Here is a 212,295-nt window from a genome sequence, read left to right as displayed (position 1 = left end):
TATCTCCCCATGTGCCACTGGAAGATAGGGACTCTATTTTGTTTGTCTATATACAGTGTCTGGCATGTACTTGGCAGGTACTCAACGTTTATTGAATGAATTGATGATTGGAAACCATAGGACAGAAAGTTGTATTAAGTCGTACCTAAGGTCTTTTCCAACAATGACTCTCTGGGAGTCTCTGAATGTTTTCTCACTTTTCAGAGGCCAGAAATAGAACGAAGTTTGGAATCAGAGAGAGGTAGGTCCACACTCAGAGGTCACTGGTGGCTGTGGTAGGAACAGGTAGGGCTCCTTTCCTATGGCTTAAAACACCAGGCTGGTTCCCAGCAGGGCCCAGGAACCACACAAGGGGCTGAAGCAGTGAGCTCTTTCCTTCTTAGCTTTGAACAGAACTTCTCACAGCCCTGAGAGAGAAGCCTGGGGGTCTGTGAGCCCTCTCAATACCACCAAAAGGGAATAACAGCATGGGCTGGGGGCAGGGGAAGGGGTACAGATGGACTGGTGCTGTCCCTACTGCCTACTTCCAGCTGAGCCACCTTGCTTTTCTATGTCTGGTATACTGGAGTCTCCTACAATATTTTTTGAAGAAAGGGCTACATGCTGGGAAAGTTGAAAATTGTAGGCCTGTAGGATCCATTCGTTTACTGAGCACCTACTATGTACCAGACATTGCTCTAGGTACTGGGGGTGTGACAGTGAAACAAATGGACAAAAATCCCTGCCCTCAGGAGCCTGTATTCTAATGGAGACAGACGAACAGACAGGAAAATAGAGGGTGTTAGAAGATGCTAAGTGCTGTGGAGAAAAATAAAGCAGGGAGAGGGAATAGGGACTGTGGAGAACTGCAATTTTAAATTAGGCAGTAAGACAAAGCCTCAGGGAGGAGGTGACATTTGAGTGAAGACTTGAGGGAGGTGAGCGAGCCGTGTGGGAAGTGCATTCCAGGCCAAGGACCAACTGGGACAAAGGCCTGCCTCCTGTGTGGAAGAACAAGGAGGCCGGTGCAGATGAAGCAGGGTGTGGCAGGCAGCTTTCACGGTGGCTTCCAGTGACCTCTGCCTCCTGGGATTCATGTTTTGTATAATCCACCACCCTTGAGTGTGGGCTGGACCTAGTGATTTGCTTCCAACAAATATAATACACAAAAAAGACGGGGTGTCATTTCCAGGAACAGGTTACCAAAAGACTGTGTGCTTCCTCTTGTTGTCTCATTTGCTTGTTCTGATGGAAGCCACCTGCCGTGTTGCGAACTGCCTTGTGGAGAGGCCCACGGGACACAGAAGAGAGGGAGGCCCTCAGCCAACAGCCAGTAAGCGGCTGAGGCTCTCAGTCCCATAGCCCACAAGGAACTGAGTCCTGCCAACTAGGTGAGTGAGCTTGGAAGTGGATTCGCCCCGCACTTGAGCCTTGAGATGACCACAGTTCCAGGCAACACCTTGACTGTAAACCCGTGAGAGACCTAGAGCCTTCAGACGCACCTATGCCACATCCTGCATCCTGACAGGAAACTGAGAGATAATAGGTTTCCTTTTTTAAGCCAGTAAGTTTGGGGGTAATTTGTTATGCAGTCATAGGTACCTAATACCTAAGGGGAGGCTAGTAAGACACGAGCTCACAGAGCTAATGGGAGCTCCTTTTGAATTTGTTGGTCAGTAAAGCCCTTTGGCATTTCCCTGAGGGAGGTGGGAAGCCATTGGAAGGCTTGAAGGATAAGGAGGGATGTAATCTGACTAAAAAATCTTTAAAAAGGTCATTTTGGTTGTTGCCTGGAGAATATACTTAGAAGAGGGGCAAGTATGGGAGAAGGGAGACCTGTTAGCAGGGAATTGCAGCAATCCAGGTGAGAGATGATCGCCTGGACCATGAAAGTAGCAGTTGAGGTAATGGGAAGTGGTCAGAATTCGAATTTATTCTGAAGGAGAGCCAATAGGATGTGATATGTGAGGGGTGGGTGGGTGGGTAGGTGAGGACTCAAGAAGATTCCAAGTTTTTTGATGGACTAGATGGAAAGATGGAGTTGCCGTTAAATGAGATGGCGAAGACTGGTAGAAGGTCAGGTTTGGGACGGGGAGAATTATAAGTTCAGTTTGGGGAAATAAGTTCTCCATGCCTACTGGATATCCAGATGGGGAGATAAGTACACTGTTGGATATGTAAGTCAAGAGTTCAGGGGAAAGGTAAATTTGGAAGCTATCAGTAAACATATTTCAAGTCATGAGACTGGATGAGATCACGGTGGTATAGAGAGAAAATGAAGAGGTCCACCATATGATCAGCGAGCCCACTTCTGGCTATATACCCAAAAGAATTGAAAGCAGGGTCTGGAAGAGATACTCGCACACCCATGTTCACAGTAGCATTATTTCCAATAGTCAAGAGGCAGAAACAACTCAAGGGGCCATAAATGAATGAATGGATAAATAACATGTGGAAAACACATACAGTGGAATATTATTCAGCCTAAAAAGGGAAGGAGATCTGTCACATGCTACAACATGGGTGAACCTACAGGACATTATGTGAAGTGAAATCAGCCAGTCATAAAAAGACAAATACTGTACAATTCCACTTATATGAAGCACCTAAAGTAGTCCAATCCAGAGAGACAGAAGATGGAATGGCGGGTTGCCAGGGGCAGAGATGGGAATGGGGATGTTGTTTAAGGGGTATAGAGTTTCAGATTTGCAAGATGAAGAGAGTCCTGGAGACTGCCTACATAACAATGTGGGTGTAAATGTACTTAACTCTTCACTTAAAAATGATTAAGATGGCAAGGTTTATGCTATATATATTTTACCATAGTTAAAATATTTTCAATGTTACAATAAACAAACACTAGCTTAAAAAAAAAAAAAAAAAGGGGAGGAGGTCCAAGTCAGAGCCCTAGGGTATGTCAATAGAGGGAGGTCAGGGAGCTGGGGAGGAAGTCAAAAAGCCTGATGATAAGGGGTATCTCATGAGGTAAGAGGAAAACGAGGAGAGGGTGGTATCTGGAAGCCAAGTAAAGAAAGTACCTCGGGGTAAAGGGGGTGACTATGTCAAATGCTCTAGAGGATCAAGAAAGATAAGCATTGGATTGGACCATGTGAGGGTCATTGGTGACCTTGGCAAGAATAGTGTCAGTGGGACCGTAGAGATGGGAGCCTGAATGAATTGGTTGAGAGGGGCTGAGAGGAGAATTGGGGACAGTGAGTGCACCTAGCCTTCTAGGAACTTTGCTCCAAAGAGGAGCAGAGAAGTGGGGTCAAGGAGGTTTATCTGTTTCAAGATAGGTGAAATAATAGTATGTTGATACGTTGACAGGAATGACACGGTAAAGGAGAAACATTGATGAACAGGAGAGGAAGGGGAAATTCCTGGAGGGATGTCCTTGAGGAGGCAAGGGGGGTGCAATCTAGTGCACCAATCCCTTCCCTGAATGAGCCACCAACTTGCCTGTTTCCGGACTTTTTACTTATGGTGTTTCCTCCACAGGGAATGTTGTCCCTCAGGGACACGTGCCACAGGGCACATCTAGCTCCCACCCTCAAAAGTTCTGTTAAGCGCCACTTTCCTCTCAAAGGCTTCCCTCAATACCCCAAGGAGAGGGAGTTTCTTCCTCACCCCAGCGTTCTTCCTCATGCCTTCCTGACTTCAGTTTCTACTCTGAATTGCTGTGTTACCTCCCCTTCTAGATGGAACACCACCAGGGAAAGATTCCCACCTGATACTTCACCATTGCCACCCTCGTTGCTGACACGTATGGAGAGCTCACCATGTGAGGCACTATGCTAAGTGCACTATCTCCACGAGACTGAAATTTAATTTTACCAAGGAAGCAGCAGAGGCGTGGAATAGCTGGTCTGAGTCACAGAGACAGAGAGTGATTCATAGGGGGATCTTCCAGACTGCACTGGTGCTCTGTACCGTGGCTCAGCACTGCCCCTGCACTCCTCACTCATTTCTGCTGCCGTGGACAGGCCCACAGCAATGCTCAATAACCCCCTCCACTCCATCTACTGAGGATCCAAAGAAAGAAAGGCTGCCCTAGCATTAATGGCTCCACACCTGTCGCTTATTCCTCCTGTCTGAACCCCCCTTCTATAAAGCAGGGAAAGAACAGAATGCCATAGCCTCGCCGGCTGTGCAAACTGTGGCTCCCAGGGGCCCTGCTGTGTGCAGGGTGTGGGCTGCCAATGCTTTGAGGGGAAGCAGGGGCGGCTCTGGGAGGGACCCTACCTGGCTCAGCCCTGAGAGCTCCCCAGGATGAAAAAGTGCCAGAGAAATGCTCTCTGCGGAAGGGGAGGAGGAGCAGGAGGAAGAGGGATGTGGAGGGGGGTACAGGAAAAGAGGATGAGGAAAGAAAGGAGAGAAGGAAGAGAAGGGGGAGAGGGGAGAAACCAGCTGAGGCAAATAAGGAAAGGGTGGGGTACGAGCTGGGATGGAAGAGGGGAAGAAGGAGGCAGAGTGGGGGGAGACCATCGGCAATTTCTCGGGCCCTTTGTGTGCTCCAGGTGGGAAGCTCCAGCAGGTGTTCACGCCAGTAGGGGTGAGCCTCTCCCTCCCACTGTCCCACCACCTCATTCTGCAGAGTAGGTTTTCCCAGAAGCGGAAGCAGAAAGGGGCTTGCTCCATCCTGTGAGCATGATCATACTGTGCAAGCTGACAGGAGCCAGGCATGGGGCAGAGCCGGGTGTCGGGCCTGTGGAGAGCAAGCTCCGAAGGAGTTGGGGCTGGCCTGGGACAAATTCTTCTCTGCCTCACACAGCCCTGCTTTGCACGGCTTCTTCCCGCATGCGCTCAGTGTAGTTCTAACAGCCATCATGTCTAGCAGTTACCTTTAAAAATTATGAATTGATGCTATTGTGGAGAATGTACTGTTCTGGAACAATTGTTTCTCCCTGGCATCCCACTCGGAGTAACGTGCCTTTTGATAGAAGTACTTTAGGTTGGCTACATGGGCTTCACAGGCTCTTTCCTGAGAGCAGTTTATGGCCGGGGAAAGACGCATTAGGGCACCAGATGGCGGGGAGTGGGAGCACAGTACAGAGTGTAAATCTAGAAGGAGCTGGAGTCGAGTGAGGAGCACACCCATCCTGAAGGCCTCTGGCCCTGTGGACAGCTTGGGTTGCTCTGGAGGCAGGAGCTCTGAGTGCTCCAGGACTCCGATGGCAGTCCTTAGCCTTTGTTCTGGTCCAGGAATACCCTGGGGCCTCCTGAAATGGAGCCATCCAAGCCCCTTTCTCAGGACTCTGACCTCTTAGGTGTGGGGAGTTGAGGTGGCCAAAGTTTGTCTGAGTTAGGCTCCAAGGGAAAACATCCTGGCTCCACTCTACCCCTGAGCCCATGGCCTAAGGCAGAGAAAGGGCTGGGGAATGTCCTAGGGCAGGGCCCTGCCTTCTACACAGAGGATTCGATTTCAAGCCTGAGCCATTGAGGGAATGCCATGGCAAAAAAGGAGAGTTTGGCAGGTTTTTAAAGTAAAATAATTGGCCATCCATGCCAACAGCTCATTAGCTCAAGCCGGATGCTTCAGTGCAGACAGACTGCCTTGCACCCTGGGCAAAGGGTGCCCTGATTTCTGCTGCCAGCTGGGAAGGGGTGACTACAGATGGGCTTGCCTTGGCAGCTGGCTCCTTATCCAGCCTAGGAGATGAAGTAGATGACCATTCCTCAGGATGATGGGCACCTCAGCACTGAAATGCCTCCAGTTTTCACACTCTTAGCTTCCAACTATCTGGTGGAAATGCAGAAGAAATAGAAAGGTAAGAGCCCTGGCTGGAGGTTGAGATCCTGACCCCTAGGAGAAGAACAAGAGCCTTAGAAAATGGCTTTATTCATAGCTGGAGGAGATCTCCGGGGGGGGGGGGGGTCAGGGAAGCCTTGCCATTTGCAAACATGCCTGCCAGGTTGATCTTCTCATCCTTCTCCCTTCCCACTGTAAAGAACTCTGCATTTAGAGTCAGAAGTCCTGCTCTATTTACCAGAAGTGTGACCTTAGGAAGGCCAGCTGGCCTTTCTGAAAGTTAGTTTCCTCATCTTTATTTTGGGATTGGGATTTTATGAGATCATGTGAATGAAAGTGATTTATAAATAATGAATCAATAAATAAGGAATTCATAAGTGTCTGTAGAGTTCAAAGTTAATGAGTGTCATACTGGGGACCTCATAAAATCTGATTAATCAGGTCTGGCTACCAGGAATATTGCATGAGTCAGGAATGGAGAAGATGTCTCTGAGGCTAGTGGTTAGGTCTGTCCTGGAGAGTAGGGCTGTCTCCTGGTGGGATTGGTAGGACCTAGGACTTCAGATAGCTCATTCAGAGCTAGAAGATGTGTCAACACAGGAAGAAGAGACTGTCCAGGGTTTGTTTTTTAACTCCTTGTATTCCAGGGCCTCCACTTTTCCAGTGTAACACTGATCAGAGCATCTAAGGCCTGCTGTGGATGGGTCAACTCTGAGCTCCAGTCTCCAGAGTCATTGGAAGCAGAAAAGAAGAGAGCTCACATCTGGGGGTTGGAGCAACCTTCACTGACAACCCAACAAATTCCAAAGACTGTAGAGTTTCAAAACGTGTATAAAAGGCTAGGTCAATCTCAAGGCCAGATGCTCCTGAATGCCTTGAGGCCAATGCCCCACTGACTCCTGAGGTAGTCAAACCCTGTTAAAGTGCACAGAACTGCTCGAGATCTGGGGCTTCCACTTTCCTTTAAAGACAAATCATAAAATTAAATTATCTTATTTTTTATTTTTTAATTGGTCACATGTAAATTCCACGAGAGGCAACTTCTGTCTAGGAATGAAGTTTGGCACTAGGTAGTTACTTAACAAATATTTGTTTAAGTGAATGAAAGGTATGGACTTCCATCTTGCTTTTTATTTATTCATTTATTTTTAATTTTTTAAAAGTAATTTCTATACCCAGCATACTTGGGTGGCTCAGTCAGTTGAGCATCTGACTCTTGATGTCGGCTCACGTCATGATCTCATGGTTTGTGGGATCCAGCTCCATGCTGGGAGCACAAAGCCTGCTTGGGATTCCCTCTCTCTCCTTTCTCTCTGCCCCTCCCTGTGGTCATGTTCTCTCTCAAAATAAATAAATAGACATCAAGAAAAAAAGAATTAAACAAATAAAATCTACATGGAAATGGAAGGGGCTTTGCATAGCAAAAATACTCTCAAAGGAAAAAAGACAAAGTTGGATGAGCTGTATTATCAGATATAAAGACTTATAGATCTAAAATAATCAAATTATTAAAAGATAGACATAGACCGGGGCACCTGGGTGGCTCAGTCGGTTGAGCGTCCAACTTCGGCTCAGGTCATGATCTCACAGCTCGTGAGTTCGAGCCCCACGTCGGGCTCTGGGCTGATGGCTCAGAGCCTGGAGCCTGCTTCTGATTCTGTGTCTCCCTCTCTCTCTGTCCCTAACCCACTTGCATTCTGTCTCTGTATCTCTCAAAAACAAATAAACATTAAAAAAATTTTTTTAATTAAAAAAAAAAAAGATAGACACAGACCAATAGAACAGAAGAGAATTCAGAAGTAGACCCAAATATATGCAGTCACCTGGCTTTGGCTTTTGGTGAAGTTATCACTGAAATGTAGTGAAATAATGATGATCTTTGTAATAAATGGTACTAGATTAATTACATGCCCAGCTAGAAAAAATAAACTTGATTCCTACCACACATTATACATAAAAATCAATTCTGGGTCTATCATAGACAAATATGAAGAGTGAAACAATAAAGCTTCTAGAAGATAATATATATGAACATTTTCATGACCTTAGGATATGGAAAGATTTTATAAACAGATCACAAAAAACATGTGTCAAAAAGAAGAAACTTGGTTAAAATTAAGAATTTTCATTCATTAAAAAACACCATTTAAATAGTGACAAGTTAATATGTTTTTGTATTACATATATCTGATAAGGGATTCATCTTCAAAATATACAAAGAATTGCTACAGTTCAATAAGGAAAAAAAAAAGATGACCCAATAAAAAAAGAATTTGGCAAATGACCAGTATGGCTACTTGACAAGAGAGGATCTTTAAGTAGCCAATAAGCATGGGAAAAGGTGCTTACAGGTGAGGCTAAGGTGAGCAGCCCAGATCCTCTTATTCCCCAGCCTCTGGGAGTATTGCCCTCAGCCATGTCCCTCTCTGGGAACTGCCTTTAGCAAAAGAGAACTTTTTACCCAAAGTCATACTCCTTCCCAGAGACAGCCCACATCCAGTGATTGGTCAGTACTGGGTATGAAGACTTGGTCCCTTGCCTCAAGGCAGGACTACTTGGAAAAGGGTCATGCCAGCTCCAGAGCTGCCCACAGGACCGGCTGACACTTATGGCAATGGGATGTCCCTCTCCATCAAGGTGTTCTCTAATAAACTTCCTGCATATAAATCTCCATCTGGGTCTTTCTCAAGGAACCTGACCTTAGACAGTCCTCAACTTCATTAGTCATCAGGGAAATGCAAATTCAAACTACCAGGTGGCCAAAATAGCTAAAATTAAACTATTGACAATACAAGGTATTGGGGAGAGCGGGAAGCTGTGGGGGTGTAAATTGATACAAGTACTTCGTCAAACTGGGATTATTTCTAGAGTTAAAAATACAGATACCCTATAGCCCATAAACTCCACTCTTGGGTATATACCCAAATGAAATGTGAGCATATGTTCACCAAAAAGACCTGTAGAAGACTATTCATAGCAGCAATATTTGTAATAGCATTTCCCAAACTGGAAATAACACAAATGGTCACCAACGATAAAATGGACAAATGAACTGTGGTATATTTATGCTATGCAATTAAAAAAGAACAAATTACTATGATATCAGATGAAACTAAATATCAAAGATAAAAAAACAGAACAAAAGAGTATGTGCTGGATGATTCCACTTATATGAACTTCAAAGACTGGCTAATTTAATTTATGATGCTAGAGGTCAGAATAGCTGTAATTTTTAGGGGTTGTGGTAATAACTAGGTGTGGGGGGGAGAGAACAAGGGTGCTGGGCTGCTGGTCATTTTCATAACTGCTTTAGGTACTCACTTTGTAAAAATTCACTGGGTTTTAATGTATATGCGTCATGATCTGATTTAAAAAATTAAAGATTTAGTGATAAAGAGAAATTAGCTATCAAGCCACAGCAAGACATAGAAGAAACTGAAATGCATATTGCTAAGTGAAAAAATCCAACCTGAAAAGGCTATAGATGGCATGATTCCATCCCCATGACATTCTAGAAAAGGCAAAACTAGAGACAGTCAGTAGATCAGTGGTTGCCAGGGGTTGGGGTGGGAGGACGGATGAAGAGGTGGTGCACAGATTTTTAGGGCAGTGGAACAATTCTGGGGGTGCCTAGGTGGCTCAGTTGGTTGAGCGTCCAACTTCGGCTCAGGTCATGATCTGACAGCTCATGAGTTCAAGACCCACGTTGGGCTCTGTGCTGACAGCTCAGAGACTGGAGCCTGCTTTGGATTCTGTGTCTCCCCCTCTCTCTTCCCCTCCCCACTCATGCAGTGTCTCCCTCTCTCTCTTTCCCTCTTTCAAAAATAAATAAACGTTTAAAAACAGAAAAGAAACAATTCCTTGTGGCACTGCAATGGTCGATACATGTCATTATACATTTGTTAAAACCCAAGGATCTATAATACCAAGAGTGAAGATATTAATCATAGAGAAAATTGGGTGTGGTGGATAAAAGTATATTAGGGAACTCTGTACTGTCTGCTCAACTTTTCTGTAAACCCCAAACTGGTCAAAAAATAACCAATCAATTAAAAAAAAAAAAAAGAGTGAGAAGCCCAAAGAAATAAAGCAATGCTTCATTTTCCACTCGTAGGAAATGGTGGAATATGGATATGAATCCAATCTGTCTCATTTCCATGCTCTGTGTTCTTGCTACCAGTCACTATTCTGGGTTCTCACCCAGGTCTGCCTTCCCCAGGGAAGATACCTGTATTCTGAACCTTCTCTTTTGATATTATGATTCTGCATTCAATTCCAGCGTGTGGGGGTTCTTTTGCCCACACCAAGAAATTCTCAGACACCAGCTGGCATCCTACAATGTAACTTAATTCTGACCTTAGTATCTCACAGTTTATGGCGGAATCCTACAAGACTGCCCTTCTCCTCCTATGTCTCCCTTCCATGCCAGTTCCAAGTCCAGAACGCAGAGAAACATTTTACTTACAAGGTTACCAGTTTAGGGGTGCCTGGGCGGCTCAGTCCGTTGAGCTACTGACTTCGGCTTAGATCATGATCTTACAGCTCGCGAGTTCCAGCCCCAAGTCGGGCTCTGTTCTGACAGCTCAGAGCCTGGAGTCTGCTTTGGATTCTGTGTCCCTCTCTTGCTGTGCCCCTCCCTCACTCATGCTCTGTCTCTCTTTCTCTCAAGAATAAATAAAACATTAAAAAAAATGTAAAAACAAGGTTACCAGTTTATTATAAAAGGATACAGCTTAGGAATAGCCAGATGGAAGAGAGGTATAGAGCAAGGTATGGGGAAATAGTCACACAGCTTCCATGCCTTCTCTGGCTGACTGCTCTCCCACCACGTCCAGCTGTTCACCAACTCAGAAACGCTCTGAACCCTGTTCTTTTGAGTTTTTATAGAGACTTCATCATTAGATACAATTGATTAAATCATTGGCCATCAATGATTGCACTCAGCCTCTAGTCCCTCTCCCCTCCCAGTGTATGTGGGCGAGGGGGTGGGGTGGGGGTGGGGGGACTGAAAGTTCCAACCCTCTAATCCCACAATTGGCTCCTTTGGCTACCAGCCCCATTCTTAGGTGACCTAAGGTCTTTTCAAACATTACTTCATTAATATAACAAAAAAGACCCATTTCAGCTCTCATCACTTAGGCAATTCCAAGGGTTTAAGAACTCTGTGCCAGGGACAGAGAAGACCAAATATATAATTCCTATTATAAGGCACAACATCATACATATTTATCCTCAAAATGATGAAAAATTAGAAAGCAATGAGAGTTTTGATGAAAAGAAATAGCAGTTGAAGATTGTTCCTCTTCAGGAGATTTTCATTTGAGCCCAAAGGAATGAGGTGGAAGGAATGGACATACCTTGAGACAGGGAGGGAGCCCCCTGCTTCCCCCAGACCTCCCCCTATCTTAGGCCATTGCTGCTCACTGACCTACACATGTTCAGATATTTAAATGATCTCTACATGCCAGCCTCCCTCCTTCCCTTGCCATCTTAGCAGAAGTTTCTACCTTTGAAGAGAGGAAAGGAATGGAGGCAGTCAGGGTAAGGGGTAGGAATCTGTTTTTTGGCCCCAGAATCACAAGCTTTTGTGGTAGTAGTTATTTGGGATTGGTCCCTGGTCATAGCAAAGAGAATGCACTCATTTCTGGATCTTGAAATACACTCAACTGATCATCAGCCAGGATGTAAACTATCTGACATGGTACCTGGCATACAAAGAAATCTCAATAAATATCAAATTTCCTTTTCTCACTAGGGCGCGGCACTGTTTGAGGCTCTGATGGGGGAACACAAAGAAATACAAGGCACTGACCCAGCCTTTAAAGAGTTTAGTGATGTAGCAACATTCAGCTATGAATCCGACCCAGAAGAACGAAGAAAAAGGCACCCAGATCCCTCTCCACTGAGCTGTAGCCCCTTTGGAAGTAGAAGTCAGAGGCATCAGTATCAGCTTGCTAAGCCTTCTGCCCTTTTCTTCCCATTCCCCAAGTTTAATCTGTTTAATTATTTCTTCATGTGTGCTCTAGAGAGCCTGTTATTTTTATGGGTCTGTGTCTATTAATTTTTCTTCCCCAACCTTTCCTCTTTCAGCACGACCAGAGCAGTGCAGACAGAGGGCTGGAGTCAGGCTCCAGTGAACAGAGATTACATAGATATATATAGAGATGAGAGGAAGCAAGCAAGAAAATGCGGTTACCTCTGAGGCTGCAGAGAAGCTGTTAAGTGCTGGAGATTTAAAGCTTCATTCGCCTCTATGCTAACTTCAAGCTGTTCTAAGCCCAGTCTCCCAGACGGCAAAACTCAGACCAGCTGCGAGAGAAAGGATATTACTCCCTCTGGAGCCTGAGGTCTGATTTAGAGGGTGCTTAGAAAAGGCAGGCGGGAAGGAAGGAGTAGAACAATCAGAGTTTTATTTCTGGGGAAACTTTCTCTGCTGAAGAGAATGCTAAGGACAGAAGGAAAGCACTCATCAGCCATTTGTCCCAGACACAATGGATTAGATGAGAATTGGGGCCTCAGTTAGAGCAGGCCAACCCAGGTTGAAAGGAAGAACTCCTCACCTACAAGGAGTGATTAGGATGTAGCAGCAAGGCCATCAGAGGGTAGAATACCTCTTGGTAAGGTTCGGACAGTCACCTGTCCAGGAGCAAGAGGTGGCACCCAATGACCTCAAAAAGTTTTGTTGGTCTTAAGAGCAAGGCGCATTAGTTTTCCAAATGGGACAGGATTGGTGGAGTGGAGTAAGGGTGCCAGCTGCAGGGTTGGGGGACTTAGCTGCCTAGCTTCCCTACTGGAGCAAGCAGAAATAACTCTGAGGATCCTGTAGTAGAAAAAAGCCTGAATCTAAGAAAGGAAAGGAACAACAGAGAAGATGCTTTTTGATTTTTTTTTTAAAGTTTATTTACTTATTTTGAGAGAGACAGAGACAGCACAAGTGGGGGAGGGGCAGAAAGAGAGGGAGAGAGAAACCCAAGCAGGCTCCTTGCTGTCAGCTTAGAGCCCGATGTGGGGTCAAACTCACGAAACTCGAGATCGTGACCTGAGCTGAAACCGAGAGTCGGAAGCTCAACCGACTGAGCCACCCAGATGCCCTGAGAAGGTGCTTTTTAAAGGAGTAGGTGGGCAGGCGTGTCGAAGCAGAGGAGGAGTAAGGATAAAGAGAATTTCCCATCTGTGGGGAAACCCGGAGAATTTCAGAGATCAAACCGAGTAATCTTTCATGCAAGTACAACTGGGACTGAATGTGGGCTTGACAATGAATCCTAAGAGCAGGCTTTGGGATTCTGAGGGGCAACTGCCAGTCAGCCAGTGCCGGGTCCATCCTTGAGTCAGGTGCAGAAGCTTTATATAATGAGGGGTTCTCTGGGACAGCTCTGTGCTGGTGAGCACTCAGGCTTAGGGATCTGCAGGCAGGGGCTCCTGGGTTGCCCAGTCAGCTGAACATCACTCTTAATCTCAGCTCAGGTCTTGATGTCTCAATCTCAGGGTCATGAGTTCAAGCCTGGAGTTGGGCTCCACACTGGGCATGTAGCCTACTTAAAAAAAAAAAAAAAAAAAAAGGATCTATAAGGTAGAGGGTTGCTTTTCTTCTCTTCCAAAGGTGTGTGATTGGATAAAAGAGAAAATACTACATTTTCCTCAAAGAAATGTCGGGTCTACAGATCAACATGGAACATCTCTCCTGGAATGAAACCACCATAAGGAAGCAGCTGGGTGTGCACCCAGTAGCCTGCAGACATGCTTCACATCCTGGAGCCATGCTGGTGACCTGCATGCAGCATGGGAGTTTCTCAGAAGGGTCCACTGTTGGCAACAAGTTTGAAAGCTTGTTTTGGGAGTTCTCGCTTGGCAGAAAGCCTTTCTAACCACCAACCCTGTTCTGCTTTCTTCCAGGACTTCTCTATCAGTATTTTGCCTTCCCACCTAAGGGGTGGTTGAGTCAATGGAAAAAATATTTATTGAATCCATTATTTATCCAGCAAGCATGACCAGTCCATGCTTGTGGCCCCTTATGCCGTGCCTACCAGAAAAACAAAGGCCAAATTTGTTGTTAAAATACCAGAAGCAGAGATTTCTGTGCTGGAAACTAGCAACTCCTTCTGATTCTTTGAGATGAAGTCCATTTAAACGGATCCTAAACTACAACCTTCTTTAGAAGTACCCTGGGTCATATCAAAAGTACATTGAGTACAAGATTAAATCAAGTACATATTAATTTTCATACTCTGGACAATGCTCAGCACATGGATGGGACCAACAAAGAATATGCTCCCTGCACCGTCCCTTCAATACACACGTGTAGGAAGACCAGATGCATAAAGACGAGAGCTGCATCTCGAGGTGGTTTGACTCTATGCGGTCAGAGCTGGAATCAAATGAAAGTTAGTTCGGACATCACTCTTCTACTCATCCTACAAAGGGGGAAGCTGCAGTCCAGAGAGGAAAAGTGATCTGCCCAAGGTCACAGAGGAAGTCACTGTATGAAAAGTACCAGAGAAATCATGCAGATGGTTAAGACTTTAGAGAAGGGAGGATTTGCATAAGAAGATATGGCACCCACAATCCCATTTAAAGGTCTTTCAAGGCTCCAAAGGAATCTAACAGCAGAATTGAGGAGAGCATATTTTTTTGAGAAGAGAAGGTCTTCCTGGAACCCCTCAAATTGCTTGATGATGTCAGGCCACCTGAGTAGTTAGCCTGCAGTGCCGAGCACTTTGTTTCCCATGAGAATGGAGGTTTCTGGGGCTTCACCCACCCATACCATGAGCACAGCAGGGCAATGTGAGAAGAGGTGTTTGTGTAGAGAAAGTGAATTTGCAGAGAGGCATTTTATACAAAAAGCAAGAGGTCCAGTCGAAACAGAAGAGTTCGGGGAGGGAAGGATGGGGCAAGATGCTTAAATATCCACGGCCGGCAAATGGGAGCAGAGGGACGTGAACTTTCCTCTTGATGCCTCTCTGGGTGTAGAGCAAACTCTTCCTGGAAAGCTTAGTTCCTTTCAGCTAAGACAATGATTGCATAACCTTTCATTTTCAGCCAACTAATGGGCTGCATTAAGAGTCCTTTTTATTAGCTTTTTATGAGAGGATGATATAGTCCTGGATCTTTAGTAGTTAGTCAAATTGTCAAGTTGCCCATAAACCAAGACAAATTGGAGGTGGCCATCCTCTCTCCTGAAGGAGCCAGAAATGCCTGGTAATGATTTTTTTTTTTTGTGAGTGTTCAGACAGGAAGGAGGGTGGCTGAAGATATAGTGGAGGTGAGAAGATTATCCCCTAGAGCTGATGTACTTTTAATTCAATAGCCCCAGGGATGAGAGAATTATTTAATTCTGGACTCGCTAGCAAGAGGCCAAAAGCAGAAGCCAGGAGTTACGATTTAATGAAACTTAATTAAGTATCATTTCCATTTGAGGAAGATTTTCTAGGTCATTAATCTGCAATCTTCCTATTGCAATAGATTCCTCTCTGGGAGAAGAGGAGAAAGTTTTTTCTTCCATTTGAAGGAATGGAGCAAAAGCATTTCAGGGATTCAATGCCCAGAGTTCTCTTCTATGAAGGTGTCTTAGAGCCCCATGAGTTCAGGACAGAATAGGGCTAGGATTTAGAGGTTAGTCAGAAGTGATATGTTGCTTTGAGCTCCAAGGTGGTTTCTGAATGACTTATACAATGTAAGACCTAACAGACCTTAGAGATCAATTAACCTAAGTGTTTCATTCTACAGATGAGAGTCAGAGAGGAAAATGCACCTGCCCACCAGAGCAGAGCAGCCAAAACCCACTGAAACCCTGGGTCTGCTGATTCCTATTCCCTTCTTATCTTGGAACATGGCCCTCCTTAACACGGAAGTTAAACATACTCCTTGGCTAGGTGGCCCTACCAGGGAAGCACACTTTCTTTCTTCTTTGGTAGTCCCCTCCTTCCATCCATATCCTTTATTTCTAGATCCTACTTATTCTCCTAAATTCTTATCCATGCCAGATAACAATGCTTGAGCAGAGCACTTTGCATCCTTAGCAATGCACAAAGAAGGACAAAACTCAAGAGACTTCATCTGTGGCTGGGACACCTAGCCTTTCCCAACACTTGCCACAATGGCTTGTCGTGATTCAGAAAATGCTGGACCCTCACAAGGGGTAAATCTTGCTTCTACTCTTGCTTGCTTCCCTTTGCTTTCCACCATGTCATTTATGCATCCATGTTGTTTTGGTGCTGGGCAGGTGAAACACTGAATGATGGAGACCGCTGCCTTCTAACCCCAGAACAGATCCAAAAGTGGTAGAGAAAAGCTTTTCTGATAGGAAATCTATCTCTTCTCAGGAAAGTGGTTCCTTTCTGTCCATTACTGGGAGAAGGACATTGGCCACAACCCACTCTTTTTACAGAGAGAGATTGGAGGGATAAAGAAGGTAAGTGATTACCCAAGCTCACTAAGCAAGTCTGGGGCACTCTTGGGAATAGGATTCACATCTCCTGACTTGTAATCTTTGTTCTCTTTTTCTAATGCACTTCAGTTTTAAAAATCAATTATCAAATGCGCAGTAGCAGGCAGAACTCCACATTAATGGAATCTCCACTTGATAGATTTCTTCAGGTATTATTATTTCTTATTTACGAGATTTATGCAGTTATCTTTCCAAGACACATTATATATAGACATTGACTCTTGTCATGAAAAGTAAATAGAAGGCAAGAAAATTAAGTGCAAAGAATAGGTGATAAGAAAATACTAATTCAGGGGCATCTGGTGGCTTAGTCGGTTAAGCCTCCGACTTCTGCTCAGGTCATTATCTCATGGTTCGTGAGTTCAAGCCCCGCATCAGGCTACACCAAGCGCCAAGCCTGCTTGGAATTCTCTCTCCCTCTCCCTCTATCCCTACCCCACTTGTGTTCTCTCTCACAATAAATAAATAAACTTAAAAAAAAAAACAGAAAACACTAATTCATGCTTTTATCCGCAGATGTTTATGGAGGGCTTACGATTCTTCAGCACTCAGTGCTGAAGGAGATATAAGAAAAATGCAAACCAGTGTCTTGTCTCCATAGGTTTGTACTTAATTAAAACACACAGAAGGAAAGATAAATTGGAGCCTTGAGTGGTCAGGAAGGGATTCATTGATGAAAATATACTTGAGGTAGACCTTGAAGGGTTAAGAAGTTTTGGATTGGTGTGAAGAGAACAGGGAAAGAAAGAGGGTTCCAGGAAAAAGGCAAGGTTGGGGTCAGAATAAGCATAATTTATTTCAGCCCTGACTAGAAGTAGTATTTGCCTTGGGAAAGGAATGAAGACAAAATTGAAAAGGTAGGGTAGGGCTAGAGCATTGAATGCCATAAAAAAGGGGGTTATGAGTGGAAGTGGAGGAAGGACTAAGCAATATTTAATTTAAAAGGTCCAGCAAACTGAGATCAAAAGGAAAAAGAAAGAGCCATCTTAGCCCCGCTTAGCCAGGATGAACGCAAGATTCAGGCACGCAGTGACGAACGTGACCCAGACTGTTACACTAGCGACACCCCGGTGCCTGGGGTGGTGGGTAAAGGACTCTTGGGCTCTCGGTGCCCGCGGGCATCACGGAGGGAGGGAGGGCGCCATAAGGCGGTGGCCATTTTCCTGCATGTGTTTGAAATCTGGACTGACAAGACGAGCTGGATAATTTCGCTCAGTTACGTATTGAATTCTCCTCTCTGTGGTACAGGATCCCCTTGAAGCGTGACAGCTGCAATGACTTCCAGATGTTCGCCTCCTCTCTTCTAGCAGACTAGGGTGGATGTGGTAAACTCCACGATGGAAACCAAAAACCCAGCCAGATGTACCATGTCAATGTCAGCAACACACACATCTGGCTTCAATACCGGCAGCGATAACCAGAACAAATGGCTGTTATTCCCGCTGTATTCAGCTTGTCAGCATTCCCCGTTAAAAGGCGGTGGGGGCGGGGACGGACAGGCTTCGGGGAGCCACGTGGCAAGGCCGGCCCAGGAAGGGGGCGCGGGCCCCTGGCCCCTCGTCCGCGGCCTTGGGCATCCAGGCTAAATATCTGCTTTGCTGGCCTTGGACGAGGAGCCCCGGGAAGGAAGGTGGCGGCCGTGGCGGCGTAGCTTTTCCTTCCTTCGAAGAGGGTCTCTGGGCGGGCGGCCTCTAGAAGGGCGGACCGCCGCAGAGCGCGCCCCTGCAGGAGCTGCCCTGCTTGGGGTCGCCGTCTTGGTGGTGGCCGCGACCAGTCCTCCTGGGCCTCCTGGGCCTTCTCGGCCTCCCTGGCTCCCCGGCCTCCCTGCCTCCCAAGCCTCTGGGGTCTCCTCGGCCTCCCTGACCTCCCTGGCCTCCCAAGCCTCCCCAGCCTCCTCGGCCTCCCTGACCTCCTCAGCCTCCCCAACCTTCCTGGCCTCCCTGGCTCCCAGGCCTCCTCAGCCTCCCTGACCTCCCAAACCTCTGGGGCCTTCCCAGCCTCCTCGGCCTCCCTGACTTCCCCAGTCTCCCCTGGCTCCCCGGCCTCCCTGCCTCCCAAGCCTCTGGGGCCTCCTGAGCCTCCCAGGCCGGCTCTTTCCTTGCACAGTTGCTATGGGCCAGGGCGTGAGGCCAGAGCACCGACCTGGAGGGAGATGTTGGAAAAACTTGGCGCGACTTTGAAGAAACCCAAAGTGAACCCAGCTGGGCCTGAGGCCGCGGCCAGGCCCCACGGCTCCTCTCCAGGCGCCCTCGAAGGAAGCTGGGAGCCTAGGTGTCTCACCCGGCTGGGAGAGCAGGCGCCCCGGGACCATGAGCACGGATGGAAGGGATGGGAGTGGAGCCCAGGGCTGCTGAGGGGTGGCGGTGGGGCGGAGGGGAGCTGTGACCAGAGATCCGGGCAACGCCGCGGGCCCTCCCGCCGCAGCTTTACGCAGCTTCGTCTCTCCTGGCGGGTCTCCCTGTCCTGAATCGTGAACTGGACTCACCACAGTAACGCTGCATCAGCAAATCTTAGCCGTTATTATTTCTGCGATTGCAGTTTCCAAGTGAAAAAAGTCGGGCAAATGGATGTTCCGAAAGCAGGGCAGAGTTTGGAATCTGGACTTCCTGGGAAGGACGGTACCGTGTCCCCAAGGAGTCCAGGGAGGAGTGAGCCTGGAGCTGCTTCTCTCTACCCATGCTTTTGGGTTTCGGTCCTGGTTCTGAGGCCAACCAGCCGAGTATATATCTTGGTTTTCCTCTTTATAAATTGGTGTGTGTGTGTGTGTGTGTGTGTGTGTGTGTGTGTGTGTGTGTGTTTTACACCATACAGTTTCTGTGATTCTTAATTGAGACTGTTTACCAACAAAAGTGAACTATATGTTCCACTATTAACTAGTTGTGTAATTATATGTTACTTGCTTCATTTTCCTGAGCCTCAATTTTATCTCCTAAAAAGCTCGCTTGGGGAAATAGAAAATGAAAACTAGCTCTGAAACATATGATGTACCATGCATATGCAGGATTTGTTATATATTATTTTTTTTTGCAACAGGATAAACCAGGGCTCAGAGAAATTAAGTGACTTGCTCCAAGGTCCCATCTTGATAAACAAGTGAAGTTTTATTACTTACTTTTGTTTCGCTTAGGTTGACACATAATTAGATTTTAATCAGTCATCTCAGTATGGCTTTCCAGGCCATCCTTCCCTCTGCCTTCTTTTAAGGCCAAAGCTGTTTCTTTCAGCTGAGGAAGGAGTCTCCAGTTAGAGCCCAAATCAAAGCAGCTCTGCATAAAGCCACTGGAGTGCTAATTCAGTAGTTTCCCTGGACACCACCCACAGAATTTCCATGGATAATGTTCAGGAGTGAGGTCTCTACCCTGTCTTATTCAATCTCTTCCCTTCTCATTCTCCCTGGCTCTCTTACTTTTGACTTATTCTTTCTCCAAGAATATCATCCTTTTCTTTCTGTTTCTTGTGGAAATTCCTCTCTCTCTCTCTTTTCTATAATTTTCCTAGTTGCTTCCCTTGCATAATTTCCCATTAGAGTCCTCTTGACCTTCTCTTCTGGGTCTCTCTCCATTTTCTAAGTTTACCTAGCCAGACACACTCTTTCTGTCATCTCACTTTTTTAAAAAATTATTTTATTTTATTTTATTTTATTTTTTACGTTTATTTATTTTGAAAGAGACAGAGACAGTGTGAGAAGGGGAGGGGCAGAGAGAGAAAGAGAGAATCCCATGCAGGCTCTGCAATGCCAGCACAGAGCCCGACTTGGGGCTTAAACCCACAAAACCATGAGATCATGACCCAAGCTGAAACCAAGAGTCAGACTTCTAACCGACTGAGCCACCCAAGCACCCCCAAATTTATTTCAATCAAAATATTGTTTAAAAGATTTTAAAAGTCCAATATTTCTAGTGGGTCTATAACAACACTAACAAGAAAAACAGTGATTCCTTGGCCATTGCTAGTTACCTCCTGACCAGAGGCAATCACCTTAAATGATTGTATGTTTCATCTTGGTACTTATGTCTTTATTTATAAATAACATGCTAATTCTGTATTTCTATGTTTATTGATTTTAAGTATTTTGACTTCCTACCACAGAAAGTGAGATCACGTATTGTAGTAACTGAGAACATGGACTTTGGACCATGTCCAAATTAGTGAGTTTGAGAAATTAGTGAGTTTAAATCTCAAGTCCAGGGGCACCCGGGTGGCTCAGTTGGTTAAGTGTCCAACTTCAGCTCAGGTCATGATCTCGTGGTTTGCGGGTTTGAGCCCTGTGTCGGGCTCTATGCTGACAGCTCAGAGCCTGGAGCCTGCTTCAGGTGCTGTGTCTCCCTCTTCCTCTGCCCCTCCCCCATTCTCATTCTGCCTCTTACTCTCTGTCAAAAATAAATAAACATTAAAAATAAATAAATAAATCTCAAGTCCAACACTTACTAATTGTGTGATCTTATGCAAATTGCTTAACTGCTATGTGCCTCAGTTTCCTCACATGTAAGATGGATGATGATAGAATCTACTCACAGAGTGATTATGAGGGTTAAAATGTGAATATATAATGAGCTTAGAATAATTTATGACACACAATACAACATACACAGCTATATAAATGTTTACCATCATTAATCTGGTCTGCCCACACTTTCTCTCTGCCCATTCTCCCAATATAGTTAGATCACCATTTTGGTTAAATCAATATTAAATATTTACATTCTGAATATGTAATATTATTCCTAGCTAAGCCACATAGAATCCTATAATTATGTAACCTTTCTCATTCAACCTTTTGTTTTCCCTGTAATTAATTCTTTTCTATCTTTTTTTTTTTTTTTTTTGTATTCTGTTTAGTTTTCTATGTACCTACTATTAATTTATCTGCAAAATCTCCTGTCAATACATTCAAATGCTGGTATTCTCTTGGTTTTGTTATTTTCCTTGGCGGCCCTTCTGGAACTTCTGCAGTGCTCCTGTTCCCATCTGGCATGCTCTCTCTGTGGCCTGACTCACAGTTTGAGTCTGTGAGTGGGACATTCTGGGATGTCCTTCCCACATCATCCTGGAATCTATCTTTGCTGCTCTTTGGTATTGGAGTCCCTGTTGCCTGGATTATATTTATGGTAGAAACTGCTGGTTATCTTCTCAAATTCATGCTTTCCTTCTTCCATAGTAATAGGTGGCTGCCAAGCTGAAAACTACATTTCCCAACTCACCTTTGAAGCTAAGGGTTACCACATGAAGCTAAGGGTTACCATTGCCAAGTGAATACAAGTGAAAGCAATGTAGACCACTTCCAAGCCTTCCCATAAAAACCTCCATACCTCTGGGGCACCTAGGTGGCTCAGTTGGTTAAGCGTCCCACTTTGGCTCAGGTCATGATCTGATGGCTCATTTCACAGCTCATGAGCTCGAGCCCCACATCAGGCTCTCTGCTGTCAGCACAGAGCCTGCTTTGGATCCTCCGCCTCTGTCTCCCTCTCAAAAATAAATAAAAACATTTTAGGGGCGCCTGGGTGGCGCAGTCGGTTAAGCGTCCGACTTCAGCCAGGTCACGATCTCGCGGTCCGTGAGTTCGAGCCCCGCGTCAGGCTCTGGGCTGATGGCTCAGAGCCTGGAGCCTGTTTCCGATTCTGTGTTTCCCTCTCTCTCTGCCCCTCCCCCGTTCATGCTCTGTATCTCTCTGTCCCAAAAATAAGTAAACGTTAAAAAAAAAAAAAAAAAAATTTTAAAAATTAAAAAAAAAACCCTCCACCTCTTTTCCCTCTGGTGACTTAGAACATGGAAGTACCTGCTGTCAAACTTTGATGATTCAGAAGAGGATAATGTCATAAAATAGTTGTTTTCAAACTTCGTCAGAATTACCCAGAAGACTTGTTAAAACAGATTTCTGGGCTCTACCCCCAGAGTTTCTGATCCATTAGACCTGGTGTTGGGACCTGAGAATTTGCATTCTAACAAGTTCTCAAGTGATGCTGGTTAGGAGATTACTCTTTGAGAACCATTGTTCTAAAGGGTGGTAAAGAACCAAGACAGAAGGAATCTGGTTTCCTGAATGACTAAACGGAGCAGAGTTTCCCTGCAGACCTGGAATTTTACCTTAGACTATTATGTGAGAGGAAAAAAATAAGCTTATATCTTTATAAGCAACTAAACTATTTTTGGATCTTCAGATTAAATCAGTAAGCTTTTTCATCCTCATTTCTTCTCTTCTTCTTTTCTCTCCTAGTTTTAGCAAAGCACATCCACCAGTAGCTTCCTGAGCAAGGAGGATACATTTCTGAGACTTCAAATGTCTGAAACTGTGTTTTTTCTTATTTTTATTTTTTATTTGAGAAAAGGAGAGAGAGCACAGGGGAGAAAGAACACACAGGGAGAGAGAGCAGGGGAGAAGGGCAGAGGGAGAGAGAGAAAACCCCAAGCAGTCTCCACACTTGGCATGGAGACCAATGTGGGGCTCAGTTCCCAACCCTAGGATCATGACCTGAGCCAAAATGAAGAGTTGGATGCTCAACCAACTGAGCCACCCAGGTGCCCCTGAAACTGTGTTTTTGTATTAGTACACTTTATTTGTAGTTTGGCTGGGTATAGAATTATGGGTTAAAATCATTCCCTCAGAATTTCTCCATTGTTTTCATTTGTTCTTCTGATTCTCAGTCTTTTTAAGTGACTTGTTTTTCTTTTCAGATTTCTTTTTAGAAACTTTTTAGAAACTTTTAGAAACTTTTTAGAAACCTGATGATATCAAATTGACAGGTGTTGGGTATGCCTTTTCTCATTCACTGTACTATGTATAACTCTCCTTTAGGTCAGACACAGTATTAATTTCTGAGTGACTTCCTTTCATCCATTTTCTTGGTTCTCTTTTCTAGAAACTCTGTCTCAAAATTTCCTATCCTTTACATCTTCTATAACTTTATTTTAGTTCCACTTTCTGGGAGATTTCCTCAACTTTGTCTTTCAAAAGAAAATTTGATTTTTTTCTCATATTTAATGACAGTATTTTCCTGTTTTCGAATTAAATATTTTTTTTAATGTTTATTTATTTTTGAGAGAGAGAGAGAGAGACGGAGTGTGAACAAGGGAGGAGCAGAGAGAGAGGGAGACATAGAATCTGAAGCAGGCTCCAGGCTCTGAGCTATCAGCACAGAACCCAGCATGGAGCTCGAACTCACAAACCATGAGATTGTGATCTGAGCTGAAGTCAGAAGCTTAACCAACTGAGCCACCCAGTCACCCCCTGTTTTCTAAAATTTTTTATAGCTTCCTGTTTTTATTTCATGGATGTAATATTCTCTCTCTCTTTTCCTTTTTAGATATTTCCTTCTGCTTCCTGCCCTGTGTTTTCAGAGTTCTTCTTTTTGTTTTTGGTTTGTTGTTTTTTTAATTTTTTAAATGTTTTTATTAATTTTTGAGAGAGAGAGCGTGAACGGGGGAGGGGTAGAGAGAGGGGGGACAGAGAATCTGAAGCAGGCTACAGGCTCTGAGCTGTCAGCACAGAGCCTGATGTGGGGCTCAAACTCATGAATCATGAGATCATGACCTGAGCTGAAGTCGGATGTTCAGCCAACTGAGCCACCCAGGCACAGCAGAGTTCCTCTTTTTGGATAGTTCGTTTTGTTTTGGTGTGTTTCATGTTAGTGGCTCTTCTCAAATGTCTAGAGATCCTTTTCTGCATGGGTAGGGGGGAGGTTCTTGTCAGTTGTTGAATTTTACCATAGCTTGTTCAGAAAACTGATCTTTCCTTAGGGTCCCTTCCTAATCTTTTCTCTTCGATCTACAAATTGCTTGTAGAAGAATTCTCCAGTATCCTGTCTGGAGTTGGGAAGAGGGATAGAGAGTGAGTGAGCCTGGAGAACTGAGGAATGGGGATGAGTCTCACTTTGTAGTTGATGTGTCAACTTTTACTGAAATAGGCTCCTCTCATTAAGGTGCCTCACCCTACCCTCTGTAGTGTCTGTTGTTCCTGATCCAGAACCTATCTGGTTCAGCCTCTCTAGAGGGTAAACCTTCTGTCTTCTTTCAAGGTCAAGGAAGGATCTAGAGAGTCTAGCTGCTTCTTTTAAAGCCAGTCATGGATTTTAAGTCATGGCATGAATTTTCCTTTCCTCTGATCTACTAAGTCACTCATCACTCATCTGGTCTGCTTTTCAGTTCTCAAAATTTTTACCACATCTTTTGGCTGTTTTCTGTCATCTCCTCTTCAATTCTCTCTTTCGTTGTGGGTTTATGATTTTCTTTTAGTTCTTTATTGTCATTTTAGTGGGTTTCAGAAGGGAGAAGAAATAATAAACATCTGCCCATCTTTTACTTGAAGCTTCTGTTCTTCTAAGTAAAAATGAAACATCAGAATATATTAATCACCCAAATTATATTAGTAATTGTATTAGTCTGGTAGAATTGTATTTTTTTTCTTTGCCCTATTTTCTGTAATGTGTTTATATTCTTTTTAGAATGTTTTAATTGCATTTCTTTTGATTCAGTGGTTCTAGTTGTGGGAATTCATCCTAAGGCAACAACCAAAAATGTGTACAAGAAAGCTCTACAGGGCAGTTCCTTGGTGGGTATTTATAATATTGAATATTGGAAACAACCTAATTGTCCAACAATAGGAGACTGGTGAAATATTTTAGAGTACATCCATGTAATGGCATACATGGAAGCCATTAAAAATGATGTTTTGGGAGGCTCATGATGTGTTAAAATGTTCATAATACATTTTATGTTTAAAAGAGATGACCAAAACAGTATGTAAAGTATGCCCTTTTAAAAAAAAAAGCGTGTTATAGCTGGTGAATCTTGTTTTTCCTAGGTTGGGAAAAATGATTTGCAGAGTCAGAGAACATCAGTAAGCACTTGGATTTGAATGCTGCTAAAATTTATAAATAATTTGTGCATAATATCTTACAGCTGTCTCTAAATACAATGAAAAATGGAGGATCTAAGAAATAAATGCTTGAAACTCCATACACACACACACACACACACACACACACACACACACACAGAATAGAGTGTGACAGTATGCATCCATAAGTAATATGGTTATGATATATGTATATATAATAATGTTTATATTAAATAGCATTATTGAGCACTTACTACTTGGTAATGTTCTGAGCCCCCCCATGTGAATTGCCTTAGTTCATTCTCACAAGTATATGAGGTTAATGCTGTTATTATTTTAATTTCACAGGTGAAGAAACTGAGGCCTAGAGAGTCGATGTAATTGACCAGAAGCACCTGGAGCCACGATTCACACTCAGGCCTGCTGACCCCCAAGTCCATCTGCTTAATCATAATCATTATATGCCAAAATCTTAAAAGGTCAGTTACATTTCAAGTGACTTTTATCTTCATTGTGTGTTTGGGGAATGAGGAAGAGGGTAAAGAGATAAGAAGGGATTTGAAAAGGTTGACCTTTGTTGCAATGCTTTCTTTGCAATTAGTCAGTGGAAGACTGCCCCTTTCTCCATTTGTTAGATTCTATTTTGGAGGTCTGGGATTTAAAAAGTTTGTCTCTAATATCTGTTTAGGGACAGTACTTTTTTGTGCTTGTCACTTATCATTAGATGATAAATCGTTTCAGGACACAAGCCATCCACTTTAAGTCAGATTCCATTAGAAACCAAACCCTGAAGTGCAAGTCAAAACCACAAAAGAAATATCATCTCGCACCTCTTAGAATGGCCATCATCAACAAGACAAGAGATAAGTGATGATAAGGATGTGAGGAAAAGGGAAGCCTGTGCACTGGTGCTGGGAAAGTAAATTGTTTCAGCCAGTGTGGGAAACAATATGGAGGTTCCTCCAAAAATTAAAACTAGAACTACCCTATGATCCAGCAATCCCAGTTCCGGGTATAAATCCAAAGGAAATGAAATGACTGTCTTGAAGAAATTCCAGCACCCCCAGGATCATTGCAGCACTATTCACAACAGCCAACCTATGTCGGAAGCAACCTTCGCATCCACCACCAGATGAATGGATAAAGGATATGTGATAGTGTGCATATGTGATAATGGAATATTGCTCATCCATAAAAAAAGATAGGAGATCCTGCCATTTGTGACAACATGGATGGACCTGGAGGGCATAATGCTGAATGGAATAAATCAGAGAAAGGCACATACTGTATAATCTCTCTTATATGTAGAGTCTGAAAAACCCAAACTCACAGAAGCAGAGAGTAGAATGGTGGTTTCCAGGGGCTGAAGGGTGAAGGAAGTGAGGAGATGTTGGTCAAAGGGTACAACTTTTCAGTTATAAGATGAAGGAGTTCTGGGGATCTAAAGTACAATGGTGCGGTGACTATAGCTCCTAGTACTGTGCTGTATACTTGCTGCTCTGACAGGAGAGCCTTAATGTTCTCACCACAACAACAGCACCAAAATGGTAAATATGTCACGTGAAGGTTGTGCGTTAACTAACCTTATTGTGGTAAACACTTCACGCCATAGACGTGCTTCAAATCATCACCCTATACACCTTCTGCGTCCACAATGTGATATGTCCATTGTATCTCCTTAAAACTGGGAAAAGAAAAAGAAGAAGCCAAATGTTGTCGTGAGAAATCCAAGCAACAAAAAGACAAGCAAGTGCCACTTATTTTGAGCAACATTTCTGCTGACTGAAGTTCCACAATAGTAGAATTTGGTCTCTCTTTTTTTTTTTTTTTGCTTGTGTTTTTCCATCATACCTAGTGTGGAGTGGTTTATAGGCTCTCAATGAAGGCTGTTGGTCTGCTGACCAGTTGTCCTAGGCAGTAACCCGAGAACCTGTGCTGCTGTTACCACTTCCCCTCCCTGAGGTTTGTACCTACAGCCTAGGACTCGAGGAGCCAGGTTTACTGCCTTTGTTGCACTATAGTCAAGGACAGGTGCACTCAGGTGTATCTGTAAGATGCCTGTGCCTGTCATCTGCTCTGCAAACACTGTGGGGCCCAGCTGAAGCTGATTAATGGTTCTTCCTGATGTACGGAGCCCCCACCCCCACCACTCCTGTCCTCACCCTGTGCTGCTTGAACTACATCATTAAGATGCAGCAGGTGTTCAATATTGTTTTGCTATGAAACTAAATGGGCTTAAAATGTTCAGAGATAATGCATTCCCATATCAGAGTATTTGTGAAAGAGTAAAGATATTCTGGTTTGACCCTAGTCCCAATGTACGCTCTTCTCCAGACTCCACACATTAAGAACTGTGGTTTTTTTCTTTCTTTTTCTTTTTTTAAAATGTCCCTTCCGCAGTGTTTGCCTCTGATTAATATCCTTGTGCTCTCTGAGACCCCGAAAGTGGTTTAGTTTTGCTAGGACACTTTAACAATATCGTGATTTACGGAGCAATTCATTGGAGCCAGGGGGCAATGTAATATAGCAAAGCATTTTTCACAGGCTTTCTCCCATAGTTACCACAAATGCAAAACCACTGATAGGAAAAGCTGAGGTGCAGACAACACAAGAACTAAGGTGAATTCGCTGAAAGAACAAAAGGCATGGGTTTCCAAAGGCCATTTTGAATAATGAAACATTTAGTAGGGACCCATTAACCCCAGGTAAACCTAAGGCAACTGAAAAGCAGATGGTGGGGAGTTCTCCTCACTGCGATTCCAATGTGAGGTATTGGTGTTGCCACTTAGATACGTCAACTGCAAAATGCATTTGTTTGGTATTACGCTAGCACTGGGCTGAGTACAGCTTTCTTTCCTAGATCACCAACTGTTGTATGATCTAGTGCTAAGGAGCAGAATAGAAAGGAGCAGAGTGAGATCCATATGACTCACTGGTGTGTGCTGATGACATTGTGCGAGGCCAAGTGGCCTTTCTGCTCTGCAGAACAGACATGCTTCCCATTTCAGAGCCATGTCACAAATCACGGAGAGATTTAAAAGGAAGTTCTGCTTGTTAGTGACCATTTCCTCTGGAAACGTTAGTGCTTGCCTGGCAAACTGCACGCAACAGGCCCAGGCTGTGCAGAAATGAGGCTTCCAACAGCCTCATGAGTTATTGGACAGCTCAGTGCAAGAGAGGCGTGATCACGAGCCCCAGCTAGATGCAGCCGGCAGCCCCTGAGTCTCGGACTAAGAGCCAGTCTTCCTTTTCCAGCTGGGATGAGCAGCTGCCTATGGAGATCTGCTCTGGACTTGACTGATGACTCATCTGACCAAGTTTTTTCCTTGCTGACTCCTCAACTTCCCAGACTATAAAAAGGAGGATTTGAGAAGGGTTTCTGAATCCATCAGTTCAGTAAATAACTCTTGATTAAACAGCTACAATGTGCCCAGCATCGGGCTTGCTACTACTCCTGTTTACAAATAAAAAGAAGACCTATGTTTCCTTCTCATAAGGAGCCTACAATCTGGTTGAGGAAACCATCTAAGTACGTAAAACGATAAGGAAAATGATGAACTCTGCTGAACTGTAAAAGTGTTAAGTCTAAATGCAATGGAAGTTTAGAGGGCTGCCGTTGTATGTTAAGGGAATGGGATGGAAATGCTGGAGGTCAAAATGCAGGCAGCAAAGTTCACACCCTTTCCTACACTGTAATAAGGTGGCAAAAGCCAAATGAAGTATAGTGGGTTGCGTTGTCTTTCCTTCTGGCTGTTTAACAGGTGCACTATGGGAACTTTCAGTGTGGTAGCCATCCTCCAAGACTGCCCTAGTGACTGACCCCTGCCTTCTGATACTCACTCTTGTGTGGTTCTCTCCATTGTACCAGGGTTGGTCTGCGTGACCAATAGAAAATGGCAGAAATAATGATATACCACTTCTGAGACTAGAATTTAAAAGACACTGTAGGGGCGCCTGGGTGGCTCAGTCGGTTGGGCATCTGACTTCAGCTCAGGTCATGATCTCACAGCTCGTGAGTTCGAGCCCCACGTCGGGCTGTGTGCTGATAACTCGGAACCTGGAGCCTGCTTCTGATTCTGTGTCTCCCTCTCTCTCTGCCCCTCCCCCACATGTGCTATGTCTCTCTCTGTCTCTCAAAAACGAATAAATGTAAAAAAAATAAAATTTAAAAGACACTATGGCTTTCATTTTGTCTCTCTAACTGTCTGTCTGTCTCTCTGTCGCATGTGCACTGGGCAAAGCCAGCTTCCATGTCACGAGCATCCCTATGGAGAGGCCTACAGAGCAAGGAATTGGCACTTTTTACAAAGAGCCATATGAATGAGCTTGGAAGTGGATCCTCCAGCCTCATTCGAGTCTTCAGATGACTGTAGCCCCTGCCAATGACTTGGCTGCAACCTCATGAGAGACATAGAGCCAGAACTACCCAGGTAAGCTGTTCCTACATTCCTGACCCACAGGAGCTATGTGAAAAAATATATATATATTGGTTGTTTTAAGCCACTATCCACTGAGACTATCACCTTCTGGGCCAACCCCAGCTCTGTACTTGTCTTCGGCTCAGGCTGTGCTTTGTCCGGGCTCAGGAGAACCAGGAAATCTGACTGCAATGTTCTTCTTCTTGGGACCAGCTATTTCAATTTCAAGGCTGTAAGAACTCCTCTTAATAATTGAATTGGCCTCTGCTCACTGCTCTGGGTTTCGAGGAGTAGCCAAAGCGTCAGTCCCCTGGCTGTGGATACATCACACAGTGCCATTGAGTAAGTACTGTTCAAGCTTGAGTCTTCAGCCTGCGATCGGACAGGACTTGCAGGCTTCCATGTGGCTTGTGAATGCACAGCTGGGAAAAAATCTGCAAAGGAACAGCATTCCCCCAGTTTCCACGGTAGTGGACATGAGAGCGTGAGATGCTCATCCAGAGACATTTCAGTGCTTTTTCAGTTAAGAGAAGTCTGAACCAGGAATCATGAAGCTGCCCACAGACAATATGATGAAATCCTGTTGTAAGCAAAGCACTTAGTGAACCCACTGTTTTCTCTCGGCCAAAACTGAGAGCTGATAATGTCCTCACAGTAGCTGGACTACATCAGGGCTTGTCATACTCTTGGGAGGATAGCAAAAACCAAGTTGGGAAAGCCAAGTAGATTGTAAGGGAGGGAGAAGAGCAATGGTTCAGTATCATAAACACTTTGTCCTATGGCAGTTACTGTTTTTTAGCATTCTCTGCCTTGGCCAGTGGCAAGAATGTACACTCAGTTTTCTAAAACCATGAGAGAGAATTGTTGTGGAGCACCAATACATCTCCGTCCCCTTGTCCAGTCATCATATCTTATAGAGGACCTTCTATTTGTCCATTCTCCTATTCTCCATTCGCCCTGCAATTGCCTTAGTTTGGACCTTTGTCATTTCTTACCTGGATTATCTTAGTCGCTTTTTATTTTTGGTGGTCGGAGTTATTTCTCCAAGATAATCTTCCCAGAGTTATCTATCCAAAGATCTGCCAGTGTAATACCTTTGCTCAAAAACATTCAGTGTCTGTTGCCTACAGGATGTAGACTAAACTCTAGAGCACATGAAGGGGCAAAGTTTTAGTTCCATTACTGAAACAGATCAAAATAGGCTTTCTTCGTGTAGTATGAATAGCTTGGTTTGAATTCTATTTCCACCATGCATCAAGTTCTCCAAGGCTAAATTGTCTCTTTTGTAGAATGAGATAATAATGCTTGCCTTCTACAGAGCCCAGCACACACTAAGCTTGTCACAAATAATTACTGAATCCTTTGATAATTTCTTTCAAGGAAAATCAAAATTTAAATAAGGACTATTACCTTTTTAAAAACCTCAAATGTAATCACCTCTGTGCACCCTGCCTAACTGCTTCCAGAACAGAGGCTCTCAAATGGGACAGTGGTTCTCAAAATTTAGTATGAATAAGAATCATCTAAGGGGCACCTGGGTGGTGCAGTTGGTTAAGCGTCCGACTTCAGCCAGGTCACGATCTCGCGGTCCGTGAGTTCGAGCCCCGCGTCAGGCTCTGGGCTGATGGCTCAGAGCCTGGAGCCTGTTTCCAATTCTGTGTCTCCCTCTCTCTCTGCCCCTCCCCCATTCATGCTCTGTCTCTCTCTGTCCCAAAAATAAATAAACGTTGAAAAAAAAATTAAAAAAAAAAAAAAAAAAAAGAATCATCTAAGAAACTCCTCAAAAATACATCTTCCTGGGCCTCCCTCCCTGAGACTCTGATTGGGAGGGTCCTGGGATGAGACCTGGGAATCTGCATTTATCACAGCTAGTTATAAGCCTGCATTTGATTCACATAGTCTGTGCACAGCCAGGATGGTCCCTCCACTGTGCACCGATAGCCCATTGGACATACTACTAGAGTGCTTAACTCTGGTTCTTTACGTAGAAAGGAATCTGACCTCAGGTGCCTGGAGTCCTCAGTACCCAGTGCCTGGCACATAACTTGGTGTATAACACTTCCTGAATGAATCACTGTCTCTCAAGCCATGTTTGCAATTGCCAGGAATCAAAAGAGACTCACAGAGCATATCTCAGGGAAGACTGCTCTAGAAATGAGAGGCACTGACTGACGTGGAGTGTGGGAAAAGCCACAGACTGGGCAGCCCCGCTCCTTGCTTGGGTGGGCTTCGCACGTGCTAGAGACAATTTCAGACCCTGCAGGGTGGGGGTAGGTGGCGATGGTGGGAGATCTGGAGAGAGAAGAAGAAGTTTATCGGTAGAAATAGCCACAGCCCTGAGATACCAAGTGAGAGAAAAAGAGAAGCTAAGATGACCATTTAAGGTCAGGAGGTAGAAAGGTCCCCTGGCTTTTCTGAATGTTTCCAAGGAGCCACTCAAGAGCAACATCCCTGCCAGAGAGGCTGGAAGACAAGCTTAGGCAGTGCCGCTGGACTGGGGGTCTGCCAGCACCCGGGGCGGGCCTCCCAGCCAAGCACAGGGGGGTTTTTTGTGTGCAAGGGAACAAGAACAGCGAATAATCCTGGCTGGCAGGGCACTCCCTGAGGAAGTCAGGAGGCTTGCCTGTTAGTTGCCCTCACTTCCCAGATGCCGGTGTGTTTGTTGGCATTGTGCTCCCATTAATTAAAGGAAGTGTGTGTGCCTTGGGCACTGGTACCCTGGCCCTAAACATCATTCTTTCCAGGGGTCTCCACCACAGTGCCGCCACCGGGAGAATCAATTAGGCTCCCTCCCAAAAGTCAGGCGGCTTTTCCAAGCCCAGAGGTGAAACAGCATCCCCCCGCCCGCTGTAGCTCGGGGCTCACATGTCAGCCCCACGTTTCTCCCCATTCCCAAGGCCTGGCAGGCAGCTCCAGAGCCTGCCTTGGGGGGAAATCTGCCCAAATGAAGAGAAAAATAACTCTTGGGGATGATCCACCAGTCTGTGGATACAGGGGCTACAGAGAATCTGCTTGTGTAATGGGCTGGAGTCTTATAACCCATCTCTGCCACCCTGCTGCACTGTTTTAACTTTATTTGAGCCTGGCCTTATAAACAATATTTTATGAAGCCAGAATAAAGGTGCCCCAAGCAGAGGTGAGCAGGCTTCCCTAGGAGTCAGTAAAAGTTACACCTGAGGCATAACAGTCTTCATTAAAATGCCACCAGGTAGCTTCCAACTGTCCAGTTGGGTCTCGCCTTCTGCTGAGGAGCCAAGACGGGGAGCAGACTGGCACACACTGGTGGAGGGGACCCAGAGATGACAGGCTGCGTCAGAGAGGCTCTGAGTGTGTTGAGTGGAACCCTAAGCGATGACAGACACTCAGACCTTTTGCAATTCTTTTTTTGCTTTTAAGTTTATTCATGTATTTTGAGAGAGGGAGAGAGAGGGAGAGAGAGCACAAGTGCACACAAGTCGGGGAGGGGCAGAGAGATAGAGGGAGAGAGAGAATCCCAAGCAGGCTTCACACTGTCAGTGTGGAACCCCAACTCACAAACCATGAGGCTTAATCGACTGAGCCACTCAGGTGCCTCAGACCTTTTTCAGTTCCTAAGTATCATCATGGGGAAGTCTGGTCCAACAGTGAGAAGCCTGGTGGACTCAGAGGCTAGCTGCTGGAGAGTTCATCAGGACTCAGCACTGCATCAGCCTATGGCAAATCCTGGGGCCACATCTTCTCTCCTCCCTCCTCTCTCATGGCCTCCACCCTCAAAATGTGCTGACCTTGGGGCACCTGGGAGGCTCAGTCAGTTGAGCATCCGGCTTCGGCTCAGGTCATGATCTCATGGTTTGTGAGTTCAGGCCCCACAGTGCAGAGCCTGCTTCAGATCCTCTGTCCCACTCTCTCTGCCCCTCCCCTGATTGTACTCTCTCTTCAAAAAAATTTTTTTTTTTGGAAAAAAAGTATGCTGACATTCACAGAGTCATTACAGAAGATATTCCTGGACACACACACACACACACACACACACACTTAAATCTTAATCACTGTCTTATAATGAGAGAAGGATGGTTATCACCAATTTACAGATGAGGGAATTAAGGCAGAGAACGAGAGTAGAGACAGAATTCAATCTCTATTTTTTGGACTCCAAGCACAGCATTCTTTCACTAAACCACATTGTCTCACTGGGCTTCCTGTTCTAATTAACTCATTTACATCAAGTGTTTTGGATTCGGTGTGCTTTAATTTCCAAGAGTATATGCATTTTACAAGTGTGTTCCAAATTCCTCTCTTTTCTTCCTCCAGCAATCTTAACACAGACGAGATGGCTAATAACCGTTAGGAATGGAATAGCAGATGTCACAGGGATATTACTGAGGGAAGGTCAGCCCTAAAATTAAGCCACATAAACAGTTCCTTTGAATAATTCCAACCTTAAAGAGGTGGGGGGGGGGGCGGGTGGATAATGTAGAAAAGCAGCCCTGAGGTTGTTTTCAGCTCTCATGATGCTTTTTAACTGGCAAGATTTGACTCTTTCATCTGATGGGACTTTGCAGCCCCTGCTTGAAGTTAACTAAATTAAATGAGTAAGAATGTGAAAGTATGAGAGAAGATGTGCTTTAAACATCCAGATCATCACCAGTTGTCAAGGAAATGTAGAAACTGTGGGGGACGAAGTCACAGACTGGAAATTCTTTCCAGTGGCATGATTCTGCCTCTTGGAACCAGGCTGTGGGTAAATACGTGACGAGGCTCTCCACCCCGGGCTGGGTAAGATTCCTGGAAGTGAGGTATACCACGGAACTGCCGAAGCCATGGAGTCAGCTGGGACCACGCGCTCTTAGCCAGCAGAGCTGGAGAACGATGGAGGTTCTGCCCAGCCTGGCTGCATACCTTCCTTCCTCTCCTGGGGCTTGTGGGACTGGGCTCTGGTCAGCAGAAGAGTAGGAGCCACCAACATGCTTCTGTGAGGTTTGCCACTGGAGAACAAGGTTGGGTGGGGTGTCGATTACCACCTAAGGAAACACGGTTTGGAAACTGGAGTCCTGTTTGCCAACTCTGCCTCAAATGCAGCCATTGTGCCTGAGAAGCAAAGTAAGGCCCTGTTCATGCTGGGATCAAGGACAACAGTTCCATTGACAGAGCTAAGCTCCATTCCCCCTTGGCTTGGATAAGTTCCCTTTGACCGCCAAGGAAGAGGAGGAAGAGTAAGTGTAGAGCCCTTATCCAGCAGGTTCCTAGCATCTGACCAAACTCTTGGACTTTGGGTAGAAGCAGATGGAAATGGAATCAGTTAAAACAAACAAACAAACAAACAAACAAACAAACAGAAAGAGCATCTTGTAGTAAGATCTTCCAAATTCGCAAAAAGCTCCCAGCACCAAGTGTCCCTTAGAGGAGTTTGTTGTACATAATTCAGAGCCACATGGATTAAATTTCCCTTAAAATATACATCAGTTTGAAAATTAAAGGGGAAGGTGCCCAAGACAAGACATGTTTGGATTTCTGTCAAACTCAGAGCCTTTGGAAAGCAGCTTGGAAGGCAGGATGTGGCTTTTTAGGATTTTGCCTGTCATCTGCCTCTTGCATTTATGTCTGTGCCACGCTCAGGCCCATTCTTTCCCCTTCTTCTGGGAGGGACTTTTCATGTCCAATATTGGCGGCTGCATTGTTTTCAGAGCCAGATTGAGGTCGCCCTCAGAGTTCCAGGAGTCTCCATACAATTAGCCCTGCTATTCTCAGGTGCTCTGGCCTCACGTCTCCCCTACTCTATCCAGCACTGTAGAATGTCTGAGCAGAAGGGGCATCAGAGACAAATACCCTCCAACTCTGCACTGCAGACAAGGAAGCTGAGGCCCAGAAAGTGACTCAATTCCTTCAAAACCCCTGGGAGGGCCCTTATGTCCCCTCACCAAAATTCTAATTAGCTTTCCATTCATGTCTCTCCTCCGTAATCCCGTAATCCTTACCCCATTCTCCTCTGCCATGGTCGCCCACCACAGAAACTCCTGGGCTGCCTTTCCTCTCCCACAGACCCATTTCCTTGACTCCCCCCCCCAACCCCCCACCATTTCTTTTGAGAGAGAGCAAGTAGGGGAGAGGCAGACAGAGAGGGAGAGAATCACAAGCAAGCCCCAATGCGGGGTGTGATTCCACGAACTGTGATGTCATGACCTGAGCCGAAATCAAGAGTCAGGACGGTTAAGTGACTGAGCCACCCAGGCGCCCCTCACTGCTGCTTCTTGCATACCATGTCTTCCTTCTGGAATTGGTTTCCTTCTCCTCCTCCTCCTCTTCCTCCTCCTCCTTCTTCTTTTTTTACTTTGAAAAATACCTTTATTTCACCTTCGATAGTAAATGACAATTCATCTGGCTATCGAATTTTAGGTTGAGAGTTTTTTTCCCTCAGCACATGGAAGACATTTTCTTTCTCTTCTGACCTCTTTTGTTGCTATTGAGAAGGATCCTTGCTGTGAGTCTAATTATTGTCCCTTTGTAGGTCGTATGTCTATCTTTCTGGTTACTGTAAGATTTTAATCTTGGATGTTCTGCAGTTTAGTATAGAGTGTCTAGGTATGGATTTATTTTTATTTATCTTCTATGTGATTCTTTCAACAGTTGTTTGAATCTTTTAGCAACATGGGATAATTCCTGTGAACAACAATAACAGCAACATAGGGGCGCCTGGGTGGCTCAGTGGGTTAAGCATCCGACTTTGGCTCAGGTCATGATCTCATGGTTCATGAGTTCTAGCCCTGAGTCAGGCTCTGCACTGACAATGCAGAGCCTATGTGGGATTATCTCTCTCTCTCTCTCTCTCTCTCTCTCTCTCTCTGCCCCTTGCTCACTCTCTCCCTCATTCTCTCAAAAATAAACAAATAAATAAGTAAATAAAAATTTTAAAATGTTAAAAAAAATAGCCACATACATTATATGTTTCTTATGTGCTGTGCTCTACATATGTTACCTCATTTAATTCTCAAACAGGGTCCTATAACCAACCATGGTACAATCAGGAAAACTGGGTCGAAAGAGGTTAAAATATTTGCCCCACTGTAAGACAGTAATTGGCAAGGCTATTTTTGGGACCCAGGTATTAGAGTTTGAGTATTGTTTCTTCTTTCTATTGTCTTCTTCTGGTACTCCTATGAGACATATATTGGCTCTTTTCATTCATCCTGTCTCTCAACCTGTTTTGTTTGTTTGTTTGTTTGTTTTTTATCTAATCTCTTTGTCTGTCTCTGGAGCATTCTGGAATATTTCCTCAGATCCCTCTTCCATGTCACTAATTCTCTCTTTTGTGTATCTAATCTGCTACTTAATGTACCCCTTGCACTTTTAGTTTCAGTAACCATATTTTTCATTTCTAGGAGTTTCCTCTGGCTAATCTGAAATCTTTCTATTCTTTTTAAAATAGTGTCTTGTACTGTTCTCAGGAATATCCTTCTTTGATTTAAAAACCATTTAAAAATACTAGTTTTGTAGTCTCTATTCAACAGTTTGTCTACTATCTAAAGTATTGAGGAGTTTAACCCCTCCTGTTTATTTTGACTGTTGACTCTTGTACATGGTAGATTATTTCTGTTTTCATAAATTTTTATTGTAGGCAGGGCTTTATTTTTCCTGTGGAATTCTTTGTGGCCTGGAGCGTTGAAGATTAACTCCAGTGATTTAATATTTGCTTCTGCCAGGTATCCTAGGGGTATCACTGGCTAAAGACCAATTTTATGTTAATTTTTTGGCCTGGAGTTTCCTTCTGATGCAGGTAGTAGATATTGGGGCTCTAAACTTGTGCTAGACACACGACTGGGGTTTTGATTTTTCATAGGGGACAGTTCTTTCCCATTTAGAGTCAGGGCAGAGCTTCCTTGATGTCTTTTTGGGTTGCCAGCTTTCCTGAGAGCATCTGAGCTTTACATAGGGGACTCAGTCTAACCCTCACTTCACCCAGGCTTGGGGTGTCATCTCCTGTCCTGCACGGGTGTTAAAGGCCAAGCCCCTCTCCTTTGCTGGGTCAGATCATCTGCCTGGGGCCACTGCTGCACAAGTTCCAGAATCTGCTGTTCGAGCTATTCCTTTTTCACTTCATAACCTGGAGATATCCTTTTCTACCTGTCAAGCTCATCCATGCTTTATTTATTTTAATTTTACTTGTTTAAAAATTGTGGTAAAATACACATGAAATTTACCATCTTAATCTTTTTTAAGTGTATGTTCAGTGGCATTAAGTACATTCACATCACGCAACGGTCACTACCATCCAACCACAGAACCCTTTGCATCTTGCAAAACTGAAGCTCTGTATCCATTAGACAGTATAGCTCTTTATTCCTCCCCTGCTAATCCCTAGCAACAACCATTTTACCTTCTGTCTCTATGAATTTGCCTACATAGTAAAATCATCCGATATTTGTCCTTTTGTGACTGGCTTACTTCGTTTAGCATGTCTTCAAGGTTTATCCATCTTGTAGCATATGTCAGAATTTTCTTCATTTTTAGCAGGTTAGTATTCCATTGTATGCATGTCGCATTTTGTTTATTCATTCATCCATCAGCGGACAGTTGGGTTGCCCCATCTTTCGATTATTGTGAATAATGCTGCCTAGGAATGTGGGTGTGCAAATATCTCTTCAAGACTCTGCTGTTAATTCTTTTGGGTATATACACAGAAGTGGAATTGCTGGTCATATGGTAATCCTATTTTTAATTTTCTGAGGAGCTGTCGTATGTTTCCCACAGTGACTGTACCATTTTACATTCCTACTGACAGCACCCGAGGGTTCCAATTTCTCCACATCCCTGCTAACACTTGTTATTTTCTGTTGTTTTGTTTTTGTTTTTTTTTTTTTTTTTTTGTTTTTTTGTTTTTTTTTTCAACGTTTATTTATTTTTGGGACAGAGAGAGACAGAGCATGAACGGGGAGGGGCAGAGAGAGAGGGAGACACAGAATCGGAAACAGGCTCCAGGCTCCGAGCCATCAGCCCAGAGCCCGACGCGGGGCTCGAACTCACGGAACGTGAGATCGTGACCTGGCTGAAGTCGGACGCTTAACCGACTGCGCCACCCAGGCGCCCCTTGTTTTTGTTTTTATAGCAGCCATCCTATACAGACATCTTAACGGGTGTGGTACCTCACTGTGGTTTTGGTTTGCATTTCCCTAACGACTAGCTGAGCATTTTTTCATAGGTTTATTGACTATTTGCATATCTTCTTTGGAGAAATGTCTATTGAAGTCATCTGCCCTTTTTTTTTTTAATGAGGTTGCTGTGTTGTTGCTGTCATACATTTAAAAAGACTTTTATTGGGGTGCCTGGGTGGCTCGGTCGGTTAAGCGTCCGACTTCAGCTCAGGTCATGATCTCACAGTCCGTGAGTTCGAGCCCCGCGTTGGGCTCTGTGCTGACAGCTTGGAGTCTGTTTCGGATTCTGTGTCTCCCTCTCTCTCTGCCCCTCCCCTGTTCATGCTCTGTCTCTCTCTGTCTCAAAAATAAATAAAGGTTAAAATAAATAAAAAATAAAAAGACTTTTATTTTATAAAAGTCTCTTATTTTATTATTATTTTTTATTTTATTTTATTCTATATAATTTTTATATTTTTATTTATATTTTATATATTTATATATGATTATTTATATTTTATATTTATTTTATATTTTATATAATTTTATATGTGAATATATAAAAATATATATTTTATATATTTTTATTTTATTATATTTATTATTTTTATTATTATATTAGTATACTTTTATTTCTAAGTGTTTATATGAGAGGATTTCTATGCTGTTCTATGGCTACTTTGCTGGATCAGGGAGTCTCTAAGATTCCCTTTCTCATGCCTTTCACTGTATCCTCTGCAATTTCCAGTTCCACAGCCAAGAAGTCTCTCTTTTCTGGAATGTGCCTTCTCTCCTTCCTTGTCCTAATAGGCCTGACTTTCCCCTAATGATACCACTGTCCATGAAAGGACATGTCCATGATGATACCACTGTCCATGAAAGGGGACATGAAAGGGTCCCCTCCCACCCTTTCAAAGCACACAGGCATCTCAGGTTCAGGGTTAGAGTTGAGCATTTTTTAAAGACGTTCAGTCTTCCTCCTCGCTCCAACTTCTGTGTCTGCTAGGCACCCAGCAACCATCGGAGCCTTGGTCTCACTGTGGTGTGAATATAAAACCAACTTTGGAGATAGATATGAGACTTCAAAATTCCATCTCCAAGATCACCATGGTTTCTAATCACTCTGCAGTACATCTTCTCACCAACAAAAAACAATGGGGTAGGAAGCCTACCTTAAGAGGTGGCTGTAAGAATTAAATGAGATAATGTACCTCAGATGTCTAGCCAGTTCCTAGCACATGTCAGCACTTATGAAGTTTCTTTCTTTTTTTTAACCATTATGAAGTTTATTTCAAGTTCACTTAGCTTCCACTCTACTCTTAATAACTACATGGCTACAAGTTGGTTTTTATTCTTGTCCAAAATAACTTTCCTCTTGTGAAACTCTGTGACCCTATCTTCATAACCAGTTGTATCAGTTTCCTGTGGCTGCTATAACAAATTACCACCAACCTGGTGGCTTAAAACAACAGAAGTTTATTCTTTCAAAGTTCTAGAGGCCAGGGAGCACCTGGGGTGACTCAGTCCGGTTGAACGTCTGACTTCGGCTGAGGTTCATGGGTTCTAGCCCCGTGTTGGGCTGGCTGCTGTCAGCATGGAATCTGCTTGGGATCTTCTGTTCTCTCTCTCTCTCTCTCTCTCTCTCTCTCTCTCTCTGCCCCTACCCTACTCATGGAGTCTCTCTCTCTCTTTCTCTCAAAAATAAATAAAACATTAAAAAACAAAAATAAACAGGGGCACCTTGGTGGCTCCATAGGTTAAGGGTCTGACTTCAGCTCAGGTCATGATCTTACAGTTCGTGAGTTTGAGCCCCGCATTGGGCTTTGTGCTAACAGCTCAGAGCCTGGAGCCTGCTTCAGATTCTGTTTCCCTCTCTCCTGCCCCTCCCCCACTTGTGCTCTGTCTCTCTCTCTTTCTCAAAAATAAGTAAACATTAAAAAAAATCAAATAAAAAAATAAACATCAAAAAAAATAAACAAAACAAAAACAAACAAAAAACCTAGAGGCCAGAAGTCCAAAATCAGTGTCACCGAGTGTTGGCAAGGCCACATTTCCATTCCTCTGCATCCTGTAGGGGAGAAGTCTTGTTTTTTTCCAACTTCTAGGGGTTGCCAGCATTTTTGGCCTGTAGTCACATCACTCCAGTCTCTGCCTCTGTGCTTACAGTACCTTCTCCTGTGTGCCAAATCTCCCTCTACAAGGGTACGTGACTGCATTTAGCCCACTTAGATAACCCAGGATAATCTCCCCACCTCAAGATCCTTAATCACATCTGCAAAGTTCCTTTTTAGCCATGTAAGGTAACAATCACAGGTTCCAGGGATTAGGTTGTGGATATAATTTTGGGGGGAAGGGTCACTGTTTAGCCTACCACTTGCCCACTCCTGTACCCACTCCAGCTGAACCTGCTTTTCAACCACATCACATCGTCTAGTCCTTATTCACTTCCTGTACTTATAATGTATCATTGGTCTTTTAGATTCACTCCCTTTCTCTTCACACCTCCTCCTTCACAACTGTGCCCCATTGTTGGTCATTTCTATCACACTTTCCCCGGAACCTTCAATGACCCCACTGCTTTAGCCTTCCGCCATCTTAGTCCTTCTAATCCACCCAAATCGACAGAAGTTGTCAGGTGGGAGCTCTCTTAACTCCTTTCTCTTTCCTCTAAAGTAATGAATGTATTTATCCTGCCTCTTTCTCCTTGTTTTCCTCCCTCCTTCTCTTTATTATTCTTTCTCTCTACTTTGGGGTGTGGACTGTGTTTGGGGGGATGGGATGAGTGGCAGAGAAATGAGGGGGGTCCCAACTACAGACCTGATTGGTGGTAGACTCTAAAACATCTGGGAATATGTTGGTTTGTCTTGGTTTAGCCAACACAGCCTTCAAACTGGCCTGAGTCAGAGCCAACCTGGGAGAATATGATGGTCAAGTTCTTGTGGCTGGGCATGGGGGTGGGAAGCCATTACCCACTAAAACTAGGGTGGCTGACTACAAAAAGCAGATGGTGCTGTAGACCAATCTGTTTTCTAACAGGTGGTTGGATTTTTCCGGATGTCTTCTAACCTGATTAAATATTTCAGAGGGTGCACAGGGAGGAATCCTGCATTTCTGATCCACTCAGAACAGTTTAAACAGTGAAAAAATGTAATAATAATCTAGGTTACACATTGAAGTCCTTTGGCCTGATGAATAGAACCTCCTCATACCCTTGAAAGGAGAGACTAGAGTGTTCACATTTGACTCTTCCTGGACCTGAACCAATCAATATAAGCCTGTTGCTGGACTCTCTTCAGGCACCTGCAGCAGTAGTATAGTCCAGTTGACAAGGGTAACATTTTTTCTGAACTTCTGGGGCAGCAAGATTCTTTTAAAGGCTCAAATCCCTTATTACATCTGCCTCTGTTCCTGGCCCACCCCAACCAAGCATACAAACAGTAAGTATGACCATTTCCCTGGCCAAAAAAAAAGACCGGTAATGATGTATGCCCAGACGTGTGCTTGAGACCATCCACTTGGGTTCTAAGTAAGAATGATTGCTTGCAGAGCCTAGAGACACATCTCAAGGAGGGCTCAACATCCTGTGATAATGAGGTGCAACCCTGATACAAACCCAAGTTCAGTTTTTAGGTCTTTGCATGGACTCAGAACCCATACCCCTTCTCCTTCCAGCTTCCTCATTCCTTTCATCTTGGAGGCTGGAGCCGAAGCTAGTTCTAGCACTTGGTGCAGAGGAAGGGAAAGGACCCTAGAAAGATGACCCTCCTCTCTCAGATGGGCTGGGAGTTTCCACTAGGCAAACCTGAGCATGCTCTTGCCTGCTACATCTGGACCCAGGAATGAATGGCACTTTAAGCTGGAAGGTGGGCTCCAAGATCCTCAGTCAGAACCGATAATGAAAAAAGGACTTTCACATGGTCTCTTACAGCCCACATCTTGTACTCTTCCTTTATACATGTATACTCTGCCTTCCATGCTATTTCTCATCCCCTAACTTCCTGACTCCTGGACTTCTTTCTTTTTATGATTTCATATTCACTGCTTAGATCAGACGCTTAATACTATTCCTCTAGTCCTAATACTAATAATCAGTGTTGTTTTTTTTTTTTTTTCTGTACCAAGTAATCATTTTTTCCTGATCCAGCTAACCCAATCTTGGCCAGTACCCTTGCTGGGAGTCACCTATTGTTGATACATGGGATCAGGACGTTGCCAAACTCCTATGACCAGTGCCTCCTGGGTACATCCCCCAGATGTGTTCCAGGCATTGTTCTCTCCCCCCAAAGCCTGGCTCCCCATCCAATATTCTTTCTCTTTGTTAATAATGTCGTTAGTGATGCAGTTATTCAAATCAGAAATCAAAGAGCCATCCTAGACCCCTCTATTCATTTATCCTCACTTCCAGTTTCTTATTAATACTACCTCTCCCAAAAGTCTCTCTAGTTTTTCCCTTCCTTTCTCTCTTCAGTCTCTTGTCTTAGTCCAGACTCATCATTTTAACCTAGACTTCCTCACGGGTCTCTCTGACTTCAGTCCTGTCTCGTCCCATCATAATGCACCCTCCACAATGCCACTGAATGGTATGCAAAATACAGATGTGACCCTGTCTACCTTAACTTAAAACACTGTAATGTCTCCCCACTGTTGCAGAACACAATCCGAAATCCTTAGCGTGGTAGACAAGATCCTTCATGTTCCGACAGCTGCTTTGTTCTCCTGCCTTATTTCTTGCCGTTTTCCCCTGAACACACACAACTGACTGTAGCTTGTGCCCTGAACCCACCATGTGCTTTTACTTTCCCCTTTTGCACATTTCCTTTGCCTTGAATTCTTTCCAACCTTTGCCACCTTTTGTGTCAGGCAAACCTCCAGTAGCCATTTAAAACATCAATCAAATGTCATTTCCTAATCAACATCAAACTAGCATCATTCATCTTTTGGTGGGAAGGGAGTTATGATGATTTTTCAGTTTGTATGTAACATATTTTGTTTGAGTTTTCTTGAAACAATGTATTACTGTTGGTTTTTTTTAAGATTTTCTTTTTCATCTTCTCTTTGAAAACTTCACTGCTTTTCTCCTCCAGATAGAATTCATTATGCCCTCTCGTAGTCTTTCAAGGCATAGATTCGTATATTACTTTCATGAGTGATTATAGAAAACTGCTTTTTTTGTTGTTATTGTTTATTTTGTCTTGTCAGCCAAATTGCAAGCAATTTAGAGACAGGAACCGTGTCTTATCCAGCTTGGTATCTCCAGCACCCAGCATAATACCTGGTACATAGGAAGGGCCCTCAAAATGTTAGTGAAACAGAAATAAATTGCCCAAGTGCACTTAATTAACTGGTCATAGAGTCTAGATTAAAATCCAGGTTTCTAGATTTCCGCCTCACTGTTGTTCCCGTTTTGCTACATCATTATATGTGGCAAAGTGCAATCGCACAGCCATAGTGTCTTAGCAAGGCAGTGTGTATGGAGGAAAGAGCACTTTCCTCATTTGTTAAATGGAAGAATTATCTGTTTGTTTGCTCAGTCTTTATGAGGCCCGAATGGGGCCATACTTGTGAGCAGTCTTGGTAAAATGAGAAGTTGCATAGAGAAAAAAGGAATTATTATAAACATGGAGTTCACTACAGCTTTCATCTCTAACAATCAGATCATAGATTAGAACAAGCGCTTCTGTATTATTCTAAAGCAATCAAAAGAGAATTTATCCTTTATTCGCTGACCCTCAAAGACAATAAGTAATGGATGGGAGGTTTCTTGCATCGTTAGGAGACATTGCCTTTCTGGGTTTGTGCACTATTTTTGTCCATATATCATGCGGGTATATATACATCCATATATCATATATAACTTGTCCTCTGTCTCTTGAAGGTGGTCCACTGTTCACTTCACCCAGGTGTGTAACAGTGTGAGACCCAGAGATAGACATCAGTGTAGTCAGCAGAGCCATGAATTGCCCCGCTGACTGTGGATTTCCCAAGTCCTTGATGACATAAGATATTGCACTCTTGAAACAACACAGAAGGCTCTATACAAGGGACATTCTGTAAACAGGACAAGACCTTAGAAATTAAAAATGAAAGATTTATTAAAAGAGTTGGAAGTTAGAGATGAAGAAATCACCTAGAAAATAAAACAAAAAGACAAAGGATTGGAAAAGAGAAGAGAAAAAAATAAGAAAATTATAAGACAAATCCTTGGGATTCACTGTCTGAATAAGAGGTCTAAAAAGAGAGAACAGGAAATGCAAATCAAAACCACAGTGAGGGACTCCTGGGTGGCTCAGCCGGTTAAGCGTCTGTCTGACTTCGGCTCAGGTCGTGATTTCCAGATCAGTGAGTTTGAGCCCCACATCAGGCTCTGTGCTGATAACTCAGAACCTGGACCCTGCTTCAGATTCTGTGTCTCCCTCTCTCTCTATGCTCCTCCCCCATTCGCAGTCTGTCTCTCTCTCTCTCTCTCTCTCTCAAAAATAAATAAACATTAAAAAATTTTTTTTAATAAAAAAATTTTAAAGAATTTAAAAAAACACAGTGAGATATCACCTCACACCTGTCAGAATGGCTAATATCAAAAATACAAGGAATGACAAGTATTGGTGAGGATGTGGAGAACAGGGAACCCGTACGTGCTGTCAGTGGGAATGTAAATTGGTGCAGCCACTATGAAAAATGGTATGGAGATTCTTCAGAAAGTAGAGGGGCGCCTGGGTGGCTCAGTTGGTTGGGCCTCTGACTTCGGCTCAGGTCATGATCTCTCAGTTTGTGGGTTCGAGCCCTGCGTCCAGCTCTGTGCTGACTGACGGCTCAGAGCCTGGAGCCTGCTTTGGATTCCGTGTCTCCCTCTCTTTCTGCCCCTTCCCTGCTAGCACTCTGTCTATCTCTCTCAAAAACAAATAAACATTAAAAAAAAATTTTTTAATTAAAAATAGAAATACCATATGATCCAGCAATTCCAATTCTGGGTATTTATCCAAAATAAATAAAATCAATATCTCAAAAAGATATCTGCACTCCTATGTCCATTGCAACATTATGTGCAATAGCCAAGACATTGGAACAACTAACTGTCCATAGATGGGCAAACAGATAAGATGTGGCATACACATACAATGGAATATTTTTCAGCCATGGGAAAGAAGGAAATCCTGTCATTTGTGACAACATGGATGGACCCTGAGGGCATTATGATGTGATAAGTCAGACAGGGAAAGACAAATACTGTATGATTTCACTTATGTGTGGAATCTGAAAAGAGATTGCTGGTCCCCAGAGGTGGGGATGGGAGATGGGCAAAATGGCTGGAGGTGGTCAAAAGGTATAGACCTCCAAGTATAAGACAAGTCCAGGGGTGCCTGGGTGGCTCAGTTGGCTGAGTGTCTGACTCTTAATTTCAGCTCAGGTCATGATCCCAAGGTCTCAGGCCGCATCCAGCCCTGCATTGAGCCCTGCGTCAGGCTCCACGTTCAGCATGGAACCTGCTGAAGATTCTCTCTTTCTCCCTCTGTCCCCTCCCTCACTCTCTCTCTCTCTCTCTCTCTCTCACTCTCTCTGTCTCTCCAAAAGAAAAGAAAAATAAATAAAATAAAAATTTTAAAAATAGTAATAATATAAACAAGTCCTGGGAATATAATGTATAACAGGGTGACTATAACAAAAATTTTAAAAGACAGAGTGAACAGAGTAGTGGGTGGAGGAAATTGTTAATGAAATCACTGCATTTCTCAGACCCTAGGGCTTGTATTTCTTGATTCAAAAGGCTCACTGAATACCTGGCACAGTGGATGAAAATAAAGGTACACCAAGTACATCGTCATGAAAGTTCAGAATTTTGGGATCAAGGAGAAGGTCCAACAAGCTTTCACATAGAAAGAAAAAAAAATTTTTTTTCATGCAAATTATCAAGTATCAGAATGGCACTGGATTTCTCAATAGGAACTAGAAAGTCGGAAGACAATGGAGCAATGCCTTCCAAATTCTGAGGGAAAATTATTTCCAGCCTAAAATTCTATTTCCAGCCAAACTCCAGGAGAGAATCATGAATTTTCAGGCAGTCAAGATCTCAAAAGTTTGCTTCTGCGTACTCTTTCCCCAGAAACTCCTGGTTGATAGACTTCACAAAAATAAGGAAGAAAACCAAAAGAGAAGACAAAGAAGACAAAGGATCCGACACAGGGAAAGGTGGGAATCCCCAGGCTGATGGTGGGGGGATCACCATGAAACGGCCTGAAGTGGTGGCAGTCCAGATTGTAGGTCCCAAGGCAGTGAGAGTAATTTCCTCAAAACATTAAACCAACTGGGAAGAGAGCAATACGGGGAGAGTGTGGGGGTGAACTATAGAGAAGTACCTAGAAAAACGAAGCAAACAGAGACTATCATCATAATGTGAATATTGATACAACCAAATTATAACAGCATTGGGATGATGTCGGGGGTCTGGGCAGTGTGAGTTTTTGCAGTGTGTCTGGTGATACGAAAGAGCTAAATCCTATTTTCCATGGTGGGAAGTCAAGAAACGATTAAAGCCAGGAGCACCTGGGTGGCTCAGTCGGTTGAGTGTCTGACTTCTGCTCAGGTCATGATCTCACGGTTTGTGAGTTCAAGCCCCACATTGGGGGCTCTCTGTTGTCAGCACAGGACACCCTTCGGATCCTCTGTCTCTCTGCCCCTCCCATGCGTGTGTGCACACTCTCTCAAAATTAATAAACATTAAAAAAAAGAAATGATTAAAGTGGAAAATGAAGGAGAAGCAATATGATCATGCAATTTAAAAATATAAGGGTAAATGTCATATGAACCAGCTCCGATCATTGAATTTCTTGCTTCTGGGAAGTGGGAAATAAGGGAGGTAACACTTGGGGGGGGGGTGCTGTTGGTTTCGTGTGGTTTGAAATATGCCTTGTAGGATGACAGATCTCTGTCAATGGCTCACATCCCTGCCGCCTCACCTGGGGCTTCTTCGGAAGCCCGTACTTGGCCCATACCTCCGACAGATTTTTACTTAGCTGGTGTGAAGTCTAGACTTCAAGATTTTAAAAACACTTTTCTCCAGATGAGTCTAAATTTCAGACATGTTTGAGAAGGTGTATGTACAACTTTGATAGAAAGTAAAACTAACTTAAGAGAGACCACTGAACAAATATAGCACCTAGGATAGTTCTGGGCACTCTATCCTTCAATATTAATACTCATCAGAGAACTCGAGGAAAAGTTCCAGAAAAGGGTGGTCTGAAACGCTCAAGATAGGCCTCAGTCAAAACAGCCAGAATTTGATGCTTACCAGTCAGAAAAGCACGGAAACCTGAAATTCTTTAGCAGAGGAGAGCCTTTCATTCGGGGTATGCTAAAACAGAATACCTGGGAGATGCCAGAGGATTAACTTTACATGGAGGTGTGAATGGCATGCATCTGATCCTTCCTCCAAAGGGTCAAAGGGCAGAGGTCATGAGAGTAATGAGAGCCTGAGATGGAGATGAAGGGGAGGAGACTTGAGGTGGGGGAGGGGAGGAAAGTGGGGACCGGGACAAAGCCGGCAAACTTCTGCGACTTTTTATCTAATTCCAGACAAACAGCATCTCCCTCTGCTCTCTTAACAAACCATGCAAGAAACCAATTTGAGTCTGCACATTAATGAATGGTCCTGACTGGTGGCTTTCTGAAGGGAGAATCTCTGTCCTCTATTCTCTTTTCTGGTCCCTGGGTCAAGGAGAGCTGTGTTGCTCCCCTGGAGGAGGGTGGCTGCCTGCCGCTTTGGGTCACCTTAGAAGAATGGCCTTATTATCCCTGCAGTCACCACTATCTTCCCCGACACATCTACAGGTGTACCCTTTCTTAGGGTGACTCTTTTTCCCTCTGCTCTTGGCCTCCTATGGATACAGGAGCCTGCCTGTTATTCACCGTGCGGTGTATTGTTACCCCCTTTGATTTGCTGCTGTTTGAACCAGATGCTGTCTGTCTTGTAGCATTTAATCCCTTGAAAGGTTGAAGGATGCAATTTATGTGAATGATGGCTCTTTATAAGAAGGCAAAGTCATATTGTGCTTCATGCTTATCTCGAACAGATTTCCCCGTCTCCACTCCCACCCTAAAGAAGAGATTAATGAATCAAGAAGTACATTTTGGTGGCTTTAAACTGCCAGTCTCCTGGGAAATGCCAGCACATTCTAGTGATCACTAGGAGTCTGGAGGCTTCGGTCCCTGCTCTCTCCCTTCTGCACTGAGACACCTCAACAATATCCTGTATCATAAATCTTAGGGAGTACGAAGCCTCTGTCTAGAGAAATGGCACTCTTCTTTGTGGCATTTTAAATGCCTGGAAAGGAGCAGACATAGTCCAGAGAGGTGGCTTTTAAGATAAATTTCTTTGCATTGAATCATTTGTATATTTTGAATCATTTTCCCCCACGTTGACTTCTATTCGAATTTTCCGGTATATTGGGGATGGGGCTGACATAATAAAATCACCCCTCAAATGTTCCATTAGCATTTTTAAAGCCTACAAGAAAAAAATAAGAAAAAAAAACCCCACTCGGATAAATGAATCATAGATGTGCAGCTGATAGCTCGCCTGCCATAGGGGTGGAACCCTCAGACCAACAGGAGACAGTTGCTTTTTATTGACTCCTATAGATGCTACTATTGCATCCTCTGAAACATGAAACATTGTTCTATACAGACAGGAGATCATTTCAAATAATCAACATCCAAGAAAAACAGCTTCTACAAATAAGCCTAATGGGGGGGGGAAAAACACTTAAAACAGTGCCTGGCATTTAGGAAACACTCAATAAACATTTTTACTGGCATACTATTTTAGCACACAGCCACGACATAAAAATGGCCACAGTCCTTTGTCCAGGAAAATGTTGGGTTATGGCTCTGCTCTCAGTTCCCGCTCTGTGAGCCCAGACCCCATGCAGGTTGGGAGGATACATGGCTCCTGGTCCAGTTAAAGCAAGAAGGCATTGCCTAAAAGGAAGGAACCATCCATTCTTGCGGGGGATGGGGGTGGGGGGGGGGTGTTGGGAAAGCCTGAGCTGTTTCCTGAAGAAACAACCTTCCTTCAATCTCACTCCTGAAAAGAGAGTGGGTGTTCACCAGATGGGCCCAAGGGAAGACTTTTCCAGGCAAAGGGAGAAGAGCTTCCCCAGGCAGGAAGGTGCATAAATAGTTAAGAAATAGTAGCAGGAGGGAAGGGCATTTTTCAGGGAGGCAGGACAGAGATGACCCAGAGGAGAAGCAGTAGATCCTGGAGAGCTTAAGGCACTACTTGGAGGAGTCTGGACTTTACTCAGTGGAGCTGCGGGAGGCTTTCCAGCAGCGGGTGTGTTTGCATGTATATTTGGCGTGTGTGGACTCAGTTAAGTCACCATAAACATTAAGCCTGTCTAGAGATTAAGGCACAATTCAGGGAAGAACTGGAGGTTAGGTGAATAGGCTGAATAAAAGAATCACGATCAAAAGGAACCCAATAATCTAGGGACTCGGCAGATGGCAAAGACCAGGAAGGAAGAAATGAAGCATGGGGGAAATCTCCCAGGAAGGGAGGGACAGGTGTGAGAGGGGTAGGACCGGATACGGCTGAATGCCGAGGAGGCAGAGGAGATAGCGCTGCTCTTGGTCCCACAGATGCCCTGGGGTGAGTCAGGGAGGGGGAGAGCAAGCCTGGTACAAATGCAGACTTCAGAGGCCTGCCCCAGGCCAGAGAATTGACATGTGCACCCCATTTGCAGACGGTCCGTAGGCATGCTAAAGCTTGAGGACTGGCACTCATTTGCGTTGGGGCTCTGAATAGGAAGGAGAAGACACGAGGGGGGCTCTGAAGAGGAAGGAGAAGACTCACACCACCAGCTTGCCAGGCAGGGATGACGCTCAGGCTAGAGGCTGCCAGGACATTGTCTAACCCGGACAAAGCTGGGCTCCACGCACCTGCTCCTGTGGCCTGTGTATGGTCTGTGTCCTGATGAGTTCTCACTTCCGTGGAGCATAGCTTTGTGCTCTTCTGAAAATGGCCACATTTGTGTGATGAGCAAAGCCCAGGCAGAGGAAAGTTAGCCGAGAGCAAACCTGCAGGAGCTGGGTTGCAGCCATCACACCATTCCTTATTGGCTCTGTGGCTGGGAGCAAATTGCTCGACTTCTCTGAACTTCCAGCTGATAACTTTTTTTTAATTAAAAAAATGTTTATTTTATTTTTGAGAGAGAGAGCATGCAAGCGGGGAGAGGCAGAGAGAGACAGAGAAATCAAAGCAGGCTCCAGGCTCTGAGCTGTCAACCCAAAGCCTGAGGTGGGGCTCAAACTCACGAATGCTGAGATCATGACCTGAGCTGAAGTCGGACGCTTAACCAACTGAGCCACCCAGGCGCCCCTCTGCTGGTAACTTTCCTTTTCCTTTTTAAATTTTTAAAAAAAGTTTATTTTTGAGAGAGAGGGAGAGACAGAACGTGATCAGGGGAGGGACAGAGAAAGAGGGAGACACAGAATCTGAAGCAGGCTCCAGGCTCTGAGCTATCAGCACAGAGTCCAATGTGGGGCTCGAACCCATAAACCCTGAGCTCATGGCCTGAGCCGAAGTTGGACACAACTGACTGAGCCACCCTGGTGCCCCTCTGCTGATAACTTTTCAAAAGAAGACAATGGAATCCACCCCAGCTCCCTCACCCAGCTGTCTGACTATGGGTTGTCTGGTTGTTGGGAGGGTGTCTGAGGGAAGCAAAGATTGTAGTCTGAGCTGGTGGAGAGCAAGACAGACAATGAGGGCAAGAAACTCCAAGTGAGGTGAGAGTTCATAACATTGTAAGATATTCACAGGAGGATTTTAAGCATGCAGGAACCGGATGAGCATGAAGAAGGGTCTTGGGAAAGGCCTATATTCTTGGTTTGGGTGGTAGTTAAATGAGGAGTAGTTCGATAAATATAAATAAATGCTTAGGATTTGCACATTTTACTGTATGTAAATGATACTTCAATTAAAAAAAAAAAAAAAAAAAACCAGGATGCCTGGGTGGCTCAGTCTGTTGAGCGTCTGACTTGGGCTCAGGTTTATGATCTTGCAGTTTGTGAGGTCAAGCTCCTCATTGGGCTTGCTGCTGTCAGCCTGTCAGCGCAGAGCCCATTTCAGATCCTCTGTCCCCCTCTATCTGCCCCTCCCCTGCTTATGCTCTCCCTCCAAATAAATAAATAGTAAAAAACACAAGACAAAGCACAAAACAATGCACAACACAACAAAACCCAAGAAGATAAAAACATCTGAGCAGAGAGTGGTTGGCTCTGTTTCGATCTGAGCCAAGTTTCTACCTCAGCCAAGCCTGAGGACCACAGAAGGTCCGGGCTAGAGCCCCCTTCTTACATCCTTCAGTAATTTCTAGTTGCTTAGAACCTGCTGGCCTCAATGCATTTTGGGAAAGTTTTTGGCTTTTAGAGACAAACAGGATGACCTGAACTGAAGGGAGGGGGAGAGTCAGAAAGACTCAGAACTACAGCTGAAGTAATAATGAAAAACACAGCCATAAGCTAACTAGTGGAAGAACAAATGCCCTGGAACATTCTGGCAGAGGGGCCTAGAATTCTGGAAAGTCGCTCATGAAACGTGTATCAGTTTGCTGATTTGTGCCTTCCGAAAGGAGACGTTTCTCTAGTGAAGTTTCTGAAGACGGATGTGGAAGGGCTACAAGCCTAGCGCCCGGGGCTGTTTATAGCACATTGTTCCCCTTGGCTCCCCAAACAGTGCTCTCTGCTCAGAGCAGGGGTTCTGTCCGTGTGGTTGCCTGGCCGCATCTCAGTGTCCTTAGCTACCCGTAGAAAAACACATCTTTTCTCTCTAAGCCACATGACCTCCTCTGGTGGAACAGAACAGTTACCTAAGAGTTTACAGGACAAACATTACAAACCGCCTCCCTGAGGGGGTGTTAGAATCGTCACTGGTCCAGGCAGGAAGCTTGGAATCTGAGCAGCCACCCTTCCTGCAGAGAACCCTGGGGACAGAGACTCCAGGCCCACGCTCATCTCCGGAGGCCAGAACCCTGCGGAGGAAGAAAGGCAGGGGGAGGGGAACGGGAGGAATCCAGCTCTCTCCAGAAGATAGGAACACAAGAAAATGATCCCACTGCTGTTTCTCCTGGGAGCCACCATAGTGGTAATTTCAAATTCTCCTTTATGGCTGCAATAATTAAGACAATAACTCAAAAGTTTTAGAAAGGCAGCCAACATGAAAAGTCAAGGACCTTAGCCATCCGAATGTGTGCAGTACCTCCGAGAAAGGGAACTTTTCAAATAAAGCAACAGGAGAGATACTGGATGTGAATGCACAGCAGCCGGTGGGCCGGGTGACAGAGGTGACCTCGGGAGTGGTGCAAAGCCAGCAGTGGCCCCATCAGGAACCTCATGTGCCACAGTTCCGACCCTTTCTCTCCGAACAATAGCTCTCCTTTATGTTAGCCCAGAAACACTGCCACCCCTCTGTCTTTCCAGGACCTCTCAGAGTCCAGGGGCTTCTTCTGGTTCACAAGGGGCTCCCGCCTTTCTCTGGCTAAAGGACTTAGGTCCTCCTTTATTACTGGAATGTGAATCCCATAATCACTTTGCTCCCGCTGTTGAGTTGGCTGACCTCTGTGAAATGATGGTTTTCATCAGAGAAATACCGTGAGCTGCAATGGTATTCAGAAGGATGTGCTGCCAAGCCGAGGGGAGAAAATTGTTCAGAGACAGTTTACTGATATAAAACCGTCTGGGCCTTATGGGAACAATGGACAAGTTCCTGGTTCCCCACCCACAGGACGGCCAGTGGTGCAGGCTGCAGGCACGTTCCAGTGCAGTTCAAGTGACTCGCTCTGCTTCCTCCCCTTACAGCCTCAACCGGTTCCCATTCTGGAGTTCAACCAACACTTTCAGCTGCTTCACACACTTGCACACACAGGCACACTACGCACACACACCAACTCTCATGCTTTCCACCCCAGGAAGCCTTCTGGGGTTGCACTAAACATCATTACGTGGCAGCAAACAGATTTTACAGAGATTAAGCCCAAGCTGACAGCGTGATGCCTGGAATTTTTGCCTATATGTTCCTGTAGAAATTTCAATTCACCTGATTGCAATAAAGATAAATGGGCTCTACTGCAGTCTCCCGCTTTCTTTTCTGACTTGGTAATGCAGTCTGAGGGCTGGTTTTAAAGTCTTTGGGATAGGACCGATGCCAAAGTGCCCAGTTTTTCCATTTGTCCATGGAGTTGGCTGCCTGCAAAACATGTCTAAAATTATCCCTAATTCCAAGTCCTCTCTACACAATCAACGTCTCCAATATAATAATTCCAAAACCTTTCTTGATTCCTGCTTTTAATAAAGTACATTTACAGAGGATATGAATTCCAGATTTGATTTCAGACTCTGGGGATGTATATTCCTCTTCTGGAACTTGTATATCCGGTCCTGGGATAAAAGAAAAAAAAAGGAAAGAGAGAAAGAGAAAGAGAGGGGGAGAGAGTCCACAGCATAACAAGCATTCCTTATATTTTTGTCTTTTACCCACTGAGCATGGAGGAGAGAGACAGGCTGATACACAGCATCTGGTTAAAGTCAGGTAAGTAACACTCTGGGGGGAAAAGCCTGAAGTCAGTTGCCAACCTCTTTCTCTTTCTAATATGTTTTTGCAGATGGATAAAAACTGCAGCCAACAGAGGTTTCAATTTTAGGTGATACTTGGGAGGACAAACAAGAAAGAAAGAAAAAGAAGCACTCTGTTCAATCAATGTCCTATCAGCTCTGTTCCATTTCAAACATTGGGATAATGAGAGGGACATAGAATCATGCCATCCCCACAGGTAAAGCTTCTGAGCATAAATACCTTTCACCATTTTTCCACTGGCTCATTTACTTGGGCATCTCCTGCAGGGTCATGGGAGAGGCTCATGGCCTTACAAGGAGGAGCGTGGGGCTGGGATCAGGAAGTTTAAGTCCTGCTGTGGTTTTGCTACCCAGTTGCCTTTCGGCCATGGAGGAGACATTTCATTGCTGGACCTTGGTTTCTACATGTGCAAAATAGATATAGCAACATCTGCCTCCCCTGATCCCATGGTCCATATAAGCCTTTTCCTGCTTATAAAGGAGATACTCATGCCAGGGAGCAGAGTCACTGAAGCACTCACCCTACTCTCAGAGTAGAGTACGGAAGACTGCGAAAATGCTCTCATTTTTTCATCGAGCCCCTATCCCACCGTGATGTGGGAAACCAAGTTATTCCAACCTTCTAATCTCAGCCCAATCCCATGCTCTGGAGCAGTCTTCTTCAGATTGCACAGTTTTTGTTTTGTTTTTGGCAAAATTCCCAGAGTTTCTGGTGTCTCTCTCCTTCCCTTCTCTCACCGAGAAGGTGCCTGGGCATATGAGGGGACTTACTGTATTCTCATGGGTGGAGGGGGGCCGGTGTGAATCCACATGGTGTTCTCTGGATCTTCACCATGTCTGCTGCAAGGTGGCTTTCCTGGGCTGCTCCCTGGACTGGTGACCACTGATGTGCAGCTTGTCCTAATTCTTGGCATTTGGCCAGGGTTTGCTGCTGAAGACTATGGGTCAGGTAGCTTCTGGTTCATCTCCTGTCTTAGCTGAGTCAGAGCCCAGCCCCTTCCCCTCCCACCCCTTCCCCATGCTTTGGGCCCCTGGGTCTGGTTGTGAGGTCAGGACCTAGGCAGTCTATTTCATATCCTTTGGCCACATGGCCATCTTGCTCTCACCACAGTCATCCCTCTCTTGTATGTTTACCAGCAAGCTTCCAACCAGCATCTGTGCTTCACACCCCCCAGGGGGCACACAGGAGATTCTGAGTTCCTTCCACACCACACAGGAACTGAGGGTAGCTTGGGAAATTAAGTTCTAGCTCTTCCACTGTCTAACCACACAGTATTGCTGAGTTTACTCTGATGTGGCCACTCCCAGATTGGTGTGGGGAGCCTGTGTTTCCATTCAGTGTTAAATGAAGGAAAGGCCTTGTGTTGATTTTAACTTATCTAACACATCTTTCCTCTGGGCCGCCCAGAGACAGAAAATCAAGACCAATGTGTCTCTCCAGCATCTGTCTCTCTCCTCCTTCTCATGGTCCTTTGAGACAGAAACAGGCAAGGTTCCTACCTCTACAATTCATCATTCTCCTCTTACCCTAAACTACCTAGCTTCATGGCCTACATACCACAGTCAGATTCAGTCCTTGTATACATGGGAGCATTTCTATGATCTGATTCGCATCTACAGACTTGGTTCTTGCTATGCTAAATGGGACCTAAAGAAATTTAGAAAATCTCATTTCATTCTCAACAAAGCCTGGTTTTCACAATTATTATTTCTACAAAAATCCCATTCTGGATTGGGAGAACCTGAATATTCACGTTTTTGCATTCATGCTGTAGAAATCTAAAGATAGACTTAATGTCTCTGACAAAATAAAAGTATATAAATAGTATTCAAAAAATTTTAGCCCTGGGGCGCCTGGGTGGCGCAGTCGGTTAAGCGTCCGACTTCAGCCAGGTCACGATCTCGCGGTCCGTGAGTTCGAGCCCCGCGTCGGGCTCTGGGCTGATGGCTCAGAGCCTGGAGCCTGTTTCAGATTCTGTGTCTCCCTCTCTCTCTGACCCTCTCCCGTTCATGCTCTGTCTCTCTCTGTCCCAAAAATAAATAAACGTTGAAAAAAAAAAAAGAATTAAAAAAAAATTTTTTAGCCCTATTTCATCCAGATAAACTTCAGAGCTCCTTCCGACTCAAAAGGATTTAATTCCTAATGGTGCTGGAGAACATAGTTTGGAAAGTATGACATACTTTTCAAATGTGTACATATATACTAACTTTATTATTATCATTATTATATTTCCAAAGTACTAGTCTCTCACAAATATGCCTGAGGCAACTTTAACTTTGATGAATGGCCATTTAACATGCTGATTCTGAACAATGCTTAGCAGTATCCAGGAACTTCTCTTCTGGTAAAAACTGTTTCATGAATTAGTTTAAAACATCTGCCTTGAGCGACTTTCCACTCTCTAATGTATTACTTTGGAGATTATAAATCACCTTCCACCTGCTGTGGCCTTTCATTTGGATAACTCATTTTACCCTCACTCCCACCCCTCCATTATCATACCTCCTTAGAGAACAGCTACTGTGACCTGGGAAAGGAATCAGAGAAGGTGGGTTCCTCAGCTGTTCGAGAAGGTAGACAAAAAGACAACTCTACTACAGAAGGTGAATTGGCCTTTTTGTAATTTTCTGACCTTCAGATGAATTTGATGTTGGCATCAAGTATTGGAGAAGTAACCGTCCTACAACAAGGCCACTGGGTTGTTCATCAGAACCACGAAATCAACCTGGGTTAGTTTGCTTTCTGGTCTGATGCCAATGACTCCACCAAATAAGTTCTATCTCTGAGTCCGGTACTGTTATGCCTGGCAAGGATCATGAAGTTACTTGACCTTGGAAACTTACCAGAAAAGATGAAATTAGTACCGAGACAATTAGAAAACAATATTAAACACCAAACACTGGGGTACCTTCTGTAGGAACAATAGGAGTCCAAGAAGGAAGAGTACTCTGAAGAGATTTCCTAGAAGACTGGAGGGGCACCTATGCTGGAATAAGCATGAGAAATAACAGATCAAGGAAAAGAAGAGAAAATAACGGATCAAGGAAAAGAACAACGATGACACAGGGATGATATGGACATGTGTTTGGGACTTTGAGGACACCTACTTGACAAGAAGAGAAAGGAGAGAGAATGGATTCGTAGGAAAAGTAGACCAGACTGTGGAGGATTTGAAAAACAGCGCTTATGGTAGACAACAGGGTGCCATTGTGGTTTTCATAGCATTCGATGTGACAAGGACAGCTGTGCTTTTAGGATGCTCAGAGACAGGTTGGACTCTACTGTGGAAAGTGTTTGAAACTGGGGAGGCCATTGTCTGGTCATTCAACTGGACTGTAGGTGGTAGGACAGAAGAGGGCAAAGCAAGTTCTAGACATATACACATTCAGGAAATAGGAATCCCTGATAATTGACTGGATATGAGAACTGAGGGAGAAGGAACTTTATGGTCCTTCAGGATCAGAAATAAGAGGAGAGGTGGTGCCATTGTGAACAAAAAAGTAGCTGATGGGAAAGGAGGGCTCTCATGGGGTGGGACAGTGGCAGGTGAGGAACCCCATCTAAAAGTAGTGATTGGTTTCCATTGGTTATTTGTTTTCTTTCTATTGGTTATTGGTTATGTCCATTGGTTCCAGCTTGGCCCCTCAGCTGTGACAATCAACAAGGACTCAGACGATGTCAAACAACTTGGCAATGTGGGTAGTTCTGTGGACTAGAAACTAGACCTATGGTTCTTCGATCATCAGTTAAAGAAGTCACAAACCTGCTCACCTCACTGGATGGATGTGGGGATGGGAGGCTGCATAGCACTGCAGTTAAGGCTGTGAGGTGATGCTGACTGTTTTCAAATCCTTATTCCACTACGTAGTAGCTGTGTGGTTTGGACAAATTACAAAACCATCTCTGTGCTCAGTTTCCTCATCTATAGCAATGGGCATGACAAGACTTACCTCTAAATGAGAAAAGATATGTTTAGCACTTGATACTCAATACAATGACTCAACTTAGCAATGTGCCAGCAAACATTAAATAAGTACTAAACAATTTATAAATTTCTAAGCTTTCAAAGAAGAGGAAGAATTTTTTTTTTTTGAGAGAGAGTGGGATGGATTGGGGAAAGTATCGGACCTAGAATCTTTGTTCTAATCCTACATCCAACATCAATTACTTGTGTTACTCCAGGAAAGCCTTTTAACCTCTGAATCTCAGTTTCCTTGTTCACTTAAATAATAACGCACATCCTACCTACCATACCATTCTGAAAATAAAGGAGATGATTCATGTGAAGTTATTTTGTAAGCTATAAATGTTTTACAAAGGAAAGCCATTAATTAGCTGTTATCATCATTAGTATATCAAAGAACTATGCTTCATTTACATGTGATAGTCAGAATGAATACTCAATTCATTGTAAATGCTTTCATCATGTCTGGAAATAGCATTCCATTAAAATCTTATTTGCACAGGTTCCATGATTTAATTGCCTCAGAGGATGTTCAGGAGTCTCCTGAAGAGGAGTGAAGTCTTGGATTACTTTATATTGGCCTGGGCTTTGGAAATGGGTTGCAGTAACTGAATAGACTCCCTGTTGAGCCTTACGCATTTATTATTTATTTTGGTTAGGGCAACCAACAGCAAGGGGGTGGGATTTGATGGGCTGGAGGGAGACCAGCCTGGTAACTGGTTAAACAGAATTTTCAGTTCTCATCTATCGTTTTAGGAAAATCCTCAGCCTCCCTCATTTCTGATGAATGTCCATTCTGAAATGCATCTCTTCAAAGGCTCCCCATCCCCACTTTCCCCAGCCCAGCAATGCTGAGTCACTCATATGGACGGTTCATATACAAACAAAGCTTTGAAAGGCAGGATAGAAACAAATTCTGACTCGACCTCAAACTGCTCCTGAAGCCCAGGATTCGTGTTCCCATCCTGCACATCAATCTCAGCTCCTGGGGGCTAGCAAGGTGGGAGCAGAGTTCTCGGGCCTGTCAATCAGGTGTGATGCTTTAGGCAGCAAGGACAGCCATTCATTATGTGAGCTTGTCTAGAGTCTGCCTCTTTAGTGTCTCTGTGTTCCTTCACAGAACTTAGTTCTAACAGTGGCCTTGGACCAGAATGAAGCAGAGATTTGAAGTTGACATCACCTTCCTCTGGCATATGAGAAAGACAACCTCCTCTCTCCTTCCTTTCATTGTTTATTTGTGCAGTTTTAATTTTTTGGAGATTGCATTCACTTACTTCTAAGTTCTTTTTAGGTATTGAAAATCCTAATTGCTGCTTGCAAAAAATGGCACAAGCCTCCCAACTTCTGCCGTGAATGTCCATTTGGCAGAGCCATTGTGCTCCGCCTCGGTCATGGGGCCAATCTGAAATATAGGTATGTTTTCTACACACAGGGTACAACTCACAGCTCCATAAACAGGGACCTGTCCATGGCCTCGTTCCTCCCAGTGTGTGGCAATAATACTAGACCGAATGGGCCCCAGCTCTGGCTTAGGCCTTTAGGCTCTGAGCAAGGGGCTTTGCCTGCCACCCAGCTCCCAGAAATCTTTTTTTTAAATGTGTATTTATTTCTTTTTGAGAGAGAGAGACTGAGAGAGAGTGCACACACAAGTAGGGGAGAGGCAGAGAGAGAGGGGGAGACACAGAACCGAAGCAGGCTCCAGGCTCCGCACTGGCAAAACAGAGCCCAACTCAGGGCTTGAACTCATGAACTGTGAAATCGTGACCTGAGCCGAAGTCCAATGTTCAAGCTGCTGGAGCCACTCGGGCGTCCCCCTCCCCTGCCCCCAGAAATCTTTATATTAGCAGCCTTTGCAAATAAAGCACTCTCAGAGTCCCTGAAAAATAAGTAACTATGGTATATCTCAGAATGTAGGACTTTTTCTTTCACTTCACAGAGTATTGAGGTGAGATTTGGAAATCAGAATTATACACATTTAGTACTGTTGGTATGGATTTATAAGGTAGGGGACCACTAGATAGGTTCTTGCCAATATTTTTCAACTGACACTATTCACCTTTTCCAAATCCTTTATTTAGGCAGAGGGGGAGGTCAGAAACCTGGCTTCTATTCTAAAAGCACAGACATTGGGATGCCTGGGTGGTTCAGTTGGTTAAGCGTCCGACTTCGGCTCAGGACATGATCTCACGGTTGGTGAGTTTGAGCCCCGCGTCCGGCTCTGTGCTGACAGCTCAGAGCCTGGAGCCTGCTCCAGATTCTGTCTCCCTTTCTCTCTGCCCCTCCCTGACTCATACTCTGTCTCTGTCTCTCTCAAAGATAAATAAACATTTAAAAAAAATTTTTTAAAGCACAGTCATTTTCTTTTTTTTATTCAAAGTGAATTTTATGTATATTATCTGCATATAATTATAAGCAAACAATCTGTTCATTCTTGCGGTTCACATATAATCATATATAAGTTTCTTATCCAGCTTTTGAAAAATCCCAGGATAGTTAACATGCAGTGTTATATTAGTTTCAGGTGCACAATATAGTGACTCAATAATTCTATACATTACTCATGGCTCATCATGATAAGTGTACTCTTAATCCCCTTCACCTATTTCACCCACCCCCCCACCCACCTCCCCTCTGGTAACCATCAGTTTGTTCTCTGTAAGTTAAGAGTCTGTTATTTTGGTTTATCTCTTTTTCTCTGATCATTTGTTTTGTTTCTTAAATTCCACATACGAGTGAAATCATACGATATTTGTCTTTCTCTAACTGATTTATTTCACTCAGCATAATATTCTCTAGTTCCATATTGTTGCAAATGGCAAGATTTCATTCTTTTAATGGCTGAGAAATAAAATGTTGTGTATATAGACCACCTCTTCTTATCCATTCATCGATCAATGGACACTTGGGCCACTTCCATAGCTTGTTTATCGTAAATAATGCTGTAATAAACATGGGGGTGATTATATCTTCTCAAATTAGTATTTTCATATTCTTTGGGGGTAAATGGTAGTGGAATTACTGGATTGTATGGGAGGTCTATTTTTAAGTTTTTGAAGAATCCCCATACTGTTTTCCACAGTGGCTGCACCAGTTTGCATTCCCACCAATAGTGCACAAGGTTTCCTTTTTCTCCACATCCTCGCCAACATTTGTTGTTTTTTGTCTTTTTGATAATAGCTATTCTGACAGGTGTGAGGTGATATCTCATTGTGGTTTTGATTTGCATTTCCCTGATGAGGAGTGATGTTGAGCATCTTTTCCTGTGTCTGTTGGCCATCTGGATGTCTTCTTCAGAGAAGTGTCTGTTCATGTCTTCTGCCCACTTTTTAATTGGATTACTTGGGGTTTTTTGATGTTGGGTTGTAAAAGTTCTATATATATTTTGGATACTAACCCTTAATCAGATATGTCATTTGCAAATATTTTCTCCCGTTCCATAGGTTGTCTTTTAGTTTTGTTGATTGTTTCTTTTGCTGTGCAGAAGCTTTTTACTTTCATCTAACCTCAATGTTTTAGTTTTGCTTTTGTTTCCCTTGCCTCAGGAGACGTATCTAGAAAAATGTTGTTATGGCCAATGTCAGAGAAATTACTGCCTGTGCTCTCTTCTAGAATATTTATGGTTTCAAGTCTCACATTTACGTCCTTCATCCATTTTATTTTTGTGTATGGTGTAAGGAAGTGGTCCAGTGTCATTCTTTTGCATGTAGCTATGCAGGCAATTTCTTTTTTTAAGTGCATTATATTCAAAGTAAAAATATATTTGCACTTATCCCCATTTAAATTCACCACGTGAACATCTAATGTAATTATTTTACAGCAGTGTACCTGGGAATGAAGCTGTGGTTTTCAGTCTTCCAGCTAGCCTTCCCAGCAGAGTGGATTTAGACAGAGGAAGCAGAGTGACTTAAGTAATTTGTAACAAGATCCCATTTCTCTTGCATCAGGAGGCTTTCAGAAAGGGAAACTGCACCTTTTGGACTTTGAAAATAATTACCTTGTAAAAATTAGAAACCCTGAGAGACTTGAGCATAAAAGTTCTGCTAAGTAGCAAAGTATCCAAAAAAAATTGGGTTCTAGGGAACACTTTCGTCTCAGTTTTGCCAGACTCCTGGCCCTGCATTCCCAATGAATTCAGAGAGGCAGGTTTCTGCAAAGACAACTTTATACAGAAGTATAAACACTTGGCAATTCCAGCCCAGGGAATCGTGAGGGGATTAACCCTACATCTTTCCTTCTTTCTTCCAGTTCTAATAAGAAGGCAATCTGGCACCATGAGAAATTAGCTTATGTGCATCATTCTGTTGAATCGACTGAATGCCCCCTCACTTTAGGCTAGTCAGGCAAAAGATAGATGGTAACTGACTTTCCATCATCAGTGATGACAAGCAAGGAAGATTCTCCTCATTCCCTTTCCAAGTTCTTCTCTGTCCAGTGTACTCCACTGTTTGTGGCTTTAGGTGGAGCAGCTGTAGTTTCAAGTTTAGAAATGGAAAGTGTAGCACTGACTCCCCTCACATCATGGTTGTTAACTCATCATTTATGGTGCATTTCAGTGAGCCTTACATGGTGGCTATGTATGTCTTAACTCCCATCTGGATAACTTTGCATAGAACCCAGAAACACTCAGGGTCTATGTAAAACAACAACAACAACAACAACAACAAACACAAACAAAAAGCCCTTAAAAAGCAACAACAACAAAAACCCAATACAGACCAGTTACTGGTTCTTATCCTAGTCTAACATCCTGTGCTTCTGCAGTGACCTATGAAGCATCTTTCACTTTCTAGGTAACTAAACAGATGTTACCAACTGACACAGGCTCCGAACCAATGGGGCCAAGGTATGCAGTCAACTGGAAATGTTCTATATCCATGGGGGTGGGCTGCCATGCTCTCATAACCTGGGTCTGGAGTCTGGTGTGCCTGGGATGAGCACCTCCAGAGACTGTCACCTGCAAGTTCTGCCCTGCATCCAGGCATCCTATAGTAGACCGCAGTGAGTCCAGTCCCCTTGAACTTGGTCATTTGAATTGCTGCACTCCTTTTGTTCTCTTTCTTTCAGCATGGTCTTCCTTGACCTACTCCCAGTGACTCCCAGGTCCTACAAGTGAACTGCATCCTGTTTTCTGTATTACTAATGTTCACAAGATAATTGCATTAGTTAGAATAGGCTACGTTGTGCTGTGATAACTAATTAACCTGCAGACCCCAAAGGTGGACACAAACAAGATTTATTTCTTGCATATGTCCGTTGCAAGTCAAGGGTGGGGGTATGTGTGTTGAGAAGACTCCACTCCAGCAATCACTCAAGGATCCAGGCTGATGGAGATCTACCATCTGTAGCTGCACCATCTAGCACGCATGCCTCCTTTGGTCTCAGCAGGGAGAAAGAGACCGGACCTCTCGCCTGCTCCCAAGCTTTCACACTTCAGCCAAGAGGTGATAGATGTCACTGCAGCTAACATCCTATTGACCTAAACCAGTCACATAGCTCTGCCTAACCACAGACGGCTGGGCAGTCTGGTCTTCTATGTGCCTACAGAGGAGAGCCAGATATTGGTGAGGACACTAAGAATATTTATCATAATGCTTATACTTTTTTCAGGCATGAATTATTTATTTACTTAATGTAATGAATAAACGCCAGGCACCACAGAACAGTGAGACGTTTCATAAATCCCAATAAGTGTGCCTCCAGAGCTTCAAGCAGGAATATGCCAAGTTCAGGGTTTGTTTTTTTGGTTTTTTTCTTCCATTGAAGAGGTCAAAGACCAAAAATATTTTGGAGAGTGCTGTTTTAGATAGCCAGGCTCCATGGCAGCAACTAAGAAACCCTGAATAGTGGGACCGTGCCACATTGAAGAGCCTCCAGCTAATTAATCCCGTGGCAGTTCGTGGTTTCATCAACCCGCAGGCATGCAGATTCAGCCTCAGTCTGCGCTCAGAATTCATCTTTAGCATGGCAGGCTGTGCCAGTTCTGAGATGCCAGAGTTTAACTTACTGGAACAGAAACCACATCAAAAAGCCAGTCACATGACAGCACCAAGGAACTCAAACCCCACATCAGAACGCCTTGGCTAGTGCAGAAGTCCTGAAATGTAATGTGTATTCTTCACTGGGAATTCAGACATGTGGGTCCAGTCCTGAGTATAGCCTACCCTTAAAGTGTTTTTAATTAGGAATTGAGACACTCGGGTGTTAGTGGCCAAAGTTGACCTGGCTATGAGATGAAGACTACATTTTACGTGTCTTCTAGAGAACTTAAGTGACCTGCAGACAGTAGGTATTCAAAAAGGCTTTTCTTTATGACGATAATATGTTGTGTGACTTACGGTAGAAGGGATAAAACCCAGTTGGATTTACACTCCTGGTTCCTTCAAGGACAGAGACACATAGTCAGGTGCTGCCTTCTTGACAATGAGCAGGAAAGGCTGGTCATTTTCAGGATCTGAGAACCACCAACAAGCTTTCGTTGTTGACAAAACAACAACAGTTTACGCAACTTATTGTATGCTTGCTCAGCTCTAAGCACCACCCGAAGAACTTTACAGACATAACCTCACACATTGTCTCAACTACCCACGAGTAAAGGTACAGTTATTATCCTTTTTAAGCAAACGGAGAAAGTGAGGCTTACAAAAATTAAGGCACTTGTCCAAAATCATAAATTGAGGAAGCAGAGCTGGGCTCTAACATAGATCTGTCCCATGGCAAAGTCCATGTGTGTTTCAAAACAATTTCCTTTTAACAACACAACTAATAACAAAATGTAAACACACAAAAATGAAGAGAGAATGAAAGAAATATCCTTTTACTCCGCCACCCAGGGGTATTCACTGTCCCGATTTGGGGTACATATACCTTGGACTTTTCTTGTTCAGATGTTACTTACAAGCGACTTGAACTTGCTTAGGCTACCCTTGTTCTTGGCCTGTGTCTACCTTCAACATGTTTATGTCAACATTACTGGAATCATCCCCCAAAGAACACAATCCAATACCAAAAAGAACTGCCAAACAGTGAAGACTTTACCAAAGGGTTTGTGACAACCTAGAGGAGAGTCCCCACAGCCCATGTAGCAAAATTATCCCCGATTCACACTTTTTTTAAAAAAAGTGTATTTATTTACTTATTTATTTATTTAGAGAGCAAGTGCGAGAGAGAGGGAGGGGCAGAGAGAGAGGGAGACAGAGAGGGAGAGACAGAATCCCAAGCAGGATCCATGCTGTCAGCAAAGAGCCCCATGTGGGGCTCGAGCCCACAAACCGTGAGATCATGACCTGAGTCAAAATCAAGAGTCACTTGGGGCGCCTGGGTGGCGCAGTCGGTTAAGCGTCCGACTTCAGCCAGGTCACGATCTCGCGGTCCGTGAGTTCGAGCCCCGCGTCAGGCTCTGGGCTGATGGCTCAGAGCCTGAAGCCTGTTTCCGATTCTGTGTCTCCCTCTCTCTCTGCCTCTCCCCCGTTCATCCTCTGTCTCTTTCTGCCCCAAAAATAAATAAACGTTGAAAAAAAAAAAATCAAGAGTCACTTAACTGACTGAGCCACCCAGGCACCCCCGAATCACTCTTTTAAACTACTCACCTTCTCTGCTTCTGCCACCTTGAGACAACTCTTCCTTTTCTCTTGAGAAATAATTTTTCATTATCTCACTTTTTCTAATTTGCTCCCTTACCCATTGCCCTGTTCAGGAAAACAACATGTTATTCTCAGGATCCTCTTAATGGTAGAGGTTAGAATCATAAATAGTGAAAAATTTTACTCTCATCTCTCTTACACATATTTTCTTTAAAAAAAAATGGGTTTATACTGTTTATAACCCACTTTGCTTTCCTTAAGAGTAGGTGTTATGGGAGAAATCTTATACCTCTGTTTGTGATTATTTTACTTGATTGATGTGAAAGGAAAAGCAGGTGTCAGCCTGTGCATTGGGAAATTTCTGGTAGAATACCGTTACAATCATATCCTTTGAGTCATAAAAGTCACTCTGACTGTATTTCGTTTAAGTTTCAGTACATTTTGCTTTAGAGAATACTGTTGTAATGGACAATTTTTTTTAACTTTCTTTAGTTTGTTAAAATATTTATTTTTGAGAGAGAGAGAGAGAGAGAAAACAAGCTGGGGAGAGGCAGAAAGAGAGGGAGGCCCAGGATCCCAAGCAGGTTCCATGATAGCAGAAAGCCTGACGTGGGGCTCAAACTCACAAACTGAGATCATGACCTGAGCTGAAGTCAGACCTCAACCAACTGAGCCACCCAGGTGCCCCATAATGGAGAGATTTTTTAAAAGATCATCAAGGGGTGCCTAGGTGACTCAGTCGGTTAAGCATCCGACTTTGGCTCAGGTCGTGATCTCATGGTTTGTGAGTTTAAGCCCCATGTTGGGCTCTGTGCTAACAGCGCAGAGCCTGGAGCCTGCTTCAGAATCTGTGACTCCCTCTTTCTCTGCCCCTCCCCCACTCACGCTCAGTCTCTCTCTGTCTCTCAAAAAATAAATGTTAAAAAACTTTTAAATAAATAAATAATAAAAGGTCATCAAGACCTGACCAGATAAATGTTTTGTTTCTGACCCTAGACAAACCATTTTATTAAGCAAGGTAAAGCGGTAGTGCCGATAAAGAGTTAAACTTTATTTTTCTTCACATTGTCCTGCATATAGTCTTCTTTCTATGCCTTTGGATTAAAAAACCCACTAAGAGAGGGGCACCTGGGTGGCTCAGTCGGTTAAGCGTCCGACTTCAGCTCAAGTCATGATCTTGCAGTTCATGAGTTCGAGCCCCGTGTCGGGCTCTGTGCTGACAGCTCAGAGCCTGGAGCTTGCTTCAGATTCTGTGTCTCTCCCTCTCTCTCTGCCCCTACCCCACTCATGCTTTGTCTCTCTCTGTCTCAAAAAATAAGTAAAAACATTAAAAAAATTAAAAAAAAAAAAACACTAAGAGAAAAACCTGAGCCTCATTTCTGGTGAAATAGCTATGAGGACATGCACCAGTGGGAGCAGACAAGCTTCTGACAGCCAAGAATTCCTCATGTGAGACAGCTGAGCTCCAGTCTGGGGGCGGAGCTGCTGGTCCACATTCTGTTTACCTAAATTAGTGGTCTTCACATATTTTTGATATGTGATTTCACATACTAGGTGGTGAACTAAAGATGGCCACACAAATACCTAGGGATAAATTTAACCAAGGAGATGAAAGACTTGTACTGAAAACGATAAGACATTACTGGAAGAAATTGAAGATGACACGGATAAATAGATATACTGTGCTTAGATTGGAAAAATTAACATTGTTAAAATATCCATTCTACTAAAAGTAATCTACAGATCCAATATAATCCCTATCAAAACATCCGTAATATTTTTCACAGAACTAGAACAAATAGTCCTAAAATTTGTACGGAACCACAAAAGACTCCAAATAGCCAAAGCAACCTTGAGAAAGAAGAACAAAGCTGGAGGTATCACAGAACCAGATTTCAAACTGTGCTACAAAGCTACACTAATCAAAACAGCATGGTACTGAAACAAAAATAGATACATAGATCGGTGGAACAGAGTAGAGAGCCCAGAAATAAATCCACACTTGTATAGTGACTTAAGCTATGACAAAGGAAGCAAAACATTCAGTGGAGAAAAGGCTCTTCAATAAATGGTGCTGGGAAAACTGGACAGCTAATGCACAGAATGAAACTGGACCGCTTTCTTATGCCATACACAAAAATAAACTCAAAATGGATTAAAGACCTAAATGTGAGACCTGAAACCATAAAACTCCTAAAAGAAAACATAGGCAGTAGTCTCTTGGACATCAGCCTTAGCAAACATATTTATGTGTCTGTCTTCTCAGGCAAGGGAAACAAAAGCAATAGTAAACTACTGGGACTTCATCAAACTGGAAAGCATTTGCACAGCAAAGAAAATCATCAACAAAATAAAAAGGCAACCTACTGAATGGGAGAAAAGATTTGCAAATGACACATATGGTAAGGGCTTAGTATCCAAAATATATAAAGAATTCATACAACTCAACACCACTTATTCCACTTATTCAGTGGAACTGAATAAGCATTTTTCCAAAGAAGACATGCAGATGGACAATGGGTACATGAAAAAATGCTCAACATCACTCATCATCAGGGAAATGCAAATCAAAACCGCAATGAGATATCACCTCACACCTGTCAGAATGGCTAGTACCAAAAAAGATGAGAAATAACAAGAGTTGTTGGGAAGGATGTGGAGAAATGGGAACCTTGTACACTATTGGTGGGAATATAAGTGTGGAAAGCAGTATGGAGGCTCCTCAAAAACCTGAAAATAGAAATACCATATGACTCCATAATTCCACTTCTGGGTATTTACCTAAAGAAAACAAAAGCATTAATTTGAAAGCTATATGCACCCTTATGTTTAGTACAGCATTGTTTATATAATAGCCAAACTATGGAAGCAACCTAAGTGTCCGTCCATAGATGAATGGGTAAAGAAGATATATATATACACACACATATACATACAATGGACTATTACTCAGCTGTAAAAAAGAATGAAATCTTGCCATTTGTGACAACATGGATGGCCCTACAGGATATTATGCTAAGTGAAATAAGTCAGACAGAAAAAGACAAATACCACATGACTTCACTTATATGTGGAACCTAAATAACAAAACAAATGAACAAACGAATAAGAAAAACTGAAATAGACTCATAAATACAGAAAATATGCTTGCTGGTGGTTGTCAGAGGGAGGTGAGGTGGAGGATGGGTGAAATAAGAGGTACAAATTTCCAATTATAAAACAAATAAGTCAGGGGATGAAAAGTGCAGCATAGAAAATATAGCCAATAATATAATAATTTTTAAGGTAACAGATGGTAATTATACTTATGATAAGCATTTCACAATGTATATGTGTAAAGTGCAGAATCACTAGGTTGTATGCCTGAAACTAGTGTAGTATTGTATGTCAACTATGCTTCAATAAAAGGTTTTAAAAAGTAGGGTAACCTGATACTTCATTTAAAAATGGCATCTAAGGGGCACCTGGGTAATTCAGAAGGCTGAGCGTCCGACTTTGGCTCAGGTCATGATCTCACGGTTTGTGAATTTGAGCCCTGTGTCAGGCTCTGTGCTAACAGCTCAGAGCCTGGAGCCTGCTTTGGATTCTCTGTCTCTCTCTCTCTCTCTAAAAAATAAACATTTTTTGGGGCGCCTGGGTGGCGCAGTTGGTTAAGCATCCGACTTCAGCCAGGTCACGATCTCGCGGTCCGTGAGTTCGAGCCCTGCGTCGGGCTCTGGGCTGATGGCTCAGAGCCTGGAGCCTGTTTCCGATTCTGTGTCTCCCTCTCTCTCTGCCCCTCCCCCGTTCATGCTCTGTCTCTCTCTGTCCCAAAAATAAATAAACGTTGAAAAAAAAAAATTTTTTTTAAATAAACATTTTTTAAAAAGGCATCTAATTTTAGAAACAAATATTTTCTTGCCATGAAATTGAACGTGTTACATTTTCCATTCTTGGGTGGCAAAACACTTGTTTATAAAGCCAGTCACGAAAAAAAGAGAAAAAAATTAAATTAAGATGGCCACAGCTTCTTTCACAGACCACTTACTGAGAGATAGGTTGGTTCTATGCCTCTTCCCTTGAATCTTGAATGGATTCCTGAATAGCTTTTACCAGTAGAATATGATGGAAATGACACTTTGGTATTTTCTTACTCCAGGCCTTAAGAGACTGGCAGCTTCTACCTCCCATCTCTTGAAATATTCCCTCTCAGAAGCCAGATCCCATTCTGTGAGGAGGCCCAAGCAGCCTAATACAGATGCCACATGGAAAAGAACTGAGATGTCCCTCTCCCCTAGCCAACAACCCTGGCTGCACTCCCAACTGATAGCTAGCACCAGCTTGCCAATCATCTTGGAAGCCATCTTGGAAATGGATCTTCTAGATCCAGTTGAGCTATTCTAACTCATGCTGCTTCTTGCAAAGATAAATGTCCTAGGTGAGTCCTTCACAAATATCCAATCTGCAAGACTGAACAAAATAAAATGGTGTTATAAGCCATTCAGTTTCCAGTTTGTTACACAGCAGTAGATACCCAGAACACAACTTTATCATCAAAAACATTTAGCAATCGTTGTATACTTATTTGTTACATATTATCAAGTTGTATTATATATATTATAAAACGTATCAGAAATAGAAACTAAAAAAGAGTTATCCATAGATAGAAATTCTACAACTTTCTTCTTACAACCCAGTGGTTTGTTTTGAGCATATACACATTTTGGTGACCAGTGGTCTAGAATAGATGATGCATAAGACTCAACTCACTGCCAATAAATAACCTTGCAATATTAGTGAAGTGTTTGAAAACGGACATGGTCCAAGAGGGGATAATTAACCACACATCTATGGAGAACGAAATTTGGCCTAAATAAGAACATCCAAACTGTAAAAAAAAAGAGGCAACTTTTTCCACTTCTCTATTTCTCCCATTTTAATTAGCACAACCAATAAGTAGATTCTTTTTGTTTTGTTAAAAAAACATGGGGTTAAGAGTGAACAATTTATACATATCTTGTTGGGGCCTAGGGAGAATTTAGGTGTACTAGTCCAAAGCCATTCCACAATATGTGAATATTATTCCAGGTCGGCAAATAAAAGTCCACATCATTATTTGAATAAATACATGGTATTCCAATGGGTGGACATACTATTTTGATCCATCACTTGTCATTTGATATCCTGGCTGTTTTCCAACTTTTGGTGATTGCAATAGTCATTCTTATAGCTAAATATTTGCATAATCCTTTTTATTTAATTATTTCCCTATTTAATTATTTGGTGATTATAGTAGTCATTCCTATAGCTAAATATTTGCATAATCCTTATTATTTAATTATTTCCTCTAAATTATTTAATAATTTAATTATTATTTTTTATTTAATTATTTTATTTAATTATTTAGGATGCATTCCTAAAGGTGGAATTGTTGATTATGGGCAAATGCTGGTTATGAATAAGCATTGGCAAATTTCTCTCCAGAAAGTTTGCACCAGTTGATACTTTCCCAACAGTGTCCATTTTCTAGCATCTTCAACAACACTTGGTACTATAATTTCAACTATACTTGGCTCTAAATTTAATATAAAGAGTGCTCTATATGTATACATATGATATGTATTTTATGCATTAAATTTATCTTTGATTTTAGCTTTTTGCCTATTTGGCCTTTTTATTGTATTAAGGTGCCTCAGATTTTTTTTTTTCTTGGTGTGGAAAGGAATAAAGCATACTATAAATAAACGGTTTTAAAGAGGTAATTTTGAGGGGCGCCTGGATGGCTCAGTTGGTTAAGTGTCCGACTTCAGCTCAGGTCATGATCTCACGGTTCATGAGGTCGAGCCCCGCGTCAGGCTCTGTGCTGACAGCTCGGAACCTGGAGCCTGCTTTGGATTCTGTGTCTCCCTCTCTTTCTGCCCCTGCCCTGCTCATGCTTTGTTTCTCTCTCTCAAAGATAAGTAAATGTTAAAAAAAATTTTTTTTTTAAATAAATAAACATTAAAGAGGTAATTTTGTAATCCTGGGAGAGACAGAAATGGTGGTTTTATTAGTCAATAACTCCTTTCATTTGCAAGTGTCATAGATACAACTCCAATTGGCTTAGGCAGAATAGGAATGATTGGCTCACTGAAGTTTCAGGCACAGCTGGACTCAGTGGTTCAAATGATAGCAGCCATCTCACCATCTCTCAGCTCTGGTAGCCTCTGCTTGCCTGCATTCTCAGACTCTTGCTTCATGTAAGCAAGGACCCAGAGAAAGAGAATGCATCTTTCCCAAGAGCTTTAGTGAAAGGCCCAGAGAAGACTGTGATTGGTCATCTTGGGTCATCTTGGTCATACCTGGGCCAATTATGTGACCAGGATAATAGAATTCTCTGGTTGGCCAGGGTTTATAGTTCCCTATCTTCAAATAGGGATTTGGTGGGTTTTACCAGTCAAACTAGATGGATACTACAGAATTGGGGGCTGGGTGATTCCCAAAGGAAGGGATGCTGGGTAGAAAAAAAAGCACATGTCCAGTTGAGCAGATTTGACGGGGTCTGACCAACCCACAGCTCTCTCTGGGTTGTAATGAATGGTGATGGTGATTTGATAGTTCTATCCCATCACAAGGTGTTTCTATCACAAGGTCAAGGAGCCAGAAAACCTGGGATTAGTCCTATCTTTCACTGCTACTTGTGGGAGCTCTCTGAGCTTCAGATATCTTATTTATCAAAGGGAAAGATTAATCCCCACCTTACCTGCCTCAGATGATCCTGGTAAGGCTCAAATGAAATTATGAATGTAACAGTGTTTGCCAAAAATAAAACATCATGCAAATATACCTTGCATACAAATAAAAAAAATAAAACTAGGAAATGGTGTGTGTTCCCAGTGGTAGTTTTGCATGAGAACCCCCTTGAGTAGTCAAATGGAAAAATCAGCGTGTCGTGGATCTGAGGCCTACACCCTCCTTAACCTTGGCTCCATCTAAGCTGCCTGTTTTAATTGTGCTGGAAGTCATATTGAACTGCTGTCCTCAGGAAGCAGGAAAGGGTGGTGGCCATAATCACCACTGAAAGTTGAAAATGGTATTGACATCACACATGCTAGTGTCCTTCTAGGAAAATTTGTATCCTGTCTTTGCTTTCCGTCTAATTAACAAGTCTGTGACCTTCCCCAGCACAGGAATGACCCACAGTCCAATGTGAAGCGGCAAGCAGCACCATAGTGCATCTGGGCAGCCGTGGGCAGCAATCCTGCTGAATCTCAGTTCAGGGCAGGGCCAGAGAAAGAAGCCAGGCATGGAAGCTCTCTGAGAAGCCGAGGTCTTCTGCTTGAAATTTTTGTTTGCAAATAGCCACATGCATGCAGGGAATTATGCATGAGGCCTGTTTTCCACCTAGTTACCCAGGGGAACCTGTGCTAAGTGTTCGCCACCAACAACACGGAGTAGTTCACGCTCTGAACTGAACAGGTATGCAAGACTTTCACGGATGTCCCTGCTCACACTTGCCAGGATATGGAAGGAGATGGGAAGCCTGGCTAGAAAGTTGCAGCCAGCCTTAGACCAGGGAATGCTCACATGCAGGCAACTGTTGGTAGATGGGTGATTTGAGAAATGTACCAACTCCCAAAAGGCAACCCGCTCCCCTTCAAGACCACCAGGTTGCTGTCTAAAATTCCCACAATCCTGACAATTCTTTTAGAGGTATTTCCCTAATATCCGAAGTGGAGTGTTCCTATGAAAACTTTTGTAAGCTGAAGCAAAAGTTGTAAAGCAAAAAACAATTACCATTAGTAATTTTGAACATTCCCAGACCCCAAAAATGACCTGTCTTAGGCCGTTCTGATACCTTAGGACGCATTTAGCTAATGAATGCACAAAATACATGAAGATAAGCACAGATGCTCATAGTTCAAGCTATGGTGGGTTGGTACTGAGATGCTGAGTGTAGTTCCCAGGGAAGGAGTTTGGCGGGGCCGCTCTTGCCGCTCAGGGCCCTGTGCGGCCTCTCTAACGGCTTGCTGCAAAATAAACGCTGAACGCTATTTTTTATTTCACTTTCCATTTTTATTCATAAAAGTGAAAATACTCTTTGAATTTCTTTCAGTTAGCAAAAACAGGTCTTTCATAAAAGCAAAGTGGCTTAAGGTAGATTAAAAAAAAAAGTTTATTTATTTATTTTGAGAGAAAGAGAGAGCAGGACATGGGCAAGAAAGAGAGGAGAGACAGAGAGTATCCCAAGCAGGCTCCACACTGTTAGCACAAACCCAGCGTGGGCTCGATCCCACAAACCATGAGATCAAGGCCTGAGTGGAAATCAAGAGTCAGATGCTTAAACAACTGAGCCACCCAGGTGCCCCAAAGGCAAACTTTCTAAAACCAGGGGATACCTGTATCTCCCAAAAGCCCTCTTAAATGTAAATACAGGGAGACAGTAAGGCAGGTGAGGAAAAAGACTAACAAATCCATTAAATCATTATCTTCCAAGAACAGTAATCTGTGGGGGCCAGAAGGAGGACAGGAGGTATTTGAGGGAGATGAAGTCTTGAAGATCAGTTTTGCCTGTCTCTGAGGCTCGGCTCTGCGTATTAAAAAGTATTTAAAATGTATCACCGCAGACGATCACATCTCCACCCACTTGGTCACGTCTGACCTCATGTCTTGATTTAAATAAAGAGGACAAGACAGCAGGCTTCATCTGTCATTTTGACTGTGGATTTTGCTAAATGATTGTTTATATCTCAGTACCCTGTTGGAGACTTCTGAGATTTGAGTTTCCCTGGCTGGAACTGGTTTTCAGTACAAATCTGTAAAAACAAAATCTGCGTTTTGTTGATTTCCAGATGGTATCTGTTAACGTTAACGCTGCTGCTTCGGGAACACTTTCGAGCTTATTTTTCTCTTCCTAAACAAAATGAAGTTCTGGGCCCAAGGGCAGTTTCCCTCCATTTTGTGCTGCTTGGATTCTTAGTAGCCTGTTCTTTTGCTCTTTCTGAGCAATTCTTTTGCCTCTGATTAGTGACTAGAACTCTATTTGCTGACTGTCCAGTCACTGCTTTCATTGGCTGTGGCGCCCCCATTCAGAGAATCTGCATTACTTCATGACATATGGCACAGTGCACACTTTGAAAGCTAAGAACTGGAAAGTTTCTCTTTTGGCAACGTTTCCCCCAGTCGCCCAAGCAATTTCCACATGCAACACTTTCCATACTCATTGAGCACAGAGTTTAGAGGGTTTGAAATAAAAGACTCTCAGGTTTTCAGGCCCGGCCAAAACCAGCCGTGTCCACCAGATGCCAATGGAACTAACCAGTTCAAACAACTTGGTCCGAAGCATCATTCAGTGCAGAGGAATTGAGGGGTCTCCTGTCTCATTACGTGGGTAGCCTTAATAACATATCCCCCCACCCTGTCCCCAGGCTGACATTTAGCCTAGTTATAAAATCAAGCAATGAGACGGTCAGCTTTTGTAACAGTAGGGCTTCTGCTTCTGAAAAGAAATGCCAGCGGAGATGTTGCTGAGAGAAAAGACAAGAATTATCGTTGCGATGGGTGTCTCTGGCCAGGGCAGCAGAGTAAAACCTTGGCACTGGGACCTAATGACAGTCACAGACTGTCCTCTGAGGGGCATGCAGCAATGGGAGAGCCAAGTCAACTCACTTGGGAGTGCTTTGAGCTCTGGTCAAGCAAAGAGAGGCCACACGGAGTATTCAACAGCCCCCTACGTCACCAGAGAGGCCAATTGGAGCAAGGAGCAAGCCAGAAGACATAGGAAAGTTCGCTGGACCTTCCAGGATGCTGAGGACACATCTGAAGCCCTCCTTCTAGTAAGTCACACAGGCCTCTTCCTCTGTGACCCAGACACTATCTTCGGGTGAGACGGAGAAACAGGAGTATTTTTATTCATGAAAGACTGACCTCTCTACTCAAAGGGACTGTATACATTATTCAAGCTATAAACTAAGTTGGACAGTTAGTTACTTTTTCTGCCTTCTAACCAGTGGGTGAGGAGGACCGAGGAGGAAGGCCAGCAAAGTCACAGACAAAATAAACTAATTGTACCTTCTCCCCACAGCCCTGCTGCAATGTGGATTGAGTCTGTCATCCTACGATAAGAAAAGCAGGACGGGGCCCCTCTCTGCTCCTCAGCCTGCACTGTACCTGCACCTTCACCTGGAAACAGAATCCTCTGGGCTTTTGCTCTGGCCCAGATCCTCCCTGTTGATGACTGGCTGGGATTTCACTCCGACCGCTGCTGCAGATGTGGGTTCCTGGGTTCTTCTATCCCTCGTTTATTTGCTGTGACCACACATTTGGTGTTTGCTGGTTTCCCCTCTGCACATTCTCTTCCCAAATCTTGTCCCTTGGGGAGTTCTTTGTTCTCTTCCACTGTTCCAAAGGGGCAGGGCCAGGCCCGCGACTCAGACTGACCCCAAAGCAATGAACGCGGAGACAGAAAGAAATCCTTGAGAAGAGTCTCAAAGCTACGTGCAAACTGACAAAAGGCAGGCTCCTTCAGGACATCTCATATAGGAGCAGTGTATCTAGAATTAAGCCAACAATAGATCTAAATTTAAGGCCAAGAAAAGAAAAAGGGCCTATTATGTTTCTAACGGCTCCCTGCTAAGGACGGTACCTCCTCCCTAACCTCGGCTCCACTTTATCCCTCTGTGGCACATCAGTCTTCCTTTCTGTTCACATATTTTGTTCCTAAGGACTCTTGATTAATACAAATAGCTAACGCTCATTGAGCACTTACTATGTGCCTGCTCTGTTTACGTGCTTGTCTTATGAAGCCACATAACATCCTCTGAGGTTGAAAAAGTACTTAGGATTGGAAAATAAGCAGAGGAAACCGTGGTAGGGGATGTGGAAAGGCAGACGGAAGTTGCTGGGTTGGAATATGAACAAGACACACACTCACACACAATAATGCTGGACTCCCCTCCTTTCTAGCTAATTTCCAGATTTTCTTATTCCTTTTACTGCCAAAATCCTCCACATTGTGGCCGACACTCAATGCCTTTACCTCCTATTCCCGTAACCACTGACTTCCGCCCCCACAATTCAATTGAAGCTTCTCTTGTCAAGGTCACGACGACTTTCTTCTGGCTAAACACAATGGTTCTCTTCCTTATCCCTCATCCTTTCTGACCCCACAGCAATATTTAACATTGTTAAACATCTACCTCCTGGACTGGCTTCCCCACCTTCTTCTTTCTTGCTGGGGTCCCCAAGCACACCCTGATTGTGGGGAGTCTGTGAGAGCTCCTTTCATGTAGGCATCCCCTCGCTCCTGGTTCCAACTAGCAGGTCTCTGCGTGCCTCCCAAATTTACCTTCCTAGCCCAGACCCTGCCTCCATGCTTCTAGCTCTATGTTCCTCAAATTGTTTCCTCTCCCAAACATGCCCATTTCCACAGTGTGTCCGCAGCAAAGGAAAGCCCAAAGCCTACTCCTGCCCCATTTCTCCTCTGCACACCCAGACCCCCATACTGCTACTGCTTCTAAACGCCTCTTTCTCTGAGCCTCCCTTCCCCTCGCTCCTCTCACCCTAGTTCAGACCCGCCTCCCTCTTGCCCCTTGTTACACTGGCCTTCTAGCTAATCTCAGGGCTTCCACCTCTCCTCACCCCATTATTTCCCCAAAACATTTCATTGCAAAGTGATTTTTGTTGCTGGCCTGGCTCCGTCAGTAGAGCATGCAACCCTTGATCTCCCCACGTTGGGTGTAGAGACTACTTTTTTAAAAAGCAGTTTTTGTTCATCAACACCTTAAAATTATTTTTGGTCTAGAGATTCTACTTATAGAAGTCTATTCTAAGGAAGTAATCAGAGATATGTGAGAACAAAGACTCACACACAAGCATGTTAAGTGAGAACAACTTAAATGGACAAGGTGGGGGGGATGGCTGGTAAATTGTAATGTCTTCTTCCAGGGAACATGGTGCTGCCGCCTCATGGGGCACGTGGGTGGCTCAGTCGGTTGAGCGTCGGACTTCAGCTCAGGTCATGACCTCACAGTTCGTGAGTTCCAGCCCCACACTGGACTTGCTACTGTCAGTGCAGAGCCCGCTTTGGATCCTCTGTCCCCTTCTTTCTCTGCCCCTCCCCCGCTTGTTCTCTCCCTTCTTCTCTCTCTCTCTCTCAAAAATAAACAACAACAAAAAAGAAGCATGGTTCATGGGCACCTGGCAGCTCAGAAGAGCATGCTGCTCTTGACCTCAGGGTCGTGAATTGGAGCCCCACATGGGGTGTAAAGGTTACTTACATAAATAAATAAACTTATTTAAAAAAAAGAATCATGCTTCAAAAGGATATTGGATGCTATAGGGAAATGTTCATCCTCTATGGTTAAATGAAAAAAGCAGGCCACTGACTGGAACGTACACCATGACCCCATCTCAACCCACTCCCCTCCTTGCTCATTATGTCCCAGCAACGTTCCTCTTCTTTCAGTTCTACTAAGCTCTTTCCTTCCCCAGGGCATTTGCATATGTCAGGAAAAATCATAAAGGACTTTGAAAGGAGAGATAAAAATTCATGGATGTCGTGACTAGCTTACTCATTCTGGTTATCTCCATCTTTCATTTTCTGTGAGCTAGTTTACAACTTGGGAAGTTGTGCAAATGATTATTTCCATGTACTAATAAATTCTGTCCAGGGGAGGGCTAGATTTTTCCTCTACCCACGTTGGCATCTATTTATGTTTCATTTCAGGGCTACCTGAGTGCTCGGTCAGCTGAATGTCCAACTCTTGATTTCAGCTGAGGCCATGATCCCAGGGTTGTGGGATCAAGCCCCATATCGGGCTCCATGTTGAGTGTGGAGCCTGCTTAAGATTGTCTCTCCCTCTCTCTCTGGCCCTCTCTCTGACTCGAGCACTGTCTCTATAAAATAAAAATATAATATAATATAATATAATATAATAATCTCATTTCAGCATTCCTGATTGATAAGATGGTCCTTTGAATTCTCCTTTGAAACAGTTATAACCGGGGTGCCTGGGTGACTCAGCCAGTTAAGCATCTGATTCTTGGTTTTGGCTTAGGTCATGATCTCACAGCTTGTGGGATGGAGCCCCACTTTGGGCTCCATGCTGTGCTTTGGATTCTCTCTCTCCCTCTCTCTCTCTCTCTCTGCCCTTCCCTCCAACCCATGTGCATGTGCACGCACTCTCTCCCTTCAAAATAAATAAACTAAAAAAAAAAAAAATGAAACAGTTATAACATCTTAATGGTTCCCTCAATAATTAATGAGTTAAAAAATCTTTGGCACAGGTTCATTTTATATTTGTATGATTTACCTTTTTAAAAACTGCATTCTCTAACACATACCTGCCTCTTATACTCTCTCGTACCTTCATCTGTCCAACCTCTGCCCATCCTTCAGCCTCAGTGTAAATGTCACATCCGCAGAGAGGCTCCTCTCTTCGAGATCAGGTCTTCCATTATTATTCTCTTATGCATCTGTTCTTTCCTAGCGTTGGTTACAAGTTCATAATTACAAATTCTGTATGTTTACAAATGTCTGGGAGTCAAACTATCTGTGATTTAAATTTTCTTGTGTTTTTCTTTATTTTATGAATTTTCCATAATGAATATGTACACTTTTATAATTTTTAAAATTTTGTCTTTAATCACTACTTTCAAAAGAAAAAAAAGAACCGCAGCATATTTACTGTCAATTCCATCTTCTCTTGCCCACCCAGATTGCTCCCCCTTTTTTTTTTTTTACAAATGTTTATTTATTTTTGAGAGAGAGAGAGAGAGAGAAAGAGTCCATGCATGAGTGGGCAGGGGCAGAGGTGGGGACCGAGGATCCGAAGCAGACTCTCTGAAACCTAATGCGGGGCTCAAATTCACGAACGATGAGATCATGACCTAAGCCCAAGTCGGATGCTTAACCCACTGAGCCTCTCAGGCACCTCCACCCAGATTGCTCCCTTACACAAACCCCTGCTGCAATCATATACTGTTCCACACAATCATACTGACTGAGGCATTCAGTAATAGCATAATGAGCACCTAACTGTGTACAGCACTATTTTAGAAGCTGTGTGTGTGTGTGTGTGTGTGTGTGTGCGTGTGCGTGTGCACACTTATGCGTGTATATGTGATGAGACCCTGAGAAGGGTAAGTTGTGATTCCTACTGAGGGGTTTATATGTCACAGGGTGATACAGGACAAATTAAATAACAATGTGAGATATTATTTAAGGAAGTAGCCACCTCTACATAAATGTTCAGGCTTGAGCTCACTAAGGGCCAGAATGATCACGTGGCCTTCTATTATGGTCTCAGCCTCACATGTCTGTCAGGCTCGTGTGTTGAACTAGAATGCAGGCTCACAGAAGCCAGGACCATTTTGGCATCTTTAATATGACCCACAGGACAGAACACAGCCCAGGCACACGGCAGAGGCTCTTGTCCATTGATTCATCTGTTGTCCATGATGACTGCTAGGTCAGGTCACGGCACTAAGTTTACCTGGGAAATGGAAGTTTTACTGAGAGGCCCTCCCCACCCCAGCAGAGTGTGTGTCCTGCTTACTACATACGTGTGCAAGTTGTTGCAAAGATATGTATTCGTGATGGCTTGATTCCTGTTGGGTCTGCTTAAGGAGAAGATGGACAGTCATGCAACTGGTGATACAACTGAGAAGTCTGAGCCCTGGTGGGAGGTTTCATGAGCTCCTCCTTGTGTCCTGTCCTGTTCAGAAGCAGCAGCCCAGAGATGGACAGCAAGAGTGTTTCCAGAAAGTGGGGCCTTTGCTGAACCAGAAGCTGGAGACCAACTACCTCCCACACCTGGTCAGGATCTCTATTCTCTGGTCTAGTCACAAGGGTGTCAACTGTTGGAAAACATCATGCTTATGGCTCTAGTTCAGAAACATTGAGGGCAGAGCTCCGCCATCATCATGCATAACATGAGTCTTCTCGGGGGCCTCCTTGAAAACGTTCCCACTTGCCACGGTGGAACCTCTGGTAGGGAGACAACCCAGGCCACTTCCATGCTTGCATTTGCAGCCTAGCCTGTGACAGGATAAGTGGACCCGGGGAATAGGGATTGGAGAGAGGGTTACTTTTTAATCATAGTGGTCTATTTGGTGCATACCCTGCTTCCCCCAGGTAGCCTCAGAAATATGTTTCTTGGGCACCGGGGTGGCTCAGTCGGTTAAGTGTCAGCTCAAGTTGTGATCTCACGGTTTGTGAGTTCGAGCCCTGCATCGGGTTCTGTGCTGACAGCATGGAGCCTGCTTGGGATTCTCTCTCTCCTTCTCTCTCAGCCTCTCCCCAACCTGCTCACCCTCTCTCTCTCTCTCTCTCTCTCAAAATAAATAACCTTAAAAAAAAAAAAAAGAAATATGTTTCTTAATCTTTGGCTTCAAACTAGTTTGTCACCTCCTATATCTTTTTTTCCCCTTAAACTCCCTATCTGCACAATCTGATCCTCCTTGTGAAATACGACACCAAAACTGTAATATCTCTCCATCTCTCTTTTTCTCTCTCAGTTATGGGAGGCACTTCCCTTTAAGACTGACGTCAAACATCACTATATCATCCCCCAATTCTCTGATGTTGCTCTCACAAAAGAGTCTGAGGGAGGGCAGATCAGTGTCTAACCCAGTGTGGCAGGTTCTGAAGGGGCCCCGCTGGGTCAGGACACCAGGCACGGAAGCCAAAGGTGTTGGGTGGCAGCTGAGAAGGGCAGCCAGGGTCCCAAGGAGCAGAATCCAAGGCACAGTTGGAGCCTCAGTGCCCTCGTGTCTCACGAACACTGTGGGTCGTCTCTCTCTGAATGTGAGAGTCTGGAATACAACAAGAGCGGCCAGATGTGAGACAGAATGCCAGGGCCATTGAATTCTCCACTCACAGAGCAGCCTTTCATCCGAGTCCAGGAAAGGATAAAAAATTGTCATGTAAGTTCTGCAACTTGGCTGTGACGATTTCCACGCATGCATGTGGGCCACATTGTTCTGGCTCTCCTGGCAGATCTTTGGCTCTCAGAGTGGTTTGGCACTCAACAGCCCTCCCTGGCTCCCCCATAGGCCTCCCTGTAGCTCTGCTCCGGGGGCCTGTATACCCAAGCCTGATTAAGGCGGCCCAGCTTTCCCCAAAGATGCCTTGGGGGGATTTCAGTCGTTCCAACAGCCTAATTGACTGATCACTTTTATTCCTCCTTTGCTATTGACTTCCTGTTTACCGCTCCTTCCAGCTTATACGAAGCCATTTGCAGCCACACGATGTTTTAAGATTCTCTTCATTCAGGGAGAGCCAAGAGGCAAAACTGCAGTCTGCCTGCGAAAACAAAAGAAGCGATGGTTCCAGAGAGCTCCGAATCTGCGGAACGTCTGATTCGCCGGTTGCGGGGGTGGCTGCCGACCGCTTTGCCCCGCGATGTGATGATTGCCAGTTATTAAGCCTGTCTGGTGGAGGGGGAGGAACGACTGCAATAAAAGGGAAAGAAATGACTCCCAGGGACCAAGAACAGTGCAGACAAAACAACAACAAAAACAACATCAATAACCCAGGTCCCCTGCACTCTTTTTAGAGTTCATAGCCAGGAGGATAAACACCACTTAATCTGCAAATGATTGCTATTGGGAGGCGATAAAAAAAATTAAATGTCGCCGGAAGAAAAGTTTACACGGAAATCTCGAGATCCTTCGCAGAGAACATTTGTGAGTTCCTCCTCAGCACCCTCCAGAAGCACAACTCATAACTAGACTCCGTGGCATCTCTTCCCCCCGCGGTTTGGGTTTTGTGTTTTACAATGAGGCAGGGATTCTCAAACCAGGGTGATAGGGTGATGTCACCCCTCCCTTCCTGGAGACATTTGGTGGGGTCTGCAGACACTGTCGTCACAACCGTGGGTATGTGTGGTGGCCGGAAGAGGGTTGTGAGTGCTACTGGCAACTCGTGTGCAGAGGCCTGGGGTGCTGTTCAACATCTCACAGTGCCCAGAATGGCCCCTCCACAACAAAACATCCTCCAGTTCAACAGGTCAGGATTTTGGAGATTGAGAAACATTGGCAATAAGGTATCTGAAAAGCAAAAAGGAACAGAGATATATTGGCTTTAACTTCTAAGTTTTTACTTGGAAAAAGATGGGGTAAAGGCAGGGAATCCATTCTTTCTGGAAACACACACAGAGCTAATATCTATGGGACTGGTACTGCAGACTCGGAATGATCAGAAGAATGTCTTGCGGAGCTTCTAAAATCTGGGTGAAGATGAAGACGTGGGCTCTCACTACTTACTACCTTCTAGTTGACCAAAATGAGTCTGATGTCCCTGAGCGTGCAGCCACTGCCCCCTAGGGGAAGAAATGTGCGGGGCTGCTTACTGTGGGTTTATGTTTTTGTTTTTTGTTTTAAAGTTTATTTTGAGAGAGAGAGAGAGAGAGAGAGAGAGAGAAAACGGCAGAGAAAGAGGGAGAGAGAGAGAGAGAGAGAGAGAGAGAGAATGAATCCCAAGCAGGGTCTATGCTGTCAGCGTGGAGCCTGACACAGAGCTCGATCTCACGAACCGAGAGATCATGACCTGAGCCAAAACCAAGAGTCCAATGCTTAACCAACTGAGCCACCCAAGTGCCCCTGGGTTTATGTTTGAAGGCAGTGTGTGATAAGCCCTCAAGATCACACTTCTTTGCTCTAGTGGTATACAGGAAAGAACCTTCATTTTATGGATGGGAGTTATGGTTTCAAGCCCCAGCTCTCACACTGACCTCTCAGTCCCAGTCACGCCCTTCAGACTTCCAGGTTTTGGGCACGGACAAAAGGGTAAGTAAGCGTTAAAGCATCACATAAATAAAAGTACACTGCTATTGTACCTCTAGAATTATAAAGTCGGAGATGTTCAATTAACAAATAGTTATGGTGGGCCTATCATTTGCCACACCGTCCTGTCACTGGTGAATCTATAATAGTAGACATACAACAGACTCCATGATTGGGGGAGAAAGAGAATAAACAATCAGCAAATTAGGTACAATGTAATCTCAGAGACTATTAATTGCTATGAAGGAAAGCATCCAAGACAACTGTAAAGAATGACTGGGGTGGGGAGCTGGGCATCCCTGCAGTGAGTCAGGAAGAAAACGCCAGGGAAGGCTTTTCTATGTCTGAAACACAGAGAGAAGTGACCTAGTCCTCCAAGGACTAGTCTTGGAGCGAGGCAGCAGGGGCCCCTGCTCTGGGTCCCCTGCCTGAGCACTCTTTGCACTGTCATTTTTCAACACTGGACCCCAGGGACACACTCTTCCACCTCTGCTCCCACACACAAACAAGTAGAGACAGGGCGAGCATGGCAGAAATGCTTAGGCAAGAGAAAGGACAAATTAACTAATTTGTTAAAAACTTCTTATCAGATAGCATCAGTGCAGGAGATCGTTGCATAAAGAATTGTTTCCTTGGGTTCTGAATGTCTGTTGTTTTCTTGTTTGTTTATTTGTTTGCTCATCTTTGTGTTTGGGAGATCCTGAGGGATTGGAGCGGTATTTGCAATATTTGCACGTGGTTTGGGAGGAACATTTTGCAATGTTAAATAATTCGTATTTCTCTTAAATTCATATGTATGTTAGTCTAGATGCAAGATGCTGGAAGCATACCAATTCTTCACCCTGACAACCACATGGACATTGAACACTAATGATGAGAATCATGTTTTTAATAAGGATATTTCATATAATTTGGCTAAATTTTCCAAAAAAGTTCTTCAACCTTATTTAAATAAGTCTAATTTTCAACTTTCATACCCTCTAATTATATTATGCATTTGTTTACTTTTAAATAATTTTGAATGTTTGAAAAAATTTTTCATTTTTTATGTTTATCTTCAGATGTGTTTTTAATGATAATATACTCAAGTTTTCTATATTTTGAGAATAATAAAATTTAAAAAATATTTTCTATCTTTCATCTCAATAGAACAAAATTATTTGAAAATGATTACATCAGTGATTTCACTTAAGTGAAAGCAAAAAGTGAGTTTTTCTGGAATAAATATATAATTATGAATAATGTATTTCTCTATTCTGTTACTCATTTAAATATTGCCAACCAGCCAACAGAATGCTCAATATGAGAATAATAATTAAATTCAATTGTCTTTTATAGTTTGCTAATTTACAGTCATAAAAACCATACGTTTACACAATTTTTCAATTTTGTTATGAGAGAACATATCTTATGTAACAGTTCTTAGTGGTATGTGGGCCCCATTTCTACCCTTGCCCTGGGCCCCACTAATGCCAGGGCTGCGCCTGTGTATGAAGATCTGGGGGAAGAGGCAATAACACTGAAACAAACAGCAGAATGTTTGACATGTTGGAGGGACAGAAAAGCCAGTGTGGCCACAGCCTGGAAGATGAGGTTGGAGAGGTGGGCAGGGGCCCTGCGATGTGGTGAGGAGTTTGGATCCTCTCTAGCAGAGTGGGAAGCCATTGAAGGGTTTTGCGCTGGAGAAGATGGTTCTGGCTGTTCTTAAAAAGAATGATGTCCAAGGGCACAAGAATAGAGGCAGGCACCCAATTAGAAAGCTGCAGCTTTAGTTCCAGCAAGATGACAGTGACTTTGACCCGAGTTCTCACAGTGAGAAGCGGGTCAGACCAAGGATATATGTGAAGGAAGAGATGACAGGATTTACAAATGGATCGAGTGTTAGAGATGGGGGAGGGAGAGAATGATTTTCAGGTCTTTGGTTTGAGCAACGGATGTATGGTGGTGGGATGCCTAGAGAGGGCAGTGGGAGGTGGAGAATAGAACAGAATTTGGAACATAAGTTCTGCTTTTGTACAAGTGCTTACACTACTGAAAATGGAGAGAGGAGAAACTAATCAACTAGGAGAAATTTACTAGTGTACCTTCTTACACCCTGTCAACAGCTTACAGGTAGGTCCCACTGGGGCTTATGCCATCAGCGCTGTCCCACTCCTGTTGCCCATCAACCGTCCCTGCAAAGTTTTGACAGGATAGCTGAGTTGTTACAACTAAATTCCTTTCTGGCCTCGAAATTCTATGATTTTAAGGTGGCACAAAGTGGGACCCAGAAGTATTTGAATTTTAAAGGAAGACTCTTTAAAGACTGAAGAGGAATCAATCTGTAGTGGTTGAAATGTTTGCATGGCAGTCTTCCAGTTGGCCACCGCCCACCTTGCTGGCATCCTTATCTGCGATCCTTGTCTCCGTACATACTCGGGTGCACATTCACATCTATGTCCTGTGTTTAGAACCAGCATGTAAGAAGTGCTTCACGTATCTTTGTTGTATGAATGAGTGATATGAACGCATCAACCAGGATTATTTGCCTTGTTTTTCCCTGTGGGTTTTCTCTTATTGGGAAATCTGATTGGGTTGGCTATGAGGGAGAAGAGCCCGGGAGGGCTCTTTGCAATGTTGTGCTTTAGTGCTTTAGATACCTGCTTGCATCCCCAAAGCACCCTTGCAGTCACTACTTCAGGTCTACAAGCTCTTACCCAAAATCCAGGTGTGCTTCAGGATTCCAACTGTTTGCAGATTTTAAGAAGCTAATTCTGCATATTCTACCTTTTATTATATCCAAACCCCCAATGAGCAGGGGGAGCACCTTGTAATTAAACATATAAACCCTTTTAGAGCAAAATGTAAGAATATCCACACTAAGTAAGAAAATACATGACTTGAAGTCAAGTCTTGCTGCCAGGTGAGTTATGAAATGCTTTTAGCTTTCTGAGTGTAGTAGTTTGGAAATGTGGACAGGAGACTCTGGACCTGGGAAACCCTCACTTTTTGGATGAGGCATATGAGGTTCAGAGAGATGAAGTAATGTGCCCAAGGTCACTGTCGAGACTAGAATACGGCTGCTCTTTGTACTGCATAATTCTGGGCTACTTGTCCTATCTGCTGCCCAATGGAAAGGAGTAAATGGCAGCCACTGCTGGTACTTAGCTGCTGTGGACACTGAAGACCAAGTTTGGAAAGTTTTCTTTCTGGAACAGCAATGCCTCCATCTACTGGGCAGATGAAAGAATGACATCTGACCCACAAGGAGAAACGAAGTTCATGATGCGGGTCATGGATTCTAAAGAAGGGCAGCTGAATTGTCTTTCCCTTCTGTATCAGTGCAAATCATATTTCAGGGGGTTAGAAAGATGCTACTACCTTACCCTTACATAATCCATCCTTTAAAATAAAACAACAACAATAATGAAACCTCATTCACCCAATTGCCGGGAATTATAGAGTGAAAGTACCAGTGTCCATTCTCAGGACCTCCAGAACACCTTTTCTAAAACATGACACTCTCTTGCTTCAAACTTTTCGGTGGCTCCCATCAATTTCAGAAGTGATTCCACAGGACTCCTTCTTACGACACCTGCCACTCCAGCCGATTCCCCACACATACGCTCCTTGCCCCATGGGGCCCTTATTGTACCTGTATTTCCCATTATAGAACCCGAACTGCCTACGACATTTTTACTTGCTTGCTTTCTCTGCCAGACTCTTGGTTTCTGTGCCTTTCAGAGTACCCAGAATTAGTAGGAGTTTGATCATTTTTGAGAGACGAAAAAGTAGAGTGAATTTATCTCAATAAGCTTAAGATAATCAAACAGTTGCTTATTAATTAAATGCACACACAGTAATCATACAGTAATTGGTCCCTAAATCTCAGGGTAATTACAATTTTAAAATACTTTCTTGAATACGAATTTTGGTAGAGGACGGAATGGGACCAGCTTGGGGATATTGGTTTCCCCAAAGAAAGAAGATTGTCAAAGAATCACAATATGCAGAATAATTTGCTCCTACAAGAAATGATTTTTTCCTTGAATCTCCCACATCATCTTTTCTTAGCGTCTTGAACTTCTCAAAATAAAACCTCAAAATGAATTAGCCAAAGAAACAAGAAACTGGACGTGGAATATGGCACTTGGCAAACTGGGGTAGGTTACAAAACAAACAGATACAGTTATTAGTTTTTCAGGTACGTGTATCGTGTCTTATTAATCCACCTTATTAGAATGTACAATTCAGTGGTTTTTAGTATATTCACAAAGCTGTGCAACAGTTGCCATCATCAATTTTAGAACATTTTCATCATCCGTCCAAGAAACCCCGTACCTTAAACTGTCAGCCCCAAGGACCCCCGCTCCACCACCACTTTAGCAACCACTATTACTTACTTACTAATTGTGTAAACCACAATTTACTTTCTGTCTCTACAGAATTGCTCGTTTGGGATATTTCATATAAATAAAGTCATATAGTATGGGATGTTTTGTGTCTGATTTCTTTCACTTAGGGTAGTGTATTCAAGGTTCATCCATGTTGAAGCACGTGTTAGTACTTACTTCTTTTCATGACTGAGTAATATTCTATTGTATGGCTCTATCACTTTTGTTTATCCATTCACCAGCTAATGAACATTTGGGTTGTTCTCATCAGCAGCTATAATGCATAATGTTACTGCAAATATTCGTGTACAGGTTTTTGTGTGGACATACGTTTTCAGTTCTCTTGAGTATATACCTAGGAGTAGAATTGCTGCATCCAGTGATACACATATATTTACTTCCTCCCCCTAGTAGATTAAAAACATCCCCAGGGCAGAGTTTGAGGTATTTGTCTCCTGACCCAGTACTATGTAAGTTGATGTTCATTACATGTTTAGTGCCTGGAATGAATAAGTGGATGATATTCGCAATTCTAACAAGGAAGGTGGTAGGGAGTTGGAGGCTAGACAGGCAGCATGAATAAAATGAATCTTTGCAAAAAACTAAAACCATGGGGCGCCTGGGTGGTTCAGTCAGTTAAGCGTCCGACTCTTGATTTCGGCTCAAGCCATGATCCCAGAGTCGTAGGATTGAGCCCCTCATTGGGCTCAGTGCTGAGCATGGAGCTTGCTTAGGATCCTCTCTCTCTCTCTTTCCCCCTCTTCCTTGCTCTCGCTCTTTCAAAAACAACAAAAACAAAAAACCTCAAATCATGAACAATCTTGACACTGACAAGTAAAATTGCAAAATACACTTCTCAGAACCCCAGCATCCCTTCTGTAAAACGAGATCAACAATACCTTACAGAGGTGTTGCGTTAAAATTGTTCTCCATCTGAGGAGGCCTCCAATAGAGCTGGCACGCACACTAAGCACTCCACCAGTGCTCTGTAGCTGGTTAAATTCAGTGTGGTCCCTCACCCACAAACCAATCCAAACTTGGGCATTTTTGAAATACTGTCCATCTCTAACCTGGAAAAGACTGGATTTTCATCTCAGCTTCAAGCTCTGTCTTTTGCTGCCTATGAGATTGTTATGCCTCTGCCTATATTCATGATATCAAAGCAGTTAGTTTAGCAAGTGGAAAGAGAGGACTAATCTAGTGACTCATGCTCTCAGGATGAGAGCTAGAAATGCCACCCCACCGATCTGCCTGGCAACATCTCCCCTGTGGTGAGCTGGGCCCAGCAAGCCACACACTCTTCACATGTGGGGAAGTAGACTCTTGCCCTCATTTGGGGGCTTGGTCAATCTTTTCAGAACATAGCTTATCTTTTGCTTAGATATCACATAGACTCAATTTGTCAGCCTCTTTTCAGAGTGTGATTCTCGAGAGCATTTGCGGACAAAGACCAAGTGAGGGAGTTCTATATTTATTACGTATACTATTATGTTAAAATATGTTAAAAAGTAAAATGGGCATCTAGTTAAATACTTTTAATGATGGGCTAAATTTTGTTGATTAGGATTATTTCCACACTAAACCAAGACTGAAATGATAGAATCTGTAAACTTCAGAATATGAATGCATTTCAATTACTTTCAAGTTTAGGCACAAAACTCAAGCTAGAAACAAAAAAATATATATATCATTTATGTCAGTCTTGCTTTCCTGACTAGGTACAAATACGTTATCAATACATCAACTCAAAAATCTAAAGACCGCCAGCCTCAGCCTCTTATGTATGCGGTATCATTTTTGTAAATGAAGGAGACTTCTAAAGCATCTGACATTTTCTAAACTCACGAATTGGCAAAAAAAAAATTGTTCTTATCTTGTTTACACGATTAATTTGTTTATTACTCACCTCCTTTTAATAACTAGAAGAGAGGGGATGTTCTCATTTCCTGTTTGTGAACAAATCCCCAATTAGCACTGTGAGAACTACTGAGTTTTATTGCAAGGGTCAATAAGTACCGTAAAGGTTCCCAATTTGTGGTGGCTTCTGACAATTCACAGACGTGCCACCCTCCAGGCGATTACCAACAGCTAAATCACCCCCACCCACCACCTCCAAGAATCACACAACCCGTGATCTTGCTGACCCATCTCTGAGGCAAGTTTGTTACTTGGAACTGGACCCCATTTGGGAAAGGTAGCCAATTCCTACGTTACCGTCATAGAAAGACCTAGAACTAAGAGAGGGTCTTGAAGACCAGCATTACTCCTCCTTAACACACTCTAGGCACCCTGCACTGTGGGTGGAGATGTGAGCAGGGAAAAGGTTGACCTAGACCCACAGTTTAAGGACATTTTTGCTGCAATCTTTTACCAGTTATTGTTGTTGTTTTTCCAGTAGAAGGGAGTGGGAAACAGTCAAGAGGAATATGGGTGTGCATATTTCTTGAAATCCAGACGTTCAGAGAAAAAAAAAATCCATGAAAAATGTCCCTAATACAAAAACTGGCAAAACAAATAGCCCTCTTTTTTTAAACTGAACTTTGTAATAGGAGAAATTCTCTCACAAGGAGAGAGTGTTCCTGAGCCAAGTTTAGGCAGAGGAAAATTTTTCCAGCATGTCAGGAACGAAGCTGACGTTCCATTAAGAAAAAAAAAATGTGCTAGAGGAAAGAGTAAGGGGGAAAAGGCACCAGAATTCAGACGGAGCTTTAAATTCCAGAGAGGGCACAGTTGAGAGCCCACGGAAAAACCCCCTCGGAAGGGAGACTCAGCCCATTTCTCCCTGGACCTCCCAGCCCCAGTGGACATTTCCTGTTCTGCCTCTGGAAATTCAAGCCAAAAATTACAAAACATCCTTTTCCCTCTGACCAAGTGCTTGGTTCGGAGACCGTCCCCTCCCCACATCCGTGATCTCAGTGCCTGCCCTCCCCTTCCTTCCGCGGAACCCCTCCCTGAGCAGCAGCGCCGGCTTCCCAAGCAGGGTTGATGGATCCGCGGTAGCAGGTGGTGGAAGAGGGAGACAGAAACGACCGTGGGGACCCCAGCCGAAGAGGTAGGAACGGGGGCACCGGACGTTCTTGCGATCCTTTGACATGTATTGAGCCAAAGAGGCACTTGTCCTTTAAGCCTTGGGCTGACGGCGTTCTTTTGCCGGTGGGGGGGGGGGCGGGGGGGGGGGTGGACGCACAGCCATAAAGTCAGACGTTTCTTTCCCTCTCTTTCCAAGTGGAACTTTAATTCCTGGGTTCCTGGAAGCACACGTTTTGTTTGATTTCTGGTATGGAAAGCGCTGTGGCAGAATTCTGAGAATTCCCTGATTTCTCTGGCTTTGGGGGTTTGTCTTTTCTTCTTCTTCTTCTTCTTCTTCTTCTTCTTCTTCTTCTTCTTCTTCGAGTCCCTGGAATGTCACATTTGTAAATACCTTCAGCTCTGAATAGATGGAGTGGCATTTTCGCAGTGGTGAGTTGGGGCGCAGCCGGCACCCAGGACCTTGACCACGTGCTCTGCCGGCCGGCCGGCAGTGCTGTCTCCTTCCCCTGCCCCACCCCCACCACGGGCACACTCTGGAGTGGCTTCTCCAGGCGTGGAAATGTGGCGCAGGCCCCCGGGGAACCTTGAGCACCAGCGCTGCGCGTTTATGAGTCCGCCCAGGTGGCGTTCGAGACCCAGATGAGCGTGGCAGAGGTCACCCGTCCACCCGGGAGGCTGCGTGGGGCCCTTGGCTCTGTCAGGGACATGCTCTTGGCCGTGCGTCGCCGAAAGCCAGCCTTGGCACCACATGTGCTGACATGGGACCGACACGGAGAGCACAGCTTGGCTTCTGCCTAAGGAGTAACTCAAAAATTTATGAAGCAGTCATAAATGAAGCATCTCAAATGCCCTCTCTTTGAACTCGTGTGGCTTTTACTTCTCTGTATCTTGCTGAGCCACACACTTGCACTGCTCTCTTACAGGCTGCAAAAATGAGAGCGTGAATTGAACAGACTAGTCATAACCTATTAGCTGGTGATCCCAAGACAGCAACGGTTGCTGGTGCCAGGCACCATTCTAAGGGTGGTGGGTGTCACTGTCGTCCCCTTTACTTACCCATGAGGACACTGAAGGTGAAGAGACAACCAGCCCATGGCAGAGGTGGGATCTTTGCTGCCAAGCTCTGAAACCAGGAAGGTGGGGATTTGAATCTTGGTTCCTGCATTGCCTCCTTGGGTGACTTTGGACGAGTTCAATGCCCTCAGCCTCAGGTCCCTCATCTGTAAAATGGCATAGTGATAATCTCCACCTTAGAGAAGAGCTGCGAGCGGTAAAATAGATTTAAAAGATGATTTTATTGAAGCCAGTGAACAATGCAAGTGAGCCCTTCCCAGTCCCTATAGTGTGTGGTATGAATGTGGACGGATCTCTTGCAAATGAAAAGCCTCAGGGTTCTGTGGGTGACAGCAAGGGTGCCTTGTGAGGATCTGTACCTTCCATGAGGGACATTGGACTCTACTTGCCAGTCAGTACAGGACTGTAGCCGCCAGCTCACTGGACTCCAAGCTCCCTAAGGGCAGGGTTCATATAGTATGTCTTTTTATTTCTCTTAAAAAATGCTTCTCGGAGCGCCTGGGTGGCCCAGTTGGTTAAGCGTCTGACTTCGGCTCAGGTTACGATCTCATGGTTCGTAAGTTCGAGCCCCGTGTCAGGCTCTGTGCTGACAGCTCAGAGCCTAGAGCCTGCTTCGGATTCTGTGCCTCCCTCTCTCTCTGCCCTTTGCCTGCTCACACTCTGTCTCTGTCCCTCAAAAATAAAAATAAAACATTAAAAAAAATTTTTTTAATGCTTCTCAAACTGTGGTCTGAGGTTATCATTGTCTTTCAGAAGGGACACAGGGTCCCTTTGGGGAGGAGTTCAGCCAGAAGCCTCCTCTTCCTACTTCCAACCAAGCACCTCCACCTTTATGGACTTGTATGTTGGGGTGCCCAGCTGAAGGAAAGTTTTGAGAACAATTTTGAGAATCGTTAACCTGGAACAAGTCATGCGTCTGGGCTGAAAATGACTGCTTGTGGGATGGAGTTGATTTACGGGAGGATTTCTAGCTTCCCTGTCCAAGCTTTCACTTGGCCCTCTCCACTGCCTCCGACTTAGTGATCATCTCCTGCCCTGGGGCACCCAGTGGAGGTGTGTGCCTGCCAGGTCTGGAGGTGAACTCTTCCATCTCAGGCAGCCCGTCCTCGTGTGCAGGGACAGGCAAGCTTATATTACAACGTGGCCTCCCTCTGAGTTTTTTCTGAATGTGCCCTTCTCAACTCTGTTCCCAGTTATGGACTGCATGATCAATAATCATAATAGCGTTACTGCTCTCTTTTAATAATAACAGCTTACCTACTGAGCCAGGCACTGTGCTAAGCACATTACACCAATTAGCTCATGTAGTCCCCACAAAACCCCCCAATTAGGCAGTTGGGTAGGTCCCTCACTGTGCTGACGGGGCATCTAAAGGTAGAGACATAAAGTGACTTGCTCAAGGGCACCCAGCTGGTTAGGGTTGATGGTGGATTTGGAACCCCATCCTCTGAGTCTGAGCCACACTGCCTTGAATATTTTTGCAGCCCTGTTTGACAGAGGTAAGAGGGATGTTGTTGTGTGTTTTATTCATATTTTGGGCAAAGGATGCCCCAGAGAATAGGCTGGGAGGAACAGAGTGACCAAGGCCAGGACAGAATGTTCCACGGGAGGAAGGGTGCTTCTGTGAAAAAGTGGAATCAGGATTTTTAAGCTATATCCCTGGTAAGCTTTACTTCTTCCCTCAGAGGTGGTGTGGTTTAGTGGGAAAGAACAGCTCTGTAGCCAGACTTCTCGGGTTCAAATCCTAGTACCGCCGCATATTAGTTAGGTCATCTTAGACAAATTATCAAAATAACGACATCCCATATAGAGGGATGATAATGACAGTATCAATTTCATAGAGATATTATTATTATTAAGTGGTTTAGTCCACATAAAGCATTTAGAACTGTGTCTGGCACAGAGTATGCACTCAGTAAATATGTTATTATGTGTAAAAGAGGTTGTTGGGTTAACTTTAGGTAGCTGGGTGGCCATCTGGAAATAAGTACCTGGTGTTTGAGACTATAAAATGGACACTAACAATTTCAACTGTGAGCTGGGTGGGAGAGGGTTGTTCCTGGACCCCAGCCAGAAAGGACCAGGGTCCCAGCTTGAGAAAGAATTAAGATGTTCTCTTAGAGATTAAAGAGGTAGAACTAAAGCAGCTAGTCTTTAGGGTTGGCCTTGCCAAATTGGATCCTTTGATTAAATGAAGTATAATTTGTTTATCTTTGAAGTTATGGTAATTAGTCCCACCTCTGACCTATTGTTATTTTGAAAAAAAAAATCGCTTGTGCTTTCAGTGAGCAAATGCCAATGGCTGAACCACTTGTATTTTTAGAAGAATGGCTTCAGGGTTTCAAGATGAGATATAAAATTTAAGAGCTAAATATAGCAGATAAAAAGCCAGTAAAGAGATCATGAATTACAAAAGAATTTTGTGGCTTTTTCAAAGAACAAATCTGTGCAGAGCCTAAGCCTAGATTAAATTTGCAAGGATTTTGAAATCTATGTGCATCAGTTTGCCAACCTTTACTGGAAGGAAAAGTAGGCAAGATATGAATTAATAATTGATATTTATTGAGCACTTACTATGAACCAGGCACTGTGCCAAGTGCTTCATACGCATTTTCTCATTTGCTTGATCCTCAGAACTGCATATCAAGGTACTACTTGTACTTATCCCCAGTTTACAAATGCAGAATGCAAAGTTTAGAGAAGAAAACAATATGTGTAAACACACGCACAGCTGGTAAGTGCTAGGGTTGGCACTAACTCAGGACCGTCTGGTTTGCGCATGGTGCTTAAATCTCACAGTTTGGTTCTAGCGGATCTAATCCTCCCTGATTTAGGCCATTTCTGTCTGTTTGAAGAGTGCTGTTGGGAAGAAGATGGAGGGAGCAGGAACACCCACAGCATGAGGTCTAGTGAAGCACTTAGGCATTTTGTAGAATAGGAGTCGGAAGATGCAAAGGCAGGCCAGGGACAGGGTGCTGGACGCACAGTAATTGCATCTAAGCAAGCACACTCTCAGGCAGGGCCCGGCAAGCAGGTTGCTATCTGAACTTGTTTCCATTCTCTCCAGAGTCCCTGTGTCCAGGGATTCCTCCCTCTTTTTCCTTATTTTAGTTTATTTTTTATTGTTTTAAGTTAATTAATTTATGTTGAAAGAGAGAGGGCAAGCGAGCAGGGGAGGGGCAGAGAGAGGGAGAGGAAGAATCCCAAGCAGGCTTTGCACTGTGCAGACCCTGAGGCGGGGTTTGAACCCACAAACCCATTAGATCATGACCTGAGCAGAAATCAAGAGTTGGACACTTAACTGACTGAGCCACCCAGGTGCCCCTCCTCCCTCCTTCCATGCAAGGATCTCCGTCACTTTCTGCAAGACAGAGAAGGTCCCAGCTGCAGCCTCCTACTGAGCCTTGCTTTGCACCTCATACCCTCAGTGTCCTGTATCCAAAATGAATCCTTTTTGTGGTCCATCAGAACTCCCTTTGACTTTCTTTTTTTTTTTTTTTAATTTTTTTTAACGTTTATTTATTTTTGAGACAGAGCATGAACAGGGGAGGAGCAGAGAGAGAGGGAGACACAGAATCTGAAACAGGCTCCAGGCTCTGAGCTGTCAGCATAGAGCCCGACGCGGGGCTCGAACTCACAGACCGTGAGATCATGACCTGAGCCGAAGTCGGACGCTTAACCAACCGAGTCACCCAGGCGCCCCGACCAGTGCTTGACTTTCAGCCAATCACTGGAAAGTGATTAATAAATGAATTGATATGCAGGTTCGGCTCTAATGGGAGACTTAGATCTCACCCTGGCAGTGAGGAGGGGAAACATTTTGGAGGAGGGAGACCCCCAGGCACCCCCTAACCACATTCCATGGTGGCTATCTGCTCCAGCCCTGGAAAGGCAGCCTCCTTCTGAGGGTCTGAGGTCCACAGTGCAAGCTTCTCAGGTGTTCTTGATGGAGAAGCTGCTTATCTGAATTCTCACAAAACATCTTTAGCACCGGCTCAGCCGGGGCAGCTCTAGACAGCAGTGTGACATAGGTGATGCCGTTCCCCAGTGCCCAGGTCCCCCCTCTGTGTGTCCTTTTGTCTTTCCTGGAGGCCCCACTTCCACTTATATCCCTCACACGCAGACTCTTCTTCCTTCCTCACCTCCAACAAGCTCCTCAGGCCCTTAACTCACTGGACAACATTGAAACACATATTCCTCAAGTGCGGGTGTGTGTGCAACAAGAATCAAATTGTTTTGCTGGAAACAAGATGACAATGGAATTTAGGAATTAGCAGTTTGGGGAGGGTTTTTACGGATTTGGGGATATAAGAGTGTCTGGGTGGCTCAGTCAGTTAAGTGTCCGACTTAGACTCAGGGCATGATCTCACCGTTCGTGGGTTCGAGCCCCATGTCGGGCTCCGTGCTGACAGAGCCTGGAGCCTGCTTCGGATTCTGTGCCTCCCTCTGTGTCCGCCCCTCCCCTGCTCATGCTCTCTCTCTCTCTCTCAAAAATAAATAAACATTTAAAAAAAAAAGGATTTGGGGTATAGGTCCTTGTTAGGCCCCCCCACCCCCAAATCACACACTATAAACCAGTGCTCCTGTGGGGCCCATCAGGAGTTATGGAGGGTCCTAGTTAATGACTATGGGTGGGGTTAAGAGAAGGGAGGAAATCTGTCGTTTGTCCCGGGCCACCCAAGGTGTATGGGGATGGGGGAGGGTGGGTAGTTCGCACCTCCTACACTTGCAGGCCTGGAGGGCTAATGAAGATGTTCTCTTCCTTGGCCTCACCCTCCCTTTCCAAAAGGAGTTTTCAAAGAGACAGAAGCAGACAGGAGTAGTTGTAAAACCAGACCTAATACAGAGCAAAACGTCTCAAGGCAGCAGGGGAAGGCTTGGTATATGTTCCTTGTTCAACGTGGGGCCGTCCTGGACCCTTGGAAGTTTCTGTAGTTTGACTCTCTGGCTAATTATTACCATGTGTGTGGCTGCTGGCAGCCGCCCCATACTGGGGCTGCCAGGGATGTTGCCAGGCTGGCCTGAGGGCTGCACCAGCTGCCCGGGCCCCCTGGAGCTTTCTGGAGGGACAAGCAGACGTGCCCACTGACCACGTCCTGGCCATCGGGTAAGTGGCTTGCCGGTCTCCCCTGCCTCCTCGCCGCACGCCGTTGCCTGCCCTGTTCCAGCACGCCTGTGACATGTGCACATGGTGAGTGAGCACAGCCTGCTCCTTTCCTCCGAGCGGCTCAGTAACCGGCATGCCCCGCACGTGCTTGCATAAATGCGGAGGTGCGTCATGGAAAAGAGGGGCCTGCTGATATCTGAATAAGCAAACAGCTGTCAGGACTCTAGGCATGTGTCAGCGTTAGCCTGCTAAGGGTTTAGTCTCCTTCTAGAATCCAGAGCATCAGGGCTGAAAGGGATCGTAAAGACCTCCTAGTCTACATCCTTCCTTTTGCGGATGAAGAGAAGGAAGCTTAGGGTAGTAGTGACTTGCCCAAGGCCACAGAGCTAAGACCGGTCTGTTAAGTGGATGGTTTTGGGAAGAGATTAAAGTTATGCGGTTGCCATATATTTCCATGTGCCCTTATAAATCCACTCTCCACTCTTCTCCACTTTTCTCTGTGTGCAGGAGGCTGATGTGAATGGCTCCCTTCCAGTTAGGTGCAGGCAACAGAGACCACTGGCAGGAAATCAGAGGAAGGGAAGAGAGTGATATGAGGTGCTTATCCCTCTGCCCGTTTGCTGCGGCATTGCTGGGGGCCGACTGTGTCCCCTGACTGAAGGCCACAGCTCCTGTCAGCCCTCTCTCTCCATCCAGCTCTGTCTCCCTCACCCTTTAGGCCTGGAGTGGTGCTGGAGTCTCCCTCATTGTTCAGCTATGTGAAACTACACTCTCGGGAGATCTCTCACACTCTACTCAGACCTTTGATTACAGTCCTTTTGGTTTTTTTTAAGCTTATTTATTTTGAGAGAGAGAGAGCGTGCGTGTGCACAAGCTGGGGAGGGGCAGAGAGAGAGAGAGAGAGAGAAGGAGAATCCCAAGCAGGCCCAGCACTGTCAGCGCAGAGCCCGACGTGGGGCTTGAACTCACAAGCTGAGATCATGACGTGAACCGAAATCAAGAGTCGGAGACTTAATTGACTGAACCACCCAGGTGCTCCTACAGTCCCTTTATCAAACTCTCAAACTGGGCAGTGTTACCTGCCAGGATCCTGACTGATACATGTGGGTGGCTTTGTTTATTACAGAAAGAAAAATCTATATGAAAGGAAGGTGAAATTTAGGAAGAGGCTATGTAAGTTTCCTGTGGCTGCTCTAACAGATGGCCACACACTTGGTGGCTTGAAACAACAGAAATTTATTCTTTCACCGTTCTGGAGGCCAGAAGTCCAAAATCAGTATCACTGGGTAGAAATTGAGATATCGGAAGGGCCACGCTTCTTCAATAGCTTCTGGTGGCTGCCATTCTCCTTAGCTTGTGGCCACATCACTTCAGTATCTGCCTCCGTGGTCGTATTGCCTGTTCCTCTTCTGTGTGTGAAATCTTCTTCTGCTTCCCTTTTTAGAAGGACTCTTGTAATTGCATTTAGGGCCCACCCAGATAATCCAAGATAGTCTATCCATTTCAAAATCTTTCGTTACATTTACAAATAAAATAACATTTTTCTAAATAAGGTCACATTTACAGGTTCCAGGGAGTGGGACCTGATATCTTTGGGGTCATTATTCAGCTTACTACAGAGAGTGATAGAGGCACAGGTGAATTCCTTCAGAACAATTTTTTAAAGATTTTATTTTAGAGCAATTTAAGGTTACAAAAAACATTGAGGGGAAGGCAGAGAGATTTCCTATATGCCTCCTGCCCCTACACATGCATAGCCTCCCCCATTATCAACAATATTCACCAGAATGGTCCATTTTTACCAAAGATGAACCTACATTGACACATCATAATCACACGAAGTCCATAGTTTACCTTATGGTTCATTCTTGGTGTTGTACATTCTATGGGTTTGGACAAATGTATAATGATCTATACCCATCATTATAATCTCATACTGAGTGTTTTCACTGCCCTAAAATCCTCTGTACTATGCCTATTTGTCTTCTCCACATCCCCCTACACTGGCAACCACTGATCTTTTTACTGTCTCCAGAGTTTTGCCTTTTCCAGAATGTCCCATAGTTGGAATTATACAGTATGTAGCCTTATCATTGGCTCCTTTCACTTAATAATATGCATTTAAGGTTCCTCCGTGTCTTTTCATGGTTTCACAGCTCATTTATTTTTAGCCCTGAATAATATTCCATTATCTGGATTACCACAATTTATTTATTCATTCACCTACTGAATGACATCTGGGTTGCTTCCAGGCTTTGCCAATTATGAATAAAGATGCTATAAACATCTGTGTGCATTTTTTATGGACATAAGTTTTCAACTCCATTGCATTAATCCCAAAGAGTGAAATTGCTAGAGTGAATGGTAAAAGTATGTTTAGTTTTATGAGAAATTGCCAAACTGTCTTCCAAAGCAGTTGTCCTATTTTGCATTCCTTCCAGCAATGTATAAGAGTTCCTGTTCCTCCACATCTTCACCAGCATTTGGTGTTGTCAGTGTTCCAGATTTTGACCGTTCTAATTGGTGTGCAGTGGTATCTCACTGTTTCAATTTGCATTTCTCTGATGATGTATGATGCGGAGTATCTTGTTTTTCTATTCTATCTTTTTAATTTAAATCCAAGTTAGTTAACCTATAGTAATGATGATTTCAGGAATAGAATTTAGTGATTCATCACTTACATATAACACCCAGTGCTCATCCCAACAAGTGCCCTCCTTAATGCCCATCACCCATTTAGTCCATCCCACCACCCAACACCCCTCCAGCAGCCCTCAGGTTGTTCTCTGTATTTAAGAGTCTCTTATGGTTTGTTTGCCTCTCTGTTTTTATCTTATTTTTGCTTCCTTTCCCCTATGTTTGCCTTAAATGAACATGCTCATCATGTTTGTTTCTTAAATTCCACATATGAGTGAAATCATATTATATTTGTCTGTGGAGCATCTTTTCAAATGCTTATTTGCCATCTGCATAGCTTCTTTATTGAAATGCCTGTTATAGTCTTTGGCCCATTTTTTAATCAGCTTGTTTCTTTTTTTTTTTTTTAATGTTTATTATTTATTTTTGAGACAGAGAGAGACAGAGCATGTGCAGGGGAGGGGCAGAGAGAGAGGGAGACACAGAATCTGAAGCAGGCTCCAGGCTCCGAGCTGTCACCACAGAGCCCGACATGGGGCTCGAACTCACAAACCGTGAGATCATGACCCGAGCCGATGTCAGACACTTAACCAACTGAGCCACCCAGGCGCTCCACTTGTTTCTTTATTCTTCAGTTTTAAGAGTTTTTTGTAAACTTTAGGTAATGAACTTTATCAGATCTGTCCTTTGCATATATTTTCTCTCAGTCTGTGGCTTCTCATTCTCTTGACAGTGTCTTTCAAACAGAGCAGAAAATTTTTAATTTTAATGAGTCCAAGTTTTTAATAATTTCTTTCATTCATTGTGTCTTTGGTATTGTATCAAAAAGTCATCTCCACACTCAAAGCCATCCATATTTTCTCCTGTATTATTTTTGAGAAGTTTTATAGTTTTGCATTTTACATTTAGGTCTGTGATCCATTTTGAGTCAGTTTTATGAAGGATGTTCCAGTTGTCCCTGCACCATTTGTTGGAAAGACTATCTTTGCTCATTGTCTTGCCTTTGCTCCTTTGACTATATGTGTGTGGGCCTATTTCCATGCTCCCTGTTCTGTTCCATTGATTTATTTGTCTGTTCTTTCATCAATAGTGAAAGACAGTACACTGTCTTGAGTGCTGTAGCTTTATAGTAAGTCTTGAAGTTGAGTAGTGTCACTTCTACAACTTTGTTCCTCTCCCTCAAAATCCTGTTGGCTATTCTGGGTCTTTTGCCTCTCCATATAGATATTAGAATCAATTTGTCGATATCCAAGTGGCTTCCATGGTGTCTCTGCTTATGCATCTCTGCTCTGGTAAGCAATGACTTTCTGTACTCACCTGTCTGTCTCTCCAATCTTGGGTGCAGTGGTTTGTCCTGTGTCCTTCCCTTTCTTATGGATCAAAGAAGAGTTGTTGATTTTTCAGTCTGTTCAGCTTTTTACTTGCTGTTAGGACAGAGTGGTAACTTCCAAACCCTCATGCAGTACCAGAAAACTCCAGAACTATTTTAATGGCCCACATTTATTGACACCTCAAAAGCATTGCTCAGTCATTGGGAGACACATATTGCAGAAGATGCCTTTCAGCCCCTAGACCCTTAATCCTTTATCTTTGGGCCTGGCTGATGGATATTACTGTGACATTCCCTTTCTGAGGCCAGTTGTTCAGTCACCAGGCAAACATTGTGGGAAACAAAATGGTGGCAGATGTGATGGCGACGCAAAAGTTGTGGAAAAGCATAGCCTAGGGACATTTTGTGAGTGGAAATTATTTGACTCAAGGAGTTAAAACCTAGAGCACAAAAACTGAAAGCAATTACCTGGCTCCATCACCTTCTTTTACAGATGAGGAAAATGAGACCTGGAGAGGGGAATTTCCCTACCAACAGCTGGCGAATGACAGATCCAGGACTAAAATAGACTCAGTCTAAGGACTTCTCTACTATTCCACCCTCTCACATTCTTCTCATCCTTCTCACACCTTCTCACCAACTGCCCTCCTTCTGGACAATCTTTGAGTATTCTTTGTGGGATTTCTACCCTGAGTAGTTCCATTTGCTAGAAGTTGATAGGCAGCAGGAATGCACTAGATATTGAGTCTGTTACAACACAGAACAGGAAAACAATGCTGAGAATTGTGGCTTAGATCAGTGCTACTCAGAGTGCCAGTCCACAACAAGATGAAGGGCTGATATCAGAATATAAATCAACACACAGCTTCCTTCATTGAGAAGGTCTTGCTGTGAAAACAAGCCAGCTAACTAAACAGTGTACTTGAGTGATATGCTTGGTTTGCAGTCTGCTACAAGCTCCTTCACTCATCACAGACCAGCATGATGATCACTGGCTAGAGGACAACAATAAAAGCATGGCTTCACTGCTGCTTCAGCAAACCTATCCCCCACATAGGTCATGTTGATAAACAAAGACATTGGAGAGGGTGATAGTTCCTCTGTCCAGAATGCACCTAGTCAGTAGAGTCCAGATCGAGGGCCATTCTTTATGAGGAATAATGACATTCCAGAAATCATCTAACAATGCCTGACTTGTAAAGCATAAATTTTGTGGGGCTAAAAGAGAAGTTGTTTTAAAAGTGCTTACTTACCACAGTGCACAGCATATGATAAAGCACTAAATAAATAAATAAATAAATAAATAAATAAATAAATTTATTACTACTGTATCATCATCCAGTGCCAGTACCAGGTGCCTATGTCAAGTGAAAAACAAGTGAAGAATCTAGAGGTTTCCAACTTAAAGTAAAGAAAACTTGGAGAGATGCAAATCCATATGTTTGAAGAACCATCATGTAGAAGAAAATAGACCAGTTGTATTAGTTGTATCAGTTGTATTTGTTCATTCAACTAATAAATCTTTTTGAGTGCTCACTGTATTCCCAGACTTTTTTCTAGGTATTTGCTAAGGTTGCTGTGGGCAAAAATAATGAGGTCTGGGGCTAATGGGTGAAGGTGGTTATGAGACAATACGTAAAATAAAAATAACTTCAGAAGAAAACCAAGTCAGAGCACCTCGGTGGCTCAGTCAGTTAAGCATCTGACTTCGGCTCGGGTCACAATCTCGTGATTCCTGAGTTCGAGCCCAGCGTTGGGCTCTGTGCTGACAGCTCAAGAGCCTGGAGACTGCCTCAGGCTCTGTGTCTCCTTCTGTCTCTGCCCTTCCCCACTCACACACACACACACTCTCTCCCTCTCAGAAATAAACGTTAAAAATTAAGTGAAAAGAAGAAGAAGAAGAAGAAGAAGAAGAAGAAGAAGAAAGAAGAAGGAGAAGAAGGAGGAGGAGGAGGAGGAGAGGAAGATGGAGAAAACCAGGAGGATCATGTCAGCTAAATATAAGAAAGTTAATTTTAACAATATAAGGGAGTGTTTTTGAAAGTAACCTTTTCATTTTACAACAGTTTTAGATTTACAAAAACTTGTGAAGATAGTATAGAGTGTTCCAGTATAATTCACATCCAGAATCCCTTGTCATTAACATTTAACATTTGTGTGGAACCCATGTCACAATTAAGGAACCAGTATTGATACATAATTATTAACTAAGGTTCGTGTTTTATTTAGATTTCTTTAGTTCTTGCTCAATGTCCAATTTCTGTTCCAAGATCTCATCCAGGGTGCCACATTGCATTTAGTAGTTATAACTCCTCTGGTTACTTTTGGTTTGACAGTTTCTCAGACTTTCCTTGGTTTTGACAACCCAGAGAGCTTTGAGGACCAATGATCCAGTATTTTGTAGAATATCTCAATTGGAATATGTCTTATGTTGTTCTCGTGATTATACTGTGGTTATGGGTTCTTAGAAGGAAGACCACAGAAGTGAAGTACCATTTCCTTGCATCAAGACAGGGGTACATACTGTCAACATGACTTATCACTGTTGATGTTAACTTTGATCACATGGCTGAAGCAGTGTTTGTCAGATTTCTGCACTGTGCAGTTTCTCTTTTTTTCCTCTTTCTGTTTTGTATTCTTTGGGAGGAAGTCACTATGCACAGTCCATGCTTAAGGAGTGGAGAGTTAAGCATTACTTTATTGAGACTGGAGTATCTACATAAGTTATTTGGAATTTTTCTTCATGGAACATTTGTCCTTTTACTTATTATTTGTTAAATCATTTATTTATATTGTAGAAACTTATACATAATTATTTCATTCTTCAGGTTATAATCCAACACTAATTTCTTTTTTTTAATTTTTTAAATGTTTGTTTATTTTTGAGAGAGAGGGGGGGGGTAGGGGCAGAGAGAGGAGGAGACACAGAATCCGAAGCAGGCTCCAGGCTCCAAGCTGTCAGCACAGAGCCCAATGAGGGGCTCCAACTCACAAACCAGGAGATCGTGACCTGAGCTGAAGTCGGACGCTTAACCAAGTGAGCCACCCAGGCGCCCCTCAACACTAATTTCTTAATTTCATTTCTCAACTTGTTCCAGCTTTGACCATTGGGAAGTCTTTCAGTTGGCTTCTGTGTCCCTTTGTTATAGCTCTATCAGCGTGGGTTTTGGTGTCGTGTTTGTTTGTTTTTTGAGCACTTCTTTACACTTCTTTACTTTCTGGCACTAAAAGGTGTTCCAGGATCATCTTGTATATTTCTTCCCTCAGTCCTAGAATCAACCATTTCTCCAAGAAGTAGCCCTGGTTCCTTTAATTAGAGAATGGAATTGAAAACCAAGATCTGGGTGCTGTGCATGCTTGTTATACAGAGGTGATGTTGCTTTTATGCCCTCTCAGCTCATAGAGCAGGAAGATATATGTGTGTATACTAACCTGTGTATGTAAACATATTTATTAATATTTCTTTTTTTATTAATTTTTTTTAATGTTTATTTATTTTTGAAGGAGAGAGAGACAGAGTGTGAGTGGGGGGGGGGGTGTGTAGAGAGAGAGGGAGACACACACAGAATCCAAAGCAGGCTCCAGGCTCTGCGCAGTCAGCACAGAGCCCGATGTGGGGCTCGAACTCACAAACCGAGAGATGATGACCTGAGCCGAAGTCGGACGCTCAACCGACTGAGCCACCCAGGTGCCCCTATTTATTAATATTTCTATACGTAATTTATATGGAACCAAACATGGATTCATACTGATGTCTCCAGTTCTAATCTATTACCACATGGCTCTTTGTAGACCTCCCTTTGCTTACCTGTAACTTCCTACTTCAACAGAAAAACCTGGCTCCCACCATCTGCCATCCATTTACCTCACTGTTCAGTTGTGATATACATGTAGAGTGGTATTAGAATTGTTAACATGGGCTCCTGTGGGAAACAACTTTATCAGTCAGAATACAGTGCTTATGTATAGTTTATTTGGCTGTGAGTCTTACTCCACTCGTTTCCAAAGTTACTTAGGTCAGCCCCTTGTTCCCCTCAACCTCTTTAAGTAAAGATGTTTCATACATTTGTAATACATTTAGATTGTTCTACAAATTCTATCTTGGGATCCCCTGACCTCCTGAGTAATTTTTCTTTAATGTATATACATTAGGGTTCACTTTTTGTGGTGTAAAATTCTGTGGGTTTTGACAAATGTGTAGTGTCATGTTTCCACCATTATGGGATCATAAAGAATAGCTTATGCCTGGGACACCTGGCTGGCTCAGTCTGTAGAGCATATGACTTTTTTTTTTAATGTTTATTTATTTTTGAGAGAGAGAGAAAGGAAGCACAAGTGGGGGAAGGGCAGAGAGAGAGGGGGAGACACAGAATCTGAAGCAGGCTCCAGGCTCCGAGCTGTCAGCACAGAGCCTGACACAGGGCTCGAACTCATGAACCGCAAGATCATGACCAGAGCTGAAGTTGGAGACTTAACCGACTGAGCCACCCAGGTGCCCCTAGAGCATATGACTCTTAATCTCAGGGTCATGAGTTCGAGTCCCATCTTGGGGGTAGAGTTAACAAAAAATAAAAAAATAATAATAATAACTTATGCCCTAAAAAAAAAAAAAAAATCCCCTGTGCTTTATTGAAGAGTAACACTTGGAAAGGAAAAAGAGAGAAAGCAAGATCGGGCAGGAAAGCCTTCAGACTGTTGTACAGTTTTGACTAAGTCTCTGCCAGGCCGCTGAGGGGTTCCAGAGCAAACGTTGTCCACTAGAGGAGTGCCATGTTGGGCAGAAATGGCCAGGCCTTTATACTACCACCTTGCTCAGGCATTGGCTGGGGACTCCAGGGGAAAACTGATCTCAGCTCCAAAGCTGAGGCAGACCCTGAAGGCACTAACAGCTGGAGGTTATCAGCTAACCACATTCCTTGAAGCTGGGTTGCTAAGTCCTTTCTTGGAAAGGGATCGGAGTGCTACAATTCTGTGCCTACCAGAAATATCTTTGAAAATTCCAAACAGAAGCTGGCTGACCACTGGTCAGGATTCTCAAGCAGAGGATTCCTGAGTCAGGTGGAATTTGGAATCCGATGATCCCGTTGGCACCTTTCATCTGTTGGGCCCTAGGATTGTTCTTCAGCATGCTTTGATCCAGGCAAGCCAGGTATTATGTTTCTCATGTTCATTCCATCTTGCTCACACCTCTGTTTCCCTTCTTGCACTGATCATCTTATGCCCTGCTCTGTCCTAGAGGTACAATCAGTCCCTTCCTCCCAGGAACTCTTCATGGAGGGGCTGAGGAGCCAAATGATGGAGTCTAGAGCTTCCACTTGTGCTGCCCAATCCCAGATGCTGAAGAAAATGGTTATAGTATCAATAGCAATGTGGATCACTGAGTTGCATGGAGACAAAAAACTTGTGAGCACAGGCAAGAAAGTTGAAAACTTCAAAGCTAAGACCACCCAAACCAAATCCTGATCTGATTACCACCCATGCTTCCCTGGAACATGGTAAAAAGTAAACAACAGCCCCTCCCCACTGATCAGTGCATATACTACATCTGGCTAGGTGTGATTTTTTTATTTTCTTCCATCCCAATTCCCATGGGCGCCCCTGGATTTTTCACCTGCAGGCTCAGAATCATGCTGGGGCAGTTCTGGTCTTTCTCTGTAGCAAGGTGGAACACTTTCAGACTTCTTGAGGAAAGAGTGGCCTTGATGTTTTGGTGTACATGCACTCAATCTTCCTTTCATTTAACCTGCTTATGAGTAAAAGCCTGTTTTATTCTTGTAACTTGGCAGCTCTGTCTGGCTCACAAATATCCAAAGATAAATAATCAAGGTCCTGACATGACCTCTAAGGACAGTCTTAACTTCTAAGCCAAAGAACATTTTATATTTACTTTGTCTCTCTTTAGAGATTTCCTTTGAATGTTTGCTTCTGCTTTGCAGCATTTTTGGGCTCCATACATCCTGTTGGTTTGCTCAGCCAGAAAACAGTCGCATTTTTTTTTAATATTCATGCTGCTATTCTTGTACAACGAACTATCATACTGATTTTTAATTCCAAATTTAATGCTCACAAATTAAAGCACTTCCTTGAACCCAGGCACTCAGTATTCTTGCCAACCTTCTGTTTTTTTCTACCCACTTTTTCATGTCTTGGTACAATGACTAAAGCTGGAACCTGCTGGGTCAGAGAGGAGAAATACAGTATGGTCTCCCTACTCTCCAACCCTCAGGACCAGACAGTGGGGTTGGAGTCCATCTTTAAATACCCAAAGGTTGGGGCACCTGGTTGGCTCAGTCAGTAGAACATGAGACTGTTGATCTTGGGTTGTGAGTTTGAGCACTGTGTTGGGTGTAGAGATTGCTTAAAAATAAATACCCAGGGGTGCCTGGGTGGCTTAGTTGGTTAAGCATGCGGCTCTTGGTTTCGGCTCAGGTCATGATCTCACAGTTTCGTGGGTTTGAGCCCCTTATTGGGTTCTGTGCTGGCAGTGCGGAGCCTGCTTGGGATTCTCTCTCTCTCTCTCTCTCTCTCTGCCCCTCCCCTACTTGTGTTGTCTCTAGCTCTCTCAAAATAAATAAATAAACGTTAAAAAAAAAAAAAGTAAATAAATATCCACAGTTTGCTCCTGGTCACTACCCCAGAATTAGATAAGATCCAAAAAAGTACCAAGGATTAATGTTCCGAGAAGACACTTGAGGTTACTGAGTCCAGGACGTTTGAATTATAGGCCAGGCAGGTTCTGTCTCTGAAGACAATGCCAGGGCACAAAAAATATCCTGCTTCCCAAACAAAATCAATAGAAAGCACACTGAACTATTATGTAGGTATATAGTCCCTGAACCATTATGTAGGCATAGAATTGACAAGTAGGGTTTTTTTGTGGGGATTTTTTTGTGTTTTTTTTTTTTTTTTTTTTTTTTTTTTTTAAGTGCTTTCCTTGTTGTGCCGGAGAATACAGATTGAAATTGTGAAGTTGGCAGCTGTTTCCACAGGAGGAGGGCAGTGTCACAGGTCTGAAGCACAAGCTTTCTTCTGGGAACTGCCCACTTATTATAGATGACAGTTGTATCACCTTGAAGCAGGGAAACAAAGACTCTGTGTGTGTGTGTGTGTGTGTGCGCGCGCCCCAGAATTCAGCTTTGCTAGCACAAAGTGTAAGAGAACAGTCATACACACAGTGGTGGAATTGTGGAAGAATTTCTGAGAATTAGCCTTAGGCAAAAGGCATTTGGCTGGAAACGAACTGAAAACCTACCTTGTAAGGAAGCATGTGACTTTCACCTGACTTAATTTTCTTCAGTGCTAATGGCTCCAGCCCGGGCAAAGGTCCTGGTCTGGGTTGCTGGCATGTTCACTCTTCAGAGTAAGCTGAGAATAAATTCAAAGACAAATCACCAAAGGTAATTTCTTTCCTTGACACTGAGTATAAGGATGGTTTTTAAGGTAACATTTTTATATTTTCTAATCAAAGTAACAGATACATAATCTTCATATTTGGATTAAGTATGCATGAAGGAAATGAGAAGGGAGGAAAAAACAAAGGCCTGGATGGGGTGGGGAACTCTGAGTCCTGGCTGCATCTCTGGCACGGTCTCTGTGACCTTGGGCAAATCTCAAGTGGGTCAGGGCCTTGGCTCACATGTATTAATATAAGAAGGAAAAGCTAGATGACGCCCAGGGTCCTTTCCAGCTCTGTTCCAGGAATCAGTCTCTTGGTTTTGACTTTTTTGTTATGTTTAGGCAGTGCCATAACAATGATGTGGGGTGGAATTAAGGTCAATGTGGTCATTGGAGGCTGGTGGCAGGCCTCGGGCAGCTGTCACCTTGTGCAACATTTTTGTGAAGATGAATTCAAATTGAGATAGACATCAAGGTAGGTGTTTGTATGTATTTGGTGAATGAATGAATGAATGAATGAATGCATGAATGAATGAATCACTCAGGGCAAGATGAGAAGAGGGAGAAGAGAATGGAAACCTTCAGTTGGAGGAAGTTTATTTGGGATAGGGCATAGATTCACATGGGGGGCAATGATGGCTGGGGTAGGTTTTATGGATACATTCAGCAGGAGCTGAACTTCAGGCCTGAGAAGTATTAGGGTTAGGGGCTGATTTATACACAGTCTTTTTTTTTTTTTTTTTTTTTTTAGAGAGAGAGAGAGTGAGAACAGGGGAGAGGGGCAGAAGGAGAGAGAGAGAGAGAGAGAGAGAAAGAGAGAGAATCTTAAGTAGGTTCCATGCTGAGCATGGATCCCACGATTCTGGGATTATGACCTGAGCCGAAATCAAGAGTTGGACACTCAACTGACTGAGCCACCCAGGCACCTCTGTCCACACTCTTTATCTAAAGAATAGGTGAAATAGGGGTGCCTGGGTGGCTCAGTCGGTTGGGTGTCCGACTTTGGCCCAGGTCATGATCTCACAGTCCGTGAGTTTGAGCCCCACATCTGGCTCTGTGCTGACAGCTCAGAGCCTGGAGCCTGCCTCAGATTCTGTGTCTCCCTCTCTCTCTGCCCCTCCCCTGCTCACGCTCTGTCTCTAAAAAATAAATAAACATTAAAAAAAATTAAAGAGTAGGTGGAATAATTGCTGACAGGGCCACTAAGTAATACAGTTCTTCCAGTTTGAGTACAAGATAATAGGACTGTTTTTCTCTGCAATTTAAGGACCAGAATATTAATTAGGATTTCCTTTGGCTGAGGTTTACAGAAATCCAAAATAATAGTAGCTAAGCAATATGTAAGTTTTTTTTTTTCTCACATAAAAAAAAAAAAAATCTGTACAGCAGGCTTAGAGGCTCCATGATGTGTGGCCGCATGAATTCAGCTAGCCCCTCAATATCCCAGCCAGCAAGGTAAAGAGTCTATTTGGGCTGCTATCACAAAATACCACAGACACTGTAGCTTATACATTTATTTCTCATAGTTTTGGAGGCTGGAAGTCCAAGATCAGGACGCTGGCATAGTTGCACTCTGGTGAGGGCTCTCTTCCTGGTTCATAGCCGGTGCTTTCTGGCTATTGTCCTCAAAGTGTGGAAGGGGCAAGGGATCTCTCTGGAGTCAATGTCATTGTAAGGGCACTGATGTCGTTCATGAGGGCTCCACCCTCATGATTTAAGTAGCACCCAAAGCTTCCATCTCCTAATACCATCACTCTTGGGGACTATTTGACACATGAATTTGAGGGGGACACAAGCATTCAGACCGTAGTACCTCCACACTCCCCATTAATGATGCTTCATGGAAGCTGAACTTGACACTTCTATTTTTATCCCATTGACCAAAACTTAGTTACATGGCCATATCTACATGTGATAGAGACGTGTAATAGGGAAATGTAGCTTTCATTCGTAATAGCCAAAAACCAGGTGGTTTTCTCTTTGTTTGTTTTACTAAAAGAGAAGAACAGATATTAGGAAATATTAGCCTCTGTCACCTTAAGATATTACAGACGTACTGCAATTATGCAATGATGCTTCCATTGCTTAACTCCTTTGGTCCTATCCCTTAAAATTGTCTTCAGGGGACACAGCAAATTATCTTCACTATTCTTTTTTTTTTTTAATGTTTTATTTATTTTTGAGAGAGAGAGAGAGAGAGCATGCATGTGCTCGCACAGTGGGGGAGGGGCAGAGAGAGGGGAACAGAGGATCCGAAGCGAACTCTACACTGCCGACAGCAGTGAGCCGGTTGTGGGACTTGAATGAACTGTGAGATCATGACTTGAGCCGAAGTTGGACAGTCAGCTGACTGAGCCACCCAGGCGCCCCTATTTTCAGTATTCTAAATGAATCTTCATCCTGTGGAGGTAGATTTGACTTTTGAAACTGGGGTCACTCAGGACAACTGTGATGAGTAAAGTGGGTGATAAAGCTGAGTATTACCATTTCATAAGAACAATATATGGGTTCTCATCTCTGGATATTATGGACTATTCTGGGTATAAAGATCATTCTTGCAGAAAATAACTCTACAACCTGGACATGATATATAAAGTGACTACCTGGAGGTACTGAAGAGAAAACAGAAATAAATAGGTTGTGGTGTTGCATGTCAGCTTGAAGGAGAGGAGATGAGGAGTCACAGGAGAAAGTCCTCTGCTACCATGGCTTTTAGCCTGGGGCTCAGTGTAGTTCACATAGTGGCTTGTGTAACACAAGACTGAAGACTGAAAAACTCTACAGTCTTGCTGTTTTAGGGAGTAAGAAGGGTCAAGTCTGAAAATCATGAATGCTGAAAAGGTGGGGGAACCCAGAAAGGAAACCGTCAGAAAGAGGATCCCCAAATTAAATTTCTGATTAACCCCTGAACCAGACATGCACAGAACACACTCAAAGCAGCTCAGCCAGACAAAAAGATCTACGCCCGGACTGGAGCTGTTACCTGAGAAACAGTTTGCAGTGTAAGCCCAGCGAGAAAATCATTTGCTGAAATAAAGGAAAAACAACTCTCATCAGAGAAAAAGAATGGAATCTGAAATCCCTGCAACTTAGCATTTATGATGTCCAAGATGCAGTCCAGAGTTACCTGACAGATGAAGAGCCGGGAACACAAAACACCTCTTAGAAGTCAATCACATCTAACCTGGAGATGAATAAGATGTTGGAATTTCGAAGGCAAGGATGTGTAAGTGTTTTGTAGTTTTAAAAGACTTTGTCGCCATCTTCCATGAAGCAAAGAAAATTAAGGAAAAATGCTTGTTTTCAGTGAATCAAAATCTCAGGAGATAAATGGAAAGTTTCAGCAGAGAAATTGAAGCAATAAAAAAGAACCAAATGGAAATCCCTTTTTATGTGTTGCTCTCTTTCTGCTTTTGAGGTTTATAACATTTTGACCAGGATGTGATTAGACTTTTATGTTACTTTTACCTTATGTTTATTTTACTTGGTGTTTTTCCAGCATCTTGTGTCTGCAAATTTCTGACTTTTATTACCGTTGGGAGGAGTTTGGTGATCATTTCTTCAAATATTTCCTCCACTCCATTCTCTTCTCTCCTTCTGGGAATCCATGTATGTTTACTGTTTATATCATCTAACAAGTCCCTAAGATTTTATTCATTTTATTTTTGGTCTTTGCCTGTTACTCATCTTGAGTAATTTTGGTTGGTCCATCTTAAAGTTTACTTATTCTTTCATTTAATGTATCTATTTGGATGTTGAATCCATCTGCTCAATTTTTTTTTCAGAAATTGCACTTTTCATCTCTAGAATGTACATGAAGAAGTAACTGTTAACTTTATTTTTCTAAGAGTTTTTAAATAAGTTTATTTATTTATTTTTGAGAGAGAGAGAGAGACAGAGACAGAGGGAAAGTGGGGATGTGGGGGTGGGGGGTACAGGCAGAGAGAGAGGAAGACACAAAATCCAAAGCAGGCTCCAGGCTCTAAGCTGTCAGCACAGAACCCGACGAGGAGCTCAAACCCATGAACTGCGAGATCATGACCTGAGCTGAAGTCAGATGCTTAACCAACTGAGCCACCCAGGTGTCCCAGTACATTGTTAATTTTAAATGGGCTATGAAAACTTAAGGATGGATTTTGTAATTTATAGGTCAGCCACTAAAATAAGAATGCGAACACTAGCTAAAAAGCCATCAATAAAACTAAAATGGAATAATTTATAAAATATTAAAGAAATAAAAAAGGCAGGAAATGGGAAATGGATAAGCAAATGTCAAAAGAGAAAAATAGAAAGCAAAAATATAAAATGATAGGCCTCACCCAATCATATCCATAATTACATTAAATGTTGATAACCTAAACACTCCACTCAGAAAATTAAAATTGACGATTGTTTTTCAATGAATTAAAAAGCCAAATGCAGCATCTCACTGAAAAGGTTGTATCGATGGCGAATACACATATGAAAGATATGCTACGTCGTATGTCATTAGGAGACTACAAATTAAAACAAGGGGGTACCATTGATTGCACACCTGTTAGAATGGCAAAAATTCCCACCACTGGTGACACCAGATGCTGGTGAGGATGTGGAGCCACAGGAACTCTCACTCATCGCTAGCGGGAGGGCAAAGTAGTACAGTCACTTTGGAAGATACCTTGGTGGGTTCTTACAAAACTAAACATACTCTCACCATATAAGCCAGTGATTACATTTCTTGACATTTACCCAAATCAGCTGAAAACTTTCGTACAAAAATCTTCACATGATGTTGATAGCAGCTTTATTCTTAATTGCCAAAAATTCCCAAAGTAACCAAAATGTCCTTTAATAGGTGAATGGAGATATCCAGAGAAGGAATATTATTCAGGGCTGAAAGGAAATGAGTTATCAAGCCACAAAAAGACACACAGGAAGCTTAAATGCATTTTACTAAGTGATACAATCCAGGCTGAAAAGGCTACATACAGTATGATTCCATTATGACATTCTGGAAAAGGCAAAACTATAAAAACAGTAAAAATATCTAGTGGCCAGGGAATGGGGTGGGGGAAGGATGAATATGCAGAGCACAGCAGGTTTTTAGAGGAGTGAGGCTATTCTGTATGATACTAGAATAGTGGATTTTTGTTATTATATGTTTGTTAAAACTCATAGAATGTACCGAATCCCAATATAAACTGTGGACTTTGGGGGACAATGATGTCAGTGTTGGTTGTAACACGTGTACCACTCTGGTATGGGATGTTGGTACTGGGGAGAGGGTGTGTGTCTGGAGGCAGGAGGTACATGGGAACTCTCTATACTTTCTGCTCAATTTAACTGTGGACCTAAAACTGCTCTTAAAAATAAAGTCTATTAAAAAGAACAAATAGCATACTTTAAATACAAAGACAGAGATAGATCAAAAATGGATAGAAGATGATATGTCACGTAAACAGTAAGCAGGAGAAGGGTGGAGTGGCTATATCAGTATCAAACAAAATAGATTTCTAAACAAAATGTATGGCCAGAGATAAAGAGCTCTTCAGAGCAATAAAAGTTTTGGTCAAGGTGGCATAAAAATCACTCGGGTGCCTGGGTGACTCATTCGGTTAAGTGTCTGACTCTTAATTTCGGCTCAGGTCATGGTCTCGAGATTCGTGAGATGGAGCCCATGTCGCGCTCTGCACTCGGGATGGATCTTGCTTAAGATTCTCTCTCTCCCTCTCTCTCTGTCTCTCCCCAGTGTGTGTGTGCACTCGGCTCTCTCCCTCTCTCTCTCAAAAAAAAAAAAAAAAAAAAAAGAAAAGAAAAGAAAAGAAAAGAAAAATTGCAAATTTGCCTGTGTTCAATAACAGCTTCAAAATATATGGAGCAAAAGTTGACAGAATTAAATGAAGAAATATGTAATCATAACTGGAGATTATATTGTTTCTCAGAAATTGATAAACAAAGAAAAATCATCAAAGAAGAAACTGTTAACACTATCAACCACCTTGACCTAATTGATATTTATAGAACACTTCAGCCAACAACAGCAAAATGCACATTCTTTTCAAGTACATGTGATATGTTTACCAGGATAGATCATATTCTGGACCATAAACAAGTTTCAGTAAATTTTAAAAGTTTGTTCTCTGACAACAATTAAATTAAATTAGAAACTAAGATAACTAGGAAAATAATAAATATTTGGAAACTAAACAATACTATAAATACTATGTACTATAAATATTAATACTATATTATATACTATAATACTATATTATATACTATATTAATACTATGTTAATATTAATACTATAAATACTCATACTATAAATATTCAATGGGTTGAAGAAGAAATTACAAGAGGTTAGAAAATATTTGGTACTGAATAATGAAAATACAACATATCAAACTTTGTGGGATGTGCTAAGTAGCACCTAGAGGGAAATAAATTATAGCTTTGAATGCCTCTAAGATAAAAGAAGAAAGCTCTTAAATCAATTTCCCACCTTTCCGTCTAGGTTTCCACCTTTTTCCAACTAGAAAAAGAAGGGGTGCCTGGGTGGCTCAGTCAGTTAAGCATCTGACTTTGGCTCAGGACATGATATTGCAGTTCATGAGTTGGAGCCTTGCATTGGGCTCTGTGCTGACAGCTCAGAGCCTGGATCCTGCTTCAGATTCTGTGTCTCCCTCTCTCTGCCTCTCCCCCTCTCACACTCTGTCTCTCTCTCTCCCTCTAAATAAAGAAACATTAAAAAAAATTTTTTAATTAAAATACTAGAAAAAGAAGCAAATTAACCCAAAGCAATCAGAAGGAAGGAAATAATAAAGATAAAACAAAAATAAATGAAATAGAGAACAGGAAAAAAAGGGAAAACTAATAAAACCAAAAGCTAGTCACTGGAAAAATTGATAAAATTGATAAATCTCAATCCTGACTGACCAAGAAAAAAAAAAAAAGAAATTGCCTTATCAGTAATGAAAGAGAGGACTCCATTACAGATCCTTCAGACATTAAAAGAAGAACACTCCATTATTATTAGTATGAGTATCTTTATGCCATTAAATGTGACCATTTAGGTGAGATGGACACATTCTGGGAAAGACATAAATTACAAAGCTGAGCCAAGAAGAAACAGAATATTTGAAGAGCCCTATGACAATTAAAGAAAAGAAATTTGGAATTTAAAAACATTCTGACAAACCTTCTGCCTCAGATGCCTCCCCACTGGTGAATTCTATCAAACATTTAAAGAAGAGGGGCACCTGCGTGGCTTAGTCGGTTAAGTGTCCAACTTCAGCTCAGGTCATGATTTCGTGGTTCATGAGTTCAATCCCCACATCAGGCTCTGTGCTGACAGTTTAGAGCCTGGAGCCTGCTTCAGATTCTGTATCTCACTCTCTCTCTTCCCCTTCCCCACTCATGCTCTGTCTCTGTCTCTGTCTCTCTCTCTCTCAAAAATAAATAAACATTAAAAAAATTTTTTTTAATCTTAAAAAAGTAGTAATAATGAATTTAGCTAGATAGCAGGATACAATATACAATAATCAGTTTTATTTCTCCATCTAAAATAGCATAAAACATTTCGGAATAAATTTAGCAAAAGATGTGCAGGACCTATAGACTGAAAACTACAAAACATTCTGGGAAATTCAAGAAGGGCTATATAGATAGAGCTATACCATGTTCATAGATTAGAAGTCTCAATGTTGTTAAACTACCGATCTTCCTTAGTCAATAGATTCAGTGTAATCCTTGTAGAAATCCAGACAAGGTTGTTTAAAAAGTTTACAAGTTTATTTTAAATTTTATATGGGAAGGGGAGCCTGGGTGGCTCAGTTAGTTGAGAGTCTGATTCTTGATTATGGCTCAGGTCATGATCCCAGGGTCAGCACGATCCATGCTGAGTATGGAGTCTGCTTGGGATTCTCTCTCTCTCCATCTCTTTCTCAGCCCCACCCCCTCAAATAAAAAAAAAAAAAAGAAAAAGAAAAAATTTTTTATATGGAAAACAAAGAACTTAGAATAGCCAGAACTATTTTGATAAAGGAGAACAGTGATGGAGCACTTACATTACCTGATTTCAAGAACAATATGTGGCTCTTACTAACAAACAATATGTAGTAAACCTAACTTTATCCTTTGACTTATAAATTAACATTTCAATAACTTCCAAAAATGGAGAGGTAGGGCAGCTCTGAGATAAGCATGTAACTTCCAAAGAGGGCTACTGTGAAGGGTAATACTCATTTGGCATGATTGCTGGGGAGACAAATCCATGTTGAACATAAGCTTTGTGATCAAGACAGAACTGGGTTTAAATACTGGTTATGGTACTTACTTCTCAAAGCCTCAGTTTCTTCATCTTAAAATGGGGTATACAGGGGCACCTGGGTAGCTCAGTCCATTGAGTGTCTGACTCTTGATTTTGGCTCAGGTCATGAACTCACTGTTCAGGAGATCAAGACCTGCATCAGGCTCTGTGCTGACAGTGCAGATGGAGCCTGCTTGGGATTCTTTCTCTCTACCTCTCCCCCTCCCCTGCTCTCATGCTCTGTTTCTCTCTCTCAAAATAAATAAATAAACTTTAAAAAATAAAATAAAATAAAATAGGGTGCACAGCATAAAAATTAAGGAATACAGCATAGAGGCTAAGCTCTATGTTATAACTCTGGAGTTAACCTACCTGGGTTCTATTCCTAGCTCTGCCATTTTGTAGCTGTGTTGCATGTTAAAGTGTCCATGCATCACTTTACTCATTTGTAAATTGAGGATACTAAAAGTGCCTATAAACGTTGTAATGTAATGAACATTAAATGAATGAGTAAACCTAAAGCACTTAGAACAGTCTAGAACATAAAAAGTACTTAAAAAACTATTACCTACTATTGTTATCATTTCTCTGTGTTACGAGGACTAAATGTGCTTACTTTCATCAACCACCAAGCAATGTCCCAGGTATGCAATGTTAGCTCACATCCTTCTACTGAGCATAAGTAGCATTCTGGCGGTAGGGTTTGACACTGAAGAGTGTATTTTGCAATCTAGGTGGCAATCATAAATTTCAGTTTCTTAAATTTTCTTTACTTGTTTTCCAATGTTTAAAAAATGCCTACTGACAGAATTATAATGCAAAATGGAAACTATAACACTGGATATCAAATATTACCCCTCCAAGACTCCATCACAGGCTGCATATCTCCTTTGATCCCAGCTGGCCATCATGTTCAGCAGTCTGCTGACCCAGGGACTACAAAATGCAGGCTGCCTCCCTCCTCTTCTCATCCCTTTCTTCTTCTTTGGTCACTTTAGGCAGAAACTACAGACACCATAAAACAGTCAGAAGGTTCTATTCTTCCTTTATTCCCTATCAAATGCAACAGCAAGTGGTGTCCAGCTGTTATCTTCCTGCCCTCCTCTTGAAGAACAACTCCTCAGCTGTATGAATAGTTGGGAGCCCCAGAACTGGCATTACTTGCTCAGTCAATAGGTCAGATGACAGCCAGGTTGTCCACCACTTATGAGTGGCTTTTGAGCTCACAACTTCAGAACCACACTGAGGGAGAGGAGGTGGTTGCACTTCTTTACTAATTTTCCTCGGAGAAGAACTCTTGATTGCATGGTAACAATTTTATGTCTTCATTAGGGATGCTGAGCTTTTGATGTTTATTTATATTTAAGAGAGAGAGAGGAAGACACAGAATCTGAAGCACCCTCCAGGCTCTGAGCTGTCAGCACAGAGCCCCACGCGGGGCTGGAACCCACGGACCGTGAGATTGTGACCTGAGCAGAAGTCAGACGCTTAACTGACTGAGCCACCCAGGTGCTCAGGGATGCTGAACTTTTAAATTTTGTGTTCTAATTGAAAGATAAAAAGCAAGAAGGATTTTAAACAAAGAGACGTGAAGCAGAGGATCTTTACATATCCTATAGCCTATTCCTTTGTTGGAGATCTGCAGCCAGTCTCTGAGATGAGGAAATAGACCTTGGCTTTGCTTCTGTGAGAAGAGCCAATCATTAAATGTTGCAGGGAAGAGGAATGTTTGGATCTCTCAGGTCTATCCTGGGCATTTCCCCTGAAAAGCCTTCATAAGTTTATTTTCCAAAGATAAGACTTCGCCTTCACTGTCTTCACTCCCCTGGGTCTAGAGCCCCAGCTGCCCATGTCTCTATATTGGCCATGTCTCTGGGCCCTGCCAGTAGACACAAACTTTCACATTATTTTGCAGACACTGTTTCTCCTCATTGTCTCGGTTTCTCTGCATCACAATAGGGTGTGGATGTCACATATTTCCTTTTCTTTTAAACCATTTTAGTGATGCTACCCTGTGCCTTTCTCCACTGATAATAAAACTTTTCCCAACAGCCCATCTTGTCTACCCAGTAGAAAGAAAGCTTTCCCCTCCTTCCCTGTCCCGCCTGTTGCTTCGCCCCCGCCCCCCTCCCATTTTTCCCTTAGAATGATCCACTGGGAATAAAGACCTTTCTTACCAGGAGAGGCTGAGTGTTCCTCTGAAAGGGACCACAGCTCTGACAGGGTTATGTTTGTGTTATCAGTGGCACTTCAATCTCAGTGCCAAGGTATTACAGACAGGATGTGTGAAGAATGTGAGCTTTTTTTTTTAATCATCTGCCAAAAGTCAACTTTTCTACAGCTATTTGAAATCCTCCTCCCCTCCCCGTCTCAATTCCTAGTCTCACTACACTTTTACTAATTAATGTTTATTTTCCCACCCCCAAAGACTCTGTTTGTATATGCCTACAGTGTGGCAGCATCCTGAACTCTAGGAACTCTCTGGCTATAGTAGAGTGTAGATAATGTATAAACAGGAAATAAAAATTAGACATAAAAAAGAGAGAGAGATCTATTGTAAATATTAAGTCTCTAGTGTGAGTTTTCTAACCCTTTCTAGAAACATTAAAATGTAGGCACATACATCTTCATTGCTTACAGCTTCGAGTCAAGAATTAAGTTGATATTGAACACCATTCTGTGTGCGTTGCCACTGGCTCGCTCACTCACTCATTCATTCATTCAGCAAATACTTATCGTATATATGCCAGGATAGAGGCACTGTGCCAGGCACTAAGCTTGCATACAGAGATAAGAAAGGGTTCTTGTCATTACAGAACTCATATTCTAGTGGAAAGACAAATAATTATAAAATAAGATTGGTAAGTGGTATGTTAGAGGAATTAACACATGGTGTAGGAACACTGGGGAGGAAAACATCAAATGAGTATAGGATGAATGCATTTATCGACAATTATTAATGTCTACTATGCACCAGGCGGTGCTGGGGCAACAGTGAAAAAACAAATTCTCTGTCTTCGCAGAGTTTACATTCTAGTGAAAGAGACCGGCAATAACAAAAACCAAAAAACAAAACAACAAAAAAAGATGTACTATCAGGATGCAGGATAGAGTTATAGAAGGAAGGTATGAGTTGGTCTGGCAGGATAAATAGGTGTTAGCACAAAAGGGCATTCCAATCTTTGTTTTAAAACAAAACAAAACTCTGGGATGGAGGAGAGATGGCTGGAGAGGAGGGATATAGGAGGTGGGAATGGATGAGAAAGGGCATGAAACATTATGCAAAGGGAGTTACTAGGTGTGTCATTAGGTGGGTCACAGGCGCAGTGGGAGGGATAGGGTGCATTTTTCCCTAAGACAGCATTAGGAAGAGAATTCATTCTAAACTGAATGTCAGAACCAGAAGGGACATTAGAGGTAAAAATGAACATACAACCTCATTTTACAGATGACTCGCATAGGGTGCAGTTATGTGTCCCAGCTAGACGGAGGCACAACCAGGATGAACCCGTTTTTCTGCACAGCTCAGCCCCCGCCTCAGTCTCCGAAGAAGTTGCTGCGGGGGAGCGGTGCCGTGCGGAAAGGCAGCCTCGGTCTCGGGATCCCGACACACACCGCCCCCTATCGGTGCTTCCCCGCAGAGCCTCTTCCCTGTTAGCTTCGAGCAGGGGCTAGCCAGACGCCGCCGAGCGCCCCGGGCCGGGCAGGCAGAAACAGCGACGTCTCCCTGTCCGTGGGGACCCGGGGACGCGCCCAGGCCCCCACCCACTCCACCTGTTTTCCTCTGCCGCCGAGCGGCTCCCCGGCTGGGAGTGCGGAACCCGCGACCCGAGCCCCTCCGGCAGCTCAGCATCTCCCTGCGGCGTCGCGGGGCGTGCGTCCCGAGCCGCGGCGCAGGCCGAGCCCTGCAATTGGCGGCGAAGTTGGCGGCGTCTCGAGCAACGCCCTTTAGCCGGCTTTCCCGGCGGCCGGGACCCTGAGGCAGGGCTCCACACCACCCGCCCGCCCCTCCGCCCCACCCTTCCTCCCCCGCCCCGCCGCCTCCTCCCCGCCCAGGGTCCGGGTCGAGCCGGCGCGCCGCGGAGCTCGGGCCGGCGCAGCCGGGGCGCAGAGCTCCGAGCCATGGGAGCCTCGCACTCTCAGAGCCCGCGGGGCCGGGAGCCGGCCGGGGAGAGGCCCCCGACAGCCCGAGAGAGCGCGTGAGTCCCTGAGCCCTCCGCGGGGCCGCCGTTCGGGGGTTTGCGTGCCAGCCCGGGATGCGAGCGCACGGCGCGGGTCCCTCAGGGGCCGGGAAGGTGGCGCTCCCGCCCGCGCCCGGGGGCTCCGGGTTGGGCCTGGTGGGAAGTTCCGTCCCGAGCCTCGCCCTGCGGGGCCCGGGGGCGCCAGGCCACGACCCCACCGCGATAAAATCGCGCCCAGGCGGGGCTGCTGCCCGGCGCTTGTTCACGCTGCGCGGGTGGGAGAAAGGGGCCCCGAGTTTTTCCGAACTCGTCCGGGCAGGAAAACACATGTGTCCTAAAGGGCTCTGAAGTATTCGCGAGACAGCTATTTGCAGGGAAGTGTAGATATTAGAAAGGGGCTCGAGTCTCCGATAATTTGGCTCGTGTTGGCAGGAGTGCAGGAATTTGGATGCAGTGCTTGCTGCTCATGAGAACTCCCTCTCTTGTTTGCTCCGAGGGCTTCATGATGATCTCAGAAAAAGGGCTGTATTGTAGCAGCAGCAATTAGGCTTTTGTTCTGGGACAACAACAATTGGGGACACCAAGTAACTGAAATGCAAGCTGCGAAGGAACACTTTTAGAGAACGTGATTTAGAGCAAATTAGTTGCACGGTTTGCAAGGTGGCCATGCTTCTCGCCAGAGAGGATGCGTTGCTAACTACTTGAGAACCCAAACAATAGTTAACCTTTTCATTTAAAATTAATTTTGGAGCGTGTGTGTAACTTGGAGGTGAGGTAATGTAGAGGAACTCATACTGTATTTTCAGTCAGCCAGTGACAAAGCTATTTCGTTTGAGAAGGATACCCTGGGCCTTGACATACAACAGTCTGTGCCATGGGAGGGCTTTTGATCATCTTTTTTTCCCTTTCTTTTTAATGTTTATTTATTTTTGAGAGAGAGAGAGAGTGCGAGCAGGGGAGGGGCAGAGAGAGGGAGACAGAATCCAAGTAGGCTCCAGGCTCGGTGCTGTCAGCACCGAGCCTGAAGCCAGGCTGGAGCCCACAAGCAGTGAGATCATGACCCGAGCAAAGTCAGGCTTAACCCACTGAACCACCCGGGCGCCCTTGATCATCTTTTCAAGGCAAAGTAGCTTTCTGAATATCTAAATAATAGGCATGTTAGTTGTGCCTCCTGATGTTTATGTATGAACACTAAACTTAGTTCAGGCAGCTTATTAATCGTATGAGGAGCTGAGAATTATCCAGCGTGTAAAATGTGCAAAAACCCTCTAAATACAAGCATGTACAATGCGCAAAAACATTCTTTTAAGTTATTTAACCCCCAAGAACATTGAGTTCGTTTCTGTTACTGCCCTTGTTTTACTGATGAGAAAACTGAAGGACAGAGAGATTAAGTGACTTGTTCAAGGTCACACAGCTAGAAAGTGGTGGACTCCCATTGTCTGACTCCAGAGCTCTTGCTGCAGCTGCCTCCCACAGGAGAGTTAGGGCTGTCTTAGGAAGCAAACTTTTGTCTCAGCTGGCAGACTGCATCCCACTTTTTTTTTCCTTTAATTCTTCCTGAATAAGGCAGAAATCTGAATTAGCAATGCTTAGTACCTACTAAAAGGAAATTGCCAAAGTTGATTTAACCTTTTTCAAAAACAAACATGAGACGCAGTGTAACATTGAGATGAAGTTAAGAGTTTTGGAAGCACATAATCCTGGGTTTAATTCTAGGCTCTGCTCCTTAACAGCTGGAGATCTTTTATCTGTTCCTTAACCTCTCTGTTTGTTTCCTTATTTGTAAAATGGGAATGAAAACCATGTCCACTTGATAGGCTGTTCTGAAGGTGCTATAAAATCATGTATGTACAAAAAACAAGTTATAGTTTTATCTCTGAACAATATATTGTTTTACCTAAGGATAAAAATTGACTAATCTTTGTGAACATGTGGCAGGGTTTACTGTGTAATTTGAAAGTAAATATTGGGATCATTCACTGGTAGCATGCCGAACTCAGTACTTTCTGTGTAAGGTTCAGTTGTTAGGGTGAGGAATTTGATTCTCAGTTGTTAGATTATCCAGTGGCTTGGCGATAGATAGAGGATCTTTCTCTTCAATGAAGTTCTTATGTGTACTTTAGATATTTAGCAAAGCTTGCCTAAATATGATCAAGATAGAAGCCCATCTTTGATCTTCACCTGGGAATATAGCCCAATTTAATACATCAAGAAGCACACAGGGACCTGGGTGGCTCAGTCAGTTAAGCGTCTGACTTTGGCTTAGGTCATGATCTCTTGGTTCATGGTTTGGAGCCCTGTGTTGGGCTCTGTGCTGACAGCTTGGAGCCTAGAGCCTACTTCGGATTCTGTGTCTCCCTCTCTCTCTGACCCTTTCCTGCTCATGGTCTGTCTGTCTGTCTGTCTGTCTCTCTCTCTCTCTCAAAAATAAATAAAAACTTTTTAAAAATTAAAAAAAAAAAGCACAGAAACTCATGTAGCTGGTGATAGGATTATTTGGTCTCATCAGAGTGTGCAGATTCTGTTTAAGAAGTCAGCCTACAAACGACTTGGCATGCATCAGGTCAAAGATTAGAAATATGAGATTCCATGCCTGTAATATGAAAAGCTAAAAGTATGCTTTGTCCAAGCCCTGCCTTATTTAGATGTACAAGCCACAAGTGTCTCCAGGGTCTGAGAAAATGGGGGATTCATTGTTAATGTCACTCGGCAGCAGATTTCCTGCCGGACATATGGCTGTCGTGGATAACACTGACCTTAAGGAAGTTCTCCTACTCAAGCCTTTTCAATTGCATTTTCAAAATCTATTGTTCCTTTTTTAAATAAGTAAATAAATACTTGAAAATCTCACAAGGAAAGCATTACTGCTGACATCTGTCTTTTGAGGAGGAAATTATGTTTCAGGATGTTCACAATTTATATTTTGGAATAATTTAACCTAGTGCTAAAATTAGCCAGATAAATATTTCGTGACAGAGCTGTATTGTGAAATATAAGGAAGTATGGATGTACATGAAAAGAAATGTCTGATTTTAAGATAATAGTCATTATTTTTAATGTTTATTTATTTTGAGAGAGAGTGTGTGTGAGTGGAGGAGGAGCAGAGAGAGAGAGAGGGAGAGAGAGAATCCCAACCAGGCTCAATCCTCAGTGTGCAGCCCCACTCAGGGCTTGATCCCACAACTGTGAAATCATGATCTGAGCTGAAATTAAGAATCGGACGCTTAACTGAGCCACACAGGAGCCCCAAGATAATACTCATTATTTTTAATGATTAAGAACATTTGGGGGGGCACTTGGGTGGCTCAGTCAGTTGAGTGTCTGACTTTGGCTCGGGTCATGATCTCCTGGCTTGGGAGTTCAAGCCCCACATCAGGCTTGCTGCTATCAGCACAGAGCCTGCTTCAGATCCTCTGTCTCTCTCTCTCTGCCCCTCCCCTGCTTGCACTCTCTCAAAAATAAATAAAACATTAAAGAACATTTTGTTTAAAGCTTATTTATTTTGAAAGAGACAGACAGTGTGAGTGGGGGAGAAGCAGACTGGGGGAGAGAGAGAATCTCAAGCCTCAACCCACGAAGCCAAGAGATCATGACCTAAGTGGAAACCAAGAGTCAGACGCTAAACTGGCTGAGCTACCTAGCCTCCCCAATACTGATTATTATTGAAAATTGTAGCTGTTTTCCTTCCCCAGACCCAAAGAAAGAAAACTGCTGCTTTGGTAAATGGTAGGGGAAATGTCATTTCATTTATTCAGGGAGGCTGCACATTATGGTGATTAGGAACAGAAGCTGTGGACTGAGGCAGACTCAGGTTAGAATTCCAGCTAGATCGCTTACTTAGTTTAGGAAGCTTTGGAAAACAGTTAATTTCTTCAGTTGAGTAAAATTTTTACATCTTTAAAATGGCAGTAATCGGGGCGCCTGGGTGGCGCAGTCGGTTGAGCGTCCGACTTCAACCAGGTCACGATCTCGCGGTCCGTGAGTTCGAGCCCCGCGTCGGGCTCTGGGCTGATGGCTCAGAGCCTGGAGCCTGTTTCCGATTCTGTGTCTTCCTCTCTCTCTGCACCTCCCCCGTTCATGCTCTGTCTCTCTCTGTCCCAAAAATAAATAAACGTTGAAAAAAAAAAATAAAAAAAAAATAAATAAAATGGCAGTAATCATAACTACCTTTTTTTTGAGAGAGAGAGCGAGCATGGGGGAGGGGCAGAGAGAGAGAGAGAGGTAAAGAGAATATCAAGAAGGCTGGACACCCAGTGTGGAACCCAGTGCCAGGCTTCATCCTGCGACGTTGAGATCATGACCTGACCTGAAATCAAGAGTCGGACGCTTAACTGATGGAGCCACCGAGGCGCCCCTCATAACTACTTTTTGAAGTGGTGTCTGTTATTAGTGCAGGGCCTGGTACTTACTGAGGGCTCGATACCTAAGTTATTATGAGTACATTTACATATAGCTATAAACCAGATGCTATGCTAGGTTCTTTGGGATGTATATTTTTGAAAAAAGCAGCATCTTTTCTGAAGGGAAGATTGACTTGTGTCCTAATTCAACAACAAGGCAATAACTTTTTCAAGTTAATTTTTTCCTCAGTTAATTTCCATTTTCCAGAAAGATGCACTATCAAGAGGATGGACGTGTGTTTGGGAATATGGTACTTTGGAGAAGTATTTGAAATCAGTGATTCCTTAGGTGATTTTTTTTTTTTTTTTTTGAAATGTGGCTAGGGTGGGTTTTCTAAGAACAAGTAATTTGTGGAGAGATTTGAACAATGACATAAACAAAGCCTCTTATTCATTAGGGAATATGGTGTGTAACTAATTCATTTACTGCTCATTGAGCTTGTCTGCCTGGAATGCAAGATATGAACCTGCTGTCAATTTTTATTAAATTTCTAGACCAGCCTTTGTTTGCATTTGGAATATATCGTAATGGAATAGGACTTTGGCAAAGTCAGGACGAGTTTGAGGTTTTGAGTGTTTTTCCCATGCACCTTTCTGATCATGTGAATCAGATGCGGTTTCTACAAGGTTCTGGTGACCTGCGAAATCAGCAACAATTAAACTGAAGTGCCCCTTGACGGGCAAGTCACTTTGGGACAGATGCCCCTGACATGAAAAGGGAAGCACTGGCTTTGAAGTTTTAGACACAGGAAAATATAACTCAAAATAAGTGAACTTTGAGAATTATGTTTCCGAAACCCAGTGCGATTTATATTGTCCTTAAAAACACTTAGGTTCCCGATTGCTATAGAAAATTTTTAAATGCCCGTGTTTGAATGGCTCCATCTCCAGTGCAGCCAGCACAAAAGGAAATGGTTTGAATTGCATGACAAGGGGATTATTTGTATGTGTATGTTGAGCTTAGCTATCACAACTTCTAGACCATGGGGGCAGTTCAAATAGTAAACAGTTAATAAGGGAAGAAAAATCTCTCTCTGAAAGTCATTAAAAGGGAAGATAGTTGGTCTGTTAGGACTGAAACTCCGAGGGGGTTCAGGTGTAGTTTTGTTCCGCAGTTTCTTCCCTCTTTTCCATTCAGTGTGGCTTCTCCAAGCTGGTACATGTTTCAGTGTTAAAAGCTGACTGGGTGGCTCAGTCAGCTGAGCAGCTGACTTGATTTCAGCTCAGGTCTTGATCTCACTGTCATAAGATTGAGCACTGCGTTGGGCTCACACTGAACATGGAGCCTGCTTGGGATTCTCTCTCTCCCTCTCCCCTGCTTGGTGCATGCTCTCTCTTGCTCTCTAAAAAAATAAAAAATAATAAAAAATAAATTAAAAAAATTAAAAATCAAGAAGAGAAAAGGAAAACAGGGAAGGCTCAGTTGCTGGTGTCCTGAGCTTGCAACAGATTTTCTAAGGTCTGAGTTGGCTCCTAGGCAGAGTGGGCCACAGGGTGCATGAATTTGTTAACCCAAGGTCAAGGAAATGAACTGTTTGCATCCCAAATGGCCATGGAACATGGAGACCCATCTTCTGAGAAAGCTCACTCTGGCTCTTGTGGGCTGTGTGTTTTGTTTTTTGGTGGTTTGTTGTTGTTGTTTTGTTTGCATTTTTTAAATTGTGGTAAAATACACATAACATAAAATTCGCCATTTGAGTCATTTATAAGCATACAACTCAGTGGCATTAAGTACTTTCCCAATGTTGTATAACCACAACTATCCACTTCCAGGACTTTTTCATCATCCCAGACAGAAACTCTGCACCCATTAAACAGTAACTCCTCAACCTCCCCTCCCCTGCCCCTGGTAACCTTTATTCTGCATTCTGTCTCTGTCTGCCTAGTCTAGGTCCCTTCTGTAACTGGCAACGTTCAATATTTGTCCTTTGTCCTTTGGTGTCTGGCTTACTTAACTTAGCATAATGCCCTCAAGGTTCATCCCTGTTGTATTGCGGGGCAGAATTTCATTCCTTTTTATGGCTGAATAATATTCCATGATATGTATACTCCACATACTATTTATGCACTTGTCTGTTGATGGGCACTTGGGTCACTTCCACCTTTTGACTGTTGTGAATAATTCTGCTCTGCGGGTTAGTGTGCAGGTACCTGTTTGAGTCTCTCCTTTCATTTCTCTTGGGTATATGCCAGGATCAGAATTGATCAGTACCTCTATGTTTAACTTTTTGAGGAACCATCAAATGGTTTTCCCCAGTATGTCACCATTTACATTCCCACCAGCAATGCAGGAGGGTTCCAGTTTCTCCATATCCGCCCAACACTTTCTTTTTGCTTCTTTTTTTAAAAATTCATATCTAGCCTAATGAGTGTAAAGTGGCATCTCATTTTGTTTTGCTGTGCATTTCCCTAGTGATTAGTGATATTGATCATCTTTTCATGTGCTTATGGACCACTTGTATCTCTTCTTTGGAGAAATGTCTATTCAAGTCCTTTGTCCAGTTTTGGATTAGGTTTGTTTTCCCTTTTTTTTTTTTTTTAATGTTTTATTTTTATTTTTGAGAGAGAGAGAGAGAGACAGAGAAACAGAGCATGAGCCGGGGAGGGCCAGAGAAAGAGTGAGACACAGAATCTGAAGCAGGGTCCAGGCTCTGAGCTATCAGCACAGAGCCAGATATGGGGCCCGAACTCGTGAACTGTGAGATCACGACCTGAGCCAAAGTCAGATGCTTAACTGACTGAGCCACCCAAGTGCCCCAGTTATTTGTTTTCTTGTTCTTGAGTTACAGGCGTTCTTTGGATATATGTCATTTCAAACATTTTCTCCTATTATGTGGGTTGCCTTTTTACTGTGTTGATAGTATCCTTTGATGCACAAAAGTTCTTAATTTTAATGAAGTCCAACTTAACTACTCTTTCTTGTATTGCGTGTGCTTTTGGTGTTGCATCCAAGAAATCATTACCAAATCCAGCATCATGAGGATTTTGTTCTATGTCTTATTCTAAGAGTTTTATAGTTTAGCTCTTAAGTTTAGGTCTTGTATCCATTTTGAGAGTAAGTTTTACATCTAGTATAAGGTAAGGACTCCTTCATTCTTTTGGGTGAATGTGGGTCCAGTTTTTCTGGCACCATTTGTTGAAAAGAGTATCTTTTCCTGGTTGAATGGTTTTGGTACCCTTGTTGAAAATCAGTTGGCCATGTATGTGAGGTTTTATTTCTGGGCTTTCATATGGCTATTCTTACTCTGGCGACACACCGTTTAGATGATTGTAACTTTGTAGTAAGTTTGAAACAGGAAGTATGGTCCTTCAACTTTTTTTCCTTTTCAAGATGGTCTTAGCTGCTTGAGGTTTCTTGAAGTAGTGTGCGTGTGTGTACATGTGTGTGTGTACATGTGTGTACGCGTGTGTATGTTTTAATATCTCTCTCTCTTTCTCTGTGGCTTTTTCTTCTTGGCTTGTGACAGCCAGCCTTGCCTGAGAGAATGCTAGACTGCCTTCCAGTGGCAGTATGCTGTCCCAGAAATTCTCCTTCCCTGCCTTCCCCATCTCCAGCCAGACTTTTCACCCTATGATGTCTGCTGAGAACCTGCTCCGAGCCAGACACTCAGGCACCGTGTAGCCAAAGAGGACCTAGATGTGGACAGGAGCCCCTGAGAGGCAGGCAGGAAAGTGGAATCACTGTGAGGGTCAGACGTCCTGAGAGATGAGCATCAGGGAACCCACCTGTTTGCAGAGAAGAAACTGACCCTGGAAGGAGTCTTGAAGGATGAATGAGTTGCTAGGTGAGGGGGTCAGGGAAGGGCAGTCCAGGTGCAAGGAAAGCCTGTGTGCAGCATGGCCTGGTGGTGTGGGGAGCCTGCCATGTCTGGGGAGTGGTGAGGATTTGGGGGTAAGGTGTATGTGGAATGGACTGGTGGCGTCGGGAAATGGTGAATCTGGAGAAGTGGATAAAGTCTGGGTGTGGGGTCTTTGTGGCTTATGTGGGAGTTTGGACTTAATTTCAGGAGCCATAGATGGAAGTTTTCAGCTGAGGGGTTGGCCAAACCACCATGGCAGCCCTGGATGAGACTGGGGAGAAGGATTCTTGCAGAGGGGCTCAACCAAATGGTGGGGGGTTCCAGGAAACCACAACTTCCTATGATTCTCCCCAGCACCTCACCGCCCACCCCATCAGCACATCCAGGGGACTAGAGTTTCCTTTTTCAACCCCTTACCCTGTCTTCATTTTTGTTTATTAGCTATTCAGTAGCATATATAAATGTTTCCTTTTTCCTGATTTTCTATTAGAAGCATATATTCTTTTATAATCATAAAGTATATTTTTAAAAATCTGAAAATTTAGAAAACACAGAAAACTGTCAAGAAAATAAATCACTCACAATCTCATTACCCAGAGATTACTGTTAATATCTTGGCATATTTTATTACTGTCTCTTTTTCTCCAGTAAATATATTTTTCAAAAGTGCGGTTGTACTGTGTTTTACATTCTGATTTTTTTGACTTCATGTTATTAACATTTCTCTGTCGTTATACTGACATGGTATAGTATCTACATGTATCATAGTTTATTCAATTCTTTCCTAAGTGGTTAACATTTAGGTTGGTAACTGTTCTTGCTCATGTAAATAACACAGTTAATAAATATCCTTATAATTCTTTGTACATCTCTGGTTAATAACTTAGGAAACATTCCTAGAAGTTTAATCACAGGATCAAAGAATGTGAACATTCTAAATGTTTTGTTATATATTACCACATATTGTCAAATTATTCCCCCAAAAGTAGTACCAATTAGGGGCGCCTGGGTGGCTCAGTTGGTTAAGCGTCAGACTCTTGATTTCAGCTCAAGTCATGATTTCACAGTTTGTGGGATCAAGCCTTGTGCCAGGTTCTGTGCTGACAGCACAGAGCCTGCTTGGGATTCTGTCTGTCTGTCTCTCTCCATCCCTCCCCTGTTCGTGCCCCCCTCCCTCAAAAATAAAGAAATAAACAAACAAACAAAAAAACTAGTACTGACTGCACTCCCCCCAGCAGTATAGTGTCCTTTCTAGATGCTTATAGCATCCTTTCCAGTTCTGGGCACTGTCAGTTTGAATCTTTGCCAGTTTGGTAAGAAAAAATATATAATTTTGATTTATTTATTTCTTTTGTCCTTATCAATGAGAGTGAACTTTTCCCTTATATGTTACTAACCAGCTGTAATTTTTAAAATTTCTTTCTATTTGTCAATTTTGTAATGAGATATTAATTTTTCATATTTATTTGTGAGGATTCTTTATATGATGAGGCCAGCTAACATCTATTGAGTGCTTGCTATGTGCTAGGAAAATGTTAATGTCTTACATGCATTTATTTAAATGATTCTCAAAATAACCCTATTAGGCAGGTATAATTTTCAATTCCTATTTTATACATGAGGAAAAGGGTACAGAGAGATTAAACAACATGCCCAAGGTCTCATAGCTAATGAGTGACAAAATTGTGTCACACAAATCTAGCAACCCTTTTCCACCATTTTTGTTTTGTTTTGTTTTGTTTTGTTGGAGAGGTATTTTTTAAATTAACTTTTTATTTTAGAACAGTTTTAGGCTTACAGAAAAATTCAGCTGACTTACTGAGAATTCCTGTAGATGCCACACACAATCTCCTCTATCACCATCTCATATTTGTATGGTACATTTGTTATAGTTAATGAAACTGTTGCTGATATATTAACTAAAGTCCATACTTTATAAAGATTTCCTTAGCTTTTATCTGCTATCCTTTTTCTGTTACAGAATTCCATCCAGAATACCACATTACATTTAGTAATCTTTCTTCTTTCCTTCCTTCCTTCCTTCCTTCAGTAGCTCCATAGTGCAGAGCCCAGTGTGGGGCTTGAACTCATAACCCTGAGATCAAGACCTGAGCTGAGATCAAGAGTTGGACACTTAACCAGCTGAGCCATTTGAGACATTCAATGCTTTATTATAAAATGGGCTTTGTGTTAGAGGATTTTGCCCAACTGTAGGCTAGTGTAAGTGTTCTTTGCACGTTTGAGGTGGACTAGGTTAAGCTATGGTGTTTGGTATGTTAGACATATAAAATGAATTTTCTTCATTTTTTTAATGTTTATTTTGAGAGAGAGAGAGAGCAGGAGGGGCAGAGATAGAGGGATAGAGAGCATCCCAAGCAGGCTCTGCGCTTGACTTGGGCTTGATCCTACGAACTGTGAGACCATGACTTAAGCTGAAATCAGGAGTCAGATACTTAACCAATTGAGCCACCCAGGTGCCCCTAAATGCATTTTCAACTTATGATATTTTCAATTTATAATGGCTTTATCAAGATATAACTGCATTGTAAATTGAGGAAGACCTGCATTAATCCTTTCTTTTTCTGCAGATTGTAATAGCATTTTAAAAATTGAGTATTAGGGGTGTCTGGGTGGCTGAGGCAGTTAGGTATCTGACTCTTGACTTCAGCTCATGTGTTGATCTCAGGGTTGTGAGTTCAAGCCCCGCATTGGGCTCCACACTAGCCAAATAAATAAATAAAATATTGAGTATTAGAGTATAACCTCTCTTTCCTTCTATTTAACACTTGATGCTTTTTCTCTTTTCATTTTTTTAATAGATGTTTATTTAAAAATCTGATCTGCCAACTTTGCATTTTCCACCAACTAAAGGTGCAGAAAGCTTCATGGGTTTCACAGTCTTTTACTGAGGTGCTGCCTTCGTGGGAGGCTTAGCAGCAGCCATTGCTGCCTTTTTATGTGCTTGATTAGCCTTTTTTGCTTCCTTGGCAGCCCCTATGGTTTGTTCTCATTGAGCCTTCCTAATTTCAGGTTTCTGATCCTCCTGACCATCATATTAGCAAGAGATGCACCAGTGATGGCCTTCTGAAATTTGACTGAGCTGTGAGTTCTTTTCTTTTGAGTGTCTTCCAGGTGTCCCTTTTTGTGCTTGTAGAGGAGAGGCCAGTTTATCTGCTGTGGAAAGGAGTGCCGACTCACATTTTGCATGAACAAATTGGAAAACCTTCCCCTCAGTCTTGCTGTGGTGCCTCCCGTGTCTGGGGTACATCTTGCTCCCACTGAAACCCCACAGCTTGATGTTCATGGCTGCAGCAGCTGGGAAGAAGGAAAGATGGTGAAAAGGTCTTTCCATTCTTATTTTAAATGTTTAAAATCTGAGTATTCGAGGGCAGGACATTTGCTGAAGAGTCAAACAGGTGGAGATGATTTCGGGAATGGAGGAAAATATGTGGAGCTTGGGGAAAAAAAGAACATCCAGGGGCGCCTGGGTGGCTCAGTCGGTTGGGCGTCCGACTTCGGCTCAGGTCATGATCTCGCGGTCCGTGAGTTCGAGCCCCGCATCGGGCTCTGTGCTGACAGCTCAGAGCCTGGAGCCTGTTTCAGATTCTGTGTCTCCCTGTCTCTCTGACCTTCTCCCGTTCATGCTCTGTCTCTCTCTGTCTCAAAAATAAATAAATGTTAAAAAGAAAAAGAACATCCATACTAGAGCTTTTCTCACAGATTTTACACTGACATAGGTCAATCTAGGGTCCACTTGAAGGTTTCATTTTAAACAGTTTAGCTTCCTGTATGGAAACAGTGGTGCCTTCAAATACTCTCAGGTCATCTGCATGTTTTGTAACACATACACTTTCTGTGGACCATCTAGACTTTCCTTTTCATGGTGATATGATATAAAGCCCTTGTAGATTTCTATAAGGATTTGCAAATGATTAACCACTATTCTCTACTTGTCCTTTATCCGCCTGCTCTTCTACCTGTAGAGACTTGGTAACTTTGGAAAGTAAGAGAATTCCTCACGTCGACACTTCTTCATTTTCATATTATCACTGTTAAGGATACTGTGGATATAAATTTTTTTTTTTTTTGCCTGTACATAGTACAGTTTTGGCTTGACCAATCTTATGGTATGTCTGCTACAAATGCTATTAATAACAGTTGTAGGCAAAAGAAATTATATTTGGCTTGTTTAAATTTAGGAGTATTACATAGAAACTTTAGAGTCCTAGCTATTTTCTGAAAGCAGGCCAGTTCTGTTTCTAATATAACCCATACACTTGTCTCATACTGCATGCCCCCACAGAAGCCTGACAGCATGATATGTCACTGATAAGGACAGGAGCCCCAGGAATCTTATAAAGATGCTCTGCTTGAGAACAGCAGCTCTTAAAACTCCTTTGGATCACAGATCCCTTGATTATATGATCAAATGTTTGTAGGCTTTTTCCAAATGAAAATACACATATATACAATACATTAAAGTTAGAAGGATCAGAGATTCTGAAGCCACTGAAAATTATCTCATTTAATCCTTTCCTAAACCCCATGAGGTATATTATTATCCGAATTTTACAGATAAATAAACTGAGGCCTGGGAAAAGTTAAGAAACTAAGGCCACAGAGCTAGTAGTAAATGGTAGCACTGGGATTCAAGCCTAATGAACCTGGCTGAAGCAGAAGAAACAAAATTACCAGTCATTTCCAGAGTGGGTCTGCCATGTAGGCAACTCATTAACTAGCAGCGGCTTCTGTTATCTGCTAGAAAATAAGTTTTATGGCTTTTTCCCTAGTGATAACATGGTTTCAGGAAAGTAAATGTTTGAGAAACATTGTCCAGCCCATTCTATAGATAAATACCCATATACTGTATTACATTTACACAGAGCAGATAGAATGCCTCTCCTGGGTTTCTTTGCTGAATTATTTTTGTCTGTGAGTCTTGCTTTCCTAACAACTGCAAAATGTTATGTTTCTATGGCTACATCCAAATTGTTCTTAAATAGGGGTTTGAGAAAACAAAACTAGGAAGGCTTGGGCATGAAATAATGGTGGGAAGATGAATGACATTTTACCTGCCAGACATCACCTTTTAAGCATTTCTTTGAGAACAGTCCCGTCCCCCATTGCTTCCTTTGCCTTGGCGAACCTGTGCCTCCACTGGGTCCCCATGTGTGAAGCCATGGTTCCTAGTATGAGTCCTAGTAATGACATTTGGGAACACAAGTCAAATTCTGAAGAATATGGGCCACCTTCACAGTTGATACCTGAAGTGCTTGTTGGAAGGTTCCCTTGGATAAGATTAGAACTAAGAGATGTGCCCAAATTTCAAAAGTAGCTGATAATAGTGGGGAGGAAAGAGATAGCGGCAGGATGGTGTGGAGTGGGGCCTCTTTTACCTGCTTCTTGCCAGGTAGGAGGCGCTGTTCTCCAGTCCTCCCACCAGGGGGCGCCAGCCACCATCTCCTTAGTTCTTGACCAAGGTTGGTCTGAGATGAGACAGTGTCTTCTGTGGACTCCTTTGTTGGGTGGGATAAAAGAGAGAGTCGTCAGATACTCAGTACATGTAGGAAAAATGAAAATAGGGAACAACGGGGAATGAAATTGAATTTTTGGATATTTCTGTCTCCCGCTGGCTAGGAAGGAGCTTTTCATGGGTGTGTTGTTTCTCTTCACTTCAAATCACATGATTCAGAGCATACTTTTTGTGGCTTTTTTTTTTTTTTTCAACGTTTATTTATTTTTGGGACAGAGAGAGACAGAGCATGAATGGGGGAGGGGCAGAGAGAGAGGGAGACACAGAATCGGAAACAGGCTCCAGGCTCTGAGCCATCAGCCCAGAGCCTGACGCGGGGTTCAAACTCACGGACCGCGAGATCGTGACCTGGCTGAAGTCGGACGCTTAACCGAGCCACCCAGGCGCCCCCTTTTTGTGGCTTCTGAGAAGTTGGAAGACTTCTCCCTCCTTCGTGTGTTGTTTATTGGTGTGCAAAGGTTGAGTTCCAGAATAAACACCTGTGTTGGATGCAGAAGGGGCTCGTGGTAACCTTTTGTATTTATAGAAACACGAATCTTGAAGAACTTCTCTTTAAAAAATATTTGTTGATTGAATGTGTGACAGAACTTTCTGGTGCCCTCTGGTGGCTGCTGTAGCACATGGCTGGCAAATCTGTACAGTAGGTTTAAAATTTTTTTTTTTTAACGTTTATTTATTTTTGAGACAGAGAGACACACAGCATGAACGGGGGAGGGTCAGAGAGACAGGGAGACACAGAATCTGAAACAGGCTCCAGGCTCTGAGCCATCAGCACAGAGCCTGACACGGGGCTTGAACTCAAGAACCGCGAGATCATGACCTGAGCCGAAGTCGGACGCTTAACCGACTGAGCCACCCAGGCGCCCCACGGTAGGTTTTATTCACACAGAGAAAGGGGGACACCGGTGTTTCCCCAACCCAACAGGATGCCAGTTCTTCCTTAATGAGAGTGGGTTAGCCCAGTTTTTGAGGAATGTTCTTCAGAGACCAAAACTCTAACTTGACTGGTTCTTCCAACGTTTCTTTTTCTCAGTCTTTGTTTCCCTAGGCTTACCCGTTTTAATTTCTCCTTGTGTTTCTCATTTGGCAGACCTTTCCCAGTTTTATGGTCTTTTTCTTTTAAGTAGAAGTTGTTTTTATACCCCTGATAATTGTCTGTCTTGTTTGATCGATTCCATACTGCTGTACGAACGGTCAGTGGGGCTGGGGCTTGTGTTGGGACTGAAGTGTTTGAGGGGTGTGTATGACTGTGTGTGTGTGTGTGTGTGTGTGTGTGTGTGTGTCTGTGTGTAGGGCTATGTGTATGTGTGTGACTCATGTAGTGCACGCATGTGTGTGAGGTGTGTGTGATTCTGTTGTATATGTGTGTATGGTGTGCATGTAGGTGTAGAGGTATGGGGGGTGTGTGTGTGGGTCTCTGTGACTGTGTGTGCTGTGCATGCCTGTGTGTGAGCTGTGTGTATGGGGGGGGGTGTACGTGTATGAACATGCACTGTGTTGCCAGCCCTGATTTTCCCACACATCCTTTCTCACAGAGCTGTGACAGTTGCATACATAGAGATGTCAGATGACTGTGGTTTCCCCTCCTGAGCTGAAGAGCTGTATTCAGAGCTGTCTGTCTTGAATAGAGTATGAATACTCTAGCTGACAGTATCAAATCCTAGATTTCCCATGTTCTTTACAAAGCAGAGAGATTTTTTTGATGCTACATTATTTATCAGCATGAAAATAGCTCTCCAGGAGGAGAATAATCTTGAGAGGAGCATGCTCACTTTTCTCTTTTGCAGTCGATAACGTCACCCCTCTTGGGTTTCCCTCCCTCCCTCCCTCTTTTCTTCCTCTCCCCCATACTTTTTCCCTTCACGCATTTGAAAACCCTCTATGGAAGCTGAATCATTTTGTTTCCTTTTTTGGTCATACTTGAGCTTTCCTCCACTTTCATCAGGCAGAGGCTGGGGATGTGTGAAACAAATCAGTTCCTTGCATTATGCTGTCTGTAATGTGCCTGTTTTGTGTGTTGATTTCAGAGAGGCCAAGTTCCCTTGGCCTGCCTTGCGGGTACTGAGAGCCACTCAATAGAAGTTTTTGAATGAGTGAATTTAATTGAGGTGTAGGTGCTGGAGATAAAACAATTCTGCATATCTTATTTGAGGGGGAAAAAACAAAAAACCAAAGGGAGAAAAGAAAGACTGTAGCACAAGGACACTTCAATAAGTATCTAAGAATTAGGGAATTTCTTTAAATTTGGCCGTTGGTGGTGTTGGTGAGGGAGAGTGAATTCTGGGAACATCTGAGGCCCCTTTTTACCAAACAGATGTATCAGGAGCCCTGGAATGAGACTGAAGAATGTTACCACACAAACTCCACAGATCCATTCCTGGCACCCACCAGCCTGGGAAATGTGTCTACCAGCTGTCATTACTTGAGGCTTACAGAGCTTCTTAAATAAAGGGATTATTGAACCAAGAGGCCAGTGACTAATGAAAATGCCCATCATGTTGGCTAATCCCGGTGTGGAGTCACATTTGTGCATATACTGTCTGCTGATACCAGCCTGTGCCCTGGGATGCCTGCTGAACACACTGTAGTTACCATGGTAGAGGCTATTTCTCCCACAGGTGGCTCCTGTGGGCAGCTTTTAGCATGTCTCCCTCCCTTAGGATGCTGGATTTTCTTTGGAATCCTATCAGAGGGCACAGGTTTGATACAGGAAATAGGAGAGGTAGTGGTGACAGGGTTTGGAGAGGTTGTCAGGAGACATAAGGTGGTTGTGCTTGGGTCATGTGCCCTTTGCAGAACCAGGTGTGGGGGTGGTGGTGTGGGGGGCTGGTTGTGGAATGTGGTATTTAGTCAGGCCTGACTCACTCTCCCACTCCTACATCTGGAGCCAGATACCCAAACCACAGGCCCTGAGGGTGGGAGGGGATGGCTTCTCAAAGAAAATGTGGAGTTTTGCTCAGAGAAGGGGTAGTGATGCCAGGCAGACAAGAATAGGAAATACTTCTTACAGCTGTCTTGGGCCATTGTGAGTTAGGTGCTGGTGATACAATGGACTCATGAGTCTTGTTGAGGTAATTAAGAATATTTTGAATATGAGAAAATAGTAAATGAAATTCAGTCCACAAATGCCATTTTGAGGAGGAAATATTGAACTTGTTTTTTGATCAAAAAGCTTTATGTCTCGGGATGCCTGGGTGGCTCAGCCAGTTAAGCATCTGATTCGGCTCATGTCATAATCTCATGGTTGGTGAGTTTGAGCCCCACATCAGCCTGCTTCGGATCCTCTGCCCCCCCACCCGCCCCTCCTCTGCTTGCTCTTACTCTCTTTCAAAAATAAATAAACATTAGGGGCGCCTGGGTGGCGCAGTCGGTTAAGCGTCCGACTTCAGTTCAGGTCACGATCTCGCCGTCCGTGAGTTCGAGCCCCGCGTTGGGCTCTGGGCTGATGGCTCAGAGCCTGGAGCCTGCTTCAGATTCTGTGTCTCCCTCTCTCTCTGCCCCTCCCCCGTTCATGCTCTGTCTCTCTCTGTCTCAAAAATAAATAAACGTTAAAAAAAAAATTCAAAAATAAATAAACATTAAAAAATATTTAAAAAAAAAAAAAAAAGCTTTTTGTCTCTAGTTTGGAGGTTAGAGACACATTTCCTGTGTAGAGAAGGAGGGTCTCCCATGTGGCTGCTTCTCACTGGAGGGCACACAGATGCTGGACCCACCCCCAGAGTTTCTAATTCTGTAAGTTCAGGGTGGGGCTTGAGAATTTCATTTCTTATTCTGAGGTGATGCAGAGACCAGCCTACTGGTTTATTTATTTAATTTTTAATTTTTAATTTTTTAACATTCATTTTTGAGAGACAGGCAGCGTGCAAGTAGGGGAGGGCAGAGAGAGAGAGAGGGAGACACAGAAATCCGAAGCAGCCTCCAGGCTCTGAGCTGTCAGCACAGAGCCTGACGTAGGGCTTGAGCTCATGAGCTGTTGAGACCATGACCTGAGCCGAAGCTGGACGCTCAACAGACTGAGCCACCCAGGTGCCTCAGAACTACTGGTTTAAAGCAGAGGACTTAAGCACTCTGTTTACCAGAGAAAGAAGGAAAGGAAGGGAGGGTGGGAAGAAAGGAAGTCAGCGAGTGGTTCAATAAATACATTCAAATAAGTAAACACATTCAGACTTCATTTAGCAATCAAATGTGTTCAAATAAAACCAACAATGGCATGTCATTTCCACCTATTTGCCATAGTGTAGATTAACTGAACTCAGTGTTGATTAAGATTTAGAGAGGGGCGCCTGGGTGGCGCAGTCGGTTAAGCGTCCGACTTCAGCCAGGTCATGATCTCGCGGTCCGTGAGTTCGAGCCCCGCGTCAGGCTCTGGGCTGATGGCTCGGAGCCTGGAGCCTGTTTCCGATTCTGTGTCTCCCTCTCTCTCTGCCCCTCCCCCGTTCATGCTCTGTCTCTCTCTGTCCCAAAAATAAATAAATGTTGAAAAAAAAAAAAAAATTAAAAAAAAAAAAAAAAGATTTAGAGAAAAGGCTGTCTCATACACTGTCATTTAAAAAGGTAGATTAGGGGTGCCTGGGTGGCTCAGTCAGGTAAGTGTCTGACTTCGGCTCAGATCATGATCTTGAGGTTCACAAGTTCTAGCCCCAGGTCAGGCTCTGTGCTGACAGCTCAGAGCCTGGAGCCTGCTCTGGATTCCCCACCTCACTGCCCCCCCCCCCCCGCCCCCGACTCATGCTCTGTGTCTCTCTCTCTCAAAAACAATAAACGTTAAATTTTTTTTTTAAAAAGGTAAATTGGTACAACAAATTTTGCTATGTGCATCAAGATATTAAAATGTGTTGTGATACTACAATCCCATTTCTAGAGTTTTAACTCTAAGAAGTCATTGTATGTGTGTGAAAAGATGCGTGCATAGGGTTATTCATCACAGTTTCGTTTATAATGAGGGACAATGAACCCCTAAATATCCCTCCACGGGAAACAAGATAAATGTCGTAGACACAGAGAGGCTTATCACTGCAGCAAAGAGAGAGCAGAACACTTGGGTTCTGCAGGGTCAGGAAGGGCATTGGTTGCACATCCTGGTTCCCACCCCCCTCCCCCCTCCCCCAGGGAGCAGAGATCCTGATGAAACAGGAGAAGCAGGGATGAAGTCCTCACCTCTAGCAGAGGACAGCATGGTATTTAAATCCCATTTGTGTAACAAGTGTCTATCTACCTACCTACCTATCCATTCTCCTAAGTACATGCTTGTTTATATTCACCAGGAGTATTTGGAAGTTTTCGTCTGTTCATTTGGTCATCAAATATCAGACAGAACAAGACAGACAAGGTGCTTCGTGTTCATGGAGCCATGTCTAGTTGGGAAAGACAGATAATAAGTAGAAAAATAGAAATAGTTTGATTGCAGATGTAAAAAGTGCTTTGAAAAAGATAAAAATGGTATATTGCTCACCAGCATTTTAACAGTGGCTGTTTATCAAAAGCACAACTGTAGGTGAGTTTTCCTTCCTTCTTTGTTCTTTTTTTGTGTCATCAAAAATGCACCTTTTCAAGCACCACGATCTGGCGGGCCCCCTGGACAACCTATGCCCTTCCTACTCCACCCGTCTAACCTGGACAATTCCGCCCCTGGCTGGCCTAGCTTTAGCCATACTTGCTCCAAAGCAGAGGCTCCTCTGCCCTCTGCCAGGATGCTGTTACCCCCACACTTAACCACATTCATCCCTCAGGCCTCAGGATGTCACCTCCCTGATTTATCACCACTAATCCCCCCACCGCCCCTGGCCTTTGTCATAGTCCCTGCACTTTTCTGATACAGCATGCACAACCGTTTGTAAGTTACATATTTATTTTTTTGCTTCCTAAACTCACTAATGTGCAAGCTCCGTGTGGACAGGAACTAGGTCTGTTTTGTCATGTGTGAAATCTGTGGAATCATTGAATGAAAGAATGAACGTATGTATTATTCCTCTTAATAAAGGTATTTAAAATGCTTTATAAAATAGTTCAAGTTGCCTTTTAAAATAAGATGAATGTTGGGGGGCAGGGAGTTGTATCTCTGTTATACATATGAAGTGTGCATATGCTTTAGGATTGAGGAAAAAGCCTAGAATTCATACTTCTCACCCAAAAGGTTATGAGTCCTAGTCATACAGTAAAACTTTGGTGCCTGACTGCACCTTGGGCAATCCTTAATGTCTCAGGGACTCATCTGATCATCTGAAAACAAGGATATTCAGCTCAGTGATCTTTCTCAAAGAAAGTTCCTTTCCATTTAAAAATTCCTGTGGTTCTGTGAGATCTAGGGTGGATGCTTAGGTTTGGAGTCACTGACTTATCATTTGTTCAGAAAACAATTTAAAGCAAATACATTTTACTTAGTGGTTATCTATGCCTTGGTGAAAGGAAATAGAAAATCCATTCAGTATTACCGTATCTTACATGATGAGGTACTAAGAGCAGTTAAGGATAACTTTGCTTATGGTAGTTCTGAAAGATAACTGAGTCCATAAGAAAATAGTTTCTAAAAAAATATTTTATGGGTGAGTACCAGCAATTATTATTAACACCAGTTGGTATTAAAGCCAAAGAACAACAATGATTATTTATAGAATGTGCGTCAATTATTTTTGTAAAAAATTTTTAAGTGTTTATTTGAGACAGTGAAGAGCAAGCAGGGAAGGGGCTGAGAGAGGAGAGAGAGAATCCCAAGCAGGAGCCACGATGCCAGCACAGAGCCTGATGTGGGGTTCAATCCCATGAACTTCGAGATCATGACCTGAGCCGAAATCAAGACTTGGACGCTTTACACTCAACCAGGTCCTGGGTCAATTATGATTTTAGCCTTTGAATTGGAAAAATATACTCAGTTATTATATAGTATTTCTGGATTTGTAAAATCATACTATCTTCAAGAAAACCTCCTCAAAGAAGATTATATCCTTTGTACAATATCCAAATCCATTCTGCCTGGAAGATCTGGCCTTTGCAGGAAACTAAGCATTGACTTTGTCTTCCCTTCAGCTTTTTCGTCTACACCTGTCATCTTTAAAGATACTGCTGCCAGGGGTGCCTGGGTGGCTCATTTGGTTAAATGTTCAACTTCTGCTTGGGTCATGATCTCATGGTTCCTAATTTGAGGCCCACATCAGGCTCTGTGCTGACACTCAGAGCCTGGAGCCTGCTTCGGATTCTGTGTGTGTGTGTGTCTCTCTCTCTCTCTCCCTCTCTCTATCCACTCCACCCCCCCTCCCCCCCGCTCACTCGCTCTCTGTCTCTCAAAAAAATAAATAAATGTTAGAAAAAATAAAAGAAACTGCTGCCTAATTTTCCAGAAAGGAAGTATTACAACTCAAGTCATTACAGTAAGGAGAAAGGTGGGCTCAGTCCTGTTTTCAGAGTAGTTAGACCACCTCATCTACATGGCAGGCTTGAGTCTCACAGTTGGGGAATTTTCTGGCCATAAGAAAAAGACACCACTGAAGGGGCACTTGGTGGCTCTGTTGGTTAAGCATCTGACTCTTGATGTCAGCTCAGGTCTTGAATCAGGGTTGTGGATTCAAACCCTGTGTTGGGCTCTGTGAAAAAAAAGAGAGAGATACAACTGTGATATAAGATGAATTTTTTTTAATTTTTTTTTTTTTTTTTTTTACATTTATTTTTGAGAGACAGAGTGAGACACAGAGCACAAGCGGGGAGGGGCAGAGAGAGAAGGAGACAGAATCCGAAGCAGGCTGCAAGCTCTGAGCCGTCAGCACAGAACCTGATGCGGGGCTCAAACCATGAACTGTGAGATCATGACCTGAGCCCAAGTTGGTCACTTAACCAACTGAGCCACCCAGACGCCCCAAGATGAATTTTTGAAAGAACCAAAATGTAGTCCTTCTCACAATGATCTGGAATGAAATTTAAGGCAGGTTCTTCCATAGAGCCAGCTGAGGGAGTTTAAGATGCTAAGATGCCCCAAAAGAGGTTGTATTGTGAAGGGGGAGGAGAGGCTGCTAGCACCAAGAGACTCAACCGTCCGGTAGCACAAAGATGGACTTTTGTTTCTCTCTTATGTAACAGTCCTCAGGTGTGTTAGTCTAGGGCAGCAGGCCACCATGCTCCAGAGGTCAGCCTGGCGTGGCTCTGTCCGTCTTGTTCCACCATCTCCCGAGTGTGGTCCTGGTCCACACAGTAGAAGCTGGCTCAGCACCAGACCACAACATTGGGCAAGGGCAAGCACTTTTCTTTTTAAAGACATCGCCCCAAAGTTGTATCTGCCACCTAGTTCACATCCCACAGGCCAGAACGAAGTCACAAGACCACGCCTGGCTACAGAAAAGGCAGGGAAATGTGGCCTCTACTGGGTGGCCATGTGGCCCATGGAAACTCAGGGGATTCTTTTACCAGAAGAAACAAGGAAATAATGGCTGTGGGGGGAAGTTAGACTCTGCTACAGTGGTTGTGGAAGTTCAAAGGGTAAGAGTGCATAACGCACACAATGCTGAAGAAGGATTACATGTTTTCTTTTTTATCTTAATTTTTTTTTAATGTTTATTCATTTTTGAGAGAGAGCATCAGCAGGTTAGGGGCAGAGAGAGAGAGGCAGACACAGAATCCAAAGCAGGCTTTAGGCTCTGAGCTGTCAGCATAGAGCCTGATGTGGGGCTCGAACCCACAAGCTGTGAGATCATGACCTGAGCTGCAGTTGGACGCTTAACCGACTGAGCCACCCAGGCGCCCCTGCTTTTTCGCCTTAATTAAAGTTATATATGTGTGGTGTGTGTGTATTTGTACAGAAGCAATAGAACCATGAGGTATGTATCACACTTCGTATAGGAGAGAACTTTTAACGGTTTTATCAGGCTTCCAACAGTTAAAATTTTTCATTGCCTTTCAGAAGACAGAGGAGGTCGGTGAGACCCCTTCCCTCAGTCTATCAATGTTTTCACTTACCAGGTTGAAGTTTTGCTGGATACTCCAGAGCTACAAGGATCACTTTTGCCCTCTGGGTAGGGTTGAATTTACCACGAAGCTAATGAAGCTTAAACTTCAGGACCCCCCACTTGGGTAGGCCCCCTCCAAGGTCTCCAGAGGAGCCCTATCGTTGTGTTCAGAGCTCCCCATATCCTTAAGCTTCCACGTAACTGGGAAGCTTACGTACTGTTACGTACTGTTCCACGTAACTGGGCCTTGGAATTCTGCCCCATGCCTCCATACCCCACTGAGCCCTGCCACAGTTCCAAATTTTTCCTAGATGGGAAGAGTCTCCTACCTAGTACAGTAGGCCCGTTTTACTCACGGGGGATACATTGGGTACCTAAACTACAGATAGTACCAAATCCTGTATACACTATGTTTTTTCCTCTACATACCTATGATTTGTTTTATCACTTAGGTACAGTAAGAGATTAACAACAATAACCATAAAATAGAACTATTATAACATCATACTGTAATAAAGTTAAGTGAATGTGGTCTTTCTCTCAAATATCTCATTGTACTACACTCACCGTTCTTTTCTTTTTTTAGTCTTTTTTTAAATTTACATCCAGTTAGCATATAGTGCAACAATGATTTCAGGAGTAGATTCCTTAATGCCCCTTACACATTTAGCCCATCCCCCCTCCTACAACCCCTCCAGGAACCCTCTGTTCTCCATATTTAAGAGTTTCTTATGTTTTGTCCCCCTCCCTGTTTTTATATTATTTTTGCTTCCCTTTCTTGTGTTCATCTGTCACCATTCTTTTCGATGTGAGATGATAAAATGCCTATGTGATGAGATAGAGCGAGGTGAATGATGTAGGCATTGAGAGCTAGCATTAGGCTGCTATTGACCTTCTGACCATGTGTAAGAAGGAGACTCCTCCCCTTCCAGGCTATGGTTGATCGCGGGTAACTGAAATTACAAAAAGACACATGGCAGATAAGGGGGGACTCCCAGAGTCCAGTGTACCCCAGCAACATGGTTTCTCAGAAGATACCACTCCAAAGGAAGTATTCTAAAAGGAGAGCACCCCAAAGACAGGGATGTTAAAACTGATTTCTTTTGCATCTCCCACATAAAATGCACCTTTGATATCTGACCCATTTTTTTGTGTCCTTGAGGACACTTATATGTATCAGTAGGAAGTCCCTGGGAAAATCTCCTTTTTGGTGGCACCTTGGCTCCCCAGGAATGAGGGTGTCCCTTAGATTAGACCCACAGGCTGCCCACTGGTACCCGTGGCTCTACCCTTCTGCGTGTCACCCAAGCTTGCCTCTTGTGTTAATCCCTGGCAGGTCTGGGTTCTCTGTGTAAGGGCCCTTTTGGTTTAGAACTTCCCTGTACCTTTTGGGAGAAGAAAAATTTTTGGTTCTACTTTCAGATTCAGAAATTAATCTTTAATCAGCCTAAAGCATTGTTCCTGGAGTGGAGCTTGACTGGATACGGGGACGAGGCAGGGGGAGATGGGTGTAAATACAAACACACACACACGCACACGCACACACACACAATTTTGCATGTAATTTCAAGGAGATCACAGTCTTCTGAAACCCTTCTTGCTAAGCTCAGATACAGAGTCCCTACTCTAGAAGTTGAAAATGTAGTCAACTTGACCTGGTTTTTAAAAAAAGCCATACTAATACCTTCCTCATAATAATATCCTCCAATACTATGGGGCCAGAGGGCAGGATTAGAGGAGATAATTCACGTAAAGAGTGCTTAGCATAGTGTCTGACCCATAGCAAGCAGTTATAATTGCTCGTTTCTCTGTTGAGGTTTGGATGATCTTAATGATTTTCATGAGAGCCTTAGGTAATAACAATACTAGCTTTGGGTTGCTATTATTTTCCCCAGCCTGTCATTTGCTTTTTAATTTGAAGGCAAACATTTAGAAACTTTACTCTTATGTGGCCAAATCTGCAATCTTTATTTTGTGTGTGATTTCATTAATTACTTGGAAGATTAGACAGTCATCCTTTCGACAGAGCTTTGACAGATTCTGTTGCTTCTGGGTTTTTTTTCTCCCCATGGTTTGATTTTTATTATTTAGACATCTAATCCATCTGGAATTCGTCTTGGTGTATGTTCTGGGGTAAGGTTTTAACTTGATCTTTTTCCCCATTGCCAACCACTTATTCTGCAACCACTAATTAAATATCCTTTCCTTCCCCACTGTATTATAATATCTTCTTTATCACATAATACATCCCCATATTTGGTAGTCTCTTTTTCTGGGCTTTCCATTTTGTTTCACAGAACAAGGATATGCCTATTTTGGCATAAATGTATCCTGATGATACCTTGGAGACCTAATCCCCTGTTTGAGTCTGTTTTTTTTGTTTGTTTGTTTATTTTGTTTTTTAAGAATCTAAAATATGCTCACTTGTTTCTAAGTAAATTTTTGGAAAACATTGACAAATCCCAAGGAGAAAAAAACCCTAACAATTTTTATTGCAAGCATTAGACCTATACATTAATTGGGTAATGTTGCCATCTTTAAATATTTAATTTAACCAACTTGAGACTTTGTAACATCTTTCCATTTATTCAGCTAGTTGGTTAGCTTTTGTTTATTAGTGAAGAAAATGAGTGATGTGTTAACATTTGGAGTTTTAAAAAATTTTAACATACACAAAAAGGACAGGTTTCCCTTCTCCCCACTTTGTGGTATACCGACATATAAAAGAACATATTTTCCTTCAATTTTCACACACATACAGTTCCAGAACCCAAATATGGCAGTTACATTTTTGCTTTAAAAAGGTAAAGGTCAGGGACACCTGGGTGGCTCAATTGGTTAAGCATCTGACTCTTGGTTTTGGCTCAGGTCATGATCTCTCGGTTCATGGGTTTGAGCTCCACGTCGGGCTCTGTGCTGACAGCATGGATCCTGCTTGGGATTCTCTGTCTCCCTCTCTCTCTGCCCCTCCACACACTCACTCTCTCTCTCTCTCTCTCTCTCTCTCAAAATAAATAAACTAAAAAAAAAAAAAAGATGAAGGTTGGTGGTATATCATGTCAAGGAGTTTGCTTCTAACTTTCCTTAGAAACACAGGAAGATTATCAGTCACAAAGAGTTACTGTCATGAAATCCCCACCCCCCACCCCACGTCCCAGAGTGAGGATTTACATGGAGTGGGTACCCCAGTTATTTTGGATATTCCCTTCTTGACCCCCACCCCCATGAATCTCTGCTGTCCTTTCCAGTTGTCCTCCCTCTCTATTACCTTTCAACTTCTTAGTGACAATGTTTCATAAATTGAAAATGGGGACATGTATTTACAAGGAGAGCAGGTAGAATATTTGATATCAGGATGATCTCAGAAAAGCCGGGTCATGTGATCAGTGTTCTTCTAGTGTTCCAGGTGTATTATCTGGGAGATTTATTTTAGAGGTTGGGTAGAGGAGAGGGGAGGGAATAAAATGGCTGCAGGAGTAGGAATATTCTCTTTCGACTTCCTAAATTCCTTCAGTCTCTTTAACTCAAGCCTTAGATTCCACCCTCTGCCTAATCTAGGTAAATGAAGTAAAGTAGATCTCTCAAATTTGGGGTAATGTTCATTATTAGAAACTTAAATTCATAAACAACTTAGAAAGGGTTTCAGATGGTTTTCTTGTCTGAGGCTTAACATGTAGCACTGCCTGACTCAGAGGGTCCACTTTTCTTCATGCCTAATCTGCCGGAAAGGAATACAAATTCAACAGAAGAAAACAAAAAGTGCTAAATCAATAACAGTAATTTTACAAGATTGCCTACCTGTTTAACCGACTCTGTAATTGCAATAATGCTGTTTAGCAGGAAAAACCACTTTTATCTCCTAGAATGGAAGGTATTTCTAAATTTAAAGAGAGTTCACTGCTTTAATTGGATCTTTTGTGTTCATTTTTGGCTTCTTTTCAACTTTGGGTTTGTGGTAGTTGGTGGGAAGAATTAGGGATAATATTGGGGTTATTTTCCTCACTTGGAATGAACAGACCTAATTCTGCTTCTGTCTTTCATACTCAACAACTGTTTCTCTAACCCTCTTACATCCCAGGGCGGAGCTAAAGTGAACTTTCTCATAAAGTCAATAAACATGCATTCATGCTGTCTGATAGGGATGAGAGAGAACTTCATAGAACTGGCTCTTAAATGATACTAGTTCAGTGTAAACACCATAAAATATATTTGTTTTTTTCCCCCCACCTCCCACTGAAGGCTGACACACTATTTAACTGCCATGTGGCAATTCTGCCATCAGTCTGATCCTGACCCAGGTTGAAAAGCATACTTTCTGGGAAAGTCAGACTTTACTTTTGTGATATGGTGGACCTGACAAGAGTTGTTCACCAGCAGAAAGCCTGGACAAGGGTCTCTGAGCAGGCCCTAGGTGGGGAGCTTGGCCAAGTATTTAATGGATACAGTTTAGATCCCTTTTAATCTTTGTAGAACTCTGAAAGAGTATTAACTAAGAGTAGCCAGACATAAATCTGGCTTTTCTTTAAAAAAAAAAAAAAATTAGGAGGTTCTCTTAGGGCACCTGGGTGGCTCAGTCGGTTAAGCATCTGACTTCAGCTCAGGTCATGATCTCACGATTTGTGAGTTCAAGCCCCACATTGGGCTCTGTGCTGATGGCTCAGAGGCCGGAGCCTGCTTCAGATTCTGTGTCTCCCCCTCTCTCTGCCCCCGCCCCACTGGTGCTATGTCTCTCTCTCTCTCTCTCTCTCTCTCAAAAAAAAAATTAAATAAAAATTAAAAAAAAAAAGGAGGATGTCTTTATGATATAATGTGCAGTGTAAATATGTAGTATGAATTCTGATTTGGGAGTATTTGGGTAGTGGAGTGAAGATTGGATTACCTCCAGGTGATTATAGCCTCTAGGTAAGAACATCTCATCTTGCAGGGTTGAGACTGTAACATTAACGTATTTGAATATGTCAGATGCCCTTATCCGCTTCATGTGATGTTGCCTCGTGCAGACATCAGCATGTTGTTGCCTGGTTAGACCGAGGTGGGTCAGGAAAGCAGGCCTCCTGCTGGCAGTGGCACTTCTCTGCGGCAGAGTGAGGTATTCTTAGTTGTGGCTTTCATGCCGGGTAAGCAGGAAGCAGGGACTGCAGCCGAAGAATATTGAGAGGAGTGTCTAGATTACGGAATGGCAAGCTACCTCGTGGCTGCGAAGACATTCTGCTTTCTTCCAGTCTGATACAGCGCCAAGAGTACTGACAGGAGACTGGTGTTCTAGATTCACTTCTGGCACCAATTAGCTGTATGACTTCAGGCAGGTGGTTGCCTTTTCTGCTTCAGTTACGTCATCTGCAAACTGAGAATAAGAAAACCTGCCCTGCTACTGGAGAGAAGGATTACAGGGATCAGATTGATCTAGGGTACTGTTAAACCATTACATCTTAGAGACCTCCTGAGGATGTTTAGCTTGGTGAGTGAGGTGAGAACATTCAGTGATCAGGCTGGTGGGGCAACCACGTGCAGGGGGATTCCCTGCCACGTCTTGGAACCTCATCCAGCAAACAGCTCTCAAAAAGCAGGGCTGGGGAGTGGGAGACAGTCTATGGAGGTTCCACTGAGGTATGTCAGCCTAGCTGCTATTTGCCATTTCAGTTTCACCCAGGCCGGTGCTTTTTCTAAGTGCTTCAGAGCTGCCCAGCCACTTTGGTTACATCATCAATCTGGCATCTAATCTTAGTTGCATGGGATGTGTCTCTCACTCACCAGATTCCTAAATTGTGAGAAAATACAGATATGTTGACGGGTTTGTCTGCCTGCCTGACCTTTTGGTTTTCTCTCTGCCTACTTCATCCCTAATTCCCTTGTGCCATCCTGGTCCTCCTGCCTTGCCTCCTCCACTCCCTCCACATCATTTCATAACCGATGCTTTTTCATTTCACTGGCTGGCACAAACTTGGTTTCCTTAGCAGTGGTTTTCTGGTCCTTCCACTGTCAAAGTGTTCACATCATGCTTGAGCTGCTTACAACTCTGATGCTTCCTGAACAAGTGCAGTGACAGCTAAGGATGTGAATTTCAGTTCTGCTTCTTTACCCTCTAGGGGAGAGGCTGTCCACTTTCTCTAGGTAGTTTAGGGCAGGGAAATTGGGTCCCAGTCTTCACTACTTCCCTTCCATCCCCCAGGTTGTTACCAGAATGATCTAAATGATCTAAATGGAAATGTTATTTACTTGCTCAAAGCCTGATGACTCCCCTCTGCTCATCCAGGCTCGGGGGCTACCCGGACACACAGATGGCTTTGTTTTTGTCCAGCACCATGTTGGCCTTCACAAGGTTCAAAATGATTTAAATTAGTAAGAACATTAAAGATCGGAAGATGGGTTATAAAACCCATGGTTTGGGTTTTTCTCGAAAGACTGGTAGATGGCAATGCTGGGCACCAGGAACTTGGTAGCGCTGCCCCTTAGCCACAGCAGTGTTCTCCAGATGACACAGCTGCCACTCTGGCCTTGTCACTCCCTTATGTTACCTAGGGAGGTTCTGGTGTTTGACACCTCTCCACCCCGTCCCCTGCTACAGGATCAAGTTCAACTTGAGTACTTGAGTTGAGATCAACTCTTTATGAGGTATACAGGATCCATACCAATTCCTTTAGGCCCCAACTACATCTGTCCCCACCTCCTGCCCCATGCCAGGCTTTCCCAGAATAGCTCTGCTGTGAAATGCTATGAAATGATGAGTTGTTTGCTTGTTTGAGTTTGCTAACCCGTACATTTTATTATTTTTTTAAACGAAGAGACCCATCTTGCAGATCCCTCTGGAGCATCCATTACAGGCAAGGGATGTGCCTGGCTTGGCCACACCACAATTGTGGAGTGTTTCAAGGAAGTTACATTTTAGATTTTCATGGCCTATTGATCTAAAGCTTCAGTGAAGGGCAAGAAGAGAGGAAGGAACAGATGGGTTTCTTTCTGTGGTTTCGGTTGTTTCCAAGACAAATCCGTTGCATTAGGTTACTTGGTCATGTATTTGCAGACATTCTGCTCTCTGAAGCTGAGGATAGCAGCAAAGTGGCTTACCTTGGTTGGGATATCTGTTTTCAAACATTGCCCATTCTTTCCCAGAATTACAGGAAAATTGATATGTCAGTTAGCCTCATTACTTGAACTTCTAGACGATAAAATAAGTTCAAGTTATTGAGTAATTACTTCCTTTATCGCTGTTCACATCAAGTCTAGGAGCTTGCAGTAGAGTGATGTTCAGAAAACTAGGCATTTGCTTCTCCAATTTCAAGAAATGGCTGTATAGGTTGGGCTTTATCTTACTGGGGTCATTACTTGCTCCAAGTTCCATTCTGTGCTGGTTCCAAAACTTGATTTCCCCAGGAGGAGTCAGGCTTTTGGAATTTATGTCATCCTACTCAAACTCATAAGATCTATCTATAAACTACAATATCCCTTTTCTGTTTATTTACTGAACACCTATTGAGTGTATGGCCCTGTCCTAATCTCTGGAGAAACAAAAATAAATCACAAATATGATGTGGTCCCTGCCATTTAGAAGCTTATGGTCTAGAAGTGGGACAGATAGGCAAACAAATACATTATATATCATATGCTAAGTGTAGGGTGACCTTACATCCTGGGGACATCCTGGTTTGTGCTTGCTGTCTGGTGTAACTATTAATAGTGTCCCCTTTCGAAACCATCTAAGGGCCACAGTAAAAGTTTCTTTGAGAGGATGGGGTATAGAGATGGTAGAAACAGGAGAAATCAGCCTGCTTTCTCAGACTAAACCCTTGAGTTGGGTATTGAAGGAAGTTTGGGAAGTCAAGGTCTGGGAGCTCGAGGTGGGGGTAAGGGGGTGGGAATGTGCAGAACTCTACAGGAAAAAGAGAAATAGTTCCAGCAGCAGCAATTAGTCCAAGCTCATCATTGTTTCCCAAATTTATCCTGTGAAAAAAAATTCTGCAAGATACTTGGTAAAAATTCAGATTTCCAGGCCCTGGTGGTGATTTGAGTTAGTATTTTTAAAGAAGCACCCCCAGATGATTCTGGGACATACTGAAAGTTCAGAACCAATTCTCTACTGATTATGGCTTAGGAATACAAAGGGCTGGGAGTAATGAGGAACAGGAACAGCAAGACTATAGCACAAGTCACCTATCAACCAGGTGGGATGCCCTCAGGTGGGAAAACCCTGAGGTAGAACTAGTTGGAAGACATTTGCAGTGGAGCTGTAAGAAACAGACAGTTTGGGAAGTATGTCAGTGACAGTGGGGATGCAGAGGAATGAAGATTTGAGAACTACCCAGGAGAAAAAATGAACAGGATGTAAGAAGACATAGGTGCCAGTTACTAATTTACAAGGGGGAGGGGGGGTTGGTAATATTATTTCCAGGCAACAAAACACGGGTCAAATCCAGGAACCTGGGGGAGTTTATAACCTGAAGGTTTATATGGTGAGCCGTAAACCTAAAAATACAAAGAACTGGATAATGTTGGGGTATATTTCATGACTTAAAAAAAAAAAAAAAGACTCCTGCTTACTTCCCATCCTTGTAGTCTCCAGAACAATCTTGACAGTTGTGTTTCTCTCTGGAAAGGAGCTGGATGAATTCTAAAGCATCCTGACACCCTAATAATCCTTTTATCTAGACTTCAGGCAAACCTCTGCCTTTCTGTTATGGTAAGACTAAGTTATCTTATGGTAAGATAACTACCCTGCCTTATCTTACCGTACATTTGCTTTTGTTTTTGTTATCAAATGTGTAAGACAGTCATGACTCCTCAGCATGACTCCCCTTTTAGGGGAGACTGTCTCTTGCAGTTTCAGCATGACTTTGTTCCTAAATTCTGAAGCTGCTCTCTCTCTGAGAACCTGCAACCACCTCACAGATTCACGGCGACTCTGGGAAATTACAATAGTACAAGAAATGCCTTATCCAGGCAAGGAGATCATGAAACCTGGTGTTTGTGGTTTGTGTCTGCCAGCTTCCTTGGTGCATTGGAGATTCTGAGGCGAGCAATCCCTAAACGGAAAATGAAGAAAATCCGAGGAGAGCTCTTCTATTTCCTTCTGCTTTCAAACCTAAAGAGGGTTTTTATTTTGAAGGCTGCCTTCACCAGACCTGTTGGCATACTTCTGAAGCAGTAAACGAAGTCAGAAATCAAAGATTTAGACGAAGTTATGAAGAGAAAGCCTCAAAAAGGAGAATGGGAAGCCGATCAGGCTATAATTTCACAGGGGTAATTTAGCACCCTTTACAAAGACCTGGCCCCAGAGCGTCCAGGAGTGCGGTTTGGGGAGGGACAAAGCATCTACAATTCCAGTCCTTGGCTCCTCTTGTAGCATTGCTGAGGAATTTCCAAATCCTGGGAGTGGTAGAGTCGGAGGTGAATAGGCCGAAATCTTCCACGCTGTCAATGTCAGGGAGGGGTAAAAAGAACAGGCAACTGCGGCCTCAAAGTTTTTTTTTTTTAATTAGGGGCTTCACTTCTATGCGATCTAATGTCACAACGCCATTAAGTCACAGTAGCAAGATGAAAAAATAAGGGAAAGAGGAAAAGCCCAGCGTGCACGGACCCAGGAAATGGATCTTCCCAGCTCCCGCCGCTCGCTTAACTGTTGGGGGCGCCTGGGTGTTCTGCCCGCCGGAGTCGCAGCGGGCAGCCCCCTGCCCGCAGTCCGGGCGCTACCAGCACGGCGCCGCGGCGGGGGGATCGGGCGGGCGCGCCGCGGACTTCAAAGCCCCGGCGCCGCCTTCGCCCCCGCCCGCGCGCGCGAATAGTACGGTCCAAGGGGGCGGCTCCTGGGGCGCGGCTCCCGCGGCAGCTGATGCGCGCCCCGCCGGCCGGGAGGCGGGAGCCCGAGACCCCGAGACCCGAGCCACCCGGCGCCGCGGGCCGGGGCCCTGAGGAGGCCCCAGGAGAGGCATCTTCCCGGCGGGAGTCGCCCGGCGCGGGGGTGGCCGCGACCGCACCGTTGGGGAAGGAGGACGAGTAGGAAGCGGCGCTGACTGCCGGCCGAGAGGAAGCGCTCCACCCGGGCCCCCGACGGCGCTCGTTTAACCACATCCGCGCCTCCGCTGGAAACGCTTACAGGCGCCTGTCACCCGTTCCCTCCATTTTGAAAGGGAAAAAAGGCTCTCCCCCTTCCCCTACTCGTAGGAGCTGGAGTCGGAGGAGCCGCGCTCATGGCGTTCAGCCCTTGGCAGATCCTGTCCCCAGTGCAGTGGGCGAAATGGACCTGGTCCGCGGTGCGCGGCGGGGGCGCCGGAGAGGACGAGGCCGGAGGGCCCGAGGGCGATCCCGAGGAGGAGGACTCGCAAGCCGAGACCAAATCCTTGAGTTTCAGGCAAGTACACGCATCCCTGCCGAGATGCAGACGTGCTGCCATCCATCCATCTGCGGCTCATTCTGTGTGCGTTGTGTGTGGTCGCTCACCCGCGTAACCATTATCATGGCAATGCTGCGTCCCTGCCCGTAACCGGGTCCCCGCTGTGCATTCGAAAGTTCAGGATGTTTTGTCCGGTATTACCTTTCCTCCGTTTCCGTATGAGCTTTCAGAACCTAACCCGGAATCTGCAGTCTTCCCGCATCCCGGTCTGCTTCAGTCACTTTCTCTAAGCTTCGATCCCCCAGCCCCCGCCCCTACACACAAGAGTGTCATTGATCACACCGGTAGAACTTGGGGCCCTCCCTGTGGAGAAGAAGTCGCTCCCAGGCCCTCCTGGTGTCCCCTTGTGGCCCGAAAATGCAGCCTTGGTAAAGAAGGTCGCGTGATGACAGGCCCCTGGCAGCTGGTGAGAAATGGTGGTCTTTGCTGAGCTGCCACCGAGTGATTGAGGAAGGCAGGTGACAGCATTCTCGGCCTCAGGCCGAGTGAGTTCCAAACAGGTAGAGGCCTGCCAAAGAAAAAGGCATCATGGCGAGAGCTGGCTTAATTTTAGGGGGAGAGGGCAGTCTTAATTTTTAAACCTATGAGAAAGGATTCTTGTTAGAAAAGGAGTCTGTTGGAAAGCGCTTTTGGGGGGATGTCAGAAGAAAGGATGACCTCAGAAATAAATGGTGATGAGAAAAGCTCCGGAGGATGGAGGAGATATTCAGGGAGACAGGATGCCAGACAGAAGGCGGAGGAGGGCCCTGCGAGAAAACCCGCAGCAGCTCCCACAGGCCAGTCCTTGCTGAGGACTAGTGGGTTGTAAAGTTAGGCAAAAATGCTGGACTTTAGCCTTTTCGGATATGTAGGTTGTAAAGGGTGTCGGAAATACCGTTGAAAGTGGTAATTCCTCATTTTTCCCCCTTGGCAGCTCGGATTCAGAAGGTAATTTTGAGACCCCTGAAGCTGAAACACCAATCAGATCACCTCTCAAGGAATCCTGTGATTCATCATTAGGATTGGCAGCACCGGGGGCCAAAACCCAAGGTAAAGGAAGATTTTCATTTTCTGCCTCTTTTGTTTTAAAGTTTTGAGAATGTAAATGAGGGAAGGAAGAGTGTTAACTTAGGACCATTTAAAAAGGTTTTGATCGAGTACTTACTAAGAAAGAGCTGTTTTAAGGCTCCTGGCTTATTTGAAATATTTTTGTTTGTTTTAGGAATATGGTTTTCTTCCCAAGTGGTTTGTACATTTGCAGTTTGAGATTGTCATTATCAAACATTCCTGCTGGGCCCTTCCCCCTAAGCCCCTAAATACCAAAAATGTGTGTAGTAATGCAGAGGTGAAGGTATGTTTAGATTTGGCTTCAGATATTTCTCAGGCTAAGTCACTTTCTTCAGGGGTGTGTGTGGCTGGAGACAAAAATTATATGTAAGAGTGGACCTTTTTAGATAAGAAGGAATCTTAAGCTGTTTCAAAATTGTTCACTTCTCCTTCATCTATATAGGAATGGTGAGCCTCTCAGTCTACCTAAGGAAACCTGGCACAGAGATGGTCTCCTAGCCCCTCAGAGCTCAACCTTGAGCCTGCCCTTCAACTACAAAAGCTTCTGATCCATTTAATTAGTAGAAACCTTTTTTGTCACACAGCCAGTTTTGAGTAAAATTTCACTTGTCCTGATAGAATCTGTTTATCTGTTCAATAGAGTGTGCTGTGATTCAGCAGTGAAAAAGTCTTGCTCTCACTGAGCTAACGTTATGGAGGGAAATGGATCTTTTAAAGGTTAAGTAAGATACACATGTCAGCTTGTCTTAAGTATTATGGAAAAACATAAAGCAGGGGAAGGAGGCATAGGGTGCATGGGGTAGGGATAAGAGATGCCAAAGGATAATTAGGCCGAGCCTTGCCAATAAGGGAACTTGAGCAGAGCCCTGAAAGAAGATTGAGGGAACAGCCTTGCAGATTCTTGGGGAGAGGACCTTTCCAGCAAAGGGAATGGCATCTGCAAAGGCCTGAAACAGGACCAGCCTGAGATGGGGTGAGGCCCCATGGTGGGAGGGTTTTGAGGACCAATGAAGAAGCCAGTGTGGATGGAGTGGTGACTAGGAAGGGAACAGTAGGAGCTGAAGTTAGATAAAGGAAAGTCTGGAACACTTTGTAATGATGCTTGGATTTTCTTTCTGAGTAAGATAGGAAGCCATTGGAGGGTGTGTTATCTCCCCAGGGCTGCCTTGACAAAGTAGAAACCCACAAACTGGGTGGGTTAAAACAACAGAAATATATTCTCTCACAGATTTGGAGGCTAGAAGTCCGAAATCGAGGTATCAGCAGAGCCACAGAGCCATGTTCCTTCCTAAGGTTCTAGGGAAAAATCCTTTCTTGTCTCCTCTAGCTTCTGGTGGTGGCTGATACTTCACGGTGTTCCTTGGCTTGTGGCAGGATAACTCCAGTCTCTGTCTCCTTCATTACAAGGCCATCTTCTTCCTGTGTATCTCTGTGCCTTCACATGACATTCCTTTAAGGACACCGGTGATTAGATATAGGGACCCTCCTAATCCAGTATGACCACATCTTAACTTGATTACATCTGCAAAGGTACTATTTCCAAATAAGGTCACATTCACAGGTATGGAGAGTTAGGGCTTCAACATATCTTTTTGAGGGATGCAATTTAACCCATAACAGAGTGCTTTGAGCAGAGAGATCATGTTTTGACATCCTTTTAAAAAGACATGAGGCGCCTAGGTGGCTCAGTTGGTTAATCATCCGACTGTTGATTTCAGCTCAGGTCATGATCTCACAGTTTGTGAGATTGAAGCCCGTGATGGGTTCTGCACTGAAAGTTCGGAACTGGGAGCCTGGTTCGGATGCTCTCTGTGTGTCTGCCCTCCCCCCACTTGTGCTCTCTATCTCAAAATAAACAAATAAACATTAAAAAAAAAAAAAGGCTACTTAACTGTTGTCTGGAGAAGGGACTCTAGCATGGATGTTGTTCTTCCATGTTTTCTCTTTTCCAGTGTCTGCCAGTGTCATCCTTCAATAGAGCCAGGTTATCCTGTTAACTAGTTTTTGACTTGATTATGACTTTTTTCTCCTAACGGTTACTGTATTTTATTGCTTCATAACTTCCTTACAGGTTGCTTGGGAAGTCAGGTTCTCTGTGAAAGACTTCATGATGGAGCTGGAATTATTGGTTCACTGATAATAATAATTATTATTACTTTTGTGGTTTGATTTTGCTTTGACTTGGGAGTTGTCTAATGCGTTTCCCCTGCTGAGAATTCAGCCATACTCTCAACACATCCTGGGTAGCCTCCCTCCCTGCTTTTTTTTCCACCCTGGGTTGCTTTTCACCATTGTTTTAGGCAGAGACCGCATGGGAACAGGCAGGTTTATACATTGGAGAGCTCACATGTGGCGCTTAGCTTTGCACACGGAAGATGCACTTGTTCTTCAAAGCTTCCTTTTTCTTCTGTCAAGATTGGCAGATCAGAAGAGAGATTTGAAAGCTGGAAAGAACTATTTTGAAGTTTTCCCATCAAATTTAAGTAATGCTCACAAGACCCATAAGTAGCGATTTGAAAGTCTCTTTGAATGTCCCTCAGCTTGGGCAGCTCCCTTCCTCACCATTCTGTCAGCTCCTAGTCTGATTCATGTTGACATATTCTTTGCTAATTGCATAGAGGCTCCTATGGCTCAGACCCCCAGAGCCATAGAGAACCTATTGTTTGGTCCTTTCTGTGCCACTGACTCTTTTTTTACATGTTTTGGTAACTTCTAGCTCACACTCTTTTTCTCTCTTCTTTTGAAAGATTTCTTTTTAGAGAGTCATGGACCAGGAAAGCTGTGTGGAGTAGATCATGATTGGAGACCATGTATTTGATGGGGTAATGGGGTAGGGTGTACAATCTAGGAGACTACCACCACATATTAAGAAATCTTTCAATTTGGGGGGCGCCTGGGTGGCTCAGTCGGTTAAGTGTCCGACTTCAGCCCAGGTCACGATCTCACGGTCCGTGAGTTCGAGCCCCGCGTCGGGCTCTGGGCTGATGGCTCGGAGCCTGGAGCCTGCTTCCGATTCTGTGTCTCCCTCTCTCTCTGACCCTCCCCCGTTCATGCTCTGTCTCTGTCTCAAAAATAAAAAAAATAAATAAAACGTTTTAAAAAAAAAAAAGAAATCTTTCAATTTGGGGTTTTGTTTTATTTTTAATGTTTATTTTAGAGAGAGAGAAAGAGAAAGGGCAAATGGGGGAGGGGCAGAGAGAGAGGGGGACAGAAGATCTAAAGCAGACTCCATGCTGACAGCAGAGAACCTGATGTGGGGCTTGAACACACAAAATGTAAGATCATGACCCGAGCCAAAGTTGGATGCCTAACTGACTGAACCACCCAGGTGCCCCTGGAGCTTTTAAATAATAGGATGATTGTATATCAGCCTGGTAGTATTCTGCCTTTGAGAGCTCCTTCTGCCCAACGTGTAGAGTTAGCCCAGAGTCTTGTTGATGGCCTTGTTATACATACAAAGTAAATATAAAAATACAACCAAACACAGGTCTGACCAGGGAAGATATCAGTGGACCAAAATTCCTGGAGACACATTTCTCGTTGAAGTCTTAACTTCTGAGCTTGGATGGTCCTCTTTCTCCCAAATTGTTGATTATTTGGCTCCTGATAAAGTTAGTCTTTCATATATCTTTGGTTCCAAGACATAGTGGGATAGCAGGTAGAAATTATATAAGACTGTATCATTTTGGGGGATTATTTATGAGTTAGGGGTTAGAGTTAACATACATAAAAGATACTGGCTTCCTGGTATATTATGGTCCCCCAATGTATGGGCTGTATCCCACCCCAACTTCCATATGATTCTTTGAACGCAGGGAAACATCTACACCTATTTGAAGTTAATTTTCTTTTTATTGGAAGTTTTTGGGGACTTACAGTATCTGAACTCTGTCTTAACACTCCTTAAGACAGAATTGTATGCCATTCTAGGAATGAAACAATGGATGAGGTTGTGGGGATTTTTTTAAGCCACAGACAGAAGCTGGCTTCGGACTAACTGGTAAAATAAAAGTTGAGCCAAAGAGGTTCCTTGAAAATACCAGAGTGGTGGCTGTAATACTGGGGCTGATAGTTCTGTGTTTGCTATCTGTCTGCCTCCCCCAACAAAGAGTGTTTAAGCTGCTGCTGTTAACTGTTCTTTCTTTTTGCTGGGGGATGTATCAGTGAGGAGATGGCACGTACAGAGGACTTCTGAAAGAGGTACAATCTCAAGTTCATCCCCTCCCCACTTTTTTGTGTATGTGTGCTTATGGACTATGGTTTTGTCCATTGTCTTAGACTATAAAAGCTGCAGTGAGTGGATGTCCTGTGCTACTAGAAGCTACTAGAAGTCTCCCTGCCACACATATATCTTTATATGTATATACATATACATATATGTATATATATATACCTTTCTTTGAGAAAGAAAATCTTAATTCATGCTGAAGCTCTTGTGTGTGCCCTTGGAACAGCTAGTTAAATCTACCCTGTTTGATATGTTAATTAGGTGCCTTTTCAAAGACTCACTGTAGTCCTCCAGAATAGAAGGAAAGAGATAAACAGGATCAGTCCACAGATGTTTACTGCTGGAGGCCTGGTGGGGAATGCAGAGTTGTTTATTGACACAGTTTTGGTAGTCTCAATCAGGAATCAGCAGACTGTGGCTCACAGACCAAATGTGGCCCTGTCTCTTGCTCTGACCGATTATTGTTTTGTCTGGGAACTAAGAATTGTTTTTACATTTTTAAGTGCTTGAAAAAAATTGTGACGTGTAAAAATTATATGAAATTCAAATATTAGGACCCGTAAGTAAAGTTTTGTGGGAATGCAGCCACACTTGTTCGCTTAGGTGCTGTCTGTGGCTGCTTTCACACTAAAACAACAAGGTTGATTACTTGGAACAGAGACTGTGTAGCTGGCAAAAGCCTAAAATGTTTACTGTTTGGCTCTTTACAGAAAAGTTTGCTGACCTAGATCCACACCTAGGACAATTTTGATAAAAATATAAAGCTTAAGTAATTTGGGCTAACTTTCAAGAAAGCAGCAAGGCTATATACGTGATTAATTAACATGAACTGTGGCACCTGGTGCCATTAGTGCAGGCCTGTATGCTTAGGTAAGACTCTAGGGAAAGGCTGATTTGGGCTGGCTGTTTGTCTCCCTTACAAAACACAAATGTCATTGGTCTGTCAGTGTACTTGCTTTTTAATTGACTGTGAGATCCAAGGAGTTATGAAAAATGGAAATTAGAGAAGAATGAAGAGAACTTGGGAATCATTTAATAATATAAATACAAATATATAACTTTTGAGTTTTGCCCATTAAGTGTTTTTTAATAGTTTTAATTTAATTTAATAGTTTTAATTGGGTGTTTTAGAATTTATTTGACAGTTGTTATGGTATATTGTTGGTATATGCTATATGGTTGAAATGGTATATTTATTGGATTGTTTAGACTGTGCATATATAAGACCTAGAATGCAGATCTTGTTAAAATGTAAGACTTAGGTTTTCAATTCTAAGGCTTTGGGTTACATGTACAAGAAAGTATGCAGGGGCACCCGGGTGGCTCAGTGGGTTAAGTGTCTAGCTCTTGACTTGGGCTCAGGTCATGATCTCAACAGTTCGTGAGTTTGAGCCCCATATTGTGCTGTGTGTTAGCTGTGCAGAGCCTGCTTGGGATTCTCGCTCTGCCCTTCCCCTGCTCATGTGTGCGCACTGTCTCTCAAAATAAATAAATTAAAAAAAAAAAAAAGAAAATACTATACAGACATTTTTCATTAGGTATTTATTGAAGTGTTCCTGTAAAATTCATGAGTATGGTTCTCCTAAGGATTTAGTTTAACATCCTCTCCCTGCCCCTACCACAAGGATTGCTTTATTAGAATTTCCTATTAATGATGGGACTAATAAGGACCCTTAATGTTACCTAGCCCAAAAGTTTAACCCATGTGGCTCCTTTGACAATATCCCAAACCAATACTTTTACTTTTATTTTTTAATTTTTGATGTAATTAGTTCTTTCATAGTTTAAATTTGTATATTCTATTATTATAAGGTCTTTAAGGCTTGGAAACCTCAGCAGCATGACACAATTCTGTGGTGTTTTTTTTTTTTTTTTTTTCCCAGATAACATTTTTAGCTCTCAACTTGGGAGATTCCTACGAGTTAGTAAATGGGATCAGAGCCATGTTTCTTTGTTGGTTAATTTATAGCAGTGTAAATGAGCCACACAGAGAGCTTCTATGTGGTGTTCCACCCAAAAAAGAAAGTCTTCTCGGGGGAAAAAGTATAGTTTTTCCAGCAGACTTCTCAGGAAGTGCAGAACCACAATATTTGAATACAAAACTTAGGAGCAGGGGTAAAGCCTCCCTGCTGAAAGTAAACATTTTAGGGGCATCTGGGTGGCTCAGTCGGTTAAACATCCGACTCTTGATTTTGGCTCAAGTCATGATCTCGCAATTGATGAGTTCGAGCTCCACATTGGGCTCTGCGCTGATGGTACAAAGCTTGATTGGGATTCTGTCTCTCTCTCTCTCTCTGTCTGCCCGTCCCCTGCTCATTCTTTCTCTCTCTCTCAAAATAAACAAACATTAAAAAAAGGAAGTAAACATTTTAATAACTGTAAAGCAGTAAATGTTATAATGGTTAAACTCACTTTAGACTCGTACTTGCCAGTTTGGGGCTTACCTGAGCAGCAAATCAAGTGATATAGCTTACTGTGATAGTTTCTGGTGGTGCATGTGTGTGTGGGAGGGGCAACCCTTCCAAAATTATGTTGCTGCCATTTAATGCTCCACTTAAAAAAATGTATGTGGTCTAAAGCCGTTTAAACATTTAGGTTAAAGAGTACTCATAGTATCTTTTTCAAGTGAGCAGTAGCAATGTTCATAGGAAGTCCTGGCAGCATAAGCCATTTTGTCACTATCTCCTAACTCAGGTTAGTGATGTAAAAGCTACTGGTTTATCTATCCAAAACAAAACAGCTTGGTGGGGCTGTGATAAATGAGGGTTGCTGAATTGCCTGAAAACTGTTAGCATTGGGCCTAGAAAGGGATTGCTGTTTCTAAGTTCAAGATCTCACTCTCTCCTTTGCTTGTACATGAACCTGATTTCATGAGTCTCCACAAACATGATTGTATCTCCAGGAGTTAGAATGATAATGGCTGAATGGATATTTCATTATTTCATAAAGGAAAAAGTGTAATTTGACAGTTCTGTTTGACAGATACAGATATATTCCTAGCCAGTCCAGGTGCCCTCTTTCCCATGTCCTTGCTGGAAATATAACAACAAATTACTCATCTCCAGCTTTCCCACTAGAAGACTGCCACCTAGCAGACCATTGTCTTTGTTTCAGCTGAGTTTGTCTGTTTGTTTGTTTATTTATTTATTTTATTTATTTATTAGAGACAGTGAGTGAGAGTGGGGGAGGGGCAGAGAGAGGGAGAATCCCAAGCAGGCTATGCTTTGCCAGCACAGAGCCCAACGTGGAACTCGAACCCATGAACCGTGAAATTGTGACCTGATCTGAAACCAAGATTCAGACACTTACCCGACTGAACCACTCTGGTGCCCCTCAGCTGAGTTTATTGAATTTGATGGGAGCAAGTAGGCTTTTTTCCCCCCTTCTTTTCAGCATCTTACTTGATTTTAGAACAGTAATGCTGTGAGATGGGACACATATAATCTCCATTCCACAGATTGGGGCCAGAGTCTTTACTGCTAGTGGTAGAGTGGGGTCTTAAATTTAGCTTTTAAGATTGCACATCCAGAGCTTCTTGGAACATATCATACAGCTTCTCTCCCCCAGGGAATCTGTGATTTTCTGTGATTCTCTTCACTGATTGAAAACTTTTCAGAGGAACTGAAGGTTCTTAAAATGTTTCCAGGACAGAGTGTGTGATGGGGGAAAGCATCCTTTAAGGTATCCTGTTAAGTGACAGTGATTTTAAGAAAAAGTTCAGTAGGGGATATATATTCCATATTTATTAACTTTGCACATATATGAAGAATAAAGTGTAGTTCAGGAATTTTGAATGTTAGAAGTTTGCAGCACAATTTAGATATAGAGCCAGAAGCAGGAAAGAAAAAAAGCATTACTGGGTATTCAACTTTATTGAAAACATTTTGCTTCCTTAATGCTTAGCTTCAGCTTATCAGTGAGAAATAAAGAGGGAAGGGACATATTGAGTAGTAACTTTTGCTTTCTCTCTCCACATGTGAGTCGTGTCGGGGAGGAGAGGTAGGTACCTAGAGATGTATGCAGCCTCCTGGGACTCTGTACCTATTTTGGGTTAGAAAGAAGAGTTTCTAAGAGGCCTGTATTAGTTATCTATTGCTGCATAACAAATTACTCCAAAAGTTATTAGCAGCTTAGAACAATAAACATTATTTCACATAGCTTTCATAGGCCTAGAATTTGGAAGCATTTTAGCAGGGTGATCTGGCTTAGGGTTACTTGTGAGAATGCAGTCACAGTGTTGGTTGGGACTGTAGTCATCTGAAAGCTTGACTGGGGCTGGAGGACCTTCTCCTCAAGTAATTCACTACTGCCTGGCAAGTGCTGGCTGTTTGTGGGAGGCCTCAGTTCTTTACTATGTGGATGAACCTCTCTCTCTATTGGGTGGCTTGAGTGTTCTTCCAGCATGGCAGTTGAGTGACCAGAGTGAGTGATCCAAGAACAAGATGGGAATTGTAATGTGTTTTGTGATTTAGCTTCAGAAGTCACGTTGTTATTTCCATAATATCTTTTCGGTTAAACGGGTCAGTCCAGGGACATGAATGCTGGGAGGTGGGATTCATTTCACCTGATAAATGGCTCCCTCATTGGGTGCCATCTTGGAGGCTGACTAGCACAAGACCATTTTCTACTTTTTAAAAAAAACTTATACCAAAGGGTATAATTTCAAAGTCTTCAGCCTTTTTTATTACTTTCTTTCTCTGGGGCCTCTTCACTGCTTTATCCACCCCTCCCTTTGGCTCCTTTTCTTAGAGTACAGGAGCAGAAGCGACAGGAGAAATAAGGTCTTCAACCAGGGTCCTTCTCCTATTGTGGAAGTGTCTCATGTGCCTGGTGAATCGGTTGCTGTTGCTTTGGCTGGAGGCTCCTCTCTCTTTTCCTTTATCCTGCATCAGCCCCCAGCTCCTGTGTGGGCGGTTGCTACTTTGTGAGAGAGGCAGTTGGTATTTCGAATTCTCCAGTAATTATTTCTGAAGAGATGCACATTATGGTTGTTTGGCAGCAATGGAGTGAAGTTACACAATTTCACATCTCTGCAGAGGAGTCCCATCTGTTAGCACGTGCCCTTTCTCTCTGCTCCTCCTGCTGCAGTTGTTGGGGATGGAGGAAAAGTCCTACAGGGAGAGCCTTCTACAGTTTCTGTCTATGGTGGAGGATTTCTAATGTATTTGAAATGTATCCTCAAACAAATCCAGATGGTTCCCAAACTCCAGGACATCTCATCAGTGAGAAGACTTACTCGTTGCTGGATGGGTTTCTGTGGACAAGGTTTGGCTGCCTGGTGGGCAGACAGTCTTGATTAGTGGGCCCCTCTATCTAACTGTATTGTGATGTTGGCCTTCAGAGGATAGGGTTTGGGTCTCCTTTTTAAATAAAATAGCATAACATGCTGGTTTGGAGATTTGAAATATTTTCTTCACCCTTAGTTCAAGCTTTTAAAGCCTGTCCAGTGGCTTTCCAGATTACTCTTTACCTGTGGAGTCTTATATTTTAGGATGAGCCTCTGTCAGGAGTTAGAAGCTTATCTCTGGAGAACACGGCATCTGGCGTCCTCTTACAAAAAGCAATTAAACTTGCCCCCGCCCCTACCAGCTCCTGAATAGTGTTTTTTTTTGGTGTTTTTTTGTTTTTGTTTTTGTTTTGTTTTTCTTGTGTAGGGCCCGGAGGAGGAGGTCTGGTCAGTTTGTTTGTTGTTGTCTAGGTTTGGTCAGGGGTGGGTACGTGAGGGGTGGTGTTGGATGTTGATGTTTTTCTGCTTTAAGTAGTGATATCTTAAAATTCTGTCTACCTAAGAGGATGTTCTGCATTTTCCTGCCTTGACTCACCCACTTGGAATCCTCTCCTTACTCTCATGCTCTGGATGACCTTGGGGCCCCACTGGTCGTGAGGGAACGTGAGCTCTGCAGCCTATACCCTGAGGTTCTACCCAGCATTCCTGGAAGAGACCTGCGTGTGCTGTTATCCTGCCCCTGGGTACCACATCGTGTCCACTTCTACTGCATTTTAAGGCCTGTGTCCTTGACTAAATGGCCTAGAATGTACATATATAAAGTATATTTCAACTTTGGGGTAATCAGAGGGACTGGGAATTCAGAGACATGAAACTGAAAAAAAAAAAAAAAAAACCCCTCGAATTTTGGACACTTGCCTAAATGCTAATCTGTACCTTATTAACAGTCTCCTCGGGTCAGACCACTTTAGCAGGAAGGGGTGGCACAAGTGCCGGAATCACACTTCCCTCCTGAAGCCCTTGATTCCAGCACAGTAGAGCAGGGGGTGGGAGACAAGACCAAGCCATACATTTAAGAGAGGACAGCTCTTCAAAGGGAAAGGATGGAATGAACAAATGTTAATCCTTTACAGCTGTTGGTGTAGAGCTGAACAGCTTTCCCACTACTTCAGTGTACTTTTTCTGTCTATAAATGATAATCTCTTGAAAAAGAAGTCCTTTATGTGTCAGACGTTCACCCAGCAGTGGGCACTGGTTGAGGATCACCTCTGGTTTGGGTGCTCGCTCTAGTTTTGGTGATACAAAAGGGACCAGGTGTAAGGCCCCCACAGAACTCAGTCTGGAGGAAGCCTGCCGGCTTCTATTACCAGTGTTCTTACAAGGGAATGTATGAGGGAGGTCTTGGGAGAAGTCAAATGTTAAAAATCAGAATTGAAAAGAAACAGCTCCTTCCTCCCCCCCCCCCCCAAAAAAAAAAAAAACAAACAAAGCGAAAAGCATTTTGAGCTTAACAATTGTTCTGTCTCTAGGATGGTTCCTATGCTTGGCTATATCTGCTGTAGGAGAGAGGAGTGATGTCATTTTTTCACCTTTTTCTGTAAATAGAATTTATCTAGCACACTGTAGGCTTCCTCAAGAGAAATTTAAAATCCCAAATTGATGTGCTAGTGAGACCTACCACCTCACTGCAGTGTCCCTACAGGTGATACACATAAGAGCTATTTACAGCATTTTCTGAAATGTAAGTCTGTGGTGTACTAGAACATTTTATTAAGAATTGCAGGAAACTCCTCCTGCTCAGCCTTTAAGCTGTGTCCTTTTTTTCTTTGTTAACAGTTTTATTGAGGGGCACCTCAGTAGCTCGGTTGGTTAAGTGTTTTGCTTTCTGCTCAGGTCATGGTCTCGCAGTTTGTGAGTTCAAACCCCACATCAGGCTCTGCGCTGACAGCAGGGAGCCTGCTTGGAATTCTCTCTCTCCCTCTTTCTCTGCTGCCCCCCCCCCCGAAAATAAATAAACATTTAAAAATATTTTCAAAAAGTTTTATTAGATATAATTCACATGCCACACAGTTCACCTATTTTAAGGGTCTGCGATGCAGTGATTTTTAGTATATTAACAGAGTTGTGAAACTATTGCCTGTATCCAATTTTTAGAACATTTTATCACCCCCAAAAGAATCCGTACCCATTAGGAGTCACCTCCCATTCCTTTCCCATTCCACCCCTGGGCAACTGAGAATCTAAATTGTGTCTCAGTAGATTTGCTTATTGTAAACATTTTATATAAATGGAACTACACAGTCTATAGTCTTTTGTGATTACCTCTGTTTACATCCATGTTGTAGCATGTAACTGTACTTCAGTCCTGTTTTATTGTTGATTAGCACTACACTACATGGATATGCTGTATTTTGTTCAGTTGATAGACGTATGGGTTATTTCCACTTTGGGGTTATTATGGTTAATGCTGCTATGAACACTTCCTGTGCATAGGTTTTTATGTAGATGCCTAGTAGTAGAATTGCCGGGTCATGAGGTAACTCTATTTCTAACATTTTGAGGAACTGTCAAAGTGTTTTCCAAAGAGGCTGCACCATTTTACATTCTTACCAAGCATGTGAGGGTTTCAGTTTCTCCACCTCCTTGCCAGCACTTGCTATCCATCTCTTTGTAGCCATCTTAGTAGGTGTGAAGTGGCATCTCCTGGTTCTGATTTGCGTTTCCCTTATATCTAATGATATCGAGCATCTTTTCATGTACTTGTTCGCCGTTGGTATATCTTCGTTAGCAAAATGTTTATTCAGATTCTTTGTCTACTTTTTAACTGGGTTATTTATCTTTTCATATTGAGTTATAAGAGCATGTATTCTACATACGAGTCCCTTACTATAGATGTGATTGTAAATAGTTCTTCCCATTCTGGCGGTTATCTTTTTACTTTTTTGATGGTATCATTTGATGTGTAAAAGTTTTTAATTTTGATGAACTTCAGTTTTCTACTTTTTCTTTTGTCCCTTATGTCGTATCTAAGAAGGCTTTGCCCAACCCACAGTTCCAAAGATTTACTCCTAGGTTTTCTTCTAAGAGTTTTATAGTTTGAGCTCTTACATTTAGGTCTGTGATTCATTTCGAGTTAATTTTTGTATAGTTTGTGAGGAAGTGGTGCAAATTCTGTCTTTTGCATGTAGCTGTGCAGTTGTCTCAGCACCATTTGTTGAAAGATTGCCCTTTTCTCTATTGAATTAATTTTGTACCCTTGTCAAAATCAATTAATCATAGATGTAAGGTTCATTTCTGAACTTTTAATTGTTTTTTTTTTTTTTAAGTTTATTTATTTTGAGAGAGACAGAAAGCATGAGTGGGGAGGCACAGAGGGAGAGAGAATCCCAAGCAGGCTCCATCCACACTGTCAGCACAGAGCCTGATGAGGGGTTGAACTCACAAACCATGAGATCATGACCTGAGCCGAAGCTGGACATTTAGCCGACTGAGCCACCCAGGTGTCCCTAAACTTTTAATTTTGTTTTATTGATACATATGCCTTTCCTTATGTTTGTCCTACACTGCCTTGATTATGGTAACTTTGTAGTGAGTTTTGAAATCAGGACATAGGAGTCCTACAACTTTGTTCTTTTGATTGGTTTAGCTATTCTAGGTTCTTTGCATGTCCTTATGAATTTTAGGATCAGCTTATTAGTTTTTGCAAAGAAGCCTGCTGGGATTTTGATACATGTTGTGTTCAATCTGTAGATAAATTGGGGAGTGTGGTCATGTTAACAATATTAAATCTTCCAATCCATGAATATAGGATGTCTTTCCATTTATTCAGATTTTTAATTTTTTAAACAGTTTTAGAGTATCTTGCCTTTCTTTTGTGAAGTTTATTTTCAAGTATCTTATTCTTTTTGATATAATGGTAAATGAAATTATTTTTTTAAATTTCTTTTTTGGATTTTTCATTGCATGTGTATAGAAATACAATTAATTTTTTGCACATTGATTTTATATTCTAGGACTTTCTATATACAGGATCGTTTCATCTGTAAATAGAAATAGTTTTTACTTTTTCCTTTCCAATTTAGGTATCTTTTATTTTATTTTTCCTAGCCTAATTGACCTGGCTAGGACTTCTAGTACAATTCTGAATAGATGTAGCAAAAGCTGATATTGTTGTTCTTGATTTTAGAGTAAAAGCATCAATCTTTTAGCATTAAGTATAACATTAGCATTAAGGTTTTCATAGCTGTCCTTCATCAAGTTGAGGAGGTTCCCTTCTGTGCCTAGTTTGTTAGATGTTTTTTGTCGTGAAAGGATGTTGGATTTTGTCAAATTCTTTTTCTGCATATACTGTGATAATTATGTGGGTTTTGTATTCCATTCTATTGACATACACTAATTGATTTTCAGGTGTTAAACCAACCTTGCATTCCTCGGATAAATCCCACTGTTATGATGCATAAATTGGCTTTTTATGTGTTGGTGGATTCGGTTTGATAGTATTTGGTTGAGGATTTTTACTTCTGTTTTCTTTTTTTAATTTTTTTTTAATGTTTATTTATTTTTGAAAGAGACAGAGACAGAATGCAATTGGGTTAGGGGCAGAGAGAGAGGGAGACACAGAATCTGAAGCAGGCTCCAGGCTCCAAGCTATCAGCATAAGCCAGACGTGGGGCTTCAACCCATGAGCTGTGAGATCATGACCTGAGCTGAAGTTGAACATTCAACTGACTGAACCACCCAGGGGCCTCTGCTTCTATTTTCAATAGGAGATATTGGTCTGTAGTTTTTTTCTTTCTTGTGATAACTTTGGATTTGTTATCAGAGTAATATTGGCCTGATAGAATGAGTTGGGAACTATTTTCCTCTTATATTTTTTGTAAGAGTTTGTGAACAATTGATATTAGTTCTTTAAATATTTGGCAGAATTCACCAGGCTGGTCCATGTTTTTGGGGGGCGGGAGGAGTTTTTAATTTACCAATTCAGTTTCTCTCCTTGTTTTAGGTCTATTCAGATTTTCTATTTCCTCTTGAGTCAGATTAAGTAGTTTGTGTCTTTCTAGGAATTTTTCTACTTTATCTAAGTTATCTAATTTGTTAACATGCAATATCTCATTTTTAAATGGAATTAATAAGCCCTGCTCTGCCTTTTTCACAGGGTTGATTTGAGGATCAAGTTAGGTAATGCTTTGAGGATCAAATAAGTGAAATGTTTTACTTGTTCTGAATTCTTAGTTGTAGGAAAACATAACCATATTTTACCACTGTCTGCAATTTATGCAGTTTACCATTTCTACTGTGTTCCTCCTTTGTTAATTACATTTCAGGGGAGAGGTTGTTGCTCTTGTTCCCAAAAGAATATGAACTAAGATTGGGTTCAAAGGGGAATTAAAGTCATTTGGGGGCCTATTTCTGCCTATTTCCTGAAGAGTAGCAGAACTTCTAGATCCTATGCTGGGGATCCTATGTCAGGGTCAGAGGACATCAGTGCTCCATTAAGGAAATCAGTTGTGGGCTCTGATTCATTCTGCTCTCAGCTAGCACTGAGAAAACCTGTTTCCTTTCCTCTCTGAACAAATGCTGAGCTTATCCAGTCACTGATTTCCTAAGCTTTCCTGTAATCCATACCTTAGATGCACTATATTCATTCATCCCACTTCTGCCCAGCTTGCGTCAAAGTCAGTAATAAAGGTTCTCTTAAAATACAGCTTAGCTGGCGCACCTGGGTGGCTCAGTTAGTTAAGTGCCCAACTCTTGATTTCAGCTCAGGTCATGAACTCATGGCTCATGAGATCGGGCCTCACGTTGGGCTCTGTGCTGACAATTCAGCTTGCTTGGGATTCTCTCACCCCTTCTCTGTCTCTGCTCCTCCCTAGCTTGTGCTCTCTTTCTCTAAAAATAAATAAACGTTAAAAAAAATTATTTCATATAATGCTCTAGAAAGTTCTCTTCATTTGCTGAATATGAAGGCAAATTCAAAGAAGGAATCTCTCCTTTAGAAAGGGAAGAGAAGTTGGTGACATAAAAACTGACTCCTTAAGATCAGAAGTCCAGCAAGTGCTGGTGTTTTCTGTAAACATGTTTCTATAAAGACATGTGAGGTGGCACTCATATAAGAAGGTGGTAGTTTTTTCCCCTCACTGTTGTATTTGGTTGTTCTCTGAAGGGATTTTGAGTGTGGCTCTTGTTTCCTTAACTGCATTATAAGCCCCATGCACTTATTTTGTGGTCTCTTCATGCCTAGTACAGTATATGCTGCAGGTTATAAGAGCCTGTGCCTGGTTGGTTAGATGATTATTTTAGAAATTATTTTGTGATTTGATTTTAGGACTTCAAGTCCTGATGAAGCTGATGGTTAAATTAATTAGGAAGTGTTGACTGTTGAACATCTGATTTGGATCCTTATGTAGAATATCTTAGTACTGTGGTTTGTAGTCAATTGCTGTTATACATTTATAAAACTTCACTGTCAGGGCGCCTGGGTGACTCGGTTGAGCTTCCAACTGGATTTCAGCTCTGGTCATGATCCCAAGATCATAGAATTGAGCCTCATGTCGGGCTCCATGCTTGAGATCTCTCTCTTTCTCTATCTCTCTCTCTCTCTCCCCCTCTCCTCCCCTTGCACGTGCATGCTCTCTCTCTCTCGAAAATAAAATAAAATTAAAATTAAATAAAACTTCACTGTGGTTGCTGGGCCTTCCAAGTTTGTGTTATTGTGTCTGCGTATCTTTTATGTGGCCCTGAATAACAAAGACCCACCTTTTGGGCTTGAGTTCAGAGGTGTAGGCCAGTGTCTTGGTAACTAGGGGTCCTATTCTATAGTTGCATAGATTGAAGTTGCCTGATTATGAGATATATTACAATATGAGGATTGTACAACTGTAGGATTATCTCTCCCAGTGAAGATAGAATAAAGTAGATAGGAATAACTCCATCTGTTTGAGATATGTAGCCCAGCATGGTCACATGGGTTCATCATCTTACTTCTGAGCATTCAGAAGTATGGCACTGGAGCTTTGTTCCTAGAGACTGTCCCTCTGCTTCCTGTCTTTCAGATGCTCCCCCCCCCCACCCCCCTCAGTGGATATGACAGCATAGATCAGTATATTTGTGTCATACCATAGCATTGAACCCGTACTCCAGACCCCTTCTTCCTTGGCTTGTGTTCACACTTGGACTTTCCCATGAATGAAGAGAAATTAGATGAATGAAGATAACTCTGGAGTTAATTGGGGGATGGTCTAGCATGGTTGAGCCATGGCCTGCCTGTGCCCCAACGTAGACTCCCAACTGCCTTCCTCTCTCTCCCTCCTCTTCCCCTTGTGTGTGTGTGTGTGTGTGTGTGTGTGTGTGTGTGTTAACCATTCTGAGCCATGGTTTCTTCATCTGTGAGATGGAGTTAAAAAATACCTCACAGGGTTGTTGTGAGGACTGCATAAGTATCTAGAGTGTCCAGCACTTACAATAATATTATAATGAGGAAAAAATTTTCAGGAGACACTTAAAAAATCACCTTTTACAATGAATCCCCCCCCTCTGTCTCGGGAGGAGGAGAGGGCGAGCTGGGTTGGGGATGGAAATAGGAATCTTGCGGTGAAATGGAGAAAAAGAGAAATCGGTAAAAGGAAAGTAAGTTTAGGTAAGAAGAGATTTTTGTACTTAATAAGAAGGATTCTGGACCTCAGAATATGTTTTATGTCTTTATATGTTTCAATTGAATAACTTTGCTTTTTCCATGTAACATGTCTTAGGAGTTCCTGCCCTGTTAGCACATACAGATCTACGTTATGGTTTAACCTCCCTATAGTATTCCATTGTGATGTTGCGCATGCAGTGATCTTTCAGTGCCCTGTGATACTTTATAATTGCCACAGATCAGTGTGCAGGAACCAGCACTTCAGTGAACATCCTCATTCTCATACATATGTGTATGGCCCTCTTTGTGAGCATAATTAAAATAAATTCCTAACAGTGGCATTGATGAGTGAAATAATCTATTCTCTTTTTTTTTAAGTTTATTTATGTTGAGAGAGAGTGAGTGCATACACGTGTGAATGAGGGAGGGGCAGAGAGAAAGAGAGGGAGAGAGACTCCTAACCAGGCTTGAACCTACAAAGGGTGAGATTATGACCTGAGACACAATCAAGAGTTGATGCTTAATCGACTGAGCCACCCAGGCAGCCCTGGCCATTAAAAAAAAAACAACAACAAAATTGTTTGTTTGTACCGTTTATCATGCAGAATTTATTCTTTATTTCATTTGTTCGGTGGAAAGCACCAGGGATGTTTTGTTGTGTTTTTTTTTTTTTTTTTTAATGGGAGGTGGGGAGGAGCAACCATCTGATTGCTCACTAAAATTGCTTGCTGCCTCCAATTCATAGGTTCCTTAAAATGGAGTTTCTGTCTGTATGTTCTCTTTAATCCTCCTTTTGATTGTATGAGTTTTTGTTTGTAAAATGCTCAGTCACCGTGCCTGACACTGTAGTCAGTGCTACTTCCTCCCTTTTCTTCCCTCTCATTGTTCTCTGACTTTACCCCAGGCCTTGTGGGTGGCTGCTTGTCTGGCCCCGAATGGGGCCAGCCTAAGGCCAAGGTCACCACGCAGGCCAGCAGTTTGCATCCCCCTTCAAATCAATGTTCTTTAAATATCCAGCAGTTATTAGAGAAAAGTTCCATGTAAGGAGCCTGTGAAGAAAGATCTGCAGACTTAGGCCAAAGTTTGGTTGTCCCTTGACCTTCTGCTGCGCTCTGCACGACAAAATCTGAACCACTGTCCAGAGAAGGAAAATATTTACTCCAGTTTGTTCCTGGGGTTTGATTCTCTCCCCAGGGTGGTCTGCCTAATGTCCCGTCCTGCCACACCCGGGTGCTGGCGAGATCTGTTCCCCCACCCACTCCCACTGGGTGTTTAGCGTCCCTTCAGTCCAGTCTTGATGTCAACAGGAATGACGTAAGGGGGCTGAACTGTGTTTGAATGAAACCTGCTTGAATTTATGTTTTAATGAACGCTCCCTCTCAGAGCTTTAGTCCACACTTTAAAAAGTGCTTAAAACTGTACTTGCAACACATTTTTTTTTGAGCATTCTCAAAGGTAACAAGCTTTATTCTTAGATGTTAAGATTTTTTTCCGCCGTAGCTGAAGAGTTTTTAAACTTCAGTGAGTGTAGTGATCAAAGGGGGATTGAGGTTATAACTATAAAGTAGTGAGAGGAGCCCTTTTGAGGACCCTAAAAAGTGGTCCAGAAATACAGTCTTCAAGAACAGTGTTTCCTAAATGCCAGCCAATAAAGAAGGCTGTTGGGTTTTCTCTGTTGGGGAAACATTTTCTTTGAGTTTCGGGGGCTTTGTGGACCCTCTCAAAATTTATCTGTGAACACTTCTTAAATTACTTACTATAAAAGTCACTCATTTTCATGTATTGGTTCTCAGATTCTGTTTTAAGGACTTAGAGTCAGACCTGTGTCTTCAACTTGGATGCGAAAGACTGGATTTGAGGTTAGGAAGAGGCCAGGTGTATGTCTGTATGATACAGGAGGCCTGTTCAAATTTTGGCAGCTTTCTCACTTTATATGTCAGGTATTCAGGAATCCATAAAAGGGACCTTCTGTAGCTAACGGACAGGGGCCGATGGACAGATCTAAAAGGAGTTTCTAGACAGTGTTTTACCAAAAAATTAGAATCTGAGGGGGAACAGACAAGCATGTTTGAGAGTAATGCCAAATCTGAAGTGTTAATACATGTTGTTTTCCAAGTGGTTCTGTTTTCTCTTTTTTTTTTTTTTTTTTTTTTTTACCGTTTATTTATCCTTGAGACAGAGAGAGACAGAGCATGAACAGGGGAGGGGCAGAGAGAGAGGGAGACACAGAATCTGAAACAGGCTCCAGGCTCCGAGCGGTCAGCACAGAGCCCGATGCGGGACTCGAACTCACAGACCGCGAGATCATGACCCGAGCCGAAGTCGGACGCTTAACCGACCGAGCCACCCAGGCGCCCCTGTCTTGTCTTCTCTTAAATGAGATTGTACATACGAAAGCAGCTAGCCAGCAGGTTCTCCGTGTATGTTAGCAGAGTATGTTTCTCATCCTCAAAAATACTGTTGTTAATAGCACGTCACCGTCTGAGGCTTTTAAACTGTTTTGTAAGCCTGTCTTCCAACTTAATATACCTTCAACATACTCCAGTTATGTTCGACTCCAGTATGTTGAAGGTATATTACACATACACAATGTCAGGCTGCTACCCCAGCCTTCAAAATGTTGATATTCTGTGCCTTTTCTTTTGAAAATAGGATAAAATGGGGGGAAAACCTTTTTACATGAGAATAGCCTATGTCCTGAGTAAGCATAAAAAGCATCTATGTTTTAAAGCACCCCTGGGCGATTCACACAACCTTCTGTCTAGATTTAAGAGAGGCTGATAATTGAAAGGAAGAGTTTTGTTAACAGCAACAAATGTGGCAGAAGTGGAAATGTCGCTCTATTTTTGGATTTCCTCTGTGTTTGCTTTGAACTCATCTACTGATCTAATCTCTTCAGTGTCTGTGTTCACGAAGCTGCCAGGCTGTGCAGTGCTTGTCAGAATCATCCAAACTCATCAAACTCCTTTCAGGAAGAGAGCATCTCAGCACACCCTGGAGGAAGATTTTTAAGGAATACAGGAATTTTGTAAAAATAGAAGGATGAATAGAGGTAGGGCAGTTACATAACAGTGTTTGCAGATGAAAAGCCAGCCCTGACTGCTGTGGCTAGAACCCTTAACTGGGAGAAGATTGAGAAGCGGAACCTGCCGGGAAGGGTGGCGAACTTTTTGCTCTGTGGTAGCTGAGGTGTACATTCTCTTTTAGGGCAGCACTGGGTATGCAGGCTCAGCGGGCCCTGGGAGACTTGGCTGATTCAGAGTGCAAATGTAAACCAGATCTTACCCAAACCTACCTTTTTGAGTTTCCTGATTTGTTTTCTTGTTTTACATTCTCACAACTCCCAAAACTGGTGAGCAGTCCTCTCCCACCCACTCTGTCCCACCCCGCAGTACTTTCTAGTGGTGACTGAAGATACCGGACCAAGGTGGGGTCCTCAGGGACTAGGTGCAGACTGGGCATGTTAATTTGCCTGCACTGGGGTGGTGTCTTCCAGGCGGGGCTCCTTCAGCTGTCTGCTCAGGCTGAAGTCAGTGAGGGGCGATGGTTTTCCTTCCCCATTCCACCGGTGGGTGTCTCACTTCAGAATGCAGCCGATAAAACTCCTTAATCCTTAGAGCTATGGGGCTGGGCTGGGCAGCGTTAGAACTTCTGTGTGAATGCTGAGATCCTGCTCCTTTGTTCCTCTTTGGCCGGTTTCAGGCTGCCTGCCCTGTCCCTCACGCTGTGAGGTGCTCTCCCTCTCTCCAGTTCTTAGCTTGGGAAAAGCAGTTGATGGAGATGGGGACAAGAAGGGAGGACCTAAAAGGAGTTTCTGCCCTTTTTTAACAGAGAAGATTAGGGCAGAAACCAAAAGCTAGGAGAGAGGTCAGTGAAAGGTCTCCCCTTGGCCTTTGGAAGGCGTCAGGTTGATGGTGAAGGCGTCTGCGAAATAGCGAGAAGAGGTTCCAAGAAGTGGGTGGGTGGGAGTCACACTGTACTGTCCTGTCTGTAGCCTCGCCCTCCCCTCACATTCTCTCAGGTTTGTAGGAAAGGACAGAGGAGTGGGGTGTGGGGCTCAGGGATCCCACGAGGGAGACTGACGGTGAATGTTAGTAAGTCAGTGGCAAGGAGAAGACATCAGAGAAATTACATAACAAATTTGTATTGTGATCAGCTCCCAACATCACACAGGAAAGTAGAACCTCCATATTCCCACTGCTGAGATTAAATAATTATCAAGATTTTCTCAAGACTTGCTTCCAACATTCCCTTTTTCTTCCTTTTCCTTTTGTTTTGTTAAATAAAGCAAATTCCAGGTATCAGGTCATCTGTGTCAATATGCATCCCTAAAATATTTGGACACATAACTATGATGTAATTATTAATAATATCTCATTTACAAAGTTGGTTAAAATTCAAATTTCTTTTAATTGAGGTATAACTGATATATTAACTTCAGGTGTATACTGTAAAGAGTCAGTACTTGTATATTTTGCAAAATGATCACCACAGTAAGTCCAGTTAATTAATATCTGTCACCACACAGTTTCAAGATTTTGTTGTTGTTCTTATGGGCATACATATTTCCAGCACTTTGAGAAGGTCATCAACCTGTAAGGTCCCCAAACCCCATAGTTTAGGGGTTTTTACCCATACTTTGGCATCGTTGATTAAATCACTGGCTATTGGTGATTAGACTTCACTTCCTGCTTCCCTCCTCCCCTAAGGTGAGGGGGGGTGGGTGGAGCTGAAAGTTCCAACCTTGTCTACTGCTTGACCTTTCTGGTGACCAGCCCCCATCCTGAAGCTAGAGGGGCCACCAGTCACCTCAGGAGCATAAAAAGACACTTGTCACTCCTGAGAGTCCAAGAGTTTTAGACCTGTGTTGGGAACCCAGGACAAAGAACAAATGTATATTTTTATTGTACCATACATGTTGAATCTAAAAAGCTCATGGTAAGCACCAAAACTTAAAGTAAGTGATAACTGTCTATATTTCGATATAATCGAGATTCCATTTTCTGTAACTGACTGGATGCTAGGTTATGAGCAGGGGTGCTTAGACCTGGTGCTTCTCCCTGAGCCTACAGCATCTGGATACATGTAAATCTTTGCAGCGCTGGGTTTCTGGTGATGTGTTTTCATTGTCGCTTGTCTACCCTTCCCCATCAGCACAGAATTCATAACAGTTCAGATGTGTGTGTGTGCTATGTATATATCTATCCACAGACATGTTAAATTTTTGGTACACTTTAAAACATTCTTGTTAAAATTTTGTGTGTAATGCAGTTGAGTTGAAAATATTTTTATTTTGAAACTTTTCGCAATTGTGCAACAGAGAAGGTAGCACAGTGAGAACTCCTGTATACTCATCCCCAGATTCAACAGTTATCAAGATTTTGCCACATTTACTATTTTTAGAAAGAAATTCTTTTGATGTATGTTAAAGCAAATCCCAGATACCATGTATTGAGAGCTTTCTTAAGATTACGGTATTAATAATAGTTAAATGTGTATTTGAAAACAAAACTTACATTGGACATTGATAGAATACCTGAAGCATCTGTGCAGAATACAGTTTGTAAGCCACTGCCTACCTAATTGTAGTCCTAAAGGAGTTTTGTGAAAATATGTGTGGGTGGTTTAAAAAACTCTTCCTGTGGTGCTCACTTTTTTGTTCCTGGATTAGAAGTAGGGCTAGAAAGTAGGATTAGAGGGTCATCTCTGAGTTTCTTTAATTGTTTGTTTGTTTGTTTGTTTTGTTTGTTTGTTTTGAGAGAGAGAAGAGAGGGCTCAAGCAGGGAAGGGTCAGAGAGAGAGGGAGAGAGAGAATCCCAAGCAAGTTCCACACTGTCAACAGGGAGCCTGCTGTGGGGCTTGAACTCATGAACCCATGAGATCATGAACTGAGCCTAGCTTAACCGGCTGAGCCACCCAGGTGCCCCTCTGAGTTTCCTTTAAAATCACAAGATACCATGATAATACCAATTTATTCGGTTTTTGTTGCTGCTATTCGATCGTTATTTCAGGTAACTAGTCAGGAAAGTACTATCTTAGTTTGTGCTTTAAGGAAATACCCTCAGTTTCACCTTCCTAATTGTAGCATTCCTTCTAATAAGACCCAGATTAGAAAGGATCCTTATTTTTCACAAGTGTTTTGAGAGAATACCTGGCCCAGTTTGAGACAGAACTTCTAAAAAAAAAACTTTATTATTGTATGATTTATGTCTTAGTAAAATAAGAACTATTGGTAGTGGTGGTGGTGGTTGCTTTTAAGTAACATTGATTCTCTTTTTAAGTTTTATTAAATCCAGTCGATTTTTCTTTCTTAAGTAAGCTCTATGCCCAACGTAGGGCTTGAACTCATGACCCGAGATGACCTGAGATCAGGAGTCGCATGCCCTACCAGTTGAACCAGCCATCACCCTGAGGCTGTTTGTTTTAAAGCCATTTCCATATCTGCTTTCTTCTTTCTTTCTAATGTTTTTGGTTTTGTTTTTTGAGAGAGAGATTGAGAGCATGAGCTGGGAGGTACAGAGAGAGGGAGACGGAGGATCAGAAGCAGGTTCTGAGCTGTCAGCGCAGAGCCCAATGTGGGGCTCAAACTCACAAACCGAGAGATCATGACCTAAGCTGAAGTCAGACACTTAACCAACTGAGCCACCCAGGTGCCCCTGTATCTGCTTTTTCAAATTAGGTTTTTTATTTGGTTTCTTTCAGTTTTTTAAGTCTATAGAGAAGTTACTCTGAGCAGGCCATGGTGGGTTTTTCATTTAATTTTGAAACAGTTCGATTATTTAAACTATAGTCTAGGGAAGAGAGAATACTTGTTTTTAACATCCAGAGATTAAAATCTGTGTACCGTGTAGCATTTGGACCCTGAAGCTGTCAGGCAGGCCCTGGGAACTGTGTCGGTTCCAGATCTGAACCCTCTATCTGAGCTGGCAGTGTCTCAAGCTTTTTCCAGACTGGTTACTTTAACCTGTGGAATGTTAACATCATATTAATATGCCTTGCAATAGTCTCACAATCTATTTCGTCTTTTCCTCAGTGGCTCTATTTGGTCTAATTATTATGTGTATAGCTTGGATAAAACATGTATACATTTTGGATAGGAAGATTGACTTTAGAGTGTAATACCAACTGTTCATTTCCAGGCTGCTCTGCCAACCTTGCTGAACCTTAGAGATGCTTAATAGAAGCTCTTAAAGAGGGAGGAATTTGCTGCTTGTCTGGGTGGATTCAGCTAGTAGAGAGTATTTACGAACGCCAAAAAGATAAGTCTTTAATAGATGGCTTTTGTGTTTTGTTTTTAGAATCACAAGAAGTTGATGAACAGCTGGTAGCAGAAGTGGTTGAAAAATGCTCATCTGAGACTTGTTCTAGACCCTCAGAAAATGAGGTGTCACAGCAGGCTATTGCTTCTTACCCAGTCAAGGATTTCAAAGAAGAACCTGAACATGATAGTAGCAAAATTTCAGTAGTGAGGCCATTTTCGATAGAAACCAAGAATTCCACGGACGCCCCGGCAGCTCTAGGAGCAAAGGCAGCTTATGGCTGTCTAACTGTGGTCTCAGGCGAGGCTTTGCCCTCCAGCACACCAGAAGCCATCCCCGACAAGGCAATGACAGAAGGCACCATGGGGGTGACGCTGGAGGCCTCCACAGAAGCTGACTTGAAGGCTGCCAGCTCCTGTCCAGAGCCTGTTACCAGCAGAAGCAAGCTAAGAAAGCCCAAACCCGTCTCTCTGAGGAAGAAGACGATTGGTGAATTTTTAGAGGCTGATGTTGCCCTAGAGGGCTCACCTCTCCCCCAGGCATCCTATCAGTTCTGTGCTGATGAGATGGATGGGAAAGCAAATCCTTTGCTAGGAGGCACCAGGATCCAGAAACCTCCTCCTGACACTAAGGAGACCTCGAGTGCCCCTGGCAGTGACACCAACGACTCTGGAGTTGAGCTGCTGGAGGAGTCCAGGAACTCACCTCTGAAACTCGAGTTTGATTTCACAGAAGATGTGGAAAATGTAGAGTCCAGGAAAGGCCTTCCGAAGAAACTTGGCAGGAAACTGGGTAGCAAACTGCCTCCCAAGGTACAGAAAGATAGCGTCAGTAAGCCAGTAGGCGCCAAAGGTGGGGACCAGCCTGCAGACCCAGCTGCAGACAGCGCTCCTCCCTCCCAGGCATCTGCTAAGCTGGCTCCCAGCCAGTGGGATAACCCCAACTTCAGTCCCTTTGGGGGCCTCTCCGCTCTGCAGAACACCCCCCCTCTCTCCTCTAAGGGCTCCTACCACCTTGACGAATCCATGGATCCCTTTAAACCAACTACAACTTTAGCAAGCAGTGACTTTTGTTCTCCCGCCGGTAATCATATTAATGAAATCTTAGAATCACCCAAGAAGGCAAAGTCGCGTTTAATAACGTGAGTGGCGACGGGTGTGGGTGTTGTGTTCTGTGTACTTTCTGAGTTTGGCAGCCAGCTGCTTTTGGTTTCGGTGAACCGAAGTGATCTTTGAGGTGCATCGGGGCAGACATGCAGCTTAGAGCTTTATGCTATAGCCCTCACTGTTTTGCTTAACTCTGGGGTACAGTTAGAAGTGCCAGAGTTGTCCTTGGTGGGTGTCTGCTTTGTTTCTGAATCCTCAGCTTATTCGGCTGACCTCTCCCACCTCCACACCTTGGGTACATTTTTCCTATTAAAAAAAAAAAAAAGAAGAGGAGTGTACAGCAGGCAGAGATTTGATGGTTTTCAGAAATCCTATCCAGGCTGTCAGGAATTGCTTTATATACAGAATTCAAGTGTCAGTGCTGGCCACCATCTTCAGATTCTCTGGATAAAAGGAAAATTCCATCTCTCCGGATTGATTACCGGTCTAATATCAGTAACGTGCAAAATGGTCCCAAAAGGTCTTATAGAAGTCTTTCACTTAAAACAGAAAGCTGTGACTTTTGTTACAAACAAATCTACCACGAAAAGTTGCTAAGAATTCTCATGTCTCCATGTTTAGCTTATGGCTCCATCAGTACGGAGGTCAATTTGCAGTAAGAAGCAAGAATATTTTAAACATTCTTGTAAATCTGACTTTTGTTGTGCGTTGTCTCCCTCCCCCTCCCCTCTTTTCTGGGAACGCCATAACCACTTTTGCAGGGTCCTTGAAGTTCCCAGAGTGATCAAGGCATATTTATTCCACGTAAAGTTTCAATTTAAATTTGTTACAGGGTTACCTTTTCACAGAACTTGAGTTGATGACAATATATCCTTTTGTGACCCTGTGACATTTTACTAAAAATAAAGTCAGACCAATGACACAGAGGATGAAAAGTAAAAGGGGAGAATGAGAAAAAGTACTGTTATTTCCAGCTGTCACTGTAGATGAGTCAGGGAAATAATGTTCAGCATTATTGTGACCTAAAGGAGTATGCTAGTGTGGTGTGATGAAGTATACTAGAGAGAGAAGTTAAAGAGCAGAAAGCATCAGGACCAAGAAGCTTGAACCATGAGAAATCCTTTCTTCAGCAACCCCAGAATGCCTAAGGTGATTGAAATGTCATTAGTAGCTCTTGATTTGTTCTTTGGTCATATATGAGCAGTTAAATGGTTGCTGAAAAATATTATTGATCTGGGGTCCGCCAGGTGCCCTTCTGTGGCTGAGGTTAGTTACCTGTCTAGACAGTGCTTGGGGTATGTGTTGGCCACATCATTGCCTTGGTGCTTCCTGTGCGGTGCTTCTGGCTAGCAAAATTAGTAAGGAGTCCTTGGGAGCCTCCCTTTCAGTTGCATGTTGAAGCTGTATAGCCAGTACATTCATGTTAGATGAGACTAAATCTGGACCAGAGGGAGGGAAGTTTATCGTACACCAAATTTTCAGTAGCAGGAAGTACCCTCTCAGTCCTTCCACCCTCACCTGGTAGCATTTTCCTCCTGTTCTGTTCTTGGTGAGTGAACTTCTTGGTTTAATGTACCTTGTAGATTTTTTTTGTATGTCTTATATAATCAAACCTCTTATCTCCTTGTTCCTTCTATAAGAGACGGTGTGTGACCTCTTATGTAACTTGGGCTTTGTTTAGAAAATCCCTTCGTTGGTAAGAAAGACTGGAAGTATGCATGTGGAAGTAGAAGCAAGTGGGGAGTTAGAGGTTCTGTTAACAGGTCACTTGTATGACTTTTTAAAAGATGCATGTAATTGGCATCTCAGATTCTCCTCCTGTGAAGTAGAGACATCATACTCTCCATGATTGGTATTTTGTGGATCAAATAAGTTAATGTAAAACCATTTTAAGCTTCTTGGTGATACACACCTATAGTAGTTATGAGCAGATATGTTGTCCACTATTGTTGTATTCATGCATTGCCTTTAATCTGGGTGACGAGACATTTAAATGTTCTCAGTAGTGAAATAATGTTGGTTTTTTATATTCACAAATATTTGGAAGTTTACTCTTCCTGTATAAATTTGGATATGAGGCATTTCTGAGTGTTTCTACCACTCTTACTGCATTAGAGAGAGGTTCCTGATAATCATTCGCTCACCAATGGTAACATTCATGAATACGACATCTTTATTTGTGTCTCACCTCATAGAAAGAATTTTGCAGCCTTTACATCTACCAGACTACAGATAAATATTCCAGGCTTTACATGATTTTTTTCTCCATCTGTCTGTCTCTTTCCTGTCTCTAATTTTGTTGGTGCATCAGGACTACTGAACAAGTGAAATTTCTCTGTTTTCTGTTGTAAGTACCCCGGCCGTTTCTGTTCGTCCCTGGGACCTTTGGCACGTCCTCTCCCCAGACCATCTCTCCATAGCATGTTGGCTTCTGTATCTGAGTTTGACTTTCTGATGATTTTTTTTTTTTTGCATTTCATCTGCCACTTCATGAGTCAGCTTAGCCTTGCAATCGTCTGTACCTAACGGAGTGGAGACCAACCTTCCACCTTAGGTGCGAGAGCTTGCGCTCCCCAGCTCGGCACGCCTCACGTGGCGCTTTGATAATGCGTGCTGGCTTGGCCCCCACATCATCCCGACAGTGATTGGAGGGACTGACTGCTCTGCGGTTGTTGGAAATAACGGACTTCTTTGATAGGATAAGGTTGCTGGCTTGGAGCAGGGGATACATTTCAGAAGCAACTCAAATTTGGTGGTTTGGTGGCAGGGGGTGGCGTTTAGTAAGAGTATTAGGAAAGAACACCAGAAACTAGACAGTAGTCGTGCACATTTTGGGAACTTTGTATGCTCGTCTTGCCCCCCACACCCAGCCCCATCCCGCCTGCAGAAGAAGAAAAAGTTGTAAATGTATTTATTTTGTCAGAGTGGCGTTTTTACTGGAAATTTTAAGTGCATTAAAACAGAACAGTATCTGAACCAATCCTCGGATCATAAATTATGTGCTAGTTAAAAAATAACAGGTGGTTTGAGTTTTCCCCAGTTCCAGTCTTGGCACAAATACTTGACATTTGCTTTCCATCTTACTGCTTCATAGGAATGGTAACAATTTACGCAAATAGTTTTATTTTTGTACTTTCTGTTGACCACAGTTCTTCTCTGTCAGCACACAGGTCTGGAACTGTCCTATCAGACTTATGTGGCTTCTAGTGCAATAAAGAACTTTTTTAAAGAATCTGGTCCAGCGTGGTAATTTTTCTAATGAATGTCAAAGCCAAGTGAGTTGGGATCAGATGAACCGAATGTCTCTAGGTGCTAAGGCTACCTCTGAAAGGCTTGGTGGCATGTAATCAGAACCCGTAGGGGTCAGAGTACTGGTGTGTAACATCCCACAGAAGCATATGAGGAGGTCTTTTCAGAGAGTGAGCTGAGCTACACTTCATTGCTTGCCTTGTCTCTTGGGAGAAGATTCAGAGACATAAAAGGTCTCCCCCTCTCAAATGTGTAGATGTAGAACTTGTGTGGTGCTGTATGCTTTCGCTTCTCTCTGCACACATTGCTGTCTCTGCGCCATCTCATAGCTTGGAAATTGCCAATGTGATTCCAAAATGGCCTGTTTTTGTTTTTTGTTTTTGTTTTTCCTTTCCAGGAGTGGCTGCAAGGTGAAGAAATATGAAACACAGTCTCTTGCTTTGGACGGGTGTTCTCAGGTGAGTCCATGCCTATTGTCAGGATGGCTCTTAGATCAGTGGCCCCAAAGTGGTGTTTGTATCCTCCTGGGGGAGCGAGGGGTAGGTTAACGAAGAGTTTGCGGTGGGTGTCTGAGTATCTAGTTTTGAGGAAACCAATTTCCAGATCCTTAACTTCCCACAGTGACCTGAGAAGGCTCCTGAGAACATAGGAACCCTTCATACTATCCTTTTCCCACTTCTTTTGAGTAAAGTTTTCTTTCATTCTAAATCTTACTAAGGTGCATTTGATGTCTGGGACATCAAACAAAGGGCAGATTTGAAATATTGGTGTATATTTTAAGAAAGTGAAGGACTTTAATAACTTCTTTTAAAAGTCAAATGGTTTTCTAATTCATTGCTTCCAATGAGGTAGGAGAACCTGAGATGTCACCTGATTATTGAAAATTACCTTTGACACAATGTTATATGTCACTTATATCTCAATTTAAAAAATAATTTTTGATTATAGATTTGTTTGGGTATGTAACTTGGAAAGAGTTTCAAAGAATTGAAAGACATTTCTATTACAAAACTTTTTTCTGTTTCACTTATTTATATAAATAGGCTTAAATATATAAGACTCTTTACTGATTTATAATTTAAAAAATGAAAAACAGGAATAAAATTCATGCAGACCCTTATTTCCTTCTAGCAATAAATATTTGTCCATGACCATATGAATTGAGAAACACAGAAAATCAAGCACGCAGACCCATCTGATTGGGATAAGATCCTTTTTAAACTATTTTAGCATAACCGTGATTACAGAAACGCATTCACTGGTTAACAGAATGCATTTTAAGTTTAACTCACTTTACACAGTTTGGACCAAAAACTTGGGTACATGGCTTAAGATTAAAAACAAACAAAAAATGATTTGTCCTCTGATTTATTTTTTCATCTATTACAAGTGTGTAATTATCCACTTTCAAGTGCTGCTAAAGTGGCAACAAGAACCGTGAGAAATTTACCTTTGATTTGATTCAGAAAAATTGCACGTATCACACTGCAAAAGTTTTAAATAATTGATTCAACAAAATGTAATCGATACAAAAGTAGAAACTTTTGTATTTGATAGTAGTTATCAAAAGTTGTGATATTTTTAGGATAAATTGTGCATCAGTTAATTATAATGATTAGCTCTTCAGAAGCAAAAATGTTAATACTTAAAGACTTATTGTCATAGAATTTTTTTTTTAATTTTTATCTTTTTTAACTGAGAAAGATGGTAGGGAGAACTTTAAAAGACTTTCAAGCATATAAATGCTTTTTTAAAGGATGATTTCTTGGAGGGAGTAGAGTGGAAGTACAAATTCAGAGGGGAAAGGGTATGATGCAAATTCTGACTATTAAAGCTATTGAGGAGCGTGTTCGTGCTTGATTTTAAATAGACGATAGAGTATCATCAAATCACTCTGGTAACTAGATTGAATTAGGCAAGGCCAGTGTTTAAAGTGTACCAGATAATTGTATCCTTTGCAGTTTTTTATACCTATGCTGAGATGTTTTTGGATGTCATCTGAAAATACAGTGGGGTACCTAGGTTTTCCAAAACAATTCAAGATGTATATGAGTAAAATATTTGAAAACCGTTGCCTTGGACCACTTCAGCTTCTTGCTTGTAAGTCTGGGTGGGCTAAAGGTTAATTTTTCAAACCTCAGATGTGAAGGTAGCTTCTAGGAAACATAGCATTCCATGATTGAGAGACCCCAGCTTCCTCTTTGATTGGTACCAAATCTGTGGTTGAGTCTTGTCAGACATCCGTGCGGAATGGTGGCTGTCCTGCCCTATTCCTGAGACATCGCCATCCCCGCTGTTGGTCTTCCTAAACGGTAGCATGTGGTGTGTTGCATTTCCCAGGATGAAGGAGCAGTGATCTCCCAGATTTCAGACATTTCTAATAGGGATGGCCATGCTACTGACGAGGAGAAACTGGCGTCCACTTCATCTGGTCAGAAATCAACTGGGGCCGAGGTGAAAGGTGAGCCAGAGGAAGACCTGGAGTACTTTGAATGTTCCAATGTTCCCGTGTCTGCCATAAATCATGCGTTTTCATCCTCAGAAGCAGGTATGGAAGCATATGTTCATCTTTATAATGTACTTAAGCCTAGAAATGCCTGAAAGCCAATGCAGGAGGCGCTTTAAAGAGATTAGAGAGAATTGGGTCACTTGGAGGATAGATGTAGGATGCTGGTCTATGCTTTGCTTCTTTACCTAGATGAGGGGCACAGAAGGGAGTCTTATCAAAGAACCAGAGACATAGGGATGAGTGTGGCACAAGGCACAGGAAACACCGACATATGAGATGACTTGAATTTTGTAATAATTTCTTTTAATGTGGTCACATCTCAAAATACAGTGGCCTGTAGCCATGTTGTGATTGTTCAACTTACAGAAATAATAATATTTAACACGTATAATGGCTTACCATGTGCAGGAATAGTTCTACATGCTTTACATGTATTAGCTGATTAGTCCTTGGTAGGTATTATTTTTTTACCCCATTTTTCAGAGAAGGGAGGTGAGACATAGAAGTTAAGTAGGTCAGCCAAGGTCACTTGAGTAGCAAATGGTAGAGAAGTAGGATTCGGAGACTATATTTTCAGGGATCATTTCTATAGTTCGTTACAAGAAGTAGGATTCGAACCTCGGCCATCTGGTTTCATGGTCTTTTGGCCACAGTGCTGATGTGGGAAGAGATTGCTTTCATTACTAGAATATTACACATTTTCCTGTTCAGGGATGTAGTAGATTGAAATTGACCAATATCCTAAAAAATCTTTAATGTTCTGATAAGAACTAACTAGACTAACCTATGCTGAAGCTTCTTACTGTTGAACTCATTAGAACATTCTAGAGCTAAGGTCCCTTTCCAGGCCCCAAGTTACATCTGTGGCCTTCAACCTGACTTGTGAAATGTTAAGAGCCATGTCCCTGACTACCTTAAACATTATTATTAACATCTCAGATTTTCAGCAATGTAATTTGATGTGGGGACTTTTATACTTAGAACTTTAAAAATCACAATCAAACCAGGGAAGTAGATGACTTTGGGAGAGTTACTCCCTCGGCCTCTCCCTGCTGCCCAGGTCGCAGCTTCCCATCTGTAAAGTACACATGCCAGGCACTGTTCCAGCTTTCTTCCCAGGCCGCTTTCCCATCTGCACCCCTCTACCCCAGTTATGCAGGATAACCTTGAGTACTCTTGTACCTACGTTTATATCTTACATTTGAAATACCTTTCTTTGTCATCTCCTATAAACATTCTGCCCATTCTTTCTGGTTTCTCTCCAAACTGTTTCTTGGCTTCCACCACGCTTTATGTTCCCACCACATTTCTTCTTACCGTTTCTATTCCCCATATATTTATTATAAAAGTTGTTTTTGATGAACTTGCTGAGGTTAAGGACTATGAGTGATTCCTCTTTGAACTTCCTTCAGTAGAGGAGCATGTAGATATTTGAATTATATTCTTCCTCACTAGAAGGAAATTCCTTCCAACAGAAATTTCTAGAGCAGGGGTTCTGTTAGCTGTAGTGCTATCCTCAGAGATAGTGAATAGCTCGTGCTACCGTGTATGTAACTGATCAGCCATGTCCTGGGAGCAGGCAGAGACTGTGGTCATGCAGAGGGGTGGTAGATATGTGGAGGTGGGAAAGGAATACGGGCTGTCAGGTGACTCAGGCAGAGTCTGTTTCCTGGGGAGAGTCACCTTTGCACTAGGTCTTGATAGAGACGTACACGGATGTGTGCCAGGGAACAAGAATCTCTCCCAGGGATGGGAAGGAACCTGTCATGTTGGTGAGTGCCCAGTAGTTCTCTGTGACTCTAGGACAAGTGGGAAAACGAGGTTGTACTGGGGAATCTGGACCTGATCCTACAGGTATAGGGGAGCCATTGAAGGTTTGTAAGCAGAATAGTGATGGTCACTTTTGTGTGTTCAACAATCCACTATTAATAGACAGTACACTTAGATAGTAATTTGTTGTGGCTACATGGAAGATGGTAGCTTGAAAATTGTGTGCCCTTTCATATTTAACATTTTTTCTTCAATGAGTACACATTCCTTTAATTAGAAAAGGCATAGTTGGGGCGCCTGGGTGGCGCAGTCAGTTAAGCGTCCGACTTCAGCCAGGTCACGATCTCGCGGTCCGTGAGTTCGAGCCCCGCGTCGGGCTCTGGGCTGAGGGCTCAGAGCCTGGAGCCTGCTTCCGATTCTGTGTCTCCCGCTCTCTCTCTGCCCCTCCCCCGTTCATACTCTGTCTCTCTGTGTCCCAAAAATAAATAAACGTTGAAAAAAAAAAATTAAAAAAAAAAAAAAAAAAGAAAAGGCATAGTATTTTTTATTTTAATGTTGCCTTTGGTGGTGGTAGAGTGGAAGGTAGACTGGAGACGAGTTGGAAGGGTGTGGGGAAGAGAATGAATTTATATTTTCAGGCATTGAAATTTAGAGTTTATTGTTTTGTCTGCTACATTAATTAGTCTGAGGATACCCTCCTGGGCTGGAATTTAAATTGACTCAGACTTGGTAAGAAAATAGCATTCTTGTCGCTTCCTCTTTGTGAGATAGTCCCTTGGTTGGTACAACTTACAGAACTTTTCATGGACACAAGGTGGCAGCCTTGCTATTCTTTCCACCTGAAGATGGCGATCCTGTGTATGGCTGGCTAACCCCACACTTCCCTTCTGAATATTTTAGACATTTAACACAGACAACACAGCCGTCAACCAAATGCCAGTGCTCCCTTGAAAATCTTGAAATGCTGTTCATGTGTTCATAGACGTCAGTCTGGGCCTGCACTGAGGTTTTCAGAGTCTTTCACTAGGAAAGAAAGGAATGGACTTCTTGGGATAACTATAAAAATGACTCTCTGTGTTTTAGGCATAGAGAAAGAGACGTGCCAGAAGATGGAGAAAGATGGATCTACCATGACTGTAAGTTCCTACATTTGTGGGGGGCAGGGGGTGTAGAGGAGGTGCAGCTCAATCTTTTTTTTTTTTTCCAGTATTTTTTATTTATTTATTCATTTATTCATTTATTTATTCATTCATTCATTTATTTATTTATTTATTTATTTATTTATTTATTTATTTATTGAGAGAGAGCACAAGTGGGAGGAGGGGCAGAAAGGGAGGGAAACACAGAATCCGAAGCAGGCTCCAGGCTCTGAACTGTCAGCACAGAGCCTGACAAGAGGCTCGGACTCATGAACTGTGAGATCATGACCTGAACTGAAGTCAGACGCTAAACTGAGCTACCCAGGCACGCCTTAATATTTATTTTAAAGCCTGCGTTAATTCATTAAATAAACCATAGTCATTGTTTGGTGCTGGGGATGAAATGTAAATACAAGTTTCTTCACTTGAGCTCATAGCCTATCCTGAGATCTCCTATCCAGTGGCCACTGAGCGCCTGACCTGTAGCCAGTCTGAATTGAGATGTCTTGTTAAGTATAAAATACAACTAGTCTTTGAAGACTTAGTACAAAAAAAAAGAAAAGAAAAGAAAAGAAAAAAATGTTTCAAACTTTTATATTGATTACATATTGAGATGATCATATCTTAGATATATGGTATATATCTAACTATAGTTAGATATCTATATATATAGATATATAGATATCTATATATCTATAGATAGTTAGATAACTACATATTGAGATGATCATATCTTAGATATATGGTATATATCTAACTATAGTTAGATATCTATATATATAGATATATAGATATCTATATATCTATAGATAGTTAGATAACTATATCTGTATCTATAGATATAGTTAGATATCTAACTATAGAGATAGATATAGATATATAGTTAGAGATATATCTATAGTTAGATATATATCATATATCTAAGATATGATCATCTCAATATGTATTAGATATAGATGTATTGTTAGATATATATCTAAATATAGTTAACTATATTATTAAAATTAATTTCACTTATATCTTTTTACTTTTTAAATGGCTAGTGAAAATTTTTAAATTATGTATGCCTTGCATTGTGTTTTGTTTTTTTTTTAAACAGTACTGGTAGTAGATACAAAATGGAAACTAATGCTATATGAATGTTGTAATAGAATGTGTTCCAGGGCCTGTGGGAGCCAGAGCTGACTGCCTGTGTAGCAGGTATCTGGGAGGCTGAATTTGAGCTCATTAAAAGAAAATTATTTAAAACTTTATAGACTTAGAAAAACAGTACAAAGAATTCCTGTAAATCTTTCTTTCACTCATACTCTTTGAATTTTAATATTTTATTTAAAAAAAAATATTTTGAGAGGAGAGAGAGAGAGAGAATATCCCAAGCAGGCTCCGCACTGTAAGCATACATGGGGCTCAGCATGACCTAAGCCAAAATCAAGATTCAGATGCTTAAACAACTGAGCCACCCAGATGCCCCTGAATGTTAACATTTTATATAATCACAGTACAGTTAACAAAATCAATTAACACTGGTACAGTATTATTTTCTAACCTATAAACCACATTCAAATTTTGTCATTTGTCTCAGTAATGTTCTCTTTCTGGTGCAGAGTCCAACTCAGGATTGCATGTTGCATTTAGTTCTCAGGTTCTTAGTCTCCTATCATCTGTGATAGTTTTTTTTTTTTTTTAATAACTTTTCATTTTTATTGGTATTTACTTAGTTTTCCCTCCACCTCCTCATTGAACCCTCCTTCATTGTTTCATTTGTAAAATCTGTGATAGTTCTTTAGTCTCTCTATCTTTCCTGACCTTGACACTTTTGAAGAATACAGGTCAGTTTTGTAGGATATCTTTCAATTTGGGTTTGTCCAGTGTTTCTTTGTGATTAAATGCAGTTTATGCATTTTGAGTATGAATCCATCAGAAGTGACGTTGTGGATCTCAGTGTGTCCCATTATTGTTGGAATTAACTTTGATCACATGGTTAAGGTGGTGGTGTCTGAGGTTCCTCCATTTGAAAACTTAGTTGTAAAGAAAGAATAGGGTTTGCAAGACTGATAAGGTAGTGAAGGGCTTTCTGGGCAGCAGAGTTGCCCTGCACAAAGGCAGGAAGTGAGAAGCATGGCCTTTATAAGCAAGTGGAACTGTTAGTAATCTCATGTGATCACAGGGTACTCTACATAGGTAGGTGAGGGCCAGATCATCAGGGGCCATAGACATGGTGCCAGGAGTCTTAGAATTCATGGTAGAAGCAGTTGGGGACTATTGTGGGGTTTTAAGTAAGGAGTATCATAATCAGTAATAGTTCAAAGGATGGGCTGGAGGCTGAGAGATTTATCAGGTAGAACCATGACTGCTTGGTGAGACGACTTGGGAGATGTGCATTGCAGCTGGGGTGGAGGTGGTGGCAGGGGAAGGTTGGCAAAAGCCACCCAGGGTTTCTTCCTTTAACATCCTAGTGGTCAGTGTTACTGATAACCCACCCCACAAACCTAAGATAACCTTGGACTCCTCCTTCCCTCTTATTTCCACAAGCAAGATCTGTGGTTTCTATGTCCAGAAACCATATATTGCAAATTCATCTACTTTTCTTCAGCCCATGGCCACCACCAGTCTTTTTAAATATGGTGGTAAGGGGTGGTTCAGTCAATTGAGTGTCTGACTCTTGTTTTTGGCTCAGGTCATGATCCCATGGTTGCGAGATCGAGCACCATGTTGGGTTACATACTGAACATAGAGCCTGCTTAAGATTCTCTCTCTCCCCACCCCCCCCCCCACCCCCGCCTCTCTCCCCTGCTCACGTGCTCTCTTTGTCTAAAATGAAAGTAAAAAAAAAATAATGAAATATAAATGAAGGGAGGGATGGAGGGATGGAGGGAAGGAGTAATTTCCTAACTAATCCCCCTGTTCCCAGGCTTATTCTCTTATCCTTTTACGTAAGCCAAGGTGATGTTTTAAACACAAAACTGATCTTGTTACTTTCTGCTTAAACCTCTTGGTTGGCTTCCCCTGTCTTTAGAGTAAGTTCAGACGCTTCCTGTGGCCAGTGTGGCTTTCTGCAGTGGGACTCTGCCTTTGTCTCCAGCATCTGCTGTCTCCTCTCTCCCTCGCACATCTGACGCTTGCCTTAATCTATGGAATTTCTTTTAGTTCTGTGAAGCTACTCCTTGGAGTCACTTCTTGATTTCCCTTCTTTCCTTCTAACACTTTAAGCTTGGTGCAGGTAGATGACTGTTTGCTGCTACATTAGCACCAACCACAATAAATACTGTGAACACAGGAATCAGTAAATTAAGAATACAGTTGGCATCTGCCTGGCTCAGTTGGTGGAGCACGCGACTTGTGTTCTTGGGGTTGTAAGTTTAAGTCCCATGTTGGGTGTAGAGATTACTTAAAAAATAAGTCTTAAAAAAAAAAAGAATACAGAAAGAAAAGCAGAATTGTAGGAATTAATTTTTAGATCTGTGGCTCTGAGACATCTGTGGGACCAGTTTCTAAGTCCATTATTTCCAGGAGACAGTTCTAATAAGTACATAGCATGAGTTCAAGAAAAGCCTGGGTTGGATTTAATAGATTTGAAGGCCTTTGGGACACAGGATAATTGAAAAAAAAAATTTTTTTGCATCTTGACTAACATATATATAGAGAGATAACACATCACAACATATGCATTTGTATATTTATAAAAAAAAATTGTACAAAGGGCACCTGGGTGGCTCAGTTGGTTAAGCATCGGACTTAGGCTCAGATCTTGATCTCACGGTTTGTGAGTTTGAGCCCCACATCAGGCTGTCTGCTGTCAGCACAGAGCCTGCTTTGGATCCTCTGCCTCCCCACCCCACCCCCACTTCTGTCCCTCTCCTGCTCGTGTTCGTGTGCTCGCTCTCTCTCTCTCTCTCTCTCTCTCTCAAAAATAAGTAAACCTTAAAAAAAAATAAAAAAGGAAATTTAGAAAAAAAAGTTGCACAAAATTGTATCTGTCAGGGGCACCTGGGTGGCTCAGTTGGTTCACATCTGACTCTTGATTTTAGCTCAGGTCATGAGCCCAGGGTCGTGGGCTCAAGCCCTGGTATTGGGCTCCGTGCTGAGCGTGGAGCCTGCTTGGGATTCTGTCTCCCTCTTCCCCTCTCCCCTGCTTGCACGTGCTCTCTCTCAAATTAAAACAAACAGACAAACCAGTATCTACCTTTCTTTGTGTGATTTACTCTGATATTCTATTTCATTTTTTAATGCAGACTATGTGTCCCAGTAAATTGTTTTCAGGACTCACTATTAGGCCATGACCCACGGTGTTCCCAACAGGACACAGTGAGCAGTAGACGTGAAGGGACATGGATGGAGGAGGAGCCTGTGGAAGCGTGAGCAGAAGGAGGATGTGCACATAGGGTCTCAGGAGCGTTGTCCTCTCACAAGGGCTTCACGCATTAGTGACATATGTTTCTGGGTAAAATCACTGTTTTGGGAGCCGGGCCACCTGATTGCAGCACAGCCACTCTTGGGCTTCGGCCTGTCTTTCCTCATCTCTGAGAGGGAGGGGTGCCTGCCGTCCCCACCCACGAGAGGGCGAAACTACACGCTCCAGCAGAACAGCCTGCGTGTGCACTTGGGGAAGCCAGTTCCTTTTGAAGTTTTCCAAGTACTGCGGGAGCGCTTCCTTGTATTTTCAGTGTGTGATAATAACAAGGAGATGATTGAAGAAGGTTGTGTCAAGGGGACCAAGCATTGCTCTGCACGGCTGCAGATCTCTGTGGCTTACCCGGTTTTTGAAACAGACTGGTTCAACTACAGACTGGTTCCACTTCCGGATTCCCAACTTCTTCATCCATAGAACAAGAGCACCTGTCTGACTGGTCCCAGTAGTTGAGAGGATGAGGGAATTGGTAACGTAAAAGATGGAAGCTGCAAAGAGCTAGACCTCTATGAGATGGGGCAGTGCTGATAGGAAAAGGGTGGGAAGGTGAGCGAGAAAGAAAAATGGGGAATGCTTGCCTTTGGAGCCAGCTGCTGAACATATCCTATGTTGCCATCTTTTAAAAAGTAACACCAGTTGAACTTCCTGAAATTGGTGAATTTCTACTTCCTAGAATGTGGGATAGGTATTGCATGAAGCAATTACCGTATTCAGGATGCTCAGTGAAAGAGTCTGGTTAGCCTAGCATTCACTGTTTTACACCTCTCTGGGCTGCTTGGAAGTGAATGCCTTTGCGGTCTCATTGCCAGTGGTTGGTGGCAGCCAGGGTAAAATACCTAAGGCCAGAGGACAGTCAGTGATGGGTAGCCAGTCTCATCTTGTTTATCAGCTATTGGTCTGCAGCATTTTTCAAGTAGGAGTCAATTTATTTTATTGATTTTTTTATTTTTATTTTTTAGGACATCTTAAACTTCTTAAAAGTTAAGTTCATTTGGTTTTTCAGGCATGTCTCTGTTAGAGTGAAGTACCTGGGGTGGTACTAGTCCAGTGAGTTCAAGGGCAAAAGATGGGATGAACTCAGCATGCTGTGAGAGATTAATGATGCTAATTCTCCCACTGCAAGGAGCTGGGCAAAGAGGTTTCCATTGTGGCATCCTGCTCACTGCAAATCCTGCAACCAGGACTGTGTTGGGCTCCACTATCTACAGACAAGCGTTTTTTGGCCCTCAACTGTAAATGTTTTTTGGGGACAGGGAAGAGGATTAGGGGACATGAAAAAGGACCCTTTCGAAGGCCACGATTGATCAATTGGGTTGGCATCTTTGTTAAACGTGTTAGATTTCCCAGGCTAGGAAGAGATCCGGCGCAGTTTTTTGAGATGGTAGATTCTGTAGGCTTTCTGTGCTGTTTGATAAGCAATATAAAGGACTGAACAGTGTGAAAAACTGAATCCTAGGGTTCTTGAAAAGGCGGCTAAAATAGGCCATGGCCATAAATTCCTAAGAGCTGTTGCAGTTTGAGCCGTGAGGCGAGAGGCATGTGGCCTGGCGGAGGGGAGTGGCCAGGGGAGGCAGGGCTGCAGGCTGCAGAGCCCAGTCACCTGGATATTTCTGCCACCATCTGAGTTCTGTCTCCCGCCTCCAACAGAGTGCTGCCTCTTCCAGACACATTAAGTTGTTGAGCAAGCAGGCAGACAACTCATTCATCCCCTCACAAATGATTGAGATGCTGAACTCGAGAATAGACATTGATATTTTCCTTACTAGGAAAATTCTTTTGGCTTATTTCCCAAATTCTTGCTAACTTGAGGGTCATTGGAAGCACAGGGGAGCTGTTTTTTAGAATTAGCTTGGGGATTCTGGCTTCAAATAATAAAAACACAAAAGACTGATTTTAAAGTGTATTAATTTAGAATCAGAAATCTAACAACAAAGTGAACTAAATGTGTCAACTTGACCCTAGGGTGTTATCTCCCTGTAGGCAAGTTACATGGGAAGCAAGATTATGAGAAAGTTTCTTGAGAAGTATGGCACAGGAAGTCAATGTGATGACTCAGATGTCCAGAGGTTTATTCATTATCCACAAGAAGCACTTCTTATCATTTCTGGCTCTGGAATCATGGGGCGGCTTTGCTGGGTGCCTCTGACCTCTCACAGGCTGCGATCAAGGTATTAACCAGAGCTGTGGTCACCTCTAGGCTCAATCAGGGGTAGATGCATTTCCAAGCTCATTCACGTGGCTGTTGGCACGTCTCAGGTCCTTACTAGCTGTTGGCAGAGACATTGATTCCTTGCCACATGGGCCTCTCCATAGAGAGTTTCTCACAATGCAGAAGCCAGTCTTTTTGGAAACTAATATCAAAAGTGACATCCCATGACTTTTACCATAGTCTCTTTAGAAGTAAGTCACCAGGACCAGCCTGCTCCCGAGGGGAGGAGATTACACGAGAGGATTAGTACCAGCAGGGTGGGGGTCATTGCAGGCCATGTTTGAGACTGCTCACCACAAGTGGCTTCTGGCTCTAGTGATAGATCTACCCCAAGATAGTGTTTCTGGGGGGACCTCAGACTCCTGTCAGCATGGTGGGTACCTTCCCCCAAATGCTGCTTGAAATGGGCACTGCCAGCTTGTGGCTTTTGCATTTCCCTTTTCTGTGGCCTAAACCAGGGCTTTCTGTATCAGGGCCCTTCTATGTGAAGCTAAATGCAAAAATTGGGGGGGGGGGGGGGGGGGGGGGGGCATTTTTTAGGGAAAGAGCGAGTTGTAATGACCATGAAAAGTTTAAAAACCACTGATCTCTGACTTGAGACTTTTCTGTTCAGTCTTGGTTCAAACAAGATACCAGAGAACTGATTGATTATGATCACTAACTGATGGATTGGTTATACAGATACTTAAGATTGTTAAGATTATTGCCAGATCACTTGGGCTGGCATTTTGGATGTTATTAGACTGACTTTTTCCCTATTTACGTAAAAAAGTTTACTTACATACCGTGGGAGGAAATAGCCCCCAAAATGCCTTTTAGGAAGGAGAATAGGATGAAGTCCATGTTCTTGTGAAAAAACACTAACCACCGTGGCTTTCTGGAACCTGAGTTTATGATAAAAGCTTAAGTTCTGTCACATCAGAAGGGAACTGAAAACTTAGCAGCAACAAGGAAGCAAAAAAATGAGAGTACAGGCACAGACCTTGACTTTACACGTGGCCACTTTGTAGAGGGAGGGCACATTAGTGCTGTAACCTGACACACTGCCAGGGCAGGGACATGCCACAACAGAGCAGCTGAAGTTCCTGATGACCCTGACTCATTCTGGGGCGGGGGGAGGGGAGTCAGCCATGTGTTTGCCATTTCTGCTTCCTTAAGCTTGAAAGTTAGTAGTCCATTTTGGAAACATTTCCACCCAAAGTGGCTAAAGTTGTACACAAAGTATCACTGTGTTAAAAAGTTGACACCTTTTTTGGGAAAAGTTACATGGAACACATTTTCCCTGGAAACCAGAAACCCCCTGAAAAAGAGACATTTTCCACTTTATATAGACAGGTTTCTCTTTGGTGCATGTGATGACTGGTCACTGTGATAATCAGATTTTATCCTTTTTGGATAAGAAAACTTCACTAGGCTCTCTGTTAAATGGAAGCCAACCTCCCCACCCCATATTCAGTTTTTTCTGTTTTTTTATTTTTTAAAACATTTATTTATTTTTGAGAGAGAGAAACACAGAATCCGAAGCAGGCTCCAGGCTCTGAGCTGTCAGCACAGAGCCTGACGTGGGGCTCGAACCCATGAACTGAGATCATGACCTGAGCCGAAGTCGCACAGTTAACCAACTGAGCCACCCAAACGCCCCAGTTTTTCCTTTAAGTAACTACTTTAACTAGATTTGATTTTTTTTTTAAGTTTCCCTGCTGTGTTTTTTTTTTTTTTTCTTCAAACGTGTTTTTAAAGATTGTAATCAATGTAGTAATGAGGACGCTATTTGGGGTTAACAAGCTGAAGCCCGAACATATTAAATGTAACTTCTTCCCCCCCTCAGGGACTGTTGGAGTCATCTGTGGAGAAGGCCCCCGTGTCTGTGGCCTGTGGAGGGGAGAGCCCCTTGGATGGCATCTGCCTCAGCGAATCCGATAAGACAGCTGTGCTCACCCTCATAAGAGAAGAGGTAAAGGCCCTCATGTTCTGTCCACTTATCACTCCCATGTCTTTGTCAAGCCCATGTGCCAGCAGGTAGATTCCATCTCTGTTTGGCTTCAGTTATCCCCTCCTGGAAGTTCCTATTTCCTGCAGCTTGTTGAGCTCATATAAAGGGCTCCCTGTAAACTCTGCATTGGTGCTAGAGTCCCGACATTCTGGTGTCCTGGGGACAAAGCCGACAACACTTCTTTATCTTTCAGCCTTGAAGTTTTTTAAATATCAAATTCTGCCGACTCTACCCACATATATAACTAAATCAGTGCCTTCCTTTGACAGATATGATATGTTCATGCTTAAAAATTTCTTAAATTTGCAATAATATGTCTCTTACTTTCATCCATTCTTTAAAGAGTTCAATTCTTTAACTAAACAACTTCAGTTCTGTGTTGAAAATAGATTACTGCTAGGTCTTTCCTGGATGATCTGAAAAAATATGAAAGATGCTGTTGCCCAGTTACCACTCTCTCCCATTATATTTCTAGGCTGTATTTTGTATGTTTGGTTTGTGCATCTCTTGTTGATTCCACCTTTTTTTTTTTTTTTAAAGAAGGGAATTCCCTTGCTGTAGCAATTTTATTTTCATAATATAATAGGAATAGTTAAGAGCCTCTAATATCAAGGCCTTTTAAAGCTTCAAAAAATAGCATTAAGTTGATAATGAGGGATGTCAGCTGGCCCTGTTGTCAGAACTCAGGAGCAGTGGTGAGGAGGCCTACCAAAATCTTGTCAATGAGAAAAATGACCCTATCTTCCTCCTGAGAGCAAAACTGTGAGGTGATGCCCTAATGGAGCAGAACAGGCAAGTGCCTCGTCACCTCAGGCAGATGGGCTGGCTGCTAGCTTCTTGAGACCCTGACTAAAGGCACAAAATAAAGAATGTACCAAATAGAAAGAGAGAAGCATAGAGACGTAGAATAAAAGGAGGGCAGTGATGCCCTTCTAAGCTGTGCCTGGGCACACAGAGTTTGAGGTAATGAGTTTAGAGTATTTCTTCCCAGTTAGCAGGGGCACCCCAAATAGGAATATGGGTTCTGGTCTGACAAGCAAGATCCTGCCTATGGTGAGATGGGTGCATCTGGCTAAAGGATTTGAACTTCTGAGCCCCTAGTTGTGACTTCATTCTTATCAAGCAGAGATCTCTATAGGAAGAGAATGTGCTGGTCATGCTAATGCTCTGATTTTTCTTATCCTAAGTAAAATCAGTATTTTGGTTAAGGCGCATCTCTGCCAGGCAGATAGCTCTTCTTTTGGTGTCCTGTCCCAGTCACGGTTCTGGGCATGCAGAGCTGAGAGCAGACCCTGGACCCTGGCAGAATTCACAGAGATTGTGATTATCACTTGGAATCTTCCCTGGGGGATGTTCTGTTCACCCCTACCTTGGTGGCTACATTTCTGCCATCCTGTGTGGCAGAGAGAACATTTTTCCAGATGCTTGTGAGCATTATACACAGACGTTGAGGCTTTATATTCCTCATGGAGCTCAAATGTCTTGGGATGCACCTGGTTGCGTGTCGTTTTCAGTTTCCAATCTTAAATTCAAACTGTAATAGATTCAGTAAAACCAAGCTCTATCTCTATTATAATTTAGATAATCACTAAGGAAATCGAAGCAAATGAATGGAAGAAAAAATACGAAGAAACCCGACAAGAAGTGTTGGAGATGAGGTTAGACTGGAGGTTTGGGGGAGGGATTGGATACCTTTATGCATTATTAGATTTCATATAAATGAAGTGATGAAAGTATTTGCTTACCACAGAACCTGGTGTTGAGAACTTGAGGGCATTGATATTTGCACTTTAATTTGTGACTGTGACAGCATCTTTTTATGAGGATTGCTGACCAATTATTCACATACGGTAGCTTCTTGTGGGATGTTGAGAACATTACATGTAAGCAGAACCCACATGATTCTTGTCTTTTGAAAAGACATCAATTTGTGCAAAGATATCCATTTGAACTGAAGAATAAGTTTATCGACATACTCGATTCTGGAGGCATTATAATCTATAATACTTTTCTCAAATTAATTATGCATGATGGCTTCAACTTTCATCACCATCAAATAGATTATAAAAAGCATGTTAACCGAAAACAAAATTGATTGACCTTAAATTGAAATCTTTTTTATTTTTGCTGCTCATTCCCTAGAATGGAGAGTTAGAGGCTGTGAAATAACTGAAGATAGGATCAAAGAAGAAGAAAAAAGCATAATTTCTACATTTGTGTAGTCAGCACTTGAATGATTAAGACATATTTTAAATATGCCCGCTCTAACTTGTAGCTCTTGTATTACTTGTGTTTTGAGCATTTCCTGGGTGTGAGGTCCCATGCCAGGTGTGGCGGAGAGGAAGGGACAGCCCCTGCCCTTAGAGAGCTTACGGTAGCCATCATAAAGGACTTGGATGCAGGGTCACAGTGATGGGCACCACCAGTGACAGTAGGGAGGCACACAGGGAAGAGCGCCAGTCCCTGGACAGGGTCGGCAGGGTCAGGGAAACTTTATGGCACTTCACTGAAAAGAAAGGTTAACACGACAGGGTGATCTTTAAAGTCTTTGAATAACTGAAATGCTTTTGGAACTAAGACCGTAAAATAAAACTTGTGACCGAATTAGAGGGAGCAGGCTGCCCAAAAGGGTAGATTTGTTCATTTGAACATCGTTCAAGTACTTATTTGTTGAAATGTTCATGTGTTAATGTGTTTAATTGTTTGGGGCAGCATTTCAGGAACGTCTATTGAAAAATCTCTTCTGATATTTTTTTTTTTTTAAGGAAAATTGTGGCTGAATATGAAAAGACCATTGCTCAAATGATTGGTAAGGACTTTTTTTATGTGTGTGTGTGGTGTGAGCCATAGGTTCCGTGGATGGTTTTCAAATCAGAACACAAGCTCGAACATCGCCTAGATCCGGTTGATTCTCACTGTTCGCAGTGGTTGTGTTCTACAGAGTTGCCACAAACACAGCGAATGCTGCATACTGAACCATCGCTTTAGGGAAAGTACAGGGTGAGGTTGCTGCGGGCCTCTGGTCACAACATTTTTGTCAGTACATGACCTTGTCTTATGTACATTTGTTTAAAGACATCTCATTTAATGTTGACTCATTACCATTGAACTCCTGGCCCACAGTGCTATCATTCATGCCTGAATGAAGATTATCGGATGAAGGTGTTTTCTCCATAAGGCACATTACAACCTTAGGAGCACTAAACAGCACTTTGGCCCTCCACTTGGGGGCCATTTTAAACAGCAAAAATCACCAACAGAAAGCACAGAAATGCAGAAAATATCATGGTGTACTAAGTAGACTGAAAAGGACACTTGTTTACAGTAGGAAACAAGAAGGCAGTGTCACCCTGATCAGCCTTGGCTTGGAATGTGCCTGTCAAGTGACTTAAATGTTTTGCCACTCTGCACATGACCGGGATGCACCACAAGTATTGATTTTGGGTTTGCAAATAAATTTTAGCAAGTGGATGAATTCACAAATACACAGTCCACAAATAATGAAGATAAGCTGTAGTTACATTCATTTCAGAGGCCAGCAAATGCTTGAATTGTGTGAAAAGCCCTCCACCTGGCCCCTAGAGTGTTGATGGCCTAGCCACATCATTAGTGCGCACCCCCCCCCCCCCCCCCGTGGGGTCTTCGTTTTGGCTCAGTGTCCTTAACTCTGCCACAAATCATATTTCCCTCATTTAGACCCACTGGTACCTTTTACAAAGCAACAGTGGTTGGTTCTCTTATTCCACTGAGTTTGGAATAACTGAGTAGCCAATATCAGCAGGACTGACTGCCTAAGTCTTTCTCTACTTAAAGCACTTCTTAAGCACTAAAATCATACTTTTTACAGTCCATATCACCTCATGCCTTCCCAGCATGGGACCTTTGCCATTGCTGTTCCTCTGCTGGAATATTCTCCTGGGTAGCTGCACAGCTCCTGCCCTCCCTCAGCAGTTTTGGGTCCCTGTCAAATCTTTCTTCTGAGAGAGGTCACTCTATATGTAAACGGAACCCCCACCCTTCTTGTTCTGCTTTGTTTTCCCCCCCTCACTTGTCAGCAGCTGTCTCCCCACTAACCTAAGTCCTCGAGAGGAACTTTGCTATGTCTGCTGCCAGGGCCCCCCACCAAAAATACTGCTTAGCTGACAGAGGGCAGCCGCTAACAATCTGTTGAATGAATATGCCATTACTTTTGATTGTGGTTCACAGAAGATGAACAGAGGACAAATATGACCTCTCAGAAGAGCTTCCAGCAACTGACCATGGAGAAGGAGCAGGCCCTGGCTGACCTTAATTCTGTGGAAAGGTCCCTTTCTGATCTCTTCAGGAGATACGAGAACCTGAAAGGCGTTCTGGAAGGGTTCAAGAAGGTAGCATGTCCTTTTCCTTTTGTCTCTGTAGTAGTGTATTTCCTTGGTAATGGATCTTTAAACATGTATGCCAGAGGTGTGGGTAGCCTTCTAAACGGGGGCTCGGGGCCCATGTATCATTGGTCTTGTACCTTCTGTTCCAGTGAAGCTGGAGATTTTCTTTTCCCTTTTTTCTTTCTGTGGTGGTTCAGGCATCTGGCCCACCAGGTGGCATGTTTTGGTCATTTCCTCTCCTGGGTCAGGCCACAGCCAGAGTGTGGCATGGAGTAGAAGAAGTGTGGAACCTTCAGACCTTAGGAGACTTCCAGAAATTGTTTTTGATAATTCCCCAATTTAATATTAGTAGAAGGAAAATTTAGCCCTGAAAAATTCAGGCTACATATTCTAGAAGAAAATAAGTATAATGTTTCAGATTTAGCTTGTAAGTGGGCATATTCAACTTAGTTGCATATCATCAATAAGATACATTTATAGCAGTGAACATTCTTTATTGTTTCCGTAGGAAAATAAAAATGAGACTGCCTAGTTTCCCTACAATGAGACTCAGAATGCCTCCCTAAACTAGGTTTATCGGTGTCACCGAACCTTACTGTGTTTTGAAAATTTATACGCAAAGAAAGTATCCAGAATTTCTTCAGTAAGAATTACATGTGCCTGTTTTGAATTATCAGAGTAGAATTTAAAGGCATTTGAAGCAATGAGGTTTTCTCATTTTAAAAACAAAAATGAAAACTCTGATACATGGGATGTCACTAGTTGAAGAAAGATGAAATGACCAGTTTTTTTTATTTTAAATTGTCACTTTGGAACAGAATGAAGAAGCCTTGAAAAAGTGTGCTCAGGATTATTTAGCCAGAGTTAAACAAGAGGAACAGCGGTATCAGGCCCTGAAAATCCACGCGGAGGAAAAACTAGACAAGTGAGAGCTCGCAATGAGATCTGTTTCATGTTTTGTGATGTTGTGGGGAGATTGAGAAAGGCCAAAAAAACCACCCAATGTTGTTTTGCAACCCTAGGTTGCATTGGTGTGTGTGTGTATGTTTTATTATTTAATTTTTTTGAATAGTATCTTCACATTAAACATTAAAAAGAATAGAATAGAGATCTATAGGATCTCTCTCCCACCCTTTCCCTTGTCCCTGGCTCCCCTGCTTTCCTCACCCAGGTGATCAGTTTTTGGTTCCTTCCATCCCCTCAGATAAACTTTTTCCCTTCTTCTCCCCTGTCCTAGCTAACAGCTCCATCACACCACATGATCACCTTTTTTTTTTTTTTTATGTGATAAGAATCTCCTTTTTTATACAGATAACAGCATACTTTGCATTGTTCATTTAGTGTTATATTTTGGAAACCTTTCCATGTCAATCCATGAAGAGCTTCTGTATTTTTCTTAGCCTCCATATGGTGTTCCAGTGTTGCAATGTGTCATTTATTTAACCAGCCCCCTCCTTCCGGACACTCAGGGTACTTGCCATCCACTGTGAACAGTGCTGCAGTAGGTGACCTGGTATGGTTCTCATTTGGTGTGCATGTGAGTTATCTATATGCTAGAAAAAGGATTGCTGGGCCAAAGAACATACAGGCTTATCATTATGATAAAAAGTGTCAAATTGCCCTCACCTGATTTTCATCCATTTATCCCTAGGCTAGATGTGCGAGCATCTCTTGTCCTTATGGCTTTGCCCACAGATCAAATTTTTGGTTTTCTGTAAACCCAGTAGATACAAGATAGTATTTCAGTTTAGTTGGGGATTTCTTTTTTTGACAAGCAAATGGAGCATTTATTCAATGTAGTTTTGATTGTTGTTTACCTCATGGAATTGAACCTATTTGAGCAGCTATCTGTACGCGTACTTTCTGTACCGTGACTGACTATTCTTTGCCTGGTTTTCTGTTGTCAGTTTATATATTATTCATCTGTAAATATATTATTATAATTATGTACTAAGGATGCCGGCCTTTTGTGATAGGAGTCTTGAATATTTTTTCTAGTTTGTCTTTTGGCTTCTGGTGTTTTTTGATATGCAGAAATCTGTTTGTTTTTATGTAGTGAAATTTATCAGTCCTTTTATGGCTTCAGGATTTTCTGTCATGGTAACAAAGATCTTCTCTGCTCTGAATATAAAATACTCTCCCATGTTTTCATTCTAGTACTTTTATGGCTTCATTTTTTTAATCCTTAAATCCAACACGTTTGGAATTTATCCTGGGGAACAGTCTGAAGAATGCATCCAACTTTATTTTTTAACTAAAAAGTAATACTTGTACATTTTGCTGTCTATCTTCATATTTGTAAAACGTTTTAAGTTCCCCTCTCTCATTCCCACCCCCAGAGATACGACTATTAAAGGTTTATTAACAGAAGCACCTGGATGGCTCAGTTGGTTGAGCATCTGACTCTTGATTTTGGCTTGGGTCATGATCTCACAGTCGTGGGATTGAGCCCCGCATCAGGCTCCATGCTAAGCATGGAGCCTGCTTAAGATTCTCACTCCCTCGGGGCATTAGGTGACTCAGTGGTTAGGTGTCTGACTCGGTTTGTGGCTCAGGTCATTATCTCATGGTTCTTGGGTTCAAGCCCCATGACAGGCTCTGTGCGGGCAGCATTGAGCCTGCTTAGGATTCCCTGTCTCCCTTTCTCTGCCCCTTTCCCTGTTGGCTGTTTCTGTCTCTCTCAAATAAATTTAAAAAAGATTCTCTCTCCTTCTGTCCCCCTCCCCAGCTGGTGCATGTGGGGATGCTCTCTCAAAAAAAAAGAAAAAGCTTTATTGTGTATCCTTCCAGTTTTTTCTTGACACCTTTATAAATACTACCCAACATGGCTTTGGACTTTTTTAAAAATAACATCGGAGTCATAGGATACAAATTTCCTTTTTCACTTAATAGTATATATGGCCCTTCTCCATGTCAGAACATCTAGCTCAGTCTAATTATTCGTGTTAGGTTGTAGGACTATTCCATTCCTTACTGATGGGCATTTAGATAGTTGCACAGTTTTTCAGTCGTAAACACTCCTGCAGTGAACATCCTTATCCACAATCATTGTGCAACATGGAAGTATTGCTGTGGATACTTAAGTATTGCTGTGGATACGTAACGTAAGGGAGTTGCTGGGTCAGAAGGTGTATGCATTTTATTTTATTTATTTATTTTTAAAATGTTTATTCATTTTGAGAGAGAGGGAGAGAGAATTGCAAACAGGCTCTACACTATCAGTGCAGACCCCAGTGTGGGATCTCAAACTCACAAACTGTGAGATCATGACTTGAGCCAAAATTAGGAGTTGGATGCTCAACTGACTGAGGCACCCAGGCACCCCAGGTGTATGCATTTTTAAATCCTAATAGTTACAGCCATCTCACTCTCCGTGAAGATGGTGCCAGTTTTCACTTCCCCCGTCAGTTTGTGAGTCTGTTTCTTGCATCTCAACCATAATGGGATAAGATCATCCTAGTTAATATTTGCCAATCTGATAAATTTTTAAAGTTTACCATTTAAATTTGCATGCCTCTACTAATGAGTTTTTAGCATCTTTCATCAATTAATTGGCCATTTATCAATTGACATTTGTAGTTTTAGAATTTTCTTTTGTATCTCATTAATAAAGTCACTTTTAGTTCTAGTGTCCTAGATGTCAGTGGTTAGCATCCTGACTCTTTGGCTGTGATAATCCCACAGATGACCCTGCCTGCTATTGGGTTAAAAAACAAATCTAAGATTGCTGTACAAAGTGTCACATGATTCCATTTTCTAGTGACATGTGAATTTTGAAGTCACTGTGGCCTATGAGATTAATTCTACCACTGGTTTGCACCTTGGAAATTTCCTTAGCAGTTGTGTATCCACTGAAGTTTTATAAATTTAAATGGAATGATTTGGGTCACCAGTTTTTCTCTTATCATGAAGCCCTGTTATTCTGTGTCTGACAGATGTCAGCAGTCTTGACTCCTTAGCTGTGACCTGTAACTAACCATGAGCTTTTTGTCCCTTTACTCCACAAACAAAACACCACAAACAGAGCCAATGAGGAGATTGCTCAGGTTCGAACAAAAGCGAAGGCCGAGAGCGCGGCTCTCCACGCTGGACTCCGGAAGGAGCAGATGAAGGTGGAGTCCCTGGAAAGAGCCCTTCAGCAGAAGGTACACAGAGGGGTGTGGGGTGATGACCTGTGAGACACGTGGTTTTCCTCTGTGGCCGTGGCTGGCTTGTGGTGGATTTGGATGAAAGAGAAGCCTCGTGTTTTTGCCCAGAGTCAAACTTTGATCCAGCTGCTCTGGGAACTGATTCAGGTGGACACGAACAAGGCAGACCATGAACTCCCAAGCCTCTGAGTAGGAGCCATCCCCAGGCAGGATGCAGAGAGGAAGTTGCATTAACTAAAGGGGACAAGACACTTCTTAGGTTCCGAGGTTACCTTTTTTCTTTTTGTTTTTTATGTAATATATGAAGCCATCTTCCCCCTTGATTGCAGCTTTATCCTCCTGGGGACATTGGCAACATCTGGAGGTGGATTTAGTTGTCACGACTGGGAGATGCTACTGGCGTCTCATGGGTAGAGTCCAGAAGTGCTACTAAACATCTAACAGTGCACAGGACAGTCCCTACAACAAAGACTGACCCGGCCCAAAATGCCGGTGGTGCCTCAGTTGAGAAATTCTGCTGTAGGTAAATAAAAATCAGGTCCCTATTTCTCGCTACTCTGTGATTCTTAGACTTCATTTTTTTTGTGTGTGCCTCTAGTGTTTTTCTTCCTGTGTCTCCAGTTATGTGCTCACGTGTATGGCATCCCTTCAGCTAGGGCGAGGGTTTCGATCTTGAGGTCTGCTAACCCCTAGACAGTGTTCCCTGGGATTACTCAGACTCCAGAATACTTGTGTTTTTACCAAGTATCACAGGTAATTCCCATGATAACAAGAGAATTGGGGAACTGAGACGATTATGGGCAAGCTGCAGAGGGCCGGTGGTCACCCTCATCCCCTACTCAACTGAAGCATGACTTTATGAACACGACACGAACATTTTTCAGGGGACAAGATTCCCTTTCTTTAAAGGGTCTCTGACATAGGAAAGTTACCAACCACTGAGTCAGGATGTCTAGGCAAAGTGTGGCCAGTCTTGGGACTATTTGGGTGTAATTGCCTTGATCTCAGGATGCAAAGTGGCCTACATCACCATGTCATTTGTCTTTCAGAACCAAGAAATAGAAGAACTAACGAAAATCTGCGATGAGCTGATTGCGAAGTTGGGAAAGACTGACTGAGTCTCCCCCTCGTTAGCTCAGCAGGTCTGCATTTGGCTGCTTCTCTCTTAACCACAGTTATCTTGCCTTATCCAGGAAAAATTGCCCCTTTGCAGAGAAAAAAAAAAAAAAAAAAAAACTTTAAAAAAAAGCACATGCCTACTGCTGCCTGTCCCGCTTTGCTGCCGACACAACAGCCCTGGAAGGATCCCTGGAGTATCGCACAGGCCCGGAAGGAGGGGCGTCTGACCACGGTCCCCTGACAGGTTCAGTCAGACGGGCTGCTAAGTTTAGGGTCATGATTTCTCGATCATCTTTAGTCCATTTAAAAGTCTTCTTTTCTTTTCCAAGCTCGTTAAATTTGGGATTTTGTGCCTACTACTTGGGCTCATCTCTGTCCACCACCTAAGTTTTTTGGTGACCTATTTATTTCATCTTTGAAATTTAATGTTCAACATTAGTGGTTTTATTTGGGGAAATAATTTGGCCTATTGTTATTTCTGGTTTATAAGCAAGAAGGGACTCTGAGTACCCGTTTATACGCGCACACGCACACACACATTTATATATGCTGCTCTTTTTTCTCTGAAGCATAGTCAAATAAGAGCTTCTCCACAGAAGACCGTATTTCCATAAATGTATAACCCTATCTTGAAATAGAATTGTGGCCTAGAGTGCCAACCTCAGAATTTAGGGAATGGTAGGTATAAAGACCCCAGACTCAGGTTTTACATCTGGGGGAGACTTTTTGCCAGTGTTTCATTGTCCTGGTGTTGGGACCCTCCTTGGCCTTGACAGGTGCGGCCCCTTTGGGGTCAGTCCTCAGACCAAACGGCAAGTGGCCCTGGCAGGCAGGAATCCCTCAAAGCTGGGGTTTGGCGAGTTGGTCCCAAAGCAGTTCAGTCTCCTCTGCTTCTGTTTGTTGCTTCAAAATCAACATTTACTCTTTATTTATCATCTTGCTATTTGAAATATACAAAGAAAATCTACTTGTAAAAAAAAAAAAAAGGCTTAGGTGATCTTCAGTGAAAAGGTAACTGTAGCCGCGGTAGCAGTTAGAAGGTGAAGAAGCAGTTTTTCACAAGTGTGTTGTGTTGTTCTTCAAAAAAAATTTTAAGGCAAAAAAATCCTTTCAAACTTAGATGGTAGAATTTTTAACAAAACAGGCTATAAAAATCATGTGAATGACTCCAAAAATCACATTGGGGATATTGTTGAACAAAGAGCATTGAGTCCCAGAGCAGAGGAGTGCGGGAGCAGAGCTGCACTCAAAACCAAACTCCTCAAGCTCTTCCTGCGCTTGGGTCACGGAGTGGGGGCCTTTAAACCCAAGATGGAAATTTTCCGCGTGATGCCGGTGAACTCCCCTCCATGTGGTAGGCAAAACCAAATCCATGCAGTGTTTTAAAGCACTCTTGTTGTCTTAATCTTACACTCTCTTCACGGTGATACGCACTGTATTCCGTACAAGTAAGTTTTCGTACCTTTCTTGTAAAACTCTTGCATGATCCAACTTCCGCAACAAATTGTGCCTCGTGGAGAACCTCTATAGATCTTCGAACATGCATTTTTTCTTTAGCCGTGTACTGTTCACATGGGTGCAATCTTCAGCCCCAGGGAGGTCAGTAGTGTCCTTTAAAGCTAGAAGTCACGTCTTACCGATATGCATTTATCGTAATTGGTGCTTAGGCTGTATTCTAAAGCCTATTGTCTTAATATTTTGTACAAAACAAGAACAGCAGAAATGATCTGTGGTTGGAGAAGTGACTTGACAATCACGTGGGCTTTGAAAGCAGTTCCATGTGGTCTCTGCACACGGTCATAGTGCCCATGGACTGCTCGTGTCTCCAGTTGCTGGAACTGGTTTCTGCTGCCAGTCCTCTGCTCCTAGGGAAACTAACTGTGCATTTTGCAGAAAGGAACGTTGCTAAACCTTTTTACTGCTGTGTTTTGGTGAGACAGCCATGTTTATTTGTTTTGCATTGATCTGTTTTAAGCACGAAAGGCTTATAGTGGTCTCCATTCTAAATCCATGGTCCTCCATTTAGGCTTCATGTGCATATTTAAAAAGTAGCTGTGTGTTAAAACCAAGGTGACGACAATCCTTCCCTAGCATGCTGGTGGAAGAGACCCCGTAAAGAAGCCCCGGTGGGTGAAGTTGCTGCACAAGGATTACGAAAGGCCCTGGTCAAGTAACTTTTGCCACTGGCCTCTCAGCCACAGCCAGTACAAGGGAATGTTCTTCCTTCTCATTTAATAGATGGATATTCTCCAACAAGAATAAAAATGGAGCTGGCAAATCAAGAGAATATCCTGGGCTGAAAGAAGTTATGTTTGTTTCTCTTTAAAAATAAGCAAAAGCAAAAAAAACAACAACAACAAAAAAAAAAAAAAACAAAAAAACCTTTCAAAATTTTGGAGAGTAAGAGTTTAGCCTAGAGCTTTGCTTCAAAGCATGTGAGGGCCATTACTTGTTGGGTAGGAGGTAGTAAATCCTGTCACAAGAGTGAGAAGCAGAGGTGAAGGGAAGCTGCTGTCCCAGATAGCTTTGGGAGTACTAGGTGATCAACCTTGTTGAGACTCGACCCAGAGCCATTTCTTGTTTTTGACTTTGCCAAAATGTGGATAGATAGTCTTTATCTAGAAGCATTTTAACAGGAAGATTTAGTGTAAGACAGACCAGTTTGTCACTTGGTTGGCTAGTCAGTGACAGTCAGACCTCCTGAGATTTACTTTATTTGGAGAACCTCCTGGAAGCCAGTGACCTGCCCAAACCTTTTGTTCTGGAAATATTGAGAAGCCCAGTTTTCTCACATGGTTTCTAGTTTCTTCAGACCCAGCCCAAATTAGGAAGTGCAGAAGCACATGATAGTGAAAACCTCTGAGGATCTGGCAGCCTTCCAGAATGATAGGAATCCAAGGGGAGATTCGTGTTTCGTCCTGGAGCCTAGCTCAATTTGAATTTGATTTCCAGCCAGTTACCCTTTCTACCTGTCCCACACTTTGTACGATCCTCACACAGATACTTAGCTATTTATGAGACAGCCCCGAAGCCTGTTTATAAATGGGGAGCATAAAGTGCCCCAAATGTTCCTGGGCTGATTGAGCAGCCAGAGTAAAGCGCTCATTTTAAGTAAAGGTAACAGGAGGCCCATTGGTGGCTCTACGAGCTCAGAATGGAGTTTTGAAGAGCAAGCATCAGTAAGTCTTGTGTGCTGTGGTTGGAGGTGATTCAGCACATCCTTTGTTAGTGGAGTAAAAGCTCTAACGCTCCCTTTAATTTCCTTTGGTTCTTCACTACGACTGGCAGCCATGGCCTGAATTACACGTGACTGCTGCCCCTGTAGTCTTCCTGTGTCCGTGCAAGCTTGCTCTTGAACTTGGGGTTCTTACTTTAGCCTCTTGTTGGGAAGAGAGAAACTGGGTGTTGAAAGATTAAATGTTTCAGGCAAAGGATTTAAAAGTAAAGATGTATATATTCTGAAGAATTTAAAAGATAGCAGATTATTCTTTGCTTATTAAAGAGTAAATATAGTCTGGGAATCCCAGAATGCCAAGCCAAAGGTCTAAGAAGTCATCTTCTGTAAAGATTTTAATAACGTAGTACTTTGAGGAGACTTCTGTCCAAAAAGGTTTGACTGGCCTCCAGATTCCAGTGGTTTTATGAAGAGCAGTGTATCACTGAAACCTTGGTCTCCCACACAGTAAAGGTAAAAAGAACTGATACACTAGACAACTTCTCTCTGAGGGTCTCCTCTGGAAGGTACTGTAACAGCAGCATTTCCAGTCAAGACCCACTCCCTTGTGCCCAGAGCTAGCATTCTGGAGACTAAAGATTGCACTTTCCGTAGTTCTTCGTCCAAATGCGATCCCATTTCTGTGCCTCTTAGCATGCAGTTAGATTTGGACAAACAAGATTCCTAAGGAATGACTTTATTAACTATAATATGGTTACAGCTATTACATATAGATATATAGGTATATAGATCCTGGTTATAGTTCTAATATGGAGATGGCCCACGTGATGCCAGCCTGTGGCAGTCTGAATAATGCTTTAACCCATCTGGAGGAGGCCAGGCACAGCTGAGGTGTGGCTTGAACCTTCCCTGTATCCACTCTTCACTCTAGGGCCGTGAAGGTGTCACTTTGCCCCCCTCTGCCTTTTAGTGGTATCTGAAATACACAAGGTCTGCCCCAGTCACATTGTTAAACCGATGCTCTGTGAAGAACTTCCACGTGGACATACGAAGATTTGAACTCCTGACCCCACCCCCTGTCCAGATACAGGGCATCCTGCGTTCCCAACCACCCCGCAGCTTCTTCCCAGCCCCTTCTCACGCCCGGGGACAGGATCCAGGCCTTCCTTTATAAACCTCCCAGGTAGCAGTAAGCTTGTCGGTGTCGCCATTAGCAAGCGTGTGTTTGCCAGTAGATGCCCATTTGTACTCACGTGCCAACAAGTACATGTCAGCTGCCCATCTGCTTCCGCTACGCCCCCTCGGGTGCTGGGAAGTGTGTGAGGAACCTCTCGTCGGGAGGCGTGAACGCTGCACTGACTACTGCTGTCAGGATCGTGTCGTGTGGAATAATCATCTACATAAATTTTATATGCACAGTACTTCCCCTTTTATATGTCAGGTAAATATTTGTAAAAGTTATACTCACACAAATGAAATGATTATAATGATTACTAATATATTTTTTCCATGTTTCATTGCCTGAATAAAAACTGTTTACCACTGTTAGAGCTGGGTGTGTGAATGTTTTTCCCCTGGTTATAAGTCATTTTCTCCCTGAGCGTGAACATTTCTGACAGCCTTGCTTTTTTAAGAGCTCCATATTTCAGTCTAAAAATAGACAAGATGACATTTTCACTACACTCATTTCGTGAAATTTTATGCATTTGGTGGGGTGTGTAATTAAAACAAACAAACTTTGGAATTCAGACCTTGCCGTATAAATTTCCATGCCTTCGCATCTGTGCAAACAGAGTTTTTAATTGAGTGCTG

At 43.0% G+C, this 212,295-nt stretch overlaps 1 protein-coding gene and 1 pseudogene across 19 annotated transcripts; one reads left to right on the top strand and one right to left on the bottom strand.

The window, feature by feature from the left end:
- The first annotated feature begins 90,696 nt into the window (after positions 1-90,696).
- On the top strand, positions 90,697-209,595 carry TACC1 (transforming acidic coiled-coil containing protein 1). Of its 19 annotated transcripts, none has more exons than XM_045459979.1 (15): positions 90,755-90,866; positions 153,675-153,861; positions 154,817-154,932; positions 179,337-180,438; positions 182,715-182,750; positions 184,050-184,110; positions 185,993-186,200; positions 189,015-189,067; positions 197,516-197,641; positions 199,262-199,338; positions 200,446-200,489; positions 201,887-202,047; positions 202,860-202,966; positions 206,066-206,186; positions 207,239-209,595. In XM_045459979.1, the coding sequence occupies exons 2-15, from the start codon at positions 153,701-153,703 to the stop codon at positions 207,305-207,307; spliced, it is 2,442 nt and encodes an 813-aa protein (XP_045315935.1). In that variant the 5' UTR covers positions 90,755-90,866; positions 153,675-153,700; the 3' UTR covers positions 207,308-209,595. The 19 variants fall into 19 exon arrangements, with proteins under 19 accessions (XP_045316032.1, XP_045316057.1, XP_045316018.1 ...); XM_045460005.1 differs by lacking the exon at positions 90,755-90,866 and adding an exon at positions 120,718-120,871 and having other exon boundaries at positions 185,993-186,113; XM_045460045.1 differs by lacking the exon at positions 90,755-90,866 and adding an exon at positions 120,720-120,871.
- On the bottom strand, positions 131,826-132,360 carry LOC123588837 (annotated as a pseudogene).
- Positions 209,596-212,295: the final 2,700 nt, after the last annotated feature.

This window comes from Leopardus geoffroyi, chromosome B1 (assembly GCF_018350155.1).
Source record: "Leopardus geoffroyi isolate Oge1 chromosome B1, O.geoffroyi_Oge1_pat1.0, whole genome shotgun sequence".
In the NCBI taxonomy this organism is placed as follows: domain Eukaryota; kingdom Metazoa; phylum Chordata; class Mammalia; order Carnivora; family Felidae; genus Leopardus; species Leopardus geoffroyi.
This window is presented reverse-complemented; position numbering and strand designations above follow the sequence as displayed.

Excerpts from the sequence above, each read along its gene's own strand:
- TACC1 (XM_045459979.1), top strand. The coding sequence starts at position 153,701 with ATGGCGTTCAGCCCTTGGCAGATCCTGTCCCCAGTGCAGTGGGCGAAA. Across the intron at positions 186,201-189,014 it reads GTTTTCATCCTCAGAAGCAG|GCATAGAGAAAGAGACGTGC; the intron begins GTATGGAAGCAT and ends TCTGTGTTTTAG. Across the intron at positions 199,339-200,445 it reads CAAGAAGTGTTGGAGATGAG|GAAAATTGTGGCTGAATATG; the intron begins GTTAGACTGGAG and ends TTTTTTTTTAAG.